The sequence below is a fragment of the Giraffa tippelskirchi genome, chromosome 3 (genome assembly GCF_054371585.1).
Source record: "Giraffa tippelskirchi isolate mGirTip1 chromosome 3, T2T-mGirTip1v1.2.pri, whole genome shotgun sequence".
In the NCBI taxonomy this organism is placed as follows: domain Eukaryota; kingdom Metazoa; phylum Chordata; class Mammalia; order Artiodactyla; family Giraffidae; genus Giraffa; species Giraffa tippelskirchi.
Window position 1 is genome coordinate 87392320 of NC_137277.1, and position 237868 is coordinate 87630187.

At 37.8% G+C, this 237868-nt stretch overlaps 1 protein-coding gene, 1 long non-coding RNA gene and 1 pseudogene across 3 annotated transcripts; 2 read left to right on the top strand and 1 right to left on the bottom strand.

Moving 5' to 3' along the window:
* Positions 1-3056: 3056 nt before the first annotated feature.
* Positions 3057-21658, bottom strand: LOC145541425 (uncharacterized). The gene is made up of 3 exons (XR_014079002.1): positions 21548-21658; positions 4717-8788; positions 3057-4120 (listed from the first exon to the last, which is right to left on the bottom strand). It is a non-coding gene; the product is annotated as an uncharacterized LOC145541425 (long non-coding RNA).
* Positions 21659-37496: 15838 nt separating this feature from the next.
* On the top strand, positions 37497-217354 carry TLK1 (tousled like kinase 1). Of its 2 annotated transcripts, XM_081577836.1 has the most exons (22): positions 37497-38110; positions 99978-100096; positions 132271-132342; positions 133390-133458; positions 151927-152002; positions 155289-155335; positions 157259-157348; positions 159274-159363; positions 160383-160475; positions 165149-165259; positions 165558-165694; positions 168791-168979; positions 186994-187060; positions 199195-199292; positions 201474-201555; positions 205002-205093; positions 205177-205266; positions 205424-205593; positions 205879-206014; positions 210540-210651; positions 211989-212096; positions 214261-217354. In XM_081577836.1, exons 9-22 carry the CDS (start codon positions 160395-160397, stop codon positions 214435-214437), a joined length of 1650 nt encoding a protein of 549 aa, XP_081433962.1. In that variant the 5' UTR covers positions 37497-38110; positions 99978-100096; positions 132271-132342; positions 133390-133458; positions 151927-152002; positions 155289-155335; positions 157259-157348; positions 159274-159363; positions 160383-160394; the 3' UTR covers positions 214438-217354. The 2 variants fall into 2 exon arrangements, with proteins under 2 accessions (XP_081433962.1, XP_081433961.1); XM_081577835.1 differs by lacking the exon at positions 133390-133458.
* A 9592-nt stretch (positions 217355-226946) lies between these two features.
* LOC145541380 (double-stranded RNA-binding protein Staufen homolog 1 pseudogene) lies at positions 226947-228460 on the top strand (annotated as a pseudogene).
* The last annotated feature ends 9408 nt before the right edge of the window (positions 228461-237868 follow it).

Consider the following 237868-nt stretch of genomic DNA (forward strand, 5'->3'; position numbering starts at 1 on the left):
CTGTTTCCACTGTTTCCCCATCTATTTCCCATGAAGTGATGGGACCAGATGCCATGATCTTAGTTTTCTGAACGTTGAGCTTTAAGCCAACTTTTTCACTCTCCTCCTTTACTTTCATAAAGAGGCTCTTTAGTTCTTCTTTACTTTCTGCCATAAGGGTGGTGTCATCTGCATATCTGAGGTTATTGATATTTCTCCCGGCAATCTTGATTCCAGCTTGTGTTTCTTCCAGCCCAGCGTTTCTCATGATGTACTCTGCATAGAAGTTAAATAAGTAGGGGGACAATATACAGCCTTGACGTACTCCTTTTCCTATTTGGAACCAGTCTGTTGTTCCACGTCCAGTTCTAACTGTTGCTTCCTGACCTGCATACAGGTTTCTCAAGAGGCAGGTCAGGTGGTCTGGTATTCCCATCTCTTTCAGAATTTTCCACAGTTTATTGTGATCCACACAGTCAAAGGCTTTGGCATAGTCAATAAAGCAGAAATAGACGTTTTTCTGGAACTCTCTTGGTTTTTCAGTGATCCAGCGGATGTTGGCAATTTGATCTCTGGTTCCTCTGCCTTTTCTAAAACCAGCTTGAACATCTGGAAGTTCACGGTTCACGTATTGCTGAAGCCTGGCTTGAAGAATTTTGAGCATTACTTTACTAGCGTGTGAGATGAGTGCAATTGTGCACCTTACTTCTCTACAAACTCTGTTCATGCATCTGAGGAAATAATATATACATATTCATATACATGTACATATACATATACATGGAAGTCCTCTGTACATATATACATATATATAAATTGACAGTTACTTGGCTGTCATATATTATATATATATGGTTATATGTATAATACTGGCATATACATGTCAATTTTTGAGACCATCAAAAAAATCTTCCTGGATTTGATGTTTTCCAATAAGGAGGACACAGCTGTCTACATTACATTAAAACAAAGCAGAACAGTCCCACCACATTTCACTTAAAGCAGCTACAATGCCTTTGAGCCAATTTAGTTCTCAACAGAGAATCTTACAAGATCGATCACTGTTTGTTGTTTCTCCATATGCTCAACTAAAAAGAGATCTAAGAAGATAGTATCTAACAAAAAAAGTGTATTATTCAAGGACTATACATGTAATTTTGGGAGCAAAACATGAAGACATATTTAATTATTGTCCTCTGGAAAATGATATATATTTAACTATAGAGCTAGCTCAGGTATTGTTCTCCCCTTAATGTCTGACATTATCTTGTTGGGAAAAGGGTTTTTGGGGTTGTGAAGGGTATTTCATGTCTGTAATGGCTGGAAGAATTTCACTAGTTCCATGTCTACTGACAGCAAATATATAAAAATGCATCTCAGAAATTTTGCTGCTGACTCCACTTGCCAGCCACAGACGTTCTGCATTTTGAACTGATTGAGGAAAAGGGTATGTTAGAAAAGGAGCAAGTATGAGTAGAATGATGATTCATATAGTGGTTGCCAAGAGCCTTGCAATTCAATCCTCCCTCTTTTTTTTCTATTATTAAACAAATGGATTTTTTCCTCTTAATAGAAAATGAATACAATGACTTCCACTTCAAAATTTTGTTCAAATTTTATTTCACTGTACTTTTTTTTCTCAACCCTCTAAATGTTGTCTATTCCATAATAAAATCTGGAGCCTAAAATTACATAATGAATGATAAACTTTGCCTCATGTGTGGGGAAAAAAAGCACAGGATTTCATAAGATTCCTTTACATCCCACTCTTTCAGTCAGCTTATTTTTGCAAGTATGAAAGACTGGAGCACAGGGCCCTATTGAAGATTGCAGCACAGAGTTGCTGTGTATAGTTGTGTAGGTTGTACAGTCCACAACTTGCACAATCATATATGGCAGCCCTAATAGAAGAGGCTCATTTTCCTACATTTCCTGAACATTGTGTTTGCAGATTAGAATGAATAGAAACTAAAGAAATACGTTTCATCAATGGAGATCCCCAACTACACCCACCACAAACTGGCATGTAAACCATTTGCTTTTAGCACAAGAGGGAAAAAAGATTCAGACATGCCACAACCAGGGCAATTGCATTATTAAAACAATAAATAAATAATAAAGTCAAACAAAAATTTAAAAGTCAAACAAAAATTTAAAAGTCACCATGGAGATGTATTTTGTGTTATTGAAGACATAAGGGTTTTGGTTAGGATTATGAAGTTCTTAGTGGTAGGGAGTCCATTCCACCTAAATTAGGCCTTTTGTCACTGCCTGTATTAATTTCTAAGCATGGCTACTAGCTCCATGTACTTGATTTATCTTAGCATATGGTTGAGCTCACAGATTTCCTTCTTTTGCCAAATGTGTGGTTACCAGTACTATACAAGTTTATACCTGAGCAGAATGTGTTAAAGAGCAACTTTAAACAAAATTTCCCATAACGATTTAAATTGGTTTTATTGTTAAGCAAGGAAAATTAGCAGGCTTTACATCTTAATCATCCTATAGATTTTGTAACTAAAAACTAATAAGTTCATATGTTAAAGTCTTATTGATCCATTAGTCAACTAATTCCAAATCTGAGTATAATAGCATGGAAACATAATCAAGTAACAGATAACATCCTGCATCATAAATTCTTTGTTTTGTAAACAGATTCAACACCAGCCTTATGAATGCTAGGACAATAGCCATAAAGATGTTGGAATTTAAAACATGTTTCCTGATATTGTCTTAAACTATCTCTAGCATTGTGGCCATAACCCCTTAAAGTTCAATGTTACACATTGGTTTCTTTTGTTACCAAAAGCTGTTCAAAATCCAAATGTCTTTTGGAGGCTTGCCACTTGTGTTATGAAACTAATTAATAATAATAATAGTAATACTGTTTGTATGTGTATTTAGAGCAAAAATTCTAAAGATGTATTCTGGATTATAAAGGATTCTATGGACAAATGAGATTAGAAAATGTGGAACTGAAATGAACTGACTTCCGTGAACTGACTTCTGAAATTTTGAAGATGCTAGTGTGCATTGGGAATGTTTGGGGAAGATTCTAGCATGCAGGAGTCCCCCAGTTTCTTTTTCTTTTTTTTTTTTATTGAAGCATAGCTGATATTCAGTGCTGTGTTAGTTTCAGGTGAACAGCAAAATGATTCAACTATATAATCGCACCATTGCATGTGTGCTCAGTCATGTCTTACTCTCTGTGACCCCATGGACTGTAGCCAGCCAGGCTCCTCTGTCCATGGAATTTTCCAGGCAAGAATACTGGAGTGGGTTGCCATTTCCTACTCCAGGAGATCCTGACCCAGGGATCGAACCCTCATCTCTCATGTCTCCTGCATTGATAGGTGGATTCTTTACTGCTGTGCCACTCAGGAAGCCCCTCAGTTATATATATTTTCCTTTTCAGATTCTTCTCCCTTGTAGGTTATTACAAACTAGTGAACAGAGTTCCTTGTGCTATACAGTAGATTCTTGTTGATTATTTTATATATAGTAGTGTGTAGCTCCTAATTTATCCTTTCTATTGCCTTCCCCCTTTGGTTACCATGTTTGTTTTCTATGTCCCTGGGTCTATTTCTGGGCTTTAGTTTTCAGAGAGAGGAGTAAGAGAATTTAAAACTTATTTCCCTTTTGCTTTTTCTTGTGGCCCTCTCTTGGCTGCTGTGAGATGGCTGGTGATGACCTTCATCTAAGCAGGCTAAGTGAACTCAGGGTGCAGCTCAGGAGAAAGGACACTTCAAGTAGGCATCTCTGGCCAGCTCCAGTTCTGACTCAGGAGAACGGCACTGTCCTTACAATTTCTTCCCGCAATGGACATGGAGGTAAATTTGGAAGGCCTTAGGGAGTGCGTCTTGTTAGAGGGTTCATGAGGGTCCCAAGGGCAGAACTAGGTTTGATGGAGCTTGAAAATTACCCAGTTTGGAGATTGGGGAACTTGACAAGAGAAATAATATAAAATTAGAAGCAAAAGTGAGTATTTAAAACGAGGAAAGGAATTATAACAAATTAAAATTTTAAAACTGGCAAGTATTGTGAATGTTACAAGACCCAGAAAAACAACGTACCTCTCTTTTTAAAAAATATTGTTTGCTGTATTCTTGTTGTTTGCCTCTTCATATGAAGATTTCAGATTCTGAAATGACATTTTGTGTAGAATAAAAAGCTAACCCAGAGGAATTCCCTGGTTGTCCAGTGGTTAAGATTGTGTGCTTTCAAAAAAAAAAAAAAAGATTGTGTGCTTTCTACACAGGGAGCATGAATCTGACCCCTGGTCAGGGAACTAAGATCCTGCATGCTGCAGGCAGCCAAAGAAATGAATAACAGTCCTTGCCTCACTGAACCTTAATAAAAACAAAAAACTAATCCAAGCTTTCCTCTAGAAAGTTTGAAATTTTTTCATCATTGGTCATTTAGAAAAGTTTCTTTCAGCATTATAACTTATTGGAAATAGCGTGTAGCATTTTAGGAATTATTTTCAAAGTTTGGACTTTAGAGCATTTCAAGTTTTCTGTTAGTGACTAATGTAATTACTCTTTGAGTTGGAGACACTCGTTGAACAGTTTGGCACCAGCATCTTATTGTAGTAAACTAATAATGACCTTTATGTTGAGCCAGATGAGTTAACACTGGGCAGTAGACATATTCCTGAAAATGATTCTTACACTTTGGTGGCTGGTGGTAACTCCACTATACACAAAATCACCCACGAATCCCCTTAAAATAACTCACTAAATCCAAGCTGATAGTATCCTCAATTTAGCCTCCTCTTAACTTGATCCTCCAAATATCCATGGCCATTCCAACAAAGCTCACCTTGTATCCTAAGAGTGGGAAAGTCAGAGCAGAAAAGAACAGTAGTATTAATTAATAGCAAACTTCATTGTGCAATTCTTCAAAAATGTATGACCTCATGAACATTATTTCCAAAAGTTCTTCCAGGGTCTTAGAGGGGTCCATATAAGTGCAGGAAGCTGAAGTTGAAGCTCCATTAGTATCAGGGTAAATTTGCCTCTGAGCTTCACACCCTTTCCTACTCAGGACCCTTCAGTTAGATAGTCAATACTTTAACTTGGAACAGTTTACTATGCATAAATCTAAATCCTATAGAACCAGCTAAACAGTACATCTCACAGCTTTCCTTAGAGCTTGGGATGACAATCTGAGACAAGTTCTAGTCAATGAGAACTTAGTGAAAAGTCACTGAACTGAGGCTTCTGATAAATCTCTTTCCAAGTTTTTTCTGGCATATGCCTTTTGCCCTGTCATTTTCTTCCTGCTTGGAACTCAGGTGCAATGCTGGATGTCAAGCAGCCATTTTGTGACCACAAAATAAAAACGTGAGGGCAAAAACTATATGCTAAGATGGAGGTACAGAAAGATAGAAGGTGCCGAGTTTTAAGTAAGTCACTCTCTACCTTCAAACTCACTGGTACATAAAAACAAAAATTTGTCATGTTTTCTGTTATTTGCTGTAGAGTACAGTTTTGAATTAAAATGCTTCCCTTTATGTTGATTTGAATTAAGGATCCAGGAGACAGAATTTCTTTTGCAAATCTCTGTGGGACTTGGAAAATTTTAAAAATTGGTTGCCTATGCAATGAAAAATGCATGTTTTCACAAGTCTTTCCCATGCTTCTTATTGACATTTCATTTATTTATTTTTTCATTGACATTTAAAGTCAGGAAACATTTGAAGTTTTAAAATTATACTATCAATGTTTGAGTTGATTTTTAAACTTTATTTAAATTTCCTAATGTTATCTGGTTTCATGGAAATTTCACTTAGTATGTGGTATTGATTTAAGATGATTTTCATGATTGACGTGTATTTCATTTACCTTTATTTTGGCTTTCTATAAAATGGAAATAATTGCTGGTTCCCACTAAGCATAAGTGAGGTGAATGAGTTTGTTGTAATTTCTTTGTATATTCTCAGTAAAGTATTAAACATTACTTCTATGAGGTATTTTGCTTTGGCTTTAATGTGCATATTAGGATCTTGAAAAATAATATTTTAAGTGTGTCCAGAATTATTGCTTAAGTTAACAGACTTAAGTTTTGTCAGAATAATACATTAAAATTGTATTTTTGCTGCAAGCCTACCAGATATTCTTCACCTAAATTGGACACAGGGATAAATGAGTTTCACTTGACCTTTGTACCATGCTTAAGTGCTCCTTATAATTCAGTGATATCCATTTTTATATTTCATGTTATGCATATGGATGGTTCCTGCTTCTCCACCCATGACTTTGCAATTCATTACAGAGTTCATAATATGTTATATAATCTCCTCTTAGTGGAAATTTCCTTTTGTTGTAGAATATCTGTTGTAGAATACTGGTAAATTATTAAATCTCTACTTATAGTAAATATTCAACAAATATTTAATGAGCACCTCTATAGAGTAAATATGGTTTTAGGTGCTGGGGATGCAGTATAAATAAAGCTGACAAAGTTCTTGCTCCCATGAAGTTGATATTTTAGCAGAAGCAAGCAATAAACAATATTGTTTAAAAACTAGGAATGAACCTAGGGAGTGGTGGTGAGCTGGTTACCTAAAAATCATAATTAGAGGAACCCAAAATCCAGCAGTTCAACAAATATGTCCCATTTGGCTGAAATGGTCTTGTGCCCCCTTCTCCTTAGACTTCAACTCGTGGCTCTGGCACAGTTCTTATAAAAACTGCTAACACTGATAACTCTTGTCATGAGTAACTTTGAAAAGGACTTGTGAAAATATAGTAGACTCTCAATTGTATTGAATCTCAGAATGTTAAAATTGAAACAGAGTTTACTTATAATGTAGAAACTCTATTAACTGCTATCTGAATTATCAACTCAAACAATAGAGGACCTTGAACCCTGAAGGAATGGCATGATCAGGAATACATTATCCAGACCAAGACGTCTATTTCCTAGAATGGTGCCAAATTGGGGAGGTTCTTTGAGGTGGATGCCAAAATATGACGGAGACTCCAAGAGATGAGCAGATTGTTGGAAGAAAGTATCGAAGATGAACTTTAATTTTTTTCTGCTGTTTTGATTAGAATTACCCTTAACTAAACCAACCAAAAACAGAAAAAGAAATATCTGAATTTAAGGACTTTATTCTCTAATCATTTACTTTTCATCAATTCGGTTCAGTCACTCAGTTGTGTCCAACTCTTTGCGACCCCATGAACCGCAGCACGCCAGGCCTCCCTGTCCATCACCAACTGCCAGAGTCCACCCAAACCCATGTCCATTGAGTCGGTGATGCCATCCAACTATCTCATCCTCTGTCATCTCCTTCTCCTCCTGCCCTCAATCTTTCCCAGCATCAGGGTCTTTTCAAATGAGTCAGTTCTTTGCATCAGGTGGCCAAAGTATTGGAGTTTCAGCTTCAGCAAGAGTCCTTCCAATGAATATTCAGGACTGATTTCCTTTAGGATGGACTGGTTGGATCTCCTTGCAGTCCAAGGGACTCTCAAGAGTCTCCTCCAATACCACAATTCAAAAGCATCAATTCTTCGGCACTCAGCTTTCTTTATAGTCCAACTCACACATCCATACATGACTACTGGAAAAACCATACCCTTGACTAGACGGACCTTTGTTGGCAAAGTAATGTCTCTGCTTTTTAACGTGCTGTCTAGGTTGGTTATAACTTTCCTTCCAAGGAGTAAGCATCTTTTAATTTCATGGCTGCAATCACCATCTGCAGTGATTTTGGAGCCCAGAAATATAAAGTCAGCCACTGTCTCCACTGTTTCCCCATCTATTTGCCATGAAGTGATGGGACCGGATGCCATGATCATTGTTTTCTGAATGTTGAGCTTTAAGCCAACTTTTTCACTCTCCTCCTTCACTTTCTTTTTTTTTTTTTTAAATAAATTTATTTATTTTAGTTGGGGGCAAATTACTTTACAATGTTGTAGTAGTTTTTGCCATACATTGACATGAATCAGCCATGGGTTTACACGTGTTCCCCATCCTGAACCCCCCTCCCACGTCCCTCCTCCTTCACTTTCATCAAGAGGCTCTTTAGTTCTTCTTCACTTTCTGCCATAAGGGTGGTGTCATCTGCATATCTAAGGTTATTGATATTTCTCCCGGCAATCTTGATTCCAGCTTGTGCTTCCTCCAGCCCAGCGTTTCTCATGATGTACTCTGCATATAAGTTAAATAAGCAGGGTGACAATATACAGCCTTGACGTACTCCTTTTCCTATTTGGAACCAGTCTGTTGTTCCATGTCCAGTTCTAACTGTTTCTCCTGATCTGCATACAGGTTTCTCAAGAGGCAGGTCAGGTGGTCTGGTATTCCCATCTCTTTCAGAATTTTCCACAGTTCATTGCGATCCATGCAGTCAAAGGCTTTGGCGTAGTCAATCAAGCAGAAATAGATGTTTTTTCTGGAACTCTCTTGGTTTTTTGATGATCCAGTGGATGTTGGCAATTTGATCTCTGGTTCCCCTGCCTTTTCTAAATCCAGCTTGAACATCTGGAAGTTCACCATTCACATATTGCTGAAGCCTGGCATGGAGAATTTTGAGCATTACTTTACTAGCGTGTGAGATGAGTGTAATTGTACGGTAGTTTGAGCATTCTTTGGCATTGCTTTTCTTTGGGATTGGAATGAAAACTGATCTTTTCCAGTCCTGTGGCCACTACTGAGTTTTCCGAATTTGCTGACATATTGAGTGCAGCACTTTCACAGCATCATCTTTCAGGATTTGAAATAGTTCAACTGGAATTCCATCACCTCCACTAGCTTTGTTCGTAGTGATGCTTCCTAAGGCCCACTTGACTTCACAGTCCTATATGAGAGAAATATAGAAGTAACTATGAAAGGTGATTACAGAGTAATGGACTGATAATTTAAGGCCACATAACCTACAAACTATGGCTAAGTATTCTTGCCCCTATCCCTTCGCAGTTTCAGTTCAGAATGACGTTTATTGCTAGGCTTTCCAAGTCAATGGGAAGTCAAAAATTAAAAAAAAAAAAAAGTCAGCTTCTTAATGGAATCTCTGTGGGCAGTTTTGGTGGGATATTTTTTTCTTCCAGTGTTATTGAGATCTAATTGACATATAGCAGTGTATAAGTTTTAGGTGTAGAGCATAATGATTTGACTTACATACACCATGAAAGGATTTCCACAGTCTAAGTTTAGTGAACAGGGGCAGGATAATTCTTTGTTGTGCAGGACTGTCCTGCACAGTGTAGGATATTTAGCATCTCTGGCTCCTGGCCACGAAATGACAGGCGCACCGCCCCCACCCCACCAACCCTGATCACTAGGATGATCAAAAATTTCCCCAAACACGCCTACAAGGAAGGAGAGCTGTATTATTTTCCTGATTGAAAAACCACCGATCGTCGAGGAAAGATTCAAGGTGAAATCCCCGGATGTGGAACCGGGAAATCAAGCGCCGACTGTGCTATACGATTTTATATGGGACTGGAGCACCTGCAGACTTTGGTAACCACAGGTCTCTTGCAGCCGATACCAAGGGATACCAAAGGAGACGGTACACCACTTCCATATGCTATGTGCTAGGCTCACTGTTTGTGTCATTTCTATGGGAGCACAGAGGAGGGGCACCTAACTGAATCCAGTGGTTCTCATAGGCATCTAAGGGTTATTCCTAGCAAAACAATCCAATAATGCCATTCATACTCAAAATATTTTAGAAATTCTCTTCTGAATTACTTTTAGAGCCTGAGTCACGTTCTTTTGAATTTGTTCAACGTAGGAAACTTTCTTTCTTTGGAAACATCCCAAAGTCACTTGTAACCAAGCCATGTGAATAAGATGAGTGAACAAGCTGGACAATATTATTTTTAATTAAAAACAGTTTCACAAAACACAAAATTATGAGCTGACACTTCATAGTTATTGAATTAGGAAAAGAACTTAGTCCAAATTATAATAGCAGGTACCACTTACTTCATTGTTTTTCATATTGTTCTTATTATTACAAGGTTGTTACCAATCTATTTTAAGTACTGTGGATACAGAAGTGAAAAGCAATTCCTGCTTTTAAGGAATTCACTATCTAGTGAGGGAGGGAGGCAAATGCACCAATCAATGATTGCAATACGAACATAGAAGTGCATGCTAGAAAGGATATGATTATGCAGCTATAGGAATGCAAAGGAAGGGCACTAGCTCAGGCTCACGCTGAGGAATGTGAAAAGTTAGCTGAAGGAAGCTGATGTTTTATCTGAGTTTTGAATTTACAGTGTTCATGGCTTGGAGGAGGAATGGAAGATACTGTATGTAGGCAGAAGCAGTAACACATACAAGCTATGAAGGATTGAAAGTTTGCAATCTGCAAGCTTCCAGTTCTCTGGTGTCTGTTAGGAAGGAGCAGGAGATGACACCGGTGAGATAGGCAACATCATTTGTCCTAACACTTTTATGTACCATGCTTAGGAACTTGGACTTTGAATTAAGGAAGAACAATGGCCATGAAGGACTTAAAGGTAAAAAGTCTGATGATATTTGCATTTCAAATCATTCTAGCAATAGATTGGAAAATGAACTGGAGAAAAAAGAAGCCCTAGATAGAGAGTGGTTAAGATGCCAGGAAAGAGGAGAGAAATGAAGAGATCCTAAATAGAGAGGTAGGAGCAGGGATTTAAAAGAGAGGAAGGATTTCAGATTTTTTAAAAAAATCATAAAGTAACAGAAATTAAACAATAAGGTTATAGATCAGGAAAAGAGATCCATTGTCAATGGATCACAATAGAGTTCAGAAACCAGCATGTGCATGAGAATTATATAAAGGTGGCATTTTAATTTAGTAGGAACAGGATGAAATATTTTAAAAAGTGTTGGTTAGAGGTGTATATTGGTTTTACAATTAACAAATTACCAAAAACCTGGTGGCTTAAAGACTACAAATTCATTATCTTACAGTTCTGTAGGTCAGAAGTCTGACATGGGGCTTACTAGGCTAAAATCAAGGTGTCGGCAAGAGTGTCATTCCTTCCTGGAGACTGTAGGTGAGAATTTATTTCCTTGCCTTTTCCATTTCTAGAAACCACCCTCATTCCTAGGTGCTGGGCCTCCCTTCCATCTCCAAAGCCAGCAACAATGCATTTCTCTAACCATTCCACTCTATATAGTCAAATTTCCCTCTGACCACAGCCAGGAAAGGTTCTCCAATTTTAAGGACTCATACAATGAATCCAGGATAATCTCCTCATTTCAATCCATAACCTTAATCACATCTGCAAAATCTCTTTCGCTATGTCAGGTGACATTTACAGGTTCTAGAGTTTAGGGTATAGACATCTTATGGGCCATTATTCTGCCTATCACAGGTGAAAAATGTCAATTGAGATCTCTACTTCACACTATAAACAAAAAATAAATTACTTATGGATTAAAGATCTAAACACAAAAATAAACAAAACTACTAAAGTAATAGAAGAAACCACAGGAGGATATCTTTAAATAAGGAAGACTTTCCTGGACAGGATAAGAAATCCAGAGGTTGTTGTAAATAAAACTATCAACAGACTTGGCACAATAAATACTCAAAAAGTCTATAAAGTGAAAAGCAACACACACAAAAATGACAGTTAAAAGAAAAGCATCAAATTAGGAAAAAATTTGGCCAGCTGTTTAACAGACAAAGAAAATATCCATTGTATGTGAAGAGTATTTACAAACCAATAAGGAAAAAACCCAATCAGATAGAAAAATGGGCAAAAGATAAAAAAGATGATTTAAAGAAGAAATCAAAGTAACCAATAAACAAAGGAGGTGGGAAGCTAAATGTCTTTAGTTATTAGAAAATATTATTTAGGAATTTCTACATATGTGGTAAATCTTCAAAGAAAAGCAAGGGAATGATAAAATATATTCAGGATAATACTTTTTGAATTGGGGGGTTAAGGTGGAGAGGAGCACACTGGAAACTTTAACATTACTGATTCATATTTAATTTCTCAAATTGAGTGTTAAATTCATAGGAGTTCATTTTTATTTTTAAATGTCATAACTTACTTATAAATTATACTTATTTTTTGTGTGTATGTATCATGGGGTCAGATGCGACTGAGAGACTGAGCACAGAATGCACATCCAATGATTCATGATTTAAAAAATGGAAAAGTAGATTGGTTTTTTACTTTTTATTTTAAAACAACTTATTTGAAATAATTTCAGACTTACAGTTCATTGCAAGAATGTGCAAAGAACTCCCATACATCCTTTGTCCAGAAGCCCCATATAAGTTTGGCAATTGTCCCAATAATATTTTTTATAGCAAAAGGGTTTAGTTCAGTTTCGTGTGTTTGTGATATTGTAATTTATAATAAGAAAGGTATATTTGGTCTTCATCCCATTGTTTGGCACAAAGGTCCTAAAACCCTTGGAATTTTCTAAGCCATAAATGTATCTTGATATTTATAACAATCGCCTTTCGATTGTATTCGAGATTATGTTAATGAAGTGAGTTGGAAAGCCAAGAAGGAAGGGGGATGGTTGTAGGGGAACAAACCACATGATAGAAGGTGGGAAATTTCAGACCTACCCCCGACTTCCATGAGGGAGACTGGAGATTGAATCAACCAATGATTTAACTAATCATTCCTACTTAATGAAGCCTCCTAGAAAACTCGAAAGGACAGAGTTCAGCTGGTGTACACATGGAGATATGGGAAGAATGGCATACCTAGAGAGCATGAAGAACTCTTCACTCCTTACCATATCCCTTATCCTAGATATCTTTTCTACCTGGTTGCTACTGCATTATATCCTTTTATAATAAACTGGTGTACATAAGCAAATGTTTCTCTGAGTTCTGTGAACTACTCTAACAAATTAGTTGAACCCAAGGAGAAGGTTGTGAAAACTTCTGATTGATAGCCAGTTGGTCAGAAGTACAAATAACAACCTGGATTTGTGATTGGTACCTGACATAGGGGAGACAGTCTTGGACTGAGCCCTTAACCTGTGGGATCTGATGCTATCTCCAGGTAGATGATGTTAGAATTAATTGCTTGGTGATGCTGCAAAAACACATCTTTTTTATGTGCTGTAGGCAGTTGTCATATTTCTCTAGTCTGTTTCACCCTGAAACAGTTCTTCAGTCTTTCCTCGACTTCCATGACCTTGACATTTTTGAAGACTACAGGCCAGTAATTTTGTAGAATGCCTCTCAGTTTACATTTACTTGAAGCTTCCTTATGATTAGACCAAGATCATCTAGGAACATCATAGAACTGAAACTGGATTCTTCTTATTGAATCCCAATGTGTAGCCTATGATGTCAGTTTGTCCCATTTCTGGTGGCATTAGTTTGATTAGTTGCTAAGATGGTTTCTGACAGATTTGTCAACTGAAAAATTACTCCTTTACCTTTTTGTTATTAACGGGTATTTGAAGGAAATACTTTGCAACTGTGTAAAACTCTATTTCTTATTCCTCTTTCACATTTTAGCATTAGCATCCATTGATGTCTCCTTTGCTTGAATTGTTACCATGTGGATTGCCAAGAAGTGATTTTCTAATTCCGTCATTCCTTCTACATGTATTAGCATAGAGAGTGAAATTTCTCTATATCCCTATATTCTCATAGATAGCCATTACTAACATTTTTTTTCTAGTAATTGAAGTATAAATGACCTACAATACCAGGTTACTGCCAGGTATACAACATAGCAACTTGATATTTCTATATATTACAAAACGATCTCCAGTATTAATTTTTGATAGCTTGATGATTCTTATTTTTCCAGATATTCAGGTATAAGAGGGAGAAGCCAGGTGTTGGATTGATGCAGAGTGAGTTCAATGAATGAAGTTTAAAGGAGTAAGGAAATTAATTGTCTTGGCAAGAGTGGAGTGGAAGAGGACCGTGGGGTCTGACTGGATAAGGCAGAAAGTGAAGCCGGAGGGAACTGACAGATTAGGAAGAAATGGAGAGAGCGCAGAACCTTGGTGATATTAACATGTTGAAGGGCAGCTCTGGAGACAAGATAAAACATTCGAGCACTTGAGTTTAAGTGTTGGCATGGCTTTTTATTTTGGATTTCTCAGATGTTCAGTAATGCTTTAGAGTCTTTACATCTCACTGCTCAAGCACGTGGAACGATCCATACTTATGGGAGTCAAAAAAAAAAAAATCTACATTGCCTTCACTTGTGAGTATGACAGTTTGGAGGTCTTGGTGATGTTAGAGTTTTACGCTTTGATATTTTCTTTCCGTTTCTTAAAAGAAACACCATATTTTGTTTCAGCTACTATTTTCCTTAATGAGACATTAATTCTTCCAGCTTCTGTTGAAAGGAGAACAAATGGCAGACCTTAATTGTTCTTGTTCATAATCCAAACAGAAACTTTCTTGTGTTCAAGTTTTCTTGCAGAATTAATATGTTCCTTCATCTAAATACAACTCCTCAATCATCAATATCAGAGTTATTCATCTCTGAACTTTAAAATATTTTCATTAGGTCTAGTTTCATATCTTATGAGTGGCATCTGCTCTAACTTTGAACTTTCTGTTATAGTCAAAAATACTTCCTCTTGTTGTTTTCATGCCCTTGTACTCCTTTCTAACGTGTAGAGTGACTCATCTGCAGAATTTACGTGTCTGAAAATTTGGTTTCTAATCTTTGTCTCAATAATAGTCATTCATTTTTAAGCCAATGTAGAAAAGCCTTGTGTACTGCTGAGGCAACAAGTTAAAACATGTTGCAGTCTTCTCTGCTCAGACAGTTCCTCCTCTGTTCCCAGGAATGGTAGGAGAAAACAATTAGTCTCCTTAGTTTGCAGCACTACTATGTTGCTAACCTGTGATTTCAATTATCCACACTCCAGGAGAAAGAATACAATATGGATAAAACAACTAGAAGTATGCTAAGGCTTGCTTTATCATCAGCTCAGCATGAGTTCATACGACAAATACCACCTACTAACACGCTGGGACCTGGAGGGCAGATGTGTTCCTCTGCCTTCTCAGATGACTCATCTTTCTTTTTCTTCCTTTCTTTCAATTTTTATTTTATATTGGTTGATTAACAATGTGTTAGTTTCAGATATAAAACAAGTGATTCAGTTATACATCTATTTATTCCTTTTTCAAGTTATCTTTCCATTTAGGTTATTACGAGTGTTAAGCAGAGTTACTTGTGCTATACAGTAGGTCCTTATTGGTTATCTGTTTTAAATATAGTAGTGTGTGTGTGTCCGTCCCAACTCTCAATCTATCCCTTCCTCACCTCCCTCCCTTCCCACACTCATAAGTTCTTTCTCTAAGTCTGAGTCTGTTTTGTAAATAAGTTCATTTGTATCATTCTTTTAACTTCCTACATATAAGGGATATCATATGATATTTGTCTTTGACTTACTTCACTTAGTATGATAATCTTGGGCTGGAGGAAGCACAAGCTGGAATCAAGATTGCTGGGAGAAATATCAGTAACCTCAGATATACACACGACACCACTCTTATGGCAGAAAGTGAAGAAGAAGTAAAGAGCCTCTTGGTAAAAGTGAAAGAGGAGAGTGAAAAAGTTGGCTTAAAGCTCAACATTCAGCAAACTAAGATCATGGCATCTGGTCCCATCACTTCATGGCAAACAGATGGGGAAACAGTGGAAACAGTGTCAGACTTTATTTTTCTGGGCTCCAAAGTCACTGCAGATGGTGATTGCAGCCATGAAATTAAAAGATGCTTACTCCTTGGAAGGAAATTTATGACCAACCTAGACAGCATGTTAAAAAGTAGAGACATTACTTTGCCAACAAAGGTCCATCTAGTCAAGGCTATGGTTTTTCCAGTGGTCACGTATGGATGTGAGAGTTGGACTATAAAGAAAGCTGAGTGCCGAAGAATTGATGCTTTTGAACTGTGGTGTTGGAGAAGACTCTTGAGAGTCCCTTGGACTGCAAGGAGATCCAACCAGTCCATCCTAAAGGAAACCAGTCCTGAATATTCATTGGAAGGACTCTTGCTGAAGCTGAAACTCCAGTACTTTGGCCACCTGACACGAAGAGCTGACTCATTTGAAAAGACCCTGATGCTGGGAAAGATTGAGGGCAGGAGGAGAAGGGAACAACAGAGGATGAGATGGCTGGATGGCATCACCGACTCAATGGACATGGGTTTGGGTGGACTCTGGCAGTTGGTGATGAACAGGGAGGCCTGGCGTGCTGCAGTTCATGGGGTCGCAAAGAGTTGGACACGACTGAGCGACTGAACTGAACTGAACTGAACTGAGGTCCATCCATGTTGCTGCAAATGGCATTATTTCATTCTTTTAACGGCTGAGTAATATTCTGTTGTATATATGTACCACGTCTTTGTGGTTTCCTCAGTGGCTCAGTGGATAAAGAACCCGCCTGCAATGCAGGAGACACAGGTGATGTGGGTTCGATCCCTGGGTCGGGAAGATCCCCTGGAGGAGGGTATGGTGACCCATCCCAGTATTCTTGCCTGGAAAATTCCATTGACAGAGGAGCCTGGTGGGCTACAGTCCATGGGGTCTCAAAGAGTCAGATACGACTGAGAACGCACGCACACACCACACCTTTATCCATTCATCTGTTGTCGATGGACAGTTAGGCTGTTTCCATGTCCTGGGTATCGTAAACAGTGCTGCAATGAACATTGGGGTGCATATATCCTTTCAAGCCATGTTTTCCTTTGGATATGTGCCCAGCAGTGGGATTGCTGGATCACATATTAGTTCTATTTTTAGTTTCTTAAGGAACTTCCATACTGTTCTCTATAGTGGCTGTACCAATTTACATTCTCACCAGCAGTGTAGGAGGGTTCCATTTTCTGTATGCCCTCAGATGACTTTTTTTAATGGCTCCTTTAAAAATTCCTTGTTAGTAAATAATGAAATTGATATATAGAGCAAATACTGTCTGCTTGATTGTCAAACCAGAAATGATTTCCTTCTCTCATCTTTCTTCCTTCTTCCTTTTTCATGAAAGGAATGGAATGGACTACCTGCTTAAATGTCAGTCTCACAGCAACAAAGAGCCTGACCACATTTCAAAGCCTCTGAAAGACGTCTAGAGGACAAGTTGGGGGCAGCAGAGAAACCCTCGCCTTCTCTAACATTTTATTCCTCCTAGCCAGGATTCCAAGTCACATCTGTCTGATGCTCTTAACGGTAGATTATGAAAAATTAGGTCTTTCAAATGAGTACAAGAAAGAAAAAAATGTCATCATGTATATTCATTTGATTTGGGAACAAAAGGGTGCCCTATAATTTAGAAGAGACAGGGATGACTCATTACAACTATGGAGGTTATTAAGGAAATGAATAAATCGGTCATACCACTACAACTGTGCTTGTCATCACAGTAGCATTGCCAATTTCCCTTTACAGTTGGTAATTGCTATTCTATACCTTCTTACATGGAATATAAGACCTATTCTGGTGTAACAATAAATATTAGAATAGTCTTCAAATCCATCATTAGTTGAGGCAATAAAAAGCTGTAGCTAGAGCAGGTGCAAGCTACCTCAGAACCATGGAAAGAGTCATTCAAAATTACAGCACTGAAAATACTCTGAACTATCCAATGCAATAAAAGTATATATAAAATTTAATAGTCGTCAATGTAAAAAGCCATAATACTTGAAAATTAAGACTATTTTGATAATGTTAAATTGATACCCCAAAGTAGAAAAGTGGTACAAAGCCTAACTCACACTTATATTTATTCAGTTTAATAAGTGTATAAATGTTTAACAAAAAGAATAAAAGCAATATACATTATAGCAGCTTTGTTTGAATCTATTTAGGAAGTAAGATCTTAAGCTTCTCTGTAGTTTTCCTTATTAGCTGATTGATTCTCGATTGATTTCAGCTAACACTTTGCTTAACTATGTCTGGTTGCTTTGATCCTCAAGCTTGGAGTTATCTTTCTACTGTGGTTTTAACTATTCTATAGATTTTGTTACCCCTATTGTCACAAAGTAATGTCGCATCCGACTCTTTGTGACCCTATGGACAGTAGCCTACCAGGCTTCTCTGTCTATGGGATTTTCTAGGCAAGAATACTTGAGTGGGTTGCCATTTCCTTCTCCAGGAGATCTCCCCAACCCAGGGATTGAACCCAGGTCTCCCACGTTGTAGGCAGATGCTTTACCGTCTGAGCCACCAGGGAAGTCACATGCCTACATCCAAGCCTGTTTATCTTATATCTCTTCTTCAAGCAAGAAGGTCAGGAAGAAGGAGAGGGTAAAAAGCTAAAAAGCACACTTCCTTTCATCTCCAGTCTGTAATTGAAAGGCTCCATGACATTCAGAAATTTAAAAGCATAGTCTTTGGGGATGGAAATATATAAAAGGCACTATCCAGAGCAATCGAGAGCATAGACTTTGGCCTCAAGCCGCCCTGGGTTTCAAGTCTGGTTTCTTCCCTTAATACCTGCGTTACTTTGGACAAGCTCCCTAATCTCTCTAAGCCTCAGCTTTCTCATTTGTAAAATGAGGATAACAGTAATACCTGTCTCATAGGGTTTATTGTTAGAATCAAATTAGATAACGCATATAAACACTACAAGTGGTATTTGGCATATGATAAGCATTTAAAAATGCTAGTTAATAAAACATTGATGCTATTAATATAAAAACATATTTGTTTAAAAAGAATCACTAAACCCTTGCTAAGGGGATGCTTCCATATCCTTTGGAGGCCTTATTCAGCAATGACTTTGAACCAAAAAAAAATTTATACTTGCATCACTTTGGTGGTTGAGAAGAGACAGCTTCTGAACAAACCTCTGTCCAACACCTCTGATGCTTCTTTTTCTTTGATGAGCTGTTCTGTTTCCAGTTTGATTTCTCTTTCCAGTGACTCTCCTTCTGCCCTCAAGACACTGACAATTCTGCATGCCAAGTACTCCCACAGCAGTGTTTGAGGTGTAACCCAGGGTTTTCCGTCCCTCTCACAATGATGAAAATTTCCTATTTCTTTGGTACATTTCCTCTGTACATACATTATTATTTTTGTTGTTCAGTTGCTAAGTTGTGTCCAAAACTTTGCAGCCCCATGGACTGCAGCATGCCAGGCTCCCCTGTCCTTCACCATCTCCTGGAGTCACATTCATGTTCACTGAGTTGGTGATGCTATCTAACCATCTCATCCCCTGCCACCCCCATCTCCTTTTGCCTTCAATCTTTCCCAGCATCAGGGTCTTTTCCAGTGAGTCAGCTCTTCGCCTCAGGTGGCCAAAGTATTGGAGCTTCGGCTTCAGCATAAGTCCTTCCAATGACTATTCAGGGTTGATTACCTTAGGATTGACTGGTTTGATATCCTTGCAGTCCAAGGGACTCTCAAGAGTCTTTTCCAACACCACAGTTCAAAAACATCAACTCTTTGGCACACAGCCTTTTTTATGGTCCAACTCTCATATCCATACATGACTACTGGAAAAACCACAGCTTTGATTATATGGACCTTTGTTGGCAAAGTGGTGTCTCTGGTTTTTTAGTCTGCTGTTGTCTAGGTTTGTCATAGCTTTTCTTCCGTGGAGCAAGTGTCTTTTAATTTCATGGCTGCAGTCACCTTCCACGATGATATACGTTAATAAGGATATAATTTTTTTGACCCAGATCTATAACATTTATTCTAATTACTTATACGTTTATTCAGTTCCCCCAGCCCATTATGTTATTTATGGAGTGAGTGCATGCTAAGTCATTTCAGTCATGTCCGACTCTTTGTGACCCTCTGGACTGTAGCCCACCAGACTCCTCTGTCCATGGGATTCTCCAGGTAAGAATACTGGAGTGGGTTGCCATGCTCTCCTCCAGCAGATCTTCCCGACCTACTGCGTCTCCTGCATTGATAGGCAGGTTCTTTATCACTAGTGCCACCTGGGAAGCTCTATTTACTGACTACTTACCACCATATTTCATTTAGTCTAAAATACATAGACTATTGGTGGGGGATGGAGGAATTGGAATAAGGGTGTCAAAAGGTACAAACTTCAAATTATAAGATAAATAAGTATTGAGGATATAATGTATAACATAATGACTTTAGTTAACACTGCTGTCTGGCATATATATACCTGAAAAAGGGAATGGAAACCCACTCCGGTATTCTTGCCTAGAGAATTCCATGGACAGAGGAGCCTGAAGGATACAGTCCATGGGGTCGCATAGAGTCAGACATGACTGAACAACTAACACATGCTATGGATATATATAAAAGTTACTTATAGTAGATCCTTAAAGTTCCCATCACAAGGGGAAAAGAAATGGAGGATAGGAATGCAGGAGTAGAAGCAGGAAGCCTACCTAATTACAGGTATTACTTTAGCTCTATGAGAGATGATGCTGGCCTAGGCTAGGGCAGCAGCCTTAGAGGAGAGGGGAAATGGTAAACTTTGGAAAATATATTTAGTGCACAGCATATCAGAACTTAATTATGTGAAAGTGAGAGGGATGTGGATTAAAAGGTGATTCCCAGGATTTTGGTGGCAGCAACTACTAAATGATGGGACCATTTGCAGAGATGGGAAGACTAGGAAAAGAGCAGGTTTGAGGGCAAAAATCAAGCATTTAGTTTGGGGCATACTAGTTATTAGACAGCGCAAGAGAAGCTGTTGAGGACTAATTGGATATTTGAGGTTGAGTCTCAAAGAGAAGTCAGAGCTGGAGACACATATTTTGAACTAATCTATGTACATATGTTATTTAAATCCATTCAATGAGATCCTCAACACTGGTCCCACAATAGAATCACTTAGGGTGCTTTAAAACCTATAAAATCATAGCTTTGCCCCCAGAAGTTATGGTAGAAAAAGGATTTGGTGTTTCTCTTTAGAAACGTCTCCGATGATTTTAATATGTAGCCAAGCTTGAGAACCAGGGCCAAAAGGAGTCAAGTAGTTGACTGTAAGAGAGAAAAGAGGGGACTCATAGATTGGAGCCTTGGTGGGCTCCAGCATTTAGTGGATCAGAAGAGAAAGCAGAGGGTCCAGCAACAGGACTGATCAAAAGAAGGTCAAAGAAATACAATGGTTCAAGGAGGATGGAGTAATCAGATGAGTCAAATACTACTAGAAGGATTAATAAGGTAAGGACTGAGTATTAACTATTAATTAGGTACAAAGAAGTGTGTTACAAATAAAGGAAGCGATAACAACTGCTCCTCCAGGCTTTCTTCATTGTATGTGTGTGTGTGTTTTAGTCGCCCAGTTGTGTCCGGCTCTTTGTGACCCATGGACTATAGACCACTAGGCTCCTCTGTCCATGGGATTCTCCAGGCAAGAATACTGGGTAGCCATTCCCTTCTTCAGGGGATCTTCCCAACCCAGGGATTGAACCCGGGTCTCCTCCATTGCAGGCAGATTCTTTACTGTCTGAGCAACCAGGGGAACCCCTCTTCATTGTATATACACATAGTAAGTAAAACTGGAAGTTGTAATATATTTGATGAATAAAAAATAATTTAAAGTGGAGAAGGTAATATAATACTACTGAAAATTATATTCTGAATCCCTTCTTTTTTTAAAGATGGCAAATATAAATAAATAAGTAGCCACAGAAAATTCGGGCAACTGAGAAAAGGCAAAAATATATTACCACATTCTCCTGTGCTAAACATTATTTAGCATGCATTCAGTTTCATTTTGTGAATTCCTTCTCCGCAGCAGACTCTAGGCTGGGGATGTAGAAATCAACACAACAAAAATCTCTGCCCTCAAGTAATTCAGGGCCTCGTGGGGGAGGTGAACACATGAAAAATGGCTACAAAACAAAGTGATAAGTGATGTAATAAAGGTTATATAGAGCAGATGGTGGGAGCAAAGAAGACAGAGAACTTATTGCATGTTGAATGATGATTATGAACAGCCCCTTGACAAACTAGAAAATTGCTCATGCTTTAATGTTAGTGATAGAAACAAGATGGAAAATTGAGTGTACCCTGTGATTACAACCATAAAAAAATATGGTCCCTGAAATTTTCCCAGTTAAGAAAAATCTTGAACTGAGTCTTGAATGGTGGACTAGGTAAATAAGTTTAGGAAAAGTAGAGGAAAGAAGAGAATTCTGAGCTGGAAGAAAGCAAGGGAAGTGAGACAGAGTGTACAACCTGTTTGGCCACTGTAATAACTTTGGTGTTGTTGGAGTGTGGGCTGCCAGTGAGGGAGTAACCAGACTTAAAACTGGAAAGACAGGCAGGTGATAACAAAACAAAAAAGAATCACACAGGCTGTGCTAGAGAGTTTGAACTTTATTCAGTCACTTATGAGTAGCCATGGAAGAATTTTAAAGTGGAAAACACACTCAGATTTGATATTACAACTATGACCACAGCAGCTCAACTGAAAGAGGCTGAAAGCAGGAAGACTAGTTAGAGAGATCTTGCAATAATCTAGGTGGGAAATATTAATAAATAAAGACAATAGCAGAAGGATGGATGGATGGATAGGGATGAACTGAAAGGACTCTTTAGGAGATTGAGTAGACTTCAGGGAATGGCAAGGGGTGGGAGCATCAGGAATGTGGAGTGAAGGAAAAGAAGAAAGACTCTCAGATCTCTGGTTTAGATAATTACCCCTGTTCTTATTCTCAGCTGAGTTCCAGCCAAGATTAAAAAAATATAGGAGTAAAATTGAGGGACCTGTGGAACATCTAAGGGAAGAATGATGAGTTTGAATATCCTGGAGCTCAAAAGAGATGTGTGGGCTGGAGATACCGATTTAAGAGACATCATTACCTACGTGATTTGCAGAGTGATTGAGACTGAGCAAGGATGTTGTATACGTACCAATTGTGTGTTTTCCTTTCTAGTCATTTTATTCTAAATTCTATCCTCATTTAATTATAATAATTAGATTATGCAATTTCCTTTTTCACCTCACATTATAACAAAAATTTTTCTTATGTTGCACTAGAGTTTCCAAAACAGTCAAAACTGTGGCTGAATAAAAATATACCAAAAGGATATGCTGTAGTTATAGTTGAACTTATCTTTGTGATAAAAATTTCTGTTCATAGTTTTTCTCCCATGTTTTGGATTTTTTCCTTAGGCAAGATTCTCAGAAATGAGAATATATGTATGTTGTTCTATATTTAATGTTTGTTGCACATATACATCCAAATTATTTTCCGAAATGGTTGTACAGTTTCTCCTTAATACCAACAATGTATGAAGATACAAATTTAATTAGGTATTTGCTATAATTTGGTATTATGTATTTATCGAATGGGGCTTCCCAGGTGGCACAGTGGTAAAGAATCATTCATCAGTGTGAGAGACATAGGAGACTTGGGTTCAATCTGTGGGAAGTGGCAACCCACTCCAATATTCTTGCCTGGAAAACTCCAGGGAAAATGGAGCCTGGCAGGTTACAGTCCACGGGTTGTAGAGTAGGACAAAACTAGCATACACACAGGATATAGGATTTGTGGAATGTGTACAGACATCCTGGATTCTGAAGTCAGGTGCGCCTCGGGAAGCACACTATGAACAAAGCTAGTGGAGGCAATGGAATTCCAGCTAAGCTATTTCAAATCCTAAAAGATGATGCTGTGAAAGTGCTGCACTCAATGTGCCAGCAAATTTGGAAAACTCAGCAGTGGACACAGAACTGAAAAAGATCAGTTTTCATTCCAATCCCAAAGAAAGGCAATACCAAAGAAATGTTCAAACTACTGCACAATTGCATTCATCTCACATGCTAGCAAAGTAATGCTCAAAATTCGTCAAGACATACTTCAACAGTACGTGAACCATGAACTTCCAGATGTTCAAGCTGGATTTAGAAAAGGCAGAGGAACCAAAGATCAAATTGCCAATATCCACTGTATCATCGAAAAAGCAAGAGAGTTCCAGAAAAACATCTACTTCTGCTTTATTGACTATGCCAAAGCCTTTGACTGTGTGGATCACAATAAACTGGAAAATTCTGGAAGAGATGGGAATACCAGACCACCTGACCTGCCTCCTAAGAAATCTGTACGCAAGTCAAGAAGCAACAGTTAAAACTGGACATAGAAAAACAGACTGGCTCCAAATTGGGCAAAGAGTACATCAAGGCTGTATATTGTCACCCTGCTTATTTAACTTACATGCAGAATACATCATGTGAAATGCCAGGCTGGATGAAACACAAACTGGAATCAAGATTGCCGGGAGAAATATCAATAACCTCAGATACGCAGGTGACACCACTCTTAATGGCAGAAAGCGAAGAAGAACTAAAAAGCCTCTTGATGAAAGTGAAAGAGGGGAGTTTAAAAGCTGGCTTAAAACTCAGCATTCAGAAAACTAAGATCATGGCATCTGGTCCCATCACGTCATGGCAAATAGATGGGGAAACAACGGAAACAGTGACAGCTTCTTTCTTGGGCTCCAAAATCAGTGCAGATGGTGACTGCAGCCACGAAATTAAAAGAGGCTTGCTCCTTGGAAGAAAAGCTATGACCAACCTAGGCAGCATATTAAAAAACAGAGACATTACTTTGCTGACAAAGGTCCTTCTCTTCAAAGCTATGGTTTTTCCAGTAGTCATGTATGGATGTGAGAGTTGGACTATAAACAAAGCTGAGCACTGAAGAAATGATGCTTTTGAACTGTGGTGTTGGAGAAGACTCTTGGGAGTCCCTTGGACTGCAAGGAGATCCAACCAGTCCATCCTAAAGGAGATCAGTCCTGAGTGTTCATTGGAAGGACTGATGTTGAAGCTGAAACGCCAATACTTTGGCCACGTTATGGGAAGAACTGACTCATTGGAAAAGACCCTGATGCTGGGAAAGACTGAAGGCAGGAGGAGAAGGGGATGACAGAGGATGAGATAGTGGGATGGTGTCACTGACTTGATGGACATGAGTTTGAGCAAGCTCTGAGAGTTGGTGATGGACAGGGAAGCCTGGCGTGCTGCAATCCATGGGGATGCAAAGAGTTATGACTGAGCAACTGAAATGAACTGAACTGATATTTTTATTATATATGTTAAACATCTTATTGAAGTAAGATAAACATACAGCAACGTATACATATCTAATTCTATAGCCTGATGAATTTTCATAGTGAACATACTATATAATCTGAACCTAAATCAAGAAACAGCATTATCAGCATCTCAGAATTCTCTCTCATATGTCCCTCAAAGGTACAACCACTTGCAATGTCTTGATTTTTGACATTATAGGATAGTTTGAGCTGTTTTTGAACTTTCTATAAATGAAATCACATAGTGTGTAATCTTTTGTGTCTATCTTCTTTTGTTCAGCATTATATTTGTACAGTTCATGATGTCACTGGGTTTATCTGTGGTTCATTCTCTTTTCTGTATGGTATTCTACTGTGCGGATGTTCTACAATGTACTTGTTCTGGTAAGCATTAGGGTAGTTTCTGGATTGGGGCTATTATAAACAGTGCTGGTTTATGAACATTCTTGTTATGTCCCTTGATGAATATATGTATGCATTTCTATTGGGACTGACTTAGGAATGAATTGATGGATCAAAGCGTGTTTGTTTTCAGCTTTGGTAGTTACTGCCCTGTTTTCCAAGGGTACCTCTTTTCACTTTCTCCAGTGTATGAGAGTTCCTGGTACTCTACATGCTGTCTAACATTTTGTCTTTTTCATTTTAGTCTTCTCATAAATGGTGTCTTATTTGGCTTCAATTTGCATTTCCTTGTTAACCAAAAGTGTTAACCATCTTTTCATAAATGTTTTAGCCATTTGGATATGCTGTTTTGTGAAGTCGTTGTTCAAGCTGTCTACTTTTCTGCTGTATTCTCTTTTCCTTATTGATTTGTAAGAGGTTATTATTGTTGTTATGTTGCTATTTTACATATTCTGAATACGAGTCCTTTATCAGGTGTGTCTTACAAGTATTTTCCCACTCCATGTTTGCTTTCACTAGTTAAAGAACATCTTCCCATGATTAGAAGTTTTTAATCTTAATATGGTTCAGCCTGTCAAATTTCATCCATATGGTTAGCACATTTTATGTTGTTTAAGAAATTTTTGCCCACCTGTAAGTCATGAAGATATTTCTCTATGTTTTCTTTTAAATGCTTTATCTTTTGTTTTCATATTTAGATCTGCAACCCATTTGAAATGTATTTTTGTATTTTGTGTAAGGTAGGGGTCAAAATGCATATTTTTCTATGTGGATATCTATTTGACACAGCCTAATTTATTGAAAACATTACCCTTTCCCCCACTGCACTGAATATTAATATTTAAGGGTTTTTTTCTCTTCAGTTTAACATGTGGAAAGTGGGGCCTCATTGTTTAACTCATTTATTGATTATTTGGGCAATTTGCCATTTCTCTATTGTATTAATTAAGACAGGACAGATTCTGCTGCAGTAGCAAATGAAGCACCGAATTTCAGAGGCTTAAAATAACATGGCTTTAGTTTTCCTCATGCAAAGTCCAGTTGCCAGTGGGCCAATTTATAAAGCCGGTCTCCCTGCAATGACTGAGAGATCCAGGTCACTTCCATTTTGTGACTTCACAGTAGTATGTGGTCTCTACAATCTCTGTTAGAAGAGAAGAGAGCATGATGGTGGCACTTTGACTCTTAAATTCTTGGCCTGGATGGGAGACACCCAATTTCAGCTTACATTCTGTTGTCTGCATCTGGTAACACGGCCTCACCTCACTGAGGGGAACCTGGGGAGTATAGATTTCCTATGTGCCCAGGGTGGAGAGGAAAAACAGATACCAGAGAGATGGTGATCCCACCACACTCCCTTGACCAACTAATCATATTTTCCACTGTGCAAATGGTTTGTGTCTATTAACACTTTTGTGTCTATTAACACTATTTTGGGGGGGTATCTAATGTGTATATAAATTGAAATAACCTTTAAGATTTCTTGCTTTGAATTTTCTTTTTACTTAATAACGCTTCTCTAATTTATTACAAGCTTGCTTACCACATTTCACTCATCCTTTTCTCTAGTCTTTTCATGTTATTTTATTTAGATGTACTTTTTATAAGCAGCAAAGATTCTGATTTTCAACACAATCTGAGAGGCTTTTTCTATTAATAGGGGATCTAAATTTAATAAGTAAACTGATCACGCTTAGTCTCAGGATTGCCATGTTTTTGTGCCTTTGTTTTCATCATATGTGTGTGCTGTTTCTTTTCAGTTTTGTCGTTTGCTCTGAAGATTTGGTGTTGTTTGCTCTTATTCTTTACTGTGATTTTTTGAAAGTAGACATTCCTCTGATTTTGCTAGTGGGTTCCTGAGAGCTTTCCACAAATACTTTTAAAAATCTGTGTTTGTTTAATTGTAACAGTAATAAGTCAAACAATAACCTTTAAAAACTATGGAAAAGGAGGCATCAAACATTTTTTATTTCCCTATCCTCTGTTAATCTTATCTTTTGTTTGTGTTAACTATCTAATCTGGGGTAGTAAACTCAGTCATTTGAAACAATACAGTTTTTTCCCTCATAAACTAATTGCTCTTCCCATAAAACATTAGGACAATACCCTAAAGTACAAAGGCCAGCAACAAAATCTGCCATCATTTTACCACACAAAGACAACTGCTGTTAATATTTTAGTATATTTCCCTTCAAACTTTTTACTATATACATTTTATATGATTGAGATTATATTGTATATATGATTTTATATGCTGCTTTATTCACTGAAATGTTCTTATTAGCAACTAGTTGTTTTTGGTTACATGAAGTCTTCACAATCATTTTAAAGACCTTATCATATTAGATGAGCCATAAGTTATTACCATATCATTATTGTATATTTAGATTATTTTCAACTTCTAATTATCATAAATAATGTTGAATAGAATTATCTTTGTGCAAAAGGGGAAAAAGCACATTTTTTTTTTCTAATTTAGGATTATTTCATTAGGACAGATTTCCAGAATAAAATGAGTGGGTCAAAGGACTACCTTTTTTTTTTTTTGATCATGCTGTACAGCATGCAGAATCTTAGCTCCCCTACCAGGGGTTGAACTCATGCCCTGGGTCTTGGGAGCAGGGAGTCTTAACCATTGGACCATCAGGGAAGTCTCAAAATGAATATATTTTTTAAAGGATTTTTGGTTCATATTGCTAAATTGCTTCCCAAAGGAAATAGCATCATTATAAATGAAATCTCAATATAGCTATATTGTTGCTATAGTTCTTCTAGCATTTCAGATTTAGCATCAATTCATTTCTCATTATTGGTGTTTATATTAACGTGTACCTATAGCTAAAGGCTGTTTTGGGCATCTCCACCAATTATTTCCAACCCTTATCTTCCAAATCATGAGTTCTTTTTATGATTCAGTGACTCATTTTATGATACATCAAATTGCATCAAATACATGGAAGAATGTGGTTTTTTTGTTGATTACCAATCAAGTCAATGCTTTATGTAACTTAATTTGGTTTCTTTTCTGCATATTGCATCAGTTCAGTTCAGTCGCTCAGTCGTGTCCAACTCTTTGCGACCCCATGAACTGCAGCACGCCAGGCTTCCCTGTCCATCACCAACTCCCGGAGTCCACCCAAACCCATGTCCATCGAGTCGGTGATGCCATCCAACCATCTCATCCTCTGTCGTCCCCTTCTCCTTCTGCCCTCAATCTTTCCCAGCATCAAGGTCTTTTCAAATGAGTCAGCTCTTTGCATCAGGTGGCCAAAGTATTGGAGTTTCAGTTTCAACATGAGTCCTTCCAATGAACATCCAGGACTGATCTCCTTTAGGATGGACTGGTTGGATCTCCTTGTAGTCCAAGGGACTCTCAAGAGTCTTCTCCAACACCACAGTTCAAAAGCATCAATTCTTCTGCGCTCAGCTTTCTTTATAGTCCTACTCGCACACCCATACATGACCACTGGAAAAAACATAGCCTTGACTAGATGGACCTTTGTTGGCAAAGTAATGTCTCTGCTTTTTAATATGCTGTTTAGGTTGGTCATAACTTTCCTTCCAAGGAGTAAGTGTCTTTTAATTTCATGGCTGCAATTACCATCTGCAGTGATTTTGGAGCCCAGAAAAAAAAAGTCAGCCACTGTTTCCACTGTTTCCCCATCTATTTGCTATGAAGTGATGGGACCGGATGCCATTAGTTTTCTGAATGTTGAGCTTTAAGCCAACTTTTTCACTCTCCTCTTTCACTTTTATCAAGAGGCTCTTTAGTTCTTCACTTTCTGCCATAAGGGTGGTGTCATCTGCATATCTGAGGTTATTGGTATTTCTCCCAGTAATCTGGATTCCAGCTTGTGCTTCTCCCAGCCCAGCGTTTCTCATGATGTACTCTGCATAGAAGTTAAATAAGCAGGGTGACAATATACAGCCTTGATGTACTCCTTTTCCTATTTGGAACCAGTCTGTTGTTCCATGTCCAGTTCTAACTGTTGCTTCTTGACCTGCATACAGGTTTCTCAAGAGGCAGGTCAGGTGGTCTGGTATTTCCATCTCTTTCAGAATTTTCCACAGTTTATTGTGATCCACACAGTCAAAGGCTTTGGCGTAGTCAATCAAGCAGAAATAGATGTTTTTCTGGAACTCTCTTGCTTTTTTGATGATCCAATGGATGTTGGCAATTTGATCTCTGGTTCCCCTGCCTTTTCAAAAACCAGTTTGAACATCTGGAAGTTCACGGTTCACGTATTGCTGAAGCCTGGCTTGGAGAATTTTGAGCATTACTTTACTAGTGTGTGAGATGAGTGCAATTGTGCAGTAGTTTGAGCATTCTTTGGCATTGCCTTTCTTTGGGATTGGAATGAAAACTGACCTTTTCCAGTCCTGTGGCCACTGCTGAGTTTTCCATATTTGCTGGCATATTGAGTGCAGCACTTTCACAGCATCATCTTTCAATATTTGAAATAGCTCAACTGGAATTCCATCACCTCCACTAGCTTTGTCAGGTGACTTAGTTCCACTAAGGAAAATTATTTTTTTTTTTAAGTTTAAAAAAATTTATATATATTTGGCTGTTCTGGGTCTTCACTGCTACACATGGGCTGTCTCTAGTTGCAGTCAGTGATGGCTACTCTCTAGCTATGGTGTATGGTTTCTCATTGTAGTGGCTTCTCTTGTTTTGGAGCATGGACTCTAAACGCTTGAGCTCACTGGTTGTGGCACACAATCCTAGTTGCCCCACAGCAGGTGGAATCTTCCTGGACCAGGGACTGATCCGTGTCCCCTGTATTGGCAGGCAGATTCCCAACCACTGGCACACGAGGAAATTTCCAAAATTACTTTTTTTTTTTTTTTTTCTGGAGCTCCACTTTTTTTTTTTTTTTTCCCCAAAATTACTTTTTGACGCTAGTGTCCGTGTTGTTTCCAACCCATCCCAATCCATAGAGCAAGGGGAAAATGAAGGAAGTGAAAGTGAAAGTCATTCAGTCATATCCGACTCTTTGCGACCCCATGAACTACACAGTCCATGGAATTCTCCAGGCCAGAATACTGGAGAGGGTGGGTGTTCCCTTCTCCAGGGGATCTTCCCAACCCACGGATCGAACCCAGGTCTCCTGCACTGCAGGCGGATTCTTACCATCTGAGTCACCAGGGAAGCCCAAGCCTATGGTAAGTGGAAAGATGCAATTCCAGGAGGGGTTGGAAAAATGTGTCGAGGCCTCTAAACAGGAAAAAGGGGCAAATAAGCAAAGATTTAACTAGGTGCTCAAGACTATCCTAAATTGAAGATACAATAAAAAATGGAATAGAGTCTTAAGTTGGTGTATGGCATAGATCTAGACTCTGATGGATAAGTTTTGAATCTTGAAAAGGAAATAATTTAGATCACTTTGATGCACTTCAAGGCCCAGCTAAAATTGCTCCTCATTTAGACACCTCAAATGTGATCTTGCCTGCCTCCAAATTCTCCCATTTTTCTAGAAAATGCATCATTTTCTACTTTGGATAGTAGTAATTTGCCAGACTACTCTTTGATCATTACCTCCATGTTACATGTGTGACTCACCTCCGTGCTTTCACAGCACCTGACAAATTGCTTTATCCTAGATAGGTGTTCAACAAGTAATTCCTGAAACCAATGCTTATCAGTTGGTAACTGTTTTCAAAACCAATGGATATACAGATTATAAACAATTCCCAAATAACTTTATTAAGTGCTCAAAGTGAGCAATAGTTAAGTAGATAAATATTTACCTGAGGACTTTTTCACAGTGGCAGTTTTGGAAATTTCATTGTGTATTTATTGATTTTAAGATGTTTTCTTCATTTCCTCTCACATTAGCAATATGTTACACTTTAAAAAAATACTCCCTTTTATTTTCTCATTAAACAACAAATCCCATTAGAATGTGTTTGTGTGTGTGTGTGTAAATACTTAGAATCACAAATGCTAGATTATTTTTGCTAAAATTTTTTTTCTAATTTTTTATCATAATTGTGCAGTGTAATTTTCACAAATGAGACACTTACTTCTAACCAGCACCTGGATTAAGGAACAGAATATTACTTTCATCTCAGAAACCCCTCTTCTTGCTTCTTGATGACTTTTTTTCATGATGGCTTTTTGACTTTGGGAGGGAAGGGGGAGAAATTTTCATCAATATTTGATGTATTTATATTGTTTCAAAGTTTCTAAATATGTATGAGGTTATACATCTCACATTATTTTTGTCATGTATCTAAGGAAAACTTAGTATTTTTTATTTGCTATGAAAGCATTAAGTGATTTTTGTTTGCATTAAGTGATTTTGAAAGTCTTGAAACCATCCAGTTGGAAAGATATTGTCAAAAATCAAGGATATTTGATATTAATGTATATGAAAAGGAACATCAATTTCTTTGCCTACAGAATAATTTGCAGGACTTCTCTGGTGGTCCAGTGGTTAAGATTCCCTGCTTCCAATGCAGGGGATGCAAGTTCGATCCCTGGTGGAGGAACTAGGATCACATATGCCATGTGGTGCAACCAAAAAAAAAAATCCTACTGTAGAAACCAAGTCCAGGGTAAATAAGGTTTTGGAAGTCTTTGTTCTTCCCTCTATAGTGATGAATTTATATTTCAGTTCAATTAGTAAGACTTAGGATCTGAGAAGTGGAACACTAGGTTACAATTGGTTTTACATGTTTTCTTAATCACATCTCAGTAGACTGCTTTATTTAGAGGTACACTGTTGATTTAAAATCTGCTATGAGCACTGTTTGCTTGTTGTACTTTGTTTTTGTAAACATTTCATAATACTCATGCCCTTGGAAGATTGATTGCCTCTAGTGCACTTTGGGGGAGGTAATATTGTTTGAAGCTGATTATAATTTTTTAACCTCAGGCTAAATGAATCAGTTTTGAGAATCTAGTAATTCCAGTTTCGGTGATGTATGGATCAAGACTAGCCTCCCCCAATGAGCTGACAAACCTGAAGGAAACCACTTTCATAGCTAAAGAGAGCAGAGGAAGAGTAACCTAGCCTATTACTCACAAAACCATGAAGCTTTCTCTACAGGGATTTGGAAACCGTCATCTTCAAGCAACAGCTTTGTGAATTGTGCAGGACAGGTAGAACAAACTCAGTGAAAATAGAATTCCTCATAATCCAATCCAATGGAGTCATTTGTCTAAGCCTCTACCAGAAAGGATACTACTAAGGTGGCAAGTCACGAAGGTAGGCCGGGTATCTTGAGAACTCTCATCTGTGTGCATATGTTCAGACAAAGAAGGAAATAAAATCTGGCGGTGAGTCCAGGCAAGAGGAGACAGGTTGGGTGTTTCAGTTCATTCTAATGAAAAGGCCGAGCACGCTCCATTTCCTAAACATTTGTAATGGAATATTTTATACATATGAGAGAAGATCCTGATATATATAAATAGCTTAAAGAAAAAGAGTATGAAAATCATACATCTACACTCCCACCCAACTTAACAGTAGTGCATTTACTTATGCTTTTGAAGTCCCTGTGAGTCCTCCACGGTCACATCCTGCCTTTTCCTGGATAGAACTAGCAACTCTGATTTTGGCTTCTCATTCCTTTTTCTTTTTTTCTTTCTAGTTTTGCCACACGTACTGATATATTCCTGAACACCATGTTATTTAGGTTTCAATGTTTTATAAATGAATCCAACTGACTTCATCTTTCTTTAATTTGGTCATGTAAATCAGCATCATGCCTGTGAGAATTTTTAATTGTTGTATAGTATCTTATTGTGTGAATATACACAACTCTATTTATTAATCTATTTTCTTGTTGACAAACATTTGGGTGGTTTCCAGTGTTTGGCTGCTGTTAACAGTAGTGCTATGGACATGCTTGTTCTTTCTCCTGGTGCACATAAACAAGAACTACTTCAAGATACAGTTTTTGGAATGCAATTGCTGGGTCATAGCATCTTCAATTGTACTAGGCAATACTTCATCAACTTTTTTTGGCTTAGTTAAAAAGGGCTAGGGTTGCCAGCTGTAGCAAATGAAAATACAGGATTCTCAGTTACATTTGAATTGATATAAACAACAAAAACCTTTTTAGTGTAAGTATGGCCCAGGCAAAATTTATATTTCATCTGGCAACCCTAACAAGGTCAGTGAACTTTACCAAATCACAGTCATTGGCCAACGAAGTGTAAGTGTGAGGGGGTGGGGGAATATTTGGCCTTTTCTTCCTCACCTAGCGTGGCCAACCCAGTTGTTTACCAGCAGATTAGCCCAGGGGGCTCAGGTGCTTGCTAATCAGCTATGTATCAGCACCAGCTGTATGCCAAGCAGGTGCTAGATGTTGGGAGTATAACTGTAAACATGACAGACAAGGTCCTTGCCCTCACTACGATTTTAGCCAGGGTTAAGGAGATGGAAGATAAGGCAATGATCTATGTACTCTGGGAGCAGTGGTGTGTTGGCAAAGAAGCCTTGATATGCAGATTTTGCTGACTTTGGAGTTGTAAATACTCTTACCATGGCCAGTTTCAAGCTACCAGTGTGGGGGCATTGAACTCGGAGTTGAGGGAGAAACTTGTATAATCTGCTCTCTGGGCTGCATGAACTGGCTCCAGCAGGCCACTGTCTGGAATAGTACTTAGAAAGGAAGTTTCATCCAATTTCTGGGCTCTTTTCTGATTGGTTTGGCGGAAAGGGACTTAGAGATTAATTATTTCCTCAAATTTAGAAGGAATCAAATGCTAAGAGGTATTAGAAAACATTTATTATATATATATAATATTGGATGCTTTGCAAAAAATTTTTTTACTCTGTTATATAAATAGAAGAATCTCAGAAACGTAGTTGTAAATTATGACTAGCCTGTAGATCAGGGCTAAGATCTCCCTTTTTGTATATGATCTTATATCAGGAGACCCTTGAAGACTTCTGCACTGCTCCATTCCTCATCATCCATTCTGCAAACATTGACAGAGCCCTTGGTTCTGTGACAGGCATTGTATAATGGGGTTTAGTCTCTGTCTTCGTGGCGCCCTCAATTCACAGAAAGAACACTCTGCCCAATTCTTTGTAGGCAGTCTTACTGCATTCTCCTTTTACTTGCTTAGTTCATTCCTGTGCTTCCATCTTGCTGTAACCCCCTTCCAATGATCTTTCCTTGGTTTTCTTGATATTTCTCCTTTTCCAGAGTGGCTGAACCTGGACTCTCCTGACTTTCCTATATCTTTTCCTATTGGGCAAGCTATCACTCTAACCATTCCATCTATCTCTATCAAACATTATTCAAATGCCCATGTCCTTGCCGGTGTACAAGGTATGCGGGAGCCTCTACTCACTATTTAAGTTTTTATAATAATTTAATAAAATTATGGTTTTGCACAATTTGTGTCCATATCCTTTTTATGCTTAATACGTGATTCATTGTACAAAATTTGGAAAAGCAGAAAGGAATTATGCAATCTTACAACCCAAGGCTAGCTATACACTTTTGGGGGTGCATCCTTGCAGTCATTTGCTTTGCATACTTACAAATTGGGATCATACCTGTGTTTTCACTTACGATATACAAGGAAATTTTTATCATCCTTTGAAGTATTTTTCAAAGACATGATTTTAAGTGATGGCATAACATTCTATTTTCAAACTAAGCCACGGTTTATTTAAGTAGTTCCTTGTGGCTGACAGTAGCCTCTCTGTAAGTCAGTCATGTTGACTATCTTTATAAGCTGCAAGAAAGTAGGAATCATTTAATTGTCTTTCCAAGGCAACACTCATAACAAAAACAAATCGAAAGTAATTGTATTATGTATTTGGATTTGTTGTGATCCTCTAGTTACCATTTAAAATAAAAGGAGTCAGTCTGCATAAAATGTAACTGGTGTTGGTGTAAAGGTATCCTGGGGCTCTTGGGAGGATTGGGAGGAAGATAACCTGCTATCAAATCTCTTTGGTTGGGTTTTGTTTATTATTCTCCAGAGGAGCTGGAGAAGGAAATGGCAACCCACTTCAGTGTTCTTGCCTGGAGAATCCCAGGGACAGGGGAGCCTGGTGGGCTGCCATCTATGGGGTCGCACAGAGTTGGACACGACTGAAGCGACTTAGCAGCCGCAGCAGCTCCAGAGGAGCTGAGCTCTGTATAAAATCTTGAAATTGGTAGGAGCTTTAGAGATCACCGAGTGACCCTAACTTCTTTTTCACAGCTGAGGAAATTAAATCAAGAAGGATTGTTACCTGCTGAGACTAGTATCCAGGTCTCTTGACTTCTTTCTGTCCTTTTCACCACAATCAACTGACTAAGCTTTCTCTTTTAAAATACTGAGAGCATACAGCTACCTATTACCTATCTTACAGGAACTCGTGTTTTGCCTGAGGGTGTATGCACTTTGGTATAAAAATCTAAGGTTCTAGATGTGTACCCAAGAGAAAGGAAAGCATATGTCCACACAAAGACTTGTACACAAACGTTCATACTAGCATTATTCATAATAGTAAAACAGTGGAAACAATCCAAATTTCATCAACAGGTGAATGAATAAACCAAGTGTGGTATATTCACACAATGTAGTACTCAGAAAGAAAAAGAAATGAACTATTGATAAATCCAACAATGTAGATCAATCTCAAAATAATTATGTTGAGTAAAAGAAGTCAGACAAGAGAGTTCAAATTGTACAATTCCTTTTATCTAAAGTTCTGGGAAATGCAAACTGACAGAAAGCAGTTCTGTGGTTACTTGGGGATGGGGGTGTAGGGAAAGAGGAACCAGAAAAGGGTAGAGGAAATTTTGGAGGGAGATGGATATATTCACTATCTTGATTGTAGAAATGGTTTCAGGGTTGTAGACACATGAAAACATCAAATTGCACACTTTAAATATGTGTAGTTTATTGCATGTTAATTATACCTCACTGAAGTTGTTTAATTTGTGAGATTACCTCTTAAGTTTGACAAGCAGAACATAACTAAAAACTCAGTGAAGACTCTGAAGCACAAGAAAACTAAAATTACTTCTGGAGATAACTGACAAGCAAGGTTCTATTTTAATATGATAGTTTATCTGAACAAAACATTACTATGAGAAGCGCAGTCATAAAAATAAAAAATAGAAGTGACATTTTTGTTCCCCTGGTAATGCCATTTCCTCATGCCTGTATAGTTACTCTATATCATAATCTTTTTAGTGTTCTGTTCAATTTGGTTTTTTAAAGAGAGCAACAGCTTCGTTGTATTTTTCCTGAACTATTAGAAAGCTCTTTTCTGTACAAGATGCCCAATCCCTGATGTGTCTGTCCCTGTGAGGGTGTGTAGAAAGTTACATTGTAACTATAAATTTTAACAGATGCTGTAGTTCGCTTCAAGATTTTTAGTCACGACTCAGCAGTGGCAGTCACTGGAACTTTCTAGAAACCATACCCTCTTCATACCCTAAAAATGTGAACCTGGTGATCAAATATTTCTATTCAGACTTTCCACCTACTGTTTTAAAACAAAGAACTGCCAGACCACACATACAGTGCGCACACCAGTAAAGATTGTCTTTCTTGCTGGAAAACATTTGTAAAGTTTTATTTCCACCCCCCCAACTTATTTTGCTAGCTCTTTTATTCGATAACCACTCCCGTTCTGTAGACGAGGAGGCGCACACCGGTTTTTTCTTTTTTTTACACAGTACAGAGAGGAAAAAAAGCAACTCTCAACTTTGTAGTTCCATTTTGAGAAATGATCATATCGAACTCCTGAGAAACGACAGCCCAGAGAAAGCAGAAGCATTTCTCCCCAGGCTGGGTGTGGGTCGGGAGGCAGGCGCGCTTCCGCGGGAGAGAGGGGGAGTCAGGTGGCAGCGGAGCGGGCGCGGGAGCCGGTGCAGCGCGGCGGGGGCGCGTGCGGGGCGCGCCTCCCTCCGGCCGGCTCCGGGAGGCCGGCTCCGGGAGGCCGCCCCCGGCGCACGCCAGTCCGGCGGCCCCGGGCTCCCGCGCTGCGCAGCGATCCGCGGGTGCTCCAGGAGCGCCCAGCGCCCGCGTCTCCTCCCTCGCGCGCTCGTTCCCTCCCTAGTCCCTCCCGCCCCCAACCCCTGGCAGGTCCCTCCCCCAAGCCTGGTCCCGCGGCCGCCGCCGCCGCCGCCGCTACCGGAGGCGCAGGAGCCTCGCGATAGTGTTTGCACAGGCGGCGCGTGACGCCGCCGCCGCCCGTAACTGATGCAGAGGTTACCCCGCCGCCTCAGCCGCCACCCACCGCCCGCCGCCGCAGCCGCCGCCACCCGGGCGACGCCGGGGGCCGACGCACTGCAGAGGTGCCGGCAGGTTCCGCCCGCGGAAGTCTTCTCGGCTGGCGCAGCCCGCGCTCCGCCCGCGCTCCGACCCCGGCCCCAGCGGGCGCCCCCTCGACGCCTCCGCCGCGGCGCTCCTTCCCTCCGCCTCTTCCCAGGCGCGCCCGCCGGCTCCCTCACTTCTCCCGCTTTTCCTCCTCCCCGTCCCCTCTCCTCCCCTCACCTCTACCCTCCCCACCTCCCCCCTTCTTGGTTTCCTCCCCCATCCCCTTGACTCTCCCCTCCCTGCCCTCGCTCTCCTGCTCGCCCTCCGCGCGGCCCCCGCCATGACGGAGGCGGGTGCCGGTGCCGTTGCCGCTGTTGCCGTCGCAGGGGGGGAGTCGGGTTCCCAGAAAGTAGCTTGATGAGTGTCCAAAGTAGCAGTGGAAGTTTGGAGGGGCCGCCATCTTGGTCCCAGCTCTCCACGTCTCCAACCCCGGGCTCGGCGGCGGCGGCCAGGTCCCTGCTGAATCACACGCCGCCATCCGGGAGGCCCAGGGAAGGTAAGTGCCGTCGCGCCCGCGCCCGCTCGCGGGCCTCTCTTCCCCGCGCCGCGGCCCGCGCGCCTCGGGGTCTTCTTCCCCAGACCCCGGGGTGGGGGAGGGGGACGAGGTGGACGCAAGGCCGCCCGGCCCTGAGGAGGTAGTGCTCCGGCTGTGGGTGGTGGTTCGCGGGTGGCGGAGAAGACGGACGAAGGGGTGCGCGCTGGAGGGGACGGGGCGAGGCGCGGAGCACAGACTCGCTTGGGGTTCCTAAGAGCCAGTCCTGCTAGGGTGGGAAGCCTGACCCCGGACGCGAGCCCCGTTCTGCTCCATTTGCTAGTACACTCAGTACTCTTAACCTCCCGGCCTCCGGTCTCTGGTGGGTTTTCCTTCTCCGTGAAGCATTCATCCTCGAGCCCCCTCCCCTTCCCTCGCGCACTCCTCCCCTAGAGGCGGTCCCCGCTCTGCGAGCTTTGCTGCCCGGGACCTGGAGGATGCCCCTCACTGGCACGATCTCTACCTTTTGGGGAGAGCCGCTGAAATTATCAAAGCCGACTTTGATCCCTGGCCTCCCCCCCCCGCCCCGAGCAGTTTAAACGAGAGACCGATTCGTGGGCAGGCTTTTAAAATCACCCAGATGGTTGCAACTTTCTGTCGCCATCACCTCCTGCATATTTGTGTGTTACCTCTCTGTTGCAAGTAGGCTACTATTCTTCTCCGACAGGGTCGTGGGTTTTGTGGGAAATCGCTACGTAAAGGTTACTGCAAACACTCACCAGATCGGTTACAATTGTTTTCTAAGTTTTCTGGCTTCCTGCATGCAAGTGTGCTGCCACCAGATGTAGCAGTTACACAGCTAGTAAGACACCGGAGTGCTTTTGACTAAAATTTTAACTTGCTGTATTTAACTTGAAGTATACGACGTAAAATTAAATTTAGGAGAACACATATTTATGGGGGAAGAATAAATGTGTGTAGAATCGCGTTTAACGTTCTTTTGTCTGGAAAACGTTTAGCGGTATTCATGAGCAATTGGTAAATGGGTTGTTCACGGCCAGTTGTGTCACACAGGAAGATTGTAGCCACATTTTCGAAGAAACGTCGGGAAGTCCAGTAGTCTAGTGAATCCTTTAAAGATACCAAGAGCTTTGATTTATGTAGGAGTCGGTGGGATGACTTTATTTTTAAAATATCTATTAGTATTGACGACTCGGAGCCTTGACATTTGTTAGTCAAGTGGTTTGTGCCCTGAATCCAGTGGTTCAGGCATAGCGTTCTTTGTCATTTTGTTCCTGTGAGCATGTGTGAAAGTGACAATAGGCTCAAAGATTGGCATGAATTTGCTCTGGAAAATTCATGGGAAGATTTGATTTATGGCATCCATTAAGCGTTCTGAGTACATTGACAGACATTTCCTCTTTCCATCTCACCCCCAACCCTGAGTTCTGATTATTAGAAGATAAAAGTTTATTTATTGACTAACTCAAATTTAGTACACCTGGTGATTTTTCTTTCTGCACTTGAAAATTTGTAAATGAATGTCTTAAAATCTATTTTGTGAACAGCAGTTGGTGCTTTTAGCATGCTTTTACTTTTGTCTGTACTTTCATTAATATGCTAAATGGTAGTGTTAGGAATGATAGTATAATGAGTGATAGTAAATGATGTCTTGGGAAAGACTATTTTTTTAAGACTATACCTTTTTTTTATTATTCATTTCTTAAATATTTATTGAGACATTTTCTGTGAGCCAAGCATTGTACTTGTTAATGAGGATGTAGTGTTGAATTGTTCATCTGTTAACATCTGTAATCAGTGTTAGTAATTTTGGGTCTGTAGAATCTAGATTGTGAACTTCAGAGGTTACTTCAACTCATTAAAAAACTTTTATACTATTCTGCATTTTTCCTGATGTTTAAAAATTTTGAAAGATTGGAATAATTTAGCTTGAACTTCCAAATAAGGCGAATTTTTTCCAGTAGTTTGGATTTTTATGTAACCTAAATAGTGAGTCTCAATTTGTGAAATAACAAGACACGCTGTTGTGTAAGTTATACTTCACACCCAAGTACCTGTATGGTGACAGTGGTATATTGCTTTTTTTTGACCAACCGGGAAATAAGTTAAAACTATTAATGCTCTGTAGGGTTATGTATTCATCTTGAAGCTATTGTTTCAGATTTCACTGATGCGAACGAACATTAATTGAGTCAAGGTGTTATCATTGTCTATTGAGTGGGATCCCAGTTTTTATTTTAACAAGTGCTTGGCATCTTTTCCAGGTAACATATTAGTATGTTGTGTAAATTGATGTAAATTGAGAGCTTTTTTTAAAAAAAATTATTTTTGGCTATGCAGGGTCTTTGTTGCTGTGCGGGGCCTTTGTTGCTGTGCGGGGTTTTTTCTGGTTTCGATGAGCTGGTGCTACTCTTAGTTGGGGTCCACAGGCTTCTCGTTGTTGTGGCTTCTCTTGATACAGAGCATGGGGACAGTAGTCCTGGCGCGTGGGTTTAGCTGCTCCGCCGGATGTGGGATCTTCCTGTACCAGGGATTGAACCTGTGTCCCCTGCCTTGGCAGGAGGATTCCTTACCACTGAGCCAACAGGGAAATCCAAATTGATAGCTTTGATTGCTGGTGACTGATAGCTAGTAAAAAGCATTACTGTTAATGGAACTTGAGTGTATATATCGAGGAAAAATTGAGCCAATTTAATGTAATATAGAATAGAAATTTTTAAACTTAAAAGAGATACACATGTATATGTACATATATAAAGTTATATATGTGATGAACTCCTTTTAAGCAAACTTAACTTTGAAAATGGGCTATTTTTAAAGCTACAACATAAGTATCTTATCCATAAGCCTAAATCATAAGATTTAGGAATTTATTGGAATTCAGGAATTTGTATGGTACAGTGTAGACGATTAATTGGAGAAGGAAATGGCAACCCACTCCAGTATTCTTGCCTGGAGAATCCTTTTGACCAAAGAGCCTGGTGGGCTACAGTCCATGGGGTCGTGAAGAGTTGGACACTACTGAGTGACTAACACACACAGACTATTAATAATTTCTTTCCTTGGAGTTCCAAAGCTTTTCCTTTATCAGTCTTAAAATTCTCTGAGAGGTGCTCAGCAGTGTAGCTCTAGGTTTCACAGTGGATCTTTTAAACCTGTGGCTAAATTCTCTGTCCCACTTTATCTTCTAATAATTCTGTGAATAAGGATGTGAGAAGTTAAGAAATTTTCAAATAAGGTCAGTTTTGTTTGCTGAGGCCTAGGTATGTGTTGGCTAGATGAATAGATTTTTTTTTTCATATCAGTACATAAGTACTTTTGAATGGGTTACTGCTGTGAGTCAAATGGTTATACAAAAGACTTGTCTTTTTTATTCTGTTATTCCAGATATAAATAATTTGCTTTTTACTTTTATATAAATAGCAAAAGTAGTTTGGTCAAAAGATAATATCATAGTCATACACTTGCTCTCTGTTTCTATATTTACAAACTGCATCTTTAGACAGAAGAGGTAAAAGTATTTGATTCCAGATGATTACACAATCATCTAATACATGTAGGGAGATGTTGTAATCCCTAATACATGTAGGGAGATGTTAAAAGTTATGTATCAGATGGCGCTTTAATTTTTTGAAGTCACCTGCTGCAATAAGACCGAGTTGTATGTTTAAGGATTCTAGCTCATGAATGCATAGATATATGGTAGATACCTCCCTTACAGAGGCATTTTTATGTATTAGAGGAGAAAGGGAAATTCAAGATAGAAGCCTGGGAATCTGTCCCTGAGAAATAGGTTATGCTTTAGCCTTTTTGGTCTCAGGACTCCCTTTACTCCCTTAAAAATTATTCAGGTCTCTAAAGAGATTTTGTTTATGTGGGTTATGTCTTGGTATTTACTATATTTGTAATGAAATAACTTCAGAAACATTTATTTATCTAAAAATAACAATCTGATTACATGTTAACGAATTTTAAAATGATGAATAAATATTCTAAAACAAAAACTTTAGTGAGGCTAGTGGAATTGTTTTATATTTTTACAAACCACTTTAATTTCTGGCATACTAGAAGGTAGCTGGATTTTCTTCTTTCCGTCTGTTGAGATATATTTTGATTGAGGCATGTGTTGAGAACCCAATTTCACATAGATATGTAGTTAGAAAAGAACTATTTTGCTAGCCTTTTGGGAAGATATTCTTTGATATTACACCAAAATTCAACAGTTGGCTGCTGTTTTTAAAGGTTACTTGCAGTGTGGAAGTACATTCTATCCCAGAAGTGTCTTCAGGACACACAAGAAATCTGTGGACCATACATTTAGACTCAGCAAGAGACTAGTTGAAGGGTGGGGAAGAGTATAGCTGTTTTCAAGTATTTCAAAAACAAATAGAAGAGAATGTATTTATTATGTTGTTATAGAAGATAAACTAGCAGGTAAAAGTTGCGAAGGCATAGAATGAATTCTATATTTTTTTGACAAGAATGTAAGAACTGTGTAACAACTAGACTTGACCAGCAATGGAAAGACCTGTCTCTTGAAATATTTAACTATGAGAATTTAAAGCAAACTACACTGCTGGTGCAGGAGACATAAGAGACGTGGGTTCAATCCCTGAAGATCCCCTGGAGAAGGAAATGGCAACCTACTCCAGTATTCTGGCCTGGAGAATCCCCTGGACAGAGGATCCTGGCGGGCTACAGTGTATAGGGTTACAAAGAGCTGGGCATGACTGAGCATGTGCATGTACATGGACTTTTGGGGTGAGGTGGAGGTAAATCCAGTAGATTCTTATTTTGTGTGCTATTGGATTAAGTGACTTAAGGTCACATCCAATTAAAAAATGCAAACATTCTGTGATTCTTTGAAAATTTGTAAATGTAGTTAAACTACTTATATATCCATGAATGTTTTTGAAAATCCTCAAAATTCAGTAGTATGAAACTACTGTTGACTTTATTGCTGTTTTGCATTTTTACTGTGCTTTTCTTCTGCAGGTTTTCCTTTATTTTCTGGAATCAACACTGTCAGTCTTCCTGAAATCTTGATAAATTCCCTGCAAAATATAATAAGCTTTGAAGACATTTTAGGGAATCAGATGCTGCTTATGATATAGTTCAGTAGAGTTGTACTGCTGGGGGCTGGTTTTCAGTTTTACAAGAGAAACTATCAGCATTCTGTATAGTCTTTTATTTTTAATTGTTTATGTGATTTCAGAAGTAATGTGGTTAATCTAATGGTTTAAAAGCTAGAGAGCCTGAAAAAAGGATACATAAAGGAAAAGTAAGTGTTTAAATTGATCTGTCTTGAATAATAAAGTGCATATTATAACCAGAACATAAAAAGAATTTTAATTCTCATCTTATTCAGAGAATTATGCATGTAATAGTTATCATTATCTATAACAATTCATATTTTAATTTCATATGGAACATAGTCTCTTCTGTGAAATGTATTGAAAGGTTAGATTTTAGGTACTGGGAAGTTTAAGGATAAACTCCTTTAACTTTCCTGAGGTCAGCTTCAGTGAAGTAAGTGACACACAGCTTGAGACTTCATGTATTTGTTTCATTTAGATTTAAAGCTCATTTTTCTATAGAAGAATTACAGGAATAAGTCATTTAGTTTTGTAAACTCCTTCATTCTCTTTAATAATTTCCACATATCTTAGAATAATTAGAGGAATGGTGTTATGAAGTAGGAGAAGCAGTATGCTGCAAAAGAGAAAGTGTATTGATAATCGGAAAACAAGTGTCCCTACTTTGCCCTTAACTAGCTGGGTGATTTGGGCAAGTTGCTTATCTGCTTCAGTTTCATACATGAAAATTACGGAGCTGAAAAGGACCCTGGAAGCAATTGAATTCAAATTTCTCATTTTACTGATGAGGAAACTTTGCCCATACTTTTACTCTAGGAGAGTTGGGACGAAGATGCGGTTTTCTGACTTTCAGCTTACTGCTTTCACATTATACTTTGTGGCTCCTCTAAGTCTGTAAAATGAGGGGGTTGAATTCAAATCCTTCAGAGGTCTTCACAGCTGAAAAATATTCTTTGACATCAGCCTGATTATAATTTACTGGAGGAAAGTTTGTAGCTTTTATTTATTGGTAAAATAAATTTTTTGAGGAAGCGGTGTGACTTTTTCAAGGTTATGTTTTAATTTGTTAAGAGAAGAACGTCATCTTCATTATTACCAAAACATTTTTAAGTTTATTTATGAGCATAGTTAAGTAGTAGTGTGCTTGGTGATCTTGTCTTTTTATTGATTTACATTCTAAAACACTATTATGAATATGTTAAAAGATATGTAAATTATGTAAATAGCAATGGGTGTCCTGAAGTGAAGGAACTAGGTGATTGTTCCTCAGAAATTCTTTCTAGCGTGTTTCCCCTGCTCCCCCTAGTTAGATGTCTCTGTTCCTTAGTGTCCTATTTGTGCATGTGTGCTAAGTCGCTTCAGTCCTGTATGACTCTTTGCAAGCCTGTGGAACCTAGCCGACAAGGCTTCTCTGTCCGTGGGATTCTCCAGGCAAGAATATTGGAGTGGGTTGCCACTCCCTCCAAGGGATCTTGCCCACTAAGGGATGGAACCTGCGTCTCTTATGTCTCCTGTGTTGGCATGCAGATTCTTTACCACTAGCGCCACCTGGGAAGCCATAGTGTTCTATAGTGTCCTACAGACAATTCTTGTCTGTTTCATAGCACCTCTGTCATTATACCTTTTATTATAGACTTTTTTTTTTTTGCCTACTCTACAGAAAGGTCTTGAATTCAGAGACTCTGTTTTGTTCATTTCCATATTTTCGCTGCGTAGTAGGATGTCCTCTATAGAGTTGGCATCTAATAGAAAGTTTTGTCAAAAGACTGTTAAAGTTGTTTTTTTTTTTAACTGAATGATTTTATACTTAATATATACATATTTCAGACCCAGGAAGACACTCATTTTAGTAATTTATAGACAAGTTATATTTTAGAGAGTGATAATGGTAACAGTAATAGCTAAAGTTTATTGCTTGTACATGTTAATTCATTTAATTCTCATAACTCTTTGCTGCTGCTGCTGCTAAGTCGCTTCAGTCGTGTCCGACTCTGTGCGACCCCATAGACGGCAGCCCACCAGGCTCCCCCGTCCCTGGGATTCTCCAGGCAAGAACACTGGAGTGGGTTGCCATTGCCTTCTCCAATGCATGAAAGTGAAAAGTGAAAGTGAAGTCTCTCAGTCGTGTCCAACTCGTAGGGACCCCATGGACTGCAGCCTACCAGGCTCCTCCGTCCATGGGATTTTCCAGGCAAGAGGACTGGAGTAGGGTAAATACAGCTATGGTGCCTCTAGAGAATGTCAGGGGATTTGTATGAAGCCAATCAGAGTCATCCTGTCTTTCATAAGACCTGAGGCATGTTTCTTTTTCTTCTTTTTTGACAAACAGTATTTTTACTTCTTTAAAAAACATAGTTTTTTCCTTTTTCTGTGCACAGATTTAAAAAAAAATCAGTGAAATTACTTTGTATATATAATATATATTATTTTATAACATATATATATATATGCAAGTGAAAGTGTTAGTCATTCAGTTGTGTCTGACTCTTTGTGATCGCTTGGACTGTAGCCTGCCGGGCTCCTCTCTCCATGGAATTCTCCAGGCAAGAATACTGGAGTGGGTAGCCTTTCCCTTTTCCAGGGGGTCTTCCTGATTCAGGGACTGACCCCAGGTCTCCTGCATTGCATACAGATTCTTTACCATCTGAGCCACCAGGGAAGCCCATATATATGTATATATGTATATAAACTCATTTATTTAAAAGATACATACACTTAATGGTAGGACTTGTTTTAGGAACTTTGTAAATTGTAACTCATTTACTTCTAATGATCATGCAGTATGTATTATTGAGTCCCTGTTTTACAGATGAGGAAATGGAAGCACAGAGAGGTTAACTAACTTAACCACGGACACATAGAGAATATGTAGTAGAGTCAGGATTCAGACTAGGCTCCTGAATGCATCTCTTAACAGTTTATATTATTCTGTCAGCATTATTCCATTGAATTTTATCCACAAAGGTACCAAATAGATGTACTCAGTGTATTTTATTTAACCATTCTTATTTTGGTAGTGTGTTAATCATGATTCTTTTGCTTTCCTGTGATAAAAACGTATCACAAGCTTTGGTAAGTTAAAGAATCTACTGGTTCACATAATTGAGAATTGTAAATGTGGAGAAGGATGGAATAGCTTTGGAAGCAGCTTAGATCCAAAGTTTCAAATGAGGTCACTGAGCCTCTTTGACTCCATCTCTGGGTTTTTCTAGCCTCTTGCTCCTGGAGCCTCAGTCACATACCTTTTGGCTTAGCAACTACATTTGAAAGACAGACTTTTTCCTGATGTCCACATGCCAGTTCTGGGTTGATGCCGATGTATTATGATTGTCAATTCCTTAACCAGTCATTGGTAGCTGGGAGATGAAGTACAGCAAAGTGGCCACTATGGCTGTAGATAGGATGAGTTGGGGAATCCATAGAAAGCCATGATTAACATATCCCTGAAGATCACAGATTAGGTGAGTGATAGTTTTCCTGAACAATGGATCATGGTGAACAAAAACATCTTAACTACTGTATTTAGTTATTTAGGTTATTTCTTTTCTTTTTCTTTAACTTTTCTTTTTGGCTATAATAGATATTAATATAGTGAATATCTCTGAGTAAAAGTTTCCCCCAACCCCTAAGATGATTCTCAGTCATAGAATATCAGGGCAAAAAGTGTGAAACAGTTAAGGGCTTTTGATAACTATTACCAAATTATTATTTAAAGAATTGTATTCAGCTCATAGAGCAGTGATGCATGAGTTAGGCTTGTCTTTTTCAACCAGGGAAGGTTCAGCTCATCCTGGGGATTGCTGGGCTTAAATATTATTAACACAATGCCTTTCAGTTAACAAGTTTCCCTGATGGCTCAGAGAGTAAAGAGTCTGTCTGCAGTGCAGGAGACCCAGGTTTGATCACTGGGTCAGGAAGATCCCCTGCAGAAGGAAATGGCAACCCACTCCAGTATTCTTGCCTGGAGAATCCCATGGACAGAGGAGCCTGGTGAGCCACAGTCCATGGGGTTGCAAAGAGTCAGACACGACTGAGTGACTGACTAACACACACTTTTTAGTTAACAAAAGGATTGAGATCCTCACACTGAACATATGTCTAATCCAGTTAATCAAATGCTTTATTGTATTTTTTCATTCTCACTATTTAAAAATCTTTAAAATTGAAAGATGGTTGCTCCTTGAAAGGAAAGCTATGACCAACCTAGACAGCATGTTAAAGAGCAGAGACATCACTTTGCCAGTAAAGGTCCATATAGTCAAAGCTATGGTTTTTCCAGTAGTCATGTCCAGATGTGAGAATTGGACCATAAAGAAGGCTGAGCACTGAAGAGCTGATGCTTTAGAATTGTGTTGGAGAAAACTCTTGAGAGTCCCTTGGACTGCAAGGAGATCAAACCAGTCAATACTAAAGGAAATCAGCCCTGAATATTCATTGGAAGGACTGATGGTGAATCTCCAATATTTTGGCCACCTGATATGAAGAGCTGATTGATTGGAAAAGACCCTGATGCTGGGAAAGATTGAAGGCAAAAGGAGAAGGAGGTGGCAGAGGAGATGGTTAAATAGCATCACTGACTCAATGGACATGAATTTGAACAAGGTCCAGGAGATAGTGAAGGACAGGGAAGCCTGGCATGCAGCAGTCCATGAGGTTGCTGAGGCTTTCAGGATCCTGGTTCCTCCAGCCAGGATTGACTCCCTGCCCTGTGCAGTGGAAGTGAGTCCTAAACACTGGACTGCCAGGGAATTCCTGGATTTTCTTGATTGTAGGATGGAATAAGAAACAGTAACTGTTTCATAAGGTTGTGAGAATTAAATGTGAAATTTGTGGCATGTTAACCAGTCAGTATATGTTAACTGTTACTATTATATTTAGATATAAGGATACTTTAGAATTAAAAATTTTTCTCCTTTTTTAAAATGTCAAGAATAGGGAACAGGAACTGTTTGCATTAAGATCTTTTGGCCAGAGCACACTTGACATAGATTGTCTCCATGGCTTGTTGAAGAATTCTGGCAGGGTTGTGTATGACAGGGGCAGATTTTAAGTGATAATTAAAATTGTTAATCTCATTTCTTTTCACTATATAATATTGTGGCACTTACTTTACATAGAATTTTTCTTCCTTTGATTTCTTCCTTTGATTTCTTTATTTCTTTAAAGATTTGCTTTACTGGGCAAAGGGCATGATTTTTAAAAATTCTTTATTTTACATTATAAAGATTTGCTTTACTGGACAAAAGGGCATGATTTTTTAAAATAACATTTAATGTGTATTGTCATTATTGTTTTCCCTATTTGATAACTAGGATTTTAAAGTCTGTTATTTAGTTTCTCAGAAATTAATCAGTTGTCAGAGCTCTAGAATTTTATAGAAACCTATTGGCATAGTTTGTTTAATCATTCTGCATGTATTTTTGGACCTGGAGTCTAGCACTGGGAAAAGCAAAGATATGTAAAATAATAGTCCTTGCCTCCTAGGAGCTTGGCCAAAGTGTAGTGAGGAAGACTGTAATTCATGACATGTAATTTATACTTAAAAAAAACTAAAACCACTTTGTGGGTCAGATGAAACAGTTCATGAGTTGCCAATTTTCAACTTCTGATATAAACAGAACTCTTGTATAATGGGGCATCCCTGGTAGCTCAGATGGTTAAGAATCTGCCTGCAATGTGGGACACCCAGGTTCGATCCCTGGGTTGGGAAGATCCCCTGGAGAAGGGAATGGCAACCCAGTACTTGCCTCCTAGGAACTTGGCCAAAGTTTAGTGAGGAAGACTGTAATTCATAACATGTAATTTATACTTTAAAAAAAAACTCTGGCACTTTGTGGATCAGATAAAACAGTCTGTGAGTTGCCAATTTTCAACTTCAATATAAACAGAACTATTATATAACATGGTTGTAGCATATCCTATATCACGGTGTTATATCCATTGGTCATTTGGTTCCTAGAAACAAACTTTAGCAACACAAATTTATTATTAGAAGGATATAGGGCTGAGTATCTCTTAGAACCTAGTTAGATTTCATGGGGCTGAACTAGAAATTCAGGAACCATGGTCACACTGTTCTCCTGTGGATCATAGAGCAACCCTTTCTAGGACTGTGAAGGAAGGTTTCTTAAAAAGGAGAAGTGAGAAGGAAGGTAATTGTATTTCTGTCAGTAGGTGTGAACAGAGTATTCCCTAGAGAAGGACATTAGCTAGGTTTCCTTCACTTTAACTATTTTCAAATGGTATCATCTTGTTTCAGTTGACAGGTCTTGATTGCTTGTGAGATTGAACTTAATATTTATATCAAAAGCTCAGTCTTCAAAAAATTATTACCGTCTAAGGTTCAAGCATTCTAATTTTACTATGACTCAGTTGATTTTATTTTTTAATGTTGTGTGGTGCTTTAGTTTTCATTATTGAAGCATAATATTAATACAGAAAACACACACAGACAAATTGCTGCTCAGTGAGCTACTATAAACCATGATGTGTGTAACTACCACTCAGTCAAGAAAAAGAACACTGGCAGTATTTTAGAACTCTCTTCCTGCTCTCATCAGTCATTTACTCCCTTCTCCCTTCCCTCCAGAGCTATCACTGTGCTGTGCTGTGCTTAGTCACTTAGTCATGTCTGATTCTTTGCGACCCCATGGACTGTAGCCCACCAATCACTGTTCTGACTTAATTATGCTTGTTTTTGAACTTAATATAAATGGACTCACGCAGTATGTATTTTGTTTGTAGCTGCTTTTGCTTTACATGTTTTTGAGTTTTATCCATGTTAATTCCTTAACTGTAGTTCATTTTCATTCTTCTATAATACTACTTCATATTCATTTACCACAGTTTATTTATACAATCTATTGATAGATGTGGATTGTTTCTACTTCTTGGTTATTACTAATAATGCTGTGTGAACGTATTTGTACCTGTCTGTTCATATACTATTAATTTCTATTGAGTTTAGACCTAATAGCAAATTTGCTGGATTATAGGCCTAATATAGTATTAATAGATACTTCCAGTTTCCCAAAGTGGTTGTAACAATTCACATTCCCATGAACAGTGTATGAGAGTTCCCATTGCTCTGTATCCTCACTGACAATTGGATTGTTATTTATTTTTGGTGTTCTGATGTGAGGTGGTATTTTTGGTTTTCATTTTCATTTTCCTGGTGAGTTAAAAGGTTTACCATTTTTTCATAAGTTTATTGACTTTTGGATATCTCTTGTGAAGTGCTTATTCAGATCTTTTGATCACTGCTAATGGTGACTGCAGCCATGAAATTAAAAGACGCTTACTCCTTGGAAGGAAGGTTATGGCCAACCTAGATAGCATATTTAAAAGCAGAGACATTACTTTGCCAACAAAAGTCCGTCTAGTCAAGGCTATGGTTTTTCCAGTGGTCATGTATGGATGTGAGAGTTGGATGGTGAAGAAAGCTGAGCGCGGAAGAATTGATGCTTTTGAGCTGTGGTGTTGGAGAAGACTCTTGAGAGTCCCTTGGACTGCAAGGAGATCCAATCAATCCATCCTAAAAGAGATCAATCCTGGGTGTTCATTGGAAGGACTGATGTTGAAGCTGAAACTCCAATACTTTGGGCACCTCATGCGAAGAGTTGACTCATTGGAAAAGACCCTAATGCTGGGTAGGATTGGGGGCAGGAGGAGAAGGGGACGACAGAGGATGAGATGGTTGGATGGCATCACTGACTCAATGGACATGGGTTTGGATAGACTCCAGGAGTTGGTGATGGACAGAGAGGCCTGGCGTGCTGCAATTCATGGGGTCGCAAAGAGTCGGACACGACTGAGCGACTGAACTGAACTGAACTGATCTGAGCCACAATTAGCTCCTGATCTTGTTTTTGCTGACTGTATAGAGCTTCTCCATCTTTGGCTGCAATGAATATATAATCAGTCTGATTTTGGTGTTGACCATCTGGTGATGTCCACGTGTAGAGTCTTCTCCTGTGTTGATAGAAGAGGGAGTGTGCTATGACCAGTGCATTCTCTTGGGAAGACTCGATTAGCCTTTGCCCTGCTTCTGTACTCCCAAGGCCAGGTTTGCCTGTTACTCCAGGTGTTTCTTGATTTCCTACTTTTGCATTCCAGTCCTCTATATTGAAAAGGACGTCTTTTTTGAGTGTTGGTTCTAGAAGGTCTTGTAGGTCTTCATAGAACCTTTCAACTTCAGCTTCAGCATTACTGATTGGAGCATAAACTTGGATTACTGTCATATTGAATGGTTTGCCTTGGAAACGAACAGAGATCATTCTGTCGCTTTTGAGACTGCAGCCAGGTACTGCATTTCGGATTCAGTTTTGTCAACTATGATATGGCTACTCCATTTCTTCTAAGGGATTCTTGCCCACAGTAGTAGATATAAACTCCAGAATAAACTGTTACAATTACTGTATATAATTTCAAGTCCTTTTTAAAGAAACTGAGATGATAAAACATATTTATATTTTTTGTACTAACCTTATTATTTCTGGTTCTCTATTTCCTCATGTAGATTTGATTTATAACGTATGATGTTGTTTCCTTACTTCAGTAATTTGTTTCCAGCTGTCTCCTTTGTGCTGTTATTGTCAGATCTATTACATATTCTGTATGTTACAGATCCAGCAATGGAACTGCATATATGTTGTATGTGTAGTTACTTTTAAAATCAGTTAAGAAAAGAAATACGCAGTTATGTTCTCTTTACTAGCAGACATGTTTTCTCATTTGATTGTTTTTTATGATTCCTTATTTTTCATTGATATTCTGTATTTGATGAGTTCTTAAACTTATTCCTTCCTTTAATTGTTGAAACGTGATTTTCTTTAGTTCTTTGAATATATTTATAATAATAACTCTTTGTCTGACGAATCCAACATCTGGAACCTCTCAAAGTCAGGTGCAGTCTACCAGAGATGACTCGTTTTCACCTTGTTCTCTTCGCCTCTTTCCCTGATCTCCGCATAAGCTTTTGGCTGGTCTGCCGCTATAGCTGTCACACCTAGCTGTCAGCCTCCACTAACTGCTAACTGATTGCTCTGTTGTTTTCACCAATATCCCAGGGCATAAATTGCTTCATAGTCTGATTGCAGTAAGTCAGAGCTCTGTAAAAGCTAAGTGTTGCCAGCCTTTGAGACTTGTGCTTATTACCCTGAGGGATCTTCCTGCCTTTTTCTTTGTCTAGTTCTCTCTGTTAAACGTCTAGCTGGTTTGCAGCTTTGCTTGTTACTACTACTGTCATGGAACTACCAGCTTTGTTTTAGTTATTCACTCCCAAGATCTCCATAGTTTTGGACGTTGCCCTTTGAAATGAATTTTCCCACTGTCTATTCCAAGTAAAGTAATTCCATTAGGTGGAGAACAGAGCTTTCTGTTCTTAACTGTCTACCTTTTCCCCTGGGAGGACCCTCCACCTTGCCTTAGTGAAATTAGGGTCAGAGGCAAAGCGATCACTTCACTTGAAGAGACATCCTGCTCTCAGAGTAGAGCGCTTACTTTTAACTTGCCCTTTCTGGTAAAGAACCTCTGTCTTATGAGTGAGCAATTGGGACCTAATACTTTTGGCTTACTCCACCAAAAAAAGAGCTTTTCTGCCTTATACGTGGGGGCTGGTTGGGTGAAGGGACTCTTTTACTCTTCTCATGCAGGCCTGCCTGGCATAGAGTTTTTGCAACATGGAGGTGGGGAAGTGGGGCAGGTGGGAGATGCCAGCTGTGTTCCCCTCCAAGGGTGAAATTCATTCCTAGGCTGGAATGTGAGAGCTCCTGTAGCACCTATGTGGTATAGAACATCTGAGTTGTTACATTGAGTTATCCTGAGTTGTGGGGTGTAATTGGAAGTGGTTTATGTATGGCTCATATGTCATGGATGCTTGCTGTTCGCACCTCTGTTTAATGTTTTCTTGAATAAATGTTTTTTTTTTAATTGACAATTTTCAGAGACATTAAATGATTGACTTTAAAAATTTTCTTCTACCAGTTCAGTTCAGTCAGTTCAGTCACTCAGTCATGTCCGACTCTTTGCAACCCCATAGACTGCAGCACGCCAGGCTTGCCTGTCCATCAACAACTCCCAGAACTTGTTCAAACTTATGTCCATCAAGTCTGTGATGCTTTCCAACCATCTTACCCTCTGTCGTTCCCTTCTGCCGCCTTCAATCTTTCCCAGCATCAGGGTCTTTTCCAGTGAGTCAGTTCTTCACATCAGGTGGCCAAAGTATTCGAGTTTCAGCTTCAGCATCAGTCCTTCCAGTAAGTATTCATGACTGATCTCCTTTAGGATGGACTGGTTTGATCTCCTTGCAGTCCAAGGGCCTCTTAAGAGCCTTCTCCAACACCACAATTCAAAAGCATCAATTCTTTGGCGCTCACCTTTCTTTATGGTCCAACTCTCACATCTATACATGACTACTGAAAAAACCATAGCTTTGACTAGACGGACTTTTGTTGCCAAAGTAATGTTTTGCTGGAGAAGTGGTCCACCTAGCTCATCATGCCACTGTTTTCAAGTCTCACTCTCCTATGTTATCTTTCAGAAGCTTTTTTGTTATGCTTTTCATATTTAGGTCTGTAATCCTTTGGAAGTTGATTTTTTTCTGTGTGGTGTTAGATTGGAGTAGATTTCATTTCCCTGTGACTGTCCTGATATCCAAGCACAATTTACTGAAAAGAATTGTTCTTTCACACTGTTTCCTTTTTTTGTAAGTCAAGTGTCTATGCCCAGAAACAGGTCTGTGTCTAGGCTTAATGTTTTATATCATGTTTGTCTTTTTTTGTGTGTGTGCTGGTATCATGTTTTCTTATTACTCTAGTTTTATAATTAGGTTGATATTCAACAAAATACTTTTCCTGCTTTTTGATAGGTGTAATTTTAAAGATATTTTCCCAACATTTCTGTCTCAATTATTCAGTTAACTGCTAATCTAGGAAGTGCTGTGAAGAGATTTTGCAGGTGTAATTAAAGTTACTAATCAACAGACCTTAAAATAGATTATTTTGGATTATTTGGGTGAGTCCTGTATAATCAGACAAGCCCTTAAAAATAGAAGAGTCAGAAGAGGGAAGCAGAAGAGAAGGGGCAGGAGAGATCAGAGGGATTTATTTACTCAGAAGCAATGAAAAGGACTTGACCTGCTGTTTCTGCCTTTGAAAGGGGTTGACCATGAGTCAGGGAGTGTAGGCAGTCTCTAGAAACTGAGACCAAACCCCACTTGAGGGGTAGCAAGGAAATGGGGGCCTCTGTCCTGCAACTGCGTGGCACTGATTGTTGTCAACCTGGACCATTCTAAACGAACCTGGAAATACATTCTCTCCTAGAGTGTCTGGACGGGGACACAGCTTGGCTGATACCTTGATTCATTCTTGTGAAACTCGAAGGAGAGAACCAGCTGAGCTGTGATGTGCCAAGATATCTGACCCATAGAACTTGGAGATAATAAATGGATGCTTTAAGCTGATAAGTGTGTAGTAACTTGTTAGGACAGCAGTAGACACTTTATTTTAGATTTTCTTCAAAATTGCTTTGGCTGTTTTTGGCTAAGTTAAACAACAAACACCCATCTGTTGGGACTTTAATTGAGATAACACTGAATATATTGATTATATCTTTACAATAATGAGAGTTACAAAAGGCAGTGCCAAAGAATGTTCGGAGAACTATAAAGTTGTGGTCATTTCACATGCTAGCAAGGTAACACTCAGAATCCTTCAAGCTTGGCTTCAACAATATGTGAACCGAGAACTTCCAGATGTACGTGCTGGATTTAGCAAAGGCAGAGGAACCAGAGATAAAATTGCCAACATCTGTTGGATCATAGAGAAAGCAAGGGAATTCCAGAAAAACATCTACTTTTGCTTCATTGACTACACTAGAGCCTTTGACTGTGTTGATCTCAACAAACTGGAAGATTCTGAACGAGATGGCCATATCAGACCACCTTACCTACCTCCTGAGAAACCTGTATGCAGGGCAAGAAGCAGCAGTTAGAACTGGAGATGGAACAGTGGACAGGTTCAAAATTGGAAAAGGAGTATGCCTAGACTGTGTATTGTCACCGTATGTACTCTGCATAACTTCTATGCAGAGTACATCATGCGAAATGCCAGGCTGGATGAATCACAAGCTGGAATCAAGATTGTTATGAGAAATATCAGCAATCTCAGATATGCAGACGATACCACTCTAATGACAGAAAATGAAGAGGAATTAAAGAGCCTTTTGATTGAAGGTGAGAGAGGAGAGTGAAAAAGCTAGTTTAAAACTCTGTTCAAAAAACTAAGATCATGGCATCCAGTCCCATCATTCATGGCAAATAGATGGAGGAAAATGTGGAAACAGTGTCAAGTTTTATTTTCTTGGGTGCCAAAATCACTGCAGATGTGACTGCAGCCATGAAATTAAAACGACACTTGCTCCTTGGCGAAAAGCTATGACAAACCTAGACAGTGTATTAAAAAGCAGAGACATCAGTTTACCAGCCAAAGTTCGTATAGTCAAAGCTATGGTTTTTCTAGTAGTCATGTATGGATGTGAGCGTTGGACCATAAAGAAGACTGAGTGCCAAAGAATCAATGCTTTAGAATTGTGCTGGAGATGACTCTTGAGAGTCCCTTAGACAGCATGGAGATCAAACCAGTCAATCCTAAAGGAAATCAGTCCTGAGTATTCATTGGAAGGACTGATGCTAAAGCTCCTGTACTTTGGCCACCTCATGTGAAGAGCTGACTCACTGGAAAAACCTTAATGCTGGAAAAAGAGTGCAGGCAAGAGAAGTGGGTGGCAGAGGATGAGATAGTTAGATAAGATCACTGATTCAGTGGACATGAGTTTGAGCAAACTCCAGGAGATAGTGAAGGACAGGGAAGCCTAGTGTGCTGCAGTCCATGGGGTTTCAAACAGTGGGACACAGGTTAGTGACTGAACAAAATAACTTATGCCTATAGTGTATTCCTGCCATCATTTTAACAATGTTTTATAGTTTTCTCTGTAATAAACTTGCATAATTACTGTTGCATTTCTAGGTATTTTTACTTTTTGATGTTATTGTAAATAAGATACCTATTTTAGCTTTATTATTTTTTGTTTAATTTTTGCATTTGACTTGATAACCAGCAACTTTGGTTATAATTCTGATAGTTTATCTTAGCTAGATTTGTTTTCTATAAACATATGGCCTATGAATGATAATTTCATCTTTTCCAATCCTTATATGTATTTGTTTTTTCCAGCCTTGTAGTGACTATGACTTCTAGTAAGGTGTTGAATAAATTGGCTATCATGGGAATACTTGTGTTGTTACTAATTTTAGAAGTGGGAGAATTTTTCAGTATTTCACAATTTATTATATGGATATTTTGGATGTGCCCTTTTTCAGATCAAGGAAATTCCTTTCTAGTACTAGTTACTAATTTTTGTTGTTGTTGTTGTTTGTTTAAATCACAAATGGACATTAAATTTTATCAGATGCTTTTTCTGCATCTTTTTGGACAATCTAATTTTTTTCCAGGTTTTTTTTTTTTTTTTTTAATGTGATGGATATTATTTTATTGCTGTTGAAGTGTTAAACTAACCTTGTTTTCCTGGACTAAACCCAATTTAATTTTGAGCTCTTATTTTTCTACAGATTAATTTACTGTTCCTTGTTGAGTATTTTTCACCTATGTTCATGAATGAGATAGGTCTATAACTTCTTACAAATTTGTTCTCTAGATTTTGGAACAGCTCTTGGCAGGTGTATTTCCCAATTTGGGGCATTTTGATAACAGTTTGTGTCTTTAGTGTGCTAAAAATAAATTTTACTGACTATAAGACACCTTATATTTTCCTATCTTGAATATCTGGAATATGTTAGTCTGTTTTCTTGTGGCATAAACTAATGCCTTTGAAAATTAGATGTTGGCCTTCTGGGCTGAATTCTTAAGTGTACATGGTGCTCTTTCAGTAAGCCGTTTTATTTTATTTTTTTAATTTTCAAGAAGTTTTCTTGAATTGTGGTTTTTACTATTTATTCTGTTATGGTAGTGCTCTTTAAATACTTTTGTTTTCTGAATGTTGGATCCCTGTTACCTCATGAAGTGGTTGCTTTGTCTTATCCTTTTAATCTCTTCATTTCTTTTTGTTTCAGAACTGTTCCTCATTTTTCTTATTTCCTTAAACCATTATCTTTTTTCTTGGGTTCATTTAGGCTTAATCTTAATTTCTGAAAATGTTAGGTTTTTATATCAAGGTAACATTGGCTTCATAAAAATGAGTTGGGAAATACCTTTTCTCTTACCATTTTCTCAAGTAATTCATGTAAGAAGGGTGTTACAGCATTGTTAAAAAAACTTGGTAGAATTCACTGAAGCTTTCTAGGCCTGAAATTTTCTCTGTGAAATTTTAAGTGATGGCTTCAGTTTCTATAATGTCATAATGTTCTTTAGAATTTTAATTTTCATATCAGTTTTGGTAAATTGTGCCTTCTAGGAATCCCTCCATTTTATGTAAAATTTCAAGTGTGACTGCATGAAATTGTAAATAATACTCCTTTGTGATCTTTCTTTGTCTAGAGTCTATTGTGATGTCCTCTTTTTCATTCCAGATAGTCACTATCTGTGTCTTGTCTCTCTTCTTGAGCCACCTTACCAGTTTATGCCTTTTCATGGAACCATATTTTAGTCTTATTCACTGGGCTATGGTTTATTCAGAAGTATCTTACTTAATTTTTAAACATGAGGTATTTCTAAATGTATTTTTCTTACTAATTTCTATCTTAACTCCACCATAGTAACAACTAAATCTATAAGATTTCAGTTCTTTAAAATTTGAGACTTACTTTATGGCAGACATACAGTCTGTCTTGGTAAATATTCCTTATATAGGGTGAAGATTTTTTTTTTAATTGGCTGTAGTTATTAGATGTCATGTAATATATGTCAGTTATAGCCAGTTAGTTTCTTTTTAAAACGGTTATCATTACTTTTTAAATTTGCTGTTATTTAGAGAAAAGCTTGTTAAAATGTCCAAAAAGCAATTGTAGATTTGTCTTTCTTGGTGTAGTTTCTGTCATTTTTGCTTTATATGTTATATAGGTGCTTAAAAATTAGGCATTTTTGTTTCTACCTGCTAAAACAAACCTTTCATTAACATGAAATGTCTGATAATAATAATGCATATTGCCTTATAGAGTACTTTATCTAGTGTTAAGGGGTTTCCCTGGTGGGTCAGTGGGAACAAATCTGTCTGCCAATGCAGGAGACGTGGGTTTGATCCCTGGGTTGGTAAGATCCACTGGAGAAGAAAATGGGAACCTAGTCCAGTATCCTTGCCTAGGAAATCCCATGGACAGAGGAACCTGCTGTGCTACAGTCCACCTGGCGACTAAACAACAGTCTAGTGTTACGACAGATAATGTTAGCTTTCAGGTGTTAAATGTTTGCATGGTATACCTTTTTCTAGCCTTTTATTTTCAACTTTCGGTTATAGAACTTGTAAGTCTCTTGTAAGTAGCATAAATTCTTTTTAAAAAATGGATTTGACCACGTTTATATTTTAATTGGAACATTTAGTAAGTTTACATTCATTATACTTATTGATATATTTGAGTTTAAATAGATATTTCTAATAAGTGATTTCTAGCTATACTGTTTCTTTGAACTTTCTTTCATTCTCTTTTTCTTCCTTTGGATGATGATGAAGATGAATATTTTGGCCATGTCACTGTGAGATATTACTTCCTTGACCAAGGATCAGATTCATGCTCCATGCATTGAAAGGGCAAAGTTATCTTCCACAAATGGCTTAATAATATCCTATTCTGTTTTTCTTTGTTTGTTTATTGGTTGGTTGGTTCTTGGTAGTTTTATGTATTTAACTGGTTGTCCTAGAAATTGAAATGCTTTCTTGATTTGTTAAAGTATAGTATATCTCAGTACATTTTTTCTTCATCATCATAGCAACTTCAGAAGATATCAACTGTGCCTCTCCCGCTCATGGATTATATGCTGTTTATTACTCTGTAGTTTAGTTTTATGTACGCTTCTGAGCACCCAAAAGATATTAGTGTTTTATATAGTTATGTCGAGTTTTTATTTTCTATGTGTTTACTTTTTTTTTTAATTGAGTTGATTTTCTATTTTCCTAAAGAATACTCTTTTATAATTTTGGAGTCTATCTGGTGAGGAATTGTTTGGGATTGCTTGTCTGATCGGAGAAGGCAATGGCACCCCACTCCAGTACTCTTGCCTGGAAAATCCCATGGACAGAGGAGCCTGGTAGGCTACAGTCCATGGGGTCGCTAAGAGTCGGACATGACTGAGCGACTTCACTTTCACTTTTCCCTTTCATGCACTGGAGAAGGAAATGGCAACCCACTCCAGTATTCTTGCCTGGAGAATCCCAGGGATGGCGGAGCCTGGTGGGCTGCTGTCTATGGGGTCGCACAGAGTCGGACACGACTGAGGCGACTTAGCAGCAGCAGCAGCAGCAGCAGCTTGTCTGATAATGTCTTTTTTCCATGTTTATTCTTGAAAGTGTTTTTGGTTTTTTATTTTTGGTTGGACATGGGGAATCTAGGTAGGGAGTTAATTGGTTTGGCCAAAAAGTTTGTTTGGTTGTTTGCTGTATGATGGTTCTAGTAGCAATTTTGTTAGATTGTCTTGTAACAGCTGTCATATCAGCACTCATTTTTTAAAAAAGCCTTGTCAAAATTGGTGAATTTTTCTGTAGCCTTTTTAATATTGAAGATGGAAGAAAGAACATTTTTGGCATGTTATGCTTTATATTTAAAGAAAGGTAAAAATGCAACACTGAAAAAAAGGTTTGTGCAGTATATGGAGAAGGTGCTGTGACTGATCGAGCACCTCAGAAGCGGTTTGCAAACTTTTGTGCTAGAGATTTCTTGCTTGATGATGCTCCTCCATTGAGTAGACCAGTTGAAGTTGATAGTGATCAAGTTGGGACATTAATTGAGAACAGTCAATGTTATAGCACGCTGGAATAGCTAACAGACTCAAAACATTCAAATCAACCAACTATTGAAAACCATTTGCACCAGCTTGGTTATGTTAATCACTTTGATGTTTGGGTTCCACATAAGTTAAGGGGGTGGAGGAATGAGAATGTCCTTGACCATATTTGTGCTTGGGATTCTCAACTTAAACATAATGAAAATGTTCTGTTTTTAAAACAAATTATGACAGATGCTGAAAAGTGGAAGCTATACAATAATGTGGAATGGAAGAGATCGTGGGGCAAGCAAAATGAATCACCACCAACAAGAGTGAAGACTGGTCTTGATCCAAAGAAGGTGGTGTTGTGTATATGGTAGGATTGGAAGGGAGGCCTCTATTATGAGCTCCTTCAGGAAAACCAAATGTTTAATTCCAACAAGTACTGCTCCCAATTAGGCCAACTGAAAGCAGCACTCAACAAAAAGTGTCTGGAATTAGTCAACAGAATATGCATAATCTTCTATCAGGATAACGCAAGATGATGACCAGACAAAATCTGTTACAGGCTGACTGAGAAGTTCTGATTTCATCCACCATATTTACCACCTTTGGATGTTCATTCATTTTGGTCTTTACAAAATTTTCTTAATGGATGATTGTAAAAGGCACATGAAACAGTTCTTTGCTCAAAAAGATAAAAAGTTTTGGGAAGATGGATTATTAAGTTATTATTAAGATCTCTTCCATTCCACATTATTGTACAGCTTCCACTTTTCAGCATCTGTCATAATTTGTTTTAAAAACAGAACATTTTCATTATGTTTAAGTTGAGAATCCCAAGCACAAATATGGTCAAGGACATTCTCATTCCTCCACCCCCTTAACTTATGTGGAACCCAAACATCAAAGTGATTAACATAACCAAGCTGGTCTCAAAAATGACAGAAGGTAGCAGAACAAAACAGTGAATAAATCTGTTGTTAAATATGTTGTTCAATAAAGCTCTTGGTGAAAGTGAAAAATATGTCTTTTATTTTTACTTAAAAACCTAAAGGAGCTTTTTGGCTGATCCAATATTTTCATTTAGCATGTTGAGTGTTACACCATTGAGACCTGGTTTCCATTGTTTGTGTTCAGAGATCACTGTCAGTCCTATTGCTGCTTTGATGTAATCCGGCTTGTAGTCTCTTTGCCTTTCAGGTTTTGGGGGGTTTATTTTTGGTTTTCAAGCAGTGTTACTGTGATGTATCCAGGTACCCTTCTTTTTTGTTCTGCTTGTTGTTTGTATGACTTCTTAGATCTGTGATTTGGGACTGCACTATCAAGTGCCACTAGCTATATGTGGCTATTTATTTAATTATCATGAGTTGAACTGATTATCAGTAGTTAAAAATTAACTACTAGTTAAAAATCCATTTATTCACATTTCAGGTTCTCAGTAGCCACATGTAGTTATTGGCTGCCTTATTGGCAGGTGGATGGCATTTCCATCATTGCTGAAAGTTTTCTTGGATAGCACAATTGAGGGGCTTTCATAATGTTTTGTAAAATCCTCATCCCATATCGCTTCAAATAGTGTTCCTGTCCGTCTTCTCTTCTTTTGGGACTCCAGTTTGCATGTGTTAGACCTTCTTATCTTGTGTCCTATGTTTCTTATGCCCTTTTCTGTATTTTCATCATCATATTCCTGTGTGTGTTTTTAAAATTGTATTTCTGAGCTGTTTCCTACATCATTAATTCTCTCTAAAGCTATATCTAATATGCATCAAGCTCATCAACTGAGTTGGTTTAGGTTCTTTTGCTTGTTAGTTCTAGAAGTCAGTTTGGTTTTCTTTCTAGTTTCAGACTGTCTGCCAGAGTTCTGTCTTACTCTTCAGCACAGTTATTTAAAAGTCTGTGTCTGATAATTTAATTATCTAGATCCCTTTGGGTCATGCTTCATTTGCTTTTCAGTCATGTGTTATTTTTTTGGGTTTCTCTCTCTCTTTTTTTAATTGGGAACTATAGAAACATTTTGGGGCCTTTTAATAGAATGATAGGAAATCTCCTGTGACAGAGGATTTATAAGTCATTTAATTTTGGCACAAATATAGGGGCATTATAAATCTCAGGTTTCTTGATCTACTTGTAAGGATTAAGATTAGAAGCTGAACTTCATTTAATCCCACTCATTCTTGCTCTGAAATTGGGATACCAGTTCAAAGTTTGGAGGTGGCTCTGGATTTCATTTTTACTCTGGCTAGCTCAGTGATACTACTTTCCTGATGGCTCAGTAGTAGAGAATCTTCGTGCCTGTGCAGAAGATGTGAGTTTGATCTCTGGGTCAGAAAAATCCCCTGGAGAAGAAATGGCAACCCACTCCACTGTTTTTGCCTGGGAAATCCCATGGATAGAGGAGCCTGGCAAGGCTGCAGTCCATGGAGTCACAAAGAGTTGGACATGATTTAGTGACTTAACAACAACAAGCTCAATGATGCTGGCAAAGTTTTGTTTAGATTCTCAGCCTCTAAGTCACTAATTCTGGAATCAACAGATGCCTCCAAAGGCAGGAAAGCCTATATGCCACACTGACCTCTCTGGAATGTCTTTTCCTGAATTTTGGACTGATGTTCTTTACTGCCTTATGTCTATAAGCAGACTTTTCTTTTTAAAATTGAGTCCAGTTTTTCAGGTTTCCTCAGTCAGAAGACTGGTGTCATGTACCTAATCATCATTACTAGAAATAGAAAGTTCTTTTTTCTGTAATTTTTATAAGTTTAATGTTTATTACAGTATAGTTGATTTACAATGTTGTGTTAGTTTCTGCTGTAAAACAAAGTGAGTCAATTATATCCAGTCTTCTAGATTTTAGTCCTGTATAGGTCATTACAGTGTATTGAGTAGAGCTCCCTGTGCTATACAGTCGTTTCTTGTTAGTTATCTGTTTTATGGTGGGTTAGAAGGTAGAGTCTGCCTGCAGTGTGGATACCTGGGTTCGATCCCATGTGTTGGGAAGATCCCCTGGAGAAGGAAGTGGCAGTCCACTCCAGTATTCTTGCCTGGAGAATCCCATGGATGAAGGAGCCTAGCAGGCTATAGTTCTTGGGGTTGCAAAGAGTCAGATGTGACTGAGCAACTTCACTTTCACGTCTCTTTTTTTATGTACAGTGGTGTGTGTATGTCAGTCCAATCTCCCATTGTATCCTTCTTACAGCTCTTTTCCTCCTTGGTAACTACAAATTTGTTTTGTACATCTGTGACTCTGTTTCTGTTTTGCAAATAGGTTCATTTGTACCTTTTTTCTTTTCTTTTTTAGATTCCACATGTAAGCAACATCATGATACTTGTTTTTCTCTGTCAGATTTATTTCACTCAGTATGACAGTCTCTAGGTCCATCCATGTTGCTGCAAATGGCATGATTTCATTCTTTTTTTTATGGCTGAACAGTATTCCAGAAAGCTTTTGCTTGCATTTATTTTTAGTATTTTATTTGGTTTGGGAATTTGGGGTAAATTTGAATCTTATTTACTCTCTTCAATCCTTTCCTCTCTCCCTTCTTTTCTGTTGTTTAAATTGCCTGTCGGTTATATACAGAGTTTAGCTTGTGAAACAGTCATCTGGAGTTGTAGGTTTAAGTAGAAGGAGAAATATTTTTGCTTTTAGTGCATTCAAGATCACTATAATTTTTAAAGCATTTTGGGGGGGACCACTATTATACCAGCGTAAGTTACGTTTGGATTTAAATAATGATTTTAGTGCATTACAGTGTTTTTAAATAAGCTCTTTTCTTTCATAAAATAATTATCATAAAGCTGATTAGAGTGAATTTGACATTGAAGTCTAACAAATCATGTTTGTCATTCATAAGAATTCATGACTTATGTTAGTAATGTTTCTGACTAGAATAATTTAATGTCCAATGTTGTTTTTAATCCCAGAAACAGCCTGAGCCTTTGATAGCTTATGGTGAACGATGTCTTATTCATGATCTCCGAAAAAGAAGATTTAGCTTTGCAACCAGGCTTGATCACTCAGAGCTTTTGTGTGTCAGAGTTTTATTAAAGTGGAGAATGGACAGAGAAAGCTTCTGACATAGACATCAGAAGTGTGAAGGAGAGTGCCCCACTTGCTGTCTTACCAAGGGCTTACTTTTACCAGACCCACTCCCACAACATACATCTTAAGATAACAAGATTAGTCAGAAGGTTCTTGTTAAGAAGGAGAAACATGTCCTCTTGCAGTGCAAGATACATTGTTGTTATATAATCATTAGTACAGAGCTTAAGGTAAATATACCCTTGAGCAAGATGAGTTGTTTTGTTGTGTAATTATTAGCTCTGGGCTTAAAGAAGGTTAGTCTTAAAAGATTGTTGTCATAACAACTCAGTTTAAGAAAATAACTTTTTTGTAACTAAGACAAGGCAGTGTAGAAAAAAATATTTGCCCCTTTCTCCTCCTGGAGAGTCCCAGAACTCTTTCTCCTCCTTGAGGGCCCTGGAATCCTTATCAACTTACCTAAGAATTAACTCTCTCACCTTCTTTGCCTTTGGAAAATTTTCAGACATTATAGTTACTGACTTAATTTGTTAATCGTCAAAGAGTGATAGTGCATGTACATTTGAGTAAATAATGTCTGGTACTACTTTTTTCCTATTATTAGCAAGGAACATGTTGATAAAATTCAAAAGTAACATGTGGCATATAATCCTATTACTCAAACACAGCTTTTTGATCCTGGAAAATACTGTTTTCTAATGAATTACATTTGATGAAATGGAGTCATGTCTGGTTTAGGAATCTGGTTTTAAGAAGTCATAGTTAATGATTGTACCTTTCATAATTCAGTAACTAGGGTCATTTTTGTTTTTTTTTTAATTTTCATTTGTTTATTTTTAACACCCAAGACATTTTGTATTGGTGTATAGCTGATTAACAATGCTGTGATAGTTTCAGGTGAACAGTGAAGGGACTCAGCCATACATATACATGTATCATTCTCCCCCAAATCCTCCTCCCATCCAGGCTGGCACATAACATTGAGCAGAGTTCTGTGTGCTATACAGTAGGTTTTTGTTGGTTATCCATTTTAAATATAGCAGTGTGTATATGACCTTCCCGAAGTCCTTAACTATTCCTTCCCCCTGGCAATAATGAGTTCATTTTCTAAGCCTGTGAGTCTCTGTTTTGTAAGTTCATTCATTTGTATCATTTTTTTTTTTTTTAGATTCCACATACAAGGGGTGTCATATGATATTTCTCCATCTCTGTCTGATTTACTTCACTCGGTATGACACTACCTAGGTCCATCCATGTTGTTGCAAATAGCCTTATTTCATTCTTTTTAATGGCTGAGTAATATTCCATCATATATCATATATACACACGCACACACATACATACACATACATACTACATCTTTCTTTTCCACTCTTCTGTCCATGGACATTTAGGTTGTTTCCATATTTTGGCTGTTATAAACGGTGTTTCAATGAACATTGAAGTGCATGTATCTTTTTCAGGCCATGTGTTTCTCTGGATGTATGCCCAAGAGTGGGACTACTGTAGCTCTATTTTTAGTTTTTTAAGGAGCCTCTGTCCTGTTCTCCATAGTGGCTGTACCAGTTTCATTCCCACTGACAGTGCAGCAATGTTCCCTTGTCTCCACACCTCTCCATCATTTGTTTGTGGATTTTTTGATGTTAGCCATTCTGACCAGTGTGAGATGATATCTAATTGTAGTTTTGATTTGCATTTCTCTAATAACTAGTGATGTTGAACATCTTGTGCTTATTGGCCATCTGTATGTCCTCTTTAGAGAAATGTTTATTCAGGTCTTCTGCTCATTTTTTTGAGTGCATTATTTGTTTTGATGCTATCAAATGTCATAAGCTGTTTGTAAATTTTGGAGACTAATCCCTTATCAGTCACATCATTTCCAAATATTTTCTCCCAACCTGTTTTTTTTCATTTAGCTTATTGTTTCCTTGCTGTGCAAAGCTTTTGAAGTCAAGTAGGTCCCATTTGTTTATTTTTGCTTGTATTTCCATTATTCTGGGAGATTGATTTAAAAAGATGTTGCATGGAATATGTCAGAGAGTGTTTTGCCTGTGTTTTCTTCTAAGAGTTTTGTAGTGTCTGGTGTAACATTTAGGTCTTTAATCCATTTTCAGCTTATTTTTGTGTATGGAGTTAAGGAATGATCTAACTTCTTTTTTTTTACATGTGGCTGTCCAGTTTTCCCAGCACCAATTGTTGAACAGACTGTCTTTCTGACGTGTAGTCTTGCCTCCTTTGTCATAAATTAATTGACTGTTGGTACATGGACTTATTTCCGAATTTTCTGTCTTGTTCTATTGATCTATATTTCTGTTTTTGTGCCAGTACCATACTGTTTTGATGGCTGTAGCATTGTAGTATAATCTGAAGTTGGGGAGCCTGATTCCTCTAGCTCCATTTTTCTTTTTCATGACGCTTTGACTATTTGGGGTCTTTTGTGTCCCCATTCAAATTTTGAGGTTTTTTTGTCCTAATTCTATGAAAAACACCATTGGCAATTTGATAGGGACTGCATAGAATCTGTAGATTTCCTTGGGTAGTATAGTCATTTTGACACTATTGATTCTTCCAATCCATGAATATGGTATATCTTTCCATCTGTTTATGTCTTCTTTGATTACTTTCATCAGCATATTATAGTTTCTGGAATACAGGTCTTTTGTCTCCTTAGATAGATTTATTCCTAGGTATTTTATTCTTTTTGATGCAGTGGTAAGTGGAATTGCTTCTTGAATTTCTCTTTCTGATCTTTCGTTGTTAGTGTATAGGAATGCAACAGACTAATGTGTATTAATTTTGTAACTTGCAACTTTACCAAATTCATTGATGAGTTCTAGCAGTTTCCTGACAGCATTTTGAGGATCCTCCATGTGTAGTATTGTGTCATCTGCAATGACAGTTTAACAACTTCTTTCCAATTTGAATTCCCTTTACTTCTTTTTCATGTCTGATTGCTCTAACTAGGACTTCAAAAACTATGTTGAATAAAAGTGGTGAGAGTGGGCACCCTTGTCTTGTTGCTGATCTTACAGGGCTTGCTTTCAGCTTTTCTCCATTGAGTATGATGCTAGTTATAGGTTTATCATATATGACCTTTCTTATGTTGAGGTATGTACCCTCTTTGCCCACTTTCTGGAGAGTTTTTATCATAAATGGGTGCTGAATTTTGTCAAAAGTCTTTTCTGCATGTATTGAGATGATCATATGGTTTTCATTCTTCAGTTTGTTGATATGATATATCACATTAATTTGCAGATGTTGAAAAATCCTTGATTCCCTGGGATGAATCCCAGTTAATCACAGTGTATGATCTTTTTAACATATTGTTGGATATGGATTACTAGTATTTTGTTGAGGATTTTTGCATCTATGTTCATCAGTGATACGGGCTGTAATTTTTTTGTGGTATCTTTGTCTGATTTTGGTATCAGCATAATGGTGGCCTCATAAGATAAGTTGGGAAGTTTTCCTTCCTCTGTGACTTTTTGGAACAGTTTCAGAAGGATAAGAGTTAACTTTTTTCTAAGTGTTTAATAAAATTTGCCTGTGAAGCCATCAGGTCCTGGACTTCTGTTTGTTGGGAGGTTTTTAATCATGGTTTCAATTTCATGCTTGTGATTGGTCTGTTCACATTTCCTATTTCTTCCTGGTTCATTCTAGTGAGACTATATCTTTCTAAGAATTTGTCCGGTTCTTCCAGGTTGTCCATTTTATTGGCATACAGTTGTTCATAGTGGTCTCGTATGGTTCTTGGTATTTCTGTGGAGTCGGTTGTAACTTCTCCTTTTTCATTTCTAATTTTACTGATTTTAGTTCTCTTTGTTTCTTGATGAGTCTGGCTACAGGTTTATCAATCTTGTTTATCTTTTCAAAGAACCTTTTAGTTTCATGGATCTTGGTGATTATTTTCTTGGTCTCTATTTCATTTATGTCTGCTCTGATCTTTATGATTTCCTTTTTTCTATTAACTTCAGGTTTTGTTTGTTCTTCTTTTCTAGTTTTAGGTGTAAGGTTAGGTTGTTCATTTGAGATTTTTGTTATCTCTTGAGGTAAGATTGTATTGATATAAACTTCCATCTTAGAAGTGCCTTTGCTGCATCCCATACGTTTTGGACTGTTGTGCTTTCATTTGTCTCTAGATATTTTTTAACTTCTTCAGTGATCCACTGATTGTTTAGTAGCATGTTGTTTAGCCACCACATGTTTGTGTTTTAGAGTTTTTTTATTCCAGTTTAATTCTAAACCCATACCGATGTGATCAGAAAAAATGCTTGATATGATATCTGTGTTCTTAAATTTACCAGGCTTGCTTTTGTCACCCAGCTTGTGGTGAGTCCTGGAGAATGTTTCATGTGCACTTGAGGAAAATGTATAGTCAGCTGCTTTTGGATGGAATGCTCTATAAGTATTAATTACGTCTAAAATGTTATTTAAGGTGTACGTTTCCTTATTGGTTTTCTGTCTGGATGATATGTCCATTGATAAAAGTGGGGTATTAAAGTGTTTAATTATTGTGTGATTGTTTATTATTGTGTGACTGTCAACTTCTCTTTTTATGTTTTTTAGTATTTGAGGCGCTTCTATGTTGGGTGCATATATACTTATAATTGTTATATCTTCTTGGATTGAACCCTTGATCATTATGTAGTGTCCTTTGAATCTTAATAAGTCTTTGTTTTAAAGTCGATTTTTTTTCTGATATGAGTATTGCTACTCCAGTTTTTTTATGATTTCCATTTGTGTGAAATACTTTCTCCTATCCCCTTACTTTCAGTCTGTAAGTGTCCATAGGTATGAAGTGTGTATCCTGTAGACAACATGTACATGTGTGCTGTGCTACATCGCTCAGTCATGTCTGACTCTTTGTAACCCCATGGACTGTAGCCTGCCAGGCTCCTCTGTCCATGGGATTCTCCAGGCAGAATACTGGAGTGGGTTGCCATTTCTTACTTCAGGGGATCTTCCCAACCCAGGGACTGAACCCAGGTCTCCTGTGTTGGGGCAAATTCTTTATTGGCTGAGCCAGCAGAAAAGCCCAAGACAACATATATATGGTCTTGTTTTTGTATCTACCCAGCCAGTCTGTGTCTTTTGGTTGGTGTATTTAATCCATTTACTTTTAAGGTAAATTGATCTATTACCATTTTGTTAATTGTTTCAGTCAATTCAGTCTCTCAGTTGTGTCCAACTCTTTGCAACCCCATGGAATACAGCACGCCAGGCTTCCCTGTCCATCATCAACTCCTCGAGCCTACTCAAACTGAGGTCCATCGTGTCGGTGATGCCATCCAACCATCTCATCCTCTGTTGTCCCCTTCTCCTCCTGCCTAAAATCTTTCCCAGCATCAGGGTCTTTTCCAGTGAGTCGGTTCTTCCCATCAGGTGGCCAAAGTATTGGAGTTTCAGCTTCAGCACCAGTCCTTCCAATGAATATTCAGGACTGATTTCCTTTAGGATGGGCTGGTGGATCTCCTTGCAGTCCAAGGGACTCAAGAGTCTTCTCCAGCACCACAGTTCTTTGGTGCTCAGCATCAATTCTTTGGTTCTCAGCTTTCTTTATAGTCTAACTCTCATATCCATAAATGACTACTGGAAAAGCCATAGCTTTAACTATACAGACCTTTGTTGGCAAATTAATGTCTCTGCTTTTTAACATGCTGTCTAGGTTGGTGATAGCTTTTCTAGCAAGGAGCAAACGTCTTTTAATTTTATGGCTGCAGTCACCATCTCCAGTGCTTTTGGAGCCCCCCAAATAAAGTCTGTCACTGTTTCCACTGTTTTCCCATCTATTTCCCATGAAGTGATGGGACCAGATGCCATGATCTTAGTTTTCTGAATGTTGAGCTTTAAGCGAACTTTTTCACTCTCCTCTTTCACTTTCAGCAAGAAGCTGTTTAGTTGTTCTTTCTTGCCATAAGGGTGGTGTAATTTGCATATCTGAGGTTATTGATATTTCTCCCAGCAATCTTGATTCCAGCTTGTGTTTCTTCTAGCCCAGCATTTCTCATGATGTACTCTGCATATAAGTTAAATAAGCAGGGTGACAATATACACCCTTGACGTACTACTTTCCCTATTTGGAACCAGTCTGTTGTTCCATGTCCAGTTCTAACTGTTGCTTCCTGACCTGCATACAGATTTCTTAAGAGTAAGGTCAGGTGGTCTGATATTCCCATCTCTTTCAGAATTTTCCAGTTTGTTGTGATCCACACAGTCTAAGTCTTTGGCATAGTCAATAAAATAGAAAAACATTTCTTGCATCTTCTAAATCTTTTTCTCCGTTTTTTTTCCAAGAACTTCACTCATGTTCACTATCATTATCCTGAATTCATTTTTGGGGAGGTTGCCTATCTCCACTTGATTTAGTTGTTTTGCTGGAAATTTATCTTGCCCCTTCATTTGGGACATAATCCTTTCTTTTCATTTTGAGTAGCCTTCTGTGATTGTGGTATTAATTCTGGAGGCTGATAGGATTGTAGTTCTTATTTCTTCTGTCTGTCCTCTGGTGGATGAGGATAAGAGACTTGTGCAAGCTTCCTAATGGGAGGGATTGGCTGTTGGGAAAAGTGGGTCTTGTTTTGGTGGGCCAGGGAGCCTGATGTGGGGCCTAGAAGCTTCACAACAGTGTGAGAACTTCTTTGGTATTGTTCTCCACTTTGTGAGTCGCACACCCAGTGGGTGTAGGATTTGATTTTATCATAATTCTGCCCCTCCTACTGTCTCACTGTGGCTTCTTCTTTTTCCTTGGATGTGGGGTATCTTCTTTTGGTGGGTTTCAGTGTCTTCCTGTTGATGGTTGTTCACCACCCAGTTGCGATTTTGGTGCTCTGGCAGGGGAAGATGAGTACATGTCCTTCTACTACTCTGCCATCTCAAACCAGTCTTGGCTCATTTTGTTGATGGGTGTACTTGCTGTTCCTTTAAAGTCGGCTGTTTTCTCAGTTCTCTGTTTTCAGTTCTTTTCACTATAGGTAAAAAATGTGACACATGCCTTTGTTTTGTTGCTTTGCTTTTAGATTATTACATTATAAGCAGTGAGCAACAGCTTATTATAAAGAACTGTTTTGGCCTCAGAAACAGACTTCTAGAGTTGTTAAATACAATGCTTAAGATGCTTTTTAGGCCTGATGTATTGTACTTAGTTCAAGTTATTTAGTAAAAAAAATATGAATTTCTTTCTGTATGTTACTGTATTATAAGAGTTGTACCTGTTTACAGTACCATCAGCAACATATGTGAACCAGTTTAGTGGACCATCACTGCTCTAGTTTTAGTATATTTTAAAAGTATTAGGTTTATTAACCTGGAATTCCACGTTATTTTGTATATGTTTAATTACCAAGAATATAAGCAGTTTGGCACATGTTTTTATCACATTTTCTCTTTGTAATATGTTTTAAGAATTGCTCAAGTTTCTTAAAATTTATTGTAAAGAATGACATTTTGAATTGTTTGGTCATAAAATTTAGATCAGTGTGTCTTTTTAGGGGAGAGCAAAGTTAATTAGCTGAGGTCATTTCTTGCATACTATCGACCCTTTATTTTATCTTGTTACTGCAAAAGTTTGCTTTTACTATGGTATTTATTAACTACAAGGATTGTGTAGTTCGTAAGTAAAAATTACTTGCATTTATGTGCATTGTCTCATTTAGTTTTTTACATTAGGCAACAGCAGAGGGAAAAAATGATCAGGATTTTTAAGTAGGTGTACAATATTTCAGTTTGTTCCCAAAACACTGATGTCTGAAATTTGAAGATTTGAAATAGAGATTTTTTTAGATCTGTATGCCATAGTATGATGGTCTCCTTGCTGGAATCAATTTTTAGTAGTTACTTACTCTTTATTTGCTGAATCCAAAATAAATACATTAAGTATGTTGTTTTAAGTCCATTCAGTCATGTCCAACTCTTTGCAACCCTGTGGGCTCTAGCCTACCAGCCTCTTCTGTCCATGGAATTCTCCAGGCAAGAATACTAGAGAGGGTAGTTATTCCTTTCTTGCGGGGATCTTCTCAAGCCAGGGATTGAACCCAGGTCTCCTGTATTGCAGGCATATTCTTTACCATCTGAGCCACTAGGGAAGCCTCTTAAGTATTTTAAGTTTTAACAATTTTTTTTGGCTGTGTCCTGTGGCTTGCGGGATCTTAGTTACCTGACCAGGGATTGAACTTGGGCATTGAGTCCTCAACCACCACACCACCAGGGAATTCCCAGATGTTGTTGTCTTAAGTTTTCTATAAATAAGTTACCAACTAAAACATAGATATTTGGGTGTAGAGAAAACTGTCAAAAATTTGATGTTTGAAACATTTTAGTTATTATTATAGTTAACATGGTTAATGACAATCTCCACCCATACCCCACTGAACTTGCTTATAGCAAGAAAGTGATAAAGTTGATGCAAACTTCATTTATTAAGTTCTGAGCAGTTTTATTGCATATTTTAACTATTATTTAAGGATACCTTTCTAAATTTGTACAAAATAAAAATAACTTTGAATCCAAGATGGCAGAGTAGAAGGATATGTGCTCATCTTCTCCTGCAAGAACTTCAAAATACAACTCGCTGCTGAACAACTGTCAACAGGAGAATGTTGGATCCCACCAAAAAAAGTTACCCCACATCCAAAGACAAAGGAGAAGCCCCGGCAAGACCATAGCAAGGGTGAAATTGCATTTAGAATCAAACACTGTGCCTGCCAGAAACGCTCAGGGGGCTCAAACAAGCCTTGTGCACACCAGGACCCAGAAACCCCATAGAGACTGATCCAGAACTGTATTTGAGTGTCTGCTGCAGAGGTACAGGTCAGCAGTGGACTGCTGCAGGGCAGGGGTTCTGGGTGCAGTAGACCTGGGTGTGGCATAAGTCCTCTTAGAGGAGGTCACCATTAACCCCACCATAGAGCTGCCAGAACTTACACAGGTCTGGGGAAACAGACTCTTGGAGGGCACAAACAAAACCTTGTGTGCACCAGGACCCAGGAGAAAGGAGCAGTGACCCCACAAGAGATCGACCCAGACTTATGCATGTCCAGGAGTCTCTGGCGGAGATGTGGGTTGGCGGTGGCCTGGTGCAGGTTTGGGGACACTGAGTGCAGCAGTGACTGTATGGGACCTTTTGAAAGAGGTCACCATTATTTTCATTACCTTCACCATAATTTGGCCTTATGTCAAACAACAGGGAGGGAACACAACCCCACCCATCAACAGAAAATTGGAATAGATTTACAGAGCATGGCCCCACCCATCAGAACAAGACCCAGTTTCCTCCTAAGTCAGACTCTCCCATCAGGAAGCTTCCATAAGCCTCTTATCCTTCTCCATCGTAGGGCAGACAGAATGAAAACCACAATCACAGAAAACTAACCAATCTGATCACGTGGACCACAGCCTTGTCTAACTCAGTGAAACTATGAGCCATGCCATGTAGGGCCACCAAGACTGACGGGTCATGGTGGAGAGTTCTGACAAAATGTGGTCCACTGGAGAAGGGAATGGCAAACCACTTCAGTATTCTTGCCTTGAGAACCCCATGAACAGTATGAGAAGGCAAAAAGGTAGGACACTGAAAGATGAATTCCCCAGGTCGGCAGGTGCCCAACATGCTACTGGAGATCAATGGAGAACTAACTCCAGAAAGAATGAAGAGACAGAGCCAAAGCAAAAAACAACACCCAGCTGTGGATGTGACTGGTGATGGAAGTAAAGTCCGATGCATTAAAGAACAATATTGCATAGGAACCTGGAATGTTAGGTCCGTGAATCAAGGCAAATTGGAAGTGGTTGAACAGGAGATGGCAAGAGTGAACATCAACATTTTAGGAATCATCGAACTAAAATGGCCTGGAATGGGTGAATTTAACTCAGATGACCATTATATCTACTACTGTGGGCAAGAATCCCTTAGAAGAAATGGCGTAGCCATCATAGTTAATAAAAGAGTCCAAAATGCAGTACTTGGATGACATCTCAAAATGACAGAATGATCTCTATTTGTTACCAAGGCAAACCATTCAATATCATAGTAATCCAAGTCTATGCCCTGACCAAAAATGCTGAAGAAGCTGAGGTTGAACGGTTCTATGAAGACCTACAAGACCTTCTAGAACTAACACTCAAAAAGGATATCCTTTTCATTATAGGGGACTGGAATGCAAAAGTAGGAAATCAAGAAACACCTGGAGTAACAGGCAAATTTGGCTTTGGAGTACAGAATGAAGCAGGGCAAAGGCTAATAGAGTTCTGCCAAGAGAACACAGTGGTCATAGCAAACACCCTCTTCCAACAACACAGGAGAGGACTCAACATGTAGGCATCACCAGATGGTCAACACTGAAATCAGATTTAATATATATATTCGTTGCAGCCAAAGATGGAGAATCTCTATACAGTCAGCAAAAATAAGAATGGGAGTTGACTGGCTCAGATCATGAACTCATTGCCAAATTCAGACTTAAATTGAAGAAAGTAGGGAAAACCACTAGGCCGTTCAGGTATGACCTAGATCAAATCCCTAACGATTATACAGTGGAAGTGACAAATAGATTTAAGGGACTAAATCTGATAGACAGAGTGCCTGATGAACTATGGAGGTTCATCCACGGAGGTTCGTGACATTGTACAGGAGAAAGGCAGCAAGACCATCCCCAAGAAAAAGAAATGCAAAAAAGTGAAATGGCTCTCTGAGGAGGCCTTACAAATAGCTGTGATAAGAAGAGACGCAAAAAGCAAAGGAGAAAAGGAAAGATATACCCATTTGAATGCTGAGTTCCAAAGAATAGCTAGGAGAGATTAGAAAGCCTTCCTCAGTGATCAGTGCAAAGAAATAGAGGAAAACAATAGAATGGGAAAGACTAGAGATCTCTTCAAGAAAGTTAGAGACACCAAGGGAACATTTCATGCAACGATGGGCTTAATAAAGGACAGAAATGGTATGGACCTAACAGAAGCAGAGGATATTAAGAAGAGGTGGCAAGAATACACAGAAGAACTGTACAAAAAGGATCTTCACGACTCAGATAATCACGATGGTGTGATCACTCACCTAGAGCCAGATATCCTGGAATGTGAAGTGGGCCTTATTAAGCATCACTACGAACAAAGCTAGTGGAGGGTGATGGAGTTCCAGTTGAGCTATTTCAAATCCTAAAAGATGATGCTGTGAAAGTGCTGCACTCAATATGCCAGCAAATTTGGAAAACTCAGCAGTGGCCACAGGACTGGAAAAGGTCAGTTTTCATTCCAATCCCAAAGAAAGACAATGCCAAAGAATGCTCCAACTACCGCACACTTGCACTCATCTCACATGCTAGTAAAGTAATGCTCAAAATTCTCCAAGCCAGGCTTCAAAAATACATGAATCATGAACTTCCAGATGTTCAAGCTGGTTTTAGAAAGGCAGAGGAACCAGAGATCAAATTGCCAACATCCACTGGATCATCGAAAACGCAAGAGGGTTCCAGAAACATATCAATTTCTGCTTTATTGACTATGCCAAAGCCTTTGAGTGTGTGGATCACAATAAACTGTGGAAAATTCTGAGAGATGGGAATACCAGACCACCTGACCTTATTCTTAAGAAATCTGTATTCAGATTTCAGGAAGCAACAGTTAGAACTGGACATGGAACAGCAGGCTGGTTCCAGATACGGAAAGGAGTATGTCAAGGCTGTATATTGTCACCGTGTTTGCTTAACTGATATGCAGAGTACATCATGTGAAATGCCGGGGTGGATGAAGCCCAAGCTGGAATCAAGATTGCCTGGAGAAATAGCAATAACCTCAGATAGGCAGGGAGAAGGAAATGGCCACCCACTCCAGTACTCTTGCATGGAAAATCCCATGGATGGAGGAGTCTGGTGGGCTGCGGTCCATGGGGTCATGAAGAGTCAGACACGACTGAGAGACTTCACTTTCACTTTTCACTTTCATGCATTGGAGACGGAAATGGCAACCCTCTCCAGTGTTCTTGTCTGGAGAATCCCAGGGACGGGGGAGCCTGGTGTTTTGCCATCTGTGGTGTTGCACAGAGTTGGACACAACTTCGCAGCAACAGCAGCAGCAGATAGGTAGATGACACCACCCTCATGGCAGAAAGTGAAGAGGATCTAAAGAGCTTTGTGATGAAGAGGAAAATGGAAAAGCTGGCTTAAAACTCAAAATTCAAAAAATGAAGACCATAGCATCAGGTCTCATCACTTCATGCCAAACAGATGGGAAACAGTGGAAACAGTGACAGTTTATTTTCTTATGCTCCAAAAATCACTGCATTTGGTGACTGCAGCCATGAAAGTAAAAGACGCTTGCTCCTTGGACGCCAAGTTATGACCAACTTATACAGCATATTAAAAAGCGGAGACATTACTTTACAGACAAAGGTCCATCTAGTCAAAGCTATTGTTTTTCTAGTAGTCCTATATGGATATAGGAATTGGACCATAAAGAAGGCTGAGTGCATAAAAATTGATGCTTTTGAACTGTGGTGTTGGAAAAGACTCTTGAAAGTCCCTTGGACAGCATGGAGATCAAACCAGTCACTCCTAAAGGAAATCAGTCCTGAATAGTCATTGGAAGGAATGATGCTGAAGCTGCAATACTTTGGTTCCCTGATGCAAAGAGCCGACTCATTAGAAAAGACCTTGAAGCTGGGAAAGATTGAAGAAAGGAGGAGAAGGGGAGGACCGAGGATGAGATGGTTGGTGGCATCGCTGACTCAATGGACATGAGTTTGAGCAAGCTCTGGGAATTGTTGAAAGACAAGAAAGCCTGGCGTGTTGCAGTCCATGGGGTTGCAAAGAGTCAGACACGGCTGAACAACCCATTTATCTCTAGGAAATTATAGTTCCTTGCTTTTCTAAATATAATCTGTCAAGTCATTTGTCTGTTCTGTGCTATAAGGAGCTTATCTGTACATAGTATTACATTCATCTTCAAAGTGCAAGTTAGATGGCTCTTTCATTTTATGAATGAGGGAACAGTTTGAGAATTATTAGGTGGTGGAACCGAGATATGAAGTTAGTTATGTTTTGTTGACCAGGTTTTTTGAATTTGAGGATTTTGTAATAGCATAACGAGAATATTCGTTTATTCATTCAGCAAATACTTACTGAGAGTCTTCTATGTGTTGGTCATTCTTTAATAGATCTGGATATTTCAGAGAACAAATCTGTTCAGCTCCCCCTTCACAGTTGCTATTCTTCTGGAGCTATATTCTTGTGAGAGGAGGATAATAGCCTGCTCTTTGATACAGCTGCAGACTCAGAATGACTTGTCTGCCAAGGAGTTTCAGAACTTAGAAGCATTTAATGTGTCTTGGCATGGGAGGAGATATGGAACGTTACCTTACGTAGAGGGTTCTCCATAACCTCAAAAAGTAGGACAATTGCTGGTTCTTGCCTAGAGCTATGAACATGGGGCCTCACTAGTGACCAGGTGTTCTTTCAGCCTGTCTTGGAGTTGTCTTTGGGCTTCAGATGCTGTGTCAGTTTTGATAGAAAGACTAGTAGGCTTACACTATAGTTGTATTCATAGTTGAAATATATTATGGTGACATAGTAAAGATGAACAGCTGGATCATAAGGGAAAAAAGCATAGGTAGAGCCTGTTGGGATCCATATTTAGGCTTTCCTGTGTTCTCTCCTTCACAAGAAACGGTGCAGGGAGTGAATACACTTCCCCCAGCAGTGAAATTTGAGCAACCTGTGTGCAATGTGTCTGTCCAGGAAAGTCCGCTGGAGACTACTCTGCACTCAGAAGTTTTTACTGGGGCATCTTCTTCCTAGCTATAGTACACTGTATAATTTCAGCACTGTGAGCCACCCTTAATAGTTAAAGAAAGGTGAGAGTTTCTTTTGCTGGCAGGCCTTTTCAAGATAGCATCCTCAGGTCGTCTGTGTTAACCTTTTTCTGCATAGTTACTTATTGACTCTGCGTGGAGATAGCTGGGGTGAGTCTGGAGAGAGAGAATAAATATTTACAATTGTCTTTCCTATCACGCTTTAGGAGTCATTGTTTTAAGGAAATAACCCTATGTTCAAACAAACATTTTAGGTAGGATGGTGTTTGTTGTAGCACTATTTTTAATAGCAAAATATTAGAAACCACTTGAGTCATCAATAATAGGATAATTAAACATTAATGTACATCCTTTTAATGGAATGTTAGGTAGCCATGAAAATAATGTTCATGAAAACATAATAATGTGGAAAATTGTGTTTGTATGACTAGAAGAACATAGGGTAGAAAGCAGTAAGCAGTGTAGTGTCTTGGGCTTCCCAGGTGGTACTGTGGTGAAAGAATCTGCCTGAGGTGTAGGAGGCACAAGAGACGTGGGTTTGATCCCTGGGTCAGGAAGATCCCCTGGAGTCGGAAATGGCAACCTACTCCAGTCCTCATGCCTGGAGAATACCATGGGCACAGGAGCCTGGCAGGCTACAGTGCATGGGGGTCACAAAGAACCGAACACGACTGAACAAATGAGCTCAACTTGCACAGACGCTGCAGTTTAGGAAGAAGGCAAGCCCTGTGCTCCCTAATGTGTAACGTCCTAGACCCCCAGGCTTTGCGTGAACTTAAAGCAACATCTATTTAAGAAGGAAACAATGAAAGAAAAAAGGGAAGAAGGGAGAGTGAGTAAGAAAGAACAAGAAAATATAAAATAACAGGAAGTAGTGTAGGGTCTTGAAGAAGTAGTGGGTGCCAAGTAACTTTCTTTATTTTTTAACTATTTATTTTTGGCTGTGCTTGGTCTTTGTTGCTGCGTTGTAGGCTTTCCCTTGTTGCGGAGAGCAGGGGATACTCCTTAGTTTTGGTGCTTGGACCTCTCATTGCAGTGGCTTCTCCCATGGAGTACAGGCTCTAGGGCTCAAGGGCTTCAGTAGTTGTGGTACACAGGCTTAGTTGACCCAGGGGCATGTGGGATCTTCCCAGACCGGGGATCAAACCTGCATCCCTTGCATTGGCAGGTGGATTCCTAACCACTGTACCCCCAGGGAAGCCCCAGATAACTTTTGGATTCTTAAATTTGCAAATGCTTTTAAAACGCAAATTTCTTCACAAAATGTGGGAAAATATAAAAGTTACCTTTTTATTATGAGAGAAATCTAATTTATTGAAGTAGAGTGAATATTGCCGTGAACCTTAATATACCCATTAGGCAGCTTCAGTACTCATCAATTTTAGCATAAAAGTTGAAGTTATTTGTAAAGAAATTTAAATTTTATTAAAATATATACATGCATTGTATTATTATGGTAGACTGATGTAATTTTAGAGAGTATTCCTTCTTACATGTGCAGTCACATGTGTCTCTGCATGCACTCTTTCTCACTCATACCCTTACACCCTCCTTTTGGATTGTTCATTTTGGAACAAGGATGCTTAGTTGAGTGGATGTAAGTTCTAACGAACTTGTCTCATTGTCTCAATCTTCTTACCGTTTAAAGACGTATATGGTAAAATAGAAAAATAGACAAGTATTAAGATTATATATATATGCATGTGTATAAATGGAAGCAGAGATTGATTTTTATTTTTTTTTAACATGTATTTTTTTAAATTTATTTTAATTGGAGGCTAATTACTTTACAGTATTGTGGTGGGTTTTGCCATACATTGACATGAATCAGCCATGGGTGTACATGTGTTCCCCATCCTGAACCCCCCACCCACTTCCCTCCCCATCCCACCCCTCAGGGTCATCCCAGTGCACCAGCCCTGAGCACCCTGTCTCATGCATCGAACATGAGCTGGCGATCTGTTTCACATATGATAATATACATGTTTCAGTGCTATTCAGAGATTGATTTTTAAAGTAAATTATTTTAAGCTAGAGGGAAAGGAGTTAGTTATGTTATTAATACATGAAAGAAATTAGGCATTGAAGTATATGCCATTCTGCCTACCAGGAACTTCTGACTGAAGGGGAAAAGCTGGAAGAGAGCTTATATACATTATACATGGCGGTGTTTACTGAGCACTTGTATTTTAGCATACATAGATGTTTACATTTATTGATTACTTAGTGTCAGGTATAGTTCAGAACTCTTCATATGAACTTGTTTTACTTTAGCAACTATAAGGTATATACTTCTGTTATCGCCATTTTATACATAAAGAAGCTGAAACATAGAGAGGGAAAGGAACTTGGCCATACTTACACAACTTGTCTGTCTGTGTGTGTGTTTTATTTTTGATGAAAGAAAAATTAGCTCAGACTTTTTTTATTTATAAGAATAAAATTAAATTATTCCCATGATCCAAGGTCATGACAATATAGTGAGTGAGTGAAGTCGCTCAGTCATGTCCCGACTCTTTGCGACCCCATGGACTGTAGCCCACCAGGCTCCTCCGTCCATGGGATTCTCCAGGCAAGAATACTGGAGTGGGTTGCCATTTCCTTCTCCAAGGGATCTTCCCAACCCAGGGATTGAACCCTGGTCTCCTGCATTGGAGGCAGACGCTTTACCCTCTGAGCCACCAGGGAAGCCACGACAATATAGAAGCTTAAACAAAAACTCTGTGCCTTACTTCTGATGCAAGGTACATATTTTATGTTAAAATTTGGCCTCAGGTTGTCTGAATCCTTTGCTGGAAGGGTTATAAAGTGTTTAATATCTCACCCCTTATCTTTAAGGCATTTTAATCTGACTTGGAGTGATTCTAGATCAAATCTGTTTTCTCTTTATCACAGGCTTATGTTACTGAATGTATATCAATAGAATAGATTCAGGAATCTGGCTTTGTATGCTTACTTTTTTCAGTTATTGTAGGTGAAATATTTACAAATATTTGTGTAGAGAGATAGGATGGAGATACATATGGTTCAGAAATAGTTTAGTGAAACAGAATTGAATTAAGTACAGAAACACATCCATGTTTATATTGGAACATGATACATGACTAGAGAGGTATTTCAAATCAGTGAGGAAATGTTGAATTTGTGATAAATTATATTTATTACCTGCTGAAAAAAATTCTGGATATATACAGTTAAATTTTAAATGGATTAAATGTCCAAATGTTAATATTTTATATCATTATAAAAATGTAGGTGATATTTTCATTGGATTCCTGGGAGAAAAAGTTTATTAGGAAATAAATTGGGCTACTCTTGTGATAACTCATTTAGCATGTTTATTTAACTGCCAAAAGATTAGAATATTTGATTTTAAATAGAGGATCAGACTGGAATAAATGATAGAATGCAGTGTATTCAACAAAAATAATAAGTATATCCATTAAATACGTGATACAAAATACTGTGTATGAAAATAGGTATGTTCTGTTTATTTACCATGCTAGAGTGGATGTTTAAAGACGAGTCAAAGTAATTCTAGAGTGTTCAACAGTGTAAACTTGTTGAAATCTTTTTGTTCCCTGTACTTTCAAATGCATTTTAAAAACTAATGAAAAGGAATGATTTAAATGGGATATTTTATCTTGTTGAAAAATTTTCTAACTTTATTATATTTCTATTTTTAATCTACAGTTCTCTGCCTTATCAGGCATAATGTGAAAAGTATTAATTGAAGAAAGGCTTTACTGTTCAGTATAAATCAGCTTATATGTAATGTGAAAAGTAACAGTCTAGAATGAATTAAAATATTTTCAGAGTAAAGGAAGTTTTGAATTTAAAAAAATGTATGGCAAAACAAATACAATATTGTAAAGTTAAAAAATAGATAAATAAACTAATTTAAAAAATAAAAAAAAAGTGAAGTAATAGCTGAGCAGCAGTTGAATCTAATATTAAAAGTGTCTTATTGAACAAACTCATTTCTTTTACTTTTTGTTAACTGGTATTCTGGTTTTAAAAACATGCTTTCTAAATTTTTTTTTGACCATCTGCTAAGGAAGATGAAGAGTTCAGGTAATTTAAAAATGGCATAATGAAAAATTGATTCATTGTCTAAAAAAAAGGTGCTAAATAAAGTAATGTTGACCAACCAGAGCTAATAATATGTCCAAATATACGTATCCTGTTTCAGAATGACCGCCTTGGGAGACCATATTTTTATAGTAATTAACATTTATTAAGTGAGTTTGGAAATGTATGTATGAAAGAGAGGGAGAGAGAGAAAATGTACTAGAAGGGACCATGACAGACTCTAGTGGGTCAAATTGTGGTTTTATTTATGTTGTTTTCTTAAAGTTGTTCTTCATAAAATAGGATGTGATTGGTCTCTAATTTGAGTAGTGACATCTCTTGTTATATGTTTTATGTGAAGTTTTGGGTTTATGGTAGATTGTGGGGAGCAGTTTAGTAAAAATAGCATAACTAGGAGATAGGTGGTTGTATTTTGGGATGGGGTTTTCTTTTAAGGATGATATGATCTTTATAGTGTCTTCTGTAATTTTTTCTTTTTCAAAAGTATAGATATTTATTGTATATTGAAGAATTTAATGGATCATGGTAAAATTACCTATTCTTAAGAAAAATCTCACTTCTTATAATTAAGGATCCAAATTTTGGATGTATCAGAAATGACAGTTTGATGTCAAAAAAGATTGAAACTTTTGAAACGTGTTAGCTGTAACAGGAGTCAGCAAATGACTCCTGATTAAAAAAAATAATCAAAAGACTAACATTTTGTGACATGTGAAATTCAAATTTTAGTACCTATGAATAAAGCTTTATTGGAACAACAGCTGCTTTTGCTTTATAATGGCAAAGCTGAGTAGTTGTGACAGAGATCCTGTATGGCATTCTCTTCACTTCTTACTGCTTTGGTTCACTACGAATTTCAGTGCTTCAGTTACACCTTGACAGTATTTTGAGTGCCATGTGTATTTCCAGTCTGTAATATTTAGTTTTTTTAAATAAAAATTTCAATATTTATATATGCATACCCATCATGTCAGAACAAGAAAAATAGAGAACAATGAACTCTGAGTGGTGTGCTTTTTAAGGCATGGTGGAGCATGTATTATTTTATTATTGAGTTAGATAGCAAAAAATTGTTCTTATCTTTTGCAGTGACACTGTAGCTGTGGTAGAAGAATAAAGTATATTGACATTGCTAGACTAAGCATACATCACAGTATTCTTAACTCTCAAATTTTTAAAGTAACAGTATTTAAAATGGACCATTTCATTATAGTGTAACTTCATAAAAAGTTGAAAATGAGGCTGCCACCAAAATAAGTTTCTGAGCAACTCATTCGTTAGCCAAGCAAAGAAAGCTATTTACTGATGGTGAGTTAAGAAATGTGTCCAGAGAAAATAAATCTGTTTTAGACTATTAACTTTTTGGCAAGAACAGTTGATTTAAGAGTTGAGGACATTTGAAGCAATGTCAATAGTCAATTTAAAAACAAGGCAAAAGATTTAGAGTGGTTTTCCTTGTCTCTTGATGAATCCACAGATTTTATTGATGTTACTAAGTTGTTGATTTGAGGCATTAATACCAAGTTTGAAGTGACAGAAAAATTAGCCTCTGTGAATAATCTGTGTAGAACAACTTTAGGTAAAAATATTTTCAAAGTGGAAAAAACACTAAGTACAATCTGAAGTAGAATCTAGTAAGATGTGCTACAACTGATAATGGTAAAAATACGTGTGAAAGAGAAAAAGACTTAGTTAGATACATTTACAAAGCTTGTGAAAATGTGAGGTGTTCAGAGCCTACTGTTATTCATTGTACAATTTATCAGCAGATACTTTGCTGAAAATATGTGAATTTATTATGTGTTACAGAATCAGTATTATCAACAGTGCACTCAATTTGTTCTCATGGACTTAACTAGCACCAGCTGTGCACATTTTTGAAAGACGCTGAATATCCTGACTAGCTTAGCAGTGGTAACATTTTATTGCAGTTTTTTGATTTTGGTACTGAGATTGAGATTTTTTTCTAAACAAAGAGGACAGCCCTCAATCACTATTATCAAATACTGATTGGTTTTGGAAACGAACTTTTTCTGAGGAGTTGAAAATATTTTTAAATGAATTTAATGTAAAATTACAAGGCATAAGAGCATTCATTTGTGAAATTTAGCTGCAGTAAAGTCTTTGAGTGGTAACTGATGTTTGAATTACAAGTAACATCAAGCTGCTTTGTACAGTTCTCATCCTGTCAAAATGAGATCTTCATTCCCACATGAATTTGCTTGAATATATTTTCCAACCTCAAACTACAGTTACAGCAGCATTTTTTCAGACACTGATGCAAGTGCAAAGAATGTTCCCATAATTTAGAATCAGTTTAATTGTGCACTTGAGGAACTTCTATCTAACCTTCAATTGGAAGTGATTAATCTGCACTGTAATGACATACTGAAAGGCAAATATCACAAGAATAATCTAATAGACTTCTCTAACTGCCTTTGAAATAATGAATATGTTCAATTAAAATCATGTGCTTCCGGGTTAATATCAGCATACGGCAGTACTTATTTTTCAGAAAAGATTTTTTTCAAAGGTAAATCCATAAAATCTGATCATTATCAGAGGAGTACTTATATTTTTATGATAGGAAACTTGAATTAGATGGAATGTCCCTTCACCCCCCCCCCCGCCAATTCCACTCCATTAACAGACTGATCTATTATAAAATACTATATACAGATATCATTATACCTTAAATTTTATCATTAGAAAATGTGTAGGAGGCTATTCTCTCTTGTTACATAAGTCTCTTCATAATTTTGCCCAGTGGCCTGCAAGGACCAAAATACCTTGTGATCAAGCTCTTTATAACAGTTGTGATATCCCCTGTTCTACAGCAGTGCTTCTCAAACTTGGATGTACATAATTTTTTAAGGATTTTGTTAAAATATGGATTCTGATTTGGTAGGTCTGGGGTGGAACCCACGGTTTTGCATTTCTTATGCATCTGAGGTGATAACAGGTGTTGGTATCAATGGACTGCATTTTGAGAAGGAAAGCTCTAGTAGTCAAGTTTGTTAGATTTTTAGACAGGTATTCTAATATTCATTAAGCATATGTTATGTGCCAGGAGCTATACCAGGGGCTTTTGGACATATTGACTCTTTAAAATGTCACAGAAACTTGTTAGAAGGTATTAAGGACTGCAGTGAGGTTGGAAACTCTAGCAAGGGTTTTCTGTGTGTTTATTCACTCAGTTGTATCCAACTCTTTGCAACCCCATGGACTGTATGTAGCCCGCCAGGCTCCTTTGTCCATGGGGATTCTCCAGGCAAGAATACTGGAGCGGGTTGCCATGCCCTCCTCCAGGGGATCTTCCCAACCCAGGGATTGAGCCCAGGTCTCCTGCATTGCAGGCGGATTCTTTAATCAGGGAAACCCAGTAGGGGTTTTCAACTAGAAACTAATTGTTTTGTTTTCCCTTGATTGTATAGCTTCCTCTAGCACCTCATGAAGGGGAGAGGAAGCTATACATCTTAAGAAACAAAAGCAGTGGGAAGCAAAATACCACATTGGTGGCTGGTGTGAAAGTAGGGACTGATGTCCTCTTCCCTGCTAAATTCCATTGGGCTAGCAACCAGTTTCCAAGCCAAAGAGTGGACATAGTATGAGTGAAGTGAAAATGTTAGTTGCTCAGTCATGTCCAACTCTTTGCAACCCCATGGACTGTAGCCTATCAGGCTTCTCCATCCATGGGATTTTCCAGGCAAGAATACTGGAGTGGGTGGCCATTTCCTTCTCCAGGGGATCTTCCCAAACCAGGGATCGAACCTGGGTCTCCTGCATTGCAGGGAGATTCTTTACCATTTGAGTCACAGGGAAGCCCATAGTATGTTTAGCACATACATATTTTGTAAACATTTTCCATCCGTCTCTTGCTTGCCTTTTTTATAATTTTTTTAAGCTAGCCCATTCAAATTTTTAACAAGTTCAATTTATTTTTTCTTTTTTAAAATTATTTTTAAGAATTGTAAAATATACATAAATCAGATTGACCATTTTAACCTTTTTAAGATATATAGTTCAGTGACTACCATCTCCAGAGCTTTCTTTATCTTCCTCAAGCAAACCTTTGTACCCATTAAACACTACCTCCCTATTCCCCCATGCCCCTCATCCCTTGGCATCCACCATTCTACTTTCTGTCTCTGTGAATTTAACTACTCTAAGAATCTTGTGTAAACAAAATCATACAGTATTTGTCTTTTTATGTCTCATATATTTCACTTAGCATAATGTCTTCAGAGCTTATTTATGTTCTAGCCTAAATTTCCTTTAGATATAGAAAGGAAATTTCCTTCATTTTTAACACCAAATAATATTTCACTTTATGTATATACCACATTTTATTAATGCATTCATTCATTCATTGATGGACACTATGAGTGCTCTTTCCTTTTGGCTGTTAATAATAATGCTATCAATAGGGATGTACAAATATCTATTTGAGTCTTTGCTTTCACTTCACTCACACCTATCTCCACACACTTAGAGGTGAAACTTTCTGGATCATGCAATAATCATGTCTTTAATTTTCTGAGGAACTGCAATACCATTTTCCATAGTGACTGCCCCAGTTTACATTCCCACCAGCAACATACAAGAGTTCAAACTTATCCACATCCTTGCTAACACTTCTTATTTTCTGTTGTTTTTTTTTTTGATGGTAGCCATCCTAATGGGTGTGAAATGGTATCTCATTGTGATTTTGATGTCCATTTCTTTAATTTGTTGGGCAGATATATATCTTCTTTGGAGAAGTGTCTATTCAAGTTCTTTGTCCATTTTTTAATTGGATTGTTTTTGTTGTTGAATTGTAGGATTTCTTTATATATTCTGGATGAAAAGTGAAAGGGAAAGTTGTTCAGTCATGTCCGACTCTTTGCGAGCCCATGGACTAGAGTCTGTGGAATTCTCCAGGCCAGAATACTGGAGTGGGTAACTTTTCCCTTCTCCAGGGGATCTTCCCAACCCAGGGATTGAACCCAGGTCTCTCGCATTGCAATCTCTAGGTAGCAATCCATTGTGAGACATAGGACTTCCAGATGTTTTCTCCCATTTACTTTCTTGATAATATCCTTTTGAGAGGGTTAACAGGTAGGAAGGCCAGAAGTTCCCAAGTGGCAGGAGGAAATACACTACAAGTGGCAGGCTTTTTCCTTTCTCTGTTGAGGATACCTGGTTCTGCCTGAACTTAACTTTTCTCAAACCTTGAGCTAACCAATGGGTTTTTCTTATGTAAATGTTTTTCTTAATGTTAATGAAACTGTATGTGTTTGCTTTGCAATCTGCTTTTCTTCAAATTGGTTCAGCCTAAAACTAACCTTTTTATTTTCTTTTCTCAAATCTGGGCTGATAATGGCTCAACAAACCAGTATTCAGGTCAATTTTGTGTGTGGGGGGGCGGGGAATGACACACCTTGTGCTATTCTATCTTAAAATGCATATTGTGGGAGAGGGGCCTGGTGAAACTCCCTCAGCCTTATCTGACTAGCAGCTTGCTAACAGACAAATGCCTTGTTAAAAACTAGCAATGGGGCATTCTTTCTGCCCCCTTCTGATGTCTGTCAGAAGCTTTCTGTATCTATTTTACCTTTAATAAAATTGTTACACAAAAAGCTCTGAGTGTCAAGTGTCGTCTCTGGCCCCGGATCAAAATCCTCTCCTCCAAAGGTCTTGAATCCTGCGTAGCACATGGTTCGCAGCCACAATGTTTTACTTTGATGCACAGAAGTGTTTTAGTTTTTTTAAAAACTGCTTTTAATATTTATTTTTACTTATTTATTTGGCTGCGCCAGCTCTTAGTTTGTTATAGCCACGCGTTCCGGGAAACAAGCTCACCCAGAAGGACGATGCAGATAGTGAAGTGCAGTTTATTACACTGGCGAGCCCAAGGCAGAGTATCCTCTTAGCCAAGGACTCCGACCAGCATTTGTGAAAATCTTTTATACCCCATGTATACGCGTCTGAACCCACCACCCAACTTCCTTGTGACTTACATAAACAAAGGAAAGGTAAATACAATCACAATAACTCCATCATTCATGTGTTATGTGTTCAAACAGTCAATAATCAATAAGCCTGAGGTTACAGATAAGAATTTATGACCTTATCTTATCCTTCTATTGTCTTATCCTTCTATTGTCACTTCCACAGGCACTAAGCACAGAGTTCAGAGTCCATTAGAGAGGTGGCCGAGCATAATCAGCATGAACAGGCCTAAGATGGAGTCCAGGCCCTATGAATTCCTTCTTCATTCCCCCCTCTTGATGCTCCTAGTTTCCATAACGAGCACCATTCATTGAGATATATTGTACTTTAGCCCTCTGGCCACCCACACGAGAGAAGGCTATCAACCTCTGGGTTACAAAGTTCACAAGACATTGTAAGAAGCAGGGCCCACAAAGCAGTATGATTAGAACTATTATGACAACAGTAACAATAGTTTTCCACCAATCTCCCTTTACCCAGGACAGGACCGAAGTCCAAAAGGGAATATTTTCATCACACATGGCTTTCACTTGATTTTGCATATCTTCCAAGGCAGTAGATACATTTTTAGACAGGTCAGGGATGTATACACAACATTCGACTTTAATTATGGTGCAAGTCCCTCCCTGGGCTGCTGTGAGTATGTCTAATGCCATCCTATTTTGAATTACTGCCCTCCTTATCTGAATTTGTCCTTTGTTCAAGGCTTGAATGGCTTTTGTACTGTCTAAGAGGGCCTGTTTAGTGAAATTGAAGAAGGAATTCCTGGGGTCTGGACTCCATCTTAGGCCTGTTGGTGCCGATCATGCTCGGCCGCCTCTCTAATGGACTCTGAACTCCGTGCCTAGTGCCTGTGAAAACAACAATAGAAGGATAAGACCCCCTCCGGACAGGGGAAACTTGAAGATCGTATCCAGGTTACTCATCGCCTAAGAGAAAACATACACTAATCACCCCTGTCTCTGGACAGGTCGTAAATTTTTCTGTACCTATCGGAGTGTAACCTCGGGCTTATTGATTATTGGCCAATTGTTTAACTGTTTGAACACATAACACCTAAATGATGAGATTATTGTGATTGTATTTACCCTTCCTTTGTTTATGTAAGTCTCAAAGAATTTGGGGTGGTGAGTTCGGACATGTACACATGGGGTATAAAAGATTTTCGCAAATGCTGGTCGGAGTCCTTGGCTAAGAGGAGACTCTGCCTTGGGCCCGCTGGTGTAATAAACTGCCTTCCATTACCTGGATTGTCCTTCTGAGTGAGTTTGTTTCCCAAAACGCGTGGCTATAACAAAATTAGTTAAGGCCTCCACCTTAATCATGATATCCGTTGTCCCTACAGAGGGTACAAACAAGGCAGCAAGATAGTCATACCATTGGAACACAGATCTTTTCCATCTTGCGTGCAGATAGGGCAGGTTTACTGGAGGTTGATGTAGGCTAGGCTTAATACTGCCATGGGCGAAAGTAAATCCCAGTGTGCAATGCCCTACCCAGCCAATTGGTAACCATGGCCATAAGTTAAGCCCACAGAGCCACTGGGTCCCGTTGGGGGCTACCCAACGGATTCCAGGATTATATTTCCAGTCGGAACCGGGCCACTGAACCGACTGATTGGGGTGATAGGTAACTTCTATGATTTGTTTACATTGTTCAGGAGACAAATAACCCATATATTTTAATTCTTTGGGGTCTAGGTGGCGGTCTCCAAATCCAACTTTGTGTTCTTTTTGTTCCCAGCAGATAGTAGCGGGAACAATCAACTGTCCTTTCTCAGGAGTCATCCAGAAATATTCATCCCAGACCTGGTAGTATTGCTCAAGGTACCGGGAGGCCTGTCCCCCTTTTGTAAGGGAGCCCTTCTCTTTTTTATTTTTCATATATGAGGTATAAGCTCTTGTTACCTCTGTAAGACGAGTGTTCATATTAAATGTAACCCCATGTCCCTGGCCCATTGATGGCCCTTTCTTACACCAGGAGAGCAAAGAAAGGTTATGATTGGTGAGAGAAAGGAAAGTTCCCTTCTGTTGTTCCAAGAAGGAGCACAGTGGTATAAAGTCTCCATAACAAAGTGGCGACACCCACCAGGGGAGTCCGTCCATAACTGACAGGGGCATAGCCCCACATACCCAACAGTTGGAGGAATTGTGGAAGTCCGCGTAAGAATGTGCCCATGAGATGAAGACATTGTCCTGTGCAGGAAGAGTGGTCAGGTTCAGAACTGCGTTGGTGAGGCCGAGTAGCAGGAGTCGTTTACCCAGCTCCATCCTAGAGAGGGCTCGTCTGGAACCTCGTTTTCTTCTTCCTCTTCAGAATGATCTTGGTTTCCCGAGGGTCGGTGGGGTCCTTCTGGGTGGTCCACTCAGCGTCTTCCGGGTCAGCGTGGTATGCCTTCTTCGCTCTGGTGTGATGGATCCAAGGGGCAATGCCTGCAACTTTAACTGCGGTAGGGGTGGTTAAAACAACAGTATAAGGACCTTTCCATTGAGGGGCCAGTGAGTCATGTTTCCAGTCTTTCACCCATACCTGGTCCCCTGGTATAAACTCATGCATCTGCTCCCCCAAGGGGAACGGTATTCTTTCTTGCACAAACTTAGTTACTTGATTAATTACCTTACCTAGTTGTTCCATCTGCTGTGATATCCCATCTCCCCTTACCTCAAGTATATCAGTTGTTACCTGTCTTATTATGGGAGGAGGCCTCCCATACACAATTTCGTAGGGAGAGTAGCCGTGGGACCATGGGGTCATCCTGAGCTTGAGCAAGGCCATGGGAAGTAAATCTACCCAGGAACAGTCAGTTTCTATAATCCATTTAGAAAGTGTCTCCTTTAGTGTCTGGTTAGTTCGTTCTACCATTCTGGAGCTCTGAGGCTGGTAGGCAGTGTGTAACTTCCATTTTATATTCATGGCTTTACTTACTTGTTGTATCAGATCTGATATGAAGGCTGGGCCGTTATCTGATCCTGTGCTGATGGGGAATCCAAATCGGGGAACTATTTCCCTAAGCAGGCTCCGAGCTACTTCTGATGCTCTCTCAGTTCAGGTGGGGAAGGCCTCCACCCATCCCGAGAATGTACATACCAGGACCAACAGGTAGCGAAAATGGCGATATGGTTTCATCTCAGTGAAGTCCACTTCCAGATGTTCAAAAGGAAGAGTACCTTTTAATTGGATACCTGGAGGTTTTGGTCTGCATCCTGGAGCGGCATTAATCTGAGAGCAGGCGTTGCAATTTTGGGATTCTGTTCTACACAGAGAGGAGAGGAGAGGAACCAGAAAATACCTTCGGATCAATTCCTCTAATTTGTCATGTCCCAGGTGAGTCATGCAATGAGCTTGGCTCACCAGAGAGGGGGCCATCTTTTCAGGCACTAGTAGCTTACCATCCGGTAGTTCCCACCATCCTTTTTCTGTCTTGGTGGCTCCCTCCGCTTCAGCTAGTTGGTTTTGAGCCTCAGTGTATGTTGGGGAGTCTAGGGCCAGCTCGGGTAGCTCAGCTAGGACAAAAGTTCTCATGGGGATTTCCCCAGATTCCTTTCTGTCCTCAGCTGCTCGTCTGGCGGTCTCGTCAGCCAGCCTATTCCCTCGAGCCTGTGGGGTGTCTTCCTTCTGGTGCCCACAGCAGTGCATGACTGCTACCTCCGTGGGACTCCAGACAGCATCTAGCAGAGTCAGGATCTCCTTCTTATTCTTAATGTCCTTTCCATTGGCTGTCAGAAGGCCTCTCTCCCGGTATAGCGCCCCATGTACATGGAGCGTAGCAAAAGCATACCGGGAGTCGGTGTAGACATTCACCTTCTTACCCTTTGACAATTGCAGTGCCCGGACTAAGGCCCATAATTCAGCTCGTTGGGCTGACCAGTGTTGTGGTAAAGAGCTGGCCTCGATAACAGTCCTCTCTGTGACTACAGCATAGCCTGACATTCGCTGTCCTAGCTTTACCAGGCTGGTGCCATCAGTATACAGAGTCCAGTCAGGATTTGAAATTGGCCTATCTCGGGGGTCTGGACGGCTAACATAGACCTCCTCTAAGACTTCCTTGCAATCGTGGGTGGGTCCACCTTCTCCTGTTGGGAGAAGCGTTGCTGGGTTTAAACCCTGGCAAGGCTCGATATGGAGGTTGGGGTTTTCACATAGCAGTCCCTGGTATTGAATAATCCGGGAATTGGACAGCCATTTGTGGGGATCTCCTCGAAGGAGGGTGTTGACTTCATGTGGGACCTTTACGATCAGGTCCTGGCTGAAAGTTAATTTTGTGGCTTCACGTACCAGTAAGGCGACCGCGGCTACTGCCCACAGACAGCTAGGCCAGCCGGTGGCAACATTATCAAGTCGCTTTGAAAGGTAAGCTATCGGCCTGTCCCACGTTCCCAAGATTTGAGTCAAAACCCCCATGGCTGTTTTATCTTTCTCGGTCACATATAAGGTGAATGGTTTGGTGAGGTCTGGCAATCCCAAGGCGGGGGCGGAGGTGATTGCTAATCTTAGCTCCTCAAAAGCTTTTTGCTGTTTCTCAGTCCAACTTACTGGATTTTCTTCAGGCCCTGTCAGGAGCTCAAATAGGGGTTGGGCTATTTGAGAATACCTTGGAATCCAAATCCTACAGAATCCAGTGGCCCCTAGGAACTCCCTGACTTGTCGCCGAGTCTTAGGCGTGGGGAGCCTCAGAATTACTTCTTTTCTAGATTGATCTAGCAATCTTGTGCCTTCCCTTAAGACAAACCCCAAATACCTTACCTCCTCCTTGCAGATTTGTGCCTTTTTCCTCGACACTCAGTATCCCGCTTCTGCCAGCAGTTGGAGGAGTGCTTGGGTCCCTTCCCAGCATTCTTCCCAGGTCTCAGCGGCCAGCAACAGGTCGTCCACATACTGCAGGAGCCAACATCCATACCTTTCAGGCTGGAAAGGTTCCAGGTCCGAGGCCAAGGCTTCTCCAAAGATGGTTGGAGCATTTTTGAATCCTTGTGGGAGGCGGGTCCAAATGAGCTGCTGCTTATTGCCTCCAATTGGGTCCTCCCATTCAAAGGCAAAGATGGGTTGTGATGCAGGTGCTAGGCGTATACAGAAAAAGGGATCTTTGAGGTCCAAGCAAGTATAGATCCTTGTCTTAGGTGGGAGGAGGCTAAGTAATGTATAGGGGTTTGGGACAGTCGGGTGCAGAGTCACAGTGGCCTGATTGACCAGTCTGAGATCCTGTACAGGCCTATAGTCTTGTCCTCCTTCCTTCTTTACCGGTAAGATGGGTGTGTTCCAGGCCGATTGACATTCCACCAGGATGCCTGCTTGCTTTAGCCTATTAATGTGAGGCAGAATCCTGATTCGGGCTTCTAAGGGTATTGGGTATTGACGCTTTCTTACCGGGGTGGCGCCAGGTTTGAGTTCTGTTATTACAGGGGCTTGCTGTCTGGCTAGCCCAGGAGGGTTATCTTCGGCCCAGACCTCAGGAACAGCTGAGTTAGCCTTCTCTCCAACTCGGTTGCCTGGTCTTGTTTATTTCCAGGGGGCTCATGTAGCCTCCATTCATCTTGAGGGGGCACAGAGAGGGAAAGTAAATAGGTTGTTGTGCCCACTTGAAAAGTGGGCCTCTCTTCAGGAGAGAAAGTCACTTGTGCTCCCAGCTTGGAGAGCAAGTCTCTCCCCAGCAGGGGTACTGGGCACTCAGGGATATAGAGGAACTCATGAGTCACTTGGTGACTGCCCATCTGACATTTCCTGGGCTGGCAAAACGACTTAACCATTTCTTCTCCCGAAACCCCAGTTATGGCGGCGGTCCTTTTAGACATTGGCGCCACGGGTTTAGTTACCACGGACAATTCCGCCCCGGTGTCCACCATAAAGTCAATATCTTGGTCCCCAATTTTTAAAGTTACCATGGGCTCTCGGGGACCTGATGTCTTTGAGCCCCGGCATCCCTATTCAGTCTCTATGTTAGTGAGTTCTGCAGCCGGGAGGGGTTTATTCTCCCTTCTTTTTTCTGGGCACTCATTCTTCCAATGACCGAACCCACGGCATCGGGCGCATTGATTTGGCTGTAATGGAGCCCGTGGTCTCCGTGGGGACTGGTTGGAGGGCTGTCCTGACCTCGAAGCCAGAGGGGGTTTCTTTGTCTTGGCGGTGGAAAAGTCTTTGGAAGACCTTCCAAGCGCAGCAGCCAGCATTGCAAACCTCTCATCTGTTCTCCTCTGCTCGTCTTTATACCTTTTCTCGTATTTCTTCTCTATTTCTGTGTCCCTATTCCGGAAAACCTTATCCGCTATTTCAATCAGCTGAGAGCTAGACATGGATATAACCCCCTCGGTCTTTTGAAGCTTTCGTTTTATGTCAGGACATGCTTGCGAGATAAATGCCGAATTGATAACAATCTGGGAGCCCGTAGCTTCTGGGTCTATGGGTGTATAGAGTTTATAGGCCTCACAAAGTCTCTCGTAAAATTCAGAAGGTGACTCGTTTCCCTTCTGAACTACTCCGGCCGGTTTAGACATGTCCATCAGCTTTCGGGCTCCCCTTCTAAGTCCTTGTATGATTGCTGCTCAGTATCTGTCTAACTGAATTTTTCCCTCCTCTGTATTGTAGTCCCAGTTAGGTCTGTCAGTGGGGAAGGCTTGCTCTATCCACCTTTCTGGGTTAGCAGTGCCTTCAGGGATCATCTCCTGTAACCATTTTCTTGCCTCAGTGTTGATCTTATATCTCTCTTCTGTATTGAAGAGAGATGCTAGTAATTGCATTATATTGTCCCAGGTTGGTCGATGAGTGCGAAAAATAGTCTCCATCAGTCTAGTCATGCCCTGGGGTTCCACTGAGTAAGAAGGGGTGTGTTTTTGCCAGTTCAGTGTATCGGTTGATGAAAAGGGTTGATAGTAATAGGTTACAGGAGCTTGGTGATAATTACCGTCCTCCCCTATCATTGGGGGTTGCTGAACTTCTCTCAGGGGCATCTGCAAGGGTATTCTTCCCTCTGGCTCTTTGGCAGAACGGAGCCTTTGTTTAATCCCAGTGGTTCCTCCCCCTTGTCCGGGAGTACTTACCGGGAGTGGAGGGTAGAGTTTAGGGAACGTAGAGGCAGCATCCGGGGTGGTAGAGTCTGGTGGGCTCATTGTCCCTCCAGCTGAGGCTGGAGCCTGCCGAGTGGGTGGCTCTACAACCTGTGGAGCTGTTGAGACCGCTGAGGAGTCCAGGAGGCTTACCGGTCTCGGGCTGGTTCCTCCGGTTAGGCCTTCAGCGGCTGCGGTGATACTAGTTGGCGGGACCGTCATCCAATACGGCGGTGGGGGAAGTTCATCTCTTTCAGGGTCCTGTAAAATCTCCTCCTCGTCCTTGGTTACCTTTTGGGCCATCAAGATTTTTCCTTCCCCACCATGAGCATAAAAACGGGCCCATTTGAGGGGGTCTTGGACTATTCCCAGCCAAGAGTCTATGTACGGGAACTGATCGGGGTGTCCGGGCTTTCCCATAACTATAGCATAGACTGCCTTTATGAGATTTAAGTCCATAGTTCCCTCTGGTGGCCAGCCAACTCCCATGGAAGGCCATTCGACTTCACAAAGGGTACGGAGCCAGCCGGGTGTCATTTTCTTCCCATAGTCTCCATCGAACCCTTTTTTAAAATTCTTAATCATATTCTCCAGTACCGTGGCCTTAGATCCGCTTCCTCCCATTTTCTTACCTCTGGATTTCCCTGTCCCAGGGCCTTCCTGAGAAGCCAATCTACCTGTTTCCACTGGTAGGGGAGATGATGGGTCACACAGCAGATGGGTACCTCCGGGGGGAGGGCAGAATACGAGCACACGGAATTCAATATCTCCTTTCTAAAACCCTGTGGCGACCGTTCGGCACGTTCCCTAAGACGGTGTGGACACACCTCCTAAGTTTCTTAAACCCTAAGTTCCCTTTCTTTATCCCTGGCACGGCCGTCGACCCGAGTGCCGAGGAGCTATTGTCGCCAACCTAAACCGGTTTCCTATGTGTCTCCCTTCTGGTCCCTCCCAGGGGGGTGATCAGGCCCCCTCTTCCACCCTACCCGGTGGGTTCCTCCCTACCTGAGCACTCAGTTCCCTTGCTGCCGTTCACTACCTGCCAAAGCGAAGAAACCGGGCGTTGAAAGGCCGAGTTCTTCCAGAGGGGTGAGGCGCCTTCCCTCCTTTAGGAGATTCAAGCCCCAAAGCCTCGGGGTGGCCTCAAAGGAGACCTGTCTCCTCAAAGTGAGTAGATTCCCGGCCAACGCACCAAATGTTATAGCCACGCATTCCGGGAAACAAGCTCACTCAGAAGGACGATGCAGATAGTGAAGTGCAGTTTATTACACCGGCGGGCCCAAGGCAGAGTATCCTCTTAGCCAAGGACCCCGACCAGCATTTGTGAAAATCTTTTATACCCCATGTATATGTGTCTGAACCCACCACCTAACTTCCTTGTGACTTATATAAACAAAGGAAAGGTAAATACAATCACAATAACTCCATCATTCATGTGTTATGTGTTCAAACAGTCAATAATCAATAAGCCTGGGGTTACATTCCAGTCAATAATCAATAAGCCTGAGGTTACAGATAAGAATTTATGACCTGTCCGGAGGGGGTCTTATCCTTCTATTGTCATTTCCACAGGCACTAAGCACAGAGTTCAGAGTCCATTAGAGAGGTGGCCAAGCATAATCAGCATGAACAGGCCTAAGATGGAGTCCAGGCCCTATGAATTCCTTCTTCAAGTTCAGATGTGGGATCTAGTTCCCTGACCAAGGATTGAACCCTGGTTCCCTGCATTGGGAGCTTAGAACATTAGCCACTGGACCGCCAGGGAAGTTAATTTTGATAAAGTCGTTACATATATTTTCTTTTGTTGCTGAGCTTTTGTTTTTATATCCAAGAAATCATTGCCACATCCAGTGTCATGAAGATTTTCCCTTGTTTTCTTCTATGAGTTTTATAGTTTCAGGTCTTTATATTTAAGTATTTGATCCATTTTGAGTTAATTTTTGTATTTGGTGTTAGGGAAGGGTTCAACTTAACATTTTTGCATGTGGAGATCCAGTCTTTCCAATGCTGTTTGTTGAAAAGACTGTTTTTCCCCCCATGGAATGGTCTTGGCGCTCTTTATTTCTGGGCTCTCTATCTTATTCCATTGGTTTACATGCTGTCTTTACATTAGTACCATATATATATATATATATATTTTGCTTTTGAGAAAACCATCAAAACTATTTGTGAATGCAGAATTTTGCTGCTTCTGTGTTTTGATAAATGCTGATTAATAAAACAGGAAAAGCATATGGGAAAAAATCCTGACTCCCTACCATATACAAATATTGATTTAGGATAAATCTTAGACCTAAGTGGAAAAACATAAAACTTAAAAAGATTATGTTTTTTCACTTTGGGACATGCAAAGTTTTTTTTTTAAGATTTATTTTATTTTTTGGTGGTGGTATGTCTTCATTGCTGCATACAAGCCTTCTCTAGTTGGGGCAGGCAGGGGCTACTCTTTGTTGCAGGGTGCAGGCTTCTCATTGCAGTGATTTCTCTTGTTATGGAGCACAGGCTCTAGGTATGCGGACTTCCATAGTTGCAGCATGTTGGCTCAATAGTTGCAGCTCATAGGCTGTAGAATGCTGACTGACTAGTTGTGGCACACGGGCTTAGTTGCTGTGTGGCATGTGGGATCTTCCCGGACCAGGGATTGAACTGGTGTTTTGCAATACAAGGTGGATTCTTAACCACTGGATGACCACGGAAGCCCCTGGCAGTGACTATTTCTGATGTAGTAACAGGATCAGGGAAAAAATGGAAATACTGGTGATACTTGAAAGTACATTGTCAGGAGTATACTTATGATAGAAACCAGATTCTAGGGACCTAAAACTAGTTAGAGTTGTAAATCATCAGTTTAAGGAAATAATTAAATTTTCTGATATTAACTGCACAAAATTCAAGCTTCAGTTTTTTTTTTTTTTTCTTTTAAAGATATATGTGAGACAGAAGGAGGCAGGGAGGGGAGAGATGCATGAGAGGGCAGGGATTCGTGCAAATGCAAGATTCCTTGAATATCAAGAAGGAATAGGATCAACAGCAAGAAATGAAGGCTTAAGGTTTTTGGATTTAGCTACCTTTTTGTCTAAGATGGAAGAATGAAGAATGGACAGGGAAGATATATGCAAGTACAGAAATGCTAATAAACATCGAAGGGTGGCAATTATCCCTCTAGCCCTCCATCCAGATGAAGGTGGAAGGTAATGAGGGAACTTGAAAGAGTTAAGGACTATAGGACTAGCTCTTAACTTTTAGGAGAAAAACATCAGGGTGTGTGAAAGGGGTCTAGTGTAGTTTGAAAATGTTCCACATGTGGTTCTGGATTCTGATAATATCCTCCAGCTCCCTTTGACTCACTTAGGTCACTCCCAAAGTTTTATCAGCAGAGAATTAGCAGACATGGAAGAGAGGATTTTTAAGAGTTTAAGTGAATTTTAACTAGAATTTGTGGTGCTTTCGTCTGCATAGTTGAAATTACATGAGGGAGTTCATTTTCCCCTCTTTAATTCTCAGGGTTATTGTTTAATAATAGATGTTACCTCAGTGATCTGCTTCATATTTTTTGTGTCTACCTGCTAGAAACTGAAAACACTGTACAAAAAAATCTTTGGATGTGACAGTAATAAGCGTCTTCCCAGTTTTAAATACAGTTAGTCATAAATTGAGGGCTTCCCAGGTGGCTTAATGATAAAGAATCCGCCTGCCAAGCAGGAGACATGGATTTGATCCTTGGATTGGAAAGATCTCCTGGGAAGGAAATGGCAATCCACTCCAATATTCTTGCTTGAGAAATCCCATGGACAGAGAGCCTGGTGGGCTATAGTCTGTGGGGTTGCAAAAGAGTCGGAGCATGACCTAGCAACTAAATAACAATAAAACAACCAAGTCATGAATTATATATAAGCAAAATATTTAAGTAGTAATACCACTTAGTGCAAAATTCTGTATAAGCTTAGAGTAGGGAGATTACATTATAAGAACTGGTGTTTTTTCAAACTATGGACTTGGGTCCATTAATGACTCATCAAATTAGTTTAATAGCTCACAAACAGCATTTTTTCCTTTTTAATGGATTAAAATAGACTAGAAAATATTGGAGCTTTCAGAATATAGTAATAAACAGTTGTGGAACTTTTAATACAAAATGTTTGTATGTGTGTGTTGATTTGGGTGAAAATGTATTTGTTACTGTGGATTGCAGTCAAAAAGTATTGGAAATCCACCATAGGTTATTTTGATAAATAATTGTAGACATTATAAAAACCTTTAAAGTCCTGACATTCATCTGCTTTTAGAATTTGTTAGGTTTATATTTACATTTCAACTAATTGTTGTTGTTCAGTCATGTCTGACTCTGCGACTAGATGGGTTACAGCACACCAGGCTTCCCTGTCCTTCACTATCCCTCGGAGTTTGCTCAAACTCATGTCTGTTGAGTTCATGATGCCATCCAAGCATCTCATCCTCTGTTGCCCCTTCTCTTCCTGCCTTCAATCGTTCCAAGCATCAGGATCTTTTCCAGGAGTTGGCTCTTCACATCAGGTGGTCGGAGTACTGGGGCTTCAGCTCAGTATCAGTCCTTCCAGTGAATATACAGGGTTGATTTCTGATTTGATCTCCTTGTTGTCCAAGGACTCTCAAGAATCTTCTCCAGCACCACAGTTCAAAAGCATCAATTCTTCAGCACTTAGCCTTCTTTATGATCCAAATCTCACATCTATACATGACTACTGGAAAAACTATAGCTTTGACTATATGGACCTTTGTCAGAAAAGTGATGTTTCTGCTTTTTAATATGCTGTTTAGGTTTGTCATAGCTAATTACAGAAATATATTTTAGATGTAAGTATATAAATACATATATAAGTGTGCATTTTTTTTCTTTTTGGTCTTAATAGGTGCAATGGATGAGCTTCATAGTCTGGATCCAAGAAGGCAAGAATTATTGGAAGCTAGATTTACAGGAGTTGCAAGTGGGAGCACGGGGAGCACGGGCAGTTGCAGTGTTGGAGCTAAAGTGAGTAAAATTGTAATCTTTATTTGACATTTTTTCTTTGTATTAAAGTATGCATATTTTGTAAAGGATTCATATTTAACAGCAAGTTAGTACTTACTGTTATTTTTATAATGTATAGGAAAAAAATCCAGTGTTTTTATACCTGATTTCTAGTATAGCATATTATATTTTGCATACCATTATACAAAAGGCAAAATGGTTGTCTGAGGAGGCCTTACAAATAGCTGAAAAAAGAAAAGAAGCTAAAGGCAAAGGAGAAAAGGAAAGATAGACCCATTTGAATGCTGAGTTCCAGAGAATAGCAAGGAGAGATAAGAAAGCCTTCCTCAGTGATCAATGCAAAGAAATAGAGGAAAACGATAGAATGGGAAAGACTAGAGATCTCTTCAAGAAAGTTAGAGACACCAAGGGAACATTTCATGCAACGATGGGCTCAATAAAGGACAGAACTGGTATGGACCTAACAGAAGCAGAAGATATTAAGAAGAGGTGGCAAGAATACACAGAAGAACTGTACAAAAAAGATCTTCACGACCCAGATAATCACGATGGTGCGATCACTCAGCTAGAGCCAGACATCCTGGAGTGAGAAGTCAAGTGGGCCTTAGGAAGCATCACCACGAACAAAGCTAGTGGAGGTGATGGAATTCCAGTTGAGCTATTTCACATCCTCAAAGATGATGCTGTGAAAGTGCTGCACTCAATATGCTAGCAAATTTGGAAAACTTAGCAGTGGCCATGGGACTGGAAAAGGTCCGTTTTCATTCCAATCCCAAAGAAAGGCAATGCCAAAGAATGCTCAAACTACCGCACAATTGTACTCATCTCACACGCTAGCAAAGAAATGCTCAAAATTCTGCAAGACAGGCTTCAACAGTATGTGAACCATGAACTTCCAGATGTTCAAGCTGGATTTAGAAAAGGCAGAGGAACCAGAGATCAAACTGCCAAAATCCCTTGGATCATAGAAAAAGCAAGAGAGTTCCAGAAAAATATCTACTTCTGCTTTATTGACTGTGTCAAAGCCTTTGACTGTGTGGATCACAACAAACTATGGAAAATTCTTAAAGAGATGGTAATATCAGACTACCTTACCTGCCTCCTGAGAAATCTGTATGCAGGTCAAGAAGCAACAGTTAGAACTGGACATGGAACAACAGACTGGTTCCAAATGGGGAAAGGAGTATGTCAAGGCTGTGTATTGTCACTCTGCTTATTTACCTTATATGCAGAGTACATCATGCGAAATGCCAGGCTGGATGAAGCACAAGCTGGAATCAAGATTGTTGGGAGAAATATCAGTAACCTCAGATATGCAGATGACATTACATTTATGGCAGAAAGTGAAGAACCAAAGAGCCTGTTGATGAAAGTAAGAGGAGAGTGAAAAGTTGGCTTAAAACTCAACATTCAGAAAACTAAGATCATGGCATCTGGTCCCATCACTTCATGGTAAATAGATGGGGAAACAATGAAAACAGTGACAAATTTTATTTTTTTGTGCTCCAGAATCACTGCAGATGGTGACAGTGTCCATGAAATTAAAAGACGCTTACTCCTTGGAAGGAAAGTTATGACCAACCTAGACAGCATATGAAAAAGCAGAGACGTTACTTTTCCAACAAAGGTCCATCTAGTCAAGGCTATGGTTTTTCCATTAGTCACGTATGGATGTGAGAGTTGGACTATAAAGAAAGCTGAGCACCAAAGAATTTATGCTTTTGAAATGTGGTGTTTGAAAAGACTCCCGAGATTCCTTTGGATTGCAAGGAGATCAAACCAGTCCATCCCAAAGGAAATCAGTCCTGAGGATTCAATGAAAGGATTGATGCTGAAGCTGAAACTCCAATACTTTGGCTACCTGATGTGAAGAACTGACTCATTGGAAAAGACCCTAATGCTGGGAAAGATTGAAGGCAGGAGGAGAAGAGGATGACAGAGGATAAGATGGTTTGGATGCCATCACTGATTGGATGGACATGAGTTTGAGCAAGCTGAGGGAGTTGGTGATGGACAGGGGAGCCTGGCATGCTGCAGTCCTTGGGGTCGCAAAGAGTCAGACATGACTGAGGGACTAAACTGATACTGTATTTTGAGTATTTATGTTGTAATATAGCATAATAGGTTTCAAGAGTAAAAATGAATTTGGTAGATGCACTGTCTTTCTCCCATTACATAATTTTTACCTTTCCTTATCCTTTTTGTTTCTTCTTTGCCCCTGTAACTCATGTTCCTGTCATACATGTTCCTATTTGTACAGTAATCCACTGCTGCTACCTGCTGCATAAAATGGATAGTATATCTGTTATGGCTTCCAGTGATAGATATCAGGTTGTCTCTAACTCCCTGCTACCTCACATTGTGGTGAATTTCTTGTAGCTGTTCTCTTTTGTGACTTTGGCACCCCACTCCAGTACTCTTGCCTGGAAAATCCCATGGATGGAGGAGCCTGGTAGGCCACAGTCCATGGGGTCGCTAACAGTTGGACACGACTGAGCGACTTCACTTTCACTTTTCCCTTTCATGCACTGGAGAAGGAAATGGCAACCCACTCCAGTATTCTTGCCTGGAGAATCCCAGGGACGTCGGAGCCCGGTGGCAGCCGTCTATGGGGTCGCACAGAGTCGGACACGACTGAAGCGACTTAGCAGCAGCAGCAGCAAACATTTTTTTAATATATATTCCTAACATCAGATTTGATAGAGCGTAGGACATGTATAGATTTAAATTGAATAAATAGTGTGTGCTATTTATAACAGTTGTATAAAACTAATTTGCATTCAGCAGAGTGCATGAGTATTTCTGAATCTCTGTATCCAAGACACCCTTGGCATCATCCAGATTCCTCATGTTTGATAGCCCAGAAGGTATATCTTGCTGGGCTGCTGGGCTGCGCTGTCGCTTTATCATGTCTGACTCTTTGCTACCCCATGTAACCTGCGAGACTTCTCTGTCCATAGAGTTTTCTGGGCAAGGATACTGGAGTAGGTTGCCAGGGGATTTTCTCCACCCAAGGATTGAACCCATGTCTCTTTTGTCTCCTGTATTGTAGGTGGATTGTTTACCATTAGAGCCACTGGTTTTCATATGTCCCTTGTATAGTCTACATATTCCATGTTGATTACATACAGTATAGATAGCTTCTTTCATTTTGTCATGTCTGTTAACTTTGTTTATGGTATCCATCATATCCACCGTAAATGTGGTACAGAACTCTTTAATGTTGTTGTATTCAAACTCACTAATATTTTTTGCTTTATGGTCTATACCTTAGTATACCAACTTGTGGTTTTACTACGAAAAACAGTTGTCACTATTAACCGTCTGGATCAAATAGACCTTTTTGCTATGTTTATATTTTGTTATTTTACCAATTTTCAGCAATAAGAAAAAATATAATAGCAACTTTATTAGAAATTTTAATGTGAATTTAATCATACTTAAAAATCTCTTTGTATCAAGTAAATCTTGGTGCACAAGCATCGTAAAAGATGAAGGATATTGCTATGCATCCTTTGAGCTTAAAAATGGCCCAGGTTCTTGTTGCAGAACATTGTATGATGAAGTCCTCCAGTTGAATGAATTAATGGATGAGAGTAACATGTTTCCCTTTTTCCTCCCCTTAGAAATGTATTGTCCAGTTCATTGATTCTTGAATTTGAGAAAATTCATCTAGGATATTGTCATTTGAAGACTCAGATTTTATTTATGTTTATTGTCACCATCATCAGTTTTAGGTGCTGTTATCTCTTTATACTTATTTTCTGATTTGTGTAATAAATGTAAATTATCATCTGTCATTTTCTTCTCTTGATTGTCTTAAGTGGAAAATGAAAATTTCTTATTAGCTGGAGTCAATAAAAGCTAAAACCAGACTCCAAAGGTAGTTTCTTAGTCATTTATATGTTTTTGAAAGATGATGCAGTACTTTGAGGTAAAGAAAATAACTGGAGGATTATATTTATTTCACTATTGGCTCATCCTTTTAGGCCCTAAATCTGTATTGTTTTTTGGTTTCTACTATAGTAAATTATCACGAGGTTGCTCAAAACAGTATGCATTTATTATCTTATAGTTCTATAGCATCAGAAGTCTGAAACAAGTCTCACTGGGCTAAAATCAAGCTGTCTGCATTGCTGCATGTCTTTCTGGGGGCTTGAAGGAGCATCGATTTGCCATGCCTTTTCCAGCTGTGAGAGGCTGCCTGCATTCCTTCACTGGTGGTGTCCTTCCTCCATGTTCAGAGCCAGCATTGTTGCATCTCTCTTACTCTTCTTTGACAATCACATGTAATGGACCATAGCCTAGAAGGGCTCTTTACTTTTAATTGCTAATATGATTAGATTGGGCCCACCCCAATCTGAATAATCTGGTATAATTTCCCCATTTCAAAATTCTCATCCTTAATCACATCTGCAGAGTCCCTTTTGCCATATACAATAACATTCTGGTGTTTAGGGCATGGACATCACTGGGGAGCCAATATTCTGCCTTGTCATATCATCATTCTTCCGTTTTATTTTAGATGCTTCTCTTTGTTCAGCATACTTGAATAATTGATGAACAATGATAAGTAATGACTTCCTTTTATGATATAATAACAAAATATAGGAAAAATAAGATCAGTAAGATCTCATAATGTATTTTGGATTTACGAAAGCCGGTGGACATCTGGTAATTAATTGCAAGGTAGAAGGTGTTTTATTCTATTAAAAATAAATTCCTATTTTTATTCTGTGGATGGTCTCAAAGAATAAAAGTCCTGAAGTATTAATTATTACAAACTGACTTGAAAAAGAAGCCAGAAAGCTAAAGTTGGGTCCAGTGGACTCTGATGGTATTCTAAAAGTGAAATTCTTCTTCCCCACCCATGAGGCACAAATACAATTCCTTCTGTTTTATAGTTTTACTTTTGTATTTATTCTTTAGCCCATTGAGGCCTCATCTTTTATATAATATTGATAAAGCTCAGGTTTTATTTTTCTCCACATAGTAAACCAGTTTTCTCTACTTCTTAAATCATCCATATTTTTCCACTGATTTGTGATGCCACCTGTATCATATGTTAAGTTGTCATGTGTATATTCTGAGCTGTCTTTGAAATTTACCTTACATTCCAGTGGTCTTTCTATGTTCTTCTGTCAGTATTGTCATGTGTATATTCTGAGCTGTCTTTGAAATTTACCTTACATTCCAGTGATCTTTCTATGTTCTTCTGTCAGTATCACATAAAGAATATGATTGTATTTTGGTATGTCTTGTTTCTGTGGTAAAGCAAGTCTCTCCTTTAATCTTCTTTTGTAAGGTTGACTCAATTATTTATGGATCTTTATTCCCTCATATAAAATTTGAGCATCTCTTTACTTGTTAGCACTTGGGGATTATTCTTCTTTAATAACTTATTTGTATCTTTTTCCTTTAAAGATCAAATGGAATTTTTGTCCTAAATGCAGACTGATTTTGGGAGTATTGAAATGTTTATAAGATTAGGTTCTATTCCCAGTTTTTTAAGGAATCTCCACACTGTTCTCCATAGTGGCTGTACTAGTTTGCATTCCCACCAACAGTGTAAGAGGGTTCCCTTTTCTCCACACCCTCTCCAGCATTTATTGCTTGTAGACTTTTGGATAGCAGCCATTCTGACTGGTGTGAAATGATACCTCATTGTGGTTTTGATTTGCATTTCTCTAATAATGAGTGATGTTGAGCATCTTTTCATGTGTTTGTTAGCCATCTGTATGTCTTCTTTGGAGAAATGTCTGTTTAGTTCTTTGGCCCATTTTTAATAAGAGACACAGATGCATGGAACAATTTTATGGACTCTGAGGGAGAAGGTGAGGGTGGGACGTTCTGGGAGAATGGCATTGAGACATGTGTATTGTCATATGTGAAACAGAGCACCATTCCATGTTCGATGCATGTGACAAGGGCTCAGGGCCGGGGCAATGGGATGATCCAGAAGGATGGGATGGGGAGGGAGGTGGGTGGGGGGTCCAGGAAGGGGAACACATGTAAACCCATGGCTGATTCATGTCAATGTATGGCAAAAACTATTACAATATTGTAAAGTAATTAGCCCCCAACTAAAATAAATAAATTTATAAAATAAAAATAAATAAATAAATAAATAAATCACAAAAAAAAAAAAAAAAGATTAGGTTGTCCTATCTAAGTACATGAAATGTCTTTCGATTTGTTCAGTTCTCTCTGTAGAGATCTACAGAAGTTTTGGCTGTTTTTATGAATTTTGGGGGCTTATTTCTGGATAGTTGAAAGTTTTTGTGGCTAAAGTATTTTTTATTATATTTTCTAGGCTTTTGGTGGCCTAGGAGGTTTTTTATTTTTATAGACTGGTGTTGTATTTAGTAGTCTTACGTTGGTCTCTTTTATTGGTTGTACTACTTTGTTGATTATTTAGATTTGTCCAAGATAAATAGTTATTTTACCCAAATTGCAGTTTTATTTCTTATACTTCATATATGTGTGTGTGTGTGTATATGTATGTATATATACATTATTTATATTGGTCATGAGCTTCAGTACTCTGTCTTGTCTTGTTCAAGAGGAATCATCTAAAGTTTCTCCATTAAGTGTAATGTTTGCTGTAGATTATGTGTATGTAACCATGACCACATAGCAGAAGAGCTTTTCCATTCCTGGTTAGTTAAGAAGTTTTTGTTCATTTGTTTTAAAAATAGTAAGTGTAACAAATTTTAAAAAACATTGAACGTTGCATTTCTGGGATAAACCCAACTTGGTTATGATATACTATTTTAAAAATACTTTATTAGATTTAATACATGACTAGCTCTATTAATTAGGATTTGTACATTTATGGTTGTAAGAGAAATAGATGCACAGACCTGAAGAGTAATATTTTACTGAGTTTTGACAAATGTGTACACTTGTAATAATCCACATTCCTTTTAAGACATAGAACATTTTCATCACACCACCTTGTCTGTTTTATAAAACAGTATCACACTAGCCCCATAAAGTGAACTATTTTTTTTGCTATTTTCAATTTTTTCAACATTGTATATATGGTAGAAAATGTTCATGGGAAGATGAGTAGATGTTTACCTGTAAAACATCCTGGGGTTTGTTGTGAAGAAAGGTCTTGCACTATCATTTAAATTTCATTAATATTAATTAGTTTATTAATCTATTTCAGTTAAGCTTTTCAGACTTATTAGTGGATAGTTATAACACTTTAAAAAATCTCAATTCTTACTCATTTCTGTTTATTCTTTCAAATTCCCCTTTTCTGTTCATTCCTGCCAGAGCTCTAATTAAGTAACTGTTTCAAAGAATCTGATTTTAATCTGTTTCACTTTATTTTCCCCATTGATTTCTGTCATCATAATTTACTTGTTGGATTTGCTCTGTGGCTCTTCTTCCAGCTGTTGAGTTGAATGAGTTAGATTATTTATATGGCAACATAATTAATAGACAATAAAATGTATGGATTTTAAGTGACTTGTGCTGTAAGTTTTGTGAATGCATAAAATTGTGTAACCTCCTCCACAATTAGGATGTAAAATAGTTCTTAAAACATTCCCGCATGGCTTTTCTACTCTGCCCTTCAGGTTGCCTCTGGCAACCACTGATTTATTTACTGTTTTTATAGTTTTGCCTTTGCAAGCCTGTCATATAAATGCAGTCAGTATTGTAAATATGTAGCCTTAGATTCTGACTTCTTTTATCTTAGGAAAATGCATTCCTTTGAGATTCATCCATTGTTGCAATGTTATCAATAGTTAATTTTTATTGTTAAATAGTGTTCTCTTGTATAAAATATTGATATACTGATACAGTTGTTTTTTAAATTTTTATTAAAATATAATTGATTCACAGTGTTGTGTTTCAAGTGTACAGCAAAGTGATTCAGTTATACATACGTACATATATATATTTTCTTTAGATTCATTTCCATTATAGATTATTACAAGATATTGAGTATAGTTCCCTCTGCTATAAAGTAGGTCCTTGTTGGTTATCTGTTTTTTATATTGTAGCATGTAAAAATATACCACAATTATTTTTAATCCATTTCTACTAGATAAAGAACATCTAGGTTATTTTAAGCATTTTAAGGATTACAAATGCAGTTACTATAAATATTTGTATATTCACTCCTTTTAAGTTTCGTTATTTTGAGCTCTTCTTTTGTTATAGAATTAAATTTTTTGCATTGCTTTTTGAAAATACAGTTTGTGTGGTATCAGTCCTGAAATGTGCCCTGTTTTATAAATACTTCATATCTAATAGCTTCTAATTGTATTTGTTCAGATCTTGGATATCTCCTTGTGTTGTCAGCTTGAGCTATCTTTTTGAGGGAGTTATTTTTAAATCTTTAATTGTGATTATTGAGTATGCATTTCAGCTTGTAGTTTATCAGTTTTGGCTTGATCAGTCCTGGATGTTCATTGGAAGGACTGATGTTGAAGCTGAAACTCCAATACTTTGGCCACCTCATGCGAAGAGTTGACTCATTGAAAAAGATCCTGATGCTGGGAAGGATTGGGGGCAGGAGGAGAAGGGGACGATAGAGGATGAGATGGCTGGGTAGCATCACCGACTCGATAGACATGAGTTTGGGTAAACTCCGGGAGTTGGTGATGGACAGGGAGGCCTGGCATGCTGTGATTCATGGGATCGCAAAGAGTTGGACATGACTGAGCAACTGAACTGAACTGATTTTGATGCTACCTTTTTACATGCATATATCTTCTTTGGTTCTTTTCATGACTACATAATTATTTTTTAGAAAATATTTGTCTTTTTAGATCTTAAGAATACTGTCCTCAGCTTTGTTTTGGTTCATATGTGTCTTAGGTATGTTTTTCTGTTGCTTTATTTTTATTATTTTTAATTGTGTTTCTTGTAGACAATACGTCTCCTTTATGGGACGGAAAATGAGCATTTTTCTCAAATGGTGGATTCAGTCCGTTACACTTATTATAATTATTTTTATTTTCTGACTTGGTTCTGCCATCTATTGGTTGATATCTTCTAATTGTACTTGACTTTCATTCCCTTCCACTCCTTGCTTTCCATTGGACAGATGCAGTTTTTCCTGATGTCTTAAAGGTTATATGTTAAACAAAAAGTTACATATTCTATTTTTAGTTTTATGATGAAACTTTATAATCATTTATTTCTGTTCTCTCTCTAACTGGTATTTATGCATTCCTGCATGGTCGCCTCTGCGCACCCCCCTCCCCTACCTTTTTGAAACACTTTCTACTTTGAAAAGTAATATTGTACTTACAGAAAAGTTGGAAGTATTTTACAAGAATACTTATATACTCTTTATCTAGATTTAAGAAATGTAAGCATTTTTGTCAATTTTGTGCTCATGTGTATATACACATCTCTATCATCTCTTTCAGGTATCACTGTAGTCTCTCTGATAAATGTGAACAGACCTATGGCTGATTCATGTTGCTGTTTGGTAGAAACTTAACACTGTAAAGCAGTTTTTCTTCAATTGAAAAAAAAAAAGAAAACTGTAAACAGACCTTTTCAAGGAACCTTACTTCATTTTAGTGGGGAATGGTACTTAGGAACCAAGCTAGGTATGCTTAATGTTATGTGGCAGTCTCTTAGAAGAGTGTCAGCTAATGTAGGAAGAATATAGACTCAGAAAATCAACACAGTGTTTCCCAGTACTGATTAAAGTTAAGGATCATCAATGGATGCTAAAGCCATTTAGTAAAATGTTTTGGAGAACAGTGTTTTACAAGGTTTCAGAGTTTCACCCTATTGTTGTTCAGTTGCCAAGTCGTGTCACAACTCTCTGTGACCTCATGAATTGTAGCATACCAGTCTTCCCTGTCCTTCACTATTTCCCAGAGTTTGCTCAAACTCACGTTCACTGAATCATTGAATCACTGATGCCATCCAATCCAACCATCTTAATATCTGTCGCCCCTTTGTCTTGCCCTCAGTCTTTCACAGACTCAGGGACTTTGCCAGTGAATCATCTGTTCACATCAGGTGGTCAAAGTATTGGAGCTTCAGCCTGAGTCCTTCCAGTGAATATTCAGGATTGATTTCCTTTGGGATTGACTGGTTTGATCTTGCAGTCCAAGGGACTCTCAAGAGTCTTCTCTAGCACCAGCTCAAAAACTTCAATTCTTCAGCTCTCAGCCTTCTTTATGGTCCAACTCTCACATTGTTACATGACTACTGGAGAAACCATAGGTTTGACTTGACAGACCTTTGTCTTTGCCTTTTAATACGCTGTCTGGGTTTGTCATTGCTTCTCTTCCCAGGAGCAAGTATCTTTTAATTTCATGACTGCAGTCACCATGTGCAGTGATTTTAGAGCCCAAGAGAATAAAATCTGTCACTGTTTCCGTTTTCCCCCATCTATTTGCCATGAACTGATGGGACCTGATGCCATGATCTTCGTTTTTTGAATGTTGAATTTTAAGCCAGCCTTTTCACTCTCCTGTCTCACCTTCATCAAGGGGCTCTTCAGTTCCTCTCTACTTTCTGCCATTAGAGTGGTATCATCTGCATATCTGAGGTTGTTGTTACTTCTTTTGGCAATCTTGATTCCAGCTTGATTCATCCAGCCCAGTATTTCACATGACATATTCTGCATAGAAGTGATATAAGCCAGATAACAATATACAGCCTTGACGTGCTCCTTTCCCCAATTTTGAACCAGCTCTTTGTTCCATGTCCAGTACTAACTTGCTTCTTGTCCTGCATACAGGTTTCTCAGGAGGCAAGTAAGATGGTCAGGTATAGCCATCTCTTTAAGAATTTTCCAATTTGTTGTGATCCACACAGTCAAATGCTTTAGTGTAGTCAGTGAAGCAGAAGTAGATGTTTTTCTGAAATTCCCTTGTTTTTTCTATGCTCCATCAGATGTTAGCAGTTTGATCTCTGGTTCCTCTGCCTTTTCTAAATCCAGCTTGTACATCTGAAAGTTCTTGATTGACGTACTGCTGAAGCCTAGCTTGAAGGATTTTGAGCACAATCTTGCTAGCATGTTAAATGAATGCAGTTGTATGGTAATTTGAACATTATTTGGTATTGTCTTTCTTTGGGACTGACTGGAACGAAAACTGACCTTTTCCAGTCCTGTGATCACTGCTGAGTTTTCCAAATTTGCTAGCGTATTGAGTACAGCACTTTAACAGAATCATCTTTTAGGATTTGAAATAGCTCAACTGGAATTCCATCACCTCCACTAGCTTTGTTCATAATAAGGCTTCCTAAGGCCCACTTGACTTTACACTGTAGGATGTCTGGCTGTAGGTGAGTGACCACAGCATTGTGGTCATCTGCATCATTAAGACCGTTTTTGTATAGTTCTTCTGTGTATTCTTGTCAACTCTTCTTAATCTCTTCTGCTTCTGTTAGGTCCTTGCTGTTTCTGTCCTTTGTCGTGCCCATCTTTGCATAAAATGTTCCTTTTGTATCTCTTTTTCTTGAAAAAATCTCTAGTCTTTCCCATTCTGCTGTTTTTCTCTCTTTCTTTGAATTGTTTACTTAAGGCGGCTTTCTTATCTCTCCTTGCTATGCTTTGGAGCTCCCCATTCAGTTGGGTATATCTTTCCCTTTCTCCTTTGCTTCTTTTTTTTTCTTCTTTTCTCAGCTATTTGTAAGGTCTCCTCAGACAACCACTTTGCCTTCTTGCATTCCTTTTTCTTGGGGATGGTCACCACCTCCTGTGCAATGTTACAAACCTCCATCCATAGTTTTTCAGGTGTTCTGTCTACCAGATCTAATCCCTTGAATCTATTCGTCATCTCTACTGTAATCATACAGGGTTTGATTTAGGTCATCCCTGAATAGCCTAGTGGTTTTTCCTTCTTTCTTCAACGTGAGCCTGAATTTTGTAATAAGGAGCTGATGATCTGAGCCGCAGTCTTCTCCAAGTCTTGTCTTTGCTGACTGTATAGAGCTTCTCCACCTTTGGCTGCAAAGAATATAATCAATCTGATTTCAGTATTGACCATCTGGTGATGTCCATGTATAGAATCGTCTCTTGTGTTGTTGGAAGAGGGTGCTTGCTATGACCAGTGTGTTTTCTTGGCAAAACTCTGTTAGCCTTTGCCCTGCTTCATTTTGTACTCCCAAGGCCAAACTTGCCCAATACTCCAGGTATCTCTTGACTTTTTGCTTTTGCATTCCAGTCCCATATCGTGAAAAGAACATCTTTTGGGGGCGTTGGTTCTAGAAGGTCTTGTAGGTCTTCATAGAATCGTTTAACTTCAGCTTCTTTGGCATTAGTGTTTGGGGCATAGACTTGGATTACTGTGATGTTGAATGGTTTGCCTTGGAAACAAACCAAGATTGTTCGTTTTTGAGATTGCACTGCTGCTGCTGCTGCTGCTAAGTCGCTTCAGTCGTGTCCGACTCTGTGCGACCCCATAGACGGCAGCCCACCAGGCTCCGCCGTCCCTGGGATTCTCCAAGCAAGAACACTGGAGTGGGTTGCCATTTCCTTCTCCAATGCATGAAAGTGAAAAGTGAAAGTGAAATCGCTCAGTCGTGTCCGACTCTTAGCGACCCCATGGACTGCAGCCTACCAGGCTCCTCCGTCCATGGGATTTTCCAGGCAAGAGTACTGGAATGGGGTGCCATTACCTTCTCCGGAGATTGCACTAAGTACTGCATTTTGGACTCTTTTGTTGGCTATGAGGCTACTCCATTCCTTCTAAGGGATTCTTGCCCACAGTAGTAGATATAATGGTCATCTAAAAAAATTTCACCATTTCCATCCTTTTTATTTCACTGATTGCTAAAATGTTAATGCTCACTCTTGCCATCTCCTATTTGACCACATCCAATTTACCTTGCCTTGGAAACGAACAAAGATCATTCTGTCGTTTTTGAGATTGCATGCAAGTACTGCAATTCGGACTCTCTGGTTGACCATGATGGCTACTCCATTTCTTCTAAGGGATTCCTGCCCACAGTAGTAGATACAATGGTCATCTGAGTTAAATTCACCCATTCCAGTCCATCTTCGTTTGCTGATTCCTAGAATGTCGACGTTCACTCTTGCCATCTCCTGTTTGACCACTTCCAATTTGCCTTGATTCATGGACCTAACATTCCAGGTTCCTATGCAATATTGCTCTTTACGGCATTGGACTTCGCGTCTATCACCAGTCACATCCACAACTGGGTATTGTTTTTGCTTTGGCTCCATCCCATCATTCTTTCTGGAGTTATTTCTCCACTGATTTCCAGTAGCATATTGGGCACCTACCGACCTGGGGAGTTCATCTTTCAGTGTCCTGTCTTTTTGCCTTTTCATACTGTTCATGGGATTCTCAAGGCAAGAATACTGAAGTGGTTTGCCATGCCCTTCTCCAGTGGACCACATTCTGTCACGGTAATCCAAGTGGACCTTCTCCAGTGGACCACATTCAGTATCACGGTAATCCAAGTCTATGCCCCGACCAGTAACGCTGAAGAAGCTGAACTTGAACGGTTCTGTGAAGACCTACAAGACCTTCTAGAACTAACACCCAAAAAAGATGTCCTTTTCATTATAGGGGACTGGAATGCAAAAGTAGGAAGTCAGAAAACACCTGGAGTAACAAGCAAATTTGGCCTTGGAGTACAGAAGGAAGCAGGGCAAAGGCTAATAGAGTTTTGCCAAGAGAATGCACTGGTCATAGCAAACACCCTCTTCCAACAACACAAGAGAATACTCTACATGGACATCACCAGATGGTCAACACCGAAATCGGATTGATTATTTTCTTTGCAGCCAAAGATGGAGAAACTCTATACAGTCAGCAAAAACAAGACTAGGAGCAGACAGTGGCTCAGATCATGAACTCCTTATTGCCAAATTTAGACTTAAATTGAGGAAAGTAGGGAACACCACTAGACCATTCAGGTATATGACCTAAATCAAATCCCTTATGATTATACAGTGGAAGTGAAAATAGATTTAAGGGACTAGATCTGATAGACAGAGTGCCTGATGAACTATGGACAGAGGTTCGTGACATTGTACAGGAGACAGGGATCAAGACCATCCCCATGGAAAAGAAATGCAAAAAAGCAAAATGGCTGTCTGAGGAGGCCTTAACAAATAGCTGGGAAAAGAAGAGAAGCGAAAAGCAAAGGAGAAAAGGAAAGATATTCCCATCTGAATGCAGAATTCCAAAGAATAGCAAGGAGAGATAAGAAAGCCTTCCTCAGCGATCAGTGCAAAGAAATAGAGGAAAACAACAGAATGGGAAAGACTAGAGAACTCTTCAGGAAAATTAGAGATACCAAGGGAACATTTCATGCAAAGATGGGCTCAATAAAGGACAGAAACGGTTTGGACCTAACAGAAACAGAAGATATTAAGACGAGGTGGCAAGACTACACAGAAGAACTGTACAAAAAAGATCTTCATGACCCAGATAATCACGATGGTGTGATCACTCACCTACAGCCAGACATCCTGGAATGTGAAGTCAGGTGGGCCTTAGAAAGCATCACTACGAACAAAGCTAGTGGAGGTGATGGAATTCCAGTTGAGCTATTTCAAATCCTGAAAGATGATGCTGTGAAAGTGCTGTACTCGATATGCCAGGAAATCTGGAAAACTCAGCAGTGGCCACAGGACTGGAAAAGGTCAGTTTTCATTCCAATCCCAAAGAAAGGCAATGCCAAAGAATGTTCAAACTACTGCACAATTGCTCTCATCTCACACGCTAGTAAAGTAATGCTCAAAATTCTCCAAGCCAAGCTTCAGCAATACGTGAACCGTGAACTTCCAGATGTTCAAGCTGGATTTAGAAAAGGCAGAGGAACCAGAGATCAAATTGCCAACTTCTGCTGGATCATCGAAAAAGCAAAAGAGTTCCAGAAAAACATCTATTTCTGCTTTATTGACTATGCCAAAGCCTTTGACTGTGTGGATCACAATAAACTGTGGAAAATTCTGAAAGAGATGGGAATACCAGACCATCTGACCTGTCTCTTGAGAAACCTGTATGCAGGTCAGGAAGCAACAGTTAGAACTGGACATGGAACAACAGACTGGTTCTAAATAGGAAAAGGAGTACGTCAATGCTATATATTGTTACCCTGCTTATTTAACTTATATGCAGAGTATATCATGAGAAATGCTGGGCTGGAAGAAACACAAGCTGAAATCAAGATTGCCGGGAGAAATATCAATAACCTCAGATATGCAGATGACACCACCGTTATGTCAGAAAGTGAAGAAGAACTAAAGAGCCTCTTGATCAAAGTGGAAGAGGAGAGTGAAAAAGTTGGCTTAAAGCTCAACATTCAGAAAACTAAGATCATGGCATCTGGTCCCATCACTTCATGGGAAATAGATGGGGAAACAGTGGAAACATTGTCAGAGTTTATTTTTGGGGGCTCCAAAATCACTGCTGATGGTGATTGCAGCCATGAAGTTATAAGACGCTTACTCCTTAGAAGGAAGGTGATGACCAACCTAGATAGCATATTAAAAAGCAGAGACATTACTTTGCCAACAAAAATCCGTCTGGTCAAGCTATGGTTTTTCCAGTGGTCATGTATGGATGTGAGAGTTGGACGGTGAAGAAAGCTAAGCACCGAAAAATTGATGCTTTTGAAGTGTGGTGTTGGAGAAGACTCTTGAGAGTCCCTTGGACTGCAAGGAGATCCAACCAGTCCATCATAAAGGAGATCAGTCCTGGGTGTTCATTGGAAGGACTGATGTTGAAACTGAAACTTCAATACTTTGGCCACCTGATGCGAAGAGTTGACTCTTTGGAAAAGACCCTAATGCTGGGAAGGATTGGCGGCAGGAGGAGAAGGGTACGACAGAGGATGAGATGGTTGGATGATATCACCGACTCGATGGACATGGGTTTGGGTAGACTCCTAGAGTTGGTGATGAACAGCGAGGCCTGGCGTGCTGCAATTCATGGGGTTGCAAAGGATCGGACATGACTGAGCAACTGAACTGAACTGAATTTACCTTGATTTGTGGACCTAACGTTCCAGGTACCCATGCAGTACTGTTTTTTTACAGCATCAGACTTGACTTTTACCACCAGTCTCATCCACAGCTCGGCGTCCTTTCTGGTTTGACCCAGACTCTGCATTCTTTCCGGAGCTATTTCTCTGGTCTTTCCCAGTAGCATGTTGGACACCTACCATCCTGGAGGGCTCATCTTTCTGTATAATATCTTCTTGCCTTTTTATACTGTTCATGGGGTTCAGTGCAAGAATACTGAAGTTTTTTTCCATTCCCTTCTCCACCCTATAGATTAGTTATTAATTATAAAGGAGTAAATGTGCCTTTAAAGTAGAGAGAGATGTTCGTTACCACCATCGTAAATAAGGGTAAGCTTTGCACTGGTCATGTCACAGAGAGCTTGACATTATGCACATCTTGAGGGTGATGTAATAGGAGTAACACTCATCACCTCTAGTTTTCATTGCAGAAATATTTGATTTAAATTGGTGGCCAGTGCCATGAAGAGCAAACAGAAGTAGAGGGACCATTCTAGGTCAGATGAGACAAAAGAGACTTATTAGCCAAATGCAGTGTGACTCTAGATCCTGATTTCCTCCTGGATTGGGAGAAAAACAATTTTAAAGGACATTTTTGAGACAACAGTGAAAATTTGAGTGTGGAGTGTATGTTGGATGATGATACCGCACTAATGTGGGTTTTGTTGTTCTTTGGGGGATAAGCTTGTGTTTTAAAAATACTTAAATTTAATAATACAGGTAAAGATTAGAGAGGGCTTCCCTGGTGGCTCAGTGGTGAAGAACCCGCCTGCCATTGCAGGAGATGTGGGTTCGATGCTTGGGTTAGGAAGATCCCCTGGAGGAGAAAATGGCAACCCACTCCAGTATTCTTACCTGGGATTTCTCATGGACAGAGGAGCCTGTTAGACTATAGTCCATGGGGTATCGAAAGAGTCGGACATGGCTGAGCAAATAGACAATAACAAACAACAGAACCTTACAGGATGGCAGATAGTGGTGAGCAATGACTCTTAACAGTGTTTTTATTTGAATATTGTGATAGCGTGCCTGTGAAATGCATTGTTAATAGTAGGCAGATTTCAATAATAGTAACACCAGGAGTTTGTAATGTGGAAATAAAACCATTTGAAGAATCAAATTTCTGATAATGATCATGCTCTGAGAGAAGAGGAATGAGGGAGAAAGATAAGAAAATCATCTAGGAATATAGAATAGTTCATTAAGATTTGATTTTTCTCTAGAGAAAAATAGGGTTGTATGTTTGCTGAAAATAAGAAAGTAATAAGCAGAAGAGCAGAGATACTATACATAGAACTTTTACTATGATGGGGTATAGGAGGAGGAACAAAAAGAAAGTCTAATAAATATGAGGAAGAAAGGGGAAACGTTTTTACCTGCTTTTGTAGAATATAGTAGAAGTAAAGCCAAGTGTATAGTATGATAAAAAATGAGAATATATCTTTAGGCAATTGACAGGAAACACCCCAAAATGACAAAGGTTGGAATTTACCAGAAAGAAAATATTTCAGATAATCATAAAGTAAAAGACAGTAGAATTAAATACAAATTTGAGATCAGTATCTCCTCAACTTCAGACCCTTCCGAAGACTTACCATCACAGTTAAAATGAAATGCTCTTAGTAGATCTTCTGATCTAGTTCTAGACTAACGACCCTATTTGACTAACTGTTCCACTACTGCACTCACACTGGTTTATTTGCCAGTTGCCTCAAATGTGCTTATCCAACTTCAGGTTTCTGCTCAAATGTCACCTCTTTACATAGGCATTCCATGATTCTCTGTGTATGATATTCCTATACCACTCTCCCTTTCTCCACTTAGTTTTTAAGAAGTACTTACTGGTTTCTTAACATGTTACTAAATACTTACATGTTTGTTTATTGTCTGTTTCCCTTCTTGTAGTGTAAACTTCACGAGCACTTGAATCTAAGTCTTTTTCTATTATATCCCTAGCATCTACGACAATAGTAAGGCCCTCAATAATTATTTTTGAATGTGTGTAAGTGTTAGTTGCTTAGTTGTGTCCGATTCTTTGTGATGCCATGGACTGGAGCCTATCAGGCTCCTCTGTCCATGAGATTCTCCAGGCGAGAATAGTGGAGTGGGTAGCCATTCCCTTCTTCAAGGGATCTTCCTGACCAAGGTCACCTGCATTTCAGGCAGATTCTTTACAATGTGAACCAACAAGAAATCCCTTTGAATGCATGAATGAGTATCAGATGAAACAGTCTTGAAAAGCCTGAATGGAACAAAGGTAGATACTATTTAAGGATTGTGCTGTGCTGTGCTTAGTCGCTCAGTCATGTCCAACTCTTTGCGACCCCGTGGACTGTAGTCTACCAGGCTCCTCTGTCCATGGCGATTCTCCAGGCAAGAATATTGGAGTGGGTTGCCATGCCCTCCTCCAGGCTATCTTGCTAACCCAGGGATCAAACCCAGGTTTCCCAAATTGCAGGCAGATTCTTTACTGTTTGAGCCACCAGGAAGAAAGATATGACAGTTACCAACTTTTATATATCAAACAGTTCCAAAAGTACATATTGAATTTATTAAAGTAGAGCTATATTGAGGGGTTCTTTTGGATTTTGTTCAAAAATATATAGAAGAGCAAGGCCATAGGATTTTTACAATATGATCATACACACAATAATCAGTACTCTTCATTCAAAGATTCTATTATTACAGATTCACATATTTGCTAAAATTTATTTGTAACTTCAAAACCCAAACTTCTGTTGCTTTTGCTGCTCATTCAAGGGCCTGCACATATGCAGGGTGGTGAAAAATTTGAGTCACCTGAGGCTAAACAAAGTAACACTCAGCCTATATTTTAAGCTCTTATACTGTAAACAAGTAACTCTTTTCTCAGTTTACTTGATGCCATATTTCTCCACATTTTTGTGCTTTTTTTTATTGGTAGTTTTCCTGTTTAAAATAGCCCCTCAGGGTTGTAGTAAAGTGTTGTGTAGTGTTCTAAGCACAAGAAGACTGTGATGTGCCTTAGGGAGAAAATATGCCTGTTAGATTAGCTTCATTCAGGCATGAGTTATAGTGTTGTTTGCCATGCAGTCAGTGTGACAGTGTATATTAAATAATGTGTCTTTAACCAGAAGCACACTTTTATATAAAACAAGATTATGTATTGATTGGTTGGTGAAATTGTGATGAGAACCTTGCAGGAACCTAATCCTGTAGTTCTCTTAGCATCAAGAATGTATCATTTGCTAATTCAGTGTTCATAGCTGATAACAAACACTAGGAGAGAGAGAACTTATATTCTGTCATATGCTACTTCTCTTCCCTTAATCCCAAGATTGCTTCACCTGTTAATTTTACTTGCCCCAGATCCTTGTGGCATGAGTTTGTGGCTCTGTTGCAGGATTATAGGTAGAAAGTAAAGGTACATGTTATAAATTATACTGATGTAAAGTTACAGTGTATCTATCATTTTGGGATAAAGAGCCAATGTAAAGATTTATTTTCTTATATTACATAGTAAGGAGTTACACACAATTTAAAGAATAAGAAAGTTTATTATTTAAAGTATCTTTGAAGATACTTTGAAAATAAAACTTTATCAGGAAGCAGGAGAAGCTGTGATACCACTGAGCTAAATTCTTCATCTTTCATGGCAAGGTCCATAAAGAATGATTGAAATGTAGTATTTTACTGTATAGTGAAATACTCCTCTCCTGTTTGAAAGAAAGGAAATAGCAAAGGAAAAGGGGAATGAAGCTATCTACGTATTGATTTGGAGTTTTTCCAATGTGTATTAACAGAAAAGAAAGCAATACAGGACAGTTACCTTCTGAGTAAGAAGGGAGAAATCAATGAACGTATCTTTAATTTATTATTGTAGACATAAAGCCTTAGAAACATAATAAGAAATGAAGTAGCTTGCATTGCCTGTTGAAAATTTGAATTGAAAACAATTTTTTTTTTTTAAAGTGGTTGCCTCAGTGACAGTTCAGTTCATTTTAGTCGCTCAGTCATGTCCACTCTGCTACACCATGGACTGCAGCACGCCAGGCTTCCCTGTCTATCATCAACTCCCAGAGTTTACTCAAACTCATGTCCATTGAGTCGGTGATGCCATCCAACCATCTCATCCTGTCATCCTCTTCTCCTCCCACCTTCAGTCTTTCCAAGCATCAGGGTCTTTTTAAATGAATCAGTTTTTCACATCAGGTGGCCAAAGTATTGGAGCTTCAGCTTCAGCATCAGTCCTTCCAATGAATATTCAGGACTGATTTCCTTTAGGATGGACTGGTTGCATCTCCTTGCAGCCCAAGGGACTCTCAAGAGTCTTTTCCAACACCACGGTTCAAGAGCATCAGGTCTTCGGCACTCAGCTTTCTTTATAGTCCAACTCTCACATCCATACATCACTACTGGAAAAACCATAGCTTTGATGAGATAGACTTTTGTTGGCAAAGTAATGTCTCTGCTTTTTAATATGCTGTATAGGTTAGTCATAACTTTTCTTCCAAGGAGCAAGCGTCTTTTAATTTCATGGCTGCAGTCACCATCTGCAGTCATTTTGGAGCCCCCCAAAATAAAGTCTGTCGCTGTTTCTATTGTTTCTCCATCTATTTGCCATGAAGTGGTGGGGCCGGATGCCATGATCTTAGTTTTCTGAATGTTGAATTTTAAGCCAACTTTTTCACTCTCCTCTTCACTTTCATCGAGAGGATCTTGAGTTCTTCTTCACTTTCTGCCGTAAGGGTGGTGTCATCTGCATATTTGAGGTTATTGATATTTCTTCTGTATCTTGATTCCAGCTTGTGCTTCATCCAGTCCAGCATTTCTCATGATGTACTCTGCATATAAGTTAAATAAGCAGGGTGACAATATATAGTATTAACATACTCCTTTCCCTTTTGGAACCAGTCCATTGTTCCATGTCCAGTTCTAGCCGTTGCTTCTTAACCTGAACACAGATTTCTCAGGAGGCAAGTCAGGTGATCTGGTATCCCCATCTCTTGAAGAATTTTCCACAATTTGTGGTGATCCACACAGTCAAAGGCTTTGGCATTGTCAATCAAGCAGAAGTAGATGTTTTTCTGGAACTCTTTTGCTTTTTCGATGATCCAGCGGATACTGGCAGTTTGATCTCTGGTTCCTCTGCCTTTTCTAAATCCAGCTTGAGCGTCTGGAAGTTCACGGTTCATGTACTGTTGAAGCCTGGCTTGGAGAATTTTGAGCATTATTTTGCTAGTGTGTGAGATGAGTGCAATTGTGCTGTAGTCTGAACATTCTTTGGCATTGCCTTTCTTGGAGATTGGAATGAAAACTGACCTTTTCCAGTCCTGTGGCCACTGCTGAGTTTTCCAAATTTGCTGGCATATTGAGTGCAACACTTTCACAGCATCATCTTTGAGGATTTGAAATAGCTCAACTGGAATTCCATCACCTCCATTAGCTTTGTTTGTGGTGATCCTTCCTAAGGCCCACTTGACTTCACATTACAGGATGTCTGACTCTAGGTGAGTGATTGCACCATCGTGATTATTTGGTTCATGAAGATCTTTTTTGTATAGTTCTTCTGTGTATTCTTGCCATCTCTTCTTAATATCTTTTGCTTCTGTTAGGTCCATAACATTTCTGTCCTTTATTGAGCCCATCTTTGCATGAAATGTTCCCTTGGTATCTCTAATTTTTCTGAAGAGATCTCTAGTCTTTCCCATTTTATTGTTTTCCTCTATTTCTTTGATTGATTACTGAGGAAAGCTTACTAATCTTTCCTTGCTATTCTTTGGAACTCTGCATTCAAATGGGTATATCTTTCCTTTTCCCCTCAGTGTAGTAGGACTGATCTGGGAGGGAAAAATTTACATTTCTATAATCTATGTGCTTGTGTTACTTGTATGTTTTAAAGACTATCTCATGAATATTTGCAAAATTTTTTTTCTGCTCTGAAGGCTTCAGAAGTCTGTGAGTGTGTGCTTGCATGTGTGCTTGCTGTATATCTGAATGTATAAATGATTACATAATCATTTATAGATTTTGTTAAGCTCTTATCCCCACACTCTTTTCCTTAATAACTTGAAACTTCTTGTATTGCGATATAATTCATATACTGTAAAATTGACTCTTGAAAGTGTATTGTTCAATGGTATCTAGTATATCACAAGGTTGTTCAGCCATCACCACTGTCTAATTCCAGAATATTTTTATCACCCTCAAAGGAAACCTTATAAACATTTACAGCAATTCTTCATTTTCCTGCTTTCTTCCCCTGCACTTTGTCCCCTGGCAACCACTCGTCTATCTTCCGTCTCTGTGGATTTGCCTCTTCTGAATGTTTCATATAAATGGAATCAATCATACAGAACATTGTGTTTTGTGTCTGTGGCAGGTTTTTTTCACCCGGTTGAATATTTTCAAGGTTCATGAATATTGTAGTATGTGTTAGTACTCATTTCTTTTTATTACTGGATGTTTCATTGTATTGATGTGTTTCACATTTTGTATATCCATTCACAGTTGGTGGATGTTTAGGTTGTTTATATTTTTTTACAGGAATAATGCTGCTGTGAATATTCTGATGCAAGTTTTTGTGTAGACATATGTTTTCAGTTCTGTTAGGTATATACCAAGGAATGTAATTACAGCATTGTGATATTGACACAGGAAAGAAAATAGACGAGTGGAACAGAATAGGGTCCACTAGCAGAGCCATTCATACATACTAACTTAATATATGACAAAGGTGACACTGCAGTGCAGTGGGGACAGTGTGGCCTTTTATAATAGATAATGCTGGATCAATTGAATATCTACATGGGGGAAAAAAGACTCACATCATCACTCCTTGCCATCATAGAAAAATCAATTCCAAGTGGCTTGTAGATCTGAATTTGAAAAATAAAACCAGTAAAGCTTTAATAAGAATAATGACAGATTCATAAGTGGGTCACAAAAGGCTATAGTCGTAAAGGAAATCATTTGATAAATGGAGCTATGTTCAAATGATAGCAATATATGAGTGAAAGGGAAAATCATAGAGGATTCATACCCAAAATATGTAAAGAATTCCTACAGCTCAAGAAGGAAAAAGACACACAAAGGTCAGCGCTTTGAAAGCCTGTAAGGAAAATTAGATGAAGCATGCCCCATTCTTTTACCCCTACATTCATTCTTCATAGAGGCAGTACTTCTCACCTGTAGCTTTTTATTATACTATATATGTTGTACTTTTTATGTTTATATTTCTAAATAAGATTATTACAGCTCTTTGTGTTTTGTTTTTCAGTTTTTTTGATATTTATTGACTTCCTTTTATAAAAGATGAGATATAACACTTACATTATCCAACCCTCAAGCTTCCACAACCCTATCCTAATTTAGATATATTTCAGTTTTTGGTTAGATCATTGTTTATATTATGACTGTAAATTTTATTCACAGCTGTGAGATTCCATGATTATGTTTCTATTAATACATTTGTACAACTTTTTGTTTTTCCTAGAGTTGACTTATTTCTTTAGTTCATGAGTAGGTAAAGAATCTGCCTGCAGTGCAGGAGACCCGGGTTCGATCCCTGGATCAGGAACATTCCTTGGAGAAGGCAATGGCAACCCACTCCAGTATCCTTGCCTGGAAAATCTCATGGACACAGGAGCCTGGTGGGCTGCAGTCCATGGGGTCGCAAAGAGTCGGACGCGACTGAGCAACTAATTACTTACTTACTTACTTACTTACCTACAGCCTCTGAAATCTAGGCTAGTTACTCTCTGTGTCTTCTGGGTGCCTGTCATCCTGGAATCCCTCTTATTTATCATCATGAGAATTCATTCTGTATCTCTCCCATGTTTGAGCTCCTGTTTCTTAAATGCTCTATTTTCCTCATTCTTGGTTTATTATTTTGTTTGTTGAAGCAGATTTTCTAGTCACTTCCTAAGAAAAGGTAAATGGGTAGTCAGATATGTGAGACCTTGCGTATTGTCCTCTTCCCACTTAGCTGTTAGTTTGGGTGTAGGACTCAGGACTCTAGGTTGGAAATCATTTTAACCGAGTTTTGAAGGCATTGTTCCATTGCCTTTTAGCTTCCAGTGTTGCTCCTGAGCATTCCAGTGCTGTTCTTATTTCTGATCTATGTAGATGTTCCTGTTTATTCTTCTCTAGAAGCTTCACATCCTTGGCATTTAAATTTATTATAATGTGTGTTGGTATAGATTTTCCTTGAACCAGTGTGCTTGATTCAGAAGTGTGTCCTTCCAATCCAGAAACTAATGTTTACCAGTTCTTTAAAAGTTTCTTCAATTATTTCTTTGATAATTTTATCTCATTAGTTTTCTTTCTTTTTTCTGAAACTCTTATTTGGAACAGTACCTCTTGGACAGATTCTCTAGTTTTCTTTTTTCTTTGATTTTTTTTCTCTTCCTGGCAAGTTTTCTTCAGCTTTATCTTTTAATTCATCCTGTTTATTTTCTGTGTGTTTCTGCTGTCATATTTTTAATTTCCAGGAGTAGTGTTTTGTTTTTGTTTTGGGGGGCAGAGGGGAGTAGAGGTGGGTGGGTGTTCACTCTCTCCTTTTTTTTAATTTAAAAAATATTTCTTTATTTATTTGATTTTGACCACACTGTGTGGCATGCAGGGTCTTAGACTCCAGCCAGGGATGAAACTTGCCCCCCATGCAGTGGGAGTGTAGCGTGTGAACTGCTGGACAGCCAGGGAAAGTCCTTTTGGGTTGTTCTTAAAATGTTTCATTTTTGTAGTTTGCTGTTACTAGGGTATTAGTGATAGTTTTATTTTTGTGTGAAGTTTTTTTTTCTGCTTCCTGGGTTGTCTTTTTCCTGTGGGTTAAAAAAAATTTTTGTTTGTTTATATTTTTCAGATATCTGGTGATATGGGGCCTTCTTCCTATCTATATGTTAGGCACTGAAACACTTACTAGAAGTGTTTGAGTAGGCAGGATTTACTTCAGTAGGATGACTTAACTGGGTCATTTTTCTGAGAGATTTTTGATTCTTGGTGTCTTATCTCTTAAACGATGGTTTGTTTTCTTAGAGAGAAATTCTGTAATCTTCAGCCTGAAGAGTTTAAGTTTGGCTGCCACCTTTCTAGTTTAGCACAGAAAGGTGCTGAGTGTCTTCATTTAGTGTGTAGCTATGCACTTAAGGCCTTCTCTTTCCTCATCTGTGCCTTATGTGTCTCAGTCCAGAGTTCTCCTGGCTTACATTTCCAGAGATAAAGTCTGACCTCCAATACCTATTGTGACAAGCTAGCTGTCAGTCTTATCCTGTTTTGTTCTCACGAATGTAATGTGTTATCTCTCTCCGCTGCTTTCAAAATTTTATTTTTTTTAATTGTAAGTTTTTTATTGAGGTATAAGTGATGTTTAAGGTTGCATGTAGATTAGATCACATGTATACGATATAATGATTCCATATTTGTGTATGTTGCAAAGTGATCACCACAGTCTAATTAACATCACTATACATGGTTACAATTGTTTTCCTTGTGATGAGGATTTTTAAGATTTACTTTCTCAGCAACTTTCAAATAGGCAAATACAATAATATTAACTATTGTTGCCATGCTGTACATTATTATATCCCCAAGACTTACTTATTTTATAACTGGAAATTTGTACCTTTTGACCCCATTTATCCATTTCTCCCCCATCCCCTACTTGTCTCTGGCAACCACTAATCCCTTCTCTATATCTTTGAGCTTGGGTTTTTTAATTTTTATTGTTTTTTTAAGATTCCACACAAAAGTGAGATCAGAAGGTATTTGTCTTTCTCTGACATATTTCACTTAGCATAGTGTTTTCAGGTTCTATGTTGCCACAAATGGAAAGATTTCCCTTTTTCTTAATGGCTGAATAGTGTTCTTACATATATATATACACACACATACCACATTTTCCTTATCCATTCATCAGTTGATAGACACTTAGGTTGCTTCCATGTCTTGTCGATTGTTAATAATGCTACAGTGAACCCTGAGGTGCAGATATAATTTTGAGTTACTATTTTTATTTTCTTCAGATAAACATTCAGAAGTGGAATTCCTGAAACATATGGTAGTTCTTGGCAAGGATATGGAGCCTCTCCAGGTGGATCAGTGGTAAAAAAAAATCTGCGTGCTAATACAGGAGACGTGGGTTCTATCACTGGATCAGGAAGATCCCCTGGAGGAGGAAGTGGCAACCCACTTGAGTATTTTTCCCTGGAGAATCTCATGGACAGAAAAGCCTGGTAGGCTACAGTCCATGGGGTCACAGAGAGTCGGACATGACTGAGTGTGCACACATGCACGTGGTAGTTATGCAATTTTTTGAGGAAACCCCACACTGTCTTCCCTAGTGTCTGCACCAATTTACACTCCAACCAGCAGTGTAGGAGAGTTCTCTTGTCCCCACATCCTCACCAACACTTGTTATTTCTTGTCTTTTTGATGATGGCCACCCTAATAGGTATGAGGTGGTAAGATTTTTTTACTTTGGTTTTCAGCAGTTTGACTGTGATGTACCTAGGTATGATTTTCTTTGTACTTATCTTGCTTGGGATCATCAGTGTGTAAATTGATTTATTTCACCAATGTTTAGAATTTTCTGCCTGTTTCTTCAAAAAACTTTTTTTTGCTCCTTTTCTCTCTTTCTGTGACTCCAAATTCATGTGTTAGACTACTTAATAGTGTCTAGCAGATAACTGCTTTTCAGTATTTTTCTTTATTTCTTGGTTGGACTAATTTTTGATCTGTCTTCAATACTTTATCCATTCTCTGTTAAATCCATACTGTGAATTTCTATTTTAGAAAGTGAATTTTTCAGTTTGGTATTTCCATTTGGCTCTTTTTGACATTTTTATTTCTCTGCTGAAATTTCCAATTAGTTCATTTAGTTACAAGTCTATTTTCCCTTCTTGTCTTGAGCATACTTACAGGTGGCTGCTTTAAGATCTTTGTCTGCTAATTTTAATGTCTAGGTTACCTTGTGGTTGGTCTCTATTGATTGTCTTTTCTCTTGAGTATGGGTCTCATTGTTTTGTTTCTTCATATGCTAAGAAATTTTGTATTATATCCTGCATACTGTAATGATACATTATAGTGACTATGGGATTTAGTGTGTTTTTATGGATAGTGTTAGTATTTTGGTTATTATTTGTATTTGCAAGAAGTTAACTTGGCTGAACTGAAATCTAAACTGTGTCTCCCTGAAGAGGATGGCAGCTGATGTCTCTGTTCATTTGTTTTAATCTTACTGGATGCTTAGAATCTGTCCCACTCTTGCATAGGTCAGTGACCAGCCAGAGACATGGGTACATTTCTTTGTGGTTCTCTCTCTTTTTGTGGTTCTTTATTTTCCAGTATGTATCTTCTCACTTTGCAGCTACTGTGGCAGCTTCAGACTCCCAATTTTCAAGCCAGTAAGACTGCATATTTTGATTCAAATTTCAGCTGCTCTTTGCAGCTCAATCTAGGGGCCTTCTCTCGGGCAAAAGCTGTAGAAATAGGAAACCCATCCAACTGTGTTTCTTCCTTTCAAATATTGTCTTCTAATGAAATGCTGGGCTGGAAGAAACACAAGCTGGAATCAAGATTGCCAGGAGAAATATCAATAACCTCAGATATGCAGATGACACCACCCTTATGGCAGAAAGTGAAGAAGAACTAAAGAGCCTCTTGATGAAGGTGAAAGAGGAGAGTGAAAAAGTCGGCTTAAAGCTCAACGTTCAGAAAACTAAGATCATGGCATCTGGTCCCATCACTTCATGGGAAATAGATGGGGAAACAGTGGAAACAGTGTCAGACTTTATTTTTTTGGGCTACAGAATCACTGCTGATGGTGACTGCAGCCATGAAATTAAAAGACGCTTACTCCTTGGAAGGAAGGCCAACCTAGATAGCATATTTAAAAGCAGAGATATTACTTTGCCAACAAAAGTCCGTCTAGTCAAGGCTGTGGTTTTTCCAGCGGTCACGTATGGATGTGAGAGTTGGACAATGAAGAAAGCTGAGCGCCGAAGAATTGATGCTTTTGAACTGTAGTGTTGGAGAAGACTCTTGAGAGTCCCTTGGACTGCAAGGAGATCCAATCAATCCATCCTAAAAGAGATCAATCCTGGGTGTTCATTGGAAGGACTGATGCTGAAGCTGAAACTCCAATACTTTGGCCACCTCATGCGAAGCATTGACTCATTGGAAAAGACCCTAATGCTGGGTGGGATTGGGGGCGGGAGGAGAAGGGGACGACAGAGGATGAGATGGTTGGATGGCATCACCGACTCGATGGACATGGGTTTGGGTAGACTCCGGGAGTTGGTGATGGACAGAGAGGCCTGCTGCTGCTGCTGCTGCTAAGTCGCTTCAGTCGTGTCCGACTCTGTGCGACCCCAGAGACGGCAGCCCACCAGGCTCCACCGTCCCTGGGATTCTCCAGGCAAGAATACTGGAGTGGGTTGCCATTTCCTTCTCCAGTGCATGAAAGGGAAAAGTGAAAGTGAAGTCGCTCAGTCGTATCCGACTCTTAGCGACCCCATGGACTGTAGCCTACCAGGCTCCTCTGTCCATGAGATTTTCCAGGCAAGAGTACTGGAGTGGGATGCCATTGCCTTCTCCCAGAGAGGCCTGGTGTGCTGCATTTCATGGGGTCGCAAAGAGTCGGACACGACTGAGCGACTGAACTGAACTGAATGAGATTCTGCCTGTTTTTGATTGCTCAAGTGCCTTTAGGTAGTTGTTTTATATACTTTTTTTCTGTAATTTATTGTTATCTGTGTAAATGTTGTTCTGAAAGAAATATTGGGTTATTACTCATGGCAGGGTCTGTGGGGTGTGTGTTTTTTTTGAAAGATAAACTAGTACAGCCACTATGGAGAACAGTGTGGAGATTCCTTAAAAAACTGGGAATAGAACTGCCATATGACCCAGCAATCCCACTGCTGGGCATATACACCGAGGAAACCAGAATTGAAAGAGACGCGTGTACCCCAATGTTCATCGCAGCACTGTTTACAATAGCCAGGACATGGAAGCAACCTAGATGTCCATCAGCAGACGAATGGATAAGGAAGCAGTGGTACATATACACAATGGAATATTACTCAGCCATTAAAAAAAATACATTTGAATTGGTTCTACTGAGATGGATGAAACTGGAGCCCATTATACAGAGTGAAGTAAGCCAGAAAGAAAAACACCAATACAGTATACTAATGCATATATATGGAATTTGAAAGATGGTAACGATAACCCTATATGCGAGACAGAATAAGAGACACAGATGCATAGAACAATTTTATGGACTCTGAGGGAGAAGGTGAGGGTGGGACGTTCTGGGAGAATAGCATTGAAACATGTATATTATCATATGTGAAACAGAACACCATTCCATGTTCGATGCATGAGACAAAGGCTCAGGGCCGGGGCAATGGGATGACCCAGAGGGATGGGATGGGGAGGGAGGTGGGTGGGGGGTCCAGGAAGGGGAACACATGTAAACCCATGGCTGATTCATGTCAATGTATGGCAAAAACTATTACAATATTGTAAAGTAATTAGCCCCCAACTAAAATAAATAAATTTATTAAAAAAAAAAAAGAAAGATAAAAATCTCATGTTTTTAAAATAATTTAATTAATTTATGTATTTATCTATTTGCTCCTTTCTGTATCTCACACACAGCAGTCTCAACAATGTGTGTACTATCACAGTGACCACAGAGATGATTGAAAATAGTGTAAAAATTTTTTGCTTGTGCTTTCCATGAATTTCCATACTATAGTTTTTTAAAAATTTTGCATACAGTTAGCCATTAAATTTTATACTCTATTCCATGTACTTCTTATCTAATCTGTGTCAGCAAGAATGTTACTGCTTGCCATCATGGGAGCAGTGTTTCCCAATTTTTGGCATTTTGATAAGTTTATCTGTCTTCCATGTGATGAAAAATCAGTTTTACCAAATATAAGATACTTTATTCATAGTTTTTTCTTTGAATATCTGAAATATGTTACTCTGTTTTCTTCTGATATAAGTAAAGTGTTGCCTTTGGAAAATCAGATGTTGGCCTTCTGGGCTGAATTCTTTTTTTTTTTTTTTCAAATGCTTTATTTGTTTAGAAAGAAATTCTCTTTTCCCACTCATTAAAACTCAGTTTTATCAAGACTCATAGAGAGATTTATCCTGCCATACTTTCTTGGTTTTTTTTTTTTTATTTATGTTACTTTTCCTTATTTATTTTTTTTTTAAGTGTACGTGGTGCTCCTTCAGTCAGTAGTTTCAGATTTTGGTTTTTGTTTTCAAAAAAGTTTTTTCAAATTATAGTCTTTACTAATTTCTTCTCTTGTGGTGGTGTTCTTTAAAGACTTCCATTACCAGAATGTTGGATCCTTATTACTTTATTAAATGATTGCTTTCTCTCACCCTTTTAATCTCTTCAGTTCGTTTGATTCCAGAACTGTTCCTCCTTTTTACCTTCTTGTTCTCTTAAAGCATTATCTATTGTATATATTTTCTCTTGGGTTCATTGAGGTTTAATCTTCATTTTTGAAATTTTTTTCAGTTTCTGATACTTTCCTGAATTCCGTTACCTTCTTAGTTTTTTGACATCTGACTTGTGTTATTCTTTCATGTCTTGAGTCATTTTTCTAGCTCATTTTTAAATGGTTGGCTATAAATTCATCTATTTAGTGGGCATATTTTCCCGGTATACTTCTATTTTCAGGATGTAATTCTGTGTCTTATGCTTTTTTTCCCATTATAATTTCATGTGATTGATTTACATCATTTTCTGTTGCTTACTTTTTTGTGGTTTAGGGTGGCATTTCTTACAGAGCTCCCTCTTCTGTTGATTTTGGGAACTCTTCAGAAGTGTGGCATTTGCTTTCTGAGATTTCTAAGGCAAGAGTCTATAGAGGCTAACTGCCCCAACTTCAGACTTCAGGTAGATGCAGAAATCCTTCGAGTTATAGCTATTTGGGGAGTCTCTCTTCTCACATGTGTCAGACACTCTGTTTCCTTCTGCTGCTTCTTACACAATGCAGGTTCTGTTGGTGATTTGTTCCCACATACTATATTAGGAAGATTTATGGAGATTCCTTGTCACCCAGTTTTGTTGTAAATGTGGGTTTGGGGGTTTAGAGATGCTCAGAAACATTGCCACTAATTCCTTTGTCCCTGAATCTTTCCAATTTATCACTCTTTAATTTCTGTTTATGGTGTTGCCTGTTTCTAATTTGATAATCTTGTCTTAATTAGATTATAAATTCATCTAAATAGTGCTCTAATCTTAGTTCAAGTGCTGTTTTGTGTTAAAAATAGCCTTTACAGCATAGCCCTGGACATATATGCAATATGTCATATCAGTCATCAATTGGAAATATGTCAGTCTAGTGTAATTATAGGCTAATTTGCAACCTTGTGATGGTAGGATTAATAGTTACTCTTACATATTGAAGGGAAACATAGAGATATCATGTCCATACCTGTCCATGAAGTTCATTCATGTGTCCTTTTTGGCATATATGCTCTAGTCTGGTCTAAACATTCCTGCATGACGTTGATATAATGTACTAATATTTCCAAAAAGTCCACAAAATAATAAGCAGCATAGAAACATATAGTAACATAGAAAATGTTATCTGACAGTGATAGCTCATTACTGTCACAGTCCCAAAATATTGTAAAAGAAATTTAGAAACTCTTCAGTGAAGCAGTTAAAATAGTCAAGTTAATATAAGATTCTTTTAAAAGACTAATCCCAAACAAAGAGAAACTGAAGATTGACCAGTTTGTTTATATGAAGAGGCAAAGGGGTGAGGATGAGATATGATAGAATTTGATAAGATTGTGATGGGAATTAAGGAACACAAATAAAACTTTTAGTTAAAGGAAGCATTAGATTAATTTTTATTGGGAAGTAATTTTAAGGCTCTTTTTATCCTAATAATCTCTTACTTCTTTTGCTCCTGAATCTGATAATCTAAAAAATCAGCTAAGAAGTCAGTTCCTGAAACACGACAGAACTTTATTGATTTGATAAAACATTCTAAGCTATATTGTTACAACATTGGTGTTTATTTTTTTTAATGTTTCTTATTTTTATTTCATTTGTCTTCCTTATTTAAAGGAATTATATTTTTAATTATAAAGATAGATTATTTACTTTGTAATATGTTCCATTTAAAATTACTCCTAATTTTTATCTTTAAAAAAATCTTTCACAGGCTTCAACAAATAATGAAAGCTCTAATCACAGTTTTGGAAGCTTGGGATCTTTGAGTGACAAAGAATCAGAGGTAAGTAACTTCATTTTAAATATGTTGCTATTAAAGGAAAAGTTGGAATCACCTTTTTTAAAATTAATTTTTTTCCTTCTTTAATACTTGTGTTAAATGTTAATCTTTGTTTTTTATAGGAGCATTTTATTCTGTTTTAGGAGCATAGCATTAGACTGAAGACTATTTGACATTAGAAAGAAAATATAATTTCTTTGGTTATGTAGATGAACTTTTATATTACTGGTATAGATGTGCTTAAGTTGCTAGCCATTCATGATTCTAGGAGATGAACATGATTTTTGTAATATGTTGTTTTTCACCATTTTCTACTATTTCTTGTTATACTTCCCTCTTAGTTTCGTCCTGAGTAAAGGTTTGTTTACTTTTTGAGATACAGATACACATTTTTTTTTTCTTTTTGAAATTTCTTGTGGGATTTCATGCTATTGGTTTTCACTTTACATGCTTAAAAATATCTGAAAAATTCCTTCCTTTTCCACCCACTTACTCTTCCCACCAAGAAAATACATGGAATTTTATAAGTAGGTATTTGGATCCATGGTATAGTTTACGTTGAGCATGATGTTCTTGATGGCATTTTAAAATATATTTAGACAGGAGGTTCTTTGGGTATTAGCATTCATTTGTTGATGCTACAACTTCACTTTTTGCAAATAAAGTCTGTAATACTTCCTCTTCTCAGATTACAGAGTTCTGTCACTTACTTTTCAACATTTGTGTGTGTGTGTATGTATATTTCCCCTGTCAGTGTTAACTTATTTCTGTTCGATCCATTTTAGTCTTTTTTCTGCTTGGTTTAGTGTAGATTTATCACCATGATAATAATAATACCAGTAGGTCATTAGCACCCAGTTAACTCTTAGCCATTTAGTTTGGTGTTCAGTGGAAGGAGAATATTAACAGCGGCATCTTTTTAAGCCCTGTTTTATTGAAAGCATCTAGGAGTCTCTAGGTAGACAGTTTTGTGGAGTTCTGTGCAGGCACCCTGACACTCCAGAGGAGTGTGGCATAGGGCTCTCACTCATCAGGCTTTCCCTTCCACAGAGACAACTGGCAGGCAGCTGAAAGGACTGTGCAAGTGACGGGACTTTATCTGCAGTAGGTTCCCTTGAGGTAAGCGTTAGTAGCCCCTGTAGCACCAGATTATCACAGTTTAGTTTTTTTCTTTTTTTTTTTTTCAAATTAATACACAGAGTCCTGAAAAACTGTAGGTTTAGATCTTGTCAAAGTACATTTTTTTCAAAAACCACATCAAGAATGTTTTCACTTCCTATTTCTTGGATTTTGGAACATTTCTTGATATTTCCACAGGTTTGGGTCTATGTAGTAATTTCACATGCCTCCTCTTTCATAGGGTTTTATGTTATGAAGGGTAATAAAATAATTTCAGATATTTCTCTTTTATGTTCACTAGACCTGGTCTTTTTGGTAGATTTTTTTTTTTAAATAGAAAAACAGGAAAAGTTAGATCACCTGTAATGGTTATATATTTCTGTCTTCTTTTTAGGTACCCATTTTCCCAATATAAGTTGTAGATGTGATATTTGAATTCTTCCAAAAGAATCAGTTTGAAAGAAAATACCACCTCCTATCAAAGAGTTCTAAGGCTCACTTTTGGCTATATTTTTATGTTAAAAAAAGTTTTTTTTAAGACCTTAATGGTATTTGCACTGAAATACAGTTTGGTTAACCGTTGGATGTACTTAGCTTTCTTTTGACATTTGGCGTCACAGTAGAAAATTTTCAGAATCTTTTGGCTTTTGCTGTTTTGTGTTCAGCATCTGGAATTTTTACAAAATAATGGTTAAGTGGCATAATATTTTGGAAATGACTACAGATTATATGTTTTCCTTAAAATTTGAAGAAGGAAATTTGGGGGCAGGGGACTGTCTTTTAAGAAGTGATTTGTCTGGAAGATTTTGTTTCACTACGAGGTTGCTCAATTAATGATTTCCCTTAGGGTGATACTTCATATACATCACAGTAAAGATTCTCATTTAGGTCATGAAGTAGTTGTTGAGAGCAAAGAGCTACAGGATAGAGGTACTTCCTTTTTCCCCAGTACATGTAATAGTAAAGTTTATGTAGTATTCCATTGTCTGCTGATGTCATTTTATTCTTTTGGTAATCCATCCCCTGAACCATAACATTTTTTATTTTTTAAGATAATAGTTTTTGTATTTATAGACACCAGTAAAAGGTTTATTATTAATTATTTTTTAATAGCATTCTCTACCTCCCACCCCTACCCCACCCTGATCTCCATTCTCTTAGCTTTTCTTCCTGCTATTTATTTCCACATTATAATATAAATAATACACATATCTTGCTTTTTTGGTTCATTGATTGGACATTTTACTTACTTTCAGTATTTATGAAGATTTTAGCCTACTGATAATATCCCTCTGCTTCCTAACCTCTTCCCAGTACTGTTTTTCAGACACTAAGAACCTCTTGTTTTCATCTATCCTTGTACTATTAAAAGTGAAAAGCATCTGATGTTCACTGTTAGGTTGATTACTTCAGCTGAAATCTTCATTGAGTTTATATATGAATCACTTCATACATGAGCTTGCCTTTTATTTCTAAATGTAAAATTGTGAAACAAAAAGGGTTTTCTTTTGATGAAATTGTCTAGTCTTGGATGAAAGAAATTGCATTAGTCTTGTTTTGCTTTATTTTGCATCACTCTGGGGCTGTTCTGCAGTCTCCAAAAATGTATTTTCAGTAAGTATTTATTACATATCGGTTATTTTCTAACCTCTCTGTCCAAGCACAGAGAATATAAAAATGAGTAGGACACAGTTCTTGCTTTCACATGAGATCAGTGTCTAGTAAGACAAACAGTTACATAAACAGTGTGGGCTGTGCTACAACAGATGTAAACACAAGGTACTATGGGAGGAAAGAGCAGGAAACCTCTAATTCCATCTGCCTGAAGGGGAGGGGTAGGGAAGGAAGAAAGAGGTCTTCCCTCAAAGAAGAGATGATAGTTGAGTCCTTAGGAAAGCCTGTGGGTTCCTCTCAAGGACAATGAATGAGGAGAAAGCAGGCAGAGGTGCTAGCATGTGCTCTTGCATGAAGTATGGCACATGGCAGGCTGCAGTCCATGGGTTCGCAAAGAGTCGGACATGACTGGGCGATTGAACAACAACAGCATGGTTTTGTTCAAGATGTAGGGCAGTGATTATCAGTCCTAACTGTCCTTTAGCTCATCTGAGGAGCTCGGGGGAAAAAACAAAAACAAGCTGCCTGGGTGATTGACCTGGTTTTCTGACTTCTTGTATAGAGAAGATAATGCAAGAATGCTGGGAGATAGGCACAGTCAGAGTTTGAATGCCCTTGTATTTCATAGTAAGGAATTTGGACTTCTTTCTAGAAGATGACAAGAAGGGAAACAAGACAAGTAAAGATGAAGCAAGGTTCCTTAAGGGGGCAGTGAATAGGATAGAATGAGAGGATGATGAAACCCAAGTTGGGAAGATCATTTAGTTAAGAAATGCTGCTGCCTTTACAAAACTCCAAGGTTTAATCAGAAGGAAAACTTCACCTGGGAGTTCTAATTACAGTGTTCTCAAATTTGTCTTTTGGACTCTGCCTTCTTCGGATTCTTTTAACTATTGATACTGTTACCACCCAGGCCCATGCTGCTCAAACTTTAATGTGCAAGTGAATTACCAAGGGTTCTTACAGGTCTGGAGTGGGTGTTTGCATTTCTAACAAGCTCTCAGATTCCACTAGATTTTAAAAGTAGGGTTTGATGACTGAATGAGGGTAGAGAAGGAAAGGGAGGAACCTCGGATTATTTATAGGTAGTTAGCTTCAGATGAATGATAATGTCTTTGAGTGAGATAGACAACACAGAAGGAAGATGAATGGGTTAGCATGGAAGGTAATAAATTAGATTCTGGACAGTACTGAGTTTGAATACCTGTGAAATGACCAAAGCAGAGGAGGCTATCTGGAGCTCCAGAAGGAGGTCAGATTGAAGATGAAGACTTAGTGGGTTTTGGCACATAATAGTGCAGAGACATTATTTGCCTTTTTTATTGCTAAAACATACTTGGCTTGTAAATTTTCATTTCATCATGAGTTTATAGTGAAAATTTCCAAAGGCTGTAAGATTTGTGATGACATCATTACTCTGATGATTTATTGATTGTGTACTTGTGTGTTCTGGTGTTTTTAGTTTTAACTACTAAAATGTTAAAACGATAGTTATATCCCACATAAACAAAGACTCTTTGGGATCCTCAACAATTTTTAAAAGTTTGTAGACAGGCTTTGAGACCCAGAAGTTTAAAAACTGCTTTTATAGATACACTCATCCTGATAGTGTATGTAATGCTAGGAAGTGTGAGCAGGCAAGATGGGTGTGCTGGAGAAAGAGTAAGAAGAGGTAAAGGGGTGGATATAAGAGGAGCAGGAGGAGGAGGAGAATAATGAGGATTAAATGTCGTGAAAGTCAACTAAGATAACGACTAAAAAGTGACTAAGAATTTTTCACTTAGGCTTAGTTTTAGTAGCCTAATGAGAGCAAGAGGCCAGATAGTAGTTGATTAAGGAGCAATTGGACAGTGAGCAAATATTGACTGCTTTTGGAAGAACCTTGACTGTGAAGAAAAGGAGGCAGTATCAAGACAAGAGTCTTAACAGACTTGACTTATTATGTGCTAGGGAGAGGATCATAGCAGACCTTTGATGGGACAGGGACAAGCAAAGTGCTGAAGAGAGAGGAGGAACTAAAGTAAACTTTTCCCAGAGGTGGTAATGAAGTTCCAGACTCAGTGGACAGGGTTAGTTGTGGACAGGACTGACTAGGAACAATCTTTCCTCTGATCAGTGAACTTCCATACCTAATAACCTTTCTCTCTTCAGAGTGAAAATAGAGATTATCAACTGAAGAAAAGAATCTTGAGTGGATTGTGGGTGTGAGGAGAATGATAAAATGTATGGGAGAAACAAGGAAGGAGCTTACAGGGGAGAGGGGTCACTCACCTTATTTAAATGTCTTAGGATGCCTGCGGAATTAGAGACATGGTCTGTGTGTCTTACCTACTGGCAGATTATTATTATTTCTGACAGAAAGTACAGATTATTTTATGAGGATTAGATAAGGAGCCCATGTTTCCTTTTATCAGTGTTTTCCACCCATTTGCCATTCTCCTTGCAGGATCCTTTTGTCTCCTTTTTTATACAACTTCTGTATAACCTGAATCATAGTTGAGCAGTATAAAATACATACCATCTTTTTCTAGAACTAAAGTTTTTTTCTCCCCTTCCTTCTGCGTAATTATCAGTTCTTTCACCATGTATCCACTGGCATTGAATTACTGTTTATTTTTTGATCCAGGTGCATTTGGGGGGATATTTGATTTATTTAGGATTAAGGATTTTTAGGTTACAGATACACAGAAGCTGGAAACGTTGTTGCATCTAAACATTTAAACTTTGGTGCACTTTCAGAATTGTAATGATTGTAATGAAAGAGGAATATAGTATAGATACATTGCCTTGATTGTCTTCAGAGAAGTATCAACAACTTCAGATATGTAGATGATACTACTCTAATGGCAGAAAGCAAAAAGGAACTAATGTTGGTTAATGAAAGCCATTTTATGAAAGAAGATCTAATTAACTTTCTTATTTGAATTTAATTTCTAGAAATAGTCTTGATATTTAAATCCAATTTCCCCCCCCTCCTTATTTGAATTGAAGTTATGGTGTTGAAGACACTTTGAAGCATTAATGCTTAGTTTTATTTTTTTCTAAAAATAATTTTGAAAGGGCCACGTTTTGTGTGTTCTTACTTTCATATTTTGGAGGAAGTAGAAATCAAGAACACTAGGGAATCAGAACTAAAACAACCTTAGACTTGGCTTTAGGGGTGCATTATCTTCATCTTTAGAAAAAATCATATTATTTATATAGTTCTTTAATAGTTTTTTAATTTAAAAATCTCCTTTTTTGGTATTTAAAATTATCCATAGACATATATGAGTTGATTAAATGATATGATTGGTTAAATATATGAATTGATTCTCTGGTATTAGTGAATTGCCTGGATTAGGAGAGCATTTTCTGTTTTTACCTTTGTTTTTATGTACATCCCTATCTCTACTTTTTATATTTCCTTTTTTTCCTCCTCATATTGTTTAGCTGATATGTTGCCTCCATGAACACTTAGTGACCTTAGATTGATTGGAAGTTATGATTTTATTTGAAATTAGAGGTAATACTGGCCTTGAATTTCAGGTTTTAGATTGATTTTTAAAATTCATTTAAGTTTTACTTCTCTCTCTCCCTATATACATACATACCTACACACACACACGTTATAACCTGGATAGACCTTTTCTTTACTGTCCTAGTCTGAGCACCCAGTAAGAAAGAAAACTTGAAAAATTAATTTAGTGGTATATAGTTAAATGTCAGTGAAAGTTAGATTTTTATACCTGTTTCTCCCTCAATGAATTACTTTGTTTTTTTTACTTTATTCTGTTTAAATCTGCTCAGTTTCTAAAGCTTGTTAGATATCTAGTTTTACTGTCCTCATCAATTTTAAGAAATATTCTTTGTGTCCTGTAACCTACGTTACTTTCTGAAATGTTTTAGCCTGATCAATGGCCTTTGTGGTGTTCTGTTTGACAGTTCCTCTGTCTTCTTTACTTATCTTCCGCTGGCAGTATTTTCTCATGGACTTCTTACTATAGTACTTGGTGAGATTGGTAAGATTTTGTATCACCAATAAAGACATTTTCTCAGTAGGGGAATAAATGTGTTTTTTTCTCTCTCTACTAAGACTAATAGTCAAACTTAAAAATTATAATTTCTGTGAAATACTTGGAATTACTTTACAAATTTTCCTTTTATTTGAAAAGAAAAAAACTGTATTAAAATAGTCTACCACTAAACATTAAAGAACATGCGTTTTTCTTCTTTGATCTCATCCCATGGCATGTGGGATCTTAGTTCTCTGACCATGGATTGAACCCACGCACCCTCCAGTGAAGGGTGGAAGAAGTCCCTAAAGGACATGTTCTTACAGGAAGTATATTCAGTTAGAGTTATGGGAGTATCCAATGCTAAAATATGTTATATGACAGAGTTCACAGCAAAGGAGGTGGTCTATCCTGATTGACTATATGTCCTTAGTGTCTTGGAAGGAAAAACTGGAAGTCAAATGTTGGCCCGATACTGACTGGCTCTGTGTTCCTGTTTCCATAAAGGTGTAGGATTATGTGTGTCAGAATCACTTTTCTAAAATAAACACACTTAGGCTCCCTTCTTAGAAACTCTGATATACTCTGTCTGGATTATTTTTGATTTCTTATAAATCAGTAAATCTTGATTCTGTAGACCATTTATTTAGAAAGCAAACAAACAGCTGTTAAATGTCCCCCCCTACCTTTTTTTTTTAATGTTTCCCTTTTAAAAAAAGTACATTTAGTGTGGGTGATTTTTAGAGCAAGAAAATTCTAAGCTGACGGATGAAAACAATAATTGAAGAGAAAAATGCCAGGTCATTTTAACAATGAAGACATACTTTAAAGGGGACTCTGATATAGCACTTAAGAGTCTTAGAGGCACAGTAAATATTTGTTGAATAAATAAATTTGATAACATCCTTTAGTTGTCACATAATACACAAGCAGTTTTTATGTCAACATATAATTCTAACGTATTCATCAAACGAAGGTTTCTAAACATTATTGAGTTTTGGGGCCAGATAATTCTTGGGGTGGGGAGAGAGTTGTCATGTGTAACGCAGGCTATTTAGCAACATCTCTACATGATACATTAGATACCTGTAGCCCATCCCCCAACCCCCACCCTGAGTTGTGGCAACTGAAAATGTCTCTGGATATTGCCACATATCCTTTGAGGTAGAGGCAAATGTCCTCTGGTTGGGAACCACCCCATTAATGAAGGAGGGAAAATAAAGTTTTAGCATGTTACATGTGGCGCTAGATGACATTTCTGTTAAGTTTCACATCTCTAGGTGTGGAAACAGAAGCCCAGAGAGGTTAATTTGCTACATATAGTAAGTTAATAGTCAAAATTCTGCAATGTCTTATTTGAAAGTGATGCTTTCAACTATTGTTCTGTGCTCTCTCTGTATAACGAAGGTAGTATATTGCTTATAAGTTAATGACCTTAGTCTTTTGAAAAAGAGTGGTATTCTTTTTTGGAAATATTTAGTTTTAAGATGATTTATAATATTCATCAAATTTGCCAATCCAGGATATGCCTGGACTGACAGCACTTCACAAATTTTTTTTTCTGACAAATATGTTTTCATACTTAAGTGCATTCAGCACAAGTTGACAATACTGAGAATTTGGTTTTAGTATCTTTTACGTGGGCTACAGTCCATGGGGTCACAAAGAGTCGGACACGACTGAGTGACTAACACACACACACGGGCATGCCTCAAAGATACTGCAGCTTTAGTTCCATACCACTACAATAAAGCAAATGTCAAAATAAAGTGAGTCATATGAATTTTTTGGTTTCACAGTGCATATAAAAGTTATATTTATACCATAATCTGTTAATTGTGCAGTAGCATTATATCTGAAAAAGCAATGTACATGCTTTAATTTTTAAATATCACTTAAAAAAATGCTACCATCTTTTAAGCCTTCAGCAAGTTGTAATCTTTTTGCTGGTGGAATGCCTTGCTTCAATACTGATGAGTGCTGACTAATCAATCAGGGTAATGGTTGCTGGAGGTTAGAAAGGCTCTGGCCATTTCTTAAACAACAATGATGTTTGCACATTAATTGACTCTTCCTTTCACCATTGATTTCTCTGTAGCAGTAATGCTACTCAGTTCTGTCCAACTCTTTAGAACCCCATGAACTGTAGCCTACCAGACTCCTTTGTCCATGGGATTTTCCAGGCAAGAATACTGGAGTGGGTTGCCATTTCCTACTCCAGGAGATCTTCCCAACTCAGGGATGAAACCCACGTGTGCATCTCTTACATTGGCAGGTGGGTTCTTTACCACTGAGTGTGAAATTTTATCATGAGATTGTGGCAATTCAGTCACATCTTTAGGCTCCACTTCTACTTTTAGTTATCTTGCTGTGTCCACCACATCTGTAGTTACTTCCTTCACTGAAGCCTTAAACCCCTCAAAGTCATCCATGAGGGTTGAAACCGATCTCTTCCACATTCCTGTTAATATTTTGACCTTTTCCCATGAATCTCAAATGTTCTTAATAGCTCTAGAACAGTGAATCCTTTCCAGAAAGTTTTCAGTTTACTTTGCCTAGGTCTATCAAAGGAATTACATCAAAGGAATTTTATGGCACCTATATTTTATGTGCTCAGGCGCTCAGTTGTGTCTGACTCTTTGTGACTCCATGGGCTATAGCCCTCCAGGCTCCTCTGCCCATGGAATTTTCCCAGCAGGAATACTGGGGTGGAGTGCCAATTCCTTTTCCAGGGGATCTTCACAACCCTTAGATCGAACCCACATCTTTTTCGTCTCCTCTGTTGGCAGGCAGGTTATCACTGGCGCCATCTGGGAAGGCCACAGGTCGCTGTTATAGTGTTACAAAATGTATTTCTTAGATAATAAAACTTGTAAGTTGAAATTACTCCTTGACCTGTGGGCTGTAGAATGTATGTTTTGTTAGCAAGAATGAAAACAACATTCATCTTGAACATCTCCATCAGAGCTCTTGGATGACCAGGTGCATTGTCAGTGAGCAGTGATATTTTGAAAGGAATCTCTTTGTTTTCTGAGCACTAGGACTCAACAGTGGGCTTAAAATATTTAGTAAACCATGTTGTAAACAGATGTGTGATCATCCAGGTTTTGTTGTCCGTATATAGAGCACAGGCGGAGTAGTAGTATTAATTGTTCAGTCGATAAGTTATATCCGACTCTGCAACCCCATGGACTGAAGCACACCAGGCTTCCCTGTCCTTCACAAGTTTGCTCAAACTTATGTCCATTGAGTTGCTGATGCCATCCAACCATCTCATCCTCTATCACCCTCTTCTCCGCCCTCAATTTTTTCCAGCATCAGGATCTTTTCCATTGAGTCGATTTTTCACATCAGGTGGCCAAAGAATTGGAGCTTTAGCTTCAGCATCATCCTTCCAATGAATGTTCAGACAGAATACAGGCAGAGTAGATTTAATAATAATTCTTAAGGGTCCTAGGATTTTCAGAATGGTAAATGAGGATTGGCTTCAACTTCAAGTCATCAATTGTAAAAGCCCCTAACAAGTGAGTCAGCCTGTCTTTTGAAGCTTTGAAGCCAGGCATTGACTTCTCTTGAGCTATGAAAGTCCTAAGTGGCATCTTCTTCCAATAGAAGGTTGTTTTGTCTACACTAACCTGTTGTTTACTGTTGCCACTTTCAGTAATTATCTCGGCTGGTCTCTTGGATAACTCATTGCCACTTCTACATCAGTACTTGCTGTTTCACCTTGTACTTTCATTGTTAAGGAAACAGCGTCTTTCCATAAATCTCATGGACCAACCTCTACTTCTTCACACTTCTACACTTCCTCACCTCTCTCAGCCTTCATAGAGTTGCTCTGGATTAGTCTTTGGCTTAAGGAAATGTTGTGATTGGTTTTATCTTGTCTGGACCACTCAAACATTCTCCGTATCCCCAGTAAGGGTGTTTTGCTTTCTTACAATTTGTGTGTTTACTGTAGTAGTACTTTTAATTTCCTTCAAGAACTTTTTCTTTGCATTCACAACCTGACTAACTGGCACAGGAGGCCTAGCTTTCAGCATACCTTCCTCACTAGGCTCTATCATTTCTAGCTTTTGGTGAAAGTCAGAGATGTAGAACTCTTCCTTTCACTTGGACTCTTAGAGGCCATTGTAGGGTTACTAGTTGGCCTAGTTTCAGTATTGTGGTGTCTTAGAGAACAGAGAAGTGTGAGGAGAGGGAGAGAATGGTTGGTCAGTGGAGCAATCAGAAGACACACAACATTTTATCAATTAAGTGCACTGTCATATGGTCACAGTTTGTGCCGCCCCAACACAATTACAGTAGTAACATCAAAGATCATGGATCACAGATCACCGTAACAAATATAATAATGAAGAAGTTTGAAATATTGTAAGAATTACTAAAATGTGATCCAAAGAGAGAAAGTAAGTAAATGCTGTTGGGAAAATGGCATCAAAAGATTTGCTAGATCAAGATTGCCAGAAACCTTCAATTTGTAAAAAATGTTATATCTGCAAAATGTGCAGTAAAGCAGAGCTCAATAAAATGAGGTACGCTTGTACTGTAGTAGAGTTCTTAAAGTATTGGATGTGTTTTTATGTCGGGACAACATAGTATTTTACTAATTTTCTTTAAGAATAATTCTCATTTTCTAAAATAACTGAGTAACCATAACAACCCCTTGGACTTCTCATATCCTAATGAAGTTTCTGCTATATGTCACAATTTTGGTTTGTAATTTTTAATGGAAGATTATATAAAGAATAACTTAACTGATTTTAGAGATTCTCTAAAGTGGAATGTACTATATATATTAGATTGACTATTGCTAATCCTGATGATATATCAGCATCACTTTTGGAGCTTTTAAAACATATGGATTTCTTTGATGTCCTTTCAAAGATGTATAAATTTGGGATGAGGACGCCAGCATGAGCTTTAAATAACAGCTTTGTGATTATGAAATATAGTCAACATTGAGAATCAGTGCTAATAGATAAATTATAGAACAATTTCTTTTAAAAAATAGATTAAAAGAAAAAAGGGTTTTTTTTTTCTGGTTATAGTACAGTATTGCTAGACAGAAAATAATAACAATGAAATATCACTTTAAAAAAATCAGGTAGTTAACTTTCTAAATTTAGTATTTATAATAGTATTTTGTATTATAATAATAGTGTTTGTAACAGGCATTCTCAAAATGTCAACATTCTCAGACTACATTATCTTGAAAATTTGCTTTTTCCCCCTCTAGTATTTGCTTCCTGTGGCTGTTTTATCCTGATTGTATGATTTGAAAACTACTTGTCAGATCATATGAACAGAGAAGAAGGTCCAACTTGATTCTAATTTTATGGTTTATAATATTTAGTAAATAAAGCCTTAAGTCAAAGGGAAAGCCAGAAGAGAAAATGCCAAGAAATAGTTATGCTGTGTAAATGATAAGAAAATGGCAAACAAAACTATACTTTATCAATATCAAAGATATAATATGTTCCTTTTAAGCAAATGTAAATATAAATTAAAATAGGTAACAATAGGAGCATAAGAAGTATTGGGTTGGTGCAAAAGTAATTGCGGTTTTGCTTTGCTGATCTTTGACTTTTGATATTGGAATGCATTCTTAAATAAATGTGGTTATGTTATACATCATTTTAATGCACACTTCTCGCTTTGTTTTTTTGCCAATGACTTATTACTTGCTGTTTATATTTTAGACTATGGAAATGATGTTAGACAAAAAGCAAATTCGATCAGTTTCTTTTGTTTGAGTTCAAAATGGATCATAAAGCAGCAAAGACAACTCGCAGTATCAACACATTTGACCCAGGAACTGATAACGAACATGCAGTGCAGTGGTGCTTCAAGAAGTTTTGCCACAGAGATGAGAGCCTTGAAAATGGAGGAGCACAGTGGTCTGCCATTGGAAGGTGACAAGGACCAATTGAGAGGATCATCAAAGCTGATCCTTTTAAAACTACAGAAAGTTTTGCTGAAGAACTCAATGTTGACCATTCAGCATTTGAAGCAAATTGGAAAGGTGAAAAAACTTGATAGGTGGGTGCCTCATGAGCTGACTGCAAATCAAAAAAAAATCATTTCGAAGTGTCATCTTCTCATTTTGTGCAGCAACAGTGAACCATTTCTCATTGGATTGTGATGTGCAACAAAAAAGTGGATTTCAAATGACAATCAGTGGTGACCAGCTCAGTGGTTGAACCAAGAAGAAGCTGCAAAGCACATCCAAAAGCCAAACTTGCACCCAAAAAAGGTCATGGTCACTGTTTGGTGATCTGCTGCTGAATTTTGGTGATCTAGAGTTTTCTGAATCCTGGCAAACCCATTACATCTGAGAAGTATGCTCAGCAAATCGATCAGATGCACCAAAACCTGAACACACCTGCTGCCAGCATAGGTCAACAGAAAGGGCCCAATTCTTCTCCATGACAATGCCCGGCCACATGATGTACAACCAGCGTTTCAAAAGTTGAACGAATTGGTCTATGAAGTTTTGCCTCATCTGCCATACTCACCTGACCTCTCGCCAACTGACTACAACTTCTTCAAACACCTCTACGGCTTTTTGCAGGGAACATGCTTCCACAACCAGCAGGACCCAGAGAATGGTTTCCAAAAATTCGTCAAATCCTGAGGCCTGAATTTTTACTCTATAGAAATAAACTTCTCTTTGGCAAAAATGTGTTGACAGTAATGATTCCTATTTTGATTAATAAAGACGTGTTTGAGCCTAGTTACAATTATTTAAAATTCATGGTCCGAAACCACAATTACTTTTGTACCAACCTAATACAGCTGTGAGGATGGCAGATATACAGTAGCTTTTAAAAATTGAAAATGAGATTAAATATTATATATTTTTAGGTATTGATGTGGTTATGGATGCTGTATGTTTGTGGAGGGAGTCAAAATCCTTCAGGCTTTTAAAAATGTGAGCTGGTGCACTTTAAGTTAACTTAAGGCAGCATACATTTTAGTTGGGGGTTGCCTAATTTCTTTTTGGCTGTCTACCATCTTTTACATTACATATTATTAAATGATAAAGGCAATACAGCAGAAAATAGGCTACACTCAAAATTGCTGATATGTTGATTGGATTTCCTTTGAACAGCAAGGAAATGCTTTTATTTGGTGATAAGATCCCAAAATGTTGCATATATAAACTTTTCATATTTTTTATATTGAATTCTGTAATATAACATAGATCTTTTAGGTGTCAAAGATTCAAGCAAAGATTTAAAGTTTGGCTCTTGGGTGCAGAAAGACTGAGAATTTTTCAGGTCATGCCAGCTCAAAATCATCCTGGAATTAGGGTATACATATTTTGTGATAGATTTTATCTAAATGTAAATTGGATACAAAGCTGCAAGGAAGTTCTCACTACAGAATTTCATTTTTCATATAGGGCATTATTCTAACCTAATTTTTACAGCAAAGGTTGGAAGAAATAGTTTCTTGTACATTTGATATTCTTGACTGGAACATCTATTTTACATTGATTATTCTTATAAGGCTCCAGATATCCCTTTTAGTTCAGTGCTGTTTTGGTATATGCTATTAAAATATCAAAGATTTCTTCTGTCTCAAAACTAGTTTGACAGATTTTGCCTAGAAATGTGAATGAAACATTGTTATTACCAGCTGTGGGCAAAAAGGTTTAAGTGCCATTTGTCAAAAGTATAGTGACCTGGAATTTGGTACCTGAGTAACTATATGAATCATTGAAGTAGCTAATGAGTTGTATTTTTTAAATCAGTCTTTAGTAAGTGAATCAGTCAGAAAAAGTTTATTCTGACAAGTTTGAGGGTTGAATATTTTGTTATACAGATATACTTAATATTAGAGCAACTTTTCTTTCTACCTCATTTTCTCATTTAACGGAAAGAAATTAAAAATATTTGTGTCTGTTAAGTCAATAATTTTATTATATGTGATGCTGTCTGACTTTTGTTTTTGTTCCATTCAGTTGGAGCTTATGATCTCTACCTAAGGTAGAGGTGAAGAATAAATTTTAATATCCACTCCTCTTTTATTGACATTATATTATATCTTTTCACAAACTGTTACAATTTTCTGTCATGCATTTATTCCAGTAACTTAAAATATCTCTCTACCCAGGGAGACCTGGGTTCAATCCCTGGGTTGGGAAGATCCCCTGGAGAAGGGAAAGGCTACCCACTACAGTACTCTGGCCTGGAGAATTCCGTGGACTGTATAGTCCATGGGGTCGCAAAGAGTCGGACATGACTGAGTGACTTTCACTCTAGTCGGAGGCTTGTAGAGGTGGTGAAAGCACCACCAATCCATGTTGCTTTCTCTCCCTCACTCTGTGATAGCGTTAAGGTTCTTATTTTCTTATATTTGGTCTTATTTGCATTGATGAAAGGCAGATTTATTTTTATTTTAAGATAAATCAAGAGGCCACATGATTAGATATAAAAACCTTGTTTAATAATCACTGACTTAAATTTCAGATGAAATAGAACATTAGATATATCACTATTGCCCCTTGAGTCCTTTAGATTTATCTGTTGTTTTGAATTTACTTCTAACTCTAGAAAATTCTGTATACACTCACCCTAATATCTTGGAACATTTAAATGCCAGAGTAATCATTCAGGTTTTGGTATGGTTACAAACCAGAAGTTTTAAAACTAAATGGATTTAAAGAATACCAATTTCTCCTTTCATCATATTCTCCTAACCACTGTTCCACTGTATGCCAGAATTCTTTGACTTTTTATAATTACTGTAGTCTTTCCATCTTTACTTTAAAGCCAAGTCATAGTATTTTGCCTTCCATAATGATCCTTCCCGTTGTGCTCAATTATAGTGCAATAACTGAGAAAAAATAGAGGAAAGAATGACAGCATTAGAGCAGTAACAAGTTTGAAAGTGTTCTATATAATAAAATGCTCAGTGTGTACAAGTTTTATACCTTACAAAATTAACAGTGGTGACCTGATTGATGTCCCTTAGATTTTCTAGGAAACTGATGTTTGGTCAGGATCAGGGGTTTTCAAACATTTTTGAAGTCATTGATCTCTTTCTTTGAAGTAAATCTGGTATACAGTCTCTATCTTAAAATAAGATACGCTGTGTTCCAAGGGATAGGGTATGGGATAGGATGTGTCTAGTGGCTAGACACTGGAGACGGGAATGGCAACCCACTCCAGTATTCTCGCCTGGAGAATCCCGTGGACAGAGGAGACTGGTGGGCTGCAGTCCATGGGATCGCCAAGTTGGACAAGACTGAAGTGACTGAGCACACACGCACTCGCTGGTGGCTGCAGCCTCAGTTCAGCCACCTGCTCCTTCCTTTCCTTCAGTAACTTTGGAGACACAACCTCCTCTCCCCTGGTGTCCCTGGGAGTACAATGTGAAAGTCGCTGATAGTATTCTCAACTTTTTTTCAGTGATTAGCCATTTCAGAGGTTAAATACTTGGTGAGTTTCTGCCTATCCTAAATCCTCAAGCTTCGAAATCTCAAAATGAGTCCATACACAAAGGATGACCTAGGAGAGCTGGCAGCATTAGGCTTCACTGAGAGTTTCTGTTTTGTTTAATATAGATGTTGCTCAGATTATTTAAATTCAAAACCAGAAAACTGTTTAAAGTACATTTGTCTTAGAGTTAGTGATGTAATCTTTAGGACCTAAAGGCCCTAATTGGTGTATAGTTGAGATCAGAGTTGACTGGGGACCTTAAAGAAGAAACATTGTTTCTTTTGCAAACCCTACAAGTTATTTGTAAACTATTAGGTCAAAAGCTGCTAATCATTTAATGAATGACACTTGATTTGAAGTCTTAAAACATACAAGTGCACAGATATTTGGAGTAACAGGATAGCCATTCAGATAAGCATAGCTTACTGATACAGACTATACACTGTTCTAGATGTTATTTTACTTATGTTTCTGGTATGTTTCTCATTTAGTCCCCACAGTCATTTTATGCCCCTGTTATCACATTTAAAATTGATGAGAAAATTGAGTCTTGGTTAAGTAAGGAACATGCTGAAAATTATGGTGAACAGTAGACCCAGAGTTGGATTCTTAGTCTGTTTTTTCAGAGATCCATGGTACTTTTCTTCTGAGAAAATTATGGTCCATTGGGCTGACAGAGGTGAGAATGAAGTCAAAGGTCAGCACTAGGTAGTCATACTAGGATGTGGGTGCAAAAAGTTCATGGGAAGGCAAAATGGTGTGTTTATAATGCCTATGTTTACTTTACAAGCAAATTTAGGTATATCTAGGTTTCCCTTTCTCATCTTTTGCTTTGCTCTGCTTTTCAGTCATTAGCTGTTTCCAGCTTCTTACCCACATTAGTCTTAGATTACAGTCTTAAAATTCATTTTAGTCCTGTCATCCTTTTTTTCCTTTATTCTCCTTTTTCCTTCATTCTCCTTCCCCAGATTCTTCTCTGGTTTAAAGGAGGGAAGCCTGTTGCCTTTTTTTCTTTACTGTAATTATTATGCATTTGAGGGTTTGTTTGTTCTGATAAGCAGAATGACATTTCTCCCAAAACTGTCCCACTTCGCTATTCCAGAAAAATTTTTAATTCAGGGAAATTTTGCCTTGGAGAAAAAGTTTTTACCCTATATGTCTTTTAAAAAAAGGAAAAAAAGGACCTTAAATGTCTTGAAGTCTGTATCCAGTAAAATATTTAATGAATGCTATCCCAAATAAGTTTGAGAATACCTACGTATACCATTTCTTTCCATTCCATCCCCACTTGGAGGTAGCCAGTGAATGCTAGCATTTTAATGATTCTTAGAAGCATTTTCAGAAACTGTTCTGAAAAGCCATATTTCCTTGACCTTATATTTTTATGTAGATTAAATTGGGAAGGATATGAATAAATTATTATTTGGGATGCCTCCTTTGTTTTAAAATCCATTATAGAATTCCTTATAAAACTGTTAACTTAGAATTTTTAATCTGATGATATTTTTATTCCAACAGAAATAGAAGATTAGTTATCATTTAAGTCTGAGTTTGGTGATTATGACTATGAAACTAAAGTAATGAACTATGTATCCTAAATTGTTTGTATGTCAGTCTTTCTCCTAAGTAGATTGTTAGTTAGAGTGACTCTCTTTAATCTCTTAATTTATGATGTGAAAACATATGGGAAGTTTATTGGACATAATAAATTTTATTTATGAACTTAATGACAATTTGAAGTATTTTTGTATAGTTGATTCATTCAGTTACTTCTTGACGTAGGACATATAATCATGACACATAGACGGAGGGGACAAGCACATTTAGGGTTTGGAAATATACAGAATTGAATTTGATTTGAATCCTGGTTACCTTGAGTAAGTTATTTAATATTCATATATTTATAAGGTAATATTAAATAACTGTGCTAGGCATGAAGGTGGGAGGAGGTGGTGGGGAGAAGGTGTAACTTCTGTCTTTAAAGAATTCAGAGATCAGTAGCATTCACTTAAACCTCTCTGAATTTATGTTGTTGGCAAAATGGCAGTGAGAGAACTTAAAATTCCCCAGATAATACCTCGAGGAACCAAAGAGGTTCAATATGAGTTAGGTTGATATTGAGCATCTATATAAACCTCAAGATGTTATACCTCAGGGTATTATCTGTCATTGTATTTTGTCATTCGTACTATTTAATCATAGAACTACCCACAAGAGACATCAAAATGTGGGATGGTAAGTCCCTTCCTTGTTGGAGGACTGTGTTGCCTTTAGAGAATTATTTTAAGTTGCCTTGATGTTTCATTCATTCAGATCTTCTTTGTTCTGGCATCAGATATATTTGCCAGGCTTCTAGAATTTGAGGGCCCTGTGCCATTGCCTTGGGCACATTTGGTTTTAATTTTTCACTAAACACAACATTCTGTCAGAGCCCACAAAAATTGTTGTTTTAGCCTGATGAAAGTACTTCCTATCAGTTAAAAGAACAAACCTGTAATTTCAGAACAAGCCATCATGTAGTACAGAGCTCTGCAAACCTTTTTTTTTTTAAAGGGGGCAGATATTTTAGGCTTCATGAGCCATACAGTTTCTCACAGAACTACTCAACTCTGCCGTTGTGGTGTGAAGGGAGTTATAGACAGTACATAAATGAATGAGTGTGACTGTGTTCCAATAAAACCAAATTTATGAACACTGAAATTTGAATTTCTTACAATTTTCATATAAAATAGTCTTGTTTTGTTTTTATATTTTTCAGTCATTAAAAAATGTAAGAATTATACTTAGATAATGGGCCTTGCGAAAAACAGGTGGCTAGCCAGATTTGGCCAGCTGACTGTTAGTTTGCAGACGCCTGATTTAGGGTATAATCTATGAATTTGCTGATATTGTTGCTGGGTAATAATTTTCAAGCATTTAGGTGAATGGTCCTTTTTAGTAGAGATTATATATGTTAGGGTTTATGTTCTGCTCTTTCTTTCTTGCCCAAGTTTATAGAATATATGTTATATATATATATATATAAATATACTTTTATAGAATATATGTTAATAGTAGAAAACTAATGGGAAAAACAAATAGTGGTTCGTTGTTACTGTGTGGAGGTTTTTTAAGAATTTGAAGGGCATCTTTTAAGGCTGATTACCCTCAGATTTCTCATCCACCTCAAGTCACATTCTATAAATTTCAAGTAATACATACAAGGCCTTCTACATTTCGAATTTTTAAAATTTATACAATAGCTATGGAAATTTATCTTTTAAAGAAATTGTATGTAAGTAATTAGACATTGACATTGCATGAACGCTATTTAGCAAAATTTCTTACTTAGAAAATAAAAATGACATTTATAGTGATTATAAAATTTTATTTGTTGAAACTATAAAACTCTGTTAACTTGCTTTCTGTAGACACCAGAGAAGAAACAATCAGAATCATCCAGAGGAAGAAAAAGAAAAGCAGAAAACCAGAATGAAAGTAGTCAGGGTAAGTGAAGCAAAATCTTCCTTCATACCCAAAGAGGTATTTGCAGTTAATTATTATGGTTTTTAATTAATTCATAATTTGTTTTAAAGTTTTCTATTTTTGTGATTTATGTACATACTGTGTAATATCTGCATTAATAATGGCTTAAATATACTTTGTGTAAAAAATATTATGAAATTGGAGTCTTTTTGTACCACAGGTAGTTTGCTTATGGTTACTATTTTTAGCTTTTTAACATTTCCTTTATTTTTTTGAGAATTAGAAAGTGTCATGTCCAAACCTGATATGCATTACCTTTATCACCTTTCTCTGTTCTCTCTTTATATGAAATATAGTGTTGAAATGAATTTTTGTTTTTGGATAAGAATATTATATCTTGCTTTGAAACAAATACCTAAGTTTACTCATCCCTTTTATTAAAAAAAAAAAGACTATATAAAAATGATTGAGGTACTTCATTAAAACATCATCTTTTTCTTTCCATACCTTTTCTTCATCCTTTTTTGCTTTCTTTCCGTATCCTTTCTTCATCTTTTCTTCTACATTTTATATTATAAACTAATAGGGAAATTACTTTCACTAGACTGCAAAACTTCTTATAATGGATAAGATAGTATTATCATTTAATTTGGTTTCTCAAGATTAAATACAATAAATTGGACTCTTGAATCATATGTAATGATGATTTTATGCATCTATTATGTGTTTTGAAGCCATTTTTAGCTACAAAGTCTAGAGCTATGAACCCATGGCTTACTAGTATTTACATGTGGCACTGGCATCAAGAAATATATTTGCAGCAGCTGTCTTTGTGGAAAGGGGAAGTTGAGTCACTCTAGCGCCTTTCTCTAAGTTTGTGCTATTTTGTATTTCAGTCTGGCCTGAGGTCCTTTTTGATCTTAGTGTAGTTTCCTCAAGTTGTGGTTAGTGAACTTGCATTTATTTAGTTATATTAGTTACGATAGTTTTAACATTAAATTTTAAAGCTCACTTAAAAGCAGGTCCCAATATAGTGTGGGACTTCTGGGTTGGTTGAGCCAACTATGTCTTTAGGAAGCCACATCTTTTTCTCTGTGATCTGCCATCCACAGAATTGTCTGCTTTTTTCTTTTATGTTTTTAGGACTGTGACCATTTTTAATTGTATCTCCTCATTTCATCTTCCACACTTGTATTTGCTTTAGAGAGAGGCTGGTTTTCTATGTGCTTTTCTTTTTTTCCCTCTTTTTGACGTAGGCTTATTTAAGTTCATAGCAAACCTTTCCTGTCATCGTCTTGGTCAGAATTGGGTTGTGTGTCCATTCCAAAACCAATTATGTCCATGAGAGGTATTATTGCCCTTAAAATCAGGCCCGTCTCTGAAATTGAAAATGTGGTAACATTCCTCTTAGAAATATAGGCCTTGTGCAGAAAGCATGATACCTGAGCAAAATTGGATTTCTGATTAGAAGGAGGAGAGATAGGGAACTTGGAATGGAGGCCAGGTAGGAAACAGCCTTGGAAGAAAAGCTATGACCAACCTAGACAGCATAATAAAAAGCAGAGGCATTGCTTTACAGACAAAGGTCCGTCTCGTCAAAGCTATGGATGTGAGAGTTGGACTATAAAGAAAGCTGAGCTTCGAAGACTTGATGCTCTTGAACTATGGTGTTAGAGAAGACTCTTGAGAGTCCCTTGGACAGCAAGGGTATCCAACCAGTCCATCCTAAAGGAGATCAGTCCTGAATACTCATTGGAAGGACTGAAGCTGAAGCTGAAACTCCAGTACTTTGGCCGCCTGTTGTGAAGAACTGACTCATCGGAAAAGACCCTGATGCCAGGAAAGATCGAAGGCAGGAGAAGAAGGGGACGACAGGATGAGATGGTTGGATGGCGTCACCGACTCGATGGACATGAGTTTGAGCAAGCTGAGGGAGTTGGTGATGGACAGGGAAGCCTGGCATGCTGCAGTCCATGGGGTGGCAAAGAGTTGGATACCACTGAGCAACTGAACTGAAATTATATGTTCTATGCAGGGGGTGGAATGTTAACAGAATAAAATTTGAATTCAATCAGGGAAAAAGAACTGGGGAAATAGTCTCTGGTAGGCAATCAAAAAACATCTGTCTTCATTAAAAGATGGTACCACTTCAGAATCTGCAGGGAAGTTGTTATAGGCAGAAGGGAAATTCCTTTGGTATAAAACCTTACAGTCCTCTCTGACCTCTGAATAAACCTGTACAAAACTATTGTTGAAAATATCTAGGTTGTATTACTTCTTAGTTTTTTTGGTTTTTGTTTTAAATTCCCCCTACCTTGTTCCAGGAAGGAATCTGAGGTTGTTGAACTTGTAAATGTATTGTTCGTTCATCTCAGTAATGCCTGGCACATAGTAACCACTCAAGAAATGTTTGTTGAATAAAATAAGTGAATGAATGTATATGTCAGTATTGAATCGATAAATGTTTGTATTATCCAATGCTTTTGACTTTTCTTTTGTAACTTGAAGAAATTATGTATTCAGTGTAATTCCAATGAAGGATGGGTAACTCCCATCCAAACTGCCGTATTTCTTAGCAGCTTCTCAGCTTAGTATTTATAAAATTGATGAAAAGTTCATTTTATTTGCTTTTTGTTTTTTTTTAAAGTCCATTTTGGAGCAAAACTTTCAATTAAAGAACTGTGATCTGTAATAACTTTCACCACTCTATCAAAGTAGCCATGTAAGCACAATATTTAAAATCTAGTTTATTTTTGAAAAAAATCCTATTAATTTGAAAATACTTTTTAGAAAATCCAAACATTTTACAAAATAGTGTTCATATTAAAGCATGTTATTGTCAGTTTGTTATGGTTTGTGTTGACTGAGCTTTTTTTATTATTTATAGATATAAACTGGTTTGTCAGTTATACAGCTGCCACTTGTCTTTTTTAATTGATATATTTTTCACTGATACACTTTCAGGAAATTAGTAGCCATTAAGCAATATCAATAACATTTTGAAAGCAGGCAGTCTTTTAATATGATATATTTTTCTGATTTTCCCATAGTTGAGACTTTTAAAATTGACATGTATCTATTGGGATATCATTTGATTTTTGGAATTGTGAAGTTGGCATCTGACCCTCTGAGGAATCTTAGTATTCTTTTAACGCCCATCACCACCCAACTGAAATATCATATTCTTAACATTATTTTTGTGTGTATTAAGGGAATTAAGTTTGGCACATTCTCTTTCTCATGTAATATGTGATAGATAGTCACAACTGACTTTAAATCTGTAAAATTTTTTACTTTTATATTTTAGGAAAAAGTATTGGGGGACGTGGCCACAAAATTAGCGACTATTTTGAAGTAAGTTCATTGAGAAATATCTTCAGTTCTTAATATAATTCTGCTATAGGCTGAAATAATTTGTTTGAAGCACCAAGTCTGCTTTTGATGATCTGCTTGATTAAAGCAGAACATAAGTATTATGTGATGTCCTGTCTTTCTAGGAACATTGATGTTTACTTTTACTTTGGTATGGCACATCATAATTTAAAAGGACTTTCTCCCGTATTTTCTTGTAATAGGTCAGGAGACGGTCGAAGCAGGTATTAGTATTCCTGTTTTAGGTGAGGAACCTGAGAACCAGAGATGTTAAAGTAGCCTTGTTGTTTAGTCATGCAGCTGTATCTGACTCTTTTGTGACCCCGTGGACTGTAGCTCGCCAGGGCCCTCTGTCCATGGGATTTCCGAGGCAAGAATACTGGATTGGGGTGCCATCTCCTTCTCCAGGGGATCTTCCTGACCCAGGGATTAAACTTGAGTCTCCTGCACTGGCAGGCGTATTCTTTACCACTGAGCCACCTGGGAAGCCACATAAAGTATCCTATCCAAAGGCAAATTTTAAATGGAAGAGCCTCTCGAATTCTTTGTACTGTCAGTCAAGACTTTATTGTACCAAAGCAACAGCTGAGGCCTGTGGATGGAGATTAAATGATGATAGAGATGTGAATCTAAAGAGTCCCTGAAAATAATAAACAGTGGTAAATTTAAATTTTTACCCATCTGGAGTGTTTCTTTGCTTCTACACAGAAACACTTTTGCCTACCATTATATTATAAAGTATTAATGTGATTACTAAAATAATCTAATCAATCAGATGAAAAAATATTTATATTTACTTGAGAGAGAGCAGAATTTGCTGATTGGGAGAAGGGCTGTATTTTTTATATGTATATATGTATATATATAAATTCTGGGTTGGGAAGATCCCCTGCAGAAGGACATAGCAACCCACTCTAGTGTTCTTGCCTGGGGAATCCCATGGACAGAAGAGCTTGGTGGGCTCTTCTCCATGGGGTGGCACTGAGTTGGACATGACTAAGTGACTAACACAGTCACTCTCTTTCACTCATATATATATATATGTGTGTGTGTGTGTATACATATATCCTCCATTGTTTTTCTTTCTTGAGTTTACAGAGTCTAAGTTAAAACTGTTGCAGACTATAAGATACACCTAAAGCTCTTTAGATGCTGTCAGTCCCTTAGTGTTAATATCATTAAAAATCTTTGCCAAAGGTGGGGTCTGTTCAAATAAACACATCTCAAGTGTCTTGAATGCCTGCTATGTGCTGAGCATTGTGCTAGGCACTATAGATAAAAAATTTAGACTAAGTTTTTAGTTGTAGTAAGTTGTTGAGTGAACACACTAGGAAGTCTCCTTTTCTGCTGTTCATACCTAATACCCAGAGATGAAGCCATTAGCAGCAAATTGTTTTTGCCTTCCATTCTTGATTCAGAAACATGAGACTTGAGAAAGCTATGAAACAGATCAGGTGGCTTCTCTTCAAACGCAGTTAAGTCATTCACTGTAATGCATGTAAGAAAGAATCTATTTTATTAGACTTTGTGCTGTTAAGAAGGGACTTGGTCCAGTAGTTCTTTTATAGTGCTATGAACATTTGTATACTTAACAGATCTTGGGAATGACAGTTCTGTTTTAAGATAGTTGATTAACATCTACACATCTACATGTAAAGAGATTAAAGTTTCTTGGGATTAGAGATCCTGCTGCCTTCACAAGAATAAGGGAACTGCTAAAATTTGAAGGAAAAATAAGACATGTTCTTTGCTTTGGGGGAATTTGTTTTTGAGTCTGCCACAAAAATAATAAGATATGTTTAAATTAATTTGTAATGCCATGTCTAAAACAGCATCTTTCTAAGCTTTTGTTTTATATTATATATATATATATATATATATAGTGGTGTTTCCTTTTACCCTCAGTACCAAGGTGGAAATGGCTCAAGTCCAGTAAGAGGCATACCTCCTGCAATCCGTTCGCCTCAGAATTCACATTCCACTCCTTCTTCATCTGTAAGTTTTTACATATGTAGTTTTTATGTCTCAGAGGTTATGTGTACTGAATGAATAATTTTTATAATTTGTCTTTATTGAGGCCTTTTATATATTGTGCTTAGTCTGACTCTTTGCGACCCCATGGATTGTAGCCTGCCAGGCTCCTCTGTCCATGGGGATTCTCCAAGCAACAATACTGGAGTGAGTTGCCATGGCCTCCTCCAGGGCATCTTCCCAACTCGGGGATCAAATATAAATATTAGCATTTATCTTTTTAAAAAAGTCTTTTCATTCTATTGAGGTGAGTTGAATTCTTTTCAATGATTTGATACTGTTAGAACTTTATTTCTGAAAGTGAGATTCTTAAGTTAAAGATTTTCTGAGTTAATTATTTCCAAGAAGTAATGTTTCTATAAAAGAATGATGGGACTGGGAATTCCTTGGCAATCCAGTGGTTAGGTCTCAGCACTTTTCACTGCCAGGGTCCGAGTTTGATCCTTGGTCAGGGATTTTATCAGTTAAATTTCTTAACCACTAAAATGGTAGCATAATTCCTTTCTGGGAATCCTTGAGAAGAGAGTAGGCAGCCGTCAGCTTTGGATAATGTAGTTTAGGGTAAGAAAAAGACCTTGGACCTAAAAATTCACTTAAAACTTTTTAGTTTGTTTCTAACGTTTTTAAGACCCAGTTCTTTTATATGCATTGCTCTACATATTGGATTTTGTCTACTGTTTTTTTACTTTTATTATGTGAAAGTTCTTTATAATCAGAATAACAGTGTTGGCTTTCAGTAATTTAAAGATGAATTAAGAATTTTTAAAAACTAGAGTATGTCATTTATTCAAGTACATTGTTTTAACTTCCAGTGTTGCTTTCTAGTCCTGTCTGGAGATAAATACTTTTTAATGTCTTACTCATTTTGTACCTTGGAGAACATCATATTGCCATATACCAAGTAAAGTATAAAACTCAAAAATAGCTTGGAATTGTAGTGATAGCGTTGGTACATGATATAATTGACTGTTTTCAGTGAATGTATTTTAAAACTAGTGACTAGTTAAACCATGCAACTTATCAGTAAATTGATTTTATACTACACATGGGCATGCATTAGGGCTTCCCTGATGACTCAAGTGGTAAATAATCCACCTGAAGTGCAGGAGACTGGTTTTGACCCCTGGGTTGGGAAGATCCCCTGGAGAAGGAATGGCCACCCTCTCCAATATTTTTGCCTGGAGAATTCCATGGATAGAGGAACCTGGCAAGCTAGAGTCCATGGGGTCATGCAGAGTCAGACACGACTGAGCAGCTGACATAACAGCAACAACATGGGCATGCATTGTTGTCCCTAGTGCTAAAAGAATTCTATTGATATATTAAAGTCTTTCAGTTTTACTTTTTGAACCATCATAAGCTGTTTTTGATAATTTTGTTTTAAAATGATGTATTTGGGCTTGTTATATTTAACAGATTGAAAGCATTCAATTTTCTTTTATGGCACCAGATTGTAAACTCCTTGAGGGCAAGGCATATATATATAAAGTTTATACATGTGACCGTTTTTGGATGAGTGTCTGAGACCAAGGCGCATACCTGTCTATATCTATCTTGTCTGTCTGTCTGTCTATCTATCAATCAAATGGCTGGTTGTCTGTTTTACTGGGCTTTGTAAGAGGGAGTTACTCAATGAACCCTTATTAAATAAATAGTGATAAAAAGTTTTAAAAATTCAGTTATGTTTTGAGTTATTATCCTAATAAACACTTAAGAAATATTTCGTTGTTGTTAAGCAGAAATCTATTTTTAATTCTTTTTAAAAATTTTACTCATTTTTTAATTGAAGGATAATTGCTTTACAGAATTTTGTTGTTTTCTGGCAAACATCAAGAAGAATCTTGCTATTGTATTATTTTTGCTAATGTAAAGTTTAATATTTTGTTAAGGTTCGACCGAACAGCCCTTCTCCTACTGCGTTAGCTTTTGGGGACCACCCTATTGTACAGCCAAAGCAGTTATCCTTTAAAATTACTCAGGTAAATAGTAATTGAGATTTCTTTGTATGACTTATAAAAACCAGTGACCAGTTTGTGCACACAACTGAGATGTCTTCTCTTTTAGACATAATCATAAAATAAAATTCAGTATCAAGAAAGCTAATTACTGAATAACAACAAAAAAACAATTTGTAGAGGGTGAGAAATTGAAACCCAGTTTACTGTCAGTCTGTCCTTTGTTACACTGGTTAAATATATATTTTAAGCAAATTAAATAACCGAAACAACCATAACATGTCAGTTCTGTTTACTAATTCTTTTTGAACTTAACATCCAAGTACATATAATTGAAACCTTCTCGAAGGTGTTATATTTGTTATAAGTGGATATTAAAGCAGTTTGTTTTACATGTCTATATTTTTGTGTATCATATATGCTACACAATTAAAAATTATTTGAAAATCAGACATCTTTTGGAATTATTTTGTTTTATGAATTTTGAGTACTGGAGTTTTCATTTTAACTTTATATACATGTGACAGTTTTTGGATGAGTGTCTGAAACCAAGGATTGAAAAAGTAGATCTTCTTGCTTGCCACCTGAATTGTGCAGTTTATTGCCATTACACATTTTCTGTCAGGTCATGTCCAGACTCTTGTGAATGCATCAAAACTTCTTTCTTTGGATAATCTTTAGACCAGGATTTACAAGTACATTGCTTTGAGTCAGTGAACAGCTTGTGAATATTTTTGCCCTGTTCAAAAATCAGCTAGAGTTGATATCATATAACAGTGATTTTACTGAATTTTAATGAAGAACATATCAATATTCTAAAAATTTAAATGATTAACCTTTGAAATTTTTCTTTTCAAGTCTGTGTAGCACTTACATTTCTGAAGATAATAAAACTTAAAACTACACTGAGACCTTTTGGGATACCCTTTACATACACAAACTCCAATGCTTCTATGATTTTTAGAATCAGAATTAAATCTAACTTTATGTTTACATGCAGTAATATATATAATGGAATAATAAAATAGCTTTCTTTTATTTAGACTGATCTTACGATGCTGAAATTAGCAGCATTAGAAAGTAATAAAAACCAGGACCTGGAAAAGAAGGAAGGTCGTATAGATGACTTGCTCAGGGTAAGTAAGAAGTCGTCATTGCCAATTATTTGGCAATAGTAAAACAGTTGAGAAAATACTTAACATTTTTAAAAATCTCTATTATTGGGAGAAATTAAGTCTTTTAGTGTTAAGGACCTAATTGAAAATATCAACCATTTAAAGAAAAAGCTTTTATTAGCTCTTTAAATGTGAACTGAAAAGCAGTTGGAGAAATAGAAATTTATAAAATTTTATTTTTACTTGATCGGCTATCCTAAGACAGATAATCCATTTCATGGTGGTTTTAATGTTAATTGATTTTGTTATAACCCTGACTGCCATGTGACACTATATTAGATGTGAAGTAACTACTGCAGTTTTGTGAGATTTTTAATGGAAACTTCATAAAGAGACACATCAAAAAGTATGCCTAATATGTGAGTAAGAGATGAAGTAGTGGTTCTCACCCACTGCTGCTCATTTGAATCACTGGATGGAAAATATGGGAGGTACTTTATAAAAGTAACAATGCTTATACTCTACCCTGAGGAATTCTGATTATATTGGTGTGACGTAGGGCTTGGACATTGGTAATTTTAAAAGCTCCTACATGGTCCAGAGGCTAAGACTCCATGCTCCCAATGAAGGGGGCCCAGGTTTGATCCCTGGTCAGGGACCTAGATCACACATGCTGTACCTAGGATCCAGCTCAACCAAATAAATAAATTAAGGGGGAAAAATAAAAACCGTCTCCAAATGATTGTAATTTAGCTAACAGAACTGTTGGTATAGAAACTCAATGAAACCATCATCTGTGATCATACCATAATTACCAATACTGCTAAAACATCTAGTGTGCCTCTCCCGTTCCCATCCTACTCACTCTCTTACATCCCTTTACCATTGACCACTGTTGTAAATTTTGTATCTATTTCTTATGCCTTTGTATTTTTTCTTAGCTGTGTTATATATATCTTAAACATTCTTAAAAACATATTATTTCACTGTTTTTGAACTTTAAATTACAAACTTAGACTGTATGCCCTGCTTGTTTTCACTAAACATTAAATGTGGGATTGTCATGTTCATTTCACTGCTGTATAGTAAGGCGTAAATGAATATACTGTAATTTATCTTTCCTATTCTTGTTGGACATTTTATTTCTACTTTTTGCTAGTATGAACAGTTCTGCTAAGACACATTCTTGTACATGTCTTCTGCGGCACACATGGAGAATTTCTCTGTGGTATATGCTTAGAGAGACATAGCTAGAGTATAGGGCATACATAGCTTAAACTCTACTCTATAAAAGCAAATTTTTCCCAAGGTGGTTGGATCAGTTTACATTCCACTGACTATAAGCAGGGAATAATCTTATTGCTCATTATCCTTGCCAAGGCTTATTAGAATCATATTTAATTTGGGGGTTCAGTTTAACGGATATAACAAGGTATTAGTTATTATGCATTCATTTTTTGAATATCTTGTAAAATATTTATTAACCGTTTGTATTTTTTCTGTGAAGTAAATGATCATTTCTTTTGCTCATTTTTCTTAATGAGTTGCTGTCTTTTTTAAAATTGGTATCAGTTTTTTTGTCGGCCATATATATTGATTTTTCTCCCAGTGTGTCAATTGTCTTTTTATTTCTTTGCACTATCTTTTGATTAGATCATTTAAAATTTATATGATTACCTGTTTCTTTTTTTATGGGTTTCCCTGGTGTCTCAGATGGTAAAAAATCTGCCCACAATGCAGGAGACCTGGATTTAATCCCTGGGTTGGGAAGATCCTCTGGAGAAGGACGTGACAACCCACTCCAGTGTTCTTGCGTGGAGAATCCCATGGACAGAGGAGCCTGACAGGCTACTGTCTGTGGGGTTGCAAAGAGTCAGACATGGCTGAGCGAGCTCTTGATTTATAGTTTGTACCAAATTATTATCAAAGGTATACCAAAATAATTCATTGTTTTTGTCCCTAAGACCATAAAGATGTTCATCTATATCTTCTTTAAAAAATTTTATAGTCTGCTTTTTCAGTACCAGTTATAAATCTCACTGGAATTCACTTTGGGGTATGATGTGAAGTAAGGTTTCATTTTAATTTTTTTCTATATAGAGAACCAGTTATCTAGACCATGTAATTAAGTCCACTCTTTACTGCCAGCTCCATCATACAATCTTATTTTCATGTACAAATACATGTACTTTAGTGTTCTGTGTTAAGTACCATGTTCTCTTTGTGTATTCCTATACTGGTACCGCAGCATCTTTTTATCATTTAGCTGTTGTCTTTGGTTCTAAGTAACAGAGAACATAAACAACAGGCCTTTAAGTAAGATACAGTATTACTTTTTGAGAGAGAACAGAACGGCAGGGGGCGTTCCAAGTCAGAGCTTGTGGGTGCAGTGTCTCCTGTCCACTGAGTTACTTGCCCCACACTAAATCCAGTTAGGTGTGGGGGTTGGTCCTTCCATAGCAGGCCCAGAAGGAACTGGTGCTGAGATAACCCATGGAACACAGTGCCCCTCACTGACATATCTGAGATAGGTTTTTCTTGTGTCTGCAAACTGCTCACCTCTGAGGGGGCGAGGGATCGAGTGTTTCCCTGACCCCCAAGCTAGTGATGGAGGCTGGGCAGGACACTGCAGTTGTGGCCCCTGGTGCCACTCTGACCATTCATCCCAGATGTGACTGAGGAGGGCCTGGAGGCTGTTCATCTATCTAGACAGCAATGTCTACACATGTGCAATTGGGCTATTACCACCCTGGACAAAGCCTAAGAGGCCATAGGCTTTTGAATGGAAGATGGTAAGTTTTGTGAAAATGCAATTTTATTGGTCCTGCTTTATTTCCAGCCAGCCAGAGCTTTGCTGGCAAGTAGAGATTACTGAGCTATGCAGGCCATAGGCATTTGGACAGGTTTCCATGAACAACAGTACTTTAAATGAAATACAATATTATTTTTTAAGAGAAGAACAGAAGGAGGTAGCCCAGGTGTCGTATGGAATCTTGTCTCCTTCAGTTTTTCTGCTCCCTCCCCTTAGTAAATGGCCTTCATCTTGAAGATGATATCAAGGTACAAAATATTTATCAGAGTCACAGTTATGGTATCTGTGTTCTTAAGCATAACTGTGACTCTGATAAATATTTTGTACCTTGATATAATCTGTGTTCTTAAGCACAGAGAAGGCAATGGCACCCCACTCCAGTACTCTTGCCTGGGAAACCCCATGGACAGAGGAGCCTGGTAGGCTGCAGCCCATGGGGTCTCGAAGAGTCGGACACGACTGAGCGACTTCACTTTCACTTTTCACTTTCATGCACTGGAGGAGGAAATGGCAACCCACTCCAGTATTCTTGCCTGGAGAATCCCAGGGATGGAGGAGCCTGGTGGGCCACCGTCTGTGGGGTCGCACAGAGTCGGACACGACTGACGCGACTTAGCAGCAGCAGTTCTTAAGCAAAAGAGGAAGGAAATTAAAAATACAACAGTTTTCTGCATAGTGTTCTTGAGTATTCTATTGAACAACTCCTGCTTACATTTCACTGACCGTCATTAGCTGCAAGGAGGTGGGAAATGCACTCCTTTAGCTAAACACATACCAATTCAGAGTAAGATTTTGGTTTTGCATTAAATCTTAATATGTGGTTGAACAAATATCATCTCCTTTTTGGCTATTTTTGGCCCTTTGCAGTCTTAGAGAAGTGTTAGATTTTCAAGTCACACACACACCATTTGTCGGGGTTCTGTTTAACTCGCACCTAATGATAAGGGTCTGATGCTAAATTTCATACATGTTCCTCTGAAGCTATTTTATTTTACCCTTTTCCTTGGAAAACAGCTTTTTGTTAGATACATACTTTTAGATTGGCAGCTGTATTTTTCTGCCAGCATTTTTGATTTATTATACTGCTCTCTTTTGGCTTATACCGTGATTGGCATAGACCTATGGTTTTCAAAGAATGATCCCCAGACCAGAAGCATCAACCTTACTAGCAGACTTTATTAAGTTTCAGACCCTACTCCAGAGCTACTTATTCAGAAACTGGGAATGGATTCCGGTAATCTGTGTTCCAGCAAGCTCTCCAGGTTACTCCCTGGTGACTGTACTAGACTAATCAGGCTCATCTTCTGAACTTAGAAAGAGAGACTGAGCATATGACTGCCTACAGAGTTAACAAAATTTGTATTCGTGTGGCCGAGAAAGATGGTGAGAACAGTTAGCTATTGGATAGGCATCTGCAGTGTTACCCACATGTTGAATGGAGATGTCTTATTACAAAAGATGGAGAACTGACATTCATTTTTAAGTGTTAGACACTTTGTATTTCATTTATTTCAAATGAGAGAGAAGGATGTTGCTCTGTTTTAGAAATAAGATAAAAGAGCAGACCTTTAAGACAACTTTAGAAATAAGGTTCAGATAATTTATTTAACTTAGCCCAGATTATATACCCTAGAGTGTAGATTTGAACCTATGGAGTATGAATACATATTCCATGTACTTTTCACTGTACAACTAAGCAGCATGTAATAGTGTTGTTATTCTCATGGTAAGTAGGTGTTTTAACTTTTTTTTTTAGTATCACATTCAAAAACTTAAGATTAATATTAATCCTCTTTATGAAATTTTTCAAAATGTATAAATATTCTTAAATGTCTCATATACACAAATTCTAGACCTTTTTCATTGTCTATTTATATTGTAGGCTAATTGTGATCTCAGACGGCAGATAGATGAGCAACAAAAGCTACTTGAAAAATACAAAGAGCGATTAAATAAGTGCATATCAATGAGCAAGAAACTGCTTATTGAAAAGGTAGGTTCCCTGGCAGTCCAGTGATTAAGACTTCACCTTCCAGTGTAGGAGTGTGGGTTCGATCCCTGGTTGGGAAGCTGAGATCCTCACATAGCCCCCATGCCTCCTGGTCAAAAACCCCAAACATAAAACAGAAACAGTATTGTAACAAATTCAGTAAAGGCTTAAAAAAAGTCCACATCAAAAAAAAAAAGTTCAATAAATTTTCCCTCTCCTTTCACTAGTCCCTTTTACTTTGTATGTTTTTAAAATTTAAGTTGATAAAGTTGAATGATTTTTTTTTTCCCCTTTTTTTCAGAGTACACAAGAAAAACTGTCAAGCCGAGAGAAGAGTATGCAAGACAGATTACGCCTTGGGCATTTCACAACAGTTAGACATGGTGCTTCATTTACTGAACAATGGACAGATGGTTTTGCATTTCAGAATCTTGTAAAGTTAGTCACTCTTACATTTTAAAAGATTTCGTATTCCTTTGGGTGTTTGTTATTTTCAAAGATTATAGATTTGGAATTATGTTCTATATCTACTCCTCACTGCTCTTTGAAATCATAGAACTTAATACATTTGAAAGGAACATAAAACAGGCATTAAAATTTTAGCTTTAGCAAACTTCTTGATTAGTTAACATTCATCTGTATAGTATGATGTATTATTTTAAATATGACTTTCCAAAACATAAACAGACCTAGCTTTTATAGGTTAGTTGAGATGGAAATTGTTAAAAATTTTAACTTTAATTGCAAGATTTGTATCTATATATCTTGGGGGTTTTCTGCTTAGTTTTTTTTCTTTCCCCCCTCTCCCATTCCCCAATCCTTCCTTCAGCATTTGTCTGCTCATTATCCCTGTGAGAAAGACAGGAATATTTTCTCTACAGTGTCAGACATAATAACTCAAAAGTCAGTTGAACTGAACATGTGGCTTTAGCACTTCTGAGGTAAACTTTAAAATGGAGAAATCCATTTTCTCAAGTTGATGGTAGGAAAGGGTAGGTTGACTGTTTCTGTGTTAAGGAGCCAGGATCTATTGCTGCCCCTCCTCCCCTTTTTTTTTGCTGGAAAACATAAAAACATGCAAAGCAAGAGTAGTGCCAGCATCTAAATCAGCTTTCCCAGAGTCAGTCCAGTTAAATGGAAAATGTAGGCATAGAATCACATAAACATTGCTGTTTCAAACATTGGTTCCCAGGACTTAAGTATAGAATGGTCTTCTATCTATCTCAGTTGATTTACCCAGCTTCTGTTCAACACAACTGTTTCTGGATGTTAGGTATTGAAGGACAGTGTCTTTGTGATGGTAGGAAGTTTGGATTTTAATTCTGTTGATAAAAGGGAGCTGTTAAAGTTTTATATAGTGTGTGTGGTCAAATTTGAGTTTTTGAAAGATAACTGATAGTAATGTAGGAATAATATTGAAAAGAACATAAATTGTTGACAGTTAGATGGAGAAGCATCCAAACAAAAGGTGATTAGTCTTGAGCTAAAATATTAACAGTAGAAGTAGAAAGTAAGAGATAGAGTTGAGATACAACTTAAAAATTTTGTGTTTTTTTGAGCTGCTAAACCCAGATCTACAGTTCTCCTGATAATGAATAAAAGAAGGTTACATAATATAACATTAAATATAAACTAAAATACAAACTCTGTCAGTTGTTAAAATTTCTCCTTTAAGCTGTCAAAGAGTAAAATTGGATCTTATGGGTTGGTGAATGCGTGGAGATCTGGGAAGGTTATCAGGCTCAGAGAGACAATGGAAGCGCCATATCTTTTCCCCATACCTCACCCTGTACAGCTCTTCCATCTGGCTGTTTCTGAGCTATATCCTTTTATAATAAAGCAATAATCCAGTTTTTTAAAAATTACTTGTAATTTTTTCTTACTAATAAGCATTTACTGAGGGCCTACTGTATGTTGTTACATATATATTTTATATCAAACTGTTAATCAGTGTATCCTCCAAAATAGTTGGAGGATAAGAAGAGAAATACAAATTAGTAATATTAAATTGACAATCTCTAAACTGTATGGTCATTACTGAATAATCAGTCACTATATATATGTGTGTGTGTATATGTCCGTTAGAGTAATTCTTTCATTATTTCAGTTAGGATTATTGCTGTTTATTTTTATTAATCTTGATTGTACCCTAAACTAGCTTTAAAATTAATTTTTTAAAAAAACTGAAATTATTCCTACTTCCAATAGAAAACTGGATTAAAGTCATATTCTAACCTTGCTCTCCTTGAGACTTTTCTCCAGCATTTTGCTCTTTTACTTGGGTGCTCCTTCCTTCCTTCCCTTCTTTCATGTTCTGCGCTGCCTGACTTGGGATCATAGGACTTTGAAACATGTGTAAAACAAGTCTTTGTCGGTAGAGTGGAAGTTCTCTAGTGCTGGTCTGAATAGGGGTGAAGGAACAAGGAATTGAAATATTTGACTTGTTCTAAATCTGAGTACCATCACCATGGAGGTTTTGTGTTTTGGGGGGTTTTTTTTTTTTTTTTACATTAAAAGAGTTATACACTGTGACAAAGTGTGATTTATTCCTGGTTTGAGAATGGGTCAGCAGACAAAAATTAATCAGTGTGATATGTCACCTAAAACGATGAAGGAAAACAACCAAAATCATCTCAATTGATGCAATAAAAGAATTAGACAAAATTCCACATCCTGTCACAATCACCATTTAGTTATTAAAAAATTTTTTTCCTAATGTGGAGAGGTGACCTAAGAGGGAAGATAATTATATTAGAACGGGCTTAAGATGTTGTATGATAGGATGGTTTTTAAAAGCTTCAGTTGGAAACAGTAATATTTTTAGTTACATTAATTACCTGTTTTTCAATGCCATCTAAATTTTTCTTGGTGTTTTCTCTCTTCAAAGTGTCAAAATTCCTTCTTTTTTCCTAAATTTCTAAGATCAATTTTTGTTTCATTTCAGTATACCACTTACCCTTTCCTGAAATTTAACAATACATTTAGAAAATAACACTTTATTAATAAATTCACATTTGTCTTTTATAAGTTCTTCTTTAAACAGTGATGAGATGAATGTATAGAACCTACTGCTTAACTCTGTTATTTCTTTTTTTTAATAGCTGATTTATTTTATTCAAGAAATATTTATTGAATGCCTAGCATGTGCCAGTCACTATGCCAGGCACTTAGGGTACAATAAGGTATAAAATAATTGTCTCTCTTCTCATGGAGTGATTTAGTCTAACCAGACACATGGAGATCAAGTGTCCATAGAAATATTTGTTAGAAAAGAGAAGATGGGGAGCTACAAGGTACTGTGACGTTATGTGTGGCAACACATCTTTCTCATCCAAGGGGTTTAGGGAAGACCTCATTTAAAAATGTATGTTTCAAATGAGAAATGGACAGTGAGAAGGTGTTGGTTCACAAGAGTGGGACCATAACGTTACATGTTTATGTTATGTGATTTTTCATGTTTATGAATGTATTTTCATGTTTTAAATGTGAAAAGTAAAGGAAGGTTAATTTTTTTCCACATTTATTTTTATGTAGGCAACAAGAATGGGTGAATCAGCAAAGGGAAGATATTGAAAGGCAAAGGAAACTTCTAGCCAAACGCAAACCTCCCACAGCTAATAATTCTCAGGCACCTTCTACCAATTCTGAATCAAAACAAAGGAAAAACAAAGCAGTCAATGGAGCAGAAAATGATCCCTTCATTAGACCAAATTTACCACAACTGTAAGTTTGCATTTTTAATTTCCTTTTTTTAAAGTGTTGCCAGTGAACATGAATGTTAGTAGTGGGTGTTATTAATAATTAAATAGTAAAAATCATCATGGCCAGGAAAGAAAACAGTATTGCAAAAATTTACTTCTAAATGAATAATAAGCCTCCAAATCTGAATTCTACCTAAGCAGAGATTTACTAATCCTATTTTAAAATGGAGACTTGAGTAGCTAAGAGGAAGCTGGGGTTCACTTTTTCTTCTATGTCTGTGAATGATAGTAGAGTCACTTGTCAATTTTGATTATTCTAGTTCAGTATAATGTTAGTGTTATACTGTTATAATGTTATACTGTTATACTCTTAATGTTCCTTTTTCTGAGAAAATGTTAGCTTAAGTAGTACAGCTGACATATTTTTGTCAACCTATGAAAGCAGCACATTCAGAGGTTATAGGTATTGTTTTTTCCCTTTCTGCTTTGGTTTCTAGGTTTTCTGCTTAAATGGTGAACTACTTTTTATAATTCAGAAGTTGGAGACATTTAAAAAATAATGATATGCTTATCATAGGAAATTTGAAAAACATGAAAGAACAATAAAACAGTAAAGACCATGATCCTATCTCACAGAGAACACCATTGTTACAATTTCTGTGTATAGATGCAACCTAATTTATATAGTTTTTCTGTTTTATAAGACCTTATATAAGTTTGTGTGAGTGGAAAATACATACACACACCCTCTGCTTTATGTTTTAATATGCTTCTCCTTTGTTGAAAGATACTGTTTCATCTGTGCTTTGAAACCCGTCCCCTGCCACATCAGGGACCTCTTCTATTGATACCTCCTTTATCGTGTATCTTCACCCTTTTGCTCTCTACTGGTTGCTTCCTTTTAGGAAACAGAACAAAAAACTCTTCATCAATTAGCAATCTCTCCAGTCTCCATATTGTCATCTTTGTAACTAGGTTTCCTGAAAGACTTGCCTTTGCTTACAGTCTCTGCTACCTCGCTTTCCATTCTCTCTTTTCTTGACTGAAATTGTTCTTTTAAAGATTATGTCCTTGATGCTAAATGCCATAGACATTTGAGTCTTTAACTTGGCAACATTGGATATTGTTGACTACTTATTTTTTCTGAAAAGAAACTTTCTTGCCATGGTTTTTGATAACCTTTTTTTCTGATTTTCATTTTAACTTAATCTGGCTACATCTTTTAAGTCTCTTCTGTGGGCATCATTTACATTATCAATTTGTAAAGCATAGGATTTTTAAGGCTCTGTCCTAGGCCATCTTACCAATTATTCTGTGTATTCTCCATGAGTGAGTATTAGCTACTCCTAGGGTTTCAGTTGCCCTGTTTATGCTGCTGACATCCAAACTTCCTGTCACCAGCCCACTTTTCTCTCTTGAGTGTCAGATGTTTGTATCTCAGTCTTGAATATCATATCCTTGCTTAATTGATATTGGTACTTAAATGCCTCACAAGTGCCTCTAATGGCAGCCTATTCAAAACTGTATGTACTAAACACACAAAATAAAAATGGTATTTATTATTATTTTTCCCATTTCAATCCTCCCCACTCCCTTTTTCCTCTCTCTTTTTTTCTCTTTTCTCTCTCCACACACACACCGACACACACACCCACACACACACACTCCTTGTCTCCTCCTGTTTTCTTAGTTAGTAAATGGTACCACCATCTTCTCAGTTCCACATACCAGAATTTTGGTTGTTACAGGTTTTAAATCAAGATTCCATTTATTTTTCTTAATCCATTTTTATTATCTTTTAGTTTATAAATAAGTGATGATAATCTTATATTTTAAAGTCCCAAATGTAGTTCCTTCTTTAAGTCCTTCCTGATTTGGGCAAGGAGGGGGAGGGGGTTGTTGTGAGTTGCAGTTAAATCCTGTGGTTATTGATATTTTAAAAAAAATAACATGACTTAGTTTTCAAGGGTGAGTAAATTTGTTGCTTTTAAAAGAGTGGATGGATGGGTGAGCAATTGTACAGAAGATGGTATATAAGCTTAATTCCACGCCTTAGACATCCAGTCTGTGCTCAAATGCGTCCACTGCCATCTCTTACTTGGGTTCTTTCTTCCCACCCCCACCCACTCTGACACCTTTCAACTTTGGTCTAGGCCATCTTGTAGTCAGAGTCCTGTTTTTTCCAAAATAAAAATATGATCCTTTCTTTTTCTTCCCTGTAAACCTAACATAATTCTTTGTTGCTTGTATAATACAGTCCAGAAAGTACTTTTGACCTGGCAGTTTCTGACCTCTCTCGCCTCATCTTTTATCATTGACCAGTGCCTCCAACTCACCACCAGCTTTTAAACTCCAGCACATTGTCATAATTTCTGTTCATCTTTTGAATCCCATACTAGATACTGATTCCTCTTGAAAGCTTCTCCTTGACCCTTGAAGGATAGGACTCAGTTATCGCTAGAGGTATTCAGTGATAACCTGATACTCATACCTCTATATTCAGTCACAGCATCATCATCCACTCAGTTAATGACACTAGAAACATCCTAGATGTTTGCCTTTCCCTTGTTCTCTGTGTCTATTTACATAACGTTTTTGTATCTTGTCCATCTTCACTACCACTATCTTACTATACGACTGCTGCTCTCTCTCTCTTTTTTAACATCAATTACTGTTTCCTACCTTTCACATGATGTCTTTTTCATGTCTAACCTCCTTCACTAGCCTTCAAGATAAAATGCACTCTCATGAAGACCCTTTATAGGCCTTCTGATTTCTCTCTTTCTCCAGTGTCTTCCCTATGCATCCGGCATTAAATTCTTTCAGTTCTTTAAATGGACTATGCTTTACTTGTTTCTGCACCTTTGTATATCTTGTTCTTTGCCTTTCTTTACCTGTTCCATTTTCTATTTGTCCTTTATGACTTGCCTCATATGTCAGTTCCAATAGTAAATCCTCTGACCTTTTTTCTTCCTAGTTTCTTCCCCATTTCCCCTCAAGTTAGGTACCTTTTGTACTTGCCTGTTAGTATTGGAGGTCTTGTCTCCATATTCTCTGTACACTCCCAGTATCTAGTACAGTGCCTAGCATATAGAAAATGGTCAGTAAATACTAAATTATAGTACATAAGCATTTGATTGAGTTTCATTTTCTCCTTCTCAAAAGACCATTTTTCTAGTTTGCCACAGGTGTTTTGCTTCTGACTTGTCTTCTAGGATGCTTCTAGCTCTAACAGTAGTTCATTAGTCATAGATTGTCTCATTTCCATCTCAGTTTATTGCATGTGTTGACTTAGAACTAACTCTGAAGTTACACTGCTATGTGTTCTTAGAGTGGCAGATGAAGTAATACAACATAGCAGTTGGATTGCATCCTTACGTAAGTACAGATTTAAATAAGGAAAAAAGCGACAGAAACACTTGGATTCATATATATGAATTTGATTTTATCAGCCATGCATTGCAATAGTCTTCTAAAACTTCTTTTATATCCGTTTGTACAGAACATCTAGTAAAGTAATTAGAATGCTGCTGCTGCTGCTAAGTCGCTTCAGTCATGTCCGACTCTGTGCGACACCATAGACGGCAGCCCACCAGGCTCGGCCATCCCTGGGATTCTCCAGGCAAGAATACTGGAGTGGGTTGCCATTTCCTTCTCCGGTGCATGAAAGGGAAAAGTGAAAGTGAAGTCACTCAGTCGTGTCCGACTCTTAGCGACCCCATGGACTGTAGCCTACCAGGCTCCTCCATCCATGGGATAGAGATCATGAATCTTTCATTACTTTTTTAATCAAGAAATTAAAGTAGAAAATAGGACTTCCCTGGTAGTCCAGTGGTTAAGAATCCGCCTGCCAACATTCAATCTCTAGTTGAGGAAGATTCTAGTAAGGGCAGCTTAGCCGCAGGGCTGCTAAGCCTATGTGTCACAGCTACTGAGCCTGTGCACTCTGGAGCCCATGCTCTGCAACAAGAGAAGCCACCGCAATGAGAAGCCTGTACACAACTGGAGAGTAGCCCCTGCTCACTGCAACTAGAGAAAGCCTGCACATAGCAACAAAGACCCAGTGCAGCCAAAAAATAAATACTATTAAAGAAAGTTACTGCTGTGTAGTGGTTAGGATTTTAAACTCTTTAGTCAGATGTGGAATCCAACCTTGACTTTTCCAGTTTTAATTTTTTGATAAATTGTTTTACTTCCTTGTGAAAGTAGCTATGTCATAATGATGAAAAGATGATATGAGATGAACTTATACAGTACTTGCATGGTTGCTGGTTCTTAACTAATTTTTAACTACCAGCAAGATTCAGTCAAGGTTTTTTTTAATTTATTTATTTTTAATTGAAGGATGATTGCTTTATAATATTGTGTTCAGTCAAGTTTTTTAGGTAGTAATTTCTCATTTTAGTCACAAAGACTTACTATTCAAAGTAAAAATAGTTTGCATCACTTGAGTCACGCAGTCATGTCTGACTCTTTGTGACCCTGTTGACTGCAGCACTAGTTTGCATAGCTAGTGTTATCTAAGGATAATACCTAAACAACAATACATGTTAATCAAGATTTTGACTTCCTGTTAAATATATTTTAAATTGTTTTGATTTTATCTATATGTTTTGTGTTTTACAAAGGATGACTACAATGTAAATACTAATATTTTACCTTATATTTCATATGAATGAAGTTTTAGAGGTCACTCTTTTCTCATTTAAAGCTTAAATTTTAACTGAAGATTATATTTTATATAGCATAAAGTTATTACTTTGTGGATTACTTATCTCTGGTCATTAAACTGAATGACTTTTTAAGTAATAAAATGTGTTTTTAGAGTAGTTAGCTGACAACAGTATTGAGCCAAAAGTGTGGGGTTCCCATATACCTGCTGTCCTCACAACCTCTCCCACTGCCAGTGTCCTGCACCACAGTGCACATCCGTGACCATCAATGACCCTGTGTGACAGCCCAAAGTGTAGCATGCATCGAGGTTCACTTTTGGTGTTATATATCCTGTGGGTTTTTACAAATAAGTAATTTTTAAAAATCCTTGCTGAAAAAAATCTGGCGTTGGTACATCTAATCCATTTTAATTTCATGTATTTACTTATTTATTAGAGCTTAAGTCTCATCTTTCTTCATGCTTTCTGTTTATCCTGCCTAATCTCTCCTTTTTTTCCATTTGCCTCATCTTAGACCACTTAGTTTTTGTTTATTTGATTCTTTTTCTCTATTAGAAGTATGTTGTGTTCATATACATACATAGGTACACACACACATACACATGTTACTTAAAGACACTGTCTTGTATAGTCAGTGTTCATCTAAACTTTATCTATGTATCTATCACTGTGTTGCTTTTCATTGATCCTGGATTTCTGATTTTTACCTCTAGTGAGGTCTTTTTGCCTAAGAATACCCTTTAGTAATTTCCTTTTAGTGTGGGTCTGTTGGTAGTGATGTCTTGCAGTGTTGGTTGGTCTGAAAAGAACTCTTTTGCCTTCATTCTTAAAATATTTTTACTGGTTTTAGGTTGGTGGTTATTTGAAGATAGGATCTTACTGTCTTCTAACTTAAATTACTACTATTGATGAGTCAGCTGACTCTGTAGAAAACGATCTTAAATGGAGCAGAAGCAATATTTGGAGATTAGGTAACTGAGAATATTTTAAAATAAATGAACAAGATCAGTCTATAGATTCATGAAGGTCAGAGAATTCCGAGTAGGATGAATAAAAAGAAGTACTCAAACACATCATAATGAAATTTCAGAAAATCAAGGCAATGAGAAAAAATTCTCAAAAGCAGCCAAATAGGGGGACTTCCAGTGGTTTAGACGCTGTGCTTTTACTGTAGGGGATGCAGGTTTGATCCCTGGTTAAGTGGTTAGGGAACTAAGATCTGACAGGCCATGAGGCACAGCCAAAACAAAAAAAGGGCCTCCAACATAAAAATATATTAAATGTAAAAATTAAGGGAAAAAACATTCTAGACAGATGGCAATTGAAAGAAAATCATATTTATAGCAGATACAGTGAAATTTAAACCAAAAAGTTACAAGAAATAGTGATTATTTCATAACTATAAAAGTTTAAAATCACCAGGAACATATAATAATTCTAAATTTGTATGCATAACAACATGCCCTCAAGATAAATAAAAAATTGACAGTACTTTAAGGATATATGGACATATCCACAAATTATAATGGGAGATTTCAACACATACATTTCTTAGTAATAGAACATATAGATAAAAATAAAACTATATAAAATAGAAGCACAGTATGAGTATAGAAAATTTTAGTGGGATTGACAGGCTTGACCTAATGAGCGTGTTACCCCCTAACATTTGCAGAATATATGTTCTTTTTAAAAATGGACTTTTATAAAAATTGACCACGTTGAGTCATAGAACAGGTCTAAGCAAAGTTCAAAGGATCAAAAGAGTTTTATGTAAAACAGACATTGTTTCTTCCTTTAAATGTTTGGTGGGACTCATGGGTGAAACTTAACAGATTGAAATCATATAAAATATGTTCTCTCATCACAGTGGAATTAAACTAGAAATCAGAAACAAAGAGTGCAAAAGTCTCATCGGAAATGAGAAGATATTTTTAGATGAATGATACCGAAAGTGCTACATGGCAAAAATTTTTTAGGTAAATCTGAAACAGTATCTAGAGGGACATTTATAGCCTTATATACGTATATAAGAAAAGAAGAAAAGCTAAAACTTTATCAGAAAATGAGCAGAATTAACCAAGAAAAGGAGAAAGAGAAAAATAAGAGCAGAAATTTTGATACAGGAAATAATAATACAATACAGAGCATCAACCAATCCAAAAGGGATTGTGGGGTTTTTGTGGGTGAGGAAGGACTAATAAAATTGAAAACAAGAAAGAAAAAAGAATCATCATCAGGAATGAAAGAAACAATGTTATTATAGAATGTACACATACTTAAAAAAACTATTATAAATGACTTAAATTTAAAATTTTTGTGCAATGGATAAATTTCTAGAAAAATACAAGTTAACAAAATTGACACTAGAACAAACAAAATCAAATAGTTCTGTAACTGTTAAAGAAGTTGAATCTGTTAAAATCTTTGATCATAGAAAACTCAGGTACAGATGATTTCATCTATGAACTCCACTATAGCCATTTAAAGAAGAAATAGTGCCAATCTTTCAAAACCTTTTGAAGACCAGCTAAGGGAGAAATACTTCCAACTTATTTTAGGCCAGCACAGTAGTGGTATCGAAATTCAAGAAAGACCATACAGGAAAAGACAGTTATAACCTAATTTGTCATGGTGGTGTTTAGTGGCTAGTTCAATTCAGTTCAGTTGCTCAATCGTGTCCGACTCTGCGACCCCATGAACTGCAGCATGCCAGGCCTCCCTGTCCATCACCAACTGCCGGAGTCTCCCCAAACCCATGTCCATTGAGTTGGTGATGCCATCCAACCATCTCATCCTCTGTCCCCTTCTCCTCCTGCCCTCAATCTTTCCCAGCATCAGGGTCTTTTCCAATGAGTCAGCTCTTCGCATCAGGTGGCCAAAGTATTGGAGTTTCAGCTTCAACATCAGTCCTTCCAATGAACACCCAGGACTGATCTCCTTTCGGATGGACTGGTTGGATCTCCTTGCAGTCCAAGGGCCTCTCAAGAGTCTTCTCCAACACCACAGTTCAAAAGCATCAATTCTTTGGCGCTCAGCTTTTTTCACCGTCCAACTCTCACATCCATGCATGACCACTGGAAAAACCATAGCCTTGACTAGACAGACCTTTGTTGGCAAAGTAATGTCTCTGCTTTTTAATATGCTCTCTAGGTTGGTCATAACTTTCCTTCCCAGGAGTAAACGTCTTTTAATTTCATGGCTGCAATCACCATCAGCAGTGATTTTGGAGCCCAAAAAAATAAAGTCAGCCACTGTTTCCACTGTTTCCCCATCTATTTGCCATGAAGTGATGGGACTGGACGCCATGATCTTCATTTTCTGAATGTTGAGCTTTAAGCCAACTTTTTCACTCTCCTCTTTCACTTTCATCAAGAGGCTCTTTAGTTCTTCTTCACTTTCTGCCATAAGGGTCGTCTCATCTGCATATCTGAGGTTATTGATATTTCTCCCAGCAATCTTGATTCCAGCTTATGCTTCCGCCAGCCCAGCGTTTCTCATGATGTACTCTGCATATAAGTCAAATAAGCAGGGTGACGATATGCAGCCTTGATGTACTCCTTTTCCTATTTGGAACCAGTCCATTGTTCCATGTCCAATTCTAACTGTTGCTTCCTGACCTGCATACAGGTTTCTCAAGAGGCGGGTCAGGTGGTCTGGTATTCCATCTCCTTCAAAATTTTCCACAGTTTGTTGTGATCCACACAAAGGCTTTGGCATAGTCAATAAAGCAGAAATAGATGTTTTTCTGAAACTCGCTTGCTTTTTCGATGATCCAGCGGATGTTGGCAATTTGATCTCTGGTTCCTCTGCCTTTTCTAAAACCAGTTTGAACATCTGGAAGTTCACGGTTCACGTATTGCTGAAGCCTAAGTTGTGTCCAACTCTTCTGCAACCCCATGGACTGTAGCCTGCTAAGCTTCTCTGTCCCTGGGATTTCCCAGGCAAAAATACTGGAGTGGATTGCCATTTCCTTCTTCAGAGCATCTTCCTGACCCAGGAATTGAACCCACATCTCTTGCTTTGGCAGGCGGATTCGTTACCACTGAGCCACCAGGGAAGCTGTACTGATAAATGATAGTCTAATATCATTTATAAAAGTAAATGCAAAAATATTAGCAACCCCACATATAATACATAAAAATGAGAATTTATCAAGACCAGTTTGGATTTATTTTAGGTATGATGGGTTGGTTTAATGTAAGAAAAATCAATGTAATTTTTACATGAAGAGAAAGATTATATGATTATCTTAATAGATTCCAAAATAAAAAATAATATGTAAAATTCAGCACTGATCTGTCTTTAAACTCTTAGCAAGCAACCAATAGAAGATAATTTCCTTAATCCTCAGTATACATTCATTTCTCTTTTTGCTTTCATGTCTACATGCCGTATTTATGGGTCACCATGAGGACATGGGTCACCATGTCCTCGTATACCCTGTTTCTTCCTCCTGGCTTCTTTCTGCTGCTTCTGTTAAACTGGGCTCAGATATTACCTCTTATGTGCCTTTTCCCAGTTTCCTTCAGATAAAAGTTTTTTTTCTTTACACTGTGTACTCATAGCTGTATCATCCAAGATAATCACCGTATTTTAAGGTCAACTAATTAGCGGTGTTAATCCCATTGTATCCTTTTCGTTTAAGCACATTCATAAGTCCTGATGATTAGAATGTGGCATTTTTGGAAAGTCATTGTTCTACCTACACAGCCTCCCCTCTGACCTAAGATTCATTTCTTTTCCACATGCAAAATTCATTTATCCTATCTGCAAAGTCTTGTCAACCTCTTTACAGCCTTAACTCCACATTAAAAAAAACCGTACCTAAATCTCATCAACTTAGACATTCTAAATTTTGTTACCTAAACAAATTATGAGTGAGACTTTGTGTATAATCTGCCCTGAGACCAATTCTTCTTAACCTATGAACCTGTGAACATCAAGAAACAAATTACTACCTCTTCCCAAAATACAGTGATGGGGACAGCCATAGGATAAGAGTTATAGACATTTCCTTTCAAATAGAAAAAGATTAAAGGTGTCCCTGATCCCAAGCAGTTTCAAGATCTGGTAATAATTTTTCTGTAGCTTGTGACTCTTGAAGCTTCTGTCCTCTGTTTTTCATGAAGATTTCTTTTTCGTGAAGGTTAGCATGTATTTGCTGCTGAGTAGCTTTACAACCATTTTCTTGTTTGTAGAGTTTTGACTGTTTGACAGCCTTTCACTTTGTGCTGTCTGTGTCCCTTAAAATCCAAGCTGGCAGTGTTTTTGTTGGTAAAAAGTTCTCAAGAATCTTGTGGATCTCATGTGTGACACAAGCGTTCATTCCATTAGACAAGAGGATCCTCCATTAGACAAGAGAATCCTCCAGGTTTGTTTTTTTTTTTCTAGATAATTTTATCACTATTTTTGACTTCTGCTGAGAAGGCTGAAGGGATCTGTAAGTCACACACTTCATCTTTTTAAAGACTGCTTATGTGACAAATACTCTGGCTTCTCTGGAGTATTGGCAAAAGGTTGTTCAAACTACATCCTGTGTTTTAAGAGCAGCTTTGACCATGAATCTCAATTTTGGTGTATTTTGCACTCTGAATAAAATGAAAATTTCTTAAACCATTAAATCTTAGTTGGATTAAACCCATTAAATTTGTGGTTGAACATTTCTTATTTTTTACCTTTGATTTATCTTTTCTCACATTTTAGTGTAAATGGTGAGAAGAAACCAGTCCAGATTTTCAACACTGTTTGGAAATCTGCAGAGTTCATTTCTTACATGTTTGGCTTTCTGTATAACTACAGGATACAATTTTGCTAAGCTTTCTTTCATTATAACAAGGATTCCTCCAGTTTTCTATAACATATTTTTCATTTCCTTCTGAGTTTTCACCAGTAGCACCTCTCCCATCTACCAGATGATCCATTCATGACAATTTAGGTGTTCTCTTAAGGCAATATGTTTTCCACACTGTGCTCCTTGTGGAATTCCTTGCATCCTCACTTGGCAGAGTTGTTAATATTCATATTTCTGCTAATAGTCCATTCAAGGCAGCCTAAGGTTATTTTAAAATCATGCTCCTCTGAATTCTCCCAGCCTCTTGCCCACTGCCCACTTCCAAAGTCACTTCTGTGTTTTTAGGTGTTTGTTATGGAAATATCCCCTTTCTAGGTACCAGGATCTGTAGTAATTTCATACTGCTGCTGTAACAAATTGCCACAAATTCAGTGAGTTCAGTTCAGTTCAGTCTCTCAGTCGTGTCCGACTCTTTGCGACCCCATGAATTGCAGCATGCCAGGCCTCTCTGTCCATCACCAGCTCCCGGAGTCTACCCAAACCCATGTCCATCGAGTCGGTGATGCCATCCAACCATCTCATCCTCTGTCATCCCCTTCTCCTCCTGCCCCCAATCCTACCCAGCATTAGGGTCTTTTCCAGTGAGTCAACCCTTTGCATGAGGTGGCCAAAGTATTGGAGTTTCAGCTTTAACATCAGACCTTCCAATGAACACCCAGGATTAATCTCTTTTAGGATGGATTGATTGGATCTCCTTGCAGTCCAAGGGACTCTCGAGAGTCTTCTCCAACACCACAGTTCAAAAGCATCAATTCTGCGGCGCTCAGCTTTCTTCACCGTCCAACTCTCACATCCATACATGACCACTGGAAAAACCATAGCCTTGACTAGACGTACTTTTGTTGGCAAAGTAATGTCTCTGCTTTTAAATATGCTATCTAGGTTGGCCATAACCTTCCTTCCAAGGAGTAAGCGTCTTTTAATTTCATGGCTGCAGTCACCATCAGCAGTGATTCTGGAGCCCAAAAAAATAAAGTCAGCCACTGTTTCCACTGTTTCCCCATCTATTTCCCATGAAGTGATGGGACCAGATGCCATGATCTTAGTTTTCTGAACGTTGAGCTTTAAGCCGACTTTTTCACTCTCCTCTTTCACTTTCATAAAGAGGCTCTTTAGTTCTTCTTCACTTTCTGCCATAAGGGTGGTGTCATCCGCATATCTGAGGTTATTGATATTTCTTCCGGCAATCTTGATTCTAGCTTGTGTTTCTTCCAGCCCAGCGTTTCTCATGATGTACTCTGCATATAAGTTAAATAAGCAGGGTGACAATATACAGCCTTGACGTACTCCTTTTCCTATTTGGAACCAGTCTGTCCAGTTCTAACTGTTGCTTCCTGTCCTGCATACAGGTTTCTCAAGAGACAGGTCAGATGGTCTGGTATTCCCATCTCTTTCAGAATTTTCCACAGTTTATTGTGATCCACACAGTCAAAGGCTTTGGCATAGTCAATAAAGCAGAAGTAAATGTTTTTCTGGAACTCTCCTTGCTTTTTCGATGATCCAATAGATATTGGCAATTTGATCTCTGGTTCCCCTGCCTTTTCTAAAACCAGCTTGAACATTCAGTGAGTTAAAACAACACAAATTTATTATCTTATAGTTTTGGAGATCAGAAATCCAAAATGGATCTCATTGGGCTAAAATCGGGGTATTGTCAGGGGTGCATTACTCATGGTGGCTCTAGAAAACAGTCCTTGCTTTTTCCAGCTTCTAGAGCCTGTCCACATTTCTTGGTTCATGATCCCCTTCCAACTGCAAGCCAGCAGTAGCAAGTCAAATCTTTGTCATGTCATGTCACTGATTCCAACATCTCTGCCCATCTCCTCACATTTTAAGGCCTCTTGTGATTACATTGAGTCCACCAAGGGTAATCCAGAATACATCCCTACTTTAAAGTAAGCTAATAATTATCAGCTTTAATTTCATCTCTTACTTCAATTCTCCTTTGCTGTGTAACTCAGCATACTCACATCTACAGGAATTAGGATGTAGACATCTTTATGGGGCTGTTATTCTACACACCATACCAACACTTGGTGTATTAGTTCTCAATTTTTTTTTTTTTTTGGTATATTGAATCCTGGGCTCTTCAGAGGAAACTAGTTTCATCTTTCCCATATTCCCCCATTTCTTTTTCCCAGTGGTACTTAAAAAGAAAAAAATTTTAGGTTAAATTTGCATAACATACAGTTAGCCATTTAAAAGCATATAGTTCAGTGGCATTTAGTGCATTCACAGTGCTATGCAGTGTTGTGCAACCAAGACCTCCCTTTATTTTTGAAACATTTTATTCATCCAGAACACCTAATGTCCATTAATTAATCACTCCCCATTCCTGCCTCCCTACATCCTCCTGGTAACAAATAATCTGCTTTCTCTATGTATTTGCCTCTTCTGAATAGTGCATTGAAGAGAATCATACAGTAGATGTCTGTCCTTATGGCAGTAGCATACTCTTTTGATGACCATAACTGTATTAATTTTTGCAATAGGAAGTATGAGTCCTTCTTTTCTTTTTCAATATTGTTTTGTTTGTTTGAGGACCCTTGCACATTGCATTTTAATAAAGAATCAGCTTTCCCGTTTCAGCAAAATGGGTGATATGTATTTTGATCAGGATTATATTGGGTCTGTGGGTCACTTGGGGAAAGAATTGCCCTCTTAACAATAGTAAGTCTGCTAATCTTAAGGACATGAATACTGATGTCCTTTCATTTAATTAGTATGCTTTCATTTCTTCAGCAATATTTTGTAGTTTTTAGCATCCAAGTCACTTCCTGAGTAATTTGATCCTATGTATATTATTGTTTTGGGTTCTGTTATTAATTGAATTGTAGTCTTAGTATCTTTTTTACTTTGTTCATTGCTGATGCATACAAACACATTTGATTTTTGTGTGTTAATCTCATGCCCAGCAACTTTGCTGAATTTATTAGCGCTTGTTCATTTTTAGAGATTTTCTACATGTAGAGTTAAGTCATCTGTGACTAGAAATAGTTTTACTTCTTCCTTTCCGAATTCAGTGTATTTTTTTTCCTTAAGTCCTCTGAGAGGACTTCAGTACAATATTGAACAGCAGTGGTAAAAGCATTCTTGTCTTGTCCCTGGCCTTGAGGGGAAAGTTTTTACTCTTTCACCATTGAGTGTGATATTGGTTACGGTTTTTTAAATAAATGCCCTTTATCATGTTAAGAAACTTTTTTCTATTTCTAGTTTTTTTTTTTTAGGGCTCTTCAAAGGCAGAGTAGTCTCATCTACTTCCTCCCTCGTTTAAAAAAGTCTGCTCCTCAATGTGTGGCTTAGTTCAATATTCTGTAAAGGTTTGCTAAATTGTACAAAAAAACCGGCTTGATATTTTTTTTTCTTATGTGCCTTTAACATTCTATTTACCAGATCTTGTATTCCTTAACTCTGAGACTTCAGATTAGTTTCCTCCGTAAACAGAATACCCTTAAAGAATTGGATATCAATTTCTTTGAAATGCGTATTCTGTTTTCTGCAGATATCCTACATTTCTATTAAACTCTTGGAAAACAATTTTTGAATTAAAAATAAAATTCTTTTTCATTCATTTAGTTCAGTTCAGTTCAGTCACTCAGTCGTGTCCGATTCTTTGCAACCCCATAAACTGCAGCACGCCAGGCCTCCCCCGTCCATCACCAACTCCCAGAGTTCACCCAAACCTATGTCCATTGAGTCGGTGATGCCATCCAAGCATCTCATCCTCTGTTGTCCCCTTCTCCTCCCGCCCTCAATCTTTCACAGCATCAAGGTCTTTTCCAGTGAGTCAGCTCTTTGCATCAGGTGGCCAAAGTATTGGAGTTTCAGCTTCAGCATCAGTCCTTCCAATGAATATTCAGGACTGATCTCCTTTAGGATGGACTAGTTGGATCTCCTTGCAGTCAAAGGGACTCTCAAGAGTCTTCTCCAACACCACAGTTCAAAAGCATCCATTCTTCGGCACTCAGCTTTCTTTATTCATTCATACTCACTGTGAAAGATTATCAGTGGTTAAGTTTATGTTTGAGTTTTAAATTTCTTGGCTTTTTGAATAATTTTGTATTAAACCTACTGAACAGTTTTATTTATGGTTTTTAGCATCTCCTAAATACATATACATAAATGTGTAATAAAAATTAATATTCAATCTATAATATGAGATAGGATTCATAAAGGGAGAGATTGGACTTTGCACTCTATGAATAAGATTTGCTAAGTAATCTAAGCAATTGACTTGCTTAAGGTGGATGTTTTTTAAGCGTCTTAAAAAGCACATCATAAAATTAATTGATGTGGCAATTAAAAGTCATCAAAATTAGCATTTTCCTAGCTTACCTCTTTCCGTATATAAAATAAAATCCAGTTTCTATAAGTAAGATTGTCCCCAATTAATTTTATCTAAATACATTTAAATTTTATCTATAAGTATTTTTCATCAATGGAAATAAATAGCAGATATCTAAAGTGCTAATATGGTCCATGGGGTCTCAACGAGTTGGACACAACTGAGCGACTTCACTTTCCACTTTTTAAAGTGCTAATATATGTCAGGTGCTTTCTGATAAGGAAGTGCAAAGAAATGTAAGAAATGTCTTTTGCTGTTTGGTGGTTTGCATTCTATTTTGTGAGACAGGAATAGGAATTCTTAAACTGCTATGTTTGAACTGCAAAGTTACGTATATGTGAAATTAGATACCATGATCATAAAATGGTAAGAATTACTGTCCAAGAAAGTCAGTAGCCTAGTAGTACTGTCTGTGACATTTGCTTATTGATGCTTCAAAACCAAGCAGAGAGAAATTAGTATGTATATATTTTGCTGTTTATTTGAAGCTTTATAGTGGTAGTAATCAAATGCAATAAAGAAATAGCAAAGTTCTGTTGCTGCTGAAAGTTGCCATTAATCTTTAGTGAGAATTGCATGCGTTTCATATTAGGATTAGACCTATAAAATAATGCTCTGAGGACAAAGCTTTTGAAATCAATGAGGTATCATTATACTAAGTAAATTTAGGGAAGGGACTATTTGTGTGCATTTGCTTTATTATTTTTTTTAATTTATTTATTTTAGTTGGGGGCTAATTACTTTACAATATTGTAGTGGTTTTTGCCATAAATTAACATCAGCCATGGGTTTACATGTGTTCCCCATCCTGAACCCCCCTGCCACCTCCCTCCCCATTGTATTTGCTTTAATTAAAGGGATGTAGATGATATATATTTGAGCCACAGCACAAACATATTAACAGCTGGAACTGAATGCTAGTTAATAGCCAATATGCATTACACTATAAAATGTATAAGATTAACTATACAGTATTCAACAGACTATGACACCATGGAACTAATTGACATTGATTTATTATTAACTCAGAAGAACAGCAGCTATTGAAAACTACTGCCAACTTAAGACAGTCAAAAATTTTAGGAAACTAAATTAGCCATACTAATTTTACCTTATGAATACTAAATTTAACTGTATTTTAACTCAATAAAAACCAAAGTATAGAATTGTATTTTATTCCGGTATAGAAACAAACAAAATATTTACATATTTAAAAAAATTAGTTCTGAGCCCATCCTATGGTCTACTGGTGGGCCTAAAACCTTATTTTAAGAATAGCAAATTACTATATTGTTATACAAGTAATTTTCATTGATGGCATATATGCATATCCAGAAACTATTTGCCAAAATTCCTATGGTTTTACTTTACTGAATTAGTTGAGATATTATCAGTTTTAGTTTCCAAACCTCTTTTTTAAAAAAATACCACCTTTCCCTCTTCTTATTTCATTCCATCTGCATGAATGTTTCACATTCACAGCGCAGTGTTTAGTTCTCTAAATTTATGTTAAGCAACTGCTGCACTATATTGCTGTATTCAGTATAATAAAATCCAGTGGTTATGTTTACCTAAGACTAGGTAGAGAGAGTTAATTTTAAATGTTTTTCACTCTTAAGATATTTCTAGTGGAATACTAACTGAATTTCTTGGAGGTGTTTGATTATTTCATTTGAATGCCCTTTCTATGATATTAATATTTTAATTAGCATCTAGCTTAAGGGAAATAGCATTTATACTGAATGTTGCTGAGGGATATAAACCAAGCATAAATAAATCGTACTTGGGGTTTGGGGCTTAACCAAATATACCCAGAATACGTAAGTAAACAAGGGCCTAAATGTGCTAGATAAAAGCAGTTCTTTCAGTACTGGGTATGAAATGGAAGTTGTTTTGTAGTGTGTATGTGTGTGTGTTTTCCTCTTTCACTTTAATGATACAGAATCATGTTTTCTTATTAATATTATAATAGGTATATATCTTACTAAAGTTCTACATATATTACGCTACAGTTGAACCCTAAACAACATGAGGGTTTGGGGCTCTAACCCTCCCTACAGTTGAAAATTTGCATATAACTTCACAGCTGGCCTTTGTATCTGCAGTTCCACATCCACAGAGACACCAACTCCAGACTATGTAGTGTACTGTAATATGTATTTATTTTAAAAATCTTCATGTATGTGGACCTGTGCAATTCAAACCCTTGTAATTCAGGGGTCAGCTGCAGTGATTTTTTTCTAATTTACAGAAGAATATTTGAAATTAATAATAAAACAACCATAAAGTACTCTCACGTGTTTATCTATTTATATTTATTAATAATTGGGTGGGTTTTGGCAACCCTCTCTTACTTATTCACTAGCACATGGAAGCAGAGAAGAGAAAAATGTCTTCGTTTCTTTCTTTAACTAGTGCCCAAATTGGACTGATTACCTTTGCAGTGATTTCCCAGTACTCTTAAAATGAAATTCATTCCTTGGTCTAAAATCCATCCTGCTTTTAGATGCTGTTCCTCTGCTTTATCTCTTGCTGACAGCCTCTTTGAATATATTCTGATACTTGCTTTTTTTTTCCTCTTCTCAGTATCAGTCTATTTCCATCTTGGTGTCTTTGTACCTGCTTTAACCTGTATCTAGAACATACTCCCCTAGGTCATCTTGTGGTTGTCCTTTTGACATTCAGATCAAGACCATCTCCCTAAAACTCGGTGCAAATTAGTATAATACAGTCAGTTATTATTACACCAGCCTTTCTAATTCTCTTTATAACGCTTACTGTTATTCGGGATTGTTTTATTTCTGGACTAAATTGTTTCTCTTCTGCTTCCTTACCCCCTATACTCCCACTATGAAGTGTAAGTTCAAACCAGAGAGTGTTGAGGAGCTGTCTTTTTCATTGCATCCTTAGGATCTAAATTCATTAAATGGTACTCATTTAATGGTACTCATTAAATAGTTGCTGAATTTATAAGTCAGTCAATTGTTCCATCTGTATTAGATACACTCTGAAGAATACCTTCAAGCACTTTAGGCTTATGTTTTTGGGGCTGAAAGTTGTCAACATTTTAATATTTTTATTTGATTAATTTTATTTTGCTGGTTGTTAATAAGAAATAATAAGTATTAATCTTAATATCTAGAATTACAATTTCATTTTGACAGGTTGACTTTGGCAGAATATCATGAACAGGAAGAAATTTTCAAACTTAGACTAGGACATCTCAAAAAGGTACGTGAAGCATATGCTGGCCGTTTTATTTTACCAGAGGTTGTGGAAAGTTGTGTTATAAGTTTCTTATTAAAGAAGGCAAAACTTAGAGAAAAAGGACCCAAATTTAAAACTTTATAGACAAAAAAAGAGGGGCATAAAAGTTGCATTTTTATGTTCAGTATATTAAAATAACATTCCTTTACCTTGTGGTAATTTACAGACATTTCAGATGCTGATAATACCATGTCCCTGGGACTTCTCAATGCAGGGGGATGCTGATTCGATCCCTGGTCTGGGGACTGAGATCCCACATGACACGTGTGGTCAAAAAGTTAAAAAAACAAAAATCCATGTCCCTGTAGTGGAGGAATGATCCTGGACAGAACCCCAGGTTCTTAAGATTACTGTTAAATACTATCTGTTTAAAAAAAAAAAGCTTTATTTTTAAGATGAAATGTAAGAGTCTATGTTGTTGTGTCCATTTCATAACAAATTGAAACAATTGTGAATTAGTAACAGGTTTCTTTGACTTAACTTTAAAGTTACCAAGTACCTGATTAAATGTTTCATTTAAAATATATACATTGGCAAATTTAGAAGAGCCTGATCAGCGGTAATAATATGAAGTGATATAATTCAGAAAAACATTGCTATATGTTAGTAAGTTTTTACAATGTAAAACTATGTACTTGTTTGTAAACTCTGAAATTGTATTCAGTTCATTGTTTTTTAGTTCATATTTTTAATTCAAACCATTTCAGAGAAATAATAGATTTTCCCCTTCAAAATGAGATTACTGACAGCTATAAAATTCTTTTTCTTGATACAGTTTTTAAATTCTGTGGTCTGCTTATCACATTACTTATGTTGTTTAAATAGGCTGAGTAATAGCTAAAACTAAGTTAGTGAACTAATTGAAGATAGTATCTATCAAGTCATCTCCCTGGGGTAGGGTGAGGTAGGTCAGAGAAACCCATTCTTGTAGCAGCTACCACCTCATTATAGATGTTCTTATTTTTGGAATGCTATCAACATGCTTCAGATTCCTGCCATTTAGTTACAGGGAACAGAAAAAAATTATCTTTTATATACATACATATTTGTATATTGGAGAAGGGAATGGCAACCCACTCCAGTATTCTTGCCTGGAGAATGCCATGGACAGAGGAGCCATGGGGTCGCAAAGAGTTGGACACATCTGAGCAACTTTCACCTCACATATGTGTATATGTGTGTGTATATAGACACATATATATCTGTGTAATTTGCATTAGTGTTCTTTACCGTGCCCCTGCTCAGAAAAGTTTCAGCCTAACTACTTGAACAGTAAAATGAATTTATTCTGATCTGTTTTGTTCTGTTTTATATTCTGTTCTGTTGTAATTATTGATATTTCTCTTGTTCTTTGATATAAGGAGACAACTTCAGTCTGTTTTGTAACCGATGGAGTTGTAATGGGACTATAGAAGGGAAGTGGGGATTTTGTAGTTCAGAATTAGGACAAGTATTTGTCTGCCCACCTAAGCTATTTTGATAGAGACCTGTGTTTGATGTTCCATATAAAGAAAGATTTATCAATTATTTTCTGACCAACCTTTCATGATAATGGGATACTAAAGTGTATAGTCAACTGGAGGGTTATTATTGTCACACATGATAGTAAATTTCAGATTATCTTTCTAATGATGAATTTTACATGTCTTATGGAAACCTGTTATAAAATCTGAAATGATAAAGCAGTTAAATTAGGAACCGGCTATTTGTATCACAAAAATACTTAAAAGGATTCAGAGGATGGTTTGTTTTTATTTTTTGATTGGTAGGTGGTTGGTTGATTTTAAAGCTTTCCTGGTACATTGAAAATATTTTATTTCTCTGAAACATTTCTATTTTATAATGTAAGGTACATATACTTAAATGTCTAGATATTATATAAACAGTTGTAAGCTTTTGTAGTTTCCTACACCTTCTCTTCTAACTTTCGTATTATCTTTTTTCCCAGTGTTTGACTTCTCCATTTTTGTATTTGGTCATTCTAATAATTGTCCCTTCCATAATCCTTTTCCTGTTTTATTTTTTCAGCTTTTATCAAATTTACTGAGCAGTTTTAGATTTATGACTTTATCTTCTTCTTAACCAATATACAACATTACTTTTCTTTGATTTCTGTCATGGAATATTTTGGAAGAATTGGTGAATTAATGCTGAAATATACTCTCATGCTTTGAATTCTCACATTTACTTCTGACTTGTTTGGTTGAGAAGAATGAACACATTATGAAGAAAGTTGCTAGTGGTACACATAGAGAACAAAATTGAGTTAGTAGTGTCACCTTAGAGTACAAATAAATAGTAGTAGTCTGATTTCCACTGGGTATTAATTTTTTGAGTTGTACAGTTTAAGAATAATAGGCATTCAGTTACCTGTGTTAAAAATAAGTTATTTGGCATTCTAAAGCACATTTGAAAAGTAGGTCATTAAAAATAGGTCGTTCTGTTTTCTAAAACACAAGTAGATTGGACACTTTTAACACATAGAGAACAAGCTTGAGTTGAAAGAAAAGATGTTATCACCTCTATCTTAAGCCAACATGAACCATACCCCGACATGTAACTATATAGTTTCTACTGTAGGCTGGATCTGATCTGTGAGTATTTGATGTCCATGTAACCTGAACCTGTGCAGGAATTAATCATGTGACCTACATCAGATTAGGGTTTAGATGTGGAGCCCAATATACCTCCTGCATTACCAAAGGTGACTTTCACTCTCCCTTCAATAAAACTCTTGAAGTTAGATGGAGTTATTAAATTTGTTGGCACCAAAGGAAAAAACTTCCATCATTGATGAAGCCCATACCATTTGGGCATAGAAGACTAGAAGGCCTAGTTAACTTTTTCTTGAGATAATTTATGATGTACATTGTATTTTATAAAGATAATCATAATAATTGAATAGGTAAACCAAATTATGAAAAAGTATTTACCACTGAATAAATCATAAAGTTCAGTTCATATTCTGTACTATTCTATAGGACTAGAAACATAATAATCCAAATCCAGTGAATCTGTTAGTATGATAGAGTAACAAATGAAAGTTCAGCAATAAGTCTGTGGCTAAAATAAATTCTCATTCCTGGTTACCACCAAATAGTAAATGTAAACTTACTTAAGGGCTTATTGTCTTCTGAAATTAGGAAAATTACTGTTCAGCATCATCTTTTTTAATATATTAAGAATTGTTTAATATTGTTTTAGTTATCAGTTTATGAAATTATTGCTCATTCACTAAGTGATTTATTTCCACATTTCAGGAGAATTACATAATATTACATTTTGTACACTTTGAATTTTTAAGCATTCTAGAGTGAACATTAATGTTAAATTTGAATGCCAAGCTCTTCTCTGCTTTGTCTAAATTAATATAGCTGCTGCTGCTGCTAAGTCGCTTCAGTCGTGTCCAACTCTGTGCGACCCCATAGACGGCAGCCCATCAGGCTCTGCCATCCCTGGGATTCTCCAGGCAAGAACACTGGAGTGGGTTGCCATTTCCTTCTCCAGTGCATGAAAGGGAAAAGTGAAAGTGAAGTCGCTTAGTCGTGTCCGACTCTTAGCGACCCCATGGACTGTAGCCTACCAGACTTCTCCGTCCATGGGAGTTTCCAGGCAAGAGTACTGGAGTGGGGTGCCACTGCCTTCTCCGATTAATATAGCTAGTAACTAGCAAAGCCAAAACTTGAACCTTTTCTCACTGCTGCTTCAGTGGAAGTATCCCTACACTTTATTCCTACAATTCTTTAGTTGTAGATGGATAGCAAGTTGATCCTTTTGTATTCAGAATTGATTCCCTTGTAGCTTTGTGTCTTTCTTAGAGTAGTAGGAATGTTTGCTTTCCTTTTTTCCCCCAGAAACAGACTGTTTTATTTTCATCGCAGATAAAGTAGAGCAATTAAATTTTTCACACACATACTACTTTCTCTCTTTCATATATTACTTTCCTTGGGTAGCCTGTTAGTGACTATTCTATCAACTAGAATATTTCTTTATTATTAATTGGTTCACTGTTTTTCATTATAAATTTATCTTTAAAGGTCAACAGGAAAAGCATGTTTTGGGAGGTAAAATGTGTAAATATGCTCTAGCATAATTTTACCTCTATACAGTTAAAGATTTAATAAAACGTAAAGGAGGTCTATAGTAAAATATATGTATATTATACAAATTACTCCTGAAACTTACCAAAATAACTTTTTGCTACTAGTCATTATGCACGAACTTCTTGATTATTGCTTGTAAGCTTGTAGTTGCAATGAGAATAATTTCCTATGTTTAAAATGTTGTTCCTTTAAGGTAGAGCAACTAAATCCAGTAATGTACCTGCTTTAAGAAAAACTAATAAGCCATATACCAGTTAGCTTTTATAGTTGATCCTGTTTTGATACCAGTCTTGATAAATTCTAGTTTTGAGAAAGTCATTTATCTTTGTAATTTGAGGAGTTCTACTAGGTTGTTGTTTGTATAACCCCAGTCTTAATTCGAGAATTGAAGAAAACTATGTGGATGTGTTTTCCAAGGATTATTACTAAACTAACATAAACAGCTTTTTAAAAAATCCCTGATAAACCATCTTCTTGTAATAGATTGTCTCTCGAGTCATAATATTATTTAAAAAATGTAAATTACCAGTCATAATACCCCAAAATAAAGAGAAAGTAAGAATTTTGAAAGTTATTAGGACCAATAACTACATCATACTACTGCTGTTTGACTCAAGTTTGTGATGTGAACAGCATGTGGAGGTGTTTATTCTAGTCTTCAAATTTTTTTGTCTTCTGGATTTTAAATATTTGATTAGTTGGAGAGAATGCATATAGAAGATTTGACATCTCAGTGTGGAATATTAGATAGTGTAGTAGGGATTGACTTTAATGTATGTGTTTTGGGGTGTGTGTGAGAGAGAGAGAGTTACAAACCCTGAATTTAAATGCCAGAAGTTTTTAGGAAAAACATAACCAACTTGTAATTGAAACAGGATTAGTCAAGAACCATCAGCACCAACACAAGTGTATCTTTGCAGATCGAAGGAATCAGCTAAACAATTACGGTCATCTCAATCTCTACTAAAACAAAAATCGCATCCAACATGCCACCTGACACCATTTCTTTCTCTCTTTCTCCTTTGCTCCTTGCGATGTGGCATTCATCTCTCCTTGTGCCTCCGTTCTGAAGAGATAACAGTATAGCAACAACTCTGCCACTGAAATCCTGTTCTCTGACCGATATTGGCACCTGCAAAGAGAAACAACCAGTAACAGGCAGCGGCAGCATCAGTATTAATCTTCCATGATGAAATCTTTACAGGTCAAGAACAAGCACACAGCTCTTTTCTCACTCCTTCACAGTGGACCATGCAACTAGTTGAAATGGAAGACAATGGATTGTCTGCAAGCCTTTTGAACAGTGGAGAATACAGGGCATTGGTTTTAGGTGAATTAATCCCCAAATATTCTTGAAATTTGATATCTCCTTTGGTCTTTCTTTCTAGAATACCAGTCATCTGATTTACCAAATCCTTAGTATGACCACAAAGAATACGTTTGTGTATGTGACACTTCTTGTCACTTTAGGTATGAATAAAAATATGAAAATAATTAATGCTAGAGGGCTTAATCTCTAAAACTGTGTGTGCACCTCTATATTCAAGAAAATTTTCTCTCAAAGCCAACCACATTGTATGTTACATTTCTCTAGAACATAACACAAGATGCTACTTGTGTAGGAAGTAGTTTTCAGTGAAGTCTAGTGAAAATGCATTCATTACACTAGAAAAAGTCACCATTAAGCCCACAAAGAATATATGAGGTTCCTGACTTCTTGGTATGTGTGGGCAAGAAAAGTGCCAAGAGTATTGGAATTTTAAATTTGACATTTTGTGCATAGTTCTGCTTCTGTTTAAAAATGAGTGCTATTCTGTGAAAGCTATGCCTGAGAGAACTAGCTGCAGATAGGAAAGCTACTGGTGTGTGTACTCTCCTTCCTGCTCTCATTGTGAACCTACAAGCATATTTCTGGCTCACCCCATCTATAATTATACATCTTTACCTGGTAATAGATGGTGTTCACTTACCAGAGTGAAAATTTAGTGATAAAATGTATTTTACTTCTGTAAATTTTTATATTAATCCAATTGTGTAGGCAATGGCATTCTTTGAATTTGGGAAAGAATCTTAGAGGTCATGTTAACCATTGGGCAGAGTTTATTCAGGTTTGTAAATTCAGTTTAGAGGTCATAATTTCACAGAAAAGAGAAAGCAGTTGCTTGGCCAGTGGCCAAAAACTAATTCCATGCTGTTTATATGCATATACACAGAGTCTAGAAGATAGGCTCTTCTCATTATTGTGTAGAATGTAAACCTGTTCATACTTTTTAAAAATATGGAATCCACCAGAATCCTGAAAAAGGTTAAAAGGAGGCAGAAAGCTGGAAGAAAGTAAGGCATTGTACCTGTAGGTGCTAGGGTTTGGTGTCAGCACCTTAGCTAGTTTCAACATCAAGAAATTTCATCCCCTTCATACAGAAGCTGTGATTTCTCTTTCAGGAAGTGTACTGGATATTTAAAATTTGCCAGTCAGTTGAATTGTTATATTTATTTGCTGCTGAGAAGATAGGGTTTGGTTTGTTTAAATAGAATGGGGGAACTGACAATCCCATTGTCCATTTTAACACTTACTCCCATTTAGGGTTTTTGATGTGTGTGTTTATTCATTCAAAGAGAGGCGAATGATCCCCAACCCACCAAAGAAGGAAATGAAATAGAGAGAGGAAAACATTAAAGTTCTAAAGTAATTATCTAAGCCAGTTAAACACACTTGAGGGAGACCCAGTATGTTCCCCTTGGTAATATCCAGCTCAGCGACTCAGGATCGACATGGAGAGATCATATATATAGTTAGGAAAGAATCCCCCACCAGGAATTTCACAGTATTTGTCCTTTTTCCTCCTCCTACCCTACACCTCAATCTGTATAGTCATACTCGAGCAAAAAGAGGATTATGGGCAGTAGTTTCAAAACTGATCTCTATACGTTCAATGTTTTTTTGCTGGTTCGTATTTCCAATGGTTCGTGTCTCTCATATCCATATTTAGGATATATAAAAGAATATAATAGAGAAAAAATTGAGGACTTATAAATTTGAAGTAAATTGGTAATAATTTTCTTAATTCTCTTCTGCACTGCCCTTTCTATTAGCTTTTAATAGCGCCTTTTGTTAATTTCACCTTTCACTTTCCTAGTGATAGACTTTCAGAATGACATTATAAATATTTTATGAAATTAAAACTTATTTGAGGACTTGGAGATACTAACTTGATTGTATTATTACATTACTAAAATTAATTTGGTGTTAAATTTGTTGAAACCTCATTCTGAACTATTAATAGTTTTCTGAAACAGACTAATGTTGTTATGGTGCTACTGAATATACTATTGTAAATGATAAGCTTTTCCCTGTTTCCACTATCTTCATAATATACCACACAAAATCTTTTCTTGTCCCAACTCGCATGGATTATAGGCAAGCCGAGAATGATACATCAGAAATTCTCAGATTCTCAAATTCTATCTTATCTTGACTTTATAGAAAGGCAGCTTTTCAAAATTGAGGGGTTTTTGTGGGGCTAACATGTAATATACATTAAAGATTTGCTAAAGAAGTTTAAACTATTCAATAGTATGTTCAACTTTTACAGGAAATGCATTAGTTTTACATGTGAAAATGCATTACTATATAACTTGTAAGTTTCATAGTTTAATGCCTACCCACCCCTACTTTAAAAGAAAATAATTGCGCTTTTAAAAACTGCCATTAAGGGAAATGCTTAAAAAATAATCCAAGTCTGCCTAGCAGTTTTAACCTGCATTTTAAATTTAACTTGGCTTTTTACGGAGATTCTACATTGCCGTAGCATACTTTTAGCTTAGAATGTTGAGCCAAGGGGATGGTAAGTTGCCGGAAGGGACTCTGAGTACAAATAGAAAGTATTTGTATGCTAAATATCTATTGAGGAACAAATTGGTTTTACTTTCCATATAAATTTTTAAAGTTAAAAATTTTGGAAGGTGTTATGTTTTGCAAGTTACTTAAATGAGGCAATATTGAGATCTATTGTATACTTGTCTAACCTGGGTTTTTAAAAATATATATTTAATTCAGATATTAGATCTTATTTTAAAATGCTGTTAAAATAGCTGTAGTATGTACTGTTAAGGTTTATTGCCATATCTTTTTGTCTAAACGGAAAAGAATGATGTCCTTTTATTGTATGTGATTACCAAACCTACCTCCCTCTCTCTAGTAGGATCTTTCCTCATTCGTGTCCCTTCAACACCATAATTGCCTACAGAGACCAATTCTTTCTTCTTAGACCTTTTCTGCTATAAATTGCTCAGCTACTGGATGACTAGAGTATTGAAATTTAGTGTTCTCACTAAGCATGATCTCCATTCTGGACTACCTCTCTTTTATTTTAGTTATTTGACCTACCTTTGCCATGTGTTTGAGGATTCCATTTCATAATGGAATTCCCTTCTGTAAGGAGACAATAAGTAACAGGCTCAGGCTGTTGTAACAGAATACCATAGACTGGGCAGCTTAAACAACAGAAACTTATTTCTCATAGTTCTGGAGGCTGGAAGTCCAAGATCAAGGTCCCTTGGGGTTTAGTTTCTTTTTTTCTTTAACCATTCATTTATTTTTGGCTGTGCTGGGTCTTAGTTGCTTTGTGGGCTTCTCATTGCGATGGCTTCTCTTGTTGTGGCTCATGGGCTGTAGGGCATGCAGGTTTCAGTAGTTGCAGCTCCTGGGCTCTAGAGCACAGGCTAAATAATTGCTGCGCATAGGGTTAATTGCTCGGCTGCATGTGCAATCTTCCTGGATCAGGGGTCCAACCTGTGTCTTCTGCATTGGCAGTCAGATTCTTTACCAGGGGAGCCTAGGGTTTAGTTTCCGTAGCTTTCTTCCTAGCTTGTAGATGGTCATCTTCTCAAATCCTCATGTGACTTTTGTCTGTGCTTCCACAAAGAGGTGGTGGGGTGGGAAGGAGAGATCTCTTTCTTCCTACTCAAAAAGCCACTAAATCCCATGAAGAGGACTCCACTCTCATTACCTAAGCTAACTTAACTTACAGAGTCCCCTTCTCCAAATACCATCACACTGGGGGGTTAGGGCTTAGACATACACAATTTGGGAGGAACACAAAGCCTTCAATCCATAACAGAATGTATACTTTTCCTCAGTGGGATTTGAGAGAAGTTACTTAGGGTTGCTGAATTATCTTTCCCCTGGAAATATGTCACTTTGTTTTAAGGTCCAAGATACTGTGGAATACTAAATTACATTATGGAAGATGTAAATATACTTACTGATGACTATGGAAGATTTACGTGTATCTGCATATACTTAGTTATAGTTCCTTCCCTTGACCTTTCCTCTTAAACAGCTAGGATCCAGCTGTTTGTTTTAACTAGTCCTCCTGACATTTGGGGTTTTTTCCTATAAACTTTACAGTTCAGACTGAATGAAGCTTGACTGTCCTTTTGTATTACAAGATCTTATGGGGCATGTGTGTGCAAGCTTAGTCGCTCAGTCTTATCTGACTCTGTAACCCCATGGAACCCGCCAGGCTCCTCTGTCCATGGGATTCTCCAGGCAAGAACACTGAAGTGGGTAGCCATTCCCTTCTCCAGGGGATCTTCCTGACCCAAGGATCAAACCCTGTTCTCCTGCATTGCAGGCAGATTCTTTATCATATAAGCCTCTAGGGAAGCCCATACTTGGCATGTTTTATAGAGGAATAAAAACTTGCTTAACTGGCACATACATGCATTTTATTTTCTTTAGTAACTTTTATAATATTGATTACTGCCATTGTATAAACATCTGAAGATTACCAAAAATTATAAAACAAATGTAATTATGTGTCAACAATCTAGTTGTCTCAAAATTATATATTTATAATAGAATTTCTATAAATTCACTTTTCAAATAATAAGTATCCTCATAGCACAATTTCAAGTAAAAGTTGAAACAAGTATTTTTGCTGGCAATTCTAATAAGCATTTCACTGTTTTATCAGACTATTTAAAATTATACCAGTTTATTAAGTGTTTAGTAGCTTCATACATGTGTAAGAAATTAATGACAAATTTTAATGCAGCAAATGTTAGTAATCTGAAAAAAGTAAGTTACCTTTTTCTGTGTTCTCTGATATAATTGAATTTGAATTTTTTCATATTTATGGACAAACCTATATAGCCAGTTTCTTACTCTGCTTTATGTAACTGAATTGAGACAATTGAACTGTGGTGTGACTTTATTGTTGCAAAGCTTTTGAATCTATTTCCTGTCCTTATAATGAAACTTCAACTGTTTAATCCCCTGGAACATTGTCTTACCTTTTTTCTTATTTTCATTAAAATTAGAAATATTTGTGACTGAAGCTATACTAAAATGAGGAAATTTCAGAGAATTTAGTGTATTTTAGAGAACTCTCCCCAAAATTTTAGAAAAGTTCGTCTTCACTTAATTTTTTTCCCTTTTTTTCACTTAAATTTATTTTGATGGTTTCTGTGTATTATCTATGGAGAAGGAAATGGCAACCCACTCCAGTATTCTTGCCTAGAGAACCCCGTGGACAGAGGAACCTAGTGGGCTGCTGTCCATAGGGTTGCACGGAGTCAGACACGACTGAAGCGACTTAGCATGCATGCATGCATTGGAGAAGGAAATGGCAACCCACTCCAGTATTCTTGCCTGGTGCATCCCAGGGACAGAGGAGTGTGGTGGGCTGCCATCTATGGGGTCACACAGAGTCGGACACGACTGAAGCGACTTAGCAGCAGCAGCATGTATGATCTAATGCCTAATTTACATTAAATATCTGCAACAAGTAGGGGTTGAGTTTCATTTTTAAATAATTGAAATAATCTTAAGGTCAAGTAGAATATAAACATAGTTTTTTAATCTGTGAACATTTGTTTTTCTTTATGACACTGAGAATATTCCTTTCAGTTTAAGCCTTAGATAATGGTGTAATAGACTTTATACCTCTATTATCTGCCTTACAATGAAATATACTTTCAGAGTAAATTTCAGAATTGTTGATTTTTTGAGACAAAGGATTTTTTTTTAATTTTAGAAGATAAATCATTACAAGACAGTGCTAATGAAAAGCAGAAATATTTAAGTATAATATTCAGAAATGATCCCTATTCCATGTTGTATATATATTTATAATGGTTACACATTTAGGCCAAGGCAATCTGTGTTTACTTAATAGTTTTTCAAAAATACTATAAAATTGGCATTTCTAGAACTTTTCACTGAAATTTGGTATGTTCTTTTCTTTTAAAAGTATTTATATTGACAAAGAGGTGTGTGTGTAATGGGTGGTTTTGTTTGTTTTGGTGTCTTTCTTTTAAATGTTCTAAAAATTGTATATTTTGAGACATGAAAATATCAGAATTTTTAGATTAATGAATGTTAAATTTCTTTAGGATTTGCCTAGGTGTGCTCTGAAGACTAAGGATCTAAATCACAGCTAGTCATATAATTTTTGTTTTAAGAGTCTCTTTAAAATTGTAGTGGAATTTATCCAAAGTGATTGGTCAGATTGTACGTGTGTGTTTGTGTATTCCAAATGTTGTAAGATCTCTGAATAATCAGTAGTTCTGTGTTTTACCTTTCTTCCTCTTTTAACTATTGTGAAATATCTTCATTTATTTTGTATTAGTGTATTATTCCCTCATAAATTAAAATTTGAACGTACCAGAAATAAAACTTACAGCTCATTTTGTGTTATAAGTCAGTTTTGGACTACCTTGCAGTCATTTTTAGTTTAGACATTATAAAAATAGATATCTTGTAGTACAGAGATTTTCATGTGGAGGTTGGTTTCTTGAAATAGGCTTTTGCCTTATCTCTTTCTATCTTTCAGGCATTGAAAAGAGCACTTCGATCTTTTAACTCAGTGGTACTTTATAATACACTATTCTTTCCATCACTGTAAAAAAAAAATTGGTGCATGAGTAAAAATATCTTTTTTATATCACAAATAAATTGAGCTTGTTATAGTCCCCTCTCTTCATTTTCAGGAAGAGGCAGAAATCCAGGCAGAACTTGAACGTTTGGAAAGAGTCAGAAATCTTCATATTCGAGAGCTCAAAAGAATAAATAATGAAGATAATTCACAGTAAGTCATTATTTGTATTTCACAGTATTACATGATAAAAGATTTTCTCCCCTTGGAGATCATAAACACAGTATTTCCTTGTTGAGGGACTTCTCATCATAGAAATAAAGTCCGTCCCATGACTCAGAAGGCCTTGTATGATTCGGTCTCAGCCACCTCACCACCCCACCTCTCTCATCCTCCTCTCACTTATATGTCGTAGATACCCTGGCTCCCTCAATCACATCTCATTCCTATCTCAAGGCGCTTCTGTTCTCCATTTCCTCTGCCTGAAATGTTCTTCCTCTAGATATGAGTGGCTTCCTTATTTCACTCCAGGTGGTCATTAGAAAGGCCACCCTGTCTAAAATATCAGTCATGGCGTTACTCCATCCCCTCTCTCAGTATCCTTACCTTGCTTTATTTTTTCTTGGCATTTATCACTATTTTGAATTACATTTTTTTTTCCAGTTCTTTTATCGGTTTCCTTTCACTGGAATGTAAGCTACATGAGAGCAGGGATTTAGTTTTGTTCTTGCTGTATCCCCCAAACCTAGACCCGTTTCTGGCAAATGGTAGGCACAGAATAAATATTTGTTGACTAAATACCAAAATTAGTGTTATAGTATTGAAGAAGAAATCATTTCAGCTAAAGGGATTTCATTAAACCATGTATGTATCCAGCATTGTGTAAAAACTGGAGAAGAAATAGAAGAGCAGTTTAAATTATAGTCTCTGTTCTTAATCCCTAATTATCAAATTTATTTAAACGCTAAAGGAATTCAAAGAGAAAATGCCTGTGAACAGGTGGGAGCTTTATGAGGAAGACAGAAATAAAGCAAGGCATTAATTGGATTTAGTCAGTGTAGAGGACAGGAAGGATGTCTTTTTTACACTTTCAGATTTATGTAATTTAAATCTTCATGACCTAAATGAGTGTCAGAATTGGAAGTGGCCTATTTCTGCCATGAAATATCTTGCTTAAAAGAAGGCCTGTTTATGATCATCTTTATGAACATAATCATTCCAATATATAAGATAAATGAAATAACATAGTTATGGAATATACTTAATTGTACCAGATAAATTCTAATAAAGCAGATAAGTTAAAGCTAATTTACAGTTGACTGTTCTGAAAATTATGCCCAAGCTTGCTTGTGGATATAACTTAATCCACTTGATGAAAATTAAATGAATTGTTATATTTCCCTTTCTTTATTTTTTTTGGCTATGTGGCTTGCGGGATTGTAGTTCCCCAACTAGAGATTGAACGTGGGCCACAGCAGTGAAAACACTTGAGTCCTAACCACTGGACCACCAGGAAATTTCCTACATTTTGCTTTAAAACTAAACAGAAATCTCTATTAATTCTCAAGAAAAGCTTAAATTATCAAAGTTGTGTTGACACTAAATAAAATACCATGTATATTTGTATCTGAGACTGTAAAACTGTCATTGATTCCCCCCGCCCCCGCTTCAGAATCAAGAGTGTACCATTTTGGAACCATGTTTTTCTGTGAAACCCTGCCATGTATTAGCTGTTGACCTTGGACAGTTACTTAACCTTTCTGTGCAGTAGTGCCCTCATCTGTAAAATAGAGGTAGTGGCAGGGCCTACTTCAGAGGGTTAGTTAAGAACCAAATGAGATAATACATGTGAGTGCTTAGTGTGTAGCAGGTGTGATAAACTTTAAATAATTTCGTTTATGGTGGGTTTTGTTTTTTTAAAACATTTCTTTTTTGATTGGGAATTAAAATTTTATTTGTAAAAGGCAAAGACTATAAAATTTAACCATGGATGGAAGTCAGCTTATAATTATTTTTAATCCTGTGTCAGTACTATAAAACTTGATTAATTAAAACTGCCAATAAATGTATGTTTTAATAAGGGAAGTATTTCCTGATGAATAGATACAGGATTTTATAAAGCTCTTAGTAATACAGTAGTTGGTAGGTCTTTATCACAGTACTATAATTGGTCATTGAACTTGAATATTCAGCTTTATAGCTGAATGTTAGGCTTCGTGAACACCAAAGCGTTAAGATGGGTGATAGTCATGCAGGTAAAGAAAGAAGTATGGAATAGAATTCAAAATAGCAGGAAAAAACATAGGAGTAGAATAAGAGCACAGCTGTGTTGTGGACAGAACCTTTTTTGTGTGTGTTTTCATGTGCATGAGTGTTTTTTTCCCCACCCTTAAGGTTCAAAGATCACCCAACGTTAAATGAAAGATATTTATTGCTCCATCTGCTTGGTAGAGGTGGCTTTAGTGAAGTATATAAGGTAATGTACTTTTTTTTTTTTCTGTTCTTCACACTAATATAGCAAAGATATAGGAGTATGTGGTTAAGAAGTACATGTTTATTGTTTTTATGATTTTTTGACTGGGAAATTATGTCCTCTCATTGCAAAAAGAGTCTGTGATGGCTTATGTTATCTCTAGAGTCTAAAAATTATCCTTGTGCTTTTGCAGACCCTCTGATATTTGGTAGCTGATTACCACTGACCAACCTGATACAAATAATAACAGCCATTAGAATCAAGATAGGCAGGTAGCCATTTAATATAGTACATTTATGACAAGGTTGTATCCCTAAAACATGTGTTACAAGTCCTTACATGTCCTGGATTTACCCTAATTTCTACCTATTTCAAGGCCAGTGTTTCTCAAATATATATGAATGCAGAAATTTTTACTCATCACATTTAATACTTTATACCTTACTTTTTTTGCTCTGTATTGTTTTTCTGACCAACCTTTAAATACTGTGTTCCCAAATTTCTTTTATCATTCTTAATCTCCTTTTCAAATATATCCCCCTCCCCCTCACTGAGTTATCACCTATTTGGTTTCAGATATAGATACATAGGTATGTAGCTATCTACCCACACTTCTTTCTTAGCCTCATACCTGTGGGTTTACATGACTTAAACCTGTTCACCTCATGTGGATGCTTCATAAGTACTGCAAGGTCACATCTGATGTAGAAGTTTATCTTCCTCTCCTCCCACACCTTCACCTCCCCTTTAAAAAAAAAAAAAACACTGCTCCCTACTTTAATACACAGCACTGCCCTTTATCTACCCAGTTCCTTCCCTGAAAAACCTGCAGTGAATGAAGAATGAAAGCCATTTTTCACTACATCTTTCCCTTAACCCCCTTCCTCCAGCATAACCAGTCCCTGGTGTATGTCATTACTAGTGTCATTAAGCTCTCCTAAATCCAGCAAGGATTCTGGATTCTTCTCTCTCTCAGTTCAAAGCCTCATTGTCTCTTGTTTGCATTGCTGCTCTAATCTCCTAGCTAATCACCTTTTCCTGGACATTGCGTTTCTCCAGTCCGTTTGTGTGTATGCTGCAGCTAGAATGGCCTTGTTAGAAAATGCAGTCTGATCATCTCACTCTCCTGCCTTATAAACGCAAGTGGCTTTCCCATTTGCTTTTAGTTAGGATGAAGTCATAATGAAGGTGATAGTCTCACCTTAAACTTTAGTTCCTATTGAAGGCTTCCCTGTTAATCTGCCTTTTATAATAAGCTCTTTGTAACACTTTGAGCTTCTTTATGTATTGGTATAATCAGAGATTAAGACCTTGGGTTCTGAAGCCAAAGAGGCTGAGTTTGAATCCTAATTCTGATTACTGTTTACCAACTGTCTAAACTTTGGCTTATTGCTTTACCATCCTGTCTTTATCTGGGACTGTTTAACAGTTATGTACATCATGGGATCATTGTAATGATTAAATGAACTATCAGGTAAATCACATAGAATTTTGGTGTTGAGTAAATGTAAGCTCATCAAATTGTTATTCGAAATCCTCTCTGTTCAAGAGACAACCTGTATCCAGTTCTGACTCTGGGGAAATTATGGGATTTGGATTCAGAGAACTAATTTCTGATCTTGGTTCAGCCATAAACTAGTTTTTGTTTTGTTAACTTGGATAAGCATTAGTATCACCCATCAAGAGTGATCTGTGAGCCCTCTTCCAGTTCTTGTTTCTTTGATTCTAATGGTAGTTTATCTTACTTAAGCATTGAGTAGTCTTACCCAGGCCACAAGGTAGAAAAGATCATAATAGCTCATGGTGGATCTAAAATCACCATAGCTAGCACTGGCTTATCCTAAAAGTAGCCCACCCTCTGTTGCTACTAATAGCTTTCATGACAGTCTTCTGCCACTGCCCAGTAGTATTTCCACTGTTTTTAGTCTCACAGATAGGGGCTAAAAGAGACTTTTCTCTTGAAGAAAGTCTTACATAGAAATTAGAAAATGCAAATTGTTGGGGCCCTAATGTCTTAAATCCCTATTGTTGATTTAAATACTAATGACAGCTCCCTCTGACCCCTTCAAAGTCCTTTCATTGTTGCCATGTCCCTTGGGAAACAAAGCAGCAAATTGTAAATCAAAAAATAGACTTTGTGGAAAATATTGAATCAGTTGCTTAGTGATTACCTTCTTAGCTTTATGGGAAGATATACTTTAAAAGATGTGTCTTACACTATAATCAGTATACACTAATGATAACTTTAGAATTTCATTTTCTACTTTTTTTTTCTTACTGTGATTGCTTGTAAGTTTTTTAATAAACTTTTTATGTTCTTTTTGCTTTCTCTCACCTGAACTTTTTTCTTTTCTGTTGTTTAAAACTTAACTTAGCTAATGTCTATTGGGTATTTATTGTGAATCATGTATACACTTTATATTGTTTCACACCATTTAATTCTCTTCAATAACCCAAACTTTGAGACTTTGTTAGCACAAAGTAATGCATCTAATAATAAGTTTATCTGACTCCAAAGTAAATATTCTTAATTACTGCATCCTCTGTGATTTTGGATCTCATGCTTTTTTTAATTTTGTGACAAGCAGTTTACTCCTCCTGCTTAAGGTTAAATTGATAGAGGGACTGGAAGCTATGAACCTTCTTCCTAATAAATATGTAAGCTTTTTAAGTGTTTTCTTAAAGGAGCACTTTTTGTATATAAGTTACAGGAGAACCTAAACTATTAAATTTCTTTTATTAATTGATATTACTTAATTACATATTAAATGATATGCAGTGTTTTAAAAAAAAGTCACCTGAAGCCTTAAAGAATATTGATCATTCTTTATTAAGAAATAGGCTGATAATTTGAACAAACCAGTATAAAAACCTATCTTGAGATTAAGGAATAATTGCCGATATGGTGTGATAATTATATATGGTTATATTTAATTTTGTAATAAAAGTTTAGAACTTTATTAAACAGTTGTGAAATTGTTAGGAACTTAACTAGTTTTCAAACAAGTGGGGAAAAAACATGGAGTCTGTAGGAAAAGATAGAGGAAAAAGTTTGCTTCATCCAATCCACCAAAAAAGTATCATTGTCACCTGTTTTCCTGGCTGCTTACTGCTGCTGCCAGTATAGAGGAGAAGGTCTATGTTTTTTCTTTTTAAAAAAGCTTTATTGTTTTATCTTAATTCAGTATATTGGTGTTTATAAAACTTGAACATGAAAATTCACATTAAGGTTTACTCTGATTTAACATCATGAAATTTGTATCTTGTTGCTGATAATAAATGTGCCACTGAACTATAATCTTAGCAGAGAAGACTACCAAAAGTAGTATATTTCATGGTATAAAAATGTGTATTCTAGTTCCATATTACTGCAAAATTATTACCCAAAAAAAAAGTGAGCTCTTCAGTTGGTCTTTGGTTCAAAGTCTTCTCTGTTCCTTTAATCCTAGGCTTTTGACCTTTATGAACAAAGATATGCTGCTGTGAAGATCCACCAGCTTAATAAAAGCTGGAGGGATGAGAAGAAGGAAAACTACCACAAGTAAATATTAATTCTTTGATTTTTATCAATTTTGAAAATACATTTAATGGGCATGGAGAATTAATACACTCTCTTTCTTGTAGACATGCCTGCAGAGAGTATAGAATACACAAAGAACTGGATCACCCCAGAATAGTTAAACTCTATGACTATTTCTCCTTGGATACAGATACGTAAGTGAATGTAAACAGACTTAGTTTTTAAAAAAAGACATGTTGGCATTTGCTTCCTCTATTCTGTAGTGATGATTCAAATACTCATTTGTCCATTGTGACTCTGAATTATTGGCCAATATTTTGTGTCTGATTTTTTTTCTCTTCTCCACTGTAGGTTTTGTACAGTGTTAGAATACTGTGAAGGCAATGACTTGGATTTCTATCTGAAGCAACATAAATTAATGTCAGAGAAAGAAGCTAGGTCTATTGTAATGCAAATTGTAAATGCACTAAGATATCTCAATGAAATCAAACCCCCTATTATACATTATGATCTTAAGCCAGGTAATTAATAAAATTTGTCTTAAGTTTTTAAGCTTTAAAGAATATAATTAAATTATCTGAAAATATGCTTTGTGATTTAGTTTTTAAAAGACAATGGAATACTAGTAGAATCTGAAGTGTTTTTAAAACTGTATCACTATATTTTTAAATTATATTTTAAATGTATATTTTAATTAAAATTTTTACATATGTATATTAAATGTATTATTTATTTCCCCCAAATCAGCTTTTGTAGTAAACACAATGTTTTTCATCTTTGTATCATTAAATAAACTTTGTTCTTAGGAAACATCCTCCTGGTAGATGGAACAGCATGTGGAGAAATCAAAATCACTGATTTTGGTTTGTCCAAGATCATGGATGATGACAGCTATGGTGTAGATGGAATGGATCTAACTTCCCAAGGGGCAGGCACATACTGGTAAGTGTATTATTAAAAACACCAAAATTATCTAGGTCAGTGCCCAGTCTTTTTAAAGAGAGTTTATTTTCATGTGCCTTTGAGATTACTGTGGTGTGATAAGGGTACTGATACGAAGTCTCTTGAGTTGAGACTACTGGCGTCAGCCCTCTTTTCTCAGCCTGTCATAACTGTAAATGTCAGGAAACTGGAGGCAGAGAAATTTGGCGTCAGTGACTACCAGCCAGAAATTCCTAATGTGGAGAATTTGTGAATCTTGTTCTGTAATGTTAGAGTGATGTTTATTATGAATCAGTTCAGTTCAGTTGCTTAGTCGTGTCTGACTCTTTGTGACCCCAGGGACCGCAGCATGCCAAGCCTCCCTGTCCATCACCAACTCCCGGAGTTTACACAAGCTCATGTCCATTGAGTCGGTGATGGCATCCAACCATCTCCTCTGTCGTCCCCTTCTCCTCCCACCTTCAATCTTTCCAAGAATCAGAGTCTTTTCCAATGAGTCAGCTCTTCACATCAGGTGGCCAGAGTATTGGAGTTTCAGCTTCAACGTCAGTCCTTCCAATGAACACCCAGGACTGATCTCCTTTAGGATGGACTGGTTGGATCTCCTTGCAGTCCAAGGGACTCAAGAGTCTTCTCCAACACCACAGTTCAAAAGCATCAGTTCTTAGCCGCTCAGCTTTCTTTATATTCCAACTCTCACATCCATACATGACCACTGGAAAAACCATAGCCTTGACTAGATGGACCTTTGTTGGCAAAGTAACGTCTCTGCTTTTTAATATGCTGTCTAGGTTGGCCATAACTTTTCTTCCAAGGAGCAAGCATCTTTTAATTTCGTAGCTGCAGTCACCATCTGCGGTCATTTTGGAGCCCAAGAAAATAAAGTCAGCCACTGTTTCCCCATCTATTTGTCATGAATTGATGAGACCGGATGCCATGATCTTCGTTTTCTGAATGTTGAGCTTTAAGCCAACTTTTTCATTCTCCTCTTTCACTTTCATCAAGAGGCTCTTTAGTTCTTCTTCACTTTCTGCCATAAGGGTGGTGTCATCTGCATATCTGAGGTTATTGATAATTCTCCCAACAGTCTTGATTCCAGCTTGTGTCTCATCCAGTCCAACATTTCTCATGATGTACTGATGTACTCTGCATATAAGTTAAATAAGCAGGGTGACAATATACAGCCTTGACATACTCCTTTTCCTATTTGGAAAGTCTGTTGTTCCATGTCCAGTTCTAACTGTTGCTTCCTGACCTGCATACAGGTTTCTCACGAGGCAGGTCAGGTGGTCTGGTATTCCCATCTCTTTCAGAATTTTCCACAGTTTATTGTGACCCACACAGTCAAAGGCTTTGGCATAGTCAATAAAGCAGAAATAGATATTTTTCTGGAACTCCCTTGGTTTTTCGATAATCCAGTGGATGTCGGCAATTTGATCTCTGGTTCCTCTGCCTTTTCTAAAACCAGCTTGAACATCTGGAAGTTCACATATTGCTGAAGCCTGGCTTGGAGAATTTTGAGCATTACTTTACTATGAATAATAATACTTAATATAACATCTTAGCTATTAAAAGCAGTAAGTATTAAGCCCTCTCTGTACAGGTTTTGTGGTTACAATTTTTGTTTGAGATGGATGTTTTTTTGATCATGAATGATAAGAGAAATTTGGTACAATCTTGGTCTTTTGGACTTGAGTCTAAATGAATGCCATTCCTTCACAGTTACGTAGGTGTTGACAAAAATTACTTCATTGTGAATTTTCAAACTTATTTTCAAAAAAAGTTTAGTTTTCAGAATGAATGAATTTAGCAAAAGGAGTGAAATCTTAATTGGAAAGGAGATAGCTGTACTCAGCTTCACTGAGCAGGATGATGACTACAAACATACGTGTGACTTTCGAGTTTCTAGAACATAGTTAGCCTGGGCAGTAGAAAATGCTACAAGTTTATATGCATTTTTACTTTTCAGAATAGGGATTAGTCATATCCATGTATTCATGTAAAGCCATTTTAGAGTTTTAAAATTATGTTTGTGGCATTTTTTTAGGAATATAATACAGTATTGTCATAGATTTTTTAAATATATTTAAAGAAAATTATCAAACTGGTAACCCCTTGAGGTCAGCACCCTCAATCAATAAGTAATCTTGAGACTTTTTTCTTTTAGCAACAAGACTCCTTTTTTCACCACAAAATCTTAGAATCCTAGTTGCTTGGTAGAACCCTATATTCTGTGGAAAACAGCTTGAAACCATGTACTAAGTAATAAATAATCCTTTGCAGACTCCCACATGCTGTTTCCCTCTCACTCTGGCTTCCCTAGTGTAGGGCAAGGCAATGGAATATCCCTGGCAGATGGGCATCCGGGACACTTATGTTTAGGGTGCTCTGCAGGAAAGAGATACAGTTATGGCATTTCCATGTTAGGAACCTGGAATTACACTTCTTATAGAAACAGTGTTTCCCAAAATGGTTAGTTTCTAGTCATATTAGTTTTTTAAGGTATGTATTCGGTAAAAAATGTCCTATACAGACTTTTAGAATGTGTGTCACGGTGCCTTTACAAATTTCCTTTCATCCCCTAACTGTCAGTATCACTTAGAAGAAAGTGAGTTTTATTTCTTCCTCCCTCTCAGGTCTCAAATGCATTCACTAAATCCTGCTGGTCATTTTTCCTGAAAAGCTTTGGTATCTATTCCTATACTTTTCTCTCCTTGCTTACACCCTTTTACCTTGAGGGACAGTATAGCATAGTGTTTAAGAGCCATTCTTGTTTTGGTTAAACACACACATAAACCTACAGAAAATACATACTTTTCATAGAACAAACCTGGCTTTTTACTTTATTTGGAGGGTAGGAAAGGATTATATCACATACAAGTTATTGGTCATCTGTGAACATTCTGCTGAAATTTAAATGATTTTAGCATAGTGAGTATAAAACAAAAAACCAATAGATTCCCATTCAGCTGTATTATTGCTTTTCAGGACTTTGTACTTTATCCAAATTTTAGACAGGGGGAGATGCTTGCATCCTGGTGGAGCTGTTTACTTAAATTTATTTAAAAGGTAAAAGTAAATATTACAATCTATTTTTACCTTTGTCTAAAATTATGACTTTATAAATTAAAAAAAATATTTTTGAATGCTCCATATATTTCTGCTGCTGCTACCATTCAAAACTGCACAAAAATTAATGAATTAATGTAACAGAAGTCCCTGGAGGGAAGCAGAGAAGGTTTGTGATAGGCAGGTCTTGAAGAAAGGGTGGTCACCATGTCAAATGAGTATGATAAGTCACTTCAGTCCTGGCTCCTTTTGTCCATGGGATTCTCCAGGCAAGAGTACTGGAGTGTGTTGCCATGCCCTTCTCCAGGGAATCTTCCCAATCCAGGGATTGAACCCCCCATCTCCTGCATTGCAGGTGGATTCTTTAACCTCTTAGCCACTGGGGAAGCCCATACTGGGGTAAGAGCAAGCATGAAAGGTTGTCATATTCAGAAGCATGTGGGGAAGCACAGTGAGGGGACCAAATGAATTGGCTTTGCCTAGCCAGTTTGAGGGGGTCAGGGGAAGAGATTTTGGAAATTTAAGTTGCTGCTAGATTAAGACAGGTCTTTTGGTACAAGCAAGAGATACAAGGTTTTACCTTGTTAGTGAGTGATGTTGAGGCTCTTTAAACAAAAGAACTTGGCTGATGAGATGTGTGTTTTAGGAAGAGTTTGAACATTGGTGAAGAGGGAGATACTGCTACTGCTAAGTCGCTTCAGTCGTGTCCGACTCTGTGCGACCCCATAGACGGCAGCCCACCAGGCTCCGCCGTCCCTGGGATTCTCCAGGCAAGAATACTGGAGTGGGTTGCCATTTCCTTCTCCAGTGCATGAAAGGGAAAAGTGAAAGTGAAGTCGCTCAGTCATGTCCAACTCCTAGCGACCCCATGGGTCTGCAGCCTACCAGGCTCCTCCACCCATGGGATTTTCCAGGCAAGAGTACTGGAGTGGGGTGCCATTGCCTTCTCCGGAAGAGGGAGATAAGAGTTTTTTTCTCCTAGTGGATACTTACTCAGATTAGAACATTGTAGTTTCTAATGATAATTTGTCATTTCTATAGATAATACACTTTTATAATTGACCCTTGAACAATGCAGGGATGAGGGGCACCAGCCCTCTACAGTCAAAAATCTGAGAGTAGCTTAAAGAGTTGCCCTTCATATACCTGGTTCCTCCAAAGGCCCAAAACTCACCCAACCAGGGATTGTGTAGTGCTGTAGTATTTACTGCAAAAAAAAAAAATCCTCATGCAAGTGGACCCATGCAGTTCTAACCCATGTTGTTAAAGGGTAAACTGTATCTTACACACTTTATCACAAAGTTGTCTGTTTTGGCGCTACAGTCAGATGATACAAATGCTTTAAAAGTTTAAGACATCCATCAATGTATAGATAAAATGCAAGTTCTAAGATTTTACAAGTTTAAGTTATAAATTGTTAATACCCTTTCCTTTTTTCTGCCCCGCCCCAAACTAGGTATTTACCTCCTGAGTGTTTTGTAGTTGGAAAGGAACCACCAAAGATTTCCAACAAGGTTGATGTGTGGTCAGTTGGAGTCATCTTCTTTCAATGTCTTTATGGTAGAAAGGTAAGTTAAAGTATAGCAGATTTAGCTATGTGGAGAGAAGTTGAATTTTCTCTTCTTGAAATTTCATTAATTTGAAGTCAATTTAGTCAAGAATTCCAATAATGGAGATCTGGTTGAGGCAGGAACAGCAAGGAACAGCCTGGGAAGCAATAATCCAAGAAAGCACTTGAACTGTGTTGCAGCTCTACACAAAGGAGGGACGGGTGCTTATAGGCAAAAAACTGCCAAGGTTACATAAATTGTCAAGAATTAGGATTGGAGCTGGCCAGAAGTAAGGGTGCTGTTTACATAGTTGCAAAGTGGGGGTGACTTCTAAACTGCAAGGTTGCAGCTAGCATTTGCTAACATGTTTTGAAAACAACTAGTAGTGTCCTTTGGTTTGATACAGTTTGGAATGTTCAGGTTTTCTGTGGTGCAGGAATGTGTCAGAAACCACATCCACAATGGCTACCCAGTTCCATTTTGGATGCCTGAACCATAGTTACCCATTTTTATTTTTTTAGGTGATCATAAATATATATATCATCACTTACTAAAATCTTCATGGATCAGAATTACTTTAATGTCACAACAGCTTCTTAAGACCGCTAATGTTTTTGTAGCATTAGGAATAATGGAGTCAAAACTGTTTTCTTCACTTTCTTACATCCTCTACCCCATTCTCCCCCAGCCCTCCAAAACACACACACATTTGGCCTGAGCATGTTTCCCCCTGTGCTTCCTCAGGGAAATTCCGTCAAACTTAGTCCTAATGTTTCTCAAACCTCTCTTTATATTGAAGTCAGAACTACAAACTACCATGGATATCTAATCCTTATCCCATTCAATCCCTTCATCAGTGTGAAAAGTGATCCAAGGACTCATCTGGGAATTCACTGCATGTTAGGACCAAACCCAGAGCTGTTTCATTTGTCATGTTCAAGGTGTTTTACTCTGGACTTTTCACAGATGTTTCCACTACTTTTCAAACTAGTTTGAACTGTATCAAACTAAAGGACACCACTAGCTGTTTTCAGAACCATATCTGCTAGCAGGTGCCAGCTGCAACCTTGTAGTTTCTTCTACCAAGAAGTAGTTCTTAAACACACTCAGAATAAAATATTTAATGTTTTCATCTTAATTGCTTATTTATAGTGTTTTGGCTATGTTGAGGATTGATCAGATGGTCTTTCTCAGCCTGCTATCAATTATAGCCTATTAGAATACATCCCAACCTGCAAATAACTAAGAATCAGATTTTTTAAAATACAAATCATTTGTACTGCAGGGATTCGGTGATATCTGTTTAAATATTTTGTTAGATAAATTTCTCAACATTTTATTCATTTCTTTTAAAGCCATTTGGTCACAATCAATCTCAGCAAGACATTCTTCAAGAAAATACGATATTAAAAGCCACTGACGTCCAGTTCCCTGTAAAACCTGTTGTAAGCAGTGAAGCAAAGGTACCAAATTTATGTAAATAAATTTTGTGAAGTAATTTTTTATTTCATAAGTCGTGGTTAAAACAAAGTAAACATTTGTTAATAAGTAAAGCAAAAAGGACTGCAGCCACAGGCAAGTAGATCCAGAGCTGGTGATTTGCTCTGGAGAAGAGCTGCTTAGGCCTTTGGTCGTGATAGTTTTTAAGGACCTAAATATAGTCCATGATTTATTTTAAGAAGGCAGGCCAAGGAGACCGTAATCTATTATTACATTTACATAAAGTTCAAAAGACACAAAATTCAACTATGGTGTTTAGAAGTCAGATAGCTATTACTCCAGTAGACTGGGGCAGAGGCAGTGCCCGTGACCAAAAGTGGGCATGAAGAGTCTTAGAAGGTTCTGATAAAGTTCTTTTTCTTGATTCATTTGCCAGTTATGTAGCTATATTCATTTTGTGCTGTATGCTCAATAGGAAGAAAATATTACAGCAAAAAAATGGCATCCTTCCAAACTAAATTAACAGTAAAGTGGAATGACTGTTTTACAGAAGACAAATTTCAGAAAAAGATGACTCTGGAGTTTTGTATAGAGAAATGCAGTACTCCATATTCAACACAGTTTACAGGCATACCCCAGAGATAGCGTGAGTCCGATTCTGTACCACTGCAATAAGGTGAATATTGCAATAAAGGAAGTCACACACAATTTTTGGTTTTCTGGCGCATATAAAATTATGTTTACATGATAATGTAGTCTATTAATTAGTGCAGTAGCATTATACCTAAAAAAAATAATGTACATACCTTAATTAAAAATACTTGCTTGCTAAAAACTGCTAAACAGACATCATCTGAACCTTCAGCCAGCCTTTTTCTGGTGGAGGGTCTTGCCTTGCATGGCTGCTGACTGATCACAGTGGTGATGCTGAGGCAGTTTCACATTGATGGGATTCTTCCTTTCATGAACAGTTTCTCTGTAGCCTACAGTGCTTTTGAGAGTTCTACTGTGAGTAAAATGATTTCAAAATTGAGTCAATCCTCTCAAACCCTGCCACTGCCTTATGAAACTAAGTTTATTTAATATTCTAAATCCTTTGTTGTCATTTCAGCAATTAAACTTGTGGTCTTATGTGGGTGCACTTCATAGCATCCCCCAAACAATTACAGAAGTAACAAGTCACTGATGACCACCACAAATAAAATCATAATGCAAAGTCAAAACCTGCTAGGATTACCAAATATAACAGAGTCGAAAAATGGTGCCAATAGGTTTGTTTGACGCAGGGTTGCCACAAACCTTCAATTTGAAAAAAACAAAAAACAATATTTGCAGAGTGGAATAGAACAAAGTATGCCTGTATTGGAAGTCCTAGCCAGAACAATTAGGCAAGAAAAAGAAATAAGAGGCATATAAATCAGAAAGGAAGAAGTAAAACTGTCACTATTGGTCGACAAGGGTTTTTATATATAAAATATTAAAGATATAGACCAAAAAAAGCGGCAGCAAGGACTCAGATATTGTATACCAACATTCACAATAATTAAAAGTAGAAACAACCCAGAAGTCAACCAACAGATAAATGGGTAAACAAAATGTAGCATATACATGAAATGGTAGCCTTAAAAAGGAACGAAATTCTGATGCATGCTACATGGATGACTCAAACATCATGCTAAGTGAAAGACACAAAAGGACGACGTTGTGTGATTCCACTCACATAAGGTGCTTAGAATAGCTAAATCATAAAAGAACACAGTGGTTACCAAGGGCTGGGGGAAGGAGGAATGAGGAGATACTGCTTAATGGGTACAGATTTCGGTTTTAGATGATGAAAAAGTTCTGCAGGTGGATAGTGGTGATAGTGTACTGCAGTGTGAGTGCATTTAATGTCACTGAATTGTATACTTGGGTTAAAAATGCTCATTTTTATGTTATGTATATTTTAATCTCCATAAAAATTTTTTGAAACAAAAAAATACAGCTTTCCAGCAATAAGTGGTAGCAATAATATTTAGTACTGTGAACTACTAGAGGCTGAGAGTTGCATTTGCAGTAATTTTATTGCTAGTTTTTTTGAGCCCCCAGTGAAATGAAATCTATTTTCTGAAATGTGTCCATCATCTGTAGTATTCAGTTGGTTAACACTTAGAAAAGATTTTAATTGCTGACTCTTTTTTTTTTAAGGCCTTTATAAGACGCTGTTTGGCATACCGAAAAGAAGATAGGTTTGATGTGCACCAACTGGCAAATGACCCCTACCTTCTCCCACACATGAGAAGATCCAATTCTTCAGGCAACTTACACATGGCTGGGCTGACAGCATCCCCCACACCCCCTTCTTCAAGCATAATTACTTACTGACTTTTCTCCAAAATCGGCATGATGTCTTTGAATTGCTTCCAGATGCACACTGAGTTTGAGAGCTTTTGAGTGTTTTTGTTGTTTTCTTTTTTACACAGGATATGGTTGAGAACTGTTTGTGAACTGAAGTTCTTCATAGAGTCGTTTGTATGAGAGTGGATCATGGACCCTGAATAAATGTACACTTCTGACTGTAACCTTAAGCAGTGAAGGGTGACTGCCTGTTGCACAGAAACAGGAATACCATGTTAAAGAAAAGTGGTTTTTGTTGGGGAGGGGAACACTGTAAATAGCGTTTATAATACTTCAGTACATTTGGTTGTTACTCGAGAGTTCTAATACGAAGGGTAGTTTTTCATTATTTAAAAACACATGGAAAATGAGACATATTTCTGATACAAGAACTATACAGTGCCTGGATACATTATTCAGCAGTTTATCTGCTGCAACCAAAGTAAGAACGGAATGACAGTGACAGTTGTGTTTTACACTAACAGGATGTGAGAGAATCTTTGGGCAAAGTTAGACTTTTTGTCATTTGCCTATTCTGGCTTTTACCAGGTTGTACCTCGAAATCACGTGTCCGCTCTTTTCACTGGTTATGTTAAAGGGAGAGGTGTCCCTAGATATTTTAGACCTCTGACAAAGTGCGCTGCTTATTTTGGAATCAACTGAAGTCACTATATTATGGTATCTCCAGTGTTCTCAACATGTTAGAACTGTTAACAGGTATTTTTATTTTGTTACCAGGCCTTGTTCATTCAAACAAGTGACAACGTGAAACCAAATGCAGACCAGTTCTATGCAGGATAATGATAAATTCCCTTCTAGCTCTATTGTAAATTGTTGTACAGATGTCATATTTCAACTAGCAAGTTTCAGCAGCTTATTCTTGTACAAATGTTTAAAAATATGGCTTTTCTAATTGGATATTGTATTTTTTTTAAGTCTTCTTGAAGGCGCTTTAATTGCTGCTAAATGGTGTTGCTTCTTTGCTAAAAAAAAAAAAAAAATCAAATGACCTCCTTAAAAGGTGCAAGTTGACTGTACATCATAGAAAGATTATTAAAAGCAGGCATTTGTTAACAATCAAGGCATGTAAAAATGATCCATGTTGGACATAAAAAGTTCTTGAAATCAGTTTCTTGATTTCTAGGGCTGTGGGAGCACATATGTAATAGATTTATAAATTGTTTATGGTAATTTTACATTTCTAGCAGGTTCTAAGCAGCAAGGTGGGATGACAGTCCCTTAAACAAGTTTCTTGCGGTTTGTACAGATTTGTTAAAATGTGAACATTTTCTAACTGCCTTGTATGGTAGAAACCGTTATTTTTCAGGATGCTGTATTTCACCCCTTTAAGAAATTTCTTTATCATCACATTCATAATGCTGATTCTTACATGTAAATTGTCCATGTTGCTGAAAAAAGGAGGCTATGTTTAACACAGATTCTCCTTAATATTGTACAGTTAAACGGTGGCTCTAATTGCTGATATTGCAAGCCATTTTGTTCTTTCATTGTACATAGACACATTGTCTCTTTAAGATGCTGCTGAAATTGTAGAGAATGTAGCCAAAACAGTAATAAACAATGACAGTTAAAATTTAAAGACTATGAAATTACATTTGAAGGGAGCTTTCAAGACTTAGGACATTGACTGGGCTCCTTAAGAATCAGCTGAATAAATTGTTGAAGTATACTTCAAGATAAGTATGAAGAGGTTTCAAGCTGTTAAAGTATATCTAATAACCATTATCAAGGCTAATCCTAGGTAAGTAACACTTAGCCCTATTGGGAATGGCTTATGGGCTGTAACTGTTCCTCTGTAGATCAAGATAGAAATCCTATTTAAAAAAATATTGACATAGTAATGGACTGTTAGCATTAATTGAGTGCTTTGGGTGCTGTCTGCAAATTTTTCAGTTTTGTTGTTTGAGTTTTCATCCTTCTGAATCCTAAAATACTATGTTCATTATAGTAACTGTTATTTAAAGTCCCCAATTAAAATACCCAGTTTTGTTTAAAATTTTAGTGAGGTATATAAGTTGATGTGTACATCTAACATGAGATTGAAGAAGAGGTACAGACTTAGATCACTGGCCTTTATCATATTATTTTCAAATAAATGGAAGTGACTGCTACTGTCAAAAATGCAGAAAAGGAGGAGAATAAGCCATAAAATAAAATTGCTTCCCTGGGCTTAGGTAATCATCTGTTAGAATCCAAGGTGTGTAAGTGATAAAGCAGCTTTGAGACCCTCTATTCCTCTTAAAAGTTTTTCCAAAGAAATGACACAGCTTTGGAATATTATGCCCCTACCCCAGCAAGTACAAGATAGCTAACTGAGCCAAAGTAAGAACCGTTACCTTTACCTGGGACACTAGTATTTATCACTAATTTCAGTCATGCTGGTAATCTTTTACTCTAATTAGCTTTTGAGGCTTAAATTGTTTTTTGGTCTCCTAAATTCTATCCTCAGAATTAAAGCATTTCCTTTACCCTTAGACAGTAGCCAAGGTCTCCTCCCTTTAAGCAGCACTGCGAGGTAAATGTATAGTTTTTGCATATAATTTAAAATATTTCTCTGATATGAAATAGCTTTAGTGCATGCATGCTGAGAGGAAGTAAGTGTAGAAACCACACTAATTTATTAAGTCTGAAGTTGGGTAGGTACTTGGTTGTTTTTCAAAAATGAAGTTTTAAGTCTGTTTTTTACTTACTGGCTGCCATCCCCTTCTCCTAAAAAAATAATTTTCAATTTAAATGGTACATAAAATGTGAACAAATACTTCTACAAATACCTCATTACATGAAACCAAAATGGTAGAATTTCAGTGAAACAAATTTAAAGAGTATATTGTATGTTTTGCTGTTGGTTGTTACTTATTAAATACAATAATGCTGATTACCATCAGATGTTATTAGCTATGTTTTGCAGCAGTAGTGCAAACTGTCCAGTCCTATTAGATTGTGAGTTTATTTTTAGAATTTACCTTACCGTTTGATTTATGTGTGGAAAAGGCAGACTTACTCTTACACACATTTTAACATCACACTGGCACGTCTTAAAATAATCCCACTTTAAATTTTGACATGTCATCTGATCATTTAAACTTTAATGTTCTTAAGGCTTAATTTATTTAAAAAATTATTTTAGCAGCTAGCTTTAAAATAAAATTATTAGAATTCTATTTCTTGGGTTTCAGGAATTCTGTGAAAGTCTTAGAATTTCTACAATTTTCCTTTGATTTGAACTATAACATACATATCTCCATTTACCTTCCCCTGATTTCATTTTGCTCCTCTTCTTTTTTTGAAGATTCTTCTCATTGAGAATTCTTGGATTTTTGAATGGGAAAGATTTGAGTAAATATATATAGACTAACTTCAAAACAACTGCATAGGGCCAGAGGACAACTCCTTTCAAGAGGATCAAAATGCATGGTTTTCACCTGGAAATTCTCACTCATTTAACATACTAGAAATGTATATTACCTACATACATATGACAGTTTTAAAAAGGCAATAGCAATAATACTGGTTAAGAACCCAGTTTAGAACCAGGTTCTTTGGGTTTAAATGTTGACTGCCATTCTGCCACTGTGTTTCAAGTTCCTCATCTGAAAATGAAGATAACAGTACCTACCACACAAAGTGGTTGCAAGGAATAAATGAGTTCATGCACATAAAGCACTTAGAACCACACCCAGCTCATTGTAATAGTATAAAGCTATTATTCTCATTTAAGACTCAAAGGTTATTCTGTTGCTTTTATCCCACATATGTAGTCCACTTTGCTTCCTGTGAAATACTTTTTCCCCTTAAGAAACAAGTTCTATAGTATTTTTTGCTTGTTTTAAATGATTAGATTACCTGAAAAGGGAAGGTGGTGGAGTGTAGCAACAACAGCAACAAAAAGTAACTTTGTCTCAACTGTAGTTACCAAAAGGATCACACTAACCCTTTAGGCTGTTTCATCAGAGGAAATTCTACCATACGTCCCAGGGTTTTCCTTGATAGTATAAGTCATCTGAGGTAGAATAGGTGCTGTTATACCAGTTTTATGGAGAAGGCAATGGCACCATGGTCCATGGGGTCGCTAAGAGTCGGACGACTGAGCGACTTCACTTTCACTTTTCCCTTTCATGCACTGGAGAAGGAAATGGCAACCCACTCCAGTGTTCTTGCCTAGAGAATCCCAGGGACGGCGGAGCCTGGTGGGCTGCCGTCTATGGGGTCGCACAGAGTTGGACACGACTGAAGTGACTTAGCAGCAGCAGCAGCATACCAGTTTTACAGAGGAGAAACATTTGGAGAAAAATATCTTGGTAAGACCACATTAACTAGTAAAGGACATCAGAACTAAAGCACAGCTCCTGGAGTTCTAAAGCAAGGTTCTTATTATGTAACATCTTGCTTCTTTGTTAGAACACATTAGTGTGTTAAATCATGATTGTTCAACATAACAAACATGAACAGATACAAATATACCTGTCACCATGAAAGAGCAGTATGAAGAATTCTTCAGTTGTTAGATGAGGAATGCTGTCTGAGCTGTGCCCCAATGGCTGAGAGTCACTTGAGAGAGGGCTTTTTGTCCAGACTCGTCCTAGGCAAGGCAGAGAGTGGGTCACAAGCCTTTTCCTGTTCTTACACTTTTCACTGCATTTTAAATTTATTAATAACTGATCAGGTTAACTTACAGGGATCAGTTCACTTTTCTCATCCTCAGCCGACTTTCATGAAGGTAGAAGGTATATTCTGCTTCCTCTCCCTGCAGTGGTACCAGTTGGTCTCAGAAGAAATCTGGAAAAACTGATTATTAAGTAAAAAACTTGAGAAAGTCTTACAAATCTAATGAAATTACCCATGAATACTGCTCCAATGCCATGATCACAAGTGAGTAATCCTGACTTCAAGTGACTCTTGATTATTTTAAAAGCCTGCCTGTAATGTAAATTTTTCTTTATGTGATCCATTTTCATCTGAAGAACTTAGGCTGTTCCCATAGCCAGATACCTAAGCTAAAGAGTAGACGTGCATGTCCTGTTCTTAATATATGGTATATTTGGTTTAAATACTTTTTATATGAGAGATAATGATTTATTTCTAGGATATGACAAACTTAGATTCTAAAACTACCTGATCTAAAGAATGAGTATGGCTGATATATGTCATTCATATTGATCCTATTTCATCTCTTTATACTTTTGATCTGCTGATGAACAAATTCATAACCTCCTTTTAAGGAGGTATTCAGAAGACTGAAAAGCGGGGAAAGCATGGGTTTTGAAATCTGACCTGACTTGGCATTTTTGTCTTTGTTCCTTAATGAGTGCCCTTAGAGAAGTCACTAACAGCCTCTCGGCTTACCTTCCACATCTGTGAAGTGTATATACTAAAAGTACCACCTTGCAGGAAGTTCCTCCAGCAAACATGGCATGAGCTTTGACCAGTCAGATCCAATGCTGGCCATAGTGCAGAACTGAGAGGATCAAGAGTAACTGTAGGACACCCTGAGGAAGGGATAAGAACAGTTGTGGTGAGGAGTTCAGGGGACTAAGCAGCAGCCATTTATCAATATGGAGTTGTTTCTGTATTTTTAACCCACAAATCTGTGCATAACTGCTTATTAGTATGAGCCCTGAGTGTCAGCAGTGACAAGATAGGCTCCATAAATGATTCCCTTCATTTTAGCACATGCAGCTATTTTGGAAGTTTGCACATCCAATGACTTGCACATCCTAGGTGTGTGACTATTGTGGGTTGGAGGCCTAATTGGTCTGTTTTCAGAACTCTTGTTTTCTTCACTTTAGAAATGCTGTTTGGATCTCAAGACTGTTTCTGTTCAAGCCACCCTGAATATTAAATAAAATCATTGGTGGTTGCTGGACTGATGTAAAAAATTTTTTTTACTGTTACTTTTTGACAATTTAAACTTCAGTAGGAATGTTTTAGAATTTCATCCCTGTGGGCTTCTTTTCCCAGAGATACAGAATAGATTCACATGCAGTTATTAGTTAAAAAAAAAAAACACAAAACCTTTATTCCTAATGGTAACCACAAAGCAAAAATCGACAGTAGATATACAAAAGGTAAGGAATCTAAGCATACCACTATATAAAAATCACAAAGAGAAGAACTACCAAATAGAAAAAAAATTAAAATAGCAATAATTACATACCTATCAATTACTCTTAATGTAAATGGAACAGTAGACATCAAAAATGAAGAAAACATTTATTTACAGGTATAATAACTCATGTATCAGTAATGAAGCAGTAATATTGCTTTATGGTAGTCTCCTATAATCCTTAGAAAGACTTAACCAGCCTATACACTGAATGAATCATTGTGAAAATTTTATGGCACAAACTAGTAGTCATATTCATAACATAGTATTGGAAACACTGTTACACGTTAAAAAAAAATTTACCTACAATGATAGGCTGTTACGCAGTTTCTCCAATTACAAGAGAGGTAGCCGCTGCTGCTGCTGCCAAGTCGCTTCAGTCGTGTCTGACTCTGTGTGACCCTACAGATGGCAGCCCACCAGGCTCCTCCATCCCTGGGATTCTCCAGGCAAGAATAGTGGAGTGGGTTGCTATTTCTTACTCTGCAAGAGAGGTAGACTGTATAGTAATATAATTCTTTGAATGCAAAGCTATAAAGCAGTGAGAAAACTAACACATTGGTTTCATATTAAATATCACTCACCTTATGTCTACGTAAAGATAGGCTATCCACTTCAGTACATCTTGTGCACAATGTTCTACACATATAATTTCATGTATCTGTTGAAAAAAAAATCTATGTATAAGTGCCCCCACAAGTCAAACCCATGTTGTTCAAGGGTCAACTGTATATAGAACATTTCATCCAAAATCAACAAAATACACATTCTTCAAGTTGTACATCCAACATTCTCCAGGATAGACCGTATTAGGCCACAAAACAAGTCTTAATAAATGTAAGACTGAAACTATAACAAGCATCTTTTCCAACCACAATGACTTTAAACTAGAAATCAGAAGAAGAAAACTGGAAAATCCACAAATATGTGACGATTAAATAAGATACTACCGAAAAACAAAAATGAGTCAAAATAAGTTTTAAAAATACCTTGAGACAAATAAAAATGCAACACACTACTACTACTACTACTACTAAGTCGCTTCAGTCGTGTCCGACTCTGTGCGACCCCATAGACGGCAGCCCACCAGGCTCCGCCGTCCTTAGGATTCTCCAGGCAAGAATACTGGAGTGGGTTGCCATTTCCTTCCCCAGTGCATGAAAGGGAAAAGTGAAAGTGAAGTCGCTCAGTAGTGTCCGACTCTTAGCGACCCCATGGACTGTAGCCTACCAGGCTCCTCCATCCATGGGATTTTCCAGGCAAGAGTACTGGAGTGGGATGCCACTGCATAGCAAAACTTAAAGAGATGCATCAAAAGCTGTTCTAAGGAGCTCATGGTGATAAATGCCTACCTCAATAAACAAGAAAAATTTCAAATCATAACTTCACACCTAAAGGACCTCAACACTTCAAATCACAACTTTACACCTTCAAGAAAAAGAACAAACAACCAAAGGTTAGGAGAAGATAGGAAATTATGAAATCATCAGAAATAAAACAGACTTAAAAAAACATGAAACTAAGAGCCAGTTCTTTAAAATTGACAATCTTGGCTAGACTAACCAACAAAAAAGAGGACTCAAAATCAGAAGTGAAAAAATAGGTGTTAAAACTGATGCCACAGAAATACAAAGGATCATAAGAGACTGCTATGAACAATTATACACCAAAAAATTTGATGACCTAGAGAAAAGGATAAATTCCTAGTAACAAAACTGGCCAAGATTGAATCAAAGGAATAGAAAATCTGAACACACCAATTACTAGTAAGAAGACTGAACCAGTATCAAAAGCCTAATGAAAGGAACAGACGACTTCATTGGTGAATTCTACTGAATATTTAAATGATACCATTCTTTCTCAAACTGTTTGAAAAAAAACAGGAAAGAATATTTTCAAATTCATTTTACAAGGCTAACCTTACCCCAACAAAACCAGATGATGACACAAAAGATAATTACAAGCAAACATCCCTAATGTACATAAAATATGAAAATCCTCAACAAAATATTAGCCAACCTAATTCAATAACTCACTAAATAATCATACACCTTGACTAAGTGGGATTTATTCCAAGAATGCAAGGAATAAATTATCTGCATGCAATATAATACACAATATTAACCAAATGAATAATCTTATGATTGAAGGTACTTCTAGATGGGCTTAGGAGATTAGCATTGTTGATTTCCAGAATGTTTGCAGTGATTCGGGTGCTGGAGACAAAATGGTGGAGTAGAAGGATTTGAGCTCACCACCTTTTACAAAACACCAGAATCAACTAACTGCTGAACAATCATCAACAAAAATAGACTTGAGTCTACAAAAGAAAAAAAAAAGTTATTCTACACACAAAGAAGAAGCTACAACAAGATGGTAGGAGGGGCACTGTTGTGATATAACCAAATAATGTATCTGCCAGGTGGGCAACCCACAAACTGGAAAATAATTATATTGCAGAGGATATCCCACAAGAATGAGAGTTCTGACTCCCACATCAGGCTCCCCAGACTGGGGGTCTGACATCAGGAGAAGAAGCCTCCAAAGCATTTCACTTTGAAGGCCACTCGGCTTGAGTACAGGAGCTCTACAAGACTAGAGGCAACAGAGACTCCACTCTTGGAGGTGCACACAAGTTTTCATGTGCACTAGGTCTCAGGGCAAAGTAGTCATTTGATAGGAGATGGAGCCAGACATACCTGCGGGTCTTGGAGGGTCTCCTGGGGAGGTGAGGGTTAGCTGTGGATCACTGTGGAGGCAAAGACACTGGTGGTTGCCTCAGGGAATATCCATCAGCATAAGCTCTCTCAGAACCAACACCTAGCCCCACCCAACAGCCTGCAGGCTCCAGTGCTGGGACACACCTCAGGCCAAATAACCAACAGAATAGGAACACAGCCCCATCCACCAGCAGACAGGCTGCCTGAAGTTGCCCTGAGCCAAAAACCACCTATAAAGACACACTTTGACATGGCCCTGCCTACCACAGGGTTAAGATCCAGCTTCACCCACCAGTGAAGACCAATCTCACACACTAGGGAGGAGACACCAGAACCAAAAAGAATTACAATCGTGCAGCCTGAAGAATGAAGACCACAAATACAGATAATTAGACAAAATGAGACAGCAGAGAAATATGCTTCAGATGAAGGAACAAGATAAACTCCCAGAACAACAACTAAATGAAATGGAGACAAGCAATCTATCTGAAAAAGAATTCAGAGTAATGACAGTAAAGGTCATCTAAGATTTTGGAAAAAGAATGGAGGCAGAGACTGAGAGGATACAAGAAATGTTTAATGAAGAGCTAGAACCTTAAAAAACAAACAGAGCTAAACTATACAATAACTGACCTGAAAAATACACTAGAATGAATTGATAGCAGAATAATTGAGACGGATGAATGAATAGGTGAGCTGAAAGATAAACTGATAGAAATCACTGCTGGGGAATAGAATAAAGAAAAAAGAAGGAAAAGAAGTGAGGACAGCTTAAGAGACCTCTGGAACATTAAATGCACCGACATTCACATTATAGGGGTCCCAGAAGGAGAAGAGAGACAGAAAGGGCCTGAGAAATTATTTGAAGAGGTAATAGCCAAAAGCATCCCTAACATGAGAAAGGAGACACTCAAGTCCAGGAAGTGCAGCATCCCATGCAGGATAAGCCCAAGGAGGAACACTAAGACACATAATCAAATTAATGAAAATTAAAGACAAAGATAAAATATTAAAGGCAACAAAGGATACAAACAACATACAAAGGAATGCCCATAAGTTTATCAGCTCATCTTTTCAGCAGAAATGCTGCAGGCCAGAAGAGAGTGGCATAATATATTTAAAGTGGTGAAGGAAAGAAACCAACCAAGAATATGCTACCCAGTAAGGTTTCATTCAGATTCAACATAGAGATGAAAAGTTATACAAAAAAGTAAAAGTTAAAGAGAATTTAGCACTACCAAACCAGCGTTACAACAAATGCTAAAGGAATTTCTCTGATGGAAGAGAACACAACTAGAGACAAAGACAATTACTAATGGGAAAGCTCACCAGTAAAGGTAAAACATACAGTAAAGCTAGGAAATCATCTACATACACAAATACTAACCAGCAACTGTGAGGAGAGGAGAGTACAAATGCTGGATATTGGATATACATTTGAAATAAGAGACCAGCAACTTAAAACAAACTTGTATATACATAGACTGCTATATTAAAACCTCATGTAAACCAAAAATCTATAATAGATACACACACAAAAAAGAAAAAGCAATCCAAACACAACACTAAAGATAGTCATGATATATCACAAGAGAACAAAACAAAAGAGGAAGGGAAGGAAAAAGACCTACAAAAACAAATCCAAGCAATTAAGAAAACAATAAGGACATACATGTTGATAATTACCTTAAATGTAAATGGATTAAATGTTCCAACCAAAAGGCCCAGACTGACTGAATGGACAAAAACAAGACCCGTATATATGTTGTCTATAAGAGACTCACTTCAGATCTAGGGACACATATAGACTGAAAGTGAAGAGATGGAAAAAGATATTCCATGCAAATGGAAATCAAAAGAAAGCTGGAGTAGGAATACTCATATCAGACAAAATAGACTTTAAAATAAGACTGTTAAAAGAGATAAAGGACATTACATAATGATCAAGGGATCAATCTAAGAAGATATAATAATTGTTATTGAATTTGCACCCGACATAGGAGCATCTCAATATATAAGGCAAATGTTGACAGCCATAAAAGGAGAAATCAACAATAACATCATAATAATGGCAGACTACAACACCCCATTAACATCAATGGACAGATCATCCAAACAGAAAACCAGTAAGGAAACACAGGCCTTAAATGACACAAAAAACATCAAGGACTTAATTGATATTTACAAAATATTCCATCTGAAAGTGGCAGAATATACATTCTTCTCAAGTGCACATGGAACATTCTCCAGGGCAGATCACAGGCTGAGCCACAAAGTAAACCTCAGGAAATTTAAGAAAATTGAAACCATAATAACCAACTTCTCCAACCACAATGCTATGAGATTAGACATCAACTACAAGAAAAAACTAAAAGAAAAAAAAGAAAACACAAACATGTGGAGGCCAAACAATATGGTATTGAACAATCAATAGATCACTGAAGAAATCAAAGAGCTAATTTAAAAAATGCCTTGAGACAAATGAAAATATAACAATCTAAAATCTGTGGGATACAGCAAAAGCAGTTCTAAGGTGGAAGTTTATAAACTTCTATTGCTATAAGCTCATGCTCAGGTTGAATTTTGCTAAAATGGGATAATTCATTCACAAAACATTGAGGCGTTCTCTTTGGGGTACGCCATGTTAGAAGGAAATGGCTGCTGCCCCGAGCTCATCTCCCAGCCAGTGGTCGGTCATGGGTGATGGAAACATGAGGAGGGGAAGGACGAAGGAGGAAGGGATGGCAGGAGGGGAGAGGCAGAGTGGCCTTGGAGGAGGCAGGTACGGCCAGGCCAGTGCCTGCAATCTTACTTCAGGAAACAAAAAAAACCTCAAACAAACAATCTAACCTTACACCTAAACAACCTAGAGAAAGAACAACAAACAAATCCTAGAGTTAGTAGAAGGTATGACATCATAATGATCAGAGCAGAAATAAATCAAACTGAGATGAAGAAAACAATAGAAAAGATCAATGAAACTAAATGCTGGCTCCTAGAAAAAATAAAATTGATAAACCTTTAGCCAGATTCAAGAAAAAAAAAGGAAGAGGGCTCAAATCAGTAGTATTAGAAATGAAAAAGGGGAAGTATTTCTGACAACAGAAATACAAAGGATCGTAAGAGACTACTACAAGCAACTATATGACAATAAAATGGACAACCTAGGAGGAATGGACAAATTCTTAGAACAATAAATCTTCTAAGACTGAACCAGGAAGAAATAGAAAATATGAACAGACCAAGCATAAATAGAAAAATTGAAACTGATTTTAAGACTTTCATAGCTTCAGTGTTGTGCCGGCTGTGGCCACATCTGGCTTGACTGCACCTTCCTCTGATCCCTGGCCCGGTGGCGCCAGTCTCCTCTGAGGACACTCTGCTTCCCATCCACCATCCCTTCCTTCTCCCTCTTTCCCCTCCTCACCATCACTCTGCCACCTGGGACTGCCAGCCAGGGGACGAGCTCGGGGCAACAGACAGTTCCTTCTAACCTGGCACACCCCAAAGAGAAAGCACCAAAGTGTCTTGTGAATGAGTTAGCCCGTTTCAACAAGATTCAGCCTGAGTATAAGATTTAGTGTGAGCAAGGTCCAGTTCACTGTAAGAAAGCATAATCCCTACTGTTGAGCTAAATGCACTGTGCATGTAACTTGGGGGGAAAGCCAATGGATAAGCCTGTCAACCCTTACTCTTGGATGCAGTTCACCTATAGTTACAACAGGAGAGGAAGTGCTTATCCCTTCAGGTACTTTTACCCATTTCCAGTACTATCTTTACTTTATCCAACTTGAACTTTCTGTGGGAGGACAACAATTTAATGGGAAAGATGAGACAGGCTGTGAAACATGATACTGTTGCAAAAGTTTTGAGGATCCTGAAGAACGAACCCCACCCCAACACCTCAAGAGGCTGGAGGTGAATGGAAGAGAATCAGAGGAAGAAAATTTCAATAAACCTGAAATCAGTGTTTGAGATTGCAGTTAAACAGAACCTGCCTGTGAATTTTGAATCTTTCCCTCTAAAGCAGGTTGCCCGGGAGAGTGGCCCACCCCACATGAGGAGCTTTGTGACCAGAGAGTCAGTTGGGGTATTGGTGGGGAAAAGCAAAGGGAAGGACAAGAGGATTTCAAAGAAACACACTGCTCGAGTTGTTCTTGAGGAGCTGAAGAAATTACTGCCACTGCCTACAGTTGAGCAAGTGAAGCCCGGAATCAAAAAGAAAACAAAACTCCTAGTCAGGCTACAAAGCATCCCAAGTAAGGCCAGGGGATGAACCCGATTAGCAGACTGGCCCAGACCCAGCAGGCAAAAAACGAGGAGGAGCCCGAGTACCCGCTCCTCACTGAGGAGGCCTCCCACGCCGCAGGGAGTCTGTGATGCAGGTGAAGGTGGGAAAATGCGCCACAGAAGGATCAGGCACCAATAAGAAGGTGGCCAAACGCAGCGCAGACAACATGCTGGAGATCCCAGGTTTCAAAGTCCCGCAGGCTCAGCCCACCAAACCAGCCCTCAAATCAGAGGAGGACACCAACAAAGACACCAGGGGATGGAAGAACAGTGACCTTTTTTGAACCTGCCTCAGGGGATGAAAATGGGACTAGCAATAAAGAAGAGTTTAGGATGCCTTATCTCAGTCATCAGCAGCTGCCTGTGGAATTCTTCCCACGGTGCTCCAGGTTTCCCAGGCTGTAGGAGTCAGTCAAGGACATCACACCAAAGATTTCACCAGGGTAGCTTCGAGTCCAGCTAAGGCCCACGGTAACTCTCACGATAGTCTGTGAATTGTTGTATGGGGGCACCTAGCTGACAGCCGAGACCGTTTTAAAGAATAACATCTCTTCAGGCCACGTACGCCATGTACCTCTCACGATACCCTCTGAGCAGCTGGACTATCCTTCCAGAGCTCAGGGATTCCCGGTCGAATATAAAGACTTCCCCCAAAATAAGAACAAATTTGTTTCTCTGATCAATTGTTCCTCTCAGCCACCTCTGATCAGCCACGGTATTGGAAAGAATGTGGAGTTCTGCCACGATATGGCTGCACTGAACATCTTAAAGTTGCTGTCTGAGTTGGACCAACAAAATACAGAGATGCCAAGAACAGGAAATGGGCCAATGTCTGTGTGTGGGAGGTGCTGAACTTTATTTGGCCATGGACCATTGAAAACTCTCCAAATATATACTGAAAATACTGAAATTGCTTTGAAAATTTGAAATTTCTGATACCTCCAAAGGACTAGAAAAAGCAATGGTGAAGAAGGCAGGACCCTGAGGAGTCGGCATAGCCGCTCACATGTGCTGTGGTTTCTGTGCACACTGCAGCAGCTGCTGGGGGCCAAGTGGGTTTGCCAAACACCCCTGGATCCACTGGGAAACCAGCAGGTCCATGCCTCCAGGCACCCTAGTGCTTGGTTTTGGTAGGGTTTTTGTTTGTTTTGGGTGTTTTTACTATTTTTTTCCTTGCTGTGTGAAAGAAGAAACAGAAAGCAGGACCCCTTCTCAAACTGGCTCACACAAACACTTCAGGACAAATCCCGGACACTCACACTGGAGAAAGGCCTTAGTCTGGCCCCAGACCTGAAAGCACGAGAGAAAATCAAATGCTTCCTCCTTGGCAAAGCAGCCAAGGTGCACACCTTCTTGGCAGCTCTGGTGCACACCTCTCACAGTACCCACACTGTCACCACTGTTCTCTTCCAAAAGAAATACATATTCTTAGTTTCATTATTTTCTTTTGATTGAAATGACACTATATAAATTTGCATTTGAGTTTCTCAATTGTATCTAGTTACATAGCACAGTTTAGAAATCTGTGTGAGACTGACTTAGTCAGTAATCTAATTAGCAAAGATCATATCCATGTGTGTGTGGTTACACTTTTTTATTTCACTGAAATAACCCAGGACCATTTCAGTGATGCAAACTGTGTGCCTTCTGGTTTAGCTGGAATAGTCCAACCTGGATGTTGTCTCCCAGTTTTATAAATTGGGCAGTTTTAGAATTTTAAACTTAAAACAATCATTTGGTTCCTTTTCTATTTTTATTTTTGTTAATGCAACAGGAATTAAATGAACTTTGATCTTTAAAGATTATTAAACAAATTGTGTGTATATACATATGACTCTTGACATAGCTCTCACTACACTATAGGATACAGTCTCCATGTAGCACATGTATAACTGCAGACTGACTTTCCTTGAGTGCTTTATACTGTTGACTACATCTCCATGTGGGGCTGAAAAAAAGCAACTGTGTTGCTTTTGATGTTGTGTTGCTGTGCACAGAAATGTGTGCGGCGAGCTCCTGATACTGTCCAGATGAAAAGCCCAGTAGCCTTGCCAGTTCGATTCATTGTTTACGGTGGAATTTTTTTCTCCCCATGGAATGTAAGTAAAACTTAGTGTTTGTCATCAATAAATGGTAATACTAAACTTTTTGTTAACTTATTCTCAAATGCCACTACTGCTAGGATGGTCCCTCCCAACTTGCCCACTATGCTTTCCTTAAGAGAAAAACTCTGTAATGCTTGTGACTCCATTTGAGCAAAACTCTGAAGATATGAAATAACTTTATATCAAACCATTGCTCAATAAACAACTACTAATGAAAAAAAAAATTTTCACAGACAAAAATTCAGGATCAGATGACTTCACACATGAATTCTATCAAACATTTAGTGAAGAGTTAACACCTATCCTTCTGAAACATCCAAGAGATTTCAGAAGGAACACTCCCAAACTCATTCTATGAGGCCACCATCACTCTGACATAAAAACCAAAGATACCACACAAAAAAAATTACAGGCCAATGTCACTGATGAACATTGACACAAAAATCCTCAACAAAATACTAGCTAACTGAATACACAATATATTAAAAGGATCATACAACATTATTAAGTAAGAGATGCAAGGATTTTTCAGTATCTGCAAATCAGTCAGTGTGATATACCACATGAACAAAGTAAAGAGGAGAGTTCCCCGGTGTCATAGTGGTCAGGATTCTGAGCTTTCACTGCCATGGCCTGGATTCAGTCCCTGGTTGGGGAACTCAAATCCTGCAAGTTGTATGGTTGCACAGCCAAAAAAACAAAACAAAAATTTGTTTTATTATTCAACTGAAGAATAAAACCACATGATCATCTCAACAGATACAGAAAAAGCTTTAGACAAGATTTAACACCCATTTATGATTTAAAAAAAAACAAAACCCTTCATGGATTACTGTCTTGTTGTGGCAAAGTGATTTGCATAACTCAATGAAGCTATGAGCCATACCATGTAGGGCCACCCAAAACGGACAGGTCATACTGGAGAGTCCTGACAAAATGTAACCCAGTGGAGGAGGGAATGGCAAACCACCCTAGTATACTTGCCGAGAATCTCATGAACTGTATAAAAAGACGGAAAAGATGACAGCAAAAGATGAGTCCCCCAAGTGGGAAGGTATCCAATATTCCACTTGGGAAGAGTGGAGGGCAACTACTAATAGCCCCAGAAAGAATGAAGGGGCTGGGCCAAAGGGAAAACAACTCTCAGTTGTGGATATGTCTGGTGATGAACATGATTTCTGATGCTGCAAAGAACAGTACTGCACAGGAACCTGGAACATGGGGTCCATGAATCAAGGTAAATTAGATGTGGTCAAGCAGAAGATGGTAAGAATAAACATCGACATCTCAGGAATCAGTGAACTAAATGGATGGGAATGGGCAAAGAATCCCATAGAATAAATGTAGTAGCCCTCATAATCAGCAAAAGAGTCTGGAATGCAGTACTTGGGTGCAACCTCAAAAATGACAGAATGATCTCAGTTCATTTGAGAATGACTCAATGCAAGTCATTCAACATCACAGTAATTCAGGTCTATGCCCCTACCACCAATGCTGAAGAAGTTGAAGTTGATCAGAAGACCTAGAAGACCTTCTAGAACACACACCAAAAAAAAAAAAAAAATTTATGTTCGACTCATCATTGGGAATTGGAATACAAAGGTAGAAAGTAAAGAGATTCCTGGAGTAACAGGCAAGTTTGGCCTTGGAGTACAAAATGAAGCAAGGTGAAGGTTAACTGAATTTTGCCAAGAGAATGTTCTAGTCATAGCAAACACCCTTTTTCAACAACACAAGGACAACTTTACACATGGACATCCCCAAATGATCAATACTGAAGTCAAATTGAAGAAGCTGTATACAGTCAGCAAAAACAAGACTGGAGCTGATTGTGCCTGAGATCAGCTTCTCATAGCGAAATTTAGGCTTAAACTAAAGAAAACAGGGAAAACCACTAGGCCAGCCAGGTAGAACTTAAATGAAATCCCCTATTTCATGCAAACATGGACACAATAAAGTACAGAAATGGTAACAGAAGCAGAAGAGATTAAGAAGAGGTGACAAGAATATACAGAAGAACTACACAAAAAAGATCTTCATGACCCAGTTAATCATGATGGTGTGATCACTCACCTAGAGCTAGACATCCTGGGATGTGAAGTCAAGTGGGCCTTAGAAAGCATCACTACAAACAAAGCTAGTGGAGGAGATGGAATTCCAGTTGAACTATTTCAAATCCTCAAAGATGATGCTGTGGAAGTGCTGCACTTGATATGCCAGCAAATTTGGAAAACTCAGCAGTGGCCACAGGACCAGAAAAGACCAGTTTTCATTCCAATCCCAAAGAAAGGCAATGCCAAGGAATGCTCAAACTACCGCACAATTGCACTCATCTCACACGCTAGCAAAGTAATGCTCAAAATTCTCCAAGCCAGGCTTTGACAGTATGTGAACCATGAACTTCCATATGTTCAAGCTGGATTTAGAAAAGGCAGAGGAACTAGAGATCAAATTGCCAACATCTGCTGGATCATCGAAAAAGCAAGAGAGGTCCAGAGAAACATCTACTTCTGCTTTACTATGTCAAAGCCTTTGACTGTGTGGACCACAACAAACTGGAAAATTCTTAAAGTGATGAGAATATCAGATCACCTTACCTGCCTCCTGAGAAATCTGTGTGCAGGTCAAGAAGTAACAGTTAGAACTGGACATGGAAAAACAGACTGGTTCCAAATTGGGAAAGGAGTACGTCAAGGCTGTTATATTGTCACCATGCTTATTTACCTTATATGCAGAGTACATCATGAGAAATGCCAGGCTGGATGAAGCACAAGCTGGAATCAAGATTGTCAGGGGAAATATCAATAACCTCAGATATGCAGATGACATTACATTTATGGCAGAAAGTGAAGAACTAAAGAGCCTCTTGATGAAAGTAAAAGAGGAGAGTGAAAAAGTTGACTTAAAACTCAACATTCAGAAAACTAAGATCATGGCATCTGGTCCTATCACTCATGGAAAACAGATGGGGAAACAATGGAAACAGTGACAGACTTTATTTATGGGGGGCTCCAAAATCAGTGTAGATGGTGACAGTAGCTGTGAAATTAAAAGACGCTTGCTCCTTGGAAGAAAAGCTATGACAAACCTAGACATCATATTAAAAACAGGAGACATTACTTTGCCAACAAAGGTCCATCTAGTCAAAGCTATGGTTTTTCCATTAGTCATGTATGGATGTAACAGTTGGACTATAAAGAAAGCTGAGTGCCGAAGAATTGATGCTTTTGAATTGTGGTGTTGGAGAAGACTTTTGAGAGTCCCTTGGATTTCAAGGAGATCCAAGCAGTCAATCCTAAAGGAAATCAGTCCTGAATATTCATTGGAAGGACTGATGCTAAAGCTGAAACTCCAATACTTTGGCCACTTGACTCGAAGAGCTGACTCACTAGAAAAGACCCTGATGCTGGGAAAGACTGAAGGTGGGAGGAGAAGGGGACAACAGAGGATGAGATACTTGGATGGCATCACTGACTCAATGGACATGTGTTTGAGTAAACTCCAGGAGTTGGTGATGGACAGGGAGGCCTGGCGGGTTACAGTCCATGGGGTCGCAAAGAGTTGGACACGACTGAGCAACTGAACTGAACTGATGAATATACAGTGAAGGTGATGAATAGATTCAAGGGATTAGATCTAGTAAACAGTGTGCCTTAAGAACTATGGACAGAGGTCTGTAATACTGTACAGAAGGCAGCAAACAAAACCATACCAAAGAAAAAGAAAAGCAAGAGGGCAAAGTGGGAAAGTTATCTGAGGGGAGGCTTTACGAATAGCTTAAGAAAGAAGAGAAGTGAGAAGGAAGAGAGAAAGGGAAAGGTACACCCAACTAAATGTAGAATTCCAAAGAATAACAAGGAGAGACAGGAAGGCTTTCTTCAGTGAACAATGCATAAAAATCAGGAAAACAACAGAAGGGTAAAGACTAAAGATCTCTTCAGGAAAACTGGAAATATCAAGGGAACATTTCACCCAAAGATGGGCACAATGAAAGAAATTATGGTAGAGACCTAGTGGAAGCAGAAGAGATCCAGAAGAGATGGAAAGAATACACAAAACTGTACAAAAAAGACCTTAATTAACAAGGTAACTACGATGGTGTGGTCAGTCACCCACAGCCAGACATTCTGGAGTGTGAAGTGGGCCGTAGGAAGCACTGCTGTGGACAAAGCTAGTGGATGCAATGGAATTCCAGTAGAGCTGTTTAAAACCCTAAAAGATGATGTTATCAGAGTGTTGCATTCAACATGTCAGCAAATATGGAAGACTCAACAGTAGCCACAGGACTGGAAAAGGTCAATCCTCAACCCAATTCCCAAAGAGGACAGTACTAAAGAATGTTCAAACCACATCAGACAATTGCAGGCATCTCCTATGCTAGTAAGGTCATGCTTAAAATCACGCATGCTAGGCTTCAGCATTATGCGAACCAAGAACTTCCAGACATCCAAGCTGGGTTTAGAAAAGGAAGAGGAGCCAGAAATCAAATTGTCAACATTCGCTGGATCATAGAGAAAGCATGGGAAATCCAGAAAAACATCTACTTCTGTTTCATCAACTACGCTAAAGCCGTTGAGTTTGTGGATCATAACAAACTGTGGAAAGCTCTTAAAGAGATGGGAATACCAGACCATCTTACCTGTCTCCTGAGAAAGCTGATGCAGGTCAAGAAGCAACAGTTAGAACCTTACATGGAACAACTCATTGGTACAGAATTGAGAAAGGAGTATGATAGGGCTGTCTGTTGTTACTCTGTTTATTTACCCTATATGCTAAGCACATCATGAGAAATGCAGGGCTAGATGAGTTACAAGCTGGAATCAAAACAGGTGGGAGAAACATCAACAACCTCAGATATGTGGATGATACCACTCAAATGGCAGAAAGTGAAGAGGAACTAAAGAACCTCTTGATAAGGGTGAAGAAGAAGAGTGAAAAAGCCAGCTTAAAACTAAAAATTAAAAAAAAAAAATAAGATCATGGCATCCGGTCCCATTACTTCATGGCAAGTAGAAGGGGAAAAGGTGGAAGCGGTGAAAGGTTTCCTCTTCGTGGGCTCTAATATCACTGAAGATGATGACTGTGGCCATGAACTCAGAAGATGATTGCTTCTTGGCAGGAAAGCTATGACAAACCTAGAGTGCTGTTGAAAAGGGGAGACATCACTCTGCCGACAAAGGTCCACGGAAAGGTTATGGTCTTTCCAGTGGTCACATATTGTTGTGAGACCTGGACCATAAACAAAGCAAAGTGCCAAAGTTTTGATGCCTTTGAACTGTGGTGCTGGAGAAGACTCCTGAGAGTCCCTAGGACAGCAAGGAGATTAAACCAGTCAATCTTAAAGGAAATTAACCATGAATACTCATTGGAAGGACTGATGCTGAAGCTGAGGTTGCAGTATTTTGGTCACCTGATGTAAACAGTGACTCATTGGAAAAGTACCTGATACTGGGAAAGATTGAGGGCAGAAGGAGAAGAGGGCATCAGAGGTTGAGATGGCTGGATGGCATGATCTATGCAATGGACATGAACTTGGGCAAACTCCAGGAGATGGTGAGGGACAGAGAGGCCTGGCGTGATGCAGTCCATGGGGTTGCAAAGAGTCAGACACGACTCGGTGACTGAAAAACACAATTAAAATAAAACCTCCAGAAACTGGGCAAAGAAAGAACCTTCCTAGACATAACAAAGGCCACATATGACAAACCCCCAGATAATATCATACTCAACAATGAAAAGTGAAAGTATTTCTTCTAGGATCAGTTCAGTTCAGTTGCTCAGTCGTGTTCAACTCTTTGTGACCTCAAGGACTGCAGCACGCCAGGCTTCCCTGTCCATCAACAACTACCGGAGCTTACTCAAACTCATGTCCATTGAGTCATTGATGACATCCAACTATCTCATCCTCTGTTGTCCCCTTCTCCTCCCGCCTTCAAACTAGGCGAGTGAACACACCGTCGTGGTTATCTGAGTCATGAAGATCTTTTTTGTACAGTTCTTCTGTGTATTCTTGCCACCTCTTCTTAATATCTTCTGCTTCTGTTAGGTCCATACCATTTCTGTCCTTTACTGTGCCCATCTTTGCAAGAAATGTTCCCTTGGTATCTCTAATTTTCTTGAAGAGATCTCTAGTCGTTCCCGTTCTATTGTTTTCCTCTATTTCTTTGAACTGATCACTGAGGAAGGCTTTCTAATCTCTCCTTGCTGTTCTCTGGAATCAGCATTCAAATGGGTATATCTTTCCTTTTCTCCTTTGCCTTTAGCTTCTCTTCTCAGCTATTTGTAAAGCCTCCTCAGACAACCATTTTGCCTTTTTGCATTTCTTTTCCTTGGGGATGGTCTTGATCACTGCCTCCTGTACTATGTCACAAACCTCCGTCCATAGTTCTTCAGGCACTCTGTCTATCAGATCTAATCCCTTGAATCTATTTCTCACTTCCACTGTACAATCATAAGGGATTTGACTTAGGTCATACCTGAATGGTCTAGTGGTTTTCCCTACTTTCTTCAATTTAAGTCTGAATTTGCAACAAGGAGTTCATGATCTGAGCCACAGTCAGCTCCCAGTCTTATTTTTGCAGACTGTATAGAGCTTCTTCATCTTCGGCTGCAAAGAATATAATCAGTCTGATTTCAGTATTGACCCATCTGGTGATGTTCATGTGTAGAGTCTTCTCTTGTGTTGTTGGAAGAGTGTGTTTTCTCTAACCAGTGAATTCTCTTGGCAAAACTGTTAGTCTTTGCCCTGCTTCATTTTGTACTCCAAGGCCAAACTTGCCTGTTACTCCAGGTATCTCTTGACTTCCTACTTTTGCATTCCAGTCCCCTATGATGAAAAGGACATCTTTTTTGGGTGTTAGTTCTAGAAGGTCTTGTAAGTCTTCATAGAACCGTTCAACTTTAGCTTCTTTAGCATTAGTGGTCGGGGCATAGACTTGGATTACTATGATATTGAATGGTTTGCCTTGGAAACAAACAAAGATCATTCTGTCATTTTTGAAATTGCAATCAAGTACTGCATTTTGGACTCTTTGGTTGACTATGAGGGCTACTCCATTTCTTCTAAGGGATTCTTGCCCACAGTAGTAGATACAATGGTCATCTGAGTTAAATTCACCCATTTCAGTCCATTTCAGTTTGATGATTCCTAAAATGTCGATGTTCACGCTTGCCAGCTCCTGTCTGACCACTTGCAATGTACCTTGATTCATGGACCTAACATTCCAGGTTCCTATGTAATATTGTTCTTACAGCATCAGACTTTACTTTCATCACCCGTCACATTCACAACTGGGTGTTGTTTTTGCTTTGGCTCCATCCCTTCATTCTTTCTGGAGTTAGTTCTCCACTGATCTCCAGTAGCATATTGGGCATCCACTGACCTGGGGAGTTCATCTTTCAGTGTCCTATCTTTTTGCCTTCTCATACTGTTCATGGGGTTCTCAAGGCAAGAATACTGAAGTGATTTGCCATTCCCTTCTCTAGTGGACCACGTTTTGTCAGACCTCTCCACCATAACCCATCTGTCTTGGGTGGCCCTACATGGAATGGCTCATAGTTTCATTGAGTTAGACAAGGCTGTGATCCATGTGATCAGTTTGATTAGTCTTCTGTGACTGTGGTTTTCATTCTGTCTGCCCTCTGATGGAGAAGGATAAGCAGCTTATGGAAGAATCCTGATGGGAGAGACTGAGGAGGAAACTGGGTCTTGTTCTGATGGGTGGGGCCATGCTCTATAAATCTTTAATCCAATTTTCTGTTGATGGGCAGGGCTGTGTTCCCTCCCTGTTGTTTGACCTCAGGCCAAAATATGGTGCAGGTAATGAAGATAATGGTGACCTCCTTTCAAAAGATCCCATGCAGGCCTTGCTGCCCTCAGTGCCCCAGACCCTGCAGCAGGCCACCACCGACCCACGCCTCCACTGGAGACTCCTGGACACTCATGGGCAAGTCTGGGTCAGTCTTTTGTAGTGTCACTGCTCCTTTCTCTTGGGTCCTGGTGCGCACAAGGTTCTGTTTGTGCCCTCCAAGAGTCTGTTTCCCCAGTCCTGTGTAAGTTCTGGTGGCTCTATGGTAGGGTTAATGGCGACCTCCTCCAAGAGGGCTTATGCCATACCCAGGTCTGCAGCACCCAGAGACCCTGCGGCAGGCCACTGCTGACCTGTACCTCCACAGGAGAT

Excerpts from the sequence above, each read along its gene's own strand:
- TLK1 (XM_081577835.1), top strand. The coding sequence starts at position 37,972 with ATGAGTGTCCAAAGTAGCAGTGGAAGTTTGGAGGGGCCGCCATCTTGG. Across the intron at positions 165,695-168,790 it reads GCATTTCAGAATCTTGTAAA|GCAACAAGAATGGGTGAATC; the intron begins GTTAGTCACTCT and ends ATTTTTATGTAG. Across the intron at positions 187,061-199,194 it reads GACTAGGACATCTCAAAAAG|GAAGAGGCAGAAATCCAGGC; the intron begins GTACGTGAAGCA and ends CTTCATTTTCAG.